This window comes from Narcine bancroftii, chromosome 6, assembly GCF_036971445.1.
Source record: "Narcine bancroftii isolate sNarBan1 chromosome 6, sNarBan1.hap1, whole genome shotgun sequence".
NCBI lineage: Eukaryota > Metazoa > Chordata > Chondrichthyes > Torpediniformes > Narcinidae > Narcine > Narcine bancroftii.
In genome coordinates, this window is record NC_091474.1 from 16,732,792 (window position 1) to 17,021,149 (window position 288,358).

The 288,358-nt window shown below is 40.5% G+C and overlaps 1 protein-coding gene and 3 long non-coding RNA genes across 5 annotated transcripts; 3 read left to right on the plus strand and 1 right to left on the minus strand.

Annotated features, from left to right (window-relative positions):
- The first annotated feature begins 25,782 nt into the window (after positions 1-25,782).
- LOC138737431 (uncharacterized) lies at positions 25,783-91,209 on the plus strand. Its single transcript, XR_011340909.1, has 3 exons — positions 25,783-25,857; positions 46,554-46,744; positions 90,813-91,209. It is a non-coding gene; the product is annotated as an uncharacterized lncRNA (long non-coding RNA).
- Positions 91,210-99,610: 8,401 nt separating this feature from the next.
- On the plus strand, positions 99,611-120,811 carry gata5 (GATA binding protein 5). The gene is made up of 7 exons (XM_069888162.1): positions 99,611-99,878; positions 100,759-101,492; positions 106,143-106,309; positions 107,294-107,419; positions 113,203-113,290; positions 116,739-116,863; positions 119,036-120,811. Exons 2-7 carry the CDS (start codon positions 100,964-100,966, stop codon positions 119,198-119,200), a joined length of 1,200 nt encoding a protein of 399 aa, XP_069744263.1. The 5' UTR covers positions 99,611-99,878; positions 100,759-100,963; the 3' UTR covers positions 119,201-120,811.
- Positions 120,812-159,130: 38,319 nt separating this feature from the next.
- LOC138737433 (uncharacterized) lies at positions 159,131-176,377 on the minus strand. The gene is made up of 4 exons (XR_011340911.1): positions 176,311-176,377; positions 173,015-173,069; positions 166,241-166,312; positions 159,131-159,344 (listed from the first exon to the last, which is right to left on the minus strand). It is a non-coding gene; the product is annotated as an uncharacterized lncRNA (long non-coding RNA).
- Positions 176,378-180,879: 4,502 nt separating this feature from the next.
- On the plus strand, positions 180,880-193,086 carry LOC138737434 (uncharacterized). 2 transcript variants are annotated; one of them, XR_011340912.1, is made up of 3 exons: positions 180,880-180,961; positions 185,827-185,922; positions 192,963-193,086. It is a non-coding gene; the product is annotated as an uncharacterized lncRNA (long non-coding RNA). The 2 variants fall into 2 exon arrangements; XR_011340913.1 differs by lacking the exon at positions 192,963-193,086 and adding an exon at positions 188,440-188,714.
- Positions 193,087-288,358: the final 95,272 nt, after the last annotated feature.

The following is a 288,358-nucleotide window of genomic DNA, read 5'->3' on the forward strand; positions in this document are numbered from 1 at the left end:
TCCAATTATTTTTAGGACCCAGGTCTTCAGCCGTTGGGAGAAGGGGTCTAAAAGGGACCATGAGATGAGTTTCTCTGTAGCAGTAGTAGGGAGAACTCTCAGTGATTATGACAAATGTACATTTTGTTCCTTGAAGATGGTTATGTTTACCATGTCTGTCCTGTGTCCTTGATGATGAAAATTAAGTTGTGAATTTATGCCAGAAGTACTTCTTAGCTATAAAAACATAAAAGTTGGAAATATTTAGAAGTTCAGGCATCATTTGTGGAAACATAAATAGACAGAAGACTCTTCACCAGACTTCATTTCTGATTTGACCAATGTTTCAGTATTTCTTGCTTATATTTCATATTTCCAGGATCTGAAGTATTTTGATTTTCATTTATTCTTGGTCATGTTTAACAGATTAGCAGGGATTTCCTTTGCTCCAGGATTTTTGGGCAAGGGTTTCAACCCATGATAGCATCAGGATTGAGCCAGAGTTTGCATGTTGGGGGTGCAAACACAACAAAGACAAATGTTCGATTGAGGACATCTTTGAAGTGTTCATTCCAGCAGGGAGCAACTGCTCTCTGTCTTTAGTGAGCTCAACTCAGCCCTTGGCTGTCATAAGAGAGGATCTTTAAATGTTAGATTCATAGATGGTTTGAAAACAATGAGGGATTTACATTAGTAAATATTAATGTATTCATTAAATGATGTAACGTTGTGTTATTTGATTAACTTCATCTGTTCTCTTTAAGGATCTAGTTTTAGTGATTCTTTCAGACTCTGGACATTCTCTTTCTTTCTGCCTGCCTTTCTTATTTTCTTTTCATTCTTTTCTTTCACCCTTCCTGAATTTCCCTTGAGAAAGTAGCAATGACCAGCTTCTTGAACTTCTGGCAAAATTATTCCAACTGTGTTTTTGGATAAAGGAGTATCAGAAATTGGGCCCAGCAATAAAAAGAAAATGGTGCTGTATTTTCTAGGTGCAGGGGAACCTAGAAGTCATGGCGTTCCCAAGCACTTGCTCGGTGGAGAGACAATGGGGTTGGAAGCTGTGGTTAGTGTAGCTCGGGCATTTTCCCTAGTGCTTTTGAAGGTGGTACCCACTGCAGTCGCCATTCAGTGCTAATATCATGTAATGATTAGCACAATGTGTGAAAACTGACAGAAGTCATTGGAGTAGAAGGGGGCATTCCCCTGAAATCACATATGATCTGGAGAGTGTAAAAGGTATCTAGTTCAGGTGATTCCTGAATGATAATTTTTAATACTGGCAAAAGAATTCGAGCAATTGATAACTGACAAGCATGGTAAATGGAAGCATCTCTTTTCTGTGGGTCAGGTTAGATCCATGTTTGCCTCCATTGTGTGTATGGATTTTGCCAGCCTATCTTTCGCTTGCCATTCTGAACTCACTGACTACAAGCTGTCTATTGAACAGCTGCAAGAATACTGCCATCTGCTGTCTCCCTGGGTGTAGTGAGAAAATCCTGTCTTTAGCAATGAATGAGTTAATGCACCATGATGGATGCTCTAATTACATGATATCACAACACACTGCCAAAATAAATGTGAGCACCACAGAAACCAGTGGTTATAAACTTCCTAATCAATCAAAAGTGATCATTGGAATTGCTGTTAAGTAAATTAGCATCTGGCATTGAATTCTGATCCTAAATCTGAAACCCTGTCATGACAGTCAGGAACTGCTCTGTAGTTTTGCAATCATTTAGATTGTCCATGGTTCATACTAAAGTTATTAATTGATGTATTGCAAACAATAACAGGAAGCAGCCTTCATTTTGCTTCTATTGTTCATTTTAATCTCCTGCTGAATTTTTTTTGTGCAAGATTCACTTTATTACAGGCTGCTTCGTCAAATTAATTGGTTGCTCTATGCACGTGAACACTGATATAAATCAAATTACACAGCATATTACCTTTTATTTATTTGTGAATTACCTATGGATAAGCAATAGGACAGAAAGTTTTGAGTGAAACTTTGAGACAGAAAGTCTCCACTCTGATCAGGCATCACTCAAGTAATTCAATCAATACTGGATGTACTGTGTCCCTTTAAAGAAATATTCCAAGCAGGCCAAATCCCCACAGTTCAAAGTTTTATCAGCTTTTAACAAAGTATATTAATAATCAATAATCAATTATCAATTTTTGTGTACATCTTATCCATCTAGAGATTTTTTTTAATGTGATTAATCTGATAGTTAAAAATAAAAATGTAATAATTTGAATTTTCATCACATTTTAACTACTACATGTCACCAGCTTGGTATAATGTTAGCATACCAGAATTATAAATACAGTTTGCAGTTCCCACATATGGTGATGTTATTGGGTATTATAACCAGCATGTCAAGGTACTAATCATCTTCATCAGAAGCAGAGATAAAGCAAATCTGCGGGGACAAGGGCAATTTAGGAGATGGATAAATTAGTAAATGATGTATTGGTGGTTATATAAGTCAGATATAAAGGGAGTCAGGGATATTTTTTTTAAATCTTACTCCCGGCAACTGAAAGGAAAGTAACTTCTCAATCATTTCTATCCATAAGCAAAAGTAACATGCTGAGTAATTCCACCTCTACCCTCAATTCTGAAGACAGTAATCTTCACACAACAGTTGGTAGTGGGGAAGACAGATTTAGGCTACAGGGAGGGGAAGGAAGGAGGAAAGGAAGAGGGGGAGGAAGGGGGAAGGGAAAGAGGGGGAAGGAAAAGAGAGGGGGAGGAGAAAGGGAAAGAGGGGGGAGGAAAGAGAGGGGGAAGGGAGAGTGTGGAAGGGGAAAAGGGAGAGAGAGGGAATAGATAACAAGAATGTTTTTAGGTCTTCAGTAACCTGCAATCAATGATATCTAAATTACACTATTAAATCATTAAAGTCTTCCTTGGGAATTGCTTGCTACAAGATGGCTTGAGAAAATGAAAAATGTGGCAATTTCTATTCTTCAGGAGGGTCGTTAGGCTCTGGAGTAGTAGGAATGTTCATGATCACCGCAGTCAATGCAATTTGTTGAATGTAGCCAGCGATTTGATTCTCACACTGTTTGGCAAGAGTAGTAGTGGGGGGTGGAGGATTGTGGTTATGGAATTAAGCATGGAGACAGAGCTGACGGAACAAGAGTTCAACATCATGGCAAGTGCAGAACTTGATAAGGTGTGGGCGAAGGGGGATGAAGTTGAGGCCTCTATTGAGACAGAGCATTCAGCCTCCAAGAATGAAGGTTGGAGAGGATAGTGAAGACCAGGCAGGGGTTAGGGAGAGGTTCAGTGCAGTGGAGGTTGGCAGGGAAGGGAAGAGGATGAGGTGGATCAGGAAGTAGAGGATAGGAAGGGTCCAAGGGAGGATAGGGGTGGGGGTGTTGGGAAAGCTAGAGGGTGAAGAGAGAGAGCTCCATGCACTCCCAGACACAGGGTGGGAGGTTGAAAAGCCCAAGCTGGAAACCCATGTCTGAAGCTTGGTTCTGTAGGTTGTCAAGTTCAGGATGAAACTTTATGTTGGAGGCTCAATCCTGTAAGTCACCACGCCTGAAACAAAGACCTACATGTGAAGCCCGGACCTATGGGCCAGTGGGTTCAGGTGAAAGTTCATGTTGGAGGCTTGATCCTGTAGGTTACCAGGACCAAAGTGAAGATCCAGGTGGGGGTGTCCCCGAGGTAGCAGTCTCCAGGAACACGAACTTCCAGTCCTTCATGGATGACAGGTGTGTGTAGAATCAGCAGTTAAATGCATGGATCCAGCAGAGGATGAAGTGTTGGAGAGGTCCATGGCAGACTGTGATGAGTGAGGTACGGAGCTGTGGTAGCGAGCGAGCGAGGGTCCACTGGTACCTGCACATCGAGCTGATGGTAGTCTGTTGGATATAGCAGCAGAAGCAAAGAGAGCTGGAGTCAATGCAGCACGTGTTCCTGAGATCCCAGTGGGGGCCAAACTGGAAGGCTTGGAACTGGAGCTAGAATCCAAATGGTGGTGGAGGTAAGTAGCAAGGAAGGACAAGTTGCTGTGGATTGAGTCTGGGTGAGAACGTGGTCATAGAGCATGAGAGCTGCAGGGAGTGCAGATGGGGGGACAGTGAGAAAGACCCTCACAGAACTCCCTTCAAAGAGAAGAGGAGAACTTCTTCAGGGCAAGATTTTGCAATGGGTCAACTGAACTGAGTGAAACATGATAGGCTGCAGACGCTGTGATTGTAATAAATGGACAAAAATGTTGGAGGAACTCAGCCAGTCTTTTCAGAATCTACACGAGACAAAGATACATTGCCAATGTTTCCGGCCGGACCCCTTCTTCAAGGAAAAATCAAAAAAAGGCAGAAGCAGGAGATATCAGAAAGTCTCAGAATTCAAATGGGGGAGGAATCCAGACCCACAAAATGTGTTAAATGAATGTGATAAGGAACTAGGTGAGAATTTATCATATTTGTGAGAAAGGAGACAGGGGAGGGGGGAAGAAGGAGGGGGTATTTTTTAACGAAAGCTAGTGAAGTTGATATTAAAGCCATCTGGTTGGAGAGTGTCTATTCAGAAGATGAGGTGTTGTTCCTCCAATTTACAGATGGTCTCTGGCAGTACTTGAGACTATGGACAGACCTTTTGGCAAGGGAATGGGTTGGAAAATTGAAATGGGTGGCCACTGGGAGATCCACGCTATTGTGGCAGACAGAGCCGAGGTGCTCAAGAAAGTGATCTCTCAGTCTGCGTCAATTCTCTTTGATGTAGAGGAGACCACAGCAGAAGCACCGGATGCAGTAGACAACCGCTGCAGATTCACAAGTGAAATGTTGCTGAATGGTGCTGAGGGAGAAGGTGTGGGTGCAAGTGGAGCATCTCCTGCAGTAACAGAGTAAGGCCCCAAGTGGACGATTGGTGGGGAGGGAGTGTGGACAAGGGAGTCACAGAGGAAGGCGGAAAGGGGAGGAGATGGGAATAAATGTCTAGTGGTGGGATCACATATAAGGTGGCAGAAATAGTGGAGGAGGATATGTTGGATGCAGAGATTGTTGGGGTGATAGGTGAGGACAAGTAGAATCCTGTCCTTGTTTTGTTTGGGGGCAGAGGGGGCCAGGGCAGATGTACAGGTAATGGAGGATATGCAGGTGAGTGCCGAGTCAATGGTGGTAGAGGGAAAGCCACGTTGTTTAAAAAAGGAGGACATCTCTAATGATCTGGCATGGAAGTCCTCATCCTGAATGCAGATGAGAAGGAGATAGAGGAATTGAGAGAATGGAATGGAATCCTTAGAGGGGACAGGATGGGATGAGGGGTAGTCGAAGTAACCGTGGGAGTTGGTGGGATTATAGAAGATGTCTGTTGAGAGTTTGTCTCCTGAGATGGAGACAGAGAGATCAAGGAAAGGTGGACCAAGTGAATTTGAGATCGGGGTGGAAGTTGGCAGCAAAGTGGATGAAGTCAATGAGCTCATCATGGGTACACAAGGAGCATCAAAAGAGTTATTGATGGAGCAGAGAAAGAGTTAGGGGGGAGCCTTGCCTGTGTAGGCTTCTAGCATGGATTTCTCTGTGTAACCAACAAAAATGCAGGCATAGCTGGGGCCCATGTAAATACCCATGGCTAACCCTTTAACCTAGAGAAAGTGGGATGAGTCAAAGGAGAAATTATTGAGGGTAAGTTCAAATTCTGCCGAATGGTGGTGGAGGGGAACTGATTGGTTCCTTTGTCCAGAAAGAAACCAAGGCCATTGAGGCCTCCAATATGAGGAATGGAGGTGTATAGGGATTGGATATCCATGGTAAATATGAGGTGAATGAGCTCATGGAAGTGGAAGGTGTTGAAGCACAGAAGCACGTGGACATGATGGGTCTTTGGTGGGAAGTAGAAATGGGCGGTACGAGTTGGGAAAAAATAAGGTTAGAGGCCATGCCAGGGAGGTGACAGAATTGATGAGTTCAGAGATGGTACATGATACAGTAGTTTGAGATCCCAGTGGGGGCCAAACTGGAAGGCTTGGAATCCACGTGGCACCAAATGGTGGCCAGGAAGGACATGTAACTGTGGAAGCAAGTCTGGGTGAGAACATGGTCATGGAGCTTGAAAGCAGCAGGCAGTGCATATAGGGGGGCTTACTTACCCCTCCAACAGGACCCCACCAAAACTCATCACATACATCTCTAAACTCATCACCTCTAGTGGCCTCCTTGGTGTGGCCTCCAACCTTATTGTTTCCCAACCCATACCACCCATTTCTACCTCCTACCCAAGATCCGTAAGCCCAATTGTCATGACAGACCCATGGTGCCTGCGTGCTCCTGTCCCCTCAAATTGGCCTCTGCTTATTGTGACTCTGTTTTGTCCCGCCCTGGTCCAGTCCTTCTCCACCTACATCCGGGGACGCCACACGCCCTCCATCACTTCAACAACTTCCACTTCCCTGAATGTGATCGCCTCACATTTACCATGGATATGCGTCTGCAGATTTTTGAGTTCACTACATCCACCAAAGCCATCTCTTTTTATTTTGTTTATTAATTTAGTAATCTTAGTCTTTTAACTACTTCTTTCTGATTTGCTCTCTTGTTCAATTACCTCCCTCTTCATCAATTTCTACAACATGGTTGTTATTTTATTGGAGTGATGATCCACAGGCTTGGACCAATGGTCAAATCCCATTGTGGCAGCTGGGGCATTCAGTAAATTAACATGAAATAAAAAGTGAAGTGATTGTTACGGCAAACCATTTAGTTCATTAATGTGCATCAGGAAAGGAAATCTGTCTCCTTACCTTGAGTGGTCCCACCTCTCCCTCTAGAGCAGTGGTTCTCAACCTTTTACTTTCCACTCACATACCATTGTTAGTAATCCCTTACTAATCACAGAACATCTATGCCATGGGTGCCATAGCTGCTCTGTGGTTAGTAAGAGATTATTTAAGGTGGTATTTAAGTGGAAAGAAAAAGGTTGAGAACCACTGTTTCAGACATTGTGAATCCCTGCTCCTCCTTTAGCTTGAAAGCCCATCTACAACTCCAGTGATTCAATTTGCCAGGACACTGGGACTAAGTATAATTTAAATGACAGCAGTAGCTAAAGGAAATTTCAAGGTAATCCCACAGGAAAGGATGAAATATGCATATCTATTCCCATAGTCAATCATTTATTGTGCACTATATTGCATACAAAAATTGCTGTAGGCTACTATGTTTTGTCACTTCTGACCCAGTCCACGTGGACATTTCTTCCCAGAAAAGTATTTGAATATAAAAAGATGATCTACGATTCAGTCATGAAAAACATGAAATCTCATTCTTAGCAACCGTCCAATTTACCAATCTAGCATTGGTCACTTTCTTCTCTTTCTGGCTATCTGTCCTGAAGGATGATGGTGGTTCCTTTCAGTCAGTTTGTGGGGTTTGATATGTGCATCCTATACAGGCCAATCCTTGACAGGCACTGCTTGCCACATACTTGGCAGGTGAGGCCTGAAGGGGCAACAGTGGCTGAAGCTCTGTTGTGGTGCTTCTTGTGCCTTGCCTCTTTGAGCTTTTTCTCAGCAGCATCCACGCTTTTTCTGATAGCGTCCCTCCACTGTGAGTGATTTTGAGCCAGATCCTCCCACGTTGATGGGGCAATGTCAGCTTTCTGGAGGCTCCTGTGCAGAACATCCTTGTACCATTGTCGCTGGTCTCCTCATTTTCGAGTAACACTGGACAATTGGCCGAGCAAGATGCCCTTGGGCACTCTTATGTCAGGCATTCTGACAATATCTTCAGCCCAGCACAGTTGGAACTGCTGACATTCCCACTCAAGAAAGGACTTCGATCTTGGAAACCTGTCTCACCAGGTGATCTTCATCAGAGAACGTAGGTGATGTTACTGCAGATGGTCAAGCTGGCGTAAGTGACTCTGATGTGGGCATTACATCTCGCATCCATATATTAAGGCTGATAAGACAATGGCCTTGAACACCTTGCACTTGGTGGCCAACCTGATCTTCTGTGACCAAACTCAATCTTCAGCTGACTAAAGGAAAAGCAGGCCTTTCTGGTGCTTGACTCAATCTCTTCATCGAGAGAATCTGAGGATGTTATTGTGCTGCCCCAGGGAGCAAACTTGTTGGGAGCATTGAGATGACTGTCATTGATAAGGACAGTTGGTTCTTCGTAGTTGAGTTAGAGGCCAGTTGCTACAAAACATCCGTATTTTTCAGGCTAAATGTAGCTCTTAGCAGCACTGAAAAAGCGACTGGTGATCTCCTGTAACTCTTCGAGAGAGTGGGAAACCAGTGCACAGTCATCAGCAAACTGTAGCTCATGTGCCAAAATGTCCTTGACTTTTGTTTTTGCTCCTAGTCTTGCAAGGTTGAGGAGCCCACCTTTGTAGGAAAACCCCTAACTTCAGGTCTTGAAGAACAGTAGTGAAGAATAGTCCAAACAGAGTAGGAGCCAAAGCACAGCCCTGTTTTATAACATTGCTGATGGGAAATGGGTCTGTCAACTCACCACACATATTGATGAGGCCTTCCATCCATACCTTTGTGGAACTGACTGAACGTGTTGGCTTGGTGTAGGGGGCACCCGAATGTTAGTAAGCGCTTCCACAGGCCATCTCTACCAACAGTGTTAAATGGTTTGGTTAGATTAATAAATGTGACATAGAGACTTCTCTGCTGTTCCACAAATTTCTCTTGAAGCTGCCTCAGTGAAAAGATGATATCCACTGTACGACAGCCTGTTTGAAAACCACACTGGCTTTCTGGAAGGATGTTGTCATTGATGTTGGACACCAAACATCTAAGGGTGATCTTCGTGAGGCATTTTCCCACTACTGACAGAAGAACTGAAAATAATTGTTGCAATCTCACTTGTCACCCTTGTTCTTATAGATGGTCATAATTGATGCATCTTTGAAGTCTTGTGGTAGTTCTGCAATTCCCTACAACTTTGTGATCAGCTGGTGCAGGCATGATGTTAGTGTGTTACCACCATATGGGTAGATCTTGGCTGCAATACCGACAGGTCCTGGTGCTTTGTTGAGCCTTAGCTGTTTGATGGCTTTGATGACTTCGTAAAGAGTAGGGGGATCATCTAGCTTGAACAATATGGGTCAGGGCTGTACTCTTCCCATTGCTTCATTGGTGATGGTTCCTGGTCTATTCAACAGCTCATTCTTGCCATCTTTTCATGTCCTTTGACTTCTCAGTGAAGATGGATGAACTGTCTTTGCACAGGAGTTGCGAGATACCTTGCTTTGATAGACCATATACAACCTTGATTGCTTCATAGAAGTCTTTTAATTCCTTGGCCTTGTTTACCCATTACTGGTCTTTCAAAGCTCTGAGCTGCCTCTGCAAAGTTGATTTTGTACTCAAAAAGGCATTTTTTGGAACAAGTTTGGGTGTTGAAGAAGAGCTTGGTGCACAACTCTTAGCTTTCGAAGATCTTGCGCAGATTGGTTGTTCTCATCAAACCAGTCCTGATGCATGGGCTTGACTTTCCTCAAGGTGTCCTGGGAAGCACAGTTGACTGTTTCTTTGAAAGCATTCCAATGCTCAGTAATGTCGTCTAGTGGATTCTAAAGCAGTCAGCTTAGTGCAGTTTCCACAGAGGATTTCACACTCACGGTATTTCAATTTGGTAGTGTTCAGCTTTTTGGGTGGTTTGGCAGCAATCGGTCTGCATGGAGGTTTGATCGATAAACATAGATCCGACCACCCCATTTGATGATCAGTTGAGCAATCAGCTCCACAGTTAACTTTGGTGATACGAATGTTAGAGATGTCTCACTGTCAGATCATGACATAGTCAATGAGTTTCCTGCTTTTAGATCAAGGATGCATCCATGTGCATTTGGGTTTGTTTGGCAATCTGAACAGTGTGTTAGTAATGCACAGTTTGAATTCTGTGTACATTGAGAGAAGCAGTAGACCATTACTGTTACTGTGACCAATCCCTTTGTATCTGATCACACCAGGCCACACAGTGGACTCCTTGGTCACCAAGACACTGAAGTAACTCACCAGGAGAATAGCCAATAGCATATTATTTTGGACTTTAATTTTCCATTTAAAAGTGACAATAATGTTTTATCTAATTTTTTTCTAAACTTAGGAAGGCCATTATCTTCTGTAACCATTGGATATGAGTAGGTGGGGTACTGTCTTTCCATTTCATCAAAATTGCCCATCTAGTTATCAATGGGGTAATTGCTAAAATTCACCTCTGAAATGAAGTCAATATTATTTCTTCTTCTTGAGAAAATCCAAATAGACCAACTAAGGGGCATGGTTCTAATTTGACCCTAAAAATAACTGATAAAATTTGAAATTATTTTTTCCAAAGATGTTCTAAACTCGAGCAAGTCCAAAACATATGTGTCAATGAAGACTCGAAAATGTTACATTTCTCACATAATGGATCAATATCCAAATAAAAGCAAGATATTTTAAATTTTGAAATATGTGCTCCATGTACCACTTTAAACTGCATTAAACAATGTCATGCACAGAAGGAGGATTCTTTAATCAAGTTGAAAACAGTACCTCAATCCTCATCTATGAATGACAAGTTCAAATCCTGTTCACAATCATTCTTAATCTTAGCTAGTGAAGCTATGTTTAAGTCCATTAGATTACTATAAATAATTGATATTGAGACTCCAAGAGAAAGTTTAGAATCAAAAAGTAAATCAAGAATGCTTGTTTCAGAAATCCGAGGAAAATCAGAAAGTTCTAAAAATTAATTTTTGTAAGATGTGAGGCCTGTTCATGGAGTATTATCATAATTTAACAAATTAGGGTGTTTGGATTCTCCCGAAGAGTGCTGTCTGGTCTCCAAATGTTGTCTAAAAATTTTCTAAGTGTTTTAGATATATAAGCAAATTTTGTTTGGAGGGAGGGGTTTAATTAATGGGGGGGTCTTTTATTTTTTTCCTTTCTTTTTCTTTTTTTTCCTTTTGAGATATTTTATAAAAGTGGTTTGATCGAGAGGAGCACACACAATGCATGTGTATTTACTGGAGAAGTACAAATTGTCTTTTTTTTAAATCTTTCAATCTATGTATTGGATCAATATGTTTTTTTATTAAACTCAATAAATATATTTTAAGAAGAAAGAAAAGTAACAATAAAAATTAGTAAGTTTCCAAACTGCAAATATTTTATTTCAGAAGCCCAAATTTATGTGATAACCCTTCAAAATATCACTGTTTTGATGCAATAGAAAACCTTTATTGTGAAAGTCAAAAGGATGTTCTGTACTAATAGAGCTAAATCACCATATACCCAGCCACACAAATTTTGCTGAGATCTTGATGTTCTTCTGCAAGCAGTTGGCTACATTCAGGATTCAATATTGGGAACATCACTTGTTTGTAGTTCCATCTTGTGTCTTGAATTCAAAACAAAAATTAGACAGGTATTATTCAAACAAGATTGTGAAATAATGTTGCCTTGTCATAACGTATGTAAAATAAATAATGAATTAAAAGATTGTAAACATTTAGTAGACCTATTTATATTTATTGAAAATAATATTGTTTGTTTTTTGACAAAAGTTTTTACAAAGAATTATAAAAATCACATGGAATCCCAGGACCTGCCCAGAGAGACTGTACAGATGTATTCGTAGGCATCTTTAATCCTGCAAGAGACCAAAGTTGCTTCAAGGAGGCCACCATCATTACCAGTGCTGAAGAAAAGCATAATAACTGGTTTAAATGACTACAAAATGGTGTCTTTGACATCAATCATCATGAATTGCTTTGAGAAGCTAGTCATTGCTCACATTAACTCCAGTCTGTCAGCCAGCTTTGACCCATTTCAATTTGTCTATCAGCTAAACAGATTCACAAAAGATGTCATCTCCCTAGCTCTCCACTCAGCCCTAGAACTTATGGATGGCAAGGACATCTATATTGGCCTACTGTTCATAGTTGAGAGCTCTGCTTTCAATACCATAATCCCCAGCAAACTCATCCCCAAACTTGGGATCTAGGCCTCAGCACCCCTCTCTGCAACTAGATCCTTAACTTCATGTCGAACGGACTACAGTCAGTGAAGATGGATAGCAACATCTCCTCTATGATCATATCAACAACTGTGCTCTTCATCGATGTGTAATCAGTCCCCTTTTATACTCCTTCTACATCCATGGCTGTCCAGCGAAACACCATTCCAACTCCATCTTCAAATTTGCCGACAACACCACAACAGTGGATTAGGTATCAAATAACAGTGAGTCGGAATACAGGAAAGAGATTAAAAATCAAGTGGCATTGTGCCAAGATAAGAATCTTTCATTCATCATCAATAGGATGAAGGGGGATTATCATGACTTCAAGAAAGAAGAGAGAGTCCTCATCCCTGACAACATCAATGGTGAAGAATTTTTAATTTAATTTAGACATACAGCATGATAACTGGCCCTTTTGGCCCATGATCATGTGCCACCCAATTACACCCAATTGACCTGCAATTAAACAGTGGGAGAAAACTGAAGCACCCGGCGAAAATAAATGCACACATGGGGAGAACGTAAAAGCTCCTTACAACAGCGCAGGAGTCAAACCCCGGTCCTGATCTCTGGCATTGTAACAGTATTGCGCTGACCTCCATGCCAGTGGTTCTCAACCTTTTTCTTTCCACTCACATACCACTTTAAGTATTCCCTATGCCAAAGGTACTCTGTGATTAGTAAGAGATTACTTAAGATGGAATGTGGGTGGAAAGAAAAAGTTTGAAAAGCACTGTTTTAATTGTACCTAATTGACTCATTATGTGCACAGTTTCATAACTCCAAAGAAAATGGGCCAATGACAATTTTTCTCAAGGAAAATATTTCAGTAATAATTGGGTCTAGAGCAGTGATTCTCTACCTTCCCTTCCCACTCACATACCACCTTAAGCAATCCCTTACTAATCACAGAGCACCGATGGCATAGGGTTTACTTAAAGTTCTATGTGAGTGGAAAGAAAAAGGTTGAGAACCACTGGTCTACACCAACCATGCCTCCCTGAAGTCACAAGAGTAGATAGCTTCAATTTATTAGAAATAAACATCTCCAGTCATCTGACCTGGGATAACACATAAACATGATGATCAAGAAAGTTTATCAACTCCTCTACTATCTTTAAAGACTAAAGAAGTTCTGAATGTCACCACCCCCCCCCACCCCCACCCCAACAACTTCTGCAGGTGTACCATCAAAAGTATGATATGTGTCGTATGGGAGCTGCTCACCTCAAGATTAAAATAAACTACAGAAAGTAGTGGTGTAGCAGAGACATCACATGGCTTTTCCTCCTCTCCATGAACTCCATCTATGTCTCTTGCTGCCCTGTCTAGGAAAGGCAACCAACATTCCAAAAGATGCATCAGACCACAGACACATTCTGTATTCCTTCTAGGAGGCTTTAGAGTATGAAAACATGCATCAACAGGGTTAAAGGCAGCTCATTCCTCAGAAATTTCAGACTCCTGAATGAATCCGATAGCAGATGCTAATTGATCTTCCATCTAATTATAAACCACTATCCTTGTAAAATGTGCCCTATACATGGCTGTGTGTAATCCTAGAAATAACCTGTTGGTTAGATCGCAGAGGAATCCTTCACACCGTACCAAGTATTTGGTGGCAAATAGACTAAAACAAATCTTAATTAATCTGATTATCAGAATGCAACTTTAAGGTAAGTCATGCCATTGGTTAAGATAACATACTTCAAGAAGATAGGAGCAGGAGTAGGTCATTCGACCCTTCGAGCCTGCTCCGCCATTCAACGAGATCATGGCTGATCTTAAAGTTCAGTACCCCGTCCTCACCTTCTCTCCGTAACCTTTAATGCCCTTATACTGAAGAAATATATCTAATTCCCTATGATTCCCTATATATCTATGAACCTGCCTCTACTGCTCTCTGTTGCAATGGATTTATGTTATCAAAAAATATTAGTGATAATCTGTTGGGGATGATTTTCCAAGATCTTGAAATCCAAAACATGCAAACAGTCAAGAGTTTATTTACCATATATTTCGGCGTACAAGTTGAATTGTAAAACCCTCAAAAACACTCAAAAAATGGGGGTTGACTTGTACATCGGATATAATTTTGAGACCTTAAATTAATGGAAAAAAAATAGATTGACGTCGGTTCGGCGTATAAGTCAATGTTGGAAGCAGCTCCCCACTGCCAGCACTGGCGCTCCCCGACACCTCCCTACCACTGAGCACCGCCATAACTGCTCCTACCTGGGACCTTGAGGTCATCGTCGCCACTCCTGCCTGGTAGTCCGAGGTTCCTGCTCCGGCTGGGAGCACGATGTCACCGCTCCAGCTCAGTGGGCCTCCGCTGCTCCTGCCTAGTAGGCCGAGGTTTTTTTCTTTAATTACTTAATTTACAGCTCTGTTCCTTGCAATTTGGGTGTTTGAAAAAATTTTGGGTTGTTCCTGGGAGCTCAAAAAATGGGGGTTGACTTATATGCAAGATATACTATAAAACCATTAAGGTGAGGCTAAAAAAAAAGATGGTCGACCTCTCTGCCAACCCAACTTATATGCCGAATTATACGGTATTTGGGCAGTGGAATAGGAAAGAAGATGTATTAGAGCAGCCATTCTCTACCTTTTTTTTAAGGCTATGGCCCCATTTGGACTCTGTTCAAAGTTTATCAGCTCCCTTCCCTGTAAACATGACTAAGTGTAGTGGGCTTCTTTATTAATTCTCCTACCAACAATATTTAAAAAAACATTTAAAATATTTTATGGTTTCAGTCCGTGCCCCCCCCCCCATATATGCTGTGGCCCTCGGGCAGGGAAGGGGGTTGCGCGTATGGTTCCTGTTGAAAATGGCTGTAACAAAGTCTTACCAAGGGCAGGTTTTTCACCCCCCATAATCACAATTATTGGCACTGCCCAGCTCTTCCCCCTCAATCCTTGAAGTGTATTTTCAATTATATACCTTATTTTATTTAAATCAAATTTCACTACTTATGCAAGTGAAAATATTTTTTTCATCATTTACTCTATTCTCTCAAGAATTGTCATGATTTTTCTCATCCAAGAACAAGCCTTGCCAAATTATTGCTTTGAAGCTTTTCAGTATACTTTTGTAACTGACACCCGAGATGACATGCAATTCAAAAATGTTCCTTTGAAGAAGGAAATTCTCTCATGGTAGTTACTGTACACTAATTTTCTTTTGAATTCTCTGCTCTAGAAGTTTGTAGGTGCTCAGTTGCTGAGTATTTTCAAGATGAAAATCAATAGATTATTGGGCTCTGAGCAAATCAGAGATATTAAAATAGACTGGGGTCGAAATTCATTATTGAAGAGATGACATGGCCTAATCCTGTTTGAGTTGGCCCAATATTGTACAAATCTAAGTTTTATCCATTATAATGTCCTACACCTTTCAACTTCATAAACTGAATCTGGATTGTACAATACTGTTCGACCTTGCAAATATATTGTTTGTAAATGGTTAATACTGCATCAAGGAAAATAAAAGACAGTAGTTGACTTATTCGCCAGTAAGGGGTGCTATTAGTCTCCATTTCCACACAGGCTCTTCAAAGCTCAGAAGGAAAACAAGCCAGTGGATGAAATGGTTGTGCCATTTCCCCAAAGGCACTATTCATCTTAAGCCCTCATATAACAGGATGACCCTCTTACAAATTTCCAATCATAAAGCTGTGTTATTCAGGGAACGCAACAAAGATGGCAGCGCTGCTGTAGCGGCAGTGCTTCTGTTGGTGCTGAACCACGGGGAGCGAGGGAGCGGAGATGCAGTACTCCCGCAGGGTCCAGCCACCCAGTTGACTGCCGTCGGCTCCATACCGGCTTTGAACAGCCCATTGAGGGAGCCGATGGTGGTTTTTATTTGAGATCCAGAGACTTCATGGTCTGTGCCCAAGATGGCGGTACCTAATAATTGGCAGGAGCCTCAAGGGGTTGCAGACTCTAGGGAAGTGGAGGACTGGAGCAGTACACCAGAGGATGGGAACATCACCTTCGTCTGAGAAAGTGAAGCGGAAGATGGTGACCACGGCGGCGGACCAGTGGCTCTCAGGCTGAGGGACCTGAGAATGCGATGGGCTGCTGGATACTCGAGAAACCCGTGGAAGATGCAGGCTGCTGGAGACTGCAGTCAGGAGACTCGCGCTGGGCTGCGGACTGCTGGAGACTGGCTCAAACTGGCTGGAGGGGTACCAGATATTGGAACCGGGATGCGTGGAGGCACCAAAGGGTCCCTGACCATGTCAGAGGTCCAGGTCTGGAGCTCGAGTTGCCAATGGTTTGGATCGGGCTCTGGTTGGTTACTGGCACTGCAGAAATGCTGGAGGAGAATCTACAGACACTCAGTGACTCTGGGGGGACTCTCTTTTGCTTCTCTTTCTCTGACTGTAAGAAATGTAACAGGTGCCTAGGCAATCTCTGCCAGTGATGACTCTATCTGCCTTCAAACAGGCAAAAGGGGATTTCATGTAATAGGACACTGTTTTATTACTATGATAATATATTGAATCTTGAATGGTTTGCATTGGCTTTTAAAGTGAGAGAGCAATAAAACCAACCATGTATACAAGGTCACAGTCCAAGTATTCCCCATCTTGTGACCTATGCGACTTGCGTCCAGAGAACCAATTTTTTTTTAAATAGAAGAAAAAATATAAAATTAACTCTCACACATGTGCCAACCGAACTCCAATACACAAACCCACCGCACATGTGCCAACCGAAGACTCTCACAGGCACACAGGAATCAAGATGGCCAGGTGCAACCTACGGACCACTGGACGTTGACTGACAAGGAAAGCGTAGACCAGAATGTGGAAAGATTCACCAAGGTTGATCGACAAATCATCAAATCTACGATGAAAAAAAAAGATCTGATTTGCTTTTACTTCAGTACTCCACATGTGTGCGGGCAAAATTCCAATTTGCATCTATTTTGAGATACGACCGATTTTTGGTCCCAATTATGGTCTTAAGTCAGGGAGTAGCTGTATATCAGTCATCTCTGAAAGAAATCTGCTGCATGTTATACTACTTGCTGTTATTATTGTGTGACTTTGGGTGACTACAGTTCCCTTTCACATTTTTTCAGTTTGTATTTGTGACTCTGGCTAAAAGTTTCATAGTATTATTTTTAAAACTAGGCCTTCAGTAAGCTGAGATATTGATTGGTTTGAAGAATGTGGTCGCAGTGGTGGCAAAATGATCAACACTTGTCCTCATTACTCTAGGAATGGCCAAGGTGGTTCTGGCAACCAAACAAGGATGATCAAATGCAGAAATGCAAAGCCTTGGTCAGCGATTCCCCTTCTTTCCGCAGAATGTACTGTTGCAGCCTGCTCCAAGAAAACCATTGCAGAATCCATGACTTCACAGGAAATTTAACTACTTTCAGCACTGATTTTTTTAAAAATGAAAAAAAAGCATGAAACCTTATGCGTCAAGCATAGCAAGTCTTGATAGTCAGCCAATCAATGATAATACCGAACCATCTCTCTGGGCCTGAAAAACTAATGAGATACGGATTGTATCTAAATCCCTCAGAAAAATAATTTCAGCATTCCTTAGATTTTAAAACAAATTATTATTTCATTTCAAGATTTAAGATTCAATTTATTGACATGTAATAAAACAGTGTCATATTACAAGGAATTGCTTTTGCCTCCTGTAAGGCAGACATATTTGCCATTGACAGAAATTTCCTGAAGCACCTCTTACAGTCAGAAAAAGGGAAGTGTGTCCATGGTTTCGCCGCCAGCCCTCCCACAGCCTCTGCAATCACACAGAGTCCAGTCCAAACCATCAACAACCTGAACTCCAGATCCGAACCTCTGACATGATCAGGAACCCTTCAGTGTCTTCGGCACCCCCTTGCCTCCCTGTTCCAATACCTGGTACCCCTTCAGCCAGTTTGGTGCCAATCTCCAGCAGTCCACAGGCCCGCTCGAGTCCTCTGATAGCAGTGTCCAGCACCCCACAGCCTCCTTCCTCACCTTGAGTTGCCAGCAATCCGCCATACATAGGTCTTTAAGCCTCAGAGCCCTTCACTGGTCTGCCACCATGGTTGTCGTCCCTGGGAGTCATCTCCTCCTCAGATGGGGGGGTAGTCTCCCTGTTTACTGCTGCCCTACACCAGTCCTCTGCTCCCGTAGAGTCTGTAACCGCTTGTGGCTGCCGCCGATCATAGGAGCCGCCATCTTGGGTGCAGATCCAGTAGTTACGGGATTTCAAATAAAAACAGTCCATTCAAAGCCTGTGTGGAGTCAACGGCTTTTAACTGGGTGGTTGGACCCTGCGGGGATGTTGTATCTCTGCTCCTCGCTCTCCGTGGTCTGCACCAGCAGCAGTGCTGCCATTACAGCAGATCTGGCAGCGCCGCCATCAAGGTTTGTTTCGATTTTTTTTCAGATTTTCCAGCCTTAGCTCATTCATTAATTTGTATTCAGTAATGAAGAAATTAACCATGGACGACACGGTTAGCGTAGCGGTTACCGCAACACTTTTGCTGCATCAGTGACCCGGGTTTGAATTTGACGCTGCCTGTAAGGAATTTGTACATTCTCCTCCTGAGTGGATTTCCTCTGGGATCTGTGGTTTCCTTCCATCCTTCAAAATGCACAGGGTTTTTAGGTTAATTGGTATATTTGGGCAGCACAGCTTGTGGGCCCAAAGGCCTTTTACTGTGTTGTATATGTAAATTTAAATTTATAAAAATCTCAGCATTTATTTCCTGGTTTGTTGAATTTCACTTTCCTTTAACATGATTGGCCATTCAATTACCTGTTGATTTTACAAACAAGTCAGTAAAGTTGCTTTTAATGAATTAGAAAGTTGTTAAAAGTTTAAAAAATTCAAAACCAAACTTTTTTGCGACACTGACATGACATCACAAGTTAAAAAAAAATTATCACCTGACCTGCCCGTGTGGGTCTCTGACGCTCTGTTGGTGCCATTTTAATAACAAAGCTCTGGTGCACTGTACCAAATTATAGTTGCAAATGGCAAGAAGGTCTGCATTTAACACTATGGATGTCAGTGACGAGAATAAAGGAAGTGTTTATGTTTGTCTACAGAACAGAAAGTCAAGCTGTTGATGAAACTGGACAGCGGTGTAAGTGTGCGATGTCTTAAGGAAGAGAATGGTTGTTGGAACGACCACAATCCTAAAGAAACAAAAGGATAAACAGTTGAAGTTCTATTCTGAACTGAAGTTAATGAAAGATAGAAAAACACTGCATAAAACTAAAATTGAAGATGTTCAGTGATGCTAATAAACAAGATGGTGATTTTGAAGGATACTGTATGTCAGGTGAAGAAAAAAAATGTTGTATTACTTCCTTACAAATGCAAAAGATATGTGTTCGGAGTCCATCAGTTAGTTGGAAAAAGTTGGTATTGAAGAAGTTTTTATCATCAAAACTGAGGCTCCAGCTATTCATTTACTGAATGGTGGTGAAATAGCTGAAATTGTTCTGCATCAAGGTGAGCACGATCAAGTTGACAGCACTGCAGAACAAGTGCCCATAGACGACATGGTGAAAATATTGAAAGACTAGAGCAGTGTGCATTCATAACAGAACAAGAAATCATATCAGTTTATAAAATCAGACCATTGTTAATGAGGCAGATGATACTGGAGGAAACAATTGAAAAAGCCATCGAGGATTACTAGTGTTTGGTGCTGCATTTATCTTGTAATCAGAGAACAAGTTGTTTTTAAGTACGTATTAAACATTATTTCATGCTCGAAAAGCCTGCCGTTGTTTTTTGTTCTTGTTTACCCGCTGATACAAGTATTCTGCTGATGCAACTGAGCTGCTTAGAGCCATTGTTCCAATAACTGAAAAAAAACAATAACTGAAAACGTCCAGTCCCAAGCATTTTGGATAAGGGAAAACATATTGTATTTCAGTCAGCAAGCAATGGGGGTCCAGAACTCACTGTCAGAAAGAGTAGTCGAGGAATAAATTTTAACACAATTACAAAGCACCTGGATAACAACTAGAAGGGCCATAACATACAGGACTATGGTCCAAGAGTTGGTGAGGGAATTAACCTAGGTTCTCTCTTTGGTTGACATGGGTCCTATCTCAATGGCCTCCATTCTATGGTCTTATGTCATATGTCATCACTGTTCACAAAGGTCGCCTATTAAGGACAATATGTGCCAGTAATCAGTCCCACAGAATCTGCAGAAATAATACAGGCAGGTTTCTATGAGGTCAACAGCAAAGTCTCTGAACAGAGAATGCAAGGCTTTTCATTCAATTTCACCAAACTACCTTTAGATTTTCAAAAATGTGGTAAATCATATGGAGGGGTTTATTTCATTTTAGGGGATATCTCCCGCTTCCCAACTTAGTCTGGAGAAAGGGTCCTGGCCAGAAACATTCACAGCCCATTTCTCCCTACAAATGCTATCTGTCTTGCTTAGTCGCCCCAACAACTCTTGTTAGGATATAACAATTAGGAATAATTCTGTCCTGAGAAATATTTATTTCCTGGACATCACTAAACTGTTCTCCCTTTATAATGCAAAAGCATTTCCAACAAATGTAGTTTTGTACCGTAGAGTATGTGACAGATTATGTTGTATTTTATATTGTATATAGATATGTTTTAAAGGAGATAAATTGAGACAGGTTTTTAATGCAGGTCACATATGAGCACTTCAAAACAGATCTCATTTAAAATAGAGTTCTGCTCGTCAGACAGGCCAGGCTCCAGGTGCCTTTGCAAAAACTTTGAAGAGTGCCCAAGGGACTTCACTAATGGATTGTTGTTTGAAAAGCAACAGATGAAAGAACTCATAATGCACACAAAACCTAACGATGATGTGACTTCCTGAGTTTTTGTATCCTAAGACCTCTTTGTACATCAGTGGTCACATAAGAGTCCTGACATTTACTGCATGCTTTCTACTTACATTTGACCTCCCAATGTCCAAAACCTCACACTTGTCCAGATTAAACAGAAGTTTCTAAGTCTAAATGAATACATAGTGAATTTATTTTAATACTGTGGCCATGCTGATGTTCTGCTGGTCAGTATGAGAAGAAAATAAAGGAGTAAGACTTAGTGAATGCAACATAGTCCCATCAAAGAATCATCATATTGGTTTGTGAATTAGCTAATATGTCACACAAAGAGATATTGAGTCAGTTAGGCCTGTAAGATTTCACTTTAAAAGAATGAAAAGTGACCTCATTGCAATTTAGAAAATCCAACCAAGATTTGACAGAATAGATACAGGGAGTAAACTTCTGCTGGCCAAGGTGCCTCGGGTCACAGTCTCCAAATAAGTGACTGACACTGAGATCTGAAGTAAGGAATTTCTTCACTCAAACAGCAGTGAATCTTTACTTCAGATTGTGTTGTGGCTCTGTCATTGATTGCATTCAAACTGAGGTTCCTAGATGTGTGGACATTGGTAAAAAATCATGAGATGTGGGAATATGACTGGAAAATCGTGTTGAAGTAGAAGAAGAAAAACAATCTCGTTGAGGACGGAGCAGGCTCAAGGTCCGTACATCTGCTCCTATTTCTTTTATGTTCTGAGTTTCAAAATGAAAGAGGTAAAACACAGAATACTGTAGCCAAATGAAAGACATTATGTCCTTGCAATGTATTCAGTGTGCTCCATGTTGGTAACGTAAGCAATAAGACTAATCCCATGACATAGGGTTATTTTTTTTCTCTTTAAGTCTTTAGCCTTTTATTATTATTTGGACTAAATTAGCTCGATAATGGTTGAGCTACTAATTAACATTTAAATATTTGAGCTTCTCTGGGTGTCAAGCAACTCTTATCACACACATTCCAGTGGTTGGGCAGTACTTATCAGGAGAATGTCCTTTGGGGCTGGGCCATGTTTTATTCTGGTTGTCTGACTATTATATAAAGGGGAAAGACAGAGTACTTTCAGTTCAATGACAGACGTAAAATTCTGAACCTCACCTAATTAAGATTCTTCTCCTGATGCCGACCTTACACTTGGTCATAAAAAACTCGATGTAGCACTGACTGGCTTGCTTTTACCTCCCTTAAATGTGCAGAAGTAATTCTGCTTCTTTGCATAGTTTCCTCTGGGTGCTCCAGTTCCCTTCCACATCTTAAAAATGTGCAGGGTTAATTTGTTACATCAACATATTTGGGTGGAGTGGCCTCTTAAGCCCGAAGTGCCTGTTACTGCACTGTATTTCTAAATTTAAAAAATAAGTTCCAGGATAGATGTGTAAACAGCAGTGGCATATTAACTACCACCCAGCCCCTAGACTGATCTTTAGTAAGACTCCTCCTGTCCTTGTCCCCCTACCCCACCCTTCATTGAATAAAATAAAGTGACGTTAAGTTACCTTAAATAACATATTAGGAGTCTCCAAAGTGGTTGATATCAATCCCTGGGGATCAATGGAACTATCCAAATAGTCAAAAAATGCTAGAGTGTCAAAACGGGGTCTATAAATGCTGGAGGGGGTCAATTGAACTTTTGGGGTCAAAAGAATTGTAGATCCAGTTCCCCCCCCCTCCCCTCCTTCCGGGAGCTGATGTCCCAGAACCTTCTGAAAGCCTGACATCCCATCATCCCTGCTCCTTCTGGGAGCCCAAGGTCCCCGCTCCTGCTGGGAATCCGAGGTCCCCGCTCCTGCCAGTAGCTCGAAATCCACACAATCCCCGCTCCTGCTAAGAGCCCAAGGTTCCCACTTCTGCCAGGAGACCGAAGTCTCTGCTCCTGTTGGGAACCTAACACCCCCGCTCCTACCAGCAGCCCAACGTTCCTGCTTCTACCGGGAGCCCTAAGTCTCCACTTCTGCCGGAAACCTGACGCCCCTCTCCTGCCGGGAGCACGATATCCCAACTCCTACTAGGAGCCAAAGTCTCCGCTCCTGCCATGCTCCCCTCCCTTCTGGGCCCCCAGGCTTAAGCGTACTCAGCCTAATGGTTAATCCGTTCAGTGAATGTTTTCCTCTGTGATGGGATGGATGCCTTGAATGAGCTTTCTGTTATAAATGTCAAGTACCGTATATACATTTTTGGCCCAAAAATTGCATATTTTCTGAATATTCCATGTTAAAGTCAACCCCACCCCCAACTATTTTTGTCCCAAACCGCCCATCCATTCAAGCTCCTGACGCCCCAACCGCAGATCCACACCTGGCTGCCTGCCCACCGGACCTCCTGATGTCCTGACTGCAAGCCTTCATCTTGGCTACCCACCCATCCAAGCACCCGACGCCCCAACCCTAGATCCTCTCCCAGCATCTGCCCTCCGGAGCTTCTGATGCCCCGACCGTGGACTTATCACCCGGTCCTGGCCATCTGAGCTCCTGACACTCCGACCGCCTGCCCATCTGAGCTCCCAACTCCCCAACTGCGGATCCTCACTCTGGTTGCCCATCCGCCAGAGCTCTTGATGCCCTGATTGTGGACTCACTACCTGGACTTGGCCATCCAAGCGCCAAAAGTCTTGAAGGATGAAGGTACTTACCGTGGTCAAAAGTAGTGGCCATGTAAAAGTCGACCCTCCCCCCAAATATGACTTGAAAAATTGGTCCCCAAACCTCAACTATTACACAAGTATATACCATACTATCTGTGCTGATACTTAGAAATAACAAGATGACAAATTTAGAACTGTTGCACAACCAACTGACTGACTGATCTCCTATTGGGTTAAAAATTTGTACACATTCTTTTGCAACTGGGCTGCAGACCTGAATGAAATTCCTTGACATTGTTAAATAATGGAAGCTTGTCAGGCTCTCTGCCATATAATTTATTTAATACCTGTCAGTGGGAAAACTGCCTGTGGAACAATATCACATACAATTCACAGGCATCACTTTCAATTCAGATCGTCTCAATTCAAAGTCATAAAGCTTGAACATGACTGACAGTAAGAATAAACTGTAGATCGAGACAGCAGAGTTTGTAGAATCTCTCAGACTGGGAATCACAACATCAATGCATTGTTGATCTTGAAACCTATTAAGACAAAGTAGTCTCCAAAATATTTTAAGCATTATACCCTTGAAGAGATAAGGAAAGGAATGACCAATTTTCATAATAAATGATAATGTCAGGACATTTTAAATTTAAATTTTACACTGTCCCTGAATTATAATGCAATACATATAAATTTTCAATAATGAAATCGCCACTTATAGCATTTGTTATTTTTTTCCTGAACTATTAAGTTAAACTATGCTTTGCAGTGGGACTAACATACACATCAGTTTTTTTCATTGAATTTTCATGGAAAAATCATAAACTGTTTAATATGTGGATCGCGTCCAGGGTTATCTTTGCAGGCCAAGAAATCTTTGCTCTCCATTTGCCACAAATTAAAAGAGTAAATCAAATTTTATCCTAAATATCTCTCTTGTATTTTTGATTATAGCTTGTGTTTTTAAGATGGCCTCAAATCAAAATAAAGGCAAAAATGCAAAATAAATGGGGAACACAGTTCATTGTCAATTATAAATTTCACTGGGATCAGTGATTTTCAGGTGTGAATAGCTTTGTAAGAATATGATGTGAGGGTCAAAGCAGACGGACTGGCCTCTAAATTTTATTGACTGAGGGGAGCAATTATATATTGATGATGATATTGGTAATGGAAGGGTTCTTGCCGTGTCATTGCTGTCCTTATCCTGAATGGTGGAAGAGACCATAGATTTGGGAGATATTTTTGGGGTAGCAGTGCAGTGCATCTTGTAGATGATACACACTGGAGTCTCACTACTCTAGTGATTGAGAGACTGAATATTTAAAGCAGTCAGGTGAGGTACCAACCAAGCCAGTACTTTATCATAGATCAGTGGTTCTCAACCGTTTTCTTTTCCATTCAGAGTCCACCTTAAGTAATCCCTTACTAAACCATGGAGCACCTGTGGCACAGGATGTGAGTGGGGGAAACAAAAGGTTGAGAACCTGTCATAGACGTTCTCAAGCTTCTTTGATGTTAATGGAGCAGCTCAGAAAGGGTGGCTTTTACCTTTTGTGTTATTATTGTAAAATTTAATTAAAATATTGGCTTTGATCACTTAAGCATCCATTTCTTATAGTATTTACTCTGTAGTGAACCAGGATTGAACCCCACCCATTGGCAGAAAGGGTCATTAGCAAAGATAATCTGTCACAGCCATAAGTATGACATTCTATGGGGGCAAAGATCAATCCACAGAGTGGAAATATTCTCCAGATTCAGGACGATAAAGACTAATAATCTTGATATGGCTACTACAATTAGAAAAACAAAATTGAATGTTATCAAATAAAATAGCCAAAGGAAGCACGGAGATGAGGAAAAATAGTTTTTCTCGGAGAGCAGCGAATGTTTAGAATTCTCTAACCAGGGAAGTGGTTGAGGCTGCCTCATTAAACATATTTAAAATTCGGTTAGATAAATTTCGACATGATAGAGGAATTAGGGGATATGGGGAGAAGGCAGGTAGGTGGAGTTAGGTCATAAATTAGATCAGCCGTGATTGCATTGAAGGGTGGAGCAGGCTCGATGGACCATTTTTGGCCTACTCCTGTTCCTACTTCCTATGTTCCTATTTGAGCATCTGTGCTCCAATTTGCCTGATCTCAGAGGCTAAGCAGGCTCAGGACTGGTCAGTACTTGGAGGGGAGACCCTCCAAGGAACACCAGGTGCTGTAGCTTTCTGTGAGGGGCATTGGATAAATGGAAGCTCTCAGTCTGCCTTACAGCAGAAAGAATTTTATGTAAGTTACATTCTAAATATCGTATTATGTGGCAATAATGGAACCTTTACTTTTTTTCACCTTTTTACATTCTTTGGTAAATTTACCTCTGGAGTGCACTGCTGTTCATCTCAGTCAAAACAACATACCCCTGTCTGTCTTAATCATTAGAAAGTGAGTCTCAGACATCATCAGCCATTTGAACGTACTCTGACTACCTTGGCCCATGAAGGGAATTCCTCTGGCTGTCTTGCCAAGTGTAGAATATGGTGCTGTAAGACAAATGTCAAGCCCATTGGAAATTATGTTGTTCTCAGTCAACCACCAAAGAGTATGTGCTCCAGACCCACCATTGGAGGGAATACAGCTGCCAATCACACCCTCTAAGATGTTGAATTTTTGGAATGGTGTTTCTATCCATTATTTAATGCTGTCTGTTTGGACATGGTGCCCAGCTTCTTTATGTGGGTCTAAATACTACTGTGGCCATAGGGGCACAGTTGGGATATCACAGCTCACTTCAGTGTCCCTGCCCAGTGATCAAAACATGAAATTGCTTGAGGAACTCATCTGGTCTTGTAGCGTCCATAGGAGGTAAAAATACAGTACCAATATTTTGGGCCTGAGCCTTTCCTTAAGAATGAGCATGAATCTTTTTTCAATCATACCTTGAGGAAAGACGAGGCCTGAAATATCAGAAATATATCTTTACCTCCTACGGATGCCGTGAGACTGGCTGAGTTTCTCCAACTTTTCTGTGGTTTGGCTACAATTACAGTCGTATTTTGCCTCCCTGCCCACTAATGTCCATCATGCACTAGAGCACCAAATCAGTGCAGGGGTCTGGAAGTGGCTCACATGCCCTCGAAGGCTGAATAGAATCTTACCATTCAGGATCCTGGATGGCATCTGGTTCCTGTAGCCCTATTTCAGTACGTTCATCAGAAAAGAGAACTGCGTCTTACTAGAGGCATGGCTCTATGTCACACATGTCAAACTCTGGCCCGCGGGCCAAATTTGGCCCGCGATATAATTATATTTGTCCCGCAAGATCATATCAAAAATGTATTAGAGGTGGCCCGCTGGCCGCCGCGCCAGTATAGCGCATGCACAGTAACCACTGTGTCCCAGGGTGAGAGAGAGAGAGAAAAATCCTGGTCCTTGAAAAGTAGTGGTGGATGGTTTTATAAACACGCTGTCGTGTCCCCCCGCCCACCCCCCCACCGCAGCGCGACCTGGCTGGTGTCAGGGGAAGCCAAGGCCACTTCCCAGCGCCCGGAACCCCAGTGGCACAGCATTTCTTGGAGCTGCAGATGGAGTCGGGACGCCGGAGAGAAGATTGGGGCTCCCCGCCAGGCGATGGGGGTGCCGGCCGCCCTGTGCCTTCCCACCGGACCAGCGGTGGGTGCCCGGAGTACACGTGGAGAGCGAAGCTGGTCGGGCAGGTAGGGTGGAACCCCCCCACCAATATCGGGAGTGGCGTGGGCTGGATCGGGATTAGCCGCGCTCACCTGCTCCTCCACCGCTGACCGGGATCCCAGCACGGTCCTGAGCGCGGAGACTGCCCTGGAAAGGTCCTGGGACACCGGCACGGAAAGAAGAGCAGGGTCCGTAGAACATTACAGATCAGAAACAGGCCCTTCGGCCCTTTGACTCTACCTCGTGAAAACCCAACACTGGAGAAACTCAGCTGGTTAAACCGTATCCTTTATCCAGCAGAGAGGTACCTGACAATGTTTGGCCCTTGATCCCCTTCATCAATGTATGAGCGAAAGTCTGTGGTTCTCATAAAAACACCAGAAGGGAGATGCCGCCCTGCAGCGAGAGCCGATGCCCCCGCACTTTCGTTGTCCAACCCGATCGCCCGCAAACCCCGCCCTCCCGCACACAGGCCTGAGTAAGGATTATGAACTTTAATCTCAGGATAAAACGATCTTCCAATAGTTTCATGTCACAGTGATAAATATATTCCTGGTTAAAAATGGTCCTGCACCTGGATACAAGCTCATTAGGCATAAAACTTGAAAAGTGTGTAAATCAAAGGATATCTGTACCAATGGAAAAAGGGCATGGCAAATAACCCTGCTAGAGTTCATGCCCACAATCAGTCACCTATTTGATTGTTTCAGGAATCACGTTATTCTCCCACATTCTCAATAGCCCTCAGATTTTACTATTCGACAGCACACTAGCAACATTTGACAAATCCTCTATAGAGAAATATTATTTATTGAATATTTTATTTCTCATTTGGTAATGCTTCTGGAAAGAGTTTATCCAAAACTATTATTAAACATTTATTTTAATAAGAAAAAGTTTAACATTACATATGTTGAAAGAAGAGAAAACATGCAGATGTTGTTGAAAATTTTCAATAAATATTTAGTTCGGCCCTCGACTTAGTCCAAGTTTTTAATTTTGGCCCTCCGTGAATTTGAGTTTGACACCCCTGCTCTATGTGCACAGGTGCCAAAAGTAAACAGCCACACTGATAACAAAAAGAAAAGAAAATGCTGATTACTATCCAGTCACAATGATTTGAGAGAGATCTCAGATTTGGCATTGCAGGATTAAAATCCATTTCCAGCTCAAATGTCATAGTTCTGTGGCTCCGAGTGTTGCAATCTTATGATAAATTGGTATTTGAGCTCTCCAAATTCTCAATGTCTCTTCCAAATTTTCTTCTCATTTTTTGTTAAACTGGTGACTTAAAATGGAGCTATGTGCTTTTACCTGCATGCACTACTAGGGAAAAGTAGCGGTGCATGTTTCCCCACCCCTCCCCCCATCAACTTCATGGGAGTACACGGGAGAAGATGTCACGTGAACACAAAAGCCAGCACTTTTAAATTGCAGTGCCTACCCCTTGTTTTTTTTTACACTAATGCTATTAAAAGTCACTTCCAGGTAATGATCATTGTACAGCTATATCCAGCAGGTAATGATTTACCAGAAAGAATGAACTCCATCCAGGATGTAATTGTTTCACCTGATACATATGCTTAATATCTGCATCAAAGTTTGAGAGTTCAATTTAAACACATTTTAAACAAAGCTCCAAAGTACAAGTACACCAGTGTCACAATTCATATGCTGTTATTGTCATTTTATCGAAATTAACTGCAGCCCATCAAAACCAAAGTAATGACATGCCACTTAATTGAATATTCCCAGCTATAATTAAACAAAAATTAATGAGGATCCATACATACTATTTTAAGGAAATAGATGTAATAATCCTTGACACCCACAGAGGGGACTGATTATCTTTGTGTGGCCTATTGGCCTGAAGGGTCACAGAAAGGTCAGCTCACAAGCATCGAAAGCAATGGATGGCCTTTGTTATGTTTATCTGAAACCCAGGAGCAGAGACGCTCTTCTGTGTCAGGGCAGTGAAGGTGTGTGTCAAGGACAGGCCTGGGGTTATTGTTAGGTCGCAACTAAGTGAGAAAAGCCTCTCAAAACAGTGGTCGCCACACCACCTCCCTTTGATAGTTCAGCATGTTGCTAAAGTGTACAATTTGATCTACAGTAAGGCACTCCTCACCCATTTTTATCAAATGGTGCACTTTCAAATGACCGCAGAAGGCTTGGAAAGCCAATGGCACAAGTCAGCTCACATCGTTAACCTGAAACCATGTTGAACAAAGCACCAAGGTTATGAGCAGCATGGTCTACTTTTGGCTTACAATTTCTCCTTGAAGTAGGCCATTACCTTGAAGCAAGGCTCAGGCCTAAAATGTCATTTATATATCTTTACCTCCAGTGGAATGTGCTACTTTTAGCTTACAATTTCTCCTTGAAGTAGGGCATTACCTTGAAGAAAGGCTCAGGCCTAAAATGTCATTTATATATCTTTACCTCCAGTGGAATCTGCTACTTTTGGCTTACAATTTCTCCTTGAAGTAGGGCATTACCTTGAAGAAAGGCTCAGGTCTAAAATGTCATTTCTATATCTTTACTTCCAGTGGAATCTGCCTCTTTTGCCTTACAATTTCTCCTTGAAGTAGGCCATTACCTTGAAGAAAGGCTCAGGCCTTAAATGTCACTTATATATCTTTTCCTCCAGTGGAATCTGCTACTTTTGGCTTACAATTTCTCCTTGAAGTAGGGCATTACCTTGAAGAAAGGCTCAGGCCTAAAATGTCACTTATGTATCTTTACCTCCAGTGGAATCTGCGGGATCTGCCGAGCTCCTCCAGCACTTTTGTGTTTTACTGCAATCACAGCATGTGCAGAGTTTCGGGTTTCACACAATTTCACAACAACCTCCAGCACACTTTATAATCATGCTTCTTCAAGTCACCTGGTCACACCATGACAAAGTGACTAGCTCGTGGAGTTCCACACATGTACTCAGCTCCTAGTCCTCCTCGATTTCGTTGGGTCTCACCTGCTGCATTGCACAATTTGTCACTGGAGCCTCAGGTAATGGAATAACATTGTTAGAATCTCTGTCAAAAATGATCCCACTTAACTTAAATGGTGTCAATTAAACTCCAAGGTCTAGGTGTTCCAACTGAATAGTGATGCAATGTTACACGGTACAAGAAAATGATAACTAAAAGTTGTCAGATTTAACAAATTATTTGATGAATGACAGTCGAGTTTAAATATGGCAAAATGTCAAATAATCATTCCAGGTGTTAAAGTTAATTAGCTTTAAGTTAAGTGGGATCATTTTTGACAGAAATTCTAACACTGTGGTTACATCACCTGAGGCAGGTAGTGACAGATTGTGAAATCTAGCCGATGAGACCCAAAGTAATTGAGGGGACTCTGAACTGAGTACACTAGCAGAACTGCAGCAACGAGTTATTTTTTTTTACTGTTTGAATCACTTGAATCAATTCATCAAAGGGCTTGTTCCCATTCCTTTTGCAGCAATATAAATCACTCATAGTTCTAAGGTGAAGACTGACCAAATTGCATTTACTTTTCAATTGTGTAAGGAGATGTGGCAGGGAATAAAAACTTTGAGGGAAGTAAAAATGCAACACCTGTGTGAGGAATTTTAAATCAGTGCAAGAAAATGCCTGGCTGCCGAAACCAAGAATTGCGTGGTATAGTTGAGGTGGGAATTGACAATAAAATTATTAGCATTTATCATTATTTGTCAGAGAGATAGAAGACTGAATGACAATAATGAGTTCATTGGGAATTCGATCCTTTGTAATAAATTGCACGAGGAAGAATTAGCCTGCTTGAAGGTTGTGTCCAGCTCAAGAGAAAGTAATTCAATATTCAGAATGAATTAGAATTGCTGCAGATTCCAATACAGATATTTTAGGCCGATTTGCCTGTCCAATAATTTAAGTGTATGCTGCAGATCGGTATGTCACAATTTTAAAGATGAATGAAGTACATTCTAAATGCAATGTCACCCCACATTCTATTTAGTATGTGAATTATATTGAGGACGCACACAAAGTTCCTCTGTATGTTCCAATGGCAAAACCATAGGAGATACACAACTGTGGTATAAACGTTAGAGACAGAAATTGACTATCCATCAAAAAGAAAGTCACTCATCTATTGATTGGAAACATTTGCAAGTACTTAGAAATCAATACATAGTCCGTTAATGTACAGCTAAATTTCCTGTATTCAGTTATGTGCTTATGTTTGTTTATTATTTACAACAGATGCTTGTGCATCTGAAACATTGCAAAACCAGATATCTACATATTCACCATTCAAATGCTAGAGACATAATGATGAGATTTCTGAAGGGCAGGCAATTACAGCATTGGAAAACCCAGCAGGTTGACGTAGTGTAAAGGTAGGTGTTTGGATCTCCAAAATTTGAATGTGCAGTCGATAACCATTTCCCTACTTATCATGGGCAAGTAAAAGCAATGTGTCTGACACACCAGACAGTGGGTGATCCTTCAATATCAACACATTCCCTCAGGCAAGGAAAGGGCAGGCCACTTTGAAGGGGTCTTGTGATGCAAAAATCAGTACCTACAGAGTAAAAAGCAGATGAGATTAGGCAGGTGTTCTGGTTAGTTGGGCAACACTCATCCAAAACTCACTCATCACAGAGATCAGGTTTCAGGTTTATTGTCAGAGTACATGCATGACATCACATACAACCCTGAGATTCTTTTTCCTGCATATGAGGCAAAATTACCACTTATTGGTAGTGCAAATAAAACTATACACAATGTACACATGTAAACAAATAAAGAACTATAAACAAACTGACTGCAAAACAGAGAATTTTTAAAAATCTGTAAAGTGCAAAAGTAAGAATCCTTAAATGAGTACCTGATTGACTTTGTTGTTGAGGAGTTAAATGGTAGACCTGCAGAGATTGCTTAAAACAAAAGTCTGCAGACTCTGTGATTGTAGCATCTCACCAGTGGGAAAATCACAGAAATTCTGGAGAAACTCAGCCACTCTCGCAGTGTCCTTAGGAGGTAAAGTCATGTTACCCATGTTTTGAGCCTGAGACTTTCCTCAAGTATAAGCAAAAAAAACCAGGAAGTCTTTATTCTGATGCTTTCCTGTCCTTTGCTTATATCTTCAGGAAGGTCTCAGGCCCAAAACGTTGGTACCTGTTGTGGACATTTGATAATGGCTGAGTTCCTTCAGCATTTCTGTATGTTTTCAACTGCTGAAATTACTTACCATCATCTACCCTTAGATGTGGATGTCATCTACCCTTAAACCTAACAGGGACACTGTGTGTTCCTAGTAATGAGTGCATCAAAAACAGTGAAACTCTAATAATCTTACATACAATTCTTCAGAAATTCCAAAGATGCAGTCTTTTGTTCTTCAGGTGATGTTTGCAGTGTTCTCTTTAAATACACCTGGTCCCTGGGGGAAAAAAAATTATTATACTCCCATAAAACATTTTTAAAAATGGAGTGTATTTTCTAGTGCTTGGGTTTTAATAAAGAATATTAGCTAATAGTTCATATTCAAAAAAAAACCTACTGATCCAGCACCAAATCCTGAGAAGTGTCAGATTATTGACTGTAGAATGTTCTTTTTTTAACGTTGTCCCCTGAAAATTGGTAACAGAACTATAAATTAAATCATGCAATTTCCCACTGGTAATATTTTAAATGATAATAAAAGAGCTAATGTCTGGGGTTTGGAAAGTAATTTCTGGATTCATACCAGGGTAATTGATGAAAACTAGGGAATGCATTTATCTCGCTTTACATTTGTATTTAGAATTCTGTAAATTGTAGTGAGAAAATAAAACATATATATGTTTCGAATCTTTGACATATGGTCAACCTAATCTTTTAATTTGTAATTGGATTCAAACCAAAACTAAATTGACCTCTGAAAAGTATAATTACTTGCAAAAAAAAGTGACCATGTCTGCAAATAAAATTTGCATGTCACTCTCACTCTCACTCAGTCAACAATTGGAGGTAATATGACTGGATATTTTATTTGTTTATGGATTTTGGATATTTTGCAATTGTAATTTGTTTTAAATTTAGACATTAAGCACAATTAGAGGATTACAGAGACACCATGAGCCCTTACCACCCAAATACCAGAATTAACGTACTAAACAAAGCACCCAGAGGAAACTCACACAGACACAGGGAGAACGTACAAACTCCTTATAGGCAGCACCTGATTTTCATGGCTCATTACTAATTACCATCTGCACAGAATGACTTTCTGGACAATTTCAGAGGGCAGTTAAGGATCCACTTATCAATTGAATCTATATATAAGGACAGAAGATATCCCTTCCTTAAGGGAATTACTGGACCAGTGTTTAATGACAACGTAGTATAGTGAAATTCCAATTGCTACAGAGAGATTTTAACATGTGCTTGAAGCAATGCTCCAGGGTTGTTGGATGCAAGTTCATTAATGTAACAATCTTCTTAAAAAAAAAAATTCTCAAATGCTATAAAGTTTCTGCACTTTTTAATTTCATCTTAGTGGCTGAAACTTGGTAAATTCACAAGAATTATCTCTTTGGATCACTATTGTACTTGAGCGTAATCCTTTATTGATATGGTGCCATCACTGTCCACTTCACTCTGTGCATGGGGCTAATCTACAATGGAAGTTACCTCTCACCATGTAATGTTGGTAAATGAGAGGTTACCCGCCTTGGAAAGAAAAATGGAAGATCAGTTATTATTTAAATAGCAAGCAATTGCAGCATGCTCCTGTGCAGAAGGACTTGGGAGTGCTTGTCCATGAATCACAAAATGTTGGTTTGCAGGTGCAGCAGGCTATCAAGAAGGCAAATGGAATGTTGGCCTTCATGGCTAGAGAGTTTGAATTTAGGAGCAGGGAGGTTATGCTACAAATGTACAAGGTACTGGTGAGGCTGCATCTGGAGTACTGCATACAATTCTGATCTCCTTACTTGAGGAAGGATTTTACAGGGTTTGGAGGCAGTGTAGAGGAAGTTCACCAGGTTGATTCAAGAGAAAAGGTGGTTACCCTGTGAGGAGAGATTGAATCATCTGGGACTGTACTTACTGGAATTAGAACAAGAAGGATTTTATAGAAATGTTTAAAATTATGAAAAACAAAGATAGGTATGTTGTTTCCATTGGTGGGGAGAGATTAACTAGAGGACATACCCTCAAGATTCAGGGTAGTAGATTTAGGATGAAGATGAGGAGGAACTGCTTTTCCCAGAGGTGAATCTTTGGAATTTGCTGCCCATTCAAGCAGTGGAAGCTACCTCAGTAAATATATTAAGAAATGGTTCAATAAATTTTTATATAGTAGGGCAATTAAGGGCAAAAGACAGATAGGTGAAGATAAGATCATCAGATCCACCATTGAATGGAAGAGCAGGTCCTTCTCCTATTTCTTCTTTCTACTCAGAAGCCACCAAAAGCCATAAGAATGGGGAAAACACAATTAATATTTGAAAAAGCCAGTACAGACACAATTGCTCCACAGTAAATGCAATACCACTGGCTCTCCACTCAGCTCTGGATCACCTTGGCAACAGAAACGGATACATATGGTTGCCCTTCATCGACTACAGCTCAGCCTTCAACACTATTATTCCTTCAGTACTGGTGAACAATCTCCAAAGCCTGGGTCTTTACAACTGAATCCTTAACTTCCTCATTGGAAGACCACGGTCAGTACAAATTGGAAACAACATCTCCTCCTCACTGACAATCATCACAGGCCCACCTCAAGGATGTGTGCATAGCCCACTGTTCTACTAACTATTCACCCATCACTGTGTAGCTAGGTACAATTCCAAAGCTATCTACAAATTTGACAATGACATGGTTGGTGGCAGAATCACAAATAGAAATGGGGAAGCATACAGGAAGGAGATAAATCAGCTAGTTAAGTGGTTTCACACCAACAACCTAGCACTCAATGTTAGCAAAACCAAGAAGATGATCGTGGACTTCGGGAGGAAGTCAAGAGAACACTAACCAGTCCTCGTTGAGGGCTCAGCAGTGGAGAGGGTCAAAAACTTCAAGTTTCTGGGTGTCAACATCTCTGAGGATCTGTCCTGAAACCGCCATGTTGATGTAATCTTGAAGAAGGCCTGCTATACTTTGTGAGGAGTTTGAAGAAATTCGGTATGTCACCAAAGATTCTCAAAAACTTCTACAGGTGTACCGAGGAGAGCATTCTGGTTGGTTGCATCATTGTCAGGTACAGAAGTGCCAACGCTCAAAACAAGAAAAAACTCACAGTCATCAGTCTACACTCCATCGAGGTCATCTACGAAGTGGTGTCTTAAGAAAGCAGCCTCTATCCTCATGGACCCCCACCACCCAGGCCATGCCCTCTTCACTCTGCTACCATCGGGAAAAAGTTACAGGAGCCTGAAGACGAGCACTCAACGGCATAAGGACAGCTACTTCCCCTCTGCCATCAGATTCCTGAATGTACACTGGACCACAGACACTGCTTTGGTTTGACTTTGCACCATTTTTATTTATTTTGTAAGGTGGTTTTGTGACGCTGCCGCAAAACAATGAATTTCATGACATGTTCATGACAATAAATTCTCATTCTGATTTTGACATGAAGGCAAATGCCTTCACTTAAATCTTTTCACACATTTATTGATAAAATATGAGGGGAGAAATATAGTTCATTCAGGTTAATGACCTTTCATCTGATATGCTTAGTGCTTCCAGTATTTTCTGTTTTTTTATTTCAGACTTCCACATCTGCAGTTTTTATTTGTTTATTATTGGTGAAATGTGCCCGGTTGTCATTGGGAAATAATATGGAAGCATTTCTGTACAGGAGTTTGATCTGTTTGAAGAACTGTAGCTTTATTACGCACAATTATATGTTTTGCCCTGCCATTAAGGACAAAGATTAACAATATTTGAATAGATAGGTGATGCTGCCAATAGCTCTTGCAAAGCTTTAATGATGGGAGTTTGGTTAAACAAACACCAAACGTGCAAAGACCATTCCAGCAGCTCAATTATTGGAGGTGCAGATTGGTGACAGAACTGTAACGTAGTTCACTACAGAACTGTACATATCCTTTGGCCCAGAGTGTTGCACCAACCTACATAAAGCTGCTCCAAAACAATCCTATCCTTCCTTACATCACATCCATAACCCGCTATTTTACTTACATGAGAGAACCAGAACAGGATAAGGAGGAACAGTGGAATAATTTGCTGGTTTGTAAAGATTATGCTCAGGCATTTCTACTATGTGAAATGATGCTGTTCCATCTTTTCAGTCAGTTAGCTAATAAGGCAGTACACACGCTGCATATGTACTGTTTGTATGCCGACTGCATCCCCAAGTTAAAATAAGCTCCACTATTAAACCATGGTTGCTTGATTGGGCTGTATTATATTAGTGTTCATAATTCATATGCATGGATTTCTGATTTTTATGCTGTTAAGAAATAACTATTTATTTTCAACTGCATACATTATGCACCATTCTTTCTCTATCAATAATAATGCCTATAATCATTACAGTTTCTAAATATACACTCAGATCTTCCTCACCGTCACCTTTTTTGACCCCTTCGCTGTCTTTAAATTGTTAAGCTGCTTGTCTAACATCCGGTACTTGCAAAGATTGTGCAGCTAAAAATTAAGAAAAGCTCATTCATCTTCTTGGACCTGACCTGAAAGTGTTTCACAGCCACCAGCTGCATCCTTCCCATTTGCAGCTGCTTGAAATTGAACCAGGGTCTTCACAACCTTGGTGTTATTTTTGACTCTGAACTGATTTTCTGGTGGAATATCCTCATCACCACTGAGGCCACTTTTGCAACTCCATCTCATTTCCCAGCTCTACCCCCTGCCCATTTTGTAACCCTCCTCCATTCCTTTGCTACCTGAAGCAAATTCTGCTGGCCTTTCCTCATTCTACTCTCTGTCACCTTAAGGAGATCCAGAAAGCTGCATATATAGCTCGCAAAATGCATCCAGATGACATACCGTAAGCACATTTGAATGAAGCAATGAATGTAAATGCGATGCTTTAAAAACTCTGCATTGCACCACTGAGCACGGTATTCCTTCAGCTGATGTTGAAGGATAGTTTTGGGTTTCAAATTAGGTCAAATCACTTATTTTCTAATGTTTTATTGTTAAAAATGTATAGCAATGCAATGAGGATAATGCATCCACTTCATATTTATTAAAACACATAAAATTGTCTGGCAAGCACATAAAGTCAGTTCATATTCACCGAGAATTCAAGGATCAGTGATCTACTATTTAATTTGCATGTCAGAGATCTCAGACTCTACTCTAACTTTAATAGCAACCTGATTATTTTTCATCTACCCAAAAGCAAGTTCTTGTCACATACATGATAAGTAATTATTATTAGAAAATCATTGTTTGATACTTATAGCTTTAAATATAATTGTGCAACCTATGCATTTCATTTCCCACATGTACAATAGACCACTCAAGCCTGCTCTGCTATTTAATAAGATCATGGTTGATCCAACTGTAACCTCAATTACCTACCTATTCCTGTCTATCTGCATGAACATTTCACCCCACTATTTATTCAGTATCTATCTCCTTCTGCTTCAAAGGTATTCAAAAGCATTGCTTCCACTTTTAGTTTGAGCATTACCTCATCTCTTTCATATTCAATTCCCCTGGCACTAAACAACATTGTGTTCGATTTCAATAATAGCTTGCTATACCTGCAGACTGGCCTTTTGTAAATCACACATGAGGACATCCAGATATCCAGTTTTGAGCTCCTCATTTAAGAAAGGATGTGCTGAAGATGGAGAGGGTTCAAAGGAGGTTGATTAGGATGATTCTGGGAATGAAAGGGTAATCATATGAGAAGTGTTTGACAGCTCTTGGCCTGTATTCATTGGAATTTAGGAGAATGAGGGGATCTCATTGAAACATTTTGAATGTGGAAAGGCATAGATAGAGTCGAGGTAGAAAGGTTGTTTCACACGGAGGGAGAGTCTCGGACAAGAGGGCACAACATCAGAATTGAAGGGAGTCTGCTTAGGACTCTTCAGCTGGAGGGTGATAAATCTGTGGAATCTGTTGTCACAGGCAGTTGTGGAGGCCAGATCATTGGATGTTTTTAAGGCAGAGATGGATAGGTTCTTGATTACCCAGGGCAGTGGAGAAGGCCGGGCAGTGGGGCTGAGTGGGAAAATGGATCAGCTCATGATTAAATGGTGAGGTAGAATAGTCTATGTCTGCTCCTCCATCTTATGGTTTTATCTCCCTGTAATCTCTCACCAGTTAATTTTTTTGAAATATTTTCCAACCATAATGGACTATTCATATTTTCTCATATTATACTATATTTGTCATGTCTTTGCCTGGTCAATTAACTTACTATTATTCCTTTGTGGCCTCCTTATGTCTTCTTCACAACTTACCTTCCTACCTCGTGTCATCACCAAATTTATCAATTGATGCCTTCATCTAAGTTATTTAAGTACAACCCATGGCGAGGTTATGAATAGCCAACTTATGGGCACCTTTATGAATAGCAGAACCAGTTTTGACTCTCCCTCTCCATTTTTAATCACTATTCTTTCTTATCATTATTTATCCTTTTGATGCCATTCTTTATAATACTGTTGAGGCATGGATATCATCGGAACTTATGGACAAAATCGACTTATGGACATTTGTAAAAGAGGAGTATGTTCATTACTAGGAGATGGCCTATAAGAAGTTGAGGCTCCAGCACTGCTCTCTCTCATACCCTGTTTATCACATCTTGCTGGCCAGAGAAAGTCCCATCCATATCTACCCTCTGTTTCCACATAAACAAGATGAAGCCCAGGTGTTCCCACCACTATTTCATTTCATTCAGGTTGTCAGTTTCTATATTGGATGGCAAGAAATTCTTTTCAAATACATAAAGTTTAAATCCTTTTAACTGGACATTCATCCCAAAGTTGTGTGGCACTAACATGCAATATCAAAGGGTTTGTATTTTGTATCCAATGTCCAAAATTTGATTCTATTAAAATCAATGGAAGCAGTCACTCACATGACTGAACCACACAATGTATGGTGTTGATTGATGAATGAATCTGCCTGCGACTCCTCCTTCTCAATCTCTGGCTACTGACTGATGTTGAATCGCGCCATTTGGAATCTCGATATTAGCTTTGATCTTTCTGACCACACATTCCTGATAGTTTTACTTTAGGATCACCTACGCTCAGCTCCATATAATAGAGATTCATCTTATCTGCTGCTCAATCATCATCTAAGCTTTTTTCACCCACTTGCTAATGTTTCTTGTCTAACCTCCCACCTTCATTCTTCAGCTTATCCAAAATTCTGCTGAGGACTTCTGAACTTACAGCACATCCCATTCACCAGTTAGCCCTATGCTTGCTTCCCTCCATTAAACCTTAGGTTACTAATGCCTCAAGTTTGTAAGGTTTCTTTATTTTGAAATCTCTCCAGGTCATTGCCTCTCAATATTTCTGCAATTCCCTCCAGTCCTACACTCCATGGGGATAACTGTGCTCCTTCCACATTGGGCTTCCATGCATTCCTGTTTTTAATCACCTCATCACTAAGTTGTCAAACCCCAAAGATCCCTTCTCCCTTAGACCACTGCACTTCTCTGCACTCAGATCTCATTTGCCATGTGTTTTGGAGTCTCCCTATAAGATCTTTGAGATATTTTACTCTTTCAAAACCTCCAGAAAAGTATACACTGTATTTTTAATGTTGTAAATACATTATAAATTTATGTTTTCTAAAATTATATATCAAAAATAAATGATTTTTTATGATTTAACTTTGTTACTTTTTAGTAACTTTGCACAATGTACACAGTATTTACTGAACTGGAAGTTTAAACAGTAAGTTTATTTTCCAACTTAAAGTACTTAATTCCAATTTCTTCCTTCATTATGTAGATATATTTTAAAATGATTGGAAATTTACTTTAGTGAACACCAATTTCCAGGACTATGCATAAGCCAATTTAGTATACCCACATGACTCTGTTTCCCTGTTTGCCAATATTGCTTCATCACCATAAGCGACAGCTTGAATTCCAACTAGACTAATGTTTTGTATTTATCCTGATTGTTTTTGTAATAAATAAAAATTCAGATTTTCCCATTTATATTGCACATCTCCCAAAGGAGCTTTAAAATCTGTTTCCTAAACAAGTAAAGAGAAGAAATGTCAATGGCAACTTTCAAAATCGCCAATAAAAGTTGTTGGAAAACTGGTGAATATACAGGACAAGTAGATTGTTTGCATCTCATTTCCATAATCTGCAGTACTCTCCACAAGTCATTGCACTTAAGTCTGTAATTGTATTGGCAAAAATCAATTGCTTGGGGCAATAACAAATTCTTAATAATTAATGCATGTTGTGTTACATTTAAATGAAAAAATTGCAAAATCATAATAAATGCTTTATGATTACCAGTGGATATCTATAATTTTGAGAAGCAATGTCATTTCCTTTTCCAATTGAGATGACTATTAACATTTAGTATGTTTATAAATGAAACAAATTTTTGACAATAAAATCTGATTCTTTTTCTATTACCATTTCCAGGCTCTGCATATTGGCTGATCTATCCAAATGTTCCTCATTGTCACATCATTTAATAATTCTATTGCCTCTGCAGAGGGTGAGCAAATATAAGTTCTTGGAAGTCACTATCTCAGAGGCTCTTTCCTGGACCCAACACACTAATCTCAGGGTTGTATGTGATATCATGTATGTACTCTGACAATAAATCTGATATCGAAATCTAATGGCATCATGAAGAAAGCATGTCAGCACTTCTTCTTCCTCAAGAGTTTTGGGAGGTTTGGTATAACATCAAAAACCCAAGCAAATTTCTACCAATATGTGGTGGAAGTTGTGCTGACCAGCTGCATCACCTTCTGGTATGGGAACACCAATACCCGTGCAAAAGGTAATGGACACAGCCCAGGACATCACAGACAAAACCCTCCCCACCTTCAAGAACATCTACAGAAAACGCTGCTGTCGGAGAGCAGCCTCAATCATCAAGGATCCAAATCACCCAGCACATGCTTTGTTTTCACTGCTACCATCAGGAAAGAGGTATAGATGTCACAAGACTCATACCAACAGGTTCAGGAACAGTTAGTGTCACAAGACTCATAACACTAGTTTCAGGAACATCTGCTAACCCTCTGCCATCAGACTCCTCAACAACAAATTGAATCAGGGACTCATTTAAGGAGTCTTACTTTTGCACTTTATTGATCTTTTTTCTCTCTGTATTGCACAGTTTGTTTACATTCCTTATTTGTTTACATGTGCACTTTGAGTACAGGTTTTTTTTTGCACTACCAATAAGTGGCAATTCTGCCTCATCTGCAGGAAGAAGAATTTTAGGGTTGTATGTGATCTCATGTACGTACTCTGACAATAAATCTGAAATCTGAAGTCTCTAAATTGTTGCCTTGCTTGAAGTACTCAGAGGATCTGATAACCTCAGTGGACAGAAAAACCAAGTTAACTTTCAGACAGATGATATTTTATCTGCTTTTCAGATTTCATTGAAGATTTCCAGTAACTATATTGTTTTTGTCATGTTGTTTCTCCCAATATCCAGAAGTAAATGACCAAAGATTTCCTGTAACTCAACAGCACAAATACCAAAATGGAGGTGCAACCAACTGTAAATGGTGGAATCTGGTACAAAACGGAGCTGCTGGAGAAAGTCAGCAAGTCAGGCACCATTATAGAACATGGGGAAAGTTGACTTTTTGAGTCAAGACCCTGTCCTGATGCAGGGTCCTACTGAGTTCCTCCACCAGCTAGTGCAAAAAGACCAAAATCACATTTACTCCACACCCCTAAATAGATCCAATCATTAGCCACTATTCCCAGCCCTCTCCCTTCTCTGCCCAAGGTAGAATAAGTCCAGTGATGCTTCTTATCTTGAGGCCAACATCTGACCATATTTACACTGACAATGTCCAACTCCAGCTCTGTTTCAAAGTACAGTATCTGCATCTGGAATCCTCCTCCATTCTCTTGTTCCCTTCAGACCTGACTTTTCAAATATACCCTGGTTGGCTTCCCACCCTCTCTGCTCCATCTATTCATTGAAGCATTAGTCCATGGACCTTTGAACCTGCTCCACCATCCAAGGTCAAGGTCAATCTTATCTTGGTCTCAGTTCTTTTTTTTGATGCCAGGTCCCTGAAAAGTTTAACGGCCCAAAAATCTGTCTATCTCAATTAGTCAAGCTCATTCCAAATATGAGTTCATTTTGATATTATTAACCAATGAGGTTGATGTCAATTTGACTGGTAATGTCCTATCGTCTGATCAATGAGCTCCTTATATAGAACCCCATCAATTATTCAGAATTCAGCAGAAGTTTGCTTTGTATTCAGTCAAATGGACTAAATTGGCAGTATTTATATTTATGGTTGGAATCTCCAGGTATTACCTTAATTAATTCAGCTGCAATTTGTAAAGCAAGACAAGGCATTAGAAGATTCATCACATTTCAGAAATGAAATGTCCTTCATGGAGTTCTTGAAGACTGCATTCAGTCAACTCAGCATAGGTATGAATACATGACTGAATACTTGAAACGTTCCACCCCCCCACCAAAAAAAAGGTCAAACTTTAAATCTGCTGAACCGTGATCAATTTAAATTGTTTTAAATTTCTACTCTGTATACATTAAAGATCAATAGCAGGAAAGACTATATCAAGATGCTGACATTGCTACAAACAAATCATTAATATGCTGTCACGTCATTTTTTTTTGACATCAGCTTTATAGGCAGTATTAAAACACAGCAGAAAGTCATTTAAGACGTTCCAGATGTATCTTTGTTGCTCCCATGATGTCAGGGAATTGGAAGATACTGCATATAAACCAATACAATTTTTTTAAGCCATTATGTTTTTAAGCCATTAAATACTGTATTTATTCACATTAATTACCTATTCTTGTGGGTTAGGTGTATTAAATATTTATTTTATTTAAAGTAAATTTCATTCCTTAAACATGTGCATTTACAAGTGATAGTTACCACTTGTAAATGCAGATATTACGACTGCAGCAAAAGGCAAGTAAACTCTTCACAAAGTTTATGAGTGATGAAATAAATCAAATTGTGAACTTGACAGATATTTGAAAGTGACTCTTCCCAAATTTGAACACAAATTACCTTGTCTGCACTATGGAAATATTCAGGGCCATATTACATTTTTTAATATGTTCAAATTGTAAAGCAGCACGATTCTTCCTGATCAGTAACATGCTTTAAGAATCATCTTGATTCCCAATTATGCATTAGATCATAGATCATCTTCATTGAACATCTACCAGCGATGGAAACAGGAAGTTCAAAGATATTCAAATATCACTGGGAGCATACCAGGATGTTTTTGTTAAATATGTTAATTTTTTCAGTGATTTTTCCTGACATTAGAGTCTAAAAAACACTATTAACGCAGATTCAATGCAGTAGCAAGGAAAGAGTTCAGCTGCATACACAAGGCCTGGTGTAAATTCTTTCTTTGGCTTGGCTTCGCGGACGAAGATTTATGGAGGGGGTAAAAAGTCCACGTCAGCTGCAGGCTCGTTTGTGGCTGACAAGTCCGATGCGGGACAGGCAGACACGATTGCAGCGGTTGCAGGGGAAAATTGGTTGGTTGGGGTTGGGTGTTGGGTTTTTCCTCCTTTGTCTTTTGTCAGTGAGGTGGGCTCTGCGGTCTTCTTCAAAGGAGGTTGCTGCCCACCAAACTGTGAGGCGCCAAGATGCACGGTTTGAGGCGATATCAGCCCACTGGCGGTGGTCAATGTGGCAGGCACCAAGAGATTTCTTTAGGCAGTCCTTGTACCTTTTCTTTGGTGCACCTCTGTCACGGTGGCCAGTGGAGAGCTCGCCATATAACACGATCTTGGGAAGGCGATGGTCCTCCATTCTGGAGACGTGACCCACCCAGCGTGTTAGTCTAATTACATCACCACAGTATTATTGTAGCACTTGCTAACACCATTTTTCTCACAACCAGTTCTTCTTTCTTGAATGGTACCTGTATCAGAATCATAACATGGGAAAGTTAATGACCAGCTTAATCAAGCTCTCAGAAAAATAACTATCAAATAAATAGTCAGATTATTAATTTTAAATCAAAACACAGAATTGCTGGAGCAACTCACAGCATCCATAGAAGTAAAGATATATTACCAAAATTTCAGGATTGAGCCCTTCCTCAAGGAAATTCCTCATTTTAAATGAATATATATCTAGTTCGGTGCACATTATCAATAACATACATGTCAAGTTAATGGAATATAATTGTCTCAGGAAGTATCCAATCCTATCAGCAGAAAATGGCCACTCAAAACATTGCATAATGTCCTGCTTTGTAGGCTTGCCTGGATAGGTACAATACATGGGATTCAGGCTGAGTTAGTCAATTGGATACCAAACTGGCTTGATGGTAGGAAGAAGTGAATGATGGTGGAGTGTTATTTTTCAGAGACCTGTGACCAGTGGTGTCCCACAGGAATCAATTCAGGGTCCCTTGATGGTAGGAAGAAGTGAATGATGGTGGAGTGTTATTTTTCAGAGACCTGTGACCAGTGGTGTCCCACAGGAATCAATTCAGGGTCCCTTGATGGTAGGAAGAAGTGAATGATGGTGGAGTGTTATTTTTCAGAGACCTGTGACCAGTGATGTCCCACAGGAATCAATTCAGGGTCCCTTGATGGTAGGAAGAAGTGAATGATGGTGGAGTGTTATTTTCCAGAGACCTGTGACCAGTGGTGTCCCACAGGAATCAATTCAGGGTCCCTTGATGGTAGGAAGAAGTGAATGATGGTGGAGTGTTATTTTTCAGAGACCTGTGACCAGTGGTGTCCCACAGGAATCAATTCAGGGTCCCTTGATGGTAGGAAGAAGTGAATGATGGTGGAGTGTTATTTTTCAGAGACCTGTGACCAGTGATGTCCCACAGGAATCAATTCAGGGTCCCTTGATGGTAGGAAGAAGTGAATGATGGTGGAGTGTTATTTTCCAGAGACCTGTGACCAGTGGTGTCCCACAGGAATCAATTGAGGGTCCCTTGTTGTTTGTTGTAACTACTATTGATCTTGCATGAAAATTTGGGTGGCATAATTGGAACGTTTCAAAATTAATGGTTTAATGGACAATGAAGAAGGACACCTGTTTCCACAGGATATTGGGAAAGTGAGCAAGGGAATGACAGAAGAAATTTAATTTAGACAAATTGTGAATTTTGGTAAGTTAAATCAGACAAGGGGATGCCCAATGAAAGGGGGGTGTTTCTGAAGAGAGAGGGGCTAAGGGGTTTCAGTATCTAGTTCCTTAATGGTGGCAATACAAGGTAGATAGGGTGGTGCAGAAGGGATGTGGCATATTTGACTTCATCGGCCATGGCACTGATAACAAAGTTGTCATGTCTTGTTGAAGTTGTACAGAACATTGGTTAGACCACAGTCGGAATGTTGTGTGCAGTTTTTGGTTGCCATACTTTTGGAAGAATGTGGTTGAGCTTGAGAGGGTAAAGAAAATTCTCACATCTATGTTGCCTGGACTGTTGGGCTGAAATTAGAAAGAGATTTGATCAGCCTGGACTTTTTCCCTGAAGCAAAGGAAGCTGGGAAGTGATCTTAGAGAGGTTTATAAAATCATAAATAGGGTAGTTAGTCATAATACTTTTCCTGGGTAGTGGAATATAACAGTAGAAGGCATGTTTTTAAGGTGAGAGGGGAAAGATTTTAGAATTACATGAGTGATACCTTTTTTTTTACATAGAGAGTGGTAGGTATGTGGTTTGGTGGGAAACTAAGCTTGATATAGATATGAAGTGAACACCAAGGGATATAGATGGCTTGAGTGAACAGGTGATGAAATATATTGTAGAGGAGTGGAAAATTTTACAAGGAACTGCAACCTGGAGCAAAAATCAAACTGCCAGAGGACCTCTTTGGATAAGCGCCATCTGGGGGTAGGGTGGGGGGAGGAATTGGTGATGTTTCAGTCGAGACTTCTAGCATTTAAGCAAGTGCAGCATGAGAAAGTTGGGAGCTTGCATAGGTCTGGTTAGGTCCTCAAAGATCAAATACACATCTCCAGTAGTGAAAGGTAAAACACAGGATTCTGTTGACACTGTGGTTAAGTGAAAAAACACAAAAATGCTGGAGAAACTCAGCAAGTCAAATTATTGCCTTTATGTAGTGAAGGTAAAGATACATCACCAACGTTTCAGGCTTGAGCCCTTCATCAAGGTAGGAGAGGTAACACTCCAAGTTCATTAATACTTCAAAGTAGATCCACTCATCCCCCTTAAGTCCAATAAATAATCTGTCAGTGTGCCAACTATTTACTGTATGCCTTGCTTCCTCATCAAGATGTTTCAATTGCAACCATCTTGTTTTGTCCTTGCAGGGTGGGGAGGAGCAAACCTCATTTCTGCTTCCCTAGATGGTGAGGGGATAAAGGAGGAGAAACAAAAGATTCAAGATTCTCAATTCCTTTATTGGTAGAAATTGCCTACATTCAGCAAAAGAGATTCCCCTGAGAGTCACCGAGTGTCTGTGGATCCATGCAATGGCAATGTGGTTGGTTGTTCAGGTGAGGTAGGTAAATATCTTCACAATGGACTTGCCACATATTAGTTTATATCCAGATGTTCTCCAGGTTGTGCTGCATCCAATAAGGGTTGCTTTTAACAAATACAATTTTCCTTCAGAACTTCATGATCTAAACACAAAGGTACAGTCTCCTGGTCTTAAAAATTTCTAAGTGTTCTGTTTGCAAATTACATCATGATAACTTCCAGAATTCTCCTTACTACTGATGTCTGGTCAACAAATCCCATTTTCCCTTTCAGGAACAGTGGGGGTTTCGATTGAGGGTTTTACAACCTACAAAACCATTCACATCCAGGGAATTCTAAGAATAACATCCATTTAATTATAATTACCAAAATGACCATTTTTTGAATGTGAGCTTCAAGATCAAGTGGATGAGTTGTATTTTTAACCCTGGAGTGAAACACAAAAGTCTGCAGATGATGTGATTGTAGTAAAAACACAGAAATGCTGGAAGAACTCAACAGGTCTTGAGACGTCCATAGGAGGTAAAGAAGTATTAAAGATGTCAGTAATACATCTTTACCTGCTATGCATGCAGCAAGACCATCATTTCTCTGTTTTACTATATTTTAAACCCTGTTCATTTCTGCATTGTCAATTCTTTGATAATTACTTTAGGGTTTCAAAATCACTGTATCATTGATTCCTCAGTTTCTGCACTGTTCTTTTGTGTGCATCACCAAGTGGTCATCTAATATCTCTGCCTGCCATCTTTGTTCCCCACTATAAATTTTCATATCTTGGCATTGAAAGTACCTGTATACATTTTACTTTTGCCAATCTCTTCCTTTTAAGAAGTATTTGCAAATTTGTTTTGTCTACTTCTTTATTTCATTGAATTTTTTAATCAATTTCCTGTTCACGCTTCACTGAATTCTAAAATCCTTTCAATGTTCATGTTTTAAAATGCCTGGGACATCATTATCACCATATCACCATATACAGCACAGAACAGGCCAGTTTGGCCCTACTAGTCCATGCCGGAACAAATCCCCACCCTCCTAGTCCCATTGACCAGCACCTGGTCCATACCCCTCCAATCCTCTCCCCTCCATGTAATTATCCAGTCTTTCCTTCAATGTAAATAACGTCCTTGCTTCAACCACCTCCGCTAGAAGCTTATTCCACATCCCAACCACCCTTTGCGTGAAGAAATTTCCCCTCATAATTAATTCTGGGGAAATCTCTAAAATATTAAGCTCTCAACCAACTGCAATAAAAAAAACCATTGAAGTGCTTCAAGTTGTAATTTCTATACTGTGACTGTCGCATCACCCCATTTATAATTACACAAATATGATAAGCTTTGTCAATGTGACAATTTTAATTGTTAAATCATGTTTATTAAATGCCGATAAACTTTTATCACTGTTTTCCATAAGACAAATTCCATTTGTTTCGTTAATTACCAGATGTGAACTTTGGATATGTTAAACTGGTATTATTCCTGAGTAATCAATTCCAAAGAGCAAGGACACGCAAAAACAACAACTTGATTCACCCAGACTTGTGACCTAGGGTTGTAATCATCAATAATGAAGTTACCGAATAAAGTATAGAGGCCAATTATTTCAGCCGTTAAAAACAACCAATTTCTCTCACATTTATGCGCAAAAACTGAAATAAAAATATTTCTAAAATTTTAAAAATCACAAATAAAATTGGATAAAGTTGGTGTATTGTCTAATTGATTTTTAATCATTTTAATCATAAATGAGCATTGATTTAAAATAACAAACAAATTATGTCAGGAAAACCAGATGACTATAAAGACCACAAGGAAGGTGTCATAATGTCATGATGGACACTGATCGGGGTTAATTGACCCATCCCATGTGCTTTCATGTACAATTGATTATGTACATAATAAAGTACATTACAGAAGTACACCATGCTTCTCAAGAAACTTTTTTAGCATGCATAGATACCATAATTTCTTTCCAACAGGCTCTTGAACCTCCCTTTGTTACATTAATCATGGATTGGTCAAACATCACAAAAAGATTGTCTGCACTATTGCTAAGTCACTGTTATTGCATGGGGATAACTGTGAATATTTTTTATTAATTTTTTTTATTTAGTATCTCTATTTAATGCAATTAAGAGACTATTGTGGTTGTTTTTGTCAACTTATTTTTGGCTGCAAGTAGGAACTTCTGTGCAGACATGACAATGAACAATATCATATCATGAGTTTTATACAAGACGATTAGGATTTATTGTCATGTTAAATAGCAAAACCAATTTGTAAATGTATTTTCTTTCTTCCAATTTAAGTGAAGTTTTCAAAATCAGATGATTGCTGTTGTAAAGGTATATGAAGAGAAGTTACATGTCAAGGTGTGTAATTCACACACCTAAAACACTGGTTAGAAACCTTAAGACAGCATTGAGAAGGAGTAAATGTCTTAAAGAATGTACTCTAAAGGCCAATAACGTGCACTTGAATTGATATTCTTTAGGCAATGACATGCTGACCCAGTAGAAATAATTTTTGTTAAATTATTAAAGCAGTTTCCATGTTACATTACAACTGAACTTGATAATTGAGGATTAGAGATAATTATATATTTAAACAGTAATTGAATACATCCATTCAGTTCAAGAAATGTCTCACTGATTATTTTCCTGATAATCATTCTTTTCTCCAATTATTCTCCCTTCACCATTGTTGCCAGCTTTGCGAATTTGAAGTAAGGTTGTTAGGAAGGAAATCCTTTCCATGATGAAGCATCCTTTATAAATTTCTTTCCACGTTTATTGTGTAGATGAATTCTACAACTGCAGTATTCAGCAAAAGCAGAATGAATATTCTGAAGGATTAACTGTCCAATTAGGCCACTTAGACTTATTTCTGTCTCCAAAACACCAGCTAGAACAAAGATAGAGAAACAATTTCCCCCACAGAAAGACACAAGGAATTAGCATCCATCAAAAGAAAGTTACTGCAGCAGCATTTGACTCTTCAAAAAGAGCCTGATAAGCACAAGACTGAAGGTTGTAAAGCAGACATAATGATTGTACACATGATACATCACTCTTTGGTTCTATTACCAGTGGGGCCATGGCAATGCCAGATGGAGAATACAGCCTAATTCCTGGTAAAGTGTGTTGTTATACTTGATTGATTTCTTTGATTTTTTTCCCACTTATCACCTTTGAGACTCGTAGAGACATTTTTCATCGTCTCCTATTCTTGATTTAGTTATTCCCATTTGAACATTAATTTAGAATTCATCCATAGATTGACTATCAGAGTGAGCCAACATAACAGGTTGAATGACCTTTACTTTCTCCATGTTCCCTTGCGTTTGCAACCTTTAAGTATTTGTGATGTAATTTGCTGAGTGGTGAAGAGAAAATAATAGACCATTAATCTTGCACATTTGTCTAACATATTTTAGGATATGGTAAATGCATGTTGAATTGGCTTGACTACATTGAATTCCCAGTAACGTGTTAGGCTCAGCTCAACCACCCATAGGCCCGCCTGGGTAATGAACCAGGTCAGGTGGTGGACCTCTCGGTGGGAGACCATTTTAGTGAGAGTGATACAGCTTTCTGAGCTTTAGCATAACTATGGATAAGGGGAAAAAAACCAGACAAAATGGGAAAGTGTTTAATTGGGGGAGGACTAACTATGATGGGACGAGGCAGTAACCAGCGAGAGTACATTGGAAACAGATGTTCAAGGGTGAAAGCACAGAACTAACGTGGAGGAAATTTAGGGGCCACTTGTGCAAGGTTCAGGATAGATTTGTCCCATTGGGGCAGGGAAAAGATAGTAGGAAAAGGGAAACGTGGTTGACGATGCAGGTGAGGAAGCTAATCAAGAAGAAGAAGGAAACAGGAAACAGAAAGGGCTCATGAGAAATATATGGTAGTCAGGAAAAGAGCTTAAGAAAGGACACTGGAGAGCTTGAAGGAGGCATGAGAAGGCCTAGGCATGTAGGATTAAGGAGAACCCCAAGGGATTCTCTGTATAAGTGAAGAACAGAAGAATGATGAAAATGAAGGTGGGGCCACTAAAGGATAAAAGAGGCTATATGTGCCTGGAGGAGGAGGAGGAGGTTGGGAGGTCCTAAATAAATACTTTGCTTTACTATTGACAAGAGAAAAAGACCTTGATCATGGTGAGATCAGAATAGAACAGGCTTGTGTGCTGGACAATGTGGAGATTAAGGAAGAGAAAGTGTTGGATCTTCTTAAAAGCATCAAGGTTGATAAGTCCCCAGGACCAGATGTGATATACCCCAGGTTGCTGTGGGAAGGAGATAGCTGGAGCAGTACCTACAATATCTGAGTCTTATTTTGCTTCAGGGGAGGTGCCAGAGGATTGGAGAATAGAAAATGTAGTCCCCTACTTTAAAAAGGTAATAGGGAGAATTCCAGGAATTAGAGACCAGTGAGTCTTAAATCGGGGGTGTGCAAAATATTGGAGAGGTTTCTTAAAGAAAGGATCTATGAACATTTGGAGAAGAAAGGTCTACTCAAGGATAGTCAGCATGGCTTTGTGAAGAAAGGCCTCATGAGTCTAATTGAGTTTTGTGAGGAGATAATAAAAGAAATTGATGAGGGTAGGGTGATAAATGTGTTCTATATGGATTTCAGCAAGGCATTTGACGAGGACCCTCATGAGAGAGTTGTTCAGAAAGTCATGAGGCATGGAACATTGGCTGTGTGAATAAAAACTTGGCTTACAGGTAGAAAGCAGAGAGTAGTTGTGGAAGGAAAGTATCCTGTCTGGAGTACCACAAGGATCTGTTCTGAGACAGATCCTTGTGATTTGCCAGGGATGGTGGTGGAGGCTGAAACATTACGGGCATTTAAAAGACTCAGAGACAAGTATGTGAATGGAAGAAAAATAGAGGGTTATGGGGTCGGGAGGGTTTAGTACTTTATTTATGGAATATATGGTTCGATGCAACATTGAGGGCCAAAGGGCCTGTACTGTGCTATAATGTTCTATGTTCGTACCGGGAGCAAGGAAGAGAGGGGAACTTCCCAAGGACAGATAAGTAGTCACTGTCCACTGGCAGGAAAACTTTGATATTTGCTTCAATCACCTCTCTGCCCTGAACTCCATGTAACAGCAAACTATCTAACCCAAACCTTGCTGCCATACCTTAACAAGTGACAATAAATTAACAACCAAAGCTTGGAAGTAGATCCAAGTCCAAAGCATGGTTTCCTTCTGCATCCGACATCAAGAGCAAAAGAGATGATCAAGAACTTCAAGGGGAACAAGGAAAAACTACCCTCCACTACACTTCAACAACTCTGTGATAGAGAGAGTGGGGAGCACCAAGTTCCTTGGAGTTCATTTAACTGGTGACCCATTGTGGACACTCAACATCTCCTCACTTGTCAGTAAAGTACAACAGTGACTCCACTTCCCTAGAAGATTGAAGCGGCAAGGCTACCACCCACCATGATGTCAACCTTCTGCAGGAGCTCTATCGAGAGCATCATAACTGGCTACATCACAGTGTAGTACATTTGCTGCAGAGAAATAGATCAGAGGTCAATCTACAGGACCACAAGAGCAGCAGAGAGGGTCACTGTAGTCTGCCTCCTCCACCATCAGCGTGACCAACCAGGATTGCTGTCTGAAGAGGGCACATGAACTCATTGAGTTACCCTTCCACTCCGAGCAGAGCATCTTTCAACTACTCCCATTGGGAAGTGATCCAGGAGTATCAGAGCCAGCACCCACAGGCTAAGGAACAGTTTCTTCCCACGGGCGGCGAGAATGCTGAACAATCAAAGGACCTGTTCACACTAACCATCCGAGAATCTCATATGTACAAAACAATATTTGTTTAATTATTTGTATAAATCAAATACTTGTCCTGCACATGTATTGTTTGTATGTGTGGTATGTCTGGCTGTGAGTCTGCACGTTTTGCTCCGAGGACCAGAGACCAATGTTTTGTAGGATCGTACTTGCGCAATCAGATAATGACTTTATTTTACACAATAATCTTTGGCGCAGCATTTTTTCAAATGACTTCTGGAGATATTCTTACATCCACCAGTTCCCCTTCATCCAAGCACAAGTTAGTTCTTCAGAATTCTTCAATACTTTCACAAACCTATATAGGCTGATTTTTGTAATTTGTCTATTAAAACATTTTTTATTTTAATTCCATGATTTATCTATTGCAGCTGAAGGCCTACAATGTTCAGTTTCCCATCTCCCTCCCTTTTTCAATAAACAGTTCAATTTGCTGTTTTCCAATCAAATAAAATATTCCACTCGGCCAGAGGGATTTGCCTTCAAGTTATATCAGCTTCGTAAGCCATGATCTTAGCCAACAAACATATTACATGCCCTATTTCAGTACAGACGGGTACTAAGCAAGACTGTGGCACCACAAATCTTCTCACAATTTCTTACTTCATCGTTGCACTCTGCCATAAGCAAACTTTCCTAATGGAGTGGAACTACTGGACCAATTAAAAACTACACAACCTATATTGACTGGCTGCAATACAATCTTGTAAGGGGACACCAATACCACTGAGTGAAAAGCCCTGCCAAAGGTTGTGGACACATCCCAGGACATCACAGGCAAAAACCCTCCCCATCATCAAAAACATCTATAGGGAACACTCCTGTGGGAGTGCAGCAGCGATCGTCAAGGATTCTCACCACTCAGCACACACTCTGTTCTTGCTGCTACCATCAACTCACACCACCAGGTTCAGGAACAGCTGCTCCCCCTCCACCATCAGCCTCCTCAACAAATAACTCAGTCAGGGACTCATTTAAGGACTCTTACTTTTGCACTTTATTGATTTATACTCTTTCTGTATTTCATAGTCATTTTGTTTACCTGTGTATGTTGAGTCAGGTTTTTTTGGCATCACCAATAAGTAGTAATTCTGCCTCACCTGCAGGAAAAAGAATCTCGGAGTTGTATGTGATGTCATGAATGTACTCTGACAATAAATCTGAGATCTCCACTCCAGTACCAAGGTCCCCCCATTTTAGGTTGACCTGGAGTTGAATTTGCATGCATCATCCGCTATTTATTCACTGAAGTAAATGAGTGAATGAGCCTTACACTTAATGTGCAAAATAAAGATTCTCTGCACTACCACACTGCCCACTGACCCAAAAAGAGATCCAAGATGAGACCCTGGAGAAAGTAAACTACTTCTCATACTTGATACAGTGATGAAATTCACCATGACTTCCAGTGCACCAGCAAAGCCTTTGGTCTTCTGAGGACAAGAGTGCATGAAGATCAAAACTACAGGGCACCCTGCTCTCCTGCATGACATGGACAATATGGAGAAGTCAACATCAAGGGCGACAAGTCAGAAAATACGCAGAGGCAGAGCTCACTGACTGAAGTTAATGAATTAAACGTTTAGGTGAAGGTGGAAACAGCCAGATTTTTACAGCCCAGAAACCCCAACTCATCCATACCAACTAAGTTGTTGAATTCCTATTCACCTGAATTTGGTTCATATCTTCTCTAAACCTTTCTGATCCATGCAATTGTCTAATGTCTTTTAAATGCCATAATTTTACCTGCCTCTACCATTTTATCTGCCACCTCACTTACACTTCCCACCATCACGTGGAAAAATTTGTGCCTCAGATCTCTTTTTCACCTCTCTTTAAGATCACCCACTTGTTAAGTGTTTAAGTTGGTGTCAAGTAACTTCAGATAAAATGCTGGCAATTCAAAAACAGACTTCCATTTGCATCCTAATCTGCGCACAAATTCTACTCCAACACTAACTGAGCCAGTGCAAGTCTACTAGGAAGGGTACTCGCAAGTATCTTGGTAAAATCATTGCCAACGCAATCGTGCTTAAGATCTGAAAGGGGATTTGTAGTGACTATCTAAGGATGAAATCAATAAGGTATTGCAACTTTCAACACTCTTATGCAAGGGTCAAGAGGAATAAAAAAGACCTTGTTGTAACCTTTATTGATCTGACCAAGGCTTTTGACTCTTTTAGCCACACACCGATAACACTGGACAATGAATTTTCTTCCTGAACACTTGGGGGATATTTTATGGATTTTGAACTGCTGATCGTGAAAATCATTTTAAAATGTTCCTATCACGTTCTGTTTTTCAAATGTAACCCATTTTTTGGTGATTTTCTTTCATATTTTAAGTTTACTTCAAACATTCAAAACCGTGAAGTGCCTCATGTCATTGAAAATCTCATTTTTTACATTCGCCCTTGGTCTTCCTCCCTGCTGATCTTGGTGCAGTCAGTGACAAACGTGGTGAAAGGTTTCACTGGGACAGTGCGACCATGGAAAAGTGTTATCAAGGCAACTGGAATCCATCAATGCCAGCCAACTATTGTTGGACACTGGCACCAGAGGCATCAATTTTAAATTTAAACTAATAAAATTTAAAATTTTTAAATTTAGACATATAGCACAATAACAGGCCTTTTAGGCCCATGAGCCTGTGCCACCCAATTACATTCAATTAACCTGCACCCTTGAACATTTTTTGGAGGAAATCGGAACCTCCAGGGAAAACCCATGTTGACCCAGGGAGAATGTATAAACTCCTTACAGACAGCATGGGTTTCGAACCCCCGTCCCAATCCCCAATGCTGTAACAGCATTGTGCTAGCTGCTACGCCAACCCTCAGATGCTGAGTACAAATGAAAATCAGCGGCAAAACGTTTTTAGGTCAGTTGAACTAATGCATCTCAAACATGTTAAATTCAATCAAGGTTTATTTAATGTTTCTCCAACTTTCTATGTGAAACAGCAAATCTGAAATTATCTCTGTATTCAACTTGAAGTTGTCTATCATAACCCCAATTTTATTTAAGGAAGCAAACATTTTGAAAATAAAATTGTTGTTCCATGTAATTAAAGCTTTAGGCCCTAGTATTCATTTTATCCATACCATTTCTGATCTCATGCTAATCTAACTTATTTTATTGTACATGGTAAGAGCAGAACCGTCTCTATCCCTATCGTGAGAGGGATGAAACAGGGATCCCTGCTTCCCTCCAGTTTACTTAACATTGCTGTGGATATTTTACTGTGATCACATGATAGGGAAGGGTGCGGCTCTTATCGTGGGTGAGAGATCTTTCATTGGACCGCATTGACCTTTGCAGATGATATCGTCCCTGTGAGTGACTCTCGGAAAAATGTGTCCAAAAGCCTCCATATTTTGGAAATATTTGTAGTAAGACCAGCCTTGAGATTAACCATATAACCATATACAGCACAGAACAGGCCAGTTTGGCCCTACTAGTCCATGCCAGAACAAATCCCCACCCTTCTAGTTCCACTGACCAGCACCTGATCCGTCCCCCTCCAGTCCTCTCCCCTCCATGTAATTATCCAGTCTTTCCTTAAATGTAAATAACGTTCCTGCTTCAACCACCTCCGCCGGAAGCTCATTCCACATCCCAACCACCCTTTGCATGAAGAAATTTCCCCTCATGTTTCCCTTATAATTTTCCCCCTTCAATCTCAAACCATGGCCTCTGGTTTGAATATCCCCCACTCTTAATTGAAAAAGCCTATCCACATTACTATTAATAAGATGTCTGTTCTTTATATCGGTTCAAAACAATAACCATTTTTAATTGCGTACAGAGTGATATTCATCCCAGTGTGCATATAAGAAATATATAGAAACCCATATGGTAAACTCAGGAAATAGTCATGTAATTTATCTCAGTAAAGTTTAAACTAACTCAAGAATTGGATATTTTTATGTTACATGATCCCACATTTTTATTATTTTCTGGGCTTAAATGAGGTTTTGTGTGTGCCTTGCTGAGAAAGAATTAACCATATAACCCAAATACCCCATTGAACCTAAAACCCCCATGTTTTTGGAGGGTGGGAGGAAACCAGAACATCCACACAGACACAGGGAGAACATATAAATATTTTACAGACAGCGCCGGATTTCAACATGGGCCACTGGCGCTGTGATAGCATCAAAATAACCGCTACACTAACCGAAACTGCCAATCAACATTATGGAGTAAAAAAGTGTGACATAGCACCGAGAGAAATGTCACATTTTTGTATTCCTTAATCAAAGTTAAAAGTAACAGAAACATGTGGACAGGGATTGGCATGGAAGGGAGGGGTAAACATCATCTCTATTGTTTTTGCCCAACCCTTTGATGTTGACGGAAATGGATCTTAAAAAAGAATGCCGGCTACTTGTGACATATCTCAAGCCTCTTATATCACTGAATAATTCCTGTGGATATTTCTAAGAGAGACGTTGTTTTAGTCTATACCCTTAACCCTGAGGAAGTTTCTGAACTCGTTCCTAGGGGTTTGTGAAGCTTCATTTCGACTCTAAATAACATTAATACAGCAACATTGGACTCCACTTGTTATAATTATCATTTTAGCAGGAAGTTGATGAGATTTTATTCAAGTATGTGTGAAACACAATAACAGTTAATAACTGTTTAGTATTTGCTATTTATTAATTAATAGGATACCAGTCTTACCTGCACGAATTGATTTACCCCTAATTTATCTCGAAAGAGTAATGGTAAGTTACGATTATGGATGTATGTGGTCTTCATGGAGAAGAATGATTAGAGATTGGGATGTTTCCTGGTTTATTCAAATATTGTTTGGGTACAAAACTATTGATCATCAACAAGAATGACCTGCATTTCTATTAATGCAGTAAAATCTCCAAAGATGTTTCACTGAACATCAAACTACATCTCATGACGAGCCAGATGATTGGGAGGGATATCTAAAAGAGAGGTGGAAAGGGGGTGGAAATTTCAGAGCCCTGGTCGTAGGATTTTGAAGCAATGCCCCTCAATTACAAAGATGATAAGAGGTTAAATTTGGAGAAGCATGAAGATTGCAGTGGATAAAAATAAGATGCAAGATCAGATGGTATCACTATCACTTAACATACACAGTCGCACAAAGGCCTAACCCAACTGAAATGAAGTACCAAGTTATTACTGTCACTTGATTTTCAGTTATTGAAATCATTATGGAATTTTGTTTGTGATGTGTGCTCGTGGGAGAAACGGGGCTGCATCCTGAAAGCTCTAGTTCTGGGTAGACACAGTTCAAGGGCAGGTTTAAGCATTCTTATCTGATCTGCGCCAGCTATTCATCACACACTCTCTCATTAGTGTCAAGCTGTTTTATCACACAGCTACAAAGCACTGGGGATTGTTGTATCACAACTCACTGATGTAGAAATAATTTACAGCTATTAGACGCTGGCAAATGTTTTAATCATAATTCATATAATCAGTTCATTCATAATTCTACATAATTTTGATATGTGGTTCCAAATTCAAAACAAAATGGTCTCACACCAGCTGTTGTGGTTGTTCCTGACTTTCAGGGATAATAAAAAAAAACTGCTGCAATTTGACAAACTTCATAAAACCTTTTCAGATAAAAGTAAATCTAGTATCTGATCATACTCATTGCACCAGGTCACCTGGCTAATTGGCCACTATAATTTGCCCTTGGAGTGTAAGCAGCAGAATCTGAGGGTAGTTGACGCAAAAGTGGGATCAATGTAACTGAGTAGTTGATGGTTGGGCCAAAAGGTCTGCTTCTTTGTTGCCTCACTCTATGACTCTGGTGTTTTGGGCTGTATAAAAAGGGGCAATGAGTCAGGGTGAATCATGTCCAGCTGCCTAACCTTTTATCTGGGATCTTCAGGACCAGACACGAGCCGTTGTTTAGAATCTTATGGATTTCGGAATCATGTTAAAATGGAAGCCCATTTAAGCCCACCCACCCGAGTCATCTCTCCCCCACTTTGCCCACCCGCCTAAGTCGCACTGCCATCTCTCCCCCTCCTCACCTGCCCGGCCAAGACACACAGCCACCTCTCTCCACCCCGCACCATTTTACTGGTGCCAGGGGAACGCCCCCTTCTTGGTTCCCCTGTGCTGGCCCAGATGCAGTGGTTTCAGCTGCATGGGGGATTATGAATAGCGTCGAAGGCCATTGATCGCATATTGAGCCACTGCCGGGCTTACTGAAAGTGCTAGACTACAGCGATTCGGAGGCGCTTATAAACAACATGAGCTCGATGGGTAGGTACTTATAAAGTAATGATACCACTAATTAGCGATGCAGGAAGTAATGGGGTACACAGGAGTTGAGCAAGGGTCTGCCGGGTCATGTTGGACGCCAAACTCCATCTTTGATGAACAAATGTCATCTACCGATAAAAGGCTGGTTTTTGGAGGTCGCTGTTTTTCGGAATCCTGGATAAAAGGTTAGGCACCTGTACTAACAACAACCTTGCACTCAATGTCAGCAAAACCAATGAGTTGACTGGAGACTTTAGGAAGGGAAAACCAGAGGTGATCATTGTGTGATAAGAGGTGGAGAGAGTGACCAGATTTAAATTCTCAGGAATCACTATCTCGGAGTCCTTCTACAGTATGCTGACAGGCTGCATCACAATCAAGTATGGGGACACCCATACCTCTGAGCAGAAAGCCCTGAAAAAGGTAGTGGGTACAGTCCAGGACATCACAGGTAAAACTCTCCTGACCATCAAGAAAATCTACATGGGACGCTGCTGTTGGAGAGCGGCACCAATCATCAAGGCTTCATGCCACCCAGCACATGCTTTGGTTTCAATGCTGTCATCAGGAAGAAGCCTCAAGACTCATTGCACCAGGTTCTGGAACAGCTATTATCCTTCCACCATCAGAATCCTCAACAAAAAATTCAATCAGAGACTCACTTAAGGACTCTTACTTTGTACATTATTTATTATTGAATATTTATTTTAATTGTCTGTATAGCACAGTCAGTTTGTTTACATTTATTTCTTGGCTGCGCTTCTACCACTTGCACTTCTCCCACTTGCACATGTTCCTGAAGAGAAAAATAAATTTAAATGCATTCATATTACAATAGCAGACAAACAATTTTGATGTACATGCATTAAGTCCAAGTGTTCTCATAATTCTATAAATAAATTCAAGTCGAGAGCATGTTTCACAGATTTCCTATCAAAACCAATCAGTTTTGTTGGACACATCATAGGAAATTCAGAATCAAAATCAGAATGTAATGTCATGAACATGTCATGAGATTTGTTATTTTGTGGCAGCATCACAGGGCAAACATTTATATTAACCACACGACAAAATAAATAAAAACAGTACAAGGAAAAGGAAAAAAAAAGAAACTAATATAGTGTCTGTGGTTAATTGTTCATTCAGAAATCTGATGGCAGAGGGGAAGAAGCTATCCTTGTGCCATTGGGTGCTCATCTTCAGGCTCCTGTACTTTTTTTCCTGATGGTAGCAGTGAAGGGTGGTAGCATGGCCTGGGTGGTGAGGGTCCTTTAGAATAGAGGCTGCTTTTTTAAGATGCTTTCTTTTGTAGATGACATCAATGGAGTGAAGACGGGTGTGATGTCACAGTCCAAGTTAATAGCCCTCTGGAGTTTTTTCTTGTCCTGAGTGTTAGCACCTCCAGACCAGACAGTGGTACAGCCACCCAGAATGCTCTCCACGGTGATATACCAAATCTCCTCAAATTCCTCATAAAGACTAGCCGCTGGCAAATCTTTCTCATGATTGCTTCGACATGGAGGCTCCAGGACAGATCCTTGGAGATATTGGCACCCATGAATTTGAAGCTGTTGACCCTCATCATTGATGACCCCCTCGATGAGGACTGGTTGATTTCCTCCTGAAGTCCACAATCATCTCCTTGGTTTTGCTAATGTTGAGCGCAGGGTTGTTGTTGTGACACCACTCAACTAACTGATCTATCTCCATCCTATATGTTTCCTCATTGCCAACAACTGTGGTATCATCATAAAATTTATAGACAACATTGGAAATGTGACTGGCAACACAGTCATAGGTGTAGAATGAGTAGAGCAGTGGGATAAGCACGCATTCTTGAGGTGTGCCTGTGTTGATCATCAGTGAGGAGGAGGCGTTGTTTCCAATTCGTACTGACTGTGGTCTTCCAATGAGAAAGTCAAGGATCCTGTTGCAGAGGGGGATGCAGAGCCACAAGGTTTGGAGGTTGTTGACAACCACTGAGGGAATAATGGTGTTAAAGGCTGAGCTGCAATCAAGGTTGTTTTCTAGATGATCCAGAGCTGAGAGGAAACCCAGTGATATTGCATCTGCTGTGGAGCGATTGTGATGGTAGGCGAAATGCAGTGAGTCCAGTCCTTTACTTAGGTATGTATGTGTTAATTCTGGCTATGATCAGAGGTGGGAGGGTGAGAAAATTTAAGTCCTTGGGAGTCACGATCTCGTAGGATCTTTCCTGGACCCATCACACCAATGGCAGTGTGAAGAAAGCACGTCAGCGCCTCTTCTTCCTCAGAAGATGGCGGAGGTTTGCTATGATACCAGAAACCCTGGCAAATTTCTACAGAGGTGTGGTGGAAAGTGTGTTGAATGGCTGCATCACGTTCTGTTATGGGAACACCAATACCCCTGAGCGTAAAGCCCTCCAAAAGCTAGTGGACCCAGCCCAGGACATCAAAGGCAAAACCCTCCCCACCATCGAGAACATCTGGAGGGAATGCTACCATCAGAAAGTAGCAGCAATCATCAAGGATCCACACCAACTAGTTCTTGCTCTCTTCCTGCTGCTACCATCAGGAAAGAGGGTATAGGTGTCACAAGACTCGCACCACCAGATTCAGGAACAGCTGCTACCCCTCCACCATCAGTCTTCTCAATGACAAACTCAAGCAGAGACTCACTTAAGGACTCTTGCTTATGCACTTTATTGATTTTCTTTTTGTTCTCTCTGTATTGCAGTCAGTTTGTTTACATTCATTATCTGTTTACAGTTTTTTAATTTATTTACGTTTACATTGTGTACAGTTTATTTTTCCACTACTAATTAGTGGTCATTCTGCCGCACCCGCAGGAAAAAGGAATCTCAGGGTTGTATGTGGTGTCATATATGTACTCTGACAATAAATCTGAAATCTGATCAACATCTCAAAGCATTTCTCACAGTAGAAGTTAGTGCTACTGGACGATAGTCATTGAGGCCACTCACTCTGCTCTTCACTCTGCTCTTCTTGATGCCCTTTTGAAGCAGATGGGAAACTCTGACTGCAGCATGGAGAGATTGAAAATGTCCATGAACACACTGGTTGGTGCAGATTTTCAGTACCCTGCCAGGTACACCATCAGGACCTAACGCCTTACGAGGATTCACCCTCTTGAATGATGTTCTAATTAATATAAAGCATTTGCAGAATCTGTTAATTAGTCTGCATATTTCTGCCACCTATTTGTCTGAAATCTGTGAATTTCAATATGATTTTTTTATTGAATACATCTCCATTATTTTGTTTAATAAAATGTTTAAAACTTTTCTCTTCATTATACTTAGTCACAGGATTTGTTGATGGTTACCATTTTGAATGATTGATTTACACAATCAAACAGTATCCAAAGAACTTTAGAAGAGTCTTTTCAGGAAGAAAGCTCTGTCCGAAAACTGTGGGCAGAAGTGAAGTTCTAATCTCTGGAATTCAGTGGGATTTGCATATTTCCAAAATGCTGTATCAGCTGAAAGGTTCTGTTTTCCGTTCTGTAACATATTTTCGCACAGATCATGATGGAGGTCTGGTGCTCTCTTTTTGTTAAAGTTCTTTCAGGATTAAACAATTACAAATATCTTCTTTGCTTTCTGCCTGTCCTCTGCTCTTGCAAAATTCACACTTGCTCAGGACCTGTGCTACATATATCTGACAACAGCAAACTATTTGCTATAGACATTTACAGCAGTAACCTTCGTGCCATCATCTCCACTGCCAGTCAACTTACATGTGTTTTTTTTTAAAAGAGATGAAAGGATTCTTAACAAACTCTCACTGAGAAAAAAAATTGGAGCATTTGAATCAGGGAAATATTGTCAAGAGCAATTAGAAAGTACACTAAAGGGAAACAGACAAATCTATATCACGGAAAAGCAGAAGGAAGGATTTGTATAGTAGCATTAAAAATACATATTGGAAAGAGAATTTTCTGTCTTCACCACATCAAGAATATACATAAACCATTTTTGGATTAGCTTTATGATTAGTGCAATAATCTTAAATAAAGGCAGAGAGCATCTTGGAAAAGAGAAACAGATATGTCGGGAAAATCATGGAAAGAATTAACATAATTACTGCCGGTGTGGTCGTTCACACTGGGCATCTTTTAAGACTGAATGTACCTCAGTGCATCAGTCCCAGAGGTTAGATGTGCAGTAGTGTGGATGAACATCAACAAATTTTTCTGGTACAATTTACAGCAGGCTTCCTCCAAAGAAGTGTAGGTTCCTGCAGGATAACTCACAGTGTAGGAATGGACTCAAAACGCCTGTACATTCCTTTTTAGACTGGCTGCGCAGAGGCAAAATTCCTTGATTGTGCCGTTACATGCCTGAAGTTTACAAACCATAAGGGTTAGGATTTACAGTCAATAGCTTTTCACCGATACAGATAAAATATTCATATTTCACATTTATTGTCAGAGTACATATATGGCATCGTAAACAGCCCTGAGATTCTATTTCCTGAATTACCACTCATTGGTTGTCCAAAATAACTGTACTCAATGTACATGTAAACAATTAAAGAAATGTAACACACTGACTGTGCAATACAAAGAGAAAAAAAATCAAAAATGTGCAAAAGTAAGGATCCTTAAATGAGTCCCTGATTGAGTTCATTGCTGGGCAGTCTGATGGTTGAGGGGTAGTGGATGTTCCTGAACCTGGTGGCGTGAGTCCTGTGGCACTCACATCTCCCTCCCTGATGGCAGCAACATCCTGTAGATATTCTCGATGGTGGGCAGGGTCCCATCCATGATGCTCTGGGTTTGGTCCACCACCTCTTGCAGCGCTCTATGCCCAGGGGCATTGATGTCCCACACCAGTCCGTGATGCAGCCAGTCAGCACAGCATCCACCACGCATCTGTAGAAATCTGTAGAATATTGTGAACTTGAAATAGTAATTCTATTCTTTTCCCCAAAGATTCTGTCTGTCGTATTGAGCATTCCCTGTGTATTTATTTAAGATTTAGTTAAAAAAAAGTTGTGTTTATTAATTCTGTTTTCTTCAGCCAAACGTATTGATCAGCATTCAATGGCATCAGTGAACCTCCAACATTGTAGTTAATGATTGTCATTGCAGTGAGTCATCCTCGGTTCTGCTGTTAGCTCCACCACCACATTTGGAGCCCCATTCCGAAAACAGCTGAGACTGGAAAGGTTGAAGGTCTCTAATTTTGCCCAGTGCTTACATTCTAATTGCATTAGGAAAACAGGCAGAGAGCCCAACATCTGATATGGATATCAGATATTTGTCTAAGAAGATGTCTTAGTGATAAGGATAAGTTCTGGCACCAAACTCCAAACAATCCAAATGGAGATTGATAAAAAGACATAATATACATCAAATGCCAGCCAGTTGAAAGTGTGGTTTCTTTGGTGACTAATTTACAAATTTAGTAAATGAATGGAAGCAAGTGAGCTAGAATAACCAAACTCAAAGGTGACCAAAGGATAGTTTCACCATCAGGTGAATAAAGAGGCTATTATTGTTTTGAAGATGAAATTAGAGTGTATTGGTTACGGATTGGACTTGGGGATACAAGCTATGTCAGTGGTTCTCAACCTTTTGTTTTCCACTCACATACCACCTTAAGTAATCCTTTACTTACCACAGAGCACCTATGGCAACCTATGCATAGGTGCTCTATGGTTAGAAAGCGATTACTTAAAATGGTATGTGAGTGGGGGGGATAAAGGTTGAGAACCACTGATTTATGTACATCCATAATTTGCAAGAGTAGGCTATACAGTGCCTCAGGCCTGCTCCTTCATAATACCATGGCTGTTCCGACTCTAATCCTGACTCCTCATTCCTGCCTAGCTCCAATAACCTTTCACCTACTTCCTGACCTAGAAACTCTCTACCTCTGTCTTTAAAATATTCAAGGATTCTGCTTCCACTCACCTTTGAGGAAGAGTTCCAAAGAGAGAGAGAGAGAGAAAGAAAGCATCTTTGTGTGGTGATTTCTCCCAGAAGACTCTGCTCCACATGAATCCTGGCAAGACCTTGGAGGACCTTAATTGTTTCAGTTTACTAATTTATATCTTCAAAGTTCTCTTTCTATACCTGCATGGGAGCGGAATTGGCTTCAAGAAAGAATTCAGAAGGATTTTGTGTTGTGTCTAATAGCCAGAGAGATAAATTTGTTCATGCACACTCTCACTGGGGTGAATGGAAAGCTAATTATCTGTCATCCCTTCTGCATAATCTGTGTACAAAGCCTTAGAGTTATAACATCATAGTTTATATTGTTATCAGCTCCTCTCTTGGGAGTATTCATTGCTTCTGACTTGTCACAGAGCTCATCAACATTTAAGATTTTTCTTCCCATTTAATCTGAAGACTGGAGCCATTTCACTGCCCATGCATATGCAGATCTCAGGTCACTGACTGGAGTTGACCTTATCCACTGGGAATCTTGTATTATTAACCCTGAAATGAGTTTCTGATCCCTTCATCTGTCATTAAAAATTCCTACTACCACTTACAAAGTAGTAGCAGATTGCTCAACATTCATCCATCACTTCTGTGGATAATGGTCAACATGTTACTTTGAGCTTCAGATGGAGCAGGAGAAGGCATAGTTTCACAATAAATAGCATATCTGCATCTCACGTTCAAGCATCGAATTCTGATATTGCAAGATATTAATTGTCAGGGAAGAATTAGTACTTCTGCATTAAAATTATGGACGGATGGAGGTATTAAGTAACAATTCAGTATGCCCCTTCAACTCAGTAATATTTCCAAAATCTCCTTGTTGTAGCGTAACCAAATAAATATTGACACCAGTCTTGAGACATTAGAACAAATGATTGGACAGATATTCAAAACCCCTTGCTTCCAATATCTGCAGGTTTTGTTTTAATTCCCCTTAACCTGAGTCTCTTCTCTATGTTTGTAGACATTCCAGCTGAAGAGAACAACCATGATGTGTTTCTTTTTGGAATCTTCATGTACCCTGTTATGACATTTGCTTGCTCTACCTTCATTCCACTCATGAATCTAACTTCATAGCACACACATAATAAATGCTGATTAAGGTATCTTTATCAACTCTCTCAATGAAATATTATCAAAGCAAACTTATCTGTGTTTATTTTCCTTGTCATGTATGTGGTCTTTTATTGTATCTGTATTACCTGTACGTTTGTCATTTTTCCAGCAACAAATATAAATGCAGATTACTTTTGAAAACTAATTAATGTTCATTTTTATCCTTTTTTTTGGACTGATTTCCTTATTGGTTCTTTCATGTGTGTTATTTCTGTTCATAATTTATTTCCAAGTGAAAACATTGCACTGGTCTTGAAATGATAGTGTTTCCAGTTATTTAATTCTGTTCCAAAATGCTTTAAAGGTTTGTTGCTTTTTATTTGCTCAATACTCGGATCATTACAGTTGAGCACGGAGCTTTATTGGGCTGGCGGGAATACTCAACAGGTGGAGCTGCTTGTCTCATAGCTATCCAGCTACCCAACCTCAATCCAGACCTCTGATCCTGTCTGTGCGGAGTCTGCATGTTCTCCCTGTGACTGGGTGGGGTGCCCCGAGGGGCTACTTTCTCCCTGCACATCTCACAAAGGTGAAGATTAGTAAAATAATTGATGACTGTAAGTTATCCCTCGTGTGTTGGCAATCTGAAGTGAACTGATGAGGACAGTCTAAGATTTGTGTAAATGGATATTTGTTTGTGGCCCCAGATTTGGTGGATGGAATGCCCTGCTTTGGTGCTGAGCAATAGTGATTAAGATACTCCTGGAGTTTGTTTGAAACCTTGGTTTTACTCAGCTATCCTTTCAATGTTGTACATCCTCTGAACCTGTTCCACTCTAAAAGTAATGTCTCATCACTCAGTTTATCATCATTGAATAACCATTCTGTCATTTTGAGGAAACGCATTGCTGAAGATAAGTCTTTTCTTTGTGACACAATTCTGTCTGTACGGGGATAGGCAGACAGTTGTAAATAAAAGTGTTAGCGAATTGGCCTCCATTATACATTTCAACAGCTATCAAGTGAATTGAATGTCAAAAGTAACATAGCGAAGGCAGTCAATCAGAGGTCATCCTTCTGAGGACCAAACAAAGTCCTAGCCTTTTTCTCAGCTCCTTCATATTGATTTTATAAGCAACATGCTGTAAGCCACCTTTCAAGAGAGAAACAATTAACATTTCATATCTGAATGGATCCCAGACCTGAAACTTCAATTGTTTCTCTTTCTACAGATGCTGTCTGGCCTGGCATTTCCAGCACTTATTCTTTTTCTTTTGTTTTATTTCATGTTTCTTTGCCTCCAGCATTTACAAAGTTGCAAAGATAATTGGCTTTTAAAGAATCATGAAATATCAAAGAATTTTTTTTGTTAAAACATTTAAGGTTCTGCACCAGCATATCTTTCATGCCTCAAGTTTAATATAACATTTTAAACATATATATATTTGAAAATGGGGTATTTTATATATTATTTTTAATTGCTAGTAGAAAATATTTTTTTCCTTTGAAGTGTTTGCACTGTTTTGAAGACTTGCCACAAACAGAGAATTTCTGAGACAGTTAAGAATTTACAGTGGCTTGCCTCTATATTCAATCAAGTTGAATGGTAAATCAGTAGTTCATCTCTAAGTTAATCACAGATTGTTCCTATGAGTTTATTTGTCTTTAACTGTTTGCAGTCATTTAATTTTTAAAAAATTTAGACATGTAGCACAAAAACAGGCCATTTCAGCCCATGAGTCTGTGCCGCCCAATTTACGCCCATTAACCCTACACCCCAGGTACGTTTTGAATGGTGGGAGGAAACTGGAGTAGCCCCAGGAAAACCCAGGAAAATGGGGAGAACTTGCCAGCTCCTTACAGACTGCACGGGATTCGAATCTGGGTCCTGATCGCTCTAATGGTATTGCATAACTTTACACCAACCGTGCCACCCTATATTTATGCCTGACTCCAGCGGAATTTACCATAAGGAGTTAAACAAAAATTTTAGTGTGTTTTACACCATCAGCATATTTTACTCCTGCTGCGTTTTTGTTTATGTTTAGAGTTCTTGCCAGTCTTGGACACTGCATGTAGTCTGCTATCAGTTAAGGTTACTTCATGGATCCACTAAAGGCTTGTGCTACAAATCTTTACTTTTCATGGAGGACTACACCAAAAAGAACTTTTAAAATTTAAAGTTAATCATCTTTCAATTAGAACTGACCTCTATGTAACTCAGGAAGTAAAACATATCAAGGATGCATGCATCTTAGAATGAATGAGTAGCACATTTTATATTAATTCAGTGCATTACAGAGCCACTTTTTGACCACTGTCCCATTCTTAACAAGAAATAAATATTCCTGACAACTTTGAATTTACTAATGTAAATACATTTCCAAAAGTGTTCTTCCAAAAATTTTCCAATCACTGGGAATCTCATTACAAAATGTAACCAAATCTTTGTCCTTACCTGCCCCACAATATACAAGAGGGTTTCAGCGACGGACGCTGGCTACTTACACAATGAACATACCTTCAATTTCAATTGATAAGCCAGAGGCAAATTTGTAGTATAAATACCCAAAGGATGAAACTTTTCTTGGAATCAAAATTCAGTATATTTTCTTACCTCCCTATTTTTCCCTGAATTATTCGTTAGTCTACTCGACGCCACAGAAAGGAAAATCAACCCCTCAGAAATTCATCAAGAGGATCTTAGGCTTTGCAATGGAAATGAGAACATTGCCAGGCAACCCGATTGAAAACTTCAAGATTATGGCAAATTATCAAAGAGTAAATAGTGAGATTGTTCCCACTGATCGATAAGGCAATAATGATAGAGCAAGCATTTGGGATATCAAAAGAATTAAAAGAGGTTTGTTAGAAAATAAATTGCACAATGACTGCATGGAATGTGGAATTCTCTGCCTAATACTTTAATTACAAGACCATATAAATTATTTCAAAGTGAAATTTTATATAAATATGAAATTGGGGCATGACAATGGGCATAGTTTTGGCCAGACAGCTCACATTTAGAAATGAACAGAAATTTCTGATGACTTGTCAGGCATGTTGCAATGTTGAATCAATTTTTCATGTTTTAAAACATGGCAGTAGATTTTCAAATCAGAGAGCCTTACATCTGTTTGGTACGGCATTCAAATTTTACACTCACAGGCAGTGGTGACTGAATGAGACTTTAATAGAATCAGCTCTTTCATTACATGGTGGTGCTAGAATAGTAGTACAATTTAATTCATAAAATACTTTTGCTGCCTTCACCTTGTACATTTTAATAATTTAATAAAATATTGTGAAAGACAATTGCTACTTATTTATTTACACCTCATGCTCTAATTCTTGCTGCAACTTGCAGCTAATTGAACTGTCAAATCTCAGATGGCGCCATGGGAAATCAGTCATTCCTTTGCAACGGAGGATTTCCATTTTTTATCTTGTCAGAAAATGTGTTTGTGAGGAACTACAGAATATATAAATCATTACATCACTGTGGACTTCCCAATAAAGCACAGGTTACAAAGTCTCAAGCAATTTTATTTTTACATGGAATAAATAACTCCAACAGTATCTTTGATTCTATTTGTTGTCCTTTTGATGTGATGCTTTGTTCAAATATATAGGGTGTGCACAACATTTTTGTTTAATTTGTGCACCATTTGCAAACCAAGATTATGCAAAATTGTGCAGATTATCCACAATATTCAAGACTTCATTCCTGCTGTGCATTTAGAACATAGAACACTGCAGCACCATACAGGCCATTCCACCATCGAAGTTGTGCCGATTTATATGTTCCTACCAAACCAATCAAAATCCTTCCTATCTCGTAACCTTCTATTTTTATTTCATCCATGTGATTGCCTAAGTGTCTCTTAAATGCCCCTAATATTTCAGTCTTCGTCACCACCCCTGGCAGGGCATTCCAGGCAGCCCCAACTCTGTGTAAAAAAACTTACTCCAGATCTTTTCCCAAAACTTTCCTCCCTTTAGTTTGTACAGATGTCCTCTGGTGTTTGCTACTCCTGCCCTCAGAAAAAGATGTTGGCTTCTCAGAATCTTGTAGACCTCTATTAAGTCATCCCTCATCCTTCTTTGCTCCCGAAAGAAAAATCCTAGCTCTGCTAACCTTGCCTCATAAGAAAAAGATAGGCATTAAATGGAGGCAATGGTACTGATTTCCCAAGAATATAAGAAATAGGAGCAGGAGTGAACCATTTAGCCCTTTTATACTGCTTCACCATTCATTAAGGTCACGCATGATCATCTGCTCCAGCATCATCTCCAAAATCCTTGATACCCAAAAATCCATTACTATCTATTTTAAATGACTGAACCTCCACTGCCTCTGGAGTAAATAATTATGAAGATTTGCCACTGTTTGAGTGAATTTTTTTTAAATCTCAGGCCTAAAAGGTGTCCCCCATTCACCACATGGCCCTGGATTCTTCAGTCATAGAAACAGCCTGTTAAATTTTGTCAAGGTTTGATGACCTTCCCTCCGATTCATCTAAATTGGTGGAAGATACAGTCCCACTCTACTCAATCTCTCTTCATAAGGCAATCCTACCACCCCTAGATCCAGAATTGTGTGAATTTTCAATGACAAGGCTTTCTTTCTTCGAGTCCAAAACACCCAACACAATTGCAATATAATTTCCTTGCTCCTCAAAACCATGATGACATGTGAGTGTCATATTTGTTCTTCTAATTCCTGCTGCATCTGCAAGTTGGCCTTTGATGGTGTGTACAAACATGCCCAGGTCTCTCGGCATGAACACTGTCCATTCACCAACTGCTTTTTTTTCTATAATGTTTACTGAGGGAGCTTACCTTAAATTACATCCCATTTGTCATGAACTTGCCCACTCACTCAACTTATCTGTATTGCCCTGAATCAGAATCAGAGTTTATTGTCAGGACCATGTCACAAAATTCGTTTGTGGCTGCATCACAATGCAAACATTTATATAAACACATGACAAAAGAAATAAAAATAATGGAAGAAAAAGAAAAAAGGCAAAGTAAGGTCATGCCTATGGTTCATTGTTCATTCAGAAATCTGATGGCTGAGGGGAAGAGCTAATCTTGTGCCACTGAGTGTTCATCTTCAGGCTCCTGCACTTTTTTTCTGATGGTAGCATTGTAATGAGGGCATGGCCTGGGTGGTAGGGATCCTTGAGGATAAAGGGTGCTTTCTTAAGACACCACCTCTTGTAGATGTCCTCAAAGGAGTGAAAACTGGTGCCCGTGATGTCGCAGGCCCAGTTTTCAACCTTCAGGAGCTTTTTTCTGGTCCTGAGCATGGGCACCTCCATACCAGACATTGATGCATCCAGCCAGAATGCTCTCCACGGTACACCGATAGAAGTTTTCGAGAGACTTCAGTGATGTACCAAATCTCCTCAAACTCCTCAGAAAGTATAGCCAGCCACTGGTGAGCCTTCTTCATGATTGCATCAACATGAGGATCTCCAGGACAGATCCTCAGAGAAGTTGACACCCAGAAATTTGAAGTTCTTGACCATCTCCACTGATGAGGACTGGTTTGTGTTCAGATTTCCTCCTGAAGCTGACACCATGTCAGTACATCATTGACATATAGATTCCAGGCATTCTAAATCTTTTGACTTTCTGCACAGATGCTACCTGATTGGCTGTACATCTGCTTTCATTACAGATTTGCTGTGTCTCTAAAATTAATTTAAAATTTCCAACGCTTGCAGTATTTTGCATTTATTTCAATGTAAACTTGGTCTCAAGAGGAATGCAATGACACCTCATCGTGGCCAGTTCAGGATGTATTTTAACAGACACTGGCCGTGAATAAACAAGGTTGGTTGTGCTCAAGGAATGCCACTAAATGGATGTTGTATGAATGGATATTCCATGATCTCCACAAGTGAATGGAACTGAATAACAAAAGAATAGTAAAAACAGAAAGTAAAATAAAAAATACTGGAACAGGCAATAATATCGAGCAAACAAACCTCGTTCAGCAAAACTTAAAAGTGAATAACGTGTCCATGTACACAACATTGTAGAATGTGGATCAGGTGACACGATTTCGGAAAGCCCAAGATTGACACCACCAAGATTTTTATACTGAACAACAAGCCTTATGCAGAATTCCAATGTGATTGCATTTTTCTCAGGTACATTTATAATTCATGACCTGCAATTAGCCCTTATTGTCTTTCTGAAATCTCAACTTTTTCCTCAAAGTGTCATATCACTAAAACAAGGATGGGTCAGAGACAGACAAAAGTTTCCATTGCACTTAAACAAATATTAGCAGCAATTCACTGTTTGGACAAATCATTACTGAAGGATATTTTTCACAGGAATTGCTGGGCATTTGTTCTTACTTTTCCAGCCAATTTGTCTCATTTCGTGAACGAAGGTCTACTGGGATACAGAAGCTCAACCCAAAATCAGAGATAGGCGTCTGACAAGGTAAAACAAAGCACTGAGATTAAAAACATGCTCTGGGCAGACAGGAGCCTAACTCTCCCTGTTAAAGATTACTCAGACTCCTTCTCTGGAAACCTCCACATTCTCTGAAATCCTGGCAGCAAACCAGGAGTCTAGCAATCTTGTGTAAACTGTCTGAATTAACCCTTTATGTGCAAATTGTTTATAGCACGGATCCATTGACAAACTGCTTCATAATAAAGCCCATCTTAACCAATCCTCAAAACTATAGGGTGTATAATATTCTAACTTTTACATTATATTTCTCCCTCAAAAATGTTATGACTTTCATAATTAGCTGCCTCAATATAATCTCCTTCCGAAACATCAGAGCATTGGAATTTAAACTGACATTGTGAACAATAGAGGAACATTTTCCCCAATGTGTTTCAAACAGGGCGTTCCTAAAAATGCCCTGCATTTTTGCATATGGTGGAAGAACATTGAGAACTGATAATGTTTGTGTGACAACTAGTGCAGGTTCTGAATGAGTTAAAATTCAGTACCATTACAGGATGACTCAGAGGATATTGAAAGCCACAGGTGAAGCATGAATGATTTAAACATTGCTCATAGGGTGGATTAATGTATCCAGCGTATAATCAATCTGATTTTATTTGTACAACTTGTAATTTGTTCAGCTTTACAAACATGGTTACTGATATTTTATTGCAAACTTTACTGTGAACATTAATATCTACCAATGCACTTTCACTTGCCATTTTAGTCAACTGACTTGAAGTGGAAGCATGAAGTGGATTCTAGTGCATGGCAATATATCAGCTCTGAAGTCATGTTGGCCTGTCCACTAAGCAGTGGACAAAAATGTGCAAAGTGGAAAATCTGAACTATTGTTTAGTCAGTGCTTCCTCTGAGTGAAATGAATGCATAATATTAAAGTACTTCAGATGTTTTTTTCCTTTTATTATTTTAAATGATTACATTAGGTCAAATGAATTTTGTGAACATCACAAATGTGTTTAATTTCATCTCCTTTTAAGATCCAATTTCAGAATCAAACTTTCGAAGTTTATTTAGGGACTCCACCTTGGAATGTCTTCAAGGAAGAACCAACTTGTGAAGGTTTTCACTCCCCTACAAAGCTGATAAATGACACCTGATAAATGAATCAAATGTAGCAGCATTTCCAAATGAAATATGCAATACAGCTTTAACCCAAAGATTTCCACAATCACATTGACCAACATCTAAAAGCCAGCTACAAATTGAGCTGATACATTTAATTTTTTCTTTCCTTTCCACATTAAGTTCAGTTATCAGTTTATTTCATTTTAAATTAGAATTGATTATTTAGGTTACTTAAATACTGTAGGATGCAGCACCTTTTGAAAAGCTTTTCATACAGCCTGACTAGCTGCATTGACACAGAATATTAAGCATCATTCTAATGATGGTACAGTATAGTGTTGAATTACTCAAACATGAACTCCCAAGATGATACTACCAAGATTTTTATACTGAACAACAAGCCTTATGCAGAATTCCAATGTGATTGCATTTTTCTCAGGTACATTTATAATTCATGACCTGCAATTAGCCCTTATTGTCTTTCTGTAGTGGCTCTGAAGATGGTCTTGCTGGGTTAGCTCAGTACACGCATATTATGTCATTAACTTTGTGTCCTCTATTTCTAAACCCAATCTCCATTTCAACTTGTCTCACTATCCAATTGTGTCACTAAGCAATTGCAAAGTTTATCAGTGGGAGTTATTTTGAGACTGACACCAAACTGACAGAATGCACACCTTAAATAAACCTAGAGAATTTACATTATATTGTCTTGGCCATTGAATCAAAAATGTTATTAACTCTGAAATAAATAGAATTTGTTGGGAAAACAACAAAGAAATTTTTTGTTACATAAAGCCAGGTTACAGACATTGAGCACTCATCAGAATCATTCTGACAAATGATTGCCCCAATGCCCTAAATTAAATGTATTTCAATATGAAAACATTCAATCTTTGTGGGTAACTTTTCACAGTAGAATGATTTCTTGTCATTTCCATTTCAGACGTAAAATAATTTAATTATAATTTGAACAACCCTTTTTAAAAAACTGACACAAAAATTAGGCCATATTCAACTTAAGCTTGATCATTTTGTTCTGAAAATGGTGCATCTTTTCACTTTAAAATGGAGATACTCATAATATTTTAAGATACTTGTCAACAAATTCCTTTGCAAACTGCAATCTTTTAAAAGATAATGAGATATAGCCCATTAAATAAAAATATTAAACTGTCTTATGTGGTTCAATGATCTGGAGTAACTAGTTCAAAAAGTATTGATTTCAAATATGAAATTTCTCAGCATTGTGTAATATAATTTAATGAACATGCAGGCTCCAAAATATGTTTATTAGTTGTAAAATCGAGCTCCATGGCACTGTCTCTATAATCTGATTAATTTCAAATGTCATAATTTTTAGGATTATAGAAACAGATATTTTTTTATTATTATAGGAAATTAATGAACACTCTAGTAAAAAAATCTTGCCCATTACATAATGCAAAATGTGGTCTCAGCTTTGCTTTTTTTTAAAAAAAATACACACCGCAATAGAAAAATTCTGCAAAGTACTGAAATAATTGAGTAATTAATAGAGACAAAAGTATTTAACGTGAAACAGCAAAATATAAATTCTGCAGAAACCTGCCATTTTATCCTCATGAACACTTCAAAATCAATCGAACCAGATATATTCTCAAAAATAGACCAGGGGACATTTTAAAGAAACATCGGTACTGGTGCAAATCAAGCAATTAAAAGAGAAAAGTCTTCTATTACCTATAACTGACACCCCTTTCCTTGCTCAAAAGCCTTGGCTATTCTTAACATATGTGTCTATTATTTGCATGAGGGCATTTGGATTGGGATTGGGTTAGGGTGAGATTTTCAATTGTGAGGAAATGCAAAGAGTGCAATTCGACAGATTGAGTGAGTGGGAAAAAAGCAGCATTTACAGTCTAATTAATGTTGATAAATGTGAAGTTTTTCACGTTGGCAGGAGAAGCAGTAAAGAGACATGATATTTAAGTGGTGTTTTTATACAAGAAATGTTGGTGTTCTTGTTCAATGGTCACTGAAAACAAATTTGCAAGGACAGCAAGCAGTTCAGATGACAAAGGATAGATTGGACATCATAATGGAGGATTTTGGTATAAGAATTTAGACATATAGAATGGTAACAGGCCCTTTTGGCCCACATGAACTCCCCAAGATGATCCCCACGTTGTCTCTAGCCACCCAATTCCACCCATTTGACCTCCAGCCTGTACATTCTAAAAGATGGGAGGAAACCAGAGCACATGGAGGAACCCACACAGACATTGGGGAGAAGATAGAAACTCCTGAAAGGTAGCACCGAATTTGAACCCTGGTCCCGGTTGCTGGCGCTATAATAGTGTTCCTCCAACCCCTACTCTAACAATTATACAGGGCTTTAGTGAGAACACACCTAGAGTATCAGGTGCAGTCTTGGTCTCCTTTTCCAGGTCACCACAAAGGGAATGCAACACAGGTTCACCACACTGATTCCTGGGATAACAGAACTGCCATATATGGAGAGATGAGGCCAGTTGGGTTTGACTGCAGTTTAGAGGAATGATAGAGAATCTATTTGAAATTTAACTTCTCAAATTTAAATCTGAAATTCAGATCTCAATGTCCGCAACCAAGAGGCTTATTTTGTACTTTAGGAAGGGGATGCAAATGAGATTGTGAATCTTAGAGTAATGACAAAAGTAGAAAAGCAGTGAGTATTCCATTGCATATGTTGATGATTCAGCAAAGGGCAAAGCTGATTGTGAAGAATAACAACAGCTCCTCACAGAGGGGCTGTGAATCGGTCTTCATTGGTGGCACAACTGTAGAGTGTGTTAGAAACTTCAAGTTCCATAAGTCCACATACTGGAGGATCACTCCTGAATTGTGAATTGTCAGGAAAATACCAAGTGAATATTTATTTATCTATCCTTTTATATTTATCATCTCTTTTTCTGTCATTTAATTTATTCTACCTTTGTTGAGGTATCTTACATACCTGCATGGCTGCAGCAATTAAGGATTTTAGTGGCCTGCATATAACAATAAATTCTTCAATCACGTATCAAAACATAGAAAGTGCTAAACAGAGGAGGATGTTTCCTCTGGGTGAAGCGGTCGAATGAAGAGTGACGTTCATAAAATACAAAGTCAGACATTTAGGGCTGAGAGAAGAAGAAGCATCTTCATTCAGTGGCTGGTGGACCTCAGAAAGGTCAGACCACTGGATATATTTAAATATATTTAAAGGGATGAACTCATTTCTAGAATCAAAAGACATCCAGGGATATAGGGAGGTCATGGGTAAAGGTACTGAAACACATGATCAAAGCACGATGATGTTAAATGATTGAAATAACTCCAAGATACTTAGCTGAGGATCTGTTGTTTGCACGGTACTGTGATACACTCAAGGATATCCTCAAGTCTGCTGATATGTTCATTGTATAGCATACTTCAATAAATAATACACTAGAATTATAAAGCATAATACAGATTGTAAGAGATGTGGGAATGTTTCCTAGCAACCAAACTATTTTAATTATGAGAAACACACCCCAAAACACTGACTATCTATTGGCTTCCATGGATGCTGGGTGACCTCCATTTTGGCTGTCGCTCCAGTTCTCAGCATCCGCTTTTATTCCAAGGATGAATACCGCAATTTTGGTAATTCTTTACCAACATACATGGGTGCAATGGCTTGGGAGAGATGACAGCACCAAAGTCTAAGATTCAAGACAACCTGATACAATGAACTTCCCAAAAAAAGTAACAATGTGGCTTGAGTTGCAGGAGAGCAGAACTTATCTGCCCAAAAAAGATTTGGTTAATCTCAAATTGACCTCCTTGTGCCACCCAACAGATCATCAATATTTTCTCAGGGAGGAACTGCGTATTGGAAAGGCGAGGAATATCCCTCTCTAGAAACGCGAGAGTAATTTTTCTTCCATTGCTGTTCTGTAATGATCAAGTACCCTAAGATTCAAAGAATTCCAACAGTTCAGATGGGCTGATGCTCACACGGGCATCACCCAGGCAATTTGCTGCCCTCCACATCGCATAGCAACTGGGGAATGTGGATTTATCAAGTAAGCTCGGGTCAGTCTGTCTTGAAGATCCATCCATCAAACGCATCCTGAACCATTTCCCTCATGACAGAACAGAAAACTAGTTTCCCAATGTGTTCAGATGAACTAATCCCCAAATGAAATGTCACACGACTGAATTTAACTACAGTTAAATCTGGGAGCTTCTCGGGTCTCCGGTATCAAATGTAACTATACCTTTAACCAAATAGAGTGGCGGCATCCCTGAATATTAATGAAAACTTTGCACAGTTATTGGTGGAACCACGTTTTTGTGATACTTCTCTTATAGAGATGCGGGCAAATTTATCTGCCATCTTTTCAATAAACTTGTCTGAATTCAAAACAACTTATTGTAGATCCAACGTTGGCTCGGGGAAGTTACATTTAATGGAATCTCAACGAACGTATCCAGTTTTAATACTATTTGATCTCCGCAGCAACAACAAATTAGGTCACGGATTTGCAAATTGGTGGGGAAACAAATTTCGTTTATTTTGCTACATACCTGAATTACTGAGTGCATATTCCATTCATCGTTCCGCTTATGTTTCTTGGCAATAAATTACATCAAGTTATTGGGGGGAAAAAAATTTCCTCGAATTTCTGCATGCTCTATCAGCATGTCAAGAACCCTTGGTCGTCGCCAATTAGATTGTTAGGTTGGTGGTGGGGGGGGGAGATATTTCTATCGATTTCCACGCCTCACTTCCCCCCCCCACACACACACCCCAATCCTCTTTTTGCACTTTTGCCAAAGCCCATAAAGTTTTTTTTTAAACTTTATTTAAGATTTTATAACATGAATAAAATAGAAGATTACATTTAAAAAGAATAAAAGTAAGATAATAAAATTACAGTACCACATCGGTAAACTAAATAAACTAACCCCCCCCCCAATAATTATTACACAACATTAATAATCTAACTTAAAATTAGTCTAACCCCCCCAAAAAAAATAAAGAGTGAAGAGTTAATAAAGTGAACAATATTATATATAAGAAAAAAACCCACTTACAAAAAAAAACATAACAAGTAAAGATACTAACAAAAAAAGTTATCAATACTAAAATATCACACTTAAAAACATATTTAAAGCAAACTTAAATGCATATATTTAACAAACAGAGTCCACTTTAACCTATAAAAAGACATCCTGTCCTGAATTGAAAAAGATATCCTTTCCATGGTCAAACAGGATTTCATCTCCAAATGCCACCTATCTAAAGTTAATATATTTCTGTCTTTCCAAGTAAGTGCTATACATTTCTTGGCCACAGCTAAAGCTAAATAGAGAAAGGAAATCTGATAATCCTTTAAACCTAAATCAATTAGTGATTGCATATTCCCTAATAAAAATATATCAGGATCTAATCAAAGCCCATAAAGTTGAGACATTTATTGAAATATCCCAGTGAGATCACACTGGGTCCTGTCCGTTATTAAAAATCAGTTAATGCAAATCCATGAAAGGTAATACGATATAAAGATGACTGCAGGTAACCACGCTCAAGGCTGCAAACTTCGACCTCAACACAGCCCCGCTATTCTATCAAGAACTATTTCCGCAGTTGCACGTTTTCTGTATTGGTCGCGAATAACGTGTGGATTTTCAGGCATTTTATCAATGAATGTCCGCGCAGAACAGCCTGTCGTTTTTATATGTAAAAAATTGTCAATTTTACATTGGAGCAATCAGACTGATTGTTAATTACTGAAATGGTTTGGCAAGCTGTGCAGTTCACGGGTAATTAGGTAATAATCAACAACCACTAGCCAATAATAAAAGAACCTTTTCATCAATTAATAGGGGCTTGAATCTTCTGGTAACGTCAATATTTTTAAAGAAAATAAAAATATGAGTGTTGCCACAATCGTTTCAAACTAAAGGGGCCACCGCCAAAGAAGTTGATACTAATTTAGCATCCGATTTTATCTCTTGTATTTAATTATCCCTATTAATGGGACCCTGGAGAATTTATTGTTCGGTGGGGCTCTCGGATAAATTGTTGCTGCTTTCGTGAGGCAGGATCTAAAAGGGTAATTCTCTTACATCCCTGCGGGAGTCGCAGAGATGGGGATATCGGAGGTTAACGCCACCTTCTCAACCTGAGTTCCATATACCACTGGAGCCCTGGAAGTGTGGGCAGCGCATTGTTAAATATCTTAAGTTTTAAGAGAGATCCATGGGACGGCTAAATGTAACCAACGCTTTGACTATTCAAGGAACTGGCTTTCGGTTTGACACTGGATGGACGCGAGAAAGGTAGTTAAATCTGTTGCGTGTGCAAGTGGTCAACATCTCTTTTCAAATCCTTCGTCTTTCTCGTCGCAAATTTGTGACATTTTGATGGTGACGTTTTGGGACCGGTTTTTGCAACTTCGCATGAAGGTAACACTGATTTCACAACCAGCAGGAACATTTTCTAAATTCCGCCCGCGTTTTGTGTTGTAGGATTATTAAACAACTGATTTTAATTCCTAAAAAAAAATCCTGGAAATTCGTTTTTATTTTAAATCGTGTATGTCCAGAAGAGGTCTAAGTTGAACTGAATGATGAGTGGGGATGTGGCGAATTTCACTGCAGACTTTCAGTTAATCTGGCACTTGAAGGTTTGTGTTTCACTTTAAATGCATCTCCGTAAATCGTGACCACAAACCATCTTGAACTGTAGGCAAGTCACTGGCACAGAAAAGGTACGGATACATTTTCTGTAAAAGCATCTAATTGACGCGAATTCAAAATGCTGGATGCTGTGCTGCGATTAAGTGAACATCCTTTGACCAAGGATGGCAGTTGCTTTCAGTGGCGAGTTGCTGTCAAACTCGAATGTTTCAGCTCCCACGCCTTTAGTTTTTATTAGTCAATATCTGGACTAATCAAAGGAGGTGGGGGAGAATGGTACAAGACTGGGACTTGGGGGCGCCACTAAGTCTGTAACTGGGATTTTTTTTAAAGTATGCTGGGGAATACACTTTTATTTCAAAATTCAGATATTTATTCTTGGTCTCTCCTTACATCCGAACTCTTCTTCCGCGGCCAGGTTTTTAACCCGAAGACAATGAGATCGTGTGCTCTCTATGTCACATCTGGGGGGCAGGATCCGAACCAATTTTTAGTTCACGAGTCGTTCTTTTGTAAAATCATCTTTTGTTGATGAAGCTTGTGCTGTGGTTGGAAATGCTTTGCTTTGAGCAAACACTGACCAGTCAGTCTCCACTGTCGTGGCAGGGACTTGTATACTGGAGGAGATGTGGCTGGTGTATTTCCTTGTGTATTGAATCCTGTCTCAAGATTGCTGGGTCGATTGGCCGGTAACCTGTTACTTTTGATCACGAGCTCCTCTCCTTGCGGTAAATATCTAGTTAATCTACAAGCACAAAATCCTTTGTCTTTTCATGCAAAATCACTTCGTGGAAAAGAATTCGGCAAAGGTATTGAAGAAAATGACCAAACGAAAAGCTTTTATTCATATTTTGAAATCTTACGAAATCTTTGATTTCACTTCATGCCAAAAACAGACACAAAAAAAGGGGTGTTTTGCAGCTATTGCGGATGGATTTAAATGTATTTGCATAAAGAAATAAATGTACTGTAAACAAATACCCGTGCAATTATTCACGCGAAATCTTTGCATTATAATGGCGCTTTGAACTCTCAGGAATCTGCACCAATAATAGGGTCAATATAAAGTTTTAAGTGAAATTAATTGTCACAGTTGGAAAATACAATCATTCTTTTAGAGTGTGGTTTCTGCTATTTCTTCGCTTCTAAAATGCCCTTGCAAAGGATTCCAGGTAACCTTTTACGAGTTCCAACATCTCCATTTACATCCTCGAATCTCTTTTTTTCTTGGGATTACGTTTTAATTCGCTATTTTAACTGTTCTTAAATGAAGTTCGATGGCGTTTGATTGTTTTAACCACTGACAAAAGTATCGTTGAAAAGCGAACAACAAAAATAATTTAAACCTCATGTGCAAAGAAAAATGGTTGGACAATTTAAATAAGGGTTCGCATAAAGTTTATAAAATACAACGGTGTATGTCTGTATTGCTGAGTTCATTTCTCTGGGTGATTTCTCCACTTGTGGCTGCTGTTGGATTTATGGGACATTGTGTATGGTTTTCTTTCTTGGAGAGTCCGAATTCACGAGCCTTGGAGAGTCGTGATTGCTGGGCGTTATTTTCCAGAGCCGATCATCTGCCATAGCGACATAGCAAAAGAATTAACTAAAATTGAAATGAAGTTGTTCTGCAAACTGGGCTGGTTCAGTGAAAACGAGTGTGACCGGCTGGCTTTGAAGGATACCCCGCCCAGTTGACATCTGTGGGAATAGACCGAGATCCAGAGGAAGGGTCTTTAAACGAGATCAATCGAAGTGCTTTATAAAGGTGATCTGATCACTTGTCGAAAGCGGGGTGAAACTTTCATAATCTGAACTGATTTTTTTAAAAGTTCGAAATTCAACGGAGACATTAAAGACTAAGCCGCCCTTTTTGTTTAAACTATGGACATTATTTCGTATTTCTTCAATGTTCTAGTGAAAATGGGCTTGTTTATTTATGCAAAGTTAGGGGATCGTATGGACGCGAACATCGCAGAAAGGGCCATCCAAGCGCCTTTCCAACGTTTCACCACCTCCTGCAGCTGGTTCCAGAATGTCTATGTGGAAATATTTACCCTGCAGATCGCCTTGAGATTTGTACAGTGTCAACACGAAGAAAGGTCGCAAACGCGCTTTAAAGAGAGAATAATATCTGGTAACGAACATTGATCAAAGTTCGTGGATTCGAGCTGGGCAAAAGGATGCACCCTCTGTGGCGAGGGTAAACTCAACCCAAGTTGGGGTTGGACAAGATTCCAATGCATGATTTGCACTGTCTGGTGACCAGAAGCAGAAGTTCTGATTTACATGCTCTCATCCAACTTGTCCTTTTGACTTTCTAGGTGATCAAGACTGGGTTTGGGAGGTACTGTTGTAGAAGGCAGAGGGAGTGATTCCCAAGGCCATTTCATGTCAGGCCTCCACCTTGTCTCAGCTCTGACAGCCAGCCATCCCTTCCTTGACAGCCCGGAGCCAGAGTATGCTCTGAGGCGCCTCCCAAGAAGCTGTCCCTTTCAGATGGCCACCTGAACGACCATTCCACAGGTCTGAATCCACTTCTGCAGGCGCATTCTTGGCGGAGAATGCACCTGAAGAAGCTTACTAAGAACTTGCCTTTTCAGCGTTCATATCCAGAGGTGCCTCTAGTGCCCTCCTGACCTGACGGAGGCAGGATGACTCCACGATTAACTATGGCGGTCTTCCCTACCCATAATCCCCCAGGCAGCTAGAACCACTCTGTTGTTCTCAGAATAGTTCCAGCTCATGAGGATTATGGGTCAGGGAAGACAGCCGCACTTTGAACTGCAGAGAGTGGCCCTGAAAGCCGAAGTAGCCCAGTGTGCCTGTCCCAGCCCCACTGACACCCCTTCTGCCCTGACATGGAGGGAGAGGGATGAGTGGGAAGATGGGTCCTGCTGGCAGCCCCGCCCCTAAACAGTTGCTTCATGGTCAACCAGAATATTTTCATCCTCTTGCCAATTCCCATGAAGGTTGTGATGCTTGAAAAGACCAAACCATGATTTTAGAGAATGAGTGTGAGGAGCTGCAGTAAGTACCAAGGACTGAGTCAATCCAGAGATGATGGCAGCAAGAGAGCTTTATCCATTTAATGATAGCTTCAGCCCAGGGGTAGTCAATATCAAGTTCTTTATTATTTATTCACAGGATGTGAACACTGCAGGAAGCACTTGGTACTCATTCTTCTCATCTTCAAGAGTGAATCGCTTTATTGAACTACCACAGGACATCCAAGGTGTTGTTACATTGGGAGTTGCAGGATTTAGACTGAGTTGCGATGAAGATTGTGAATACATACCGATCCCAGGAATGGTAGTGTTCATATTCCAGCTTGTCCCTTTGCCCTTTTACATAGTAAAAGTGTCATCGGGGAAGTAGTGGTGATTGAAATCTGTCTTGTAAATGGGTTGGACGAGCTTTGTTGCATCTGCTGGAGACCCATGAGGTGGCAGATGGGACGCTGATCAAGCAACTGCTCTGTTCTGAATGGTATTGGCTTTTTAGGTGGTTTTCAAACTCCATTCATACAGACAAGTGGGGGAAAGTTCTATCTGTGATAATTGTGTAATATTCTGAGTGTATCACACTCTTCCCATGAATTCCCATCCTCAGTATACCTCCAAAAATAAAGATCAAAGACCCCACAGATAGGCATCCAAGTAGATGTCAATGTACAATTCAGTGCTGGTGGTCTATTCTCTATTAGCACTGGTTGTAGAGGCTTTGAAATCTGCAAAACTGAGGAAATGCCAGCAAAGTGAAGAATCTGGCACCAATACTTGGTGGACAACAAAGATTCTTTCTTACAATGTGAGATAGAAACTTACAAACTGAATTCATGGCTTAGTTTTTGTGCCATGTATCCAAACTGCTGATACAATCAGGAAGCATTCAATGCCTAAGGCCCTCAACACTCTCTCGAATCTTAATTCTGATACCTGGTTTCCTGCAGCCCACAGCCTGTGTGGGTCTTTCAACCAAAAGTCGACACCAACCCACAGCCAACGCGAGTCCTTCAACTGCAAGTCGCTAACCATGCACAGCCAGGGTAGGTCTTTCAGCTGTTGAACCACTCACTGATCTGCTGCTGTGGACACTTTCCCTGTAGGATCATCTTCTGCCCATTTCTGGTGGCCTGCATCAATCCGCAGTTCCCCGGAGCCTGCATCCTTTCATGGTATGCTGCCCAGCTCGGGTGCCACTATCTTGGACACAGACTTCCATGGTTTCAGGATTTATTTTTAATAAAAAGACACTTTCAGCTCCTTTAACAGGCCATTTAAAGGATAAACTGAGCTATTAGCATCAGAAGCAGGCAGTAGAATGGTCTCTGCTCCCTGGTCTCCTGGGTCCTTGCCAGAGAGAGCACTGCTGTTAAAGTAGCTCCAGTAACACTGTAATTTCCTATCCGATCCTTTCAGCTTTAGTGGGCTACATAACTATCACCTTCTTTGATCTGTTGATTTTTGAATGATGTATTAATTTGATCCATGTGAACTCAATAATTTCAATACAGGGAACCAACTTCTGAGCTAAAATAATGGAGACTTCAATCGTGTATCAAAAATCAACAGAGTATCAATGCAAGCGTTGCAAGAACATGATTGGCTTTCAATGCAGAAAGCATTCCCATACCAAAACCAAATTAAATAGAGAAATCACTCTCTGGTTCTGTCAAAGACCTGGGCCATACAAATACCATAAACGCAGGGACCAGTACAAAAATAATCCATCCTGACATCAGTATGTGGACACTCAAATTTCAATATATAATCTGATTCTAGAAAAGGAGCTCAGAAGAGAGATTACCTCTGTTATTGAAGACGCTTGTTCTTGATAAAAGTACATAAAATTATACCTAAAAAATTTGTTTTTAATTTAGACTGACTCTTTCAGCTCATGAGCTCTTGCCACCCAATTAACCTCAGACACCATATGTTTTTGTAGGGTGGACGGAAACCAGAGGACCTGGTGGAAACCCACGCTGATATGGGGAGAATGTATAAACTTACAGTGCCAAATTCAAACCCTGGTACCAATCAAAGGCTCTGTAACAGTGATGCGCTAACCGCTATGCTAACTGTCACTCCATAAAACATTAGAATGGAAATTGGGCCATTTGGCCCATCAAGCCTACTCCACCATTCGAATCACAGCTGATGTATTTTTCCTTGGAACCCCAATCTCCTGCCTTCTCCATGCAGAATTACTTCATAAGATTCGCAGTAGAAATATTACAATGACCCAAAGATAAATAATGAGACTCCACTCAAACATTTACACAGTGAGAGAGCTTGGATTACATGTACGGCCTACAGCTGACAACAAGAAATTGTTCAAAAATGGAAGAGGTTCAACAGTAAGAAGATGAAGAACAATATTCAGAAAAACCTTAAATGTCAAGGGATACCAAGGATAGGATAAAGAAAAAGGAAACAACAAACTGAAAATAATTGAATTTTGGAAATTGTTAAAAGGAGGTCACAACATATCAGAGCAGACAGGAAAATCAGGTAAGAGCAAAAGAGAGAGTAGGGCCCATTACAGAGCAAAGGGCCAATGTGTGTGGGTAGCCAGGTTTATAAACTTTTGTTGCCACGGGTGAATGCCAGATGACTGAATGCCAACAAATGTCCCTTTATTTAAGGAGAGCAGCAGAAATAAGCGAGCAGGTCAGATGGGAATCTATTGGCATTGGTTGAGAAAAATATTGATTATTGAAGAAAAATCTGAAGGGACAGGATGAAGTAACACTTGGAAAGAAAGGAATTAATCAAAGTCAACTTGGCCTTGTCTGAATTTTCTTTTTGAAGAGATAACCAAGTCCATTGATAAAAACGGTTGTTGGACATATATCAGACCAGTTGGCAGTTGGCATTTGGATGCAACGCGAGTTAGTCAAGGGACGACATGGTGATGGTAGGAAGACATTGTGCTATTGGAAGCCTTTGTTGATGTCCCATGCAGATCTGTGCTGGGATCTTTACTGTTTCATACGTGCATCAATAAATTGGATGCAAATGAGGGAGATATAAGACATGAAAATTGGTGGTGTTTTGATAGCATGGAAGATAGAATTAAGCTTCAGGAGAATATCAACCAGATGGTAAGGGTGGCAGGTGGAACTTGATCACAGTAAGTGAAAGATGATATATTTTGGAAGAATAAATAAGGCTAGAACATATACAATGAAGAATAAGGCCCTGGGAGTATCAGGAAAGGGAAGGACCTCGATTTACAAGTCAAGGATCTCCATGGTTGGCAGTCAGGTAGATAAGGTGCTTAAGAAGGCCAAAGGGATATACCTTCATTTACCAGGGCAAAGACTACTGTATAAGAGCAAGGAGGTTATGCAAAAATATTAGTCAGGGCTAAAGCCAAATTACTTTGTAGAGTTCTAGTTGTCATCTTACTGGAAAGATGTAGTTATACTGGAGAGAGTACAGAATATTGCCATGAACAAAGCACTTCAGTTACAAGAGAATGATAGGCTTGGTTTGTTTACCCTGGTGCAGAGAAGGCCAAGTGGGAACTTGATACATTATGAGAGGCATAGATAGGAGCGATAATAGTAAACTGTTCCCCATGCCTGAATATTGTGAAGTCACAGTGCTTTGGTTTAAAGGTAGAAGATTCAGAAAATTCTGAGGAAGATTTTTTTCACCCAGAGGGTGGTTGGAATTCAGAATATACCACCAGAGGGGGGGGGGGTGGGGGGGTGGGTGGGGGAAGAAGAGACTCGTGAAAGTTTAAAAAGTATCTGGACATGAACTTATTTCTGACCTTTATGCCGATCCTGAGATTTTGGTTGAGAATGGCTTGGCTAGAACTGAATCCATCCCTTTATTAAGAGGGGTAAAGCAAAGTGACCTTAGTTTTCTCTCATTTCTTTTATTTGTGCACATTCAATAATGCCTCACAAATTGTTTGGTTAGATAAAATTATCAAAAAATTATATTTGCATCTACCCAGTGGCTCCTTATATTGGGGATATTAAGGGCACCAGGCTAGCCATTCTAAAATTAGAGATCCAGATCCCACTGACCATAATTAACAAATAAAATGGATTTCCTAAGGCTGATGATGTTCTTATTTCAACTTTGTTGATATTGATTTGAATGATTTTATTGCTTAGTTACTTAACAGTCCAAATTCTGTTAAGACTATATTGTTAGGGATGATTTTTGTAGAACCAGGGTTTTTAGTGAATCAGATCATTAGTGGGATGTGAAATTTGAGCCTGGGTCACCAGAATATAGGAATATCATCCTCCACTTGTCCACAGCTTGATGAAAGGCTACTTTCATTTTAAACCATATAGTCCTTATACCATTAAAAGTAGGCCAGGTGGCTGAATATGTAGAAGGTATGGTTTGGTCAGAGAGACACTGGGCCACATTTCTGGATGGTGGTCTGTTATGAAAAGTGGAGAATTTCCAGACGCCGTGAAATTTTAAATATTATCTGTGCTATGGCTTCTGCTGTTGGTTTTACTGTTTTAAAAGAGCGGGTTTTTTTTAAGATTGGGTTGGCAGTGCTTGGGTTTTGGATGCCATATTGAAAATAATATGGCAGCTGCTCTGGATGTCTCCATTTGCTTTGAGGGCAGCTCAGGATCACCAACTGCATTCGCAGTCATTGCCTCCCAAATGAGGTATTGTGACCCCCCCCCACCATAGAACTAGCATCACTAGTCTTCACGCAATATAAGCAGTGCCTTTGTGTGTTACGTCAGAGGGATGGGGAAGTTTGATGGCGGCGCACGAAGGAAGTTCATGGTTGGTTGGTAGGTAGGGTAATTAGGGTAACCCCGCTGTGGTTACCCTAATTACCCTCAACCCTGGAACCTTGGAATGTCAGATTGTGCCCCCCATAGTTAAACTAATGCCCCCAGTTAGACTTGTTCTAATAGTCACAATATTCAGGCATGGGTAACAGTTTACCATTATCACTCTCATAATGTATCAGGTTCCCACTTGGCCTTCTCTGCACCAGAGTACACAAACCAAGCCTATCATTCTCTTCTTGTAACTGAAGTGTTTGTCCCTGGCAATATTCTGCACTCTCTCCAGTGTAACTATGTCTTTCTAGTAAGATGACAACTAGAATGCTACAAAGTAATTTGGCTTTGGCCCTGACTAATATTTTTACATAATCTCCTTGCTCTTATAAAGTAATCTTTTCCCTGGTAAATAACGGTATATCCCTTTGGCCTTCTTTAGCACCTTATCTACCAGACTTAGGCAAAGGGAACTTGTGAAAATATTTGACCACCATCTTAAATCAAAATCACTTGAATCACTATTAAAAAAAAACATAAGTTTTCAAGGTACCTCAATTAAAGAAACCCCTCTGCTTCTCATCTCATGGATGCACAACGCAGATGAGAAGCACCTTTGTTACTCACTTATTACTTTGGGTATTTTTAGTTCCCTTCAGTGGAATTGTTGGAACATTAAGTATTGTCACAGAACTGGAATCAGAGGTGATAAAGTAAAAGTCCTCAGTTTTCATAGATGGTGAAAATTATAGGAAGCCAAAAAGGCAATGGAAAATGGTGACATTACTGCAGACTGGAGTTAATTAAAATTAGTTTTGCTGAGATGAGTGAAATCTAGCACAAACTGGGAAGTGCCAGATGCAGTATTTTGCCCCGTCTCAACACTAACAAACGCACATTGAGAGGAGATGGTACTGTCTGTAACCACTCTTCTGCGATTCATATTATTGGGAATGCCTCAATGAGGAGACCAACCACTCCAGTAATAGTGCGAAACATCCAGAATATGATTTATTAGCAGACTAAATTGACATCATGTTACTTCGCCCTCACTCCCACATTAGAACAGAGAAAATAATTCCAAAAGGAAGTAATCAAGGAGCTAAAGGCTGTGTATTGCAAGAAGCACTTTGCATGAGTAAGACTGAAGATCAGGGAATGGAAGAGGAAACAGGTTTGTAGCCAAAAGAAGGTTAAACCTCAGATAAGGTAGTGGAAAACTGGTGGATTCAGATCTCCGTGGTTCAATTTGCAAAAGAAATTAATCAGGAAATAATATTCTCCTACGAAGGTAGTCAAGGATTTTACAAATGTCGTTGAATAGTGGGTAATTGAGGGGAGTTTATGACTTGAGGGGAGTTTATGACTTGTATCAGTAAACTCCTTTGTGATCTGCACAGTGGCCAGGGAAGTGTTACAGTTCAGGTGAACAGTTGCAGTAACAAGGCATCAGGAAGGTGCAGTGAAATATAGTGTTTAGTGTAGCCACTTTACAGCTCCCAAAATCCCAGTTCGATTTTACCTTTGATTTGATGAATGTGTGAAGTTTGTATGTTCTCTCTGTGATATTGTAGCTTCCTTGTGAGCCAAAGATGATTGCTATGCTGACTATAAATTGTGCCTATTATGGGTGAGTAGTGGGAATGCAAGGACATGCGATCAGCGAAGCAGGGTCATTTACAATGGGCCCACGTTTCTGTTTCTGCGCTCTCTGGTTCTATGACAGCCGTGGCTTTTGACTGAAGTTCAACCTGAATCCAATGAGCAGAGAAGCTTCCAAAGTCTGATTGAGATAATTCTGTCTGTGATTACATTCCTCAATTGCATTTCTGACCCTTTGCCAGCATCAATGAGTTGTAAGGATTTCCTGTAGATATCACTGGCCTCTCAGTGGGTGCCATTGAATCTACTTCCTTTCTCAACAGTAACTTGCAATCTGTAGCACCTTGAGCCTTACAAAATGTTCCAAGTTGTTCTGACTTGAAATTCCAGGGAAAGCAATCTTGCCAGTTAACTCAAAGCAAATCTCACTCGAAAACAACAATGGAAAATCAATGGACAATGAGTTTAATGTTGTCAATTAAATGGCCAATTAACAATCCTGTTTTTTTTTAAAAAAATCTTAAATTGAACTTGTGGTTTGAATTACTTTCTGTGTATAATTTCAATTTTAGAATAAAAATTATCCCATTGGTTTGTTGGAACTTCTGTTTGAACAGCCAGAGATACGAACATATATTTGGAGTAAATGCAGACCAGACAACCCATTGTGGCTGCTTGCCATTCAATAAGAATATGGATAATCTGATTGTGACCTTAACTCCGCAAATACCAGCAGTAACTTTTCACTCCTTACTTATTAATATGTATACCCCAGCTGTAAAAAAAAAAATCAACATTTGCTGCTCTAACAAGGAAAAGAGCTCCAAAGATCCTCTGAGGGGATTGGGGGGGGGGGGGGGGTCATCATTGCTGTCTGAAATGGGTGATCCTTTAAGCAATTGACCCATTTCTAGATTCTCTCATTTTGGTTATGAAGGAGAAACCCCATAATTATTTGACATTGTTATTTTAAATTTAGACGTCCAGGACGGTAACAGACTCTTCTGGCCCACGAGCCCTTGCCCCTCAAACACACCAATTTTCCTACAATCCACCTACAATTTTGAAAAGTGGGAGGAATTCGGAGCACCCAGAGAAAATCCATGCAAGTCACAGTGAGAATGTATAAGCTTTGAACCTGGGTTATTGGCATTGTAATGTCATTGTGCTAACCATGGTGCCACCCTGGGAATAATGGGAGGTTTAAAGCACTTATTTGGCACATCACCATTCATTTATTGCTTTAAAATGAACCCCTTTCGTTATTAAGATGCTGCTGCATCCATCCACCCTCTGATCCTTGTTCTATCTCCCATCTTTTTCAGCTTCTACGTGAATATCTCTCTCCTCCCCTTGGAATGCAGCAAACTGCAATGATGTTGGTCCCAATATTGCAAAGCTCCTAAACTGATTTGAAAATAGCTATGAATCATTGGGACGTATCAGAAAAGTATCGCACCATGAAAAATCCGAGGATAAAATGTCACAGCAACAAAGCCATTCAGCTGGTTGGTTGGTCTTTAAGTTGTAGTTCATCGTTGTTGCTGGAATGACATGGATTCCTGTTGCAAACACCAAAGATCTTCCTACACTATTGAAACCCTACTTTTGTTTTGAACTAACTGCCAATCTGAGCATTTATTAATCTGTCCAATTATGTCTCATGGCATATTATGGTAATTTGTTGTATGATGTTGATGTATCTTAAGTATCTGGCTACAGCAAGTAAAAATTTCAATGCATCTGTTCATTGTACTTCTGAATGTGACAAACTAACATGTATATTTATACACAGGGGGGCTTTGCTTTTACTCATGAACAATTCTGGCTAGTTAGGCAAGACTAATATTGAAAAGTCACTAAAGTATAAACATCTAGCACAACCATTTTCAACCTTTTTTTGGCTATGGCCCCCTTTGGACTCTGTTCCAAGTTCATGGATCCTCCTTCCCTGTGAAGCAATCAAGTTGTTTTCTTCTGTTCTTCTCTCTTACTGACTGCCTACCACTGACCCATCCTAACCGTAATTTTTTTTTCAATGTTAAAAGTGCTGTGGAGCCTACCCGCCCCCCCAAACCAGGGTAAGGGATGTATTGAGAATGGCTGATCTTGAAGATATCATCAAAAATGTTTGCAAGGTCTGATCAGTGAGCATTTTTGGATTCATTACTGGGTTGTGGGGACAAGTGGTTCCCTGAAAATAACTATTCGATGAGCTTCTAGAGCATCATTAAATCTAAAACCTTCTCATCGTGAAGCTGCTTTTCCTTGGACCATTGATGTTTTTAGATTTTAAATCTGGTTAGTTTTTGGTCATTTTTTTTGCTTTGATGTTCCATTATTGTCTACATTTAGAATGTAACATACATGAAATTCTTTAACTTTTGTTGACCATAATGCAGGCAGAGAGCTCCCACTTTGTCCAGTGCCCCTCACAGAAATAATAGCACCTGGTGTTCCCAGGCAATCTCCCCTCAGAGTATTGACCAGGCCTGAGCCTGCTTAGCTTCTGAGATCAGACGATCACACGCATATTCAGGCTATTAGTCTTCACTTAATTATTTTTTTAAATGACATTATCCTAAAATTTGTAATTAATCTTGTTTTAGTCTTTTTTTAAAATCTTCAGCACATCAAATGTTGTAGCGATACAAACATCTAACTGAACCCTGACTCTCTCCTATTGGCTCTGCTTTTTCTCAGTCCCTGCTGTCTTTCTTGTGCATAGTCTAAGCAGAAGAGTTGCATAAAACCTGAAATAGCTAGCTTTGGCAGTACAGATGACTGCCAAATGATGTGTCTGAGCTTGAAGAACAAAGCAGTTATAATATTCAAGGCTGTGTGGGAGCAGAAAGTCAAGGATGCGTGCATATGTTTGTAAGTGCCATAGCAGGTGGAGGCAACATAAACAGATGGGTTTTATTAAATTAAGTACAAAAATGAGCAAGAATTTATAAAGCCACTAATTGAATGCCCCATTGCATACTGGAAGCTGCTGTTTTAGTTAAGTATGTGAAGGTTTGGAAAGGCAGTAAGCGTTTAGTCGCTACAAAATATGTTAGCAATATTATTAATAGCATGAGGATAGATAGGAAAGGTAGTAGTCAAGTGCCCAAGGCAAACCCTGTCCAAACCATGGACTCAACTCAAGGGCTTGAAAGAGAAATTCCATGAAAGGTGAATTTAAAAAGATGCAAGAAATATACAGGAAGAATAGGACTGTCCAGACCAGTGGTTTTCACACTGCCCCCTGAACTCTTATTCCACCTTAAGCAATCCCTATGTCATAAGTGCTGTGATTAATAAGAGATTGCTTAAGGTGGTATCTAAGTGGAAAGAAAATGTTTGAAAACCACTATTTTAATCGTACCTGATTGAGTCTTTATGTGCACTGTATCATAACAGCAAATGAAATGGGCCAATGAATGACAAATTTTATCAAGCAAAATATTTCAGTAACAATTGGGTCTAGAGCAGTGATTCTCAACCTTCCCTTCCCACTCGCATACCACCTTACTAATCAGAGCATTGCTTAAGGTGGATTGTAAGTTTTAGTGGGTCAGTTTGAAAACCACTGGTCGAGACAATTCATGGTGGCCCAGTTGATGTGGCCTGACCCATCAATGTAGATATTTTAAAAGCCACTTCAAGCTCATTTATTGTCATCTGAGTGTACATATACTGTACATAGTAAAAACACAATGCTGGAAAAAATATTCATATACAACCTGATGAAATAGTATCACTCTGGACCATAGTGCAGGCACACAGTACACCCTACATACAAATTATCCATCAAAAACAATTTATGGGTTTCAAGAATTGTTCGACAGTCTTGTTGACTGCCAGAATAAGCTTTCCCAGCCTGGCAGCCCTGGATTTTATGTTTCTGTACCTCTTCCTTAAAGGTAGTGTCTCAAAGATACTGCAGGCTGGATAATAAGGGTCCTCAATGATTCTCTGAGCCCTCTTTAAGCATTACTCCCTGTAGATATTATTGATATCGGGAAAGGAGTCCCCAGTAATCTTCTCAGCAATTTTAATCACCCTCTATACCAACCACACGATGATGCAGCCAGCCAGGACACTTTATTGTAAGGGTGGAGAGATGCAAAAGCAGGGTTTGTAGGCCTTGCAGCAGAGAATAGAAGTGTTGAAATTAATGAGTTCAGAGAACTTGTTCCCCATTGGAAGTAATTTGAGATTACTTTGAGCAATGAAGCCATTGTGAGAAAACATTGTTATTTACTGTTTATAGAGAAAAAAATCGTTTAATACTGTAGGGCATGGGTGCTGCCTTCAAGCCTATTACCAGACAAGCCTGAGTTAGAATCAAGAGTAAGAACAGATTCTGGTTCAGAAGAGAACTGGTCAGCATTTGAAATGGGGGAAAAGATTGAAGGACTAAGGGAACCCCTCTGGGTCTGGGGCCTGGAGCCTCATGCTCCAGTTACAGTCCTGTAATTTCTTGGCCTTTTCGGGGAGTGTGAACTCAACTACAGGTCAAAGTGTGTGATTGAAAAGGGAATTGTCAGTCAGTTCAAAGATAGAATCTGTCTTGACACACTCTCGGAGGCAAAGAGCCCAGACCCCAGATAGATATTCACTCAGAAAAATTAGTAGAGATAAGGAGGCGGTTAAAAGCAACAGAGCATTGAGGACTGGCGGTTGTGAAATTGCCAGATCTTCGGAATACCCTGTGAATGGGTCGATAGATGCCGAATGACCCACGCACCCCCTTCTTCCCACCCCCCCAGCCTCCGAAGAATCTTGCTCATCGCGAGCTAGAGTGTGGGACCACCTACAGTGACCAGTACTGCGATCCTGGAGCAACACTGGCAATCAGCAGTAGCAAGAAGAACAAAAAAAAGGAATCCAAGATACAAAGACGCCAGACACACGAGAGAGAGAGAGAGAGAGAGAGAGAGAGTGCAGATGCGGGAATCGAGAGCAAACCAAAAGTGCTAGGGGGATTCAGCGGGGTCGAGCAGCATCCGTGGGAGTAAAGGAACAGCCAATGTTTGTGTCCGGAACTCTTCATCAAGACTAGATCAGGAGAAAGACGCCATGTAGTCGATACAGACAAAAGGGTACCAAGAGAGTGAGATCTTTATGGAGGGCTCAAGCCCGAAACATTGGTTTATATCTTTATTTTTGACCTGCTGAGTTTCTCCAGCATTATGTTTTTACTTCAAATCGTCTACATTAACTTTAATAATTGTCCTGCTTCAAGAATGGTACAGAAGCCAGCAGAAAGGCTACAGATGCGGATGAGGGGGGGGGGGGTCAACTGAGGGGTTTTATTTTAACCACTCAAACAACGCACACTCGGAACAGAGTGAGATTGCAAGGTGCGACACTGAAGAGTTGACCTCCAAATCGGAGTTAATTCCTAAGGGGGGGGGAGGGGGGGGGGGAGTGGGCAAAAGGTCCAGAGATTGGGAAAGAATTTTGAAGATGATCTGCTTACTTCAATCCGTGCCTTTTAAAAAAAACAATAATGTTGCCACAGAAGACTCAGCGGCGCAAGGACAACTTCTTCCCCCTCTGCCATCAGATTCCTGAATGAACAAGGAACTTTGGCTTTTTATTGCACTATTTTTAGATTTAATTTTTTTAAGGTGCGCACCGTGATCTCCCGCAAAACAACGAATTTCTTTCTTTGGCTTGGCTTCGCGGACGAAGATTTATGGAGGGGTAAATGTCCACGTCAGCTGCAGGCTCGTTGGTGGCTGACAAGTCCGATGCGGGACAGGCAGACACGGTTGCAGCGGTTGCAAGGGAAAATTGGTTGGTTGGGGTTGGGTGTTGGGTTTTTCCTCCTTTGCCTTTTGTCAGTGAGGTGGGCTCTGCGGTCTTCTTCAAAGGAGGCTGCTGCCCGCCGAACTGGGAGGTGCGAAGATGCACGGTTTGAGGCGAGCTCAGCCCACTGGCTGATATAATTACAAGTAATTACATTTATGCCATTCATCGAGTATAAATCTCCGCGCTTTCCTTCACAACAATAATTTTATCTGAAGTGACCAGACTCAACACACGTCATTTATTTGTAACAGTCCCGGGCAGGAATAATAAGTTGGCTGCAGTCAGAATACATAGCAGAGGCTTAACTTTTATTTGATCAAGTTAAATTTAAGACGCATCTCGAAATCTCACCTTTCCAACGACAAACACCGACAATTCAGGCTAGTTTCACAATAGTAATGGAATACGAGTCAATCTTTTAACTTAACTTGTTTCAGTCTTAAGTAGTTTTTTTTTAAAGTTTCAAGTGGAAAAAAGAGCCGAGGAAATGTTAAATATTTAAGATGAAGTTGTGCTCCAAAACTATTTTTTGACCTAACGCGCCAACACAATTTCGATTACAACAACTCCTGCATCACAAGGCATCCACTACTCTTTATATTTAAAGAGCGCGTTAGAATCACACATACGCTGCTGGTAAACGGTGCCATCACTCAGCTGGAGGTGACATTGTAAATAGGCGGCAAAACGTTTGCTTTAGAGGCAAGAAATCGGAACTAAAAAGAGAATGTGCTGGGCAGCCCAGTCAGCGTCAGCGGAGAGAGAAAGGATCAACATATATACCTTTCCACGCCGGCATTACCTGATTCCAGCAAGTTACCGTGATAAATTTCATGATTTTTTTTTTGGACTGATCTTCTGTTGCCTGGGATCACTTGAGAACTTTAGGAAAGTTTCTATTGTATTCACGAGTACGACGAAGCCCCGAGAAAACGCTCGAATTCGTTATCTATTTTCAAAGAGTGACTATTTCTAAGTTGTTGAAGTCAACTGATTTAGTTAAAACCTGTTGGTCCTATAAAATACGCTAATTCCTAAAGACACGCGGATAATTTCAACGCGCAGAGATTCCGAGAATAAAATCACATTAAGGTAACAATACGATCGTGTGGGTCGATGGTTTAAAAATAACGCCACTGTAAGATCTTAACGAGAGGCCACGAATCTAAAAGGTAAAATGACTTAAAAACAAAGGTAGTTGAGGATCAAGAGCTCACGACCCGAAAGAGTGAGATCAGTTGAGGTGTTTTTAAAAAAAACAATCTATGGAGATGTATCAGATAGGGCGAATGGCCTCCTCGGTATAATCAATTAGCAGGATTTTATAATTTATAGCCTTCATACCTTCCACACACTTCAAGTGGGCGTATCAATTATTTTTAGAGCTTGTTTTACACTTGTTAATTTAAGAATCTATATAAAATACATAATTCAAACAAAATACCTTGCAATTTGGTACCGTGAACAGCAGTGGAAATGCAATAAACTTATCATGTTAAATATTAATGCAGCGTTTGCTCCCAGTTACAAGAAAATCTGGGCAAGGACATCTCTGTCACACGCGCTTACGTCCTGATAAGCGCACACACTGTTTCTCGGGCTCCTTTAATTAAGTAGTTATTTACACTATCAGTTGAAGACAAACGTACAGGCTGACATTTTCTTTTCACTTGATTGCCCCTCCCTGCAAGCCTCCCCCTCACGCCACAAGTCGGCCAACTCCATAGGTCATTGTGTTACTCTGAAGCCGAGCAATCAGGGAGCTGATCTAAATTATATTAAAATAATCCAGTGGAGGGGGATTTTACTGTTTACTGTTTAGATATAATTAAATTTCGGTCGACTGTCAGGAACCATTCATGACTAACCAAGAGACAACAAACATCACAATTGCCCGCAGTCCAATCAGTTCATTTTCTCCTCATCTTTGAGATCATTATTATCTTCACAGTTTTGTCATATCTCCTTCCATTAATCAAAATTCAATGCGTCTTTTCACAGCATTGTTAGAACGAATCTACTGGGGGGAGGGGGAGAGATTATTTGAAAATGTGTCCTGTAGACGACGTAAAAGTTATCATTTCCTCGGCTCTTTTTTTCCACTTGAAACTTAAAAAAAAACTACTTAAGACTGAAACAAGTTAAGTTAAAAGTTTGACTCGTATTCCATTACTATTGTGAAACTAGCCTGAATTGTCGATGTTTGTCGTTAGAAAGGTGAGATTTCGAGATGCGTCTTAAATTTAACTTGATCAAATAAAAGTTACGCCTCTGCTATTGATGTGAGCGAGGAAGCCCGTTTTAAGATGACCTCTTGCAATGACCGAGATGCATTTATCTTCAGTTAAAAAGAAAACATTTTGAAATTATGACTGAAAAGGCTAATGGTAGATTTTTTTTCTTGAAATGGCAGGGAGGTATTGGTGAAAAGTTGGAAAGAGATGTAATTCAAGGAAGCAATTAAATATCACGGGCGACGATTCATTCTGATCTTAGGTTGTAAAGACTCTGTTGTCTGCAGAAATAATAATAATAACCTGCTCATTATTGAAGCAGGAGAGCGAATGACACTTGGTCGGTGTTTATAAAGGTCTTCGTTTAAAAAAAAACCTAAACATGTTTTTGCATAACACGAAGGCCCTTTTAGATGGTTAGGATATTTGTAAAATAATGTACAGATTATTCTACTGATCCTCAATAACCTGCTAATACTGCAGTAGTTTATAAATGATTATCAACAACATGCAAGCGACTTGATGCGGGCTGTTTTCCGAATTGGGGCTGATGAAGGAAGCACCAGGTCAACCTGACCGAAGATATCTTAACGGCTGTTTCTCTCCTTTAAAATGGGTCTCTTCAAGAATGTTGTAAATCCACCCTGATCTCATTCGAAATCCTTTTTTTTAAAAAAAGGATTTTGAAATCTGCCATGCCTACGGGACAGAATGACCGAAAAGTTCTATTCAAAGAGAGGAATGAACGACTGCAAACGAAACATTTGCCTGTGGCTCTCTTTCTACAAACCATGATCCCATACCAGGCGTCTAGAAGTAATATCTGCAGGATGTAATGCATGGTCTCGACCATTTCTTTCCCTACCACAGATGCTACTCGATCCGCTGAGTTCCTCCTACAGTTTGCTGGATTTTTATTTTGTTTCCATATTCCAGCATCTGGTCTCTTGATCCCATCTAAAATAACCTTTTCAACTGCGCTTTAGAAATGCCAGATTGAGAGTGGCGCGGACGTTCTTTCCTGGGATATTAGAACGATAAACTACATTTATTGATACATTTCCTCGCTTTTTAAAAAAAAATCAGAGAAATGAAACAATCTATGAACTTTAAAAAAAACACCGATATAGATGGATATCATCCCAGGTTCATAAGCAGGCGAGCAACACCTTTAAAAACCTGTGAACGAAAGTAACGACTTGCATTTATATAGCGCCTTTACAACGTCCAAAACGGTTTACTACCTAAGTAAATATGGGTGTATGCGAACGGTTTGCACAATGAAGCCACCTCGAGGGTTAAGCGGTCGTGCATTTAAATAAACTGCTTCCACTTTGCGAAGTTAATGGCCATGTGTTGAAACGACGGGAAACAAACTCCCGCTATGCCTGAACGAACAGTTTGTACCAGAAGGGACGGACTGGAGATTTTAGACGAGCTCCACGGACTGTTCCCGCGGCAATCCTGTTCAGGGGTGGGGGTTGCTGAACGGGTTTCTGCTAAATGCACATTCGCAGTTTGCATTCAAATCTGCAGATAAATTGTGGGGTTTGAAAACTTAATGCGATGAATTGGAAACGCATGGCGAGGCTGAAGATGAATTCTCCACTCTCATGTTTTCATCCAGTGATCTTCCTGACAACATTTATTAGTCGGGAAATGCCTATCGATATAGGGTCGTCAAAGCCAAGCCCTATAAGAAATCGGAATGCTTTACACGATCGTTGACTTTATAAAAGTTCTAAGTTGCCCTGTCTGGGTTTCACTTCGGTCCTATTAGGACAGGTCATTGTATGCAACCAGTAGGGGTATCGGAAGCATTATTGAACCACGAAGACAGTAGAATTTCAGGAATACCGCGTTTCATTTGAGCAGATCATTTTGTTTCATTCTCCAAAACCGGAGAAGGATATAAAGCAATGCAATAGTGAGAAAGGGAATCGGTGGAACCTGCTTTCACGTTATTAGCGCTCTTTAAGTTGGAACATGACGCTCCACGAATGGGCTCCCTGTCTCTTTAAGAATACAGTGTCCTGCTATGTAAATACAGTGGAGGAGGGCGTGCGTCACGTGATTCCCGGGGCTACAATTAGCTCAGTGAATTGGCACAGTTGGAGCGGAGAAAAACACAGGCAGCTTTCTGAGACAAGTCACCAATCAAGATAGGAGACAGGTCAGTCGGTATCAGAAGCACCTTGAGCAACAGTTCCTTCGCTGCGCACGTCCCACTGACAAATTACAATCGTCGCCCTGCAATCTTGGATACTGGTGCACAAGCAAAAGTGGGGACAATAAGAGTTCTTCTCGGATATTTTGTTTTCTCCAGCGTCTCTGGCCGCTCTGGATTCGGTCGTAAGTATATTGCTAAAAGTAATCCCCCACAGTCAATGAATCTGCCGGGTGGAGACTTTTCTCTCTCTCTCCCTCCTCGCCCTTATCTGTCAAGTTTCCTTATCGCATAGATAGAGGATGCCGTGTAAAACCTTAACTAAAATGCTATTACTTTGGAGCAGCTCAGTTATCGTTTTTTTGTGTGTGTGTGTGATTTGTGTGGTCAGAGATAATAACGACTTTAACCCCAAGGTGGAAAGTTTTATAGGGCGCCTTCGGATAAAGGGTCAGGCATTCTATAAACGCTCACGACTCCCCGAGAAATATATTTAAAATTTCTGCCACAGCCGCGGAAACTTTAAAATTCGATTAATAAACACACGCAAGTGCCTTGCCAAGTGCTATTGTGAAGTTGCAAATCTTATTCAACCGGATCTGTTTTAGCCAGAACAGGTCCTGAAATATCGTCTTAAATCAAATAATAATCACATGGAATCAGTCGTAAAACACAAAAGTCTTCAGGCACCGTGACTGAAGTTTAAAAAAAATAACCCCACAATGCTGGAGAAACTCAGCTGGTCGAGCAGTGTACTTTATAGAGCCAAGTTAAAGATACATAACGTTTCAGGCTTGAGCCCTTCATCAAGGTATGGAATCACAGTTTAGAAAGAACCTTTGCTGCATTCTTCAACCCCGGAAGTCTATTTTAAATCAACATCTAAGCTGGTATATTTAGAACAAAACATTATTTTAAATAGAACTTGCTCAGAGGTCGTGGGCTTCAAGTTAAGGGGAAATTGTCACTTAGAAAGGGTATTTGGGGATCGTGTCAAGCTGAGCACTGGACGAGAAGAGTTTGTACCATGAGTCGTTTATAATTGTGATCCATTATTTGTTTCAGGTGAATTTCTTGCTGAGAGATCAGAGCGTGAACATTGAAAGTTTCCCGTGGTCGTCTTCGTTTTGAGGGACCCCCCCCCCCCTTTATTTACACAATTAGCAATGAACTGATTTCAAAGTGAAGGCAATTTGAGTGCATTCAGAGTTCAACCATCTCAGTGCACATTCGTTTTCGTGACGCATCAAGGCCTCGGGTCGGATAGAAAATGTACCAAAGTTTGGCGCTAGCTGCAAACCATGGACAACCGACCTACACCCACGAGGCTTCCGGCAATTTTATGCATTCTTCTGCCGGCTCGCCCGTGTACGTGCCGACCACTCGCGTCCCCTCCATGTTACCCAACCTACCCTACCTCCAGAACTGCGATTCAGCTCACCAGAGTCATCACCTGAGCAATCACACGGGCTGGCCGCAATCAGTCACCGAAAACTCTGGATTCAACGCCAGTAGCCCGCATCCTTCGACCACCTTCTCCTATTCTCACAGCCCCCCCATGAGCCACGGCGCAGGGAGGGATGCGGCATACACCAACCCTTTACTCATCAGCACCGGCGGCAGGGAGCAGTACGGGAATGCCCTGGTCAGATCAGTGAATGGAACCTATTCCAGTCCATATCCTACCTACGTCGGGCCGGAGGTGACTTCGGCTTGGCCACCTGGACCGTTCGAGAGCTCGATGATTCACAGCCTTCAGGCAAGACAAGTCTCCATGTCTGGCAGGAGATCCAGTCTGGGTAAGTCACTGACATTCATTGCAAAAAAAAAAATTGGGAGAGGGCAGAACAACCGCTCGAGTCCAAATAAATATTTCGTACCATTTAAGACTTGATTTCGAGTATTCGATTGGCGGCGTCTTTGAACAAATACTGGTGCAAATTCTGTAACTGCGGCAAAGTTGGAACAAACTACGATCCGACGAACCACAGGAGACTTTATAACCCACAACATTACCCCCCCCCCCCAATAATATTCAATTTGGGGAATGATATTAATCTTCTTTCAATAACAGCGGGTCCTTCCCCGAATAACAATTAACAACTTCATTTCCCGATGTCAACTGTTACCTACCTGACATTTTCTTCGCGTGTAATGTGGATTGGCGTTTCAGGCCAGGGCTATGATAAACATGAGGGCCGGAGTACTCGCCGTGACCTCGGGGCAACTGTGTACCTAATAGCTTGAAATTACAGTCAGTGTTTGATTGATCACACTCTTCGACTGTCATTTTTTTAAAAAAATGGTCCACCCTTTCACCCGTTTTGGGTAGACTGTAGTTCCAAGTCTTGTGATGCCGACTAGCAATTGTTCCCACACCCTATTTATTCATCGCAAACTATAACACACTGACATCTCGGGCTATTCCCAATTTCACATGAACAACTTGGGCTAGTTTGAATAATCAAACTATTTTTTAAAAAAATCCATCGTTAATTTTCAGTAATATTTTTTCAATTGTAAATGTGCCAACACTCTAATGTGTTCATGTGCGTTGGCACATTTACAATTGAAAAGATATTACTGAAAATTAACGATGGATTTAAAAAAAAATAGTTTGATTATTCGCAGTGGAAATTATAATTGTAGAGAGGCGTTCGACAAATTCTGTTGAATTAAGTTCTGGACAAACCATGCAAATTAAGTCACCGCTTGGACATCCATCCAGGTGTTAAATTCGCTCACTGGGAAGCTAAGTTTTGCAACAAAACATTTATTTTTCACCAGATGGGATTCTCTCAATCCCATTGTAAAAACGTTAAATTCTCCTGTACATTGAGCCAACACTTTCTGCATATCTTATTTTAATATACATGAAGTGTGTCATTCAAACAATTCATTTTCAAATTATTATTTTTATCTGTTTGACTGGTCTTTCCAGTCATTTCTGCGACCCCTACGATTAAGGCAAAAGAGAGAGGCCCAATTCAGTTTTGCCGCAGGTAGTTTGAAGCCACCAAAGTCATTGATTCTCGATACTTCGAACTTTCGGCAAAACGAACGAATCGAGATATTGCATCAAAAGCAACGTGACACGAGTCAACGACCAGTAAAAACACAACGCTGGAGAAACTCCGCAGGTCGAGCAGTGCAGCCAAGATAAAGATACATAACTAACGTTTCGGGCTTCATCAAGATATTCGTGTTTTACTTGTGACAAGACCAGTGTTGGTTTTAAAAATGTAGCCTATCTTTAAAAAGAAAACGGCCCATTTCATTTACATTTAATTCTGGGCGCTGCATATCTAAATAAATACGTGGTGGTCATTGATATTAATAGCACACATTGCAATGATCTTTCTTTTTTGGAAAAGAATAAACGTTCGAAACTAAACTCGGATGTTATGGCCACGTTAAACATCATAATACTTAATTTCATTCGGCGTCTGGAAATCTAGTTTGAAAAAAAATGAAGCTAAGAAGTAATAAAAATACCGAGAACTAGTTTAGTTTGATTGGTTACACCGAAGTGTGTTTATCTCTGCAAATATTCAGTCTGGCAAATGCAAGGCAGTAATTTATGTCATTGCCCGAAAACATTAAACAATGTGGATCGGCTGAATCTGGACTCGACAATACCCTTCTGAGACATTTTCTAACACTAACTGTTTTGAAGATGTTTAAAGTAACATTGAAAATTTATGACTTGTAAGCCTATTAAGCACTTTACTGAATCACATTAGCTCAGCGCATACTCTTTAAAAAAAGTCTATAAGCCCTTTGACTCAGTCTCCAAAACAATCTACAAATACACCCGTTATTTACCATAGATGAAGATAGAAAGAGACAGTGAAACTTGATCGACCATCACTTCTTTACCTGTTAATACTCCACGTCCACTTTTAGTTTGAAATTAACAGAGGGGACAGTTTCAATATTTTAACAGCCCATTGATACATTTAGTATCTTTGTATCGTTCGATATGAAATTAATTAAGTGATAAATGGACACATTGATAAGATTTATCAGAGGAATTTAAATTAAGTTCGGCTCTACCCGTCCAGTAGTCAAAGAGACGTCCCAACACCTAACAATTTCACGAGTACTCTAAAATATTAATGTGAATATAAAAAGCGACCGATCAAAACATACGTGTCTCTATAAATTATCACGCTTATTCCTATATCGTCCCAGACTTGAAAAAGATGCTTCTCTTAACAGTCTTCTGTCTACCAACAAACGCTAGGATCTTCAACACGCACCCAGCACCGAGATTTAAATCCAATTTTTAAAAAATTGCTAAATCCCTTTTCCAATCGAGCTCACAATTACTGATACAAACATCATGTAATGCAGAACTGGACTAGAGGAAGAAGGGAAGAGTGTTGGATCGACTTCGTTTGAGGAAGCAGCTTGAATTTAAAGATTTTAAAAAGTACATTTTGACCCCTTTATATAAGGAAGGGGTTTGTTTACAGCACGTTTTGACATCTGCAGGAATAAATCCAGAATGTTGACCTGTTTTCCGTCCACAAGCTGTCATTTGTCAGCCGAGTGCAATAGGTGTGATTGATAAATCGGGTAGTGGATCACAGAGCGTTCTGTAACACAAATGAGCATTCCATCCGCCTTCGGAGCCAGTCTCCTTGTCGCCACTAGTCAACATCCAAAAACACTTTGATGAAAAACGGGAAAGTTTGGCAAGGCATTATGATTTCTATCACCAACCCTCTTCAAAAAAAAAGTCCTGCAGTTTAATCTCTTTTTCATCTTCCTTGGGAATGATTTGTGCCTTCCATTAAAGGCACTTTACGGTGCACAAGTAACAATGCAGTCGCAGGCACGTTTGGATGCCACTTTTTTGATCACAGTAAAATTTATTGTTTCCAGAATTGTCCCTATGTCAGAGAGAAACCACGAACATGGATTGTCAGACACATTCCAACTACAAAACATCCACTATATTTATTGCATTTAAATCTGATAGATCCATCTTGCTTACAATAAAACCGTGAAGTATTGTCCTCCACTGACATTTTTGGAAATCTTTTACTGGCTATTCAACATTTATTTGACTCCCGATTAATTGGTGCTAGTATTTGGAAGAGAAAATTAATTGTCTGTGGTGAATGTTAGGCCCTTGAACATTCAAGCACTAGAACAAAATACTTATTCCTTCGTGCTACGTGCAAGCTTCCTAATATTTAGAATTCCTCTTGCATAATTTTAAGCTGGAAATATCCAACTTGCATCCATTTTAAAATTTATACGATGCTAGAAAAACTGATATTTTAAATTAATATACAAGTTTGAAGTCGCAACGTTTACCCAAGAACACTATCAATCAATTGTAAGCCTTTTTTTAAAAAAAAAATCAATTGAGATGTTAAAACAAAACTAATATAGATTTAACACCTCTTCTGTACAATGGGAGAGAATGATTCTTTATCTCCGGTTTAGAATCGCGCTATTTCTCTTGCCTCTCTTTTGACGAGGCGAGCGATTTTACTGAAATGGAAGGATGCTGCCCCACCTACTCATGATCAGTAGTTGTGTGACATCAATTCATTACTCAATTAATAATTCTGATATAAGATTCCAGAAGTTCTGGTGGTCTTTTATGACTCACTATCTTACTTTATCATTTTACTTCAATGTAATTAAATTGTTTGACTTGTATCTTTTCCAAGTTCTTTATATATTTTTTCTACCTTCGTTTTTCTTTTAATACTGAGCTTACGTAGCATCTGGATGGTTTAGGTAAGGGATTTGAGTTTTTCTCCTTTACATTTTTAATGCATTATTAGAGTTTTTTTTCTTTAAAAATGTATATATTATTTAGAATGTGAATTATAGATATAATTTACAATTTATGTATATTAGTGTTATATAGAATGTCTTATTTAGTTAGTGTAACTGTCCATATTATCTATTGAATTGTACCCTTTTTTGCTTTTATAAGTTCTTCATTAAAATCAATAAAAAATGTTTAAAAAGAAAAGAGATGTTAAAAACATTTCAAACCTTGACAGATATTTCTACCATTTATCCTTTTTACTGGCATATATAATGGAGATGAAATGTGACCAAAATCAGAATTTAATAATACTTAATATTATTGGAGGAAATATTATGGCTCTCCTTTTGGTGAAAATTCCATAATACCTTAGATTCTAAGTGACCTAAATATTATTTTTCCTTGCTAATAGTGGAGAATTACACCAGTTTAAACTAATATGCTTTTTTTTGTATTGTGAATTAAAGATAACATACTCCAGGACGGAGGAGGGTAATAAATAATATAATTTATTAGCTGTGGAGCCATTTTTTATTTTATTTCTTTAGAACATATTTTTAACAGGATGCACTTTTCTGACAGTCACAAATCTCTGTATTATATAAACCAGATGTCACTGATTTCTTTCTTTTTGCTTTATTTGATTAAATAGAAATGTTGGAAGAGTTCCCCGAGGGTCGGGAGTGTGTGAATTGTGGGTCCATGTCTACTCCACTTTGGAGACGGGATGGGACGGGCCATTATCTCTGCAATGCCTGTGGGTTGTATCACAAGATGAATGGGATGAACCGACCGCTCATTAAACCGCAGAGGAGATTGGTAAGCAGTTTGGTTGATCTTGAATCCTGAGCGAGAAAACATATTCTAAATCAATGCAAAATGTCTTCCACCATCCTCTCAATCTTCTCTTTAAAAAAAAACTCCCGAGTTTCTGAAGTCGAGTAACCCATTAAAGGACACTCTGGAAAATACTAAGCAGTGTCAGTTTTGGTGATTATTTCAACAGATCTTTCTCTCTGTTGAAAATAGTGACTTTTCCCTTCCTTTCCCCATTGAGCTGTATTTACCGGTGGTCCAGACCATAAATCAGAATAGAGAGCAAGGCCTCATTGATTTTGGATGAGAAATCTGAAACAAAATTGATAACTGAAGGTTGGAGGAGGGGAAGGGGGGGTCCACTCAATGTTCCAAAAACCAAACAACCTAAAGCGCTACTTTTCTTGAATTACTTCTTTTTCATTCAATGCAATTTAAGCTCTGATACTTGAAAATATATTTAACTTTCTGTCCTCAAACACCATTCAAGTTGTATAGCCTGCAAAACACACTCATAATTTTTATGTCTTAAATAACAACACTACATCACAATGTTGGGGGTCAACAACTTCCTTGACAAGGTCAGAGTTGTGAAGAGGCATCCTTCAGAGGCCCATTCCCTGTTCTGAATAAACTACTTAGGCCTTGGCGATATAAATTATTTTAGCCTTGTGTCTTTCAATAAGCATGCGAGGAACCTTGGGCCTTTATCTTAGTTTGAAAACAACAAACACAGTTGTGACTAGGCTCGTCTTTATACCACCTATATAAGCTTGTGTAGCTTTTAGGTAGTTGATCCCTTGTTGAAATTGTGTGCACCCGAACAAATTGGGACATTCACAAAACTGAATAAAGGACAACGCATATGAGAAAAATAGAATAACAATCTCTGTACCCAATCAAAAAAAAATGTGTGGCTAAGTTCTGTAGGTCACAGCAACGGGTGTTAATGTTATTTAAAATTCCTCCAAAATTTGTGTTTGACAGTCTTCTTCCAGGCGTGCTGGTTTGTGTTGCACTAACTGCCACACCTCTACCACAACCCTTTGGAGAAGAAACGCTGAAGGAGAACCAGTGTGTAATGCTTGTGGACTCTACATGAAACTTCACGGGGTAAGTTCACTTTTGCAGTTGAATTTAGAACTTAATAGACCTGCAAACTATTTATTTTTTAAATGAATTTTTCATTTACAGAACGGTGGAAGCTAGTGCCAGCCATTTAAAACATGCCGCCTAATTACTCCTAACGTTCCAAAAACCAAACAACCTAAAGCGCTACTTTTCTTGAAGATCAACCCCAGTACATTTTGGAGTGTGGGGGGAAAATGGAGCACAGTGGTGAACATGCAAACTCCTTAAAGATGGCGCCAAATTGGAATGTGGGTAGACAATCGCTGCGCTAACCATAATTTACGCCAGAGTTTGGATTACTTCTGAGTAATCACCGACTCTTTTATTCCCTGTTTGTTTTAAAAAATAGGACCATTTTAAATATTCAGTAGATATGGGAAGTGTCCATCAGACTATTTTCTCTTTCCAGTGCAATTATAGATGAGATAAGTGATTACTGGAGCATAGTCATCAGACAGGACACAACTTAAATTAATAGACTAGCCACTCCCAATGCTCATGTTGAAATGTATTTAAATATTTATCATTCAGATCTGATATTATACGTTAATTCAAGATTGAACACCTGCCTCAGAATCTCATACCTTAATTTATTCATGTGGCAGTTTAATAAATGAACTTTGTTCCTAAAGTTTTTGCTCGCTTCACCCAGCTCTCAGTCACAAAGTTATCTCGAAGTTGTTTGCAAAGCATAAGCAAATCTGCCAGCATTAGAGAACCATTAAGGCTGATATTTACAATCAACAAATGCAAAGCAGATTTCAAACTAACTGCTTATACCCATGTTAAATTTGTGGTAAAACCTATTTATAAATCTACCACATTTATGAAAGATTTTCGTATGCTCACTGTTACTGGTGAAGGTTAATATTTTACAAGGAAGTTTAGATGTAAAATTTAGACATACAGCACAGTAACAAGCCATTTTGTCCCACGAGCCCGTGCTTCCCAATTACACAAAATTGTCCTACAACCCCCCCCCCCCCGTACTTTTCAAACAGTGAGAGGATACCAGAACACCTGGCGAAAACCCTCACAGACATGGGGAGAATGTACCAACTCCTTACAGACAAAGTGGGATTCGAACCCTTGTCCCAATCACTGGTGGTGTAACAGTGTTGTGCTAACAGCTACACTAACCATCCCACCCTAAATGTAGTAAATGTAGTGATGATATTAGGTATAAACATGAGGAAGATTTTACACACTGTTCCACATTCATAAGCTGTGGATCATAATATGGCTACAACAGTTTGGGGCAATATGTGGCTGCAAAATTTAAAAAAAAAAGGGAGCTATGAAGTGGAATCCAGTTGTGAAATCCTAGTGTTAATTATAATTTTCATAAATTGCAGTGCATTACCATTGATTTAGAAGACAGTATTTTAAAGTTACAATTTACAAAAGACAACAAATTGAATGCAATAAGTAATGAAACTTACCAATGTGAGTTAATCCCACGTTAGATAGATCAGTGAAATAACAGGTAGGGATGTTATTCAATATCAACATATTGGTTGGCTAATTGCCTGAGTTTTTAGATGTCTTGGGGCGGTGAGGGTGTTGTTGGGAATAATGCTAGTAGACAGAAAATTGGAATTTCCAGAGCAACTGGAGGGACCATGATCCAGACTCAGTCAACAAAGTATTGGGGTGTCTTGCTTCTAGAATGACCCCCAATTCCACAGCTGGGTCAAGGGATAGATCTCTTTCAAACAATCAGATGACATCACCTTACATCATGTTACTTATGTCAAATATGTTTCCTGTTCAAAATGCCTTGGCTCTTGAAAGGCCAAATAAGGAAAGAAGTTGCAGAAGGTGTGGTTTAGCTGTGGAGACAATGGGCCAGGTGTCTGGTTTATGTCTGTCAGGGTCTCAGCCGTGAATATTTTGGCACAATGAGCTTTGATGCTCTAGAGCTCGAGCATGGGTTTTACTGTTTTTATTTTAGATTGTTCAGGTTGTACAGGTAAGTGACAAAAGAACCAAAGGAGAATCAATGGACATGGGAGGGTGAATCAGTTGCAAGACAATAGGTGAATGGGATTGATGGAATTACAACATAGAAATGTACAACACAGGATAAAAGCACGGGTACATTTCCTCTTATCTTGGGGGAAAAAATTTTTTTTTCTCTGCTGGAGCCAATATGAACCTGAGAAGATGAATGACCTCAATTGGTGCCAAACTCAGGAGATTAAATGGAAGGATGTTAATAATGAATTCATCTGTTTATGCAAAGAGCAACAACAAAATAAAGATTGCCTCTGAGATGTTTAATTTTGACCTTTGTATGGGTTAGCACAATGTCTTTACAGCACCAGTGATCAGGACCAGAGTTCAACTCCCCCACTGTAAGGAGTTGGTATGTTCTCTCCGTGTTTGTGTGGGTTTTCCCCAGGAGCTTTGATTTCCTCCCACCATTTGAAAAATACCAGGAGTGAAAGTTATTGGGTGTTAATTGGGCAGCACAGACTCAGACTGAAATGGCCTGTGATTGTGCTGTATGTCCAAATAAAATTTTAAAATTTAAAGAATATTTTTGAAAATGGCAGTCAGAAGGAGGACAAGTGGATCCTTGAACTCAAACTGGAAATGACGTAGAGTGTTGCCTGTTGAATCTTTGGGGAGGAGTATGAAGAGGGGATTATGTAGGCAAGGGCTTTAAGATTTTAACAACTCGTGAACATTTGGACCTGAGGGAACTACTTTTGTCAAGGACAGGATTTAAAGATTATGCAATAGAATTGTAAGTTAGTGCCACAGAAAATGGGAAAGTTAGGCAGACTTTGAGATGTGTTCAAACACATTCAGTGACAGTAGTGGAGAAGCATCTGTGGGAGATTTTAAAAAGTTTAAATTATCATATATACTCGGGTAATTGTCGATACTGTGTAATAGTCAACCCCTATGTTTTTGGCTTTGACCACATGACATTCGGAGCTCCTCATGTCCTGACAATGGACCCTCGCCTTAGCGGCCCACCCATCTAAACTCCCGGCTGTCCGCCCATCCAAATTCCCGTCATTCTGGATGCCTGCCCATTTGAGCTCCTGACTACTGTTCCTCCCCCTGGACAGCAGCCCATCTGAACTATCGATGCCCCAACCGCGGACTTACCCACCCGGCTCCGGCCATCTGAGCTCCCTGCTTTGAATGATGCAAGTACTTCACGATGTCAAAAGTTTAACCCATGGAAAAGTTGACCCACCCTGTTTTTTTGACCCATAAAAGTGGTCCAAAAAATTTGACGATTACATGAGTGTATATGGTCATTTTAAATAGGAAAAAAAAATCTGTTCTTCAGATTCATTGGAAAGAAACAGATGTGTGATGGCAAGGGAATTAGTAAGGCCAGTATTTATTTCCCATATGAGAAGGTCTTGTAAGATCCTACCTTGCAATACCTTGTGGTGAAGATTTTCCCACTTTATTCTTTAGAGGGATTTACACTCAAGTGACAATGGAAGAAAATCTTCTGATTAAGGTAGTGCGTGACTTAGGAAAAGGAAGTTGCATTTGCTGATCCCTCCAGCAACTGATGGCGGTGGATTCGGGAGGTACTGATGAAGTAACATTGGCAAATGTTCTTTTTTTGTGGAAGTTGAATACTTGCTACCACAGCATGTCAAAAGTTGAAGGGAGTGAATAGTTTGAGTGGTGAATCAAATGACAATCTAGTGGGCTTATCTGTCCAGTGTACATTGAAGCTCCAATTGCTATCTGCAAATTTATTGGCAGAATTACAGATGGCAATGAGGAAGCCTACAGGAGAGAGATCAATCAGCTAGTTGAGTGGTGTCACCACAAACTTGCATCCTATGTTAGTAAAACCAAGGAGGTGATTGTGGACTTCAGGAAGAAATCAGAACATGAATCAGTCCTCATTGAAGGATCAGCAGTGGAAAGGTCAAGAACTTCAAATTCCTGGGTGCCAACATCTCTGAGAATCTGACCTGGAGCCTCCATGTCAATGCAATCATGAAGAAGGCTTAGCAGTGGCTAAACTTTGTGAAGGGTTTGAAGGATTCGATATGTCATTGAAGACTCTCAAAAACCTTTACAGATGTATTGTCAGATGTATTGGCTGGTTGCATGACTGTCTGGTGTGGAGGTGCCAAGGCTCAGGACAGGAGAAAAATTCCAGAAGGTTGTTAATTTAGCCTGGGATATCATGGGCACCAGTCTTCACTCCATCATGGACATCAACAAGAGGCAGGTCATGGGAAAGCAGCCTTTATGCTCAATGACCTCCCCACCCCCCCCTCCACCACCCAGGTCATGCTCTCTTTACTCTGCCACCGTTGGGGAAAAAAGCACAGGAGCCTGAAGATGAGCACCCAGTGGCACAAGGACAGCTTCTTCCCCTCTGTCGTCAGATTCCTGAATGAATAATGAACCACAGACACTGCCTGACTTGGTCTTTTTCTTCATCTTGCACGGTTTTATTTACTTTGAGATGTGGTTTATAGAAATGTTTGCAGAGTGATGCTGCTGGAACCCACATATTTCGTGACATGTTCACGACAATAAATTCTGATTCTACTTCATGACACTCAACACCTTCAATGTGCATAAGAATTTTGACCTCAGAAAAGTACGCCATTGCTTTTGAAATAAAACTTCTAGAAAAGCTTGGATTAACAATGATTTTAGGTTGACTAAAGATGTAGCCTGGTGTGAATCATTTGATATTTTCATTTAGTTCCTTTAATTATTTAAAAATTCAAGTTTCTCCAGCTTTACCAAAATTTGATGCAATGTATGAAGATATCAAAATAATACAAAAGTTTAGTCATACAAGAAGGTCTAATGCAAGCTTGAAGAGCGTTTCGTCTTCAATGTGAGTTCAGTCAAATTTCAATGTTGAATTCTCTGACTTGAGGTAACTCACTCGTTGTCTTTATCAGGCTGGCAATTTCTGCTTATTGTCCTTTTGGAGCAGTTTTCCTTATTCACTTTGTCTGGTAGGCTGCACATGGCCCATGGCCTCACCAGTTACAACACATTAAACAGACAAAGAAGCTTAATATACTTAGAGCTGTCACCAGTATTCCATTTGAATTCACCCTAAAAACAATACTCCCCTTATTCTTCCCACTCCTCCCCTGCTTTCTCCTATTGAAAACTAATGTGTTTTTCTCTCTTTCCCAGTTCTGATGTACAATCTCAGACTCAACATCCCTTTCCAGAGGAGCTGCCTGACCCAGGGGTGCAGTGCTGCCGGACCTCACTGGAGCGCCACTCCGGCACCTCATGGGGCCACTCCAGGCACCTTATGGGGCAGCTCCGGCCCCTCCTTATCGTTGTTTTTGGTGAGCTCCGGCACCTAAAAAAAATTAGCCCTGACCTGACCTTTTGACTATTTCCAGCATTTTTTAAAATTTTCAGATTTCCAGCCTCTTGTAGTTTATATATATGTGTGTGTGTGTGTGTGTGTGTGTGTGTGTGTGTGTGTGTGTGTGTGTGTGTGTGAGAGAGAGATTAAAGACAGTTTCCATTTACCACTTCTGCATTGAGTTATTTCAAGTCGTCTGCATTGATATTTCTGGTTATACATGTGAAAATCCTAGTTTCTCCAGTGTGTGAAAGAGTAAAGCCCAGGAAGGGAAGTTTTGAATAGGTTCCACTGAGGTTCAAAATATACTACAGCATATTTGGGTTTGATCTTGGTTGAATGTTGTCTCTAGTAGAAAGAAATATGCTGTAATGTACTTGGTAAATGGAATTCGAGTCAGTTGTTCTGTGCTCGTATTTTGCAGGTGCCACGCCCTCTGGCAATGAAAAAGGAAAGTATCCAGACAAGGAAAAGAAAACCTAAGAATGTTAACAAATCCAAAGGTTCCTCAGGTGCATGAGCTTTGTATTATTTTCATCAGCTTGAACCCTTTTCCATTTTCCTCAATAGTCTTTCAAGTTCATTATTGAGTGGACTTGAAGGGCTGCTGAGGCTCATTGCCAAGGTAACGCTTCTGGTCAGAAGAGGAAGCATCCCGGAGAAGAACTTTACATCTGCGTGACACAAAATCTACATTAGCACTGTATGGATATCCTCAACAGAATAGACATCAAATCTCATTTTTCTGTCAAAGTGCACAAGCAAAAGTAATTGTCCTCCATCCCTCTTGCCTTATCAGTCTGCTTTTCCTTGTGTTACATTTCAAACAATTCATGCAGACTGAAGGGGTCTCCTGCATCTGCCCAAATGCTGCTTCTCCCCAGAGCAAGGAAGTAGTCGATCACTTCTCTAAATCCTGGGTCATTCAAATAGAGCATGGAAGTAACATGCAGTCGACCAGAAGGTTAAAGGGAAGGGAATGGGAACTTGTTAAAATTTAGACAACAGGCCCTTCAGGCCCACAAGCCCATGCCACCCAATTACACTCAATTGACCTACCACCACCAGTACATTTTGAAAGGTGGGAAGAAACTGGAGCACCCAAAAGAAGTTCATGCAGACACGGGGAGAAGGTGCAAACACCTTACACTCAGTGCTGGATTTGAATCCCGGTCCCTGGTGCTGTAGCAGGGTTGTGCTAAATGTGATTAAAGAATTAAAAGAGCTTGCATTCATATGACATACATTAATACCTGACCTGCTTTATGATATGCTAAATGCAACAATTATAAAGAAGTCACAATTGGTTGGAAAATTTCCAACCATATCACAGGCTTTCTTAAACACCATTGATTTCAGTTCCTTTGGACCCAGAGACATATCAACCTGCTCTCTGGTGATTGTAATTTTCACTTCACTCTTTCCCCCAATTCAACCTTTAAAGCACATTTACTACAATGTTGCTTGTATCCTCCATAGTAAGACCAATAAAAAAAACCTGAATAAAATATTGACAGAAATTCTTATTTCTGACCTATTATAGTTCTTGCAAGCTTTGTCTTTTTCATTATTAACCTGTAAGTCATTCTTTGATATTTTGCTTCCCCCCTCCCCCCTCCAATCTTATGACCTGCCATCTTTTTATGCAGCATCTTTTTATGTACTTTATCTCAAGTAAAACACCATGATTGAAGAAAAAACACAATACTGTAAAAATTTAACAGGTCAAATAGTGTACTTTATATAACAAAGATGGGGGGTGGGGTGGTCCCACAGGCAAGAGGTAATATGTGGATAAGGGAGGGAAGGCACAACAGCAAACAGGGAGGGGGAAAGCTCTGTAAATGAAGGGAAAGGGGTAGAGTTGGGGTGAGAGCGAGTATTAATATTGTCCTCCGGTTTCTGCAAGCCCACTCCCCATTCTCTCTCACACTCTCTCTCTCTCTCTCTCTCTCTCTCTCTCTCTCTCTCTCTGCTTTCCTCCAGCTCTCCACCTTTTCCCCACCCACACCATTTTGTTCAGGCATCTGTCTACATTTTGCTCATACCTTGTTGAAGGGCTGAAGCCCGAAACTTTGGCTAATATATATTTATCTTTACTATATAAAATATACTGTTTGACCTGCTAAATTTCTCCAGCATTGTGCTTTTACTTAAGTGTTTTATCTACATGTTTAATACTCTTCTCAACTATTTTTAGTTGTCAGGGACAGTGGCCCTGTCCAGGAAATCTTTCTTTCTCATTGAAAACTTAACTTTTCAATGTTTGCACTTTAGCTGACCAATTCCTTAACCCAATTTGCAAGTTCACCTCAGTCAGATCTGCTTTCATGTTCTCCAAGCTTTGGGTTCATTCTTCTCTCCTTCAAACAATATGCAAGGTTACGTTGTGCTATGATCAATGGTACCAAGAAATGTCTTCACCGTGAATGCATTGTTATCCATTATTATTATGGCACCATTCCAGGGTTTGGCTCCAAACTATTCCATAGTTTCAGCTAGCTATTTTTTTTGCAGTCTGTTGGGATTAAAATCCCCCGTGATTATCATCCTACCTTTCTGACAAGCTTTCATTATTTAATCCTTTATTTACTGTTCAGTTACTGTTAGGAATCCTTGAATAGCAATCCCACTTGTGATTTTGTGTCCTAGTTATTTCCCATCACCACTCAAAATGCTTTATGTCCTAATTTCCTGAATTTAGAGCATCCTAGCGTGGCACTTAAACCACCAGTAGTTAAATGATCCACTCCTCCACCTTCTCCTCACTCCAGTCCTTAAACGTCATACACCCCTCAACTTTTCAGTCCTCTGTTACTCTCCAGATCATATTTACTTTAATTTGCACACCATTCTTCTACTTTGTCTCGAGTGCTATATGCATTCAGATACAGAACTTTCATTTTTATTCATATTTATTTGTATCTACTGAATTGTTGTTAGTCTTCCACTCCTGATGCCCTCTTATCACAGACTCTTCATTATTTCCCAAGTTAATAACTTTCTCTTGTCTCTTTGATTCACCAGTCTTCCCAACTTTGATCCATTGCTCCCATTATTTGGCTTAGCCTTTGTCGATTAAAGGGATGGAAAGCCTGGTGTGAAATAGATCACAAAAAGCAGGAATATAGACGTTGAGATAATCGTAACACCAGTGTTAAGATGAGGAATGTGAGACATAAAAGATTAAACCTGAGGATATATTCTAAGTGTAAGAATATTAGGAAGGTGCAAACAAGCCAACAGGGAAGATCCCATGTTAAGTGCTTAGTGGTTTAATTAAATTAAACAATCCTGATCAAATGTTACATTTCCAGCTTGATACTTTCACCAGTAATTTTGCTTCCTGAAACAGAAGTTGGTTGATTGAGGCCAACAATTAATCTCTGCGGAACCTCATTGTAGTGCTGAAGAGACTGCTCTATCATTGGAATTATTCCCCGACATAAGATCAGAAGGTCTGACTCATGGCCAATACAAGATTCCTGCTATAAGCAACATCATTAAAAAAATAATTTATCTGTAAGCTGCTTGTCAGATCTTGCTATATTCAAACTTAATTAGCTTAAAAAGTAATTGGAGGAAAACATTTACACAATCGATAAGGAAATTAGACAAGTAGCAAAACTTCAGGCACATTTGCCTATTTAGTCTATCAGTTTATTTTGTACCATCATGGGATGGCCATTCCAAAGGAGGACATGGTCATAGGTTACTGTATACCCATATATACAGTGTGTTCAAAAAAAAATTTTTTTACAAGATTTAAAAAGTATTCCAAAACAACAAATGCATATGTGTGAGTGTGAGATACATCATGACCTATGACCCACCCAGTCTCCCATAAAGTTGCTGCAGAGGTGCCAATTCTTTCCAAATTAATGAATCAGATATAATAATCAAATGAAATCTCACACTGTTCAGAAACTGAATGAATTAACAAGTTCTGTTCCATTTCAGGCACAACCTCAGGAACTAATTCCCCATCTTCTATATCGAACTCTGAAAATGCATCAACTATCAAAACTGAATCTGATTTGGCCTCATCTCCATATGCTGGGCAAACAGTGGTGACCGTTTCTCAGGTAAAATGATAGGACATGAATCATCCTTTGCTTGCACTAAACACAAAATAACTTGAGCTATTGAGACAAACAGCTGTCACTGTGGTTAAAGACTAGTTAAAATAACATTGGAGATCCATTGATTCTGGAAGGGGAAGGTCCTGCCTCACAAACCTAATTGAGTTTTTCAGAATCAGTATTTATTGTTATGAACGTGTCACAAAATTCACTGTTTTGCGGAAGCATCAACATGCAAATGTTTATATAAACCACCTTACAAAGTAAATTTTTTTAAAGTTTAAGAAAATGTCAAAGCAAGGCAGAACCTGTGGTTCATTGATCATTCAGGAGTCTGATGGCAGAGGAAACAAAGCTGTCCTTGTGCCACTGGGTGCTCATCTTTATCTTGTACCTTTTTCCCCAATGGTAGCAGAGTGAAGAGGGTATGGCCTGGGTGGTGGTGGGGTCCTTGAGGATAGAGGCTGCTTTCTTAAAGGCCTCTTGTAGATGTCCTCTGTAGTAAATAGTGGTGTCCATGATGTCTCAAGCAGAATTAGCAACCCTCTGGAGCTTTTCTTGTCCCAAGCATTGGCACCTCTGTAATAGACACTGATCCAACCAACCAGAATGCTCTCTTTGGTACATTTATAGAATCTTCAGTGACATACCCAATCTTATCAAACTCCTCACAAAGTATAGTGATCCTTCTTCATGATTGCATTGACATGGAAACTCCAGGACAAATCCTCAGAGATGTTGACAGCCAGGAATTTGAAGTTCTTGACCTCTCCACTTCTGAGCCCTTAATGAGGACTGGTTCATGTTCTCCTAAGTTCTTCCTGAAGTTCACAATCATCTCCTTGGTTTTGCTAACATTGAGTGCAAAGTTGTTATTGTGACACCAGTCAACTAACTGGTCTGTCTACCTCCTGTACACTTCCTCATTGCCATTTGTGATTCTTGCGACATATGGAGGTTACAAAATAAATTGAATAAGGTAGGGTGGTAGATGTGTATATGGCTTTTGGTAAGACATTTGACAAAGTCCCCATGAAAAACTTGTTCAGAAAATTCTGAGGCATGGGATACGTGGAACCTTTGCTGTGTGGATTCAGAATTGGCTTGCCTTTAGAAACGAGAGAGTAGTAATGGATGAAAAGTATTCTGCCTGTAGGTCAGTGACTAGTAGAGTTCCGTGGGGATCTGCTCTACGATCCTTTGTCTTTGTGGTTTTTATAAATTACCTAGATGAAGAAGTGGAAGGACGGGTTAGTAAGTTTCCTTATGGTACAAAGGTTGGAGGAGCTGTGGATAGTGTTGAGGGTTACAAAATGATATAGAGAGAATGCAGAATTAGAGAGAAAAGTGATAGATGGAGTTCAATCTGGTTAAGTGTAATGTGTTGGAATTTGGAAGGTCAAACCTGACAGGTGAGTATAGGGTTAATGGACAGATGCTTAAGAGTTTAGAAGAGCAGAGGGATCTTGGGGTCCAAATCCATAATTCTCTCAAGGAAGAGGTTGATAGGATAGTTAAGAAAGCCTATGCAATGCTGGTCTTCAGAAATCAGGGGATTGAGTTTCTCAGAATCGATTGCCTGGACTGGAAAATAAGTCTTATGAGACAAGGGTAGTAGAGCTAGGACTTTTCACTCTGGAGTGAAGAAGGGTGAGAAGTGACTTAATAGATTCTGAGAGGCATAGATAAGGTAGACAGCCAGTGCCTCTTTCCCAGGGGAAAAGTGAATAACAAACACCAGCGGACATCTGTACAAAGTGAAGGGAGAAAGTTTAGGGGAGACATCAGGAGTACATTTTTTTTACACAAGTGACTGGGACATGTTTTTATACACAGGTGCCTGGGATGCGCCTTGCCAGGGGTGGTGGTGGAGGGTGAAATATTGGAGATAATTAGTCAGGTACACGGATGAAAGAAAATTGGAGGGTTACGAGGTAGGAAGGGTTTAGTTTTTTTGTGGTAGGAATATATAGATCGGCACAACATTGAGAGCTGAAGGGCCTGTTCTCTGTTCATGCATGGTATTTAACAATTCTTATCAATACTAAATTTAGTTTATATAGAATAGTAATGTTTATTGTTAAATGGTTAAATTGTGAAATTAAAATACCAGTGTTTTGGAAATTGTTTATCATTAGACAATTTGAATAAGTTTAGTCATTCTTATGTCTTTAGGCTCCACCTACAGCAATGATAAGTCGAGAAGATTTGAATCCTGGTCCTTCGCAGTTGAAATATGTAACCGAAGATTATTCTTATACCTCAAACACTGTGATCCCACAGACTGGAGTTAATGTTCCACTCAGACAAGACTCTTGGTGTGCCTTGGCGTTGGCATAAATTAAAGTTGTTTTTGCAGCTTTTTTGTTTCTGTTATTGAGTGGAAAACCCAAAAATACCCTAAGGAACTGAAAGAAATCACATAAATCCAGGTATTTGAATTGTGTATTTCTAATTGGTGAAATGCTACAAAAACGTACATAGCTGAACATCCCAGCAAACACTTTTATTTCCATATGTGGGTACAAGCCTCACTGGTGAATCAATAAATTCCCAACATCCCTGGCAACAAGCGATCAAGTGAAATGAATGCTGTTCATCTCAAAACTATGAATGAAATCAAAACCATTTTAAAGTGACTTGTAAACTATTTGTGAGTGCAATTAATTTCATTAGATCAGTAATAACAACTGATCCTGTTAGGCTAAATAACTTAATAATTTAAAGGGAAAGCGTGAACAGAAATTATTGTATGTCATGTTGAAATATTGGTTCTTTCAACGAACAGTTATTTCATATTTTCTTTGAATATTTTTAATGTTGTACTAAGGTGCAGTCAGTTCCTTTGTTATCGAACTTTTGAAAAACGTTGCCTTTTTGAAAAAAGGTAAATTAATTAATCTATAATCTATAAATATATATAAACAAAATCAAGGCTTCCAATCTCTACATGGGAATGTTCACAAACTGTCAATGGGAAAGTTGGGACTAAGCAGTGTTTGGCATGTCAAATGTGTTGTAGAAAGGTTATTGAAACAATGCTAATGTTTTGCATATTCAAAAAATACAGAAGCTCTATTAACCTTCGAGACACTGTTGTAAATATAACAACAGAGTTTTCACCAATTGTTGTTCAGGAGCCAAAATGGGAAGCAAATAGGAAACAGATGTTTACTAAGGATTTCTGAACTTGCAAGTTAAACTCTTTCTTGAGGTACAATGGAGAAATCACTCTAAGCAATAAAAACTCTATCAATAAGTACACAAGATACCTCAAAAGAAATTAAGAGCCATTCTCCATTACTAATTATTGTGTATATATGTATGTACAGAATGTGTGTATATACATACACATACATACATACTTTTGATTCTTAGTTCCTATCTAATGGTTTATTCAGAATATTTATTAGTTAAATGAGAATTGTACAAACCAATTATACCATTAAATCAAATGGCAAACATTGCTTTATCAGCTTATGTAACTGGTGCTAATAAACAGAAATCAGATATTGTTCTCCTTTCGATTACTAGAGATGCTGAACTGTAGAAAGAACTGGGTATCAATCCGATTATTAAATTATGGCAAAGCATTGAGTTAAAATAAGTGTTCTCTTAGGTTACAAATGAATAATATGTATTTTAATTATGCAAAATATGGCATCTAATTGCTATATACCATTACAAATTACCAACCATGAGATGAACTGTAACTGCAAAGAATGAGATTAGTTTTAGAAAGTACACTAATGAAGTGATTTGAACATCACATTGTGACTCCTGTATTGATCTTCAATTTACTGACTGTATCACACATTTTTATACATTTATCTTGAGTATTGTGCACATTTCAGAAGTCTAATTAGTTTATGATTGACATGGACAAGAAAATGATTACTTTCAGTACTTTTGCTGTCAAATGTTTCATCCTTGCAAGGTTGACAATAAATACAAATAACTTACTGAACTCTGTCTTGTGTTCCACGTTGAACATTGTGTGACTGGTTTTGGGATCCCTCTAGGCAGGGAATGCATTTTTTACATTTGCCTTCTTTATCCATCACATACTGAGTTTCTTAAAATTAACAGCTAATTTTCTTCACTAAATAGGACATAAATGGTTTTTTAAACAATTTTTTAGACATAAAGACTTTTTCACATGTAGGATCTTCTTCAATCGAGTGATATTGTTGCCTATTTGAAATTTGATTGCAAGAATTGTATCACCTTGTAACAAACTTTTCTCGACCAGTTCCATAATTACAGATTGGTTTGAGTAAATTTTTACTACTTAGCTACTGAGCCAGAATTAATGTTAACAAATCAACTATAAAATTTTATAGACCACAAAACCAAAACTGAGTTCAGTGGGATGGATTACTGGGCTTGTGACATTAACAATGCAATTTGGAGGAGCAATGATTGTATCATTAATTCAAAATGTTCAGAACAATGAACAAAATTTGGCTGCCAGTCAGTCAAATTCACCCACTGTCCATAAATGTTTACACGTCTAAATGTTATAGAGGTGAATACTAAACATTGTTGAATTGAAACCCACATGTTTTTGACAATTTGAAGGAATTTGCTGTGTGCTACCTGCCTGGCATTTCTCCACCCTAATCACGTCCCAATAAAAAGGTGATAGATAAAGGAAAGAACCATCTACCAGGCTCGTCACAAATGCCAGAAATGAATCAATTTCTCACATAGTAAGAATGCCAAGCAAGGCTTATCCAAGATCAAAGTAACTGGAGCCAAAAAACTGTAGGTTATTGAAACCCAAAACAAAACGGAATCACTGAATGCACTCAACACCACAAAGAGCATCTGTGGGGAGAGAAACAGTCAATGTTTGTCAAGGGCATTAACTCAATTTCTTTTACCACAGATGCTGCCTGCCCCTTTAAATTTTCCCAAAGTTGCCTTTGCTGCTCCATCAAAGTAGTATAATATTTTAAAAATTAGACATTCAGCACATTTTGGACCACGGGCCTGTGCTATTCACACACAATTAACTTACATTTTGGAACATTTTGAATGGTGGGAGGAAACTGGAGCCCCCAGAGGAAATCCAGGCAGACTTAGGGAAAATGTACAACCTCCTTACATGCAGCGTGGGATTTGAACCCTGGTCCCAATCGCTGGTGCTTTTCAAAGTAGTTGAAATTTTGAAGACTCCATTTTGCAGTTTTCTCAAATTATCCAAACATCTGGCTCCACCTAAGAGTTACATGTATAAGAGATTTCACTAATCCATGTTACACTTTATTAATTGGACTGAGCTACCATGATGCAGAGAATCAAATGAATCTGATTGAAAAGATAATGAAGCCATGTAAGATACAGCTCGTCATTCTCGCTCATGGCAGGACTTGCAGCATTTTGAAAAGCTCCCACAGAGCAACCTCAAATAATTTTTAAATGGATATATCTATTATTCAGCAAACCTAACCTTCACACTAATATAGTGAAATGCCAAAAAAAATGACTATCAGAATAATGATAATGTCATCAACTGAAGCCATTTGCTCTTGTCTCCACAGGCAGTGCCTGAGTATTTACAGCAATTTCTATTTTACATTTCCAGCATCTTCCTTGCAGTTTTCTTTGTAGTCTTAGCTTCCTTAAATTTATTTTGCTTATCAGAAAATTGAAATATATGTTACTAGGTTTCATTCCATGTCTCTTGGCATGATCACCTGGCTTGTGCTTCCAAAACTCTTGTGGACTAAACTCACATTCGTTAATTGCCAAATTATTGGAGTCCTTCTGGTTTTAAACCATTGTGCACCAACGATTCAACAAGTGTATCCTTGGTGTTTGGTGCTCTCTCTTCCATGTTACTCTGGGATGTTATTAACCTTTACGTTTATTTAAAGAGATTGAAATACTCCTTCGAGTCTCCTGGGTGGCACAGTTAGCGTAGCAATCAATGCAATGCTATTAACTGCAGCAGCGAGCCGGGTTAGAATCCAGCGCTGTCCATAAGAAGTTTGCATGTGTTCAGTGCATGGATTTCCTCTGGATGCTCTGGTTTCCTCTAACCCATCAAAAGATACAGGGCCTGTTACCATGGTTTATGTCTAAATTTAAAATTTATATTTAAAGACATCCCATGTTTATTCTTGAAGCCTCATGATTTACGCAGCTAATTTGATTTTAAGATTGCATTTGACATTTGACGAAAGCACGTTATCAGATAAATCTGACGACCAAAAGATATGCAATAAGAAGCACACCGGTGTATTTTTGTCTGTGGTTACTTTTTTAAAGTTAACATTTATAAAAATCCTGTTGAGACACACCATATTTTGATCTGAAATGCTCCTTGGGGAATTGTTATTTACAAGTGCCAGGAAATTGTCCAATAATAGTGTTTCAGTACAAAAGGGCAATGGTACTGGATTTTCTCAAATAGTTCTTCCTCTTGTCCATGAGTGTTACAAAACCAATAATGAACAAAATGCTTTTTTTGTCCTGGAATAGTGCACTGTGGCAATCTCATGGAGTGTATTTCTCGACTTCTCTAATGTTTGGGAAAATTGATGAGAGAAAATGTTTTGGAGTAGAACACAAGGAAGACCAATTTATTTCATGTTTAGAGCATGGAAAAATTGAACGTTGCAGAGGGAAAGAATTTTTCATTGGAGAAAGCAAAGGCAAACCAGCTTTGGACAAAATATCAAGTGTGCTTGACGGCTTAAAAAAAACCCCTACAGATCAGGTGAACCTGGTGAAATGCAATGTGCAGCAGCTGGTGAACACCTTGAAAAAGACGCGTCTTTCACCTGGTGTGTGCTCAAGCAGAAACTTCCAAAACTCTTGGGCAATTACCTTCAGTGAAATTCTACCACGTAACGTCACTGCCTGAAACAGTTACTGTATGAGCCAGGAAGTCCATTTTACTCATTTTGAAAGGTGATAATGTGTGCCAAATGTGTGCATTTTGCTCCACTTCAGCATAGGTTAGTTTAACAAAAAGGAAGGCTTTAAAGCAGACCTGACCAGTCCCTGAAGCAGAGAAGAATGAAGGGAGATTTGATGGAGGCATACAAACTTATGATGGGAAAAGACAGAGTAAATGCAAGCAGGCTCTCTCCATGGAGGGTAGGTGAGAGAAAAACTAGGGGACATAGGTTAAGGGTGAAAGGTGAAAAGTTGAAGGAATATTAGGGGGAAAATTGTCGAGGACTCTTTTCCCCCCTGGTCCTGTCGGGAAAGAGATACAGGAGTATCAGAGCTAGCACCACCAGGCTGAGCAACAGCTTCTTCCCATGGGCAGTGAGAATCCTGAACAACCAAAGGTCTGGCTCACACTAACCATCTGTGACTCTCATATTTGTGTATAACTTATTTATTTGTATATGGAAGACTACACAAAAGAGTCTGGAAAAACAACCAACTGAAAAACCTCACAAAGATTAGCGTATACAGAGCCGTTGTCATACCCACACTCCTATTCGACTCCGAATCATGGGTCCTCTACCGGCATCACCTACGGCTCCTAGAACGCTTCCACCAGTGTTGTTTCCGCTCCATCCTCAACATTCATTGGAGCGACTTCATCCCTAACATCGAAGTACTCGAGATGGCAGAGGCCGACAGCATCGAATCCACGCTGCTGAAGATCCAACTGCGCTGGGTAGGTCACGTCTCCAGAGTGGAGGACCATCGCCTTCCCAAGATCGTGTTCTATGGTGAGCTCTCCACTGGCCACAGTGACAGAGGTGCACCAAAGAAGAGGTACAAGGACTGCCTAAAGAAATCTCTTGGTGCCTGCCACATTGACCACCGCCAATTGGATGATAACCCCTCAAACCGTGCATCTTGGCGCCTCACAGTTTGGCGGGCAGCATCCTCCTTTGAAGAAGACTGCAGAGCCCACCTCACTGACAAAAGACAAAGGAGGAAAAACCCAACACCCAACCCCAACCCACCAATTTTCCCTTGTAACCGCTGCAACCGTGTCTGCCTGTCCCGCATCGGACTTGTCAGCCACAAATGAGCCTCCAGCTGACGTGGACATTACCCCTCCATAAATCTTCGTCCGCGAAGCCAAGCCAAAGAAGAAAGAAGATATATGAATATTGCCCTGCATGTGTATTGTTTGTAGGTGTGCTATGTTGGATTATGTATTTGCATATTTTGGACTGAGGACCAGAGAACACTATTTCATCAGGTTGTTCTTGTGGAATCAGATGATAATAAATTTGACATAATGATTTGAATTTCTTCATGCAGAGTGTGGCGAGAGAATGGAATGAGCTGCCAGGTGAATTGATAAATGCAGGATCAATTTCGACATTTGAAAAAAATTTGGATGGGTACATAGATGAAAGGGTATGGAGGGATATAATCCAGGAGCAGGTCAGTGGGACTAGGCAAAATAATAATTCAGCACAAACTAAAAGGGCTGAAAGGCCTGTTTATGTGTTGTGTTCTATGGTTCTATGCCACCTAAAACAATAAATGTGGGATTTAAGCAAGTTAGTACATTATTCTCCAAGAATGGCAAGTTTAGGGATTCTAGTATGGTTTAATGGATGTTGATTTATATCTTTAAGTAGATTTTCCGGCATGTCCCCATTGCAAATGTTGAATTTTGATTATTCAGTAGTGTCTTTTAACTGTTTGGAGAAAATGGGAAACACGTTTTATCACAAAAAAATTATTCTTCATATGATGGGACTGCCTCTGGCAATCAATATTTAAAGACCTTTCCTAATTGCTACATCATTGTTAGCCTGAGGCATATATTGGCCACACTAACCAAGAATTTATTTTCCTGAAAGTGCTTTACTAAACCAATTTATTTAAAATTACTGATTTTTAGGGCTACTAACATAGGTACCTCAAAATTCAAGAACTGAATTAACCAAATTTATCTTTGAACCTGGAAAATGCAGTCTAACCTAAATTACGAGCTCTACACAAGAATAACGGATAACTCATGTATCCCTTAAATGCCAGGACAATCTAATATCGATGCCTGTCAATATTTTCTGAAGGATCATTCAAGTCTTCGATCTGCAACATTGACTATGTTTCTCTTTCATATAAGCTGCCTGATATGTTGAAACCTTCCAACAGTTTTGGTTAATATTTTGGATTCCCGGAACTTACAGTCTTTTGATTTCCAATTTTCATTCATTAAGTTATCAATCAAATCTTGGTCAAGGGATCAAAACCCAAAATCTAGGCCGAAAATCTCAAGTCGGGTTTATTGCCATCAGATTGCACAAGTACAGACCGATGAAAAGTCATTCTCTGGTCCTTGATTCAAAACATGTTGATGCACGGCCAGATATAACACACAATTACAGACACACAAAACATATGCAGGACAAGCATTCATACATACAAATAAATAGATAAATATTGTTTTATGAATATGAAAGTCTCGAATGGTTAGTGCAAGCAATTCCTTTAGTTGTTCAGCATTCTCACTGCCTGTGGGAAGAAGCAGTTCCTCAGCCTGTTCATAGTGGCCCTAATATTCCTATATCTGATGGGAGCCACTGAAAAATGCTGTGTGCAGGATGGAAAAGGTCCTCAATGATTTTGCACGCCCTCTTTAGATAACTATCCCTATAGATAAAGTTGATGGGGAGAGCGAAACGCCATTGATTCTCTCCGCCACTCTTATGGTCCTGTGGTTTAACCACCGATCCATTTCTCATTTGACCCTTATAAGTGGGAACATAGTGATTGCAACCCACCAGTTCAAGAATGGAGAGAAGGAACAGGGAGATTCATCAACAGCTGCTGTAGTGAAACAGCTCATTTTATTTCCCAACAGGAATTTTCCTCAATCAAACTATAATTGACCAGAGTCTGCAGATTCTGAGGAATTCGAGAGGCCAAAACGAATTCATCTAATGCCTTAGCAATCTCTGCTTGTTAAGTTAAAACAGAGCATGCAAACTGCTTATTTAATAACTTTACAATATCCTTCTTTCTTTATCATAATTTCTGTTGTCTCCTTTCTGTACCCTTGTAAAACATGCAGTCCAGCGTTATTGCTATTCTATTTTCTCCACTTTTATTAATTTCCTAATCATCTTTTATTCCAAGTCTCTTCATCTTTCTTACAACATTGTAAGCATATATTTTTACATATTGTTTAATACGTTGTGCAACATTTCTAGTGGAGGATTTATTTCTAAAGGGACTGTTGTGAATTAGGAATTAACATTTTAATTATTTTTATATCAGTGGATTGCTATTTAAAAAGCTCTCTTTCAAAGCTGAGAGCTGGAACAATGGCCAACTATGAACTGTTTGGAATCTGTCCTATGTGTTCATTTGTCATGGTTCCCAAAAAAATAGGAGCTAAGTGTAAGAAGGCTGTTTCATTATATATGGGTGCATTATCCCTGTCACCTCATTAATATCAGTTTCTTATTGCAGGCACTTCTAATATTTCTATACTTCTCAAAGCCATTTTTCCTCCATGACCTTGCTCACCTTGTATATCCAAACCAATCCACACATTTCCAAATTGTCCTCATTCTTGAGTTCAAGTTGTCAGATGAGTGAATATTTTCCCACTGTAGTATTAGTCTTAGCCAGGGGAGGCCAATGTCTTTGTTTGTGGGCCACATAGAGAAAAATATATGGAATCCTGGGCCAAACAATGTAAAGTTCAGCAGTTTTCAACCAGTTATACTGCAAGAAAAATCTTATGTTAACCCAGAAGACTCCTGTGCCATCAAAAATTAATTTTCTATCAAACTAACTATACGACACGACTGAACAGTTTAACATTGGCATTAGAGTACCATAAATGCAGGTGTATAAGATGGTATTTGATCTTTAAAAATATCACCCCAAAACCAGGAGTCATCTTGCACACCAAGTATAAAATCAAAACCATAACAGCAAAGTGTCAGTGCTCCCCCATGGGGTCCATCTGCCCAGTCCGATGGGGATTGGCTCTGAACAGGCTTTAAACAGCCTGTTAAAAGTGCTGACTGTGGTTTATTTTAAAATATGCTAATAAAATTTAAACCTTTACTGGATAATTTGCTTTTAAAATATTGTGACAGCATCACTCCATTGATCAGTGAGATGGTTGGTAAAAGACTACTGGGGGAGTAAGGCTTGGGATAGTCTTATGCAATGAGTATAGCTCAAAGCCTACAGTTTAGGTGGAAATTCAAGAAACATCATTACAGAGTTATTTTATATGCTGGTATATTCGGCAGTTTGTCGATGTGCTCACATATTACAATAGGCATTTCCGTACTGCTCTTAAATTTAATTTAAATGAATACAATAACGCCCTTTAAAACTTTCATTCAAATAGCAGGCAAAATAAAAAGCTGGGTGCAAAACAAAAACAGGAGAAAAGATCAAGAAAGTGATAAGGCCGTCTCCAACATTCCACCACAACTCTTAGTTCATGGCCCAAGTCTTCACCTTTATTATTTTGATGCAATGTGTAAATCTGTAGATAGGTTATTAAAGTTAACAGATTCCTTGCAAATCAAACAAACACACTTACCCTTGACTTCTGTGAAAAAGTATTAATTTTCCCACCATGACTGAAATTTTCGACACTCCATTGCTATTTTCCACCTTTTTGATTCTGCCATGTTTAATCAACTGAGGTAACAATGAATAACATTGCAATAGTCAGTCTAGTAGTTGTTCAAACTGGCAGTGACATCTAGTGTTGAAACTAAGAAGTGCAATATGCATGCAGGGCAATTTATTGCTCGAGACTATGGAATAACGGGGTTATTCCATTTCATTTAAAAAATTCACTCTGGGCCACTTAAAAATGGGAAGGACTGCAGATGGCCCGGCGGGTGGTGCGGGGACATAGCTTGGCCACTCCTGGCCTAAGCTGTGGTGTCTTCTACAGTTTTATTGCTGATTCATTAGATTTTGCCAAAATCTGGAAATTTACTCCATTCTAAAATAGTGATTTCTTTATTCTTTGATTATGTTATCACCAGCTATCAAACATATTGCTTTAATCTATTCTGCAATGCTTTCAAGTGCTGGTTTTGCTTGGTTATCCAGTCTTCTCATCGCGGAATGTTTTAGGAGGAAAGTTCCTTATTCCAAGTCAGTTTAGAGATCATAATGATTTCTCTCAATAAAGTCACTGACATTTTACAAGCAAGTGTCTGGACCACTTGCACTTCTTAAAACATTAAAATGTTATTCAGAAGAACCGGTTTGCATTTAAATATATAATAATGCAGCTTTATATAGATCTTTTTCTACAGTATCTAATAAAAAAATTGGAAGCATTTGGATTTAAATTGCCAGGTCTCAACTTCCATCTTATGATCAAAAGAAATGACTTCAAAGAACTTTCTCTTAAAAGGGACATGTCCTATCTCAACAGCTTTTAATAGTTTGAACAACCCACAATGAATGTTATTTGTATCATAAGTTATTGACTGATTCGAATATTGAACAGAAATAATTCTAAAAGAGATTGTTTCCCCGTATGTTTTGTCCAGTTGATCTCTCGGTATTTAATGTATTGCTGCTGTAACTTGTTATCTGCAGGAGACATATAATCATATTTTTGTATCAAAGGTGCTTTGTTTGTATCTTCTCTTTATTGAATAGAAATCAAGCTATGTTGACTTGGGATTGGTTTCAAAGTTCAGATTTACATGATATCACATACAACCCTGAGATTCTTTTTCCTGCAACCCAGGCAGAATTGCCACTTATTAATATTGGAAAAAAATGTACTCAAGAAGATACAGATACATATAAACAAATAAAGAATTTTAAACAGCCTGACTGTGAAATAGAGAGAAAAAAAATGAATAAAGAGTCCTTAAATGAGTCTCTGATTGAGTTTGTTGTTGAGGAGTCTGATGGTGGAGGGGTAGCAGCCGTTCTTGAACCTGGTTGTGCAAATCTTGTGGCACTGAGACCTCTTTCTTAGTAGCAGTGAGCACAGAGCGGGTGCTGGATGGTGTGGATCCTTGATGATTATTGCTGCTCTCTGATGGCAGTGCTCCCTGTAGTTCTCGATAGTGGGGAGGATTTTGCCTGTGATGTCCTGGGCTGTGTCCATTACCTTCTACAGGGCCTTAAGTTCAAGGTTACTGACGTCCCCATACCAAGCTGAGATGCAGGCGATCGGCAAACTTTCCACCAGACATCTGTGGACATTTCCCAGGATTTCTGATGATTCACCAAACTCCTGATGAAGTAGAGGGGCTGAAGTGCTTTCATCATGATAAAATAAGTGTGTTGGGGGCAAGAAAATCCTCTGAAATAGTGAATCAGAATCAGAATTGATTGTCATGAACAAGTCATGAAATTTGATGTTTTGCGGCAGCGTCATAATGCAGATATTCATATTAGAACCATCTTACAACATTACCATAAAAAATGTAAAATAATCGTGCACGAAAAGTCAGGCAGTGTCTTTGGTTCACTGATTATTCAGGAATCTGATGGCAGTGGGGAAGAAGCCGTCCTTGTGCCGTTGAGTGCTCATCATTAGCCTCCTGTATCTTTTTCCTGATGGTAGCAGTGCGAAGAGGGCATAGTCTGGGTGGTGGGGGTCTTTGAGGATAAAGGCTGCTTTTTTAAGACACTGCCTCATGTAGATGTCCCTGATGGAGAGAAGCCTGGTGCCTGTAATGCCACAGGCCGAGTTAACAACCCTCTGGAGTTTATTCTTGTCCTGAGAGTTTAGGCCTCCATACCAGGCAGTGATGCAACCAGCCAGAATGCTCTCCACAGTGTAGAAGTTTACAAGTATCTTCAGTGACATACCGAATCTCCTCAGACACCTCAGAAAGTATAGCTACTGTCGAGCCTTCTTTGTGATTGCATCAACATGGAGGCTCCAGGACAGATCCTCGGAGATATTGACACCCAGGAATTAGAATTTCTTGACCCTCATCACCAATGAGCCTTTGATGAGGACTGGGTCGTGTTCCCCTGACTTCCTTCTAAAGTCCACAATCATCTCCTTGGTTTTGCTGATGTTGAATGCAAGATTTTTGTTACTCCATTCAATGAGCTGATCTATCTCCCTCCTGTAGGCTTCCTCATTGACATTTGTGATTCTGCCGACAACAGTGGTGTCATTGGCAAACTTGTAGATACCATTAGAATTGTGTCTGGCCACACAGTCATGGAGTATAATGAGTAGAGCAGTGGGTTAAACACACATCCTTGAGGTGTGCCTGTGTTGATAATTAGTAAGGAGGAGGCGTTGTTTCCAATTCATACTGACTGGTCTTCCAATGAGAAAGTCAAGAACGTTGCAGAGTGGGGTACAGAGGCCTAGATTTTGTAGGTTCTTGACCAGCACTGAGGGAATAATGGTGTTGAAGGCTTGAGCTGCAGTCGATGAAGAGCAGCCGTATGTATGAACTGCTGTTTTCGAGGTGATCCAGAGCTGAGTGGAGAGCCAGGAATTTTGGTTCTGCTGTGGAGTGATTGTGACCATAGGCGAATTGCAATGGGTCCAGATCTTTGCTTAAGGTATGCGTTCATTCTGGTCATGGCCAGCCTCTCAAAGCTTTTCATCACAGTAGAAGTTACTGCTACTGGGTGGTAGTCATTGAGGCAGCTCACACAGCTCTTCTTGGGTACTGGGATGGTTGATGCCCTTTTGAAGCAAGTGGGAACCTCTGACTGCAGCAATGAGAGGTTGAAAATGTCCATGAACACTCTGACTAGTTGGTTGGCGCAGACTTTTAGTACACTACCAGGTACGCTGTAAGGGCCTGACACCTTGCAAGAGTTCACCCTCTTGAATGGTGTTCTGACGTCAGCCTCAGAGACAGATACCACAGGGTCCTCAGCCTTTTCAGACACCCAAGAACTTAAATTTCCTCACCCTTTCCACCTCTGATACCCCCTCTGATCACTGGATTGTATGTCTCTGGCTTTCCCTTCCTGAAATCAATAATCAGCACCTTGCTTTTGTTTATGATTTATCTCATGGATGGTATATCCAGAAGACTAGGATGGATATAGTCTTATGTTATATATTTGGTACTCTAGATTTTCTGAAAAAATATCAGAGCAACCCCTGTAGTGCGCGTCGAAAGAACCAAAGACTTGTTGATCCAAACCAAGGCTTTTATTAACTAAAAGACTGGAGCATATCACAAGTAGATCGATCAGTCCAGAGTGACCTGGTCTGGCTAGGAGCAATCCTTTAAGACCTGCCAGCAGGTGTGGCTACACTCTCAGCCAATCACAGTCATCCAACACGACCATCTGTACATGTGTACATATACACATTGGTGATAGAATCTGTACTACCACAACCGCAATCCCTATTGAGTATAGAGCAAAGCCAATGGCTTTGATGGGATCTGTATTTATGATGTGATTGAAAGTCTTCAAAAATACACTGCAAATCAGACCTCTGGTCAATAGTCTAAGCCTAGCTAGGGAGCCATTGTGAAGATCATAAGTTGCTTGCATTTGGAAATCTATGCAATATAACCAGTTAATTCTGAATATCTTTGCATTCTCTGAATGTGTGCGGAATATGATTGCAAACTCTCCACCTTTTATCGCACACAAGCACTGGGCTTCCTCCCTGTTGAGGATTAGGATGTTGATGGAGCTTCCTCCTCCAAATAGCTACAGTGTCAAACGTTCTTTCTAAAGTCTTTGCACTTTACCTGAATGGGGTAGAGCTGAGACAGGAGAAATGTTTGAAGTTTTTTGTGCCAAGCATTGGAATTCAAGCATTTCACATCCTGGGTGAATACAAAACAGTAAAAACAATCAATGACACATCCTTAAGGAATTCATTAGTCAAGAATGATGTTATATTTTGAATCGAATGCATATTGTGCTCTTTTGAGATCTTGAAAATGACAGTGTAATTCCAGTCCATCAAGCCCAGTGTTTGCATACAGTGATCAGAATTTTTTTAATGCAAAAATTTTGCTTGTACCTCCCATCATATTGCATATTCCTAGCTAAACTGCCCTATTTTAAAGGTCAAGGTAAAGGTTCCATTACTGTCATGTAACACTATATTTAGAATGTAACATACATGAAATTCTTTAACTTTTGTCATCCGTAAAGCAGACATAGAGTTGCCACTTTGTCCAGTGCCTCTCACAGAGACCTACAGCACCTAATGTTCCTTAGTGGACACCCCTCTAAATACTGACCAGTCCCAAACCTGCTGAGCTTCCAAAATCAGACAAACTCTCGGGTGTATTCATGTCATTAGGTGCTGTAATCAGGAGATAAGGCTGCAATCCTTGTCATGAGTTGGTTCCTCTATAAAAAGGCTTTTTTTACTGAGGAAACTGACAATTTGCTATGAACCCAGAGATAGATCTTTTAGATTGGTACCAACTCAAAGGACGGTGTAAGGTAAAACATCATGAGATGGGAATGTGTAAGGAGTTACCCTGTACAGGGCTGTAACAAGATGTGAATGCATCCTTGTACTTACAAGATAAGAGAGACATTGATGGATGGAGAGGCAGGAAGCTAGCAGGGAAAGGATAGCAACAGTTTTAGTCATTGGACAAGTAATGATATGATGATGTTCTAAGCATGTATCCAAGGGTATAAAAAATCACCATTTTGCTGATAACGGCAGAATGCATTCTCCGACTAACATTGTTAGTCGCAAGTGTTACAATCCGGTAATAAAGAACAAAGAACCCTGATTTCGACTCAGTCTGGTGTTTGTCTCACTCATTCATGAACAAAGCAGACCTAACAATTGTCTGTTTCAAGTCATACCCCAAGAGTAAGGAATTTCACCATTAAATTTTGTAATCGTTATGTTGGGTCATTGGTGATCATGTAGTTCATTTAGTCCCTACTTGAAATCACTTGGAAGTAACTAATCTGACTAGACACTGATATCTCATTATCTCTGGCTACAATTGGTTGCAGAGGCCTTGAACTTTGTTGCCTTCTGCTGAGTTTTGTTGTTGTTGAAGTTCGGAAAATTCATGGAACGTCTCGTTTCTGCCTCGTGTTTAATTATTCACTGCTGCTCAAGGTGCTTCGTCAATGAATAAAATCCAGGCAAAGCTCAGCTTCAAGCATTTCCATAAGTCCATTTTGATATATTTGTTTAAGCAATTTGACCTAAGACTTGCTTCCCAAGTGAGGCATTAGGCATTAGGTTAACTTGGGAAACTATTCCCATAGTGAGTTAATAAAACATTGTTCACGATAAATGGCAAAGAAATAATGAGGAGGGAGAGAATAAATTATTCAAATTCTTAAATAATAACACCTGGATAGTCAATGCGCAAGATATCAGTTGAATTGTTGAAAATTTCTTTAATATGTATTTGGCATTGTGGTATTGGAAAGCAGAAAATCAGTCACCAAATCAATTAAATATAACATTTGACTCCTCAAGGTACAGTTCGTTATTTTGTATTGAGGTAAAAAAATGCATAATTTCTGATTCATTTTGTAAGATTTGTAAGAAGTAGAACATTACTTATGGAAGAAGCTCAATAAATTGTAAAGGATGTTAAATTTAAAGTTACTTTCAAAACATAAGGTAAATCAAATATTGTAGAATACGGATTTAAATAAACCCTCCTGCTCTTTAGGTTAAATGCAAGTGATAAGAGAAAAGATTGCCTTGACAAATACATGGAGAAAGGAGCCAAAAAGTGGGCTTTATTTGAAATCCCCACCAGAAAAATATTACAAAGAAAAGAATGTTATAAAGTTGAAAGAAAAACAAAAATTGGTGCAAAGATCTTCAATTGTGAAGATATTTACACAATTTCTTTATGAGTGAGTCCCAAAAGTCATGTTCAGTACCTTTTTGTACTCCATTAACATCAAAATATATGGCTCCCATAACAATTGATCACAAATTTGACCTTATTCATGCTGTGATTCCAGAAAGATAGAACTTTAGTGCCAATGGGCATGTCAGAAATTTTGCATGGCTTAGCCATTGTTTCAGTCGTCCAGCTTCCACAGAAGTATTTCAACTGCTGCACCAAAGGCAACATTATTTGATAAAAAAATATTGTGCAATGAACTTCTCCTACTGGGTTTTTGTGTAGATCATTCTTTGAGATTGAAACATAATGTTAAAATAAAGCCACTATTACCTCCTTTGTCTCTTGGAAGTCTTTGATGATCTGGAGGAGGATAGGATTTCTTTACATCTCTTTTATATTAATCAGTATAAGGTGCATTCTCAACGGGGGCGGTACTGCAACCTTGGGGCCACAGCACATTTAAGGTGGGGGGGGGGGCACGGAGTGAAATCATAAAATACCTTTATGTTTTTTAAGAAGTCACTAGGAGAGAAATGCAGAAGAAACAAACTATACTTGACTGCTTCATAGCAAAGGGGACCCATAAACTTCAAGCAGAGCCCTGAGGGGGCCATAGGCAAAAAAAGTTGAGAATGGCTTTGTAGGATTATAATAACTTTTGACATAGTCAATGCAGACGTTATAGAATGGTCAGGTTGGTATTGATAATCTAAAAATTATTCTTCAGATTTTCACAAACCTGCCCCAGGAGCTTTTCTGGGTAACAAACCAAAGAATAGAAGCTTATGAAATGAAGAATTTCCAACCTTTGAAACTATTAGGGAATATCATAGTTCATCGATTCATTTTGTCTTTTGTGTTCAGCATTACCCTACAAATTGCTGGCACATATAATATATAAAGTATTGTCAGCAATCTGCATGCATAATATAGAAAACTAATCAAACTGTATTTACATATAAAAACCAACCTGGAATAAAATAGTCCAAATAACATCAAAGTTTTGGAGATAATTCATTACAGCAACCTTTTTTCACCCGTAGATCACCTTAAGTATTTATTTCATTACCACAGACCATCCACAACAAACCCACAGAAGCTCGAGCCCCTTCCCAGATCACGAGTGGAATTTTGTGTTGTTTTGGTAGGAAGTATTTTTGATATTTTTAAAATTTTTCTTTGGCCTCCAATTGACAACCTTGTTTTACACATTATTTGTTTATTTGTCTCCACCACATACCTCAGATTGAGAAATACTGCATTACAACTTAAACATGTGCTTCAAGGTTACTCCTTGGACACCGCTTATTAGTTGCCTGCTAAAAAGATACGCCCTGCAGACTTTGGTTCCCTAGAAATATTGGCATTAATTTATTTACCAGTCCTCCACCTCTTCCAATCCTCATCATGGTAAATAACAAACATGGATTAACATAATGCAAAGTACATACAAGGTCCATTCACATGTGCCACGTGACAGCAGCTGTAAGTATTGATAAAACAGAAAGAGAATCATGTTGCAAATGTTGAGCTTTTATGATTCATAGTTCTCTAAGGCAAAAAGGAAACCCGTTGATTAAAAGAGGCAGAATTTATTGATCTATTGATTCATTGCAATATTCCCTGATCTGAATGCACAGAGTCTGGGCGAAATGACCAGAAGTAATCTTTCTATTTCCTTTGTTCTCAATTCGAATGTTCAGCCATTGTTAATTGCTCTAATGAAATGCATCCACGAGATCACGAGGAGTGTACTATTAATGCCTGATTCAGTTCGATTTACTTCAATGGGAATATTAATATAAAAACTCAAAGGCCTTTCTGCTTACCAATTCATTCTGAATTATTGGACACAGGTCATTGAAACATATGGCTTGCATTATATCTATTGTCTAATATCAAATTTACACATTGATGTTATGATACCAAAATGTATAAAATGTGTCTGTTCAGTAACCAGAACACCATTTCATTCTTCATTGAAACAGCTGTTGTAATCCTTTATCAGATGTTGATGTAAAGAAAACCTAACTCTTTAGAGGTTTTATAACATGCATGATGATGTAAGAAATTATAGATGTCTACTCCTTTTATGTCTGAGTTTTAAATAAATGTATTCAATGATTGATCTAAAATAATCTTAGGCCACTTATATCTGTTTGAAGCCAAGGTACAAATTAATAGCAAAGGCATATCTCAAGAAGGTGGTTGTTAATCTCTGGATGTTGTGCAGTTAATTGTCTGAAGATATGAAATCTTGGGATCATTAGGAATAAAGTCCAACAGCGAACCTGCTGAAAGAGAAGGCATGCAATTAAAATACCGCAATTATTTTTTATTGTGGAGTTCCAAGATGAATTGTTCAAAGCAAATGTTTTTTTATTTCATTGTGCTGTTGTTTGTCAAAATTATTTGAGAAATCAAGAAATTTAAATGCACAACATTTGGTGTTGATAGGAATTTCCTGTAAGAAATATTAATATATATATAAGTTCACAGTAAAACTACCAAACAAACATACATGGTGTGTGGTCGTTGCAGAGATACATACCGTAAGCATTCTTTCACTGAACAAGATCATTAATTTTTTTTGTAATGTCCAGTCGTTATCATTTCGCCAACCAGAAATTACTGTTGTTAAGCTTCCTGTATGCCTTTTAAGGAAATGGTCACTGTAAGTTCTGCTTTGGCCCTTCCTCTCAGATCAAGATTAAGGGTTTTTAGACTGCAGGCATGTAACGGCACAATCAAGGAATTTTGCCGCTACGCAGGCAGTCTAAAAAGGAATGTGCAGGAATTTTGAGGCAATTCCTGCACCGCAATTTATCCTGCAGGACCCCTACAACTTTTTGGAGGAATCCTGCAGTGTAAATAGTACTGGAAAAATTCATTGACGGTCATCCACTCACTGCACATCCATCCACTCTGGTTCCTGCAGTCTAAAATGGTGCCCAGCATGAATGATCACATGGACAGTAATTATGTTAATTTTTTCAGTGATTTTTCCTGACATTAGAGTCTAAAAAACACTATTAACGCAGATTCAATGCAGTAGCAAGGAAAGAGTTCAGCTGCATACACAAGGCCTGGTGTAAATTCTTTCTTTGGCTTGGCTTCGCGGACGATGATTTATGGAGGGGGTAAAAAGTCCACGTCAGCTGCAGGCTCGTTTGTGGCTGACAAGTCCGATGCGGGACAGGCAGACACGATTGCAGCGGTTGCAGGGGAAAATTGGTTGGTTGGGGTTGGGTGTTGGGTTTTTCCTCCTTTGCCTTTTGTCAGTGAGGTGGGCTCTGCGGTCTTCTTCAAAGGAGGTTGCTGCCCGCCAAACTGTGAGGCGCCAAGATGCACGGTTTGAGGCGTTATCAGCCCACTGGCGGTGGTCAATGTGGCAGGCACCAAGAGATTTCTTTAGGCAGTCCTTGTACCTTTTCTTTGGTGCACCTCTGTCACGGTGGCCAGTGGAGAGCTCGCCATATAACACGATCTTGGGAAGGCGATGGTCCTCCATTCTGGAGACGTGACCCATCCAGCGCAGCTGGATCTTCAGCAGCGTGGACTCGATGCTGTCGACCTCTGCCATCTCGAGTACTTCGACGTTAGGGATGTAAGCGCTCCAATGGACGTTGAGGATGGAGCGGAGACAACGCTGGTGGAAGCGTTCTAGGAGCCGTAGGTGGTGCCAGTAGAGGACCCATGATTCGGAGCCGAACAGGAGTGTGGGTATGACAACGGCTCTGTATACGCTTATCTTTGTGAGGTTTTTCAGTTGGTTGTTTTTCCAGACACTTTTGTGTAGTCTTCCAAAGGCGCTATTTGCCTTGGCGAGTCTGTTGTCTATCTCATTGTCGATCCTTGCATCTGATGAAATGGTGCAGCCGAGATAGGTAAACTGGTTGACCGTTTTGAGTTTTGTGTGCCCGATGGAGATGTGGGGGGGCTGGTAATCATGGTGGGGAGCTGGCTGATGGAGGACCTCAGTTTTCTTCAGGCTGACTTCCAGGCCAAACATTTTGGCAGTTTCCGCAAAGCAGGACGTCAAGCGCTGAAGAGCTGGCTCTGAATGGGCAACTAAAGCGGCATCGTCTGCAAATAATGAAAACAGATGATTCCACTGCCACTGCAAGCTGGATTATTTAATCTACCTCAGTTTCTGATTACTCTGACCTCATCTCAGCTATTCCTATTTAGTCCTTCTGAGGGCTTAATGTCTGCCCAGACTCAGGCTCAGCTGCAGATGCAGACCCAGGTGAACAGGGAGCAAAGACACAGTGCTTCTCTGCAGGGTCATAATGCCTGATCGTGATGCAGACAATTCTTTTCCAACTTTAAACGGTCTGTTAAATTGGGCAATGGTGTTTTTCTTTTAGATCCTGCCACTTCAGAGGTCTGTAACCATGATGTCAGTCCCTGTACTGGGCCGCATACCACAAGGGTTTGCAGACACCGGGGTGAGCCGCGAAGTGGTGCAGGCCACCATCAACAGGGAGACACCCCTCCACTGAGAAAGAGAAACGAAGGAGACAACTCTGCAGGAAGGTGAAGTAACAAGGAACTCAGTGGCTGAAAGGCCCACACAGGATGCAGGCTATTGGCGACTTATGTTTGAAGGACTCACATGAGGTGTGGGCTGCTGGAGATAGACTAATGGGAACCAGATATCGGAACCTTGGATTTGAGAGGGTGCTGAAGGCAAAAAGGGCTCCAGAAGTGCCTCAGATGTTGAAGGCTTCATGATCTGGATCTGGAGCTCCATTTGCTAATAGTTTGAACTGAAGTCTGTGTTGGCTGCAGAGACTGGAGGCGAATCCATGGACACTTAGTTCAGGTTCAAGTTCAAGTTTATTTGTCATCTGATTGTACCAGCACATCCTAACAAAGCAGCGTTCTCTGGTCCATGGTGCTGAACAGTGCATAACATATGTACAGACATAACATGCATACATTCAGATGATGCATATACACAGTATATATGTACATACACTAAAATAAATATTGGTAATAAATATTAGAGCTCATGGGAAGAAGCTGTTCTTCAGCCTGATGGTGCTGGCTCTGGTACTCCTGTACCTTTTTCTCGACTGGAGTAGCTGGAAGATGCTGCATGAGGAGGGGAGATAGGAATCCTCACTGATTTTCTTAGCCTTCTTTAAAGAACAATCCTAGTAAATCACATCAATTGAGGAGGAGGAGGATGGTGAGTGAGGGACACCCATTGATCTCTCTGCTGCATTTATGGGGTCCTGTGGATTGACCGGTCCATTTCCCTGCAGCAACCGTACTACACTGTGATGCAGCCAGCCATGGTGCTCTCAATAATGATCCTGTAGAAAGCTAACAGAGTGGTGGCTGGCAGCCTTGCCCGCCACAAAGGAAATGGAGTCTCTTTTGCTTCTTCTTCTCCTGTTGTTAGGGGTGCAAGGCATTGTTTATGGTTGCTCTTGTTTGCCTTCTGGCAGACAAAAGTTGAAGTATATTATGTATATTACGTTTTTATTATGTGACAATAAAAGGAACCTTTGAACCATCGAGATACACTCCACAAACCAAACCAATCAAACAAGTAAGCCTGCAGATGCTGGGGTCGAGGGCCATGCACAAATATGCTGGAGAAGATCAGAAGGTCACATAGCATCCACAGGAAGTAAAGAGTGACCAATGTTTTGGGCAATGGGGCCTTCAGCAGGTACAAGGTACAAATGTGATCCACAGAGCTTCAACAGTGCATTTGTGTATTGGGCAGGGATCAGAGGAATGACTTTCACAATCCCAAGGATGCATATTAAAAAAATGAATTACTTTGAAGATAAATCACTCCACAGACATAAATTAATGGCATGATTTTTTTTTGCAAAATTTAAAATGAGTTTGTCCTAAAATCCAGCAAGAGTACCTAAATGTTTGAAAAGAACACTTCATTTTCTGATTTTATTTTGAAACCATTTTTTTCTGGTCTATTTTTGATCTTTCAAAAGTAAATTAAAAAGTACAAAATTCAAAATAGGAGTGGAAACAAAGAACGTTTGAAGAAACAATACCGATTTCCAGTGATGTGATCTGTGTATGCAAGTTTGTTAAAAAAAAACAAACAAGCAACTAATGTAGAATAGTCTTAACAATTAAGCTATAGTGCAGGACTATTCTAACTTATATTTATGTAAATAAACTCTGTGGTCATGGAGAAACACTAACTTGTCTTTACCATGTGGACATGGTACGAACGATAAAGGTGACGACTTAACTGGAAGAAAGTGTAAAATAATTGGCAAACCTGGGGCAGGTTTTGGAATTCAAATCCAGATAAAATATACACAAAATGTCAAATTGTTTAGGGAAGTATGTGCTCATTCCTCAATAACAGGAACACACAGTTCACTGTATCTGCAGGTCGATGATTAAATTAAAAAAAATATTCTAATGGAATATTCCAAAGATATCAATTATCGCAATTTTGCACATGTAGCAAAAACATTGTATATAAGGCTCAAAGGTACAAAGAATATTATTTTGCTTTTCCCATTGTCTCAAATTATGCTTTGAATATATATTTTTCTCTGGATTTGATCTCACTCCTTCACTTGTAAGACAGCTGGGAGCCAATGGAATGGAAATGTTGCAGAATGAAAAAAGTACTGAGAGAATGACAATAGTTTACCCTCCGGTGTACCCTTCTGATAACAGAACAAAGCAACATTTTTGGAACTAAGTACAAGATGAGGGCAATGTTAATAAAAATCTAGCTATCAATGATCAACATTAGTTTAGAAGGGTTTAATGCTGCCTAACCAACCTTTTCAATTTCTTTGTGAAATGATAAACAAGGGAGGGGTCTGTAATAAATCTCTAACTTCCAAAAAGACTTGATAACATTCCATGCAAACAAGGGTAACTAAATACAAAGTTGTAGGATAAACTGTTGGTAAATCTTGGGAATAAATTCTTAAAAATCTGGTTTCTTATCATATGTTGAGATAATGATGTATGTCTAGATTTCCATGCCTTGGTCCTAGGTTGTAATGTCTGGTGTAATCGTCATGGTGTCATGTGAAACTCAGCAACTTGGACTGGGATAGATCACATTGGTAGCCTTGCATTATGTCCACCTCTTTTTTTTTTTACTTTTATTTCTGCAATCGTAACAGAGCTTGATTTGAATGCATTTTGGTGCAAAAGATGGCCGTTTCCTTCACATCTACTTTGTATCTACAGTAGTTCGATGTTGTCAGCATAATAAAATAAAAACAGAAAGTGCTGGAAACACTCAAAAGGTGAGCCAACACATATGCAAAAAGAAACAGTAGACTCGGACAGGGTCCTTTATAAACCAAATGATATAAATGAAGTTTTCAAACAATTTTATGTTAATTTATATAAATCTCAATCGGTGTGGGGGGGGGGGGGATTTGAATAAAATTGAAAGTCTTCTGTCACGATTGGATATCCCAAATTTGAATTTAGAAGAAATGGAGGGCTAAAATGCTCCTTTACTCAAATTGAGATAGGGGAAGCATTGCAAATTAATAAATCCCTGGGAGAGGATGGATTTCCACCAGAATTTTATAAAGAATTTAAATATTTATTAATACCTCCATTTATGGAGGTATTAGATCAGGCAGTGGTGACCCATACTCTTCCAGAGGTCAGTTTTGACTTCAGTTATTACGGTGATTCCAAAAAATGATAGAGATCTATTGAAACCATCATCTTGTAGGCCTATATCACTTTTGAATATGGACTATAAGATTATTGCTGAAGCCTTGGCAAATAGATTGGCAACATATGCAGAAATTAATAAATTCTGATCAAACTGGCTTTGCGCAGGGAAGGCAATGTATGCAGATTGCTCAGTATTATACATCTGGTGGAAACAAGAGATGATTTGAGTGTTGCCTTGGTTCTAGATGTGGAGAAAGCCTTTGACAGACTGGGGTGGGACTTTTTTATTAAAAGAGCTGAAAAATTTGGACTAGGACCAATATTTATTAATTAGGTTAGAGGTCTATATTCTGAGCCGAAAGCTAATGTAATTGTCGAATTTCATTGGCATTTCCACTGTCCAGATCTAATAGACAAGGTTGTCCATTATCTTCAGCTCTTTTCCTCCTGGCTATTGAACTGTTAGTGGAATCCATCCATCTATATTCAGACATAAAGGGTTTCAGGATCAATCAGGAAGAACATAAAATCAATTTATTTGCTGATGCTGTTCTGATATATTTGACAGAACTAGTTAACTCATTACAAAAATTGCAGTCTAAATTGGAAGATTTTACTGGTCCAATTTATGTGAGGAGAGCATGATTAACACAATTAACGCAAGGTATCGGTTGGTGCAATGGACATCTTGCATCAGCTATACCTTACTCCAGAAAAGTTACATAAATTCATATCAGAACTATCAGGCCAATGTTTTCTATGTGGTCAAGATACAGGGACTTTCTTGCATTCAACATAGTCAAACCCTAAAGTAAGGCCTTTCTAGGAAGATTTGGGTAATCTCCTGGGAAAAAAAAATACTGGAATCCGATACCCGCAGGCACCTGAATTATTTTTATTGGGGAATTTCGAAGGCATAAGATCTAAAATGAGGCTGTCAGAATATCAATTAAAATTTGTTAAGCTTGCTTTAGCAGTGGCCATGAAATGTGTAGCAGTTACTTGGAAATCTGATTCCCATCTAGGTTTAGCCCGCTTGGAGATTGAAATGCAGAATTGAGTTTCCCTGGAGAAGGTCATCTATAACCTCAGAAACAGGTATGATGTATTTTTAAGAATATGAAATTCATACCTAAGGTACATTGGGGTAAATCTTTAATGATTCCCCCCTCCTGTCTCTTCCCCCTAGTCCTCACAGCACTGAGGACCATAGATAAATCGGGTTATTTGTCCCTTGATGGGGGTGGGGTTTATCCGAGGTGAAGCCAATCGTCTTTTTTAAATTCTTTTTCTTTTCCTACTTTTCTTCTTTATTCTTGTTTCTTTGGGGGGGGGAGAAGGTTCCTTTTATTTTGTTCTTCTTTCCCTCTATTATCTTTCAATTATATTTTTCTCAGTTTGGTTCAACATGGACATTGAATTTGCATTTTTATAATATTATTGTAATTTTTTTCTTTATGTGATTTATGATAAATCAAATGTTGACTTTTTTTCTCACTTTCTTTAATTTCAACATGTGGATCGATATTTGCATTATTTTGTTATTATTATTGATATTGATGCTTTTCTTTTTGATTATTCTTTGTTTTGACTGCATACAGATTGAAAATTCTCAAATGAAAATCTTCAAAAAAAATGAAACTGAAAGTTTGATCTGAGATGTTTCACCTTGTATGTTGTGTGAAAATCCAGGAACTGGATTAGGTTAGCGATGAGCCTTTACAAATTGAGGGCTGTGTCATTAGTTTGTGACATTGTTATTAATGAATTTTTCCACCAAACTCCCATGGTTGATTACTTGAGTTGAGCCATAATCTCAGAAAGCACGATGTAGCAGACCAGAGGCAATGGCTTCCCAAAAACCTAATTGGTGAAAGGGACAATAGGTTGACGAAAATGATTAAAGACTCATTTGATGTTGTGGGGAGAAACCTTTGATAGTTTTGGATGCTAATTAACTTCAGTGTTGAGGTACTAATGGCAGTGTTTAGTTGCACAATCAGAATGTTGTTGTAATGACTATATATCCATAGAGAACTGGGGTGAAGGTTATTGCAAAGTTCAAATAGGATCTTTACTTTTGCATCAGATAAGGTTCCAATGACTTTCTGGAGAACACTTCACCTTTTTTTCAGGTCCTAGTAAAAGTAGCTTGAAGGTAAGAAAATAGTCCAATCATAATGGCTGAAGGGTTATATCGGAAGGAATGATAAGGGATAATTTTCTAACCCAGTATGTTGAAGAACCAATGAGGGAACAGGCCATTCTAGATTGGGTTCTGAGTAATGAGGAAGGGTTAGTTAACAATCTTGTTGTGCAAAGCCCTTTGGGCAAGAGTGACCACCATATGGTGGAATTTTACATTAGGATGGAAAGTGACAGGGTTCATTCTGTAACTCAGGTTCTGAACTTAAAGAAGGGTGACTTTGAGGGTATGAGATGCAAACTGATTAAATTAGATGGGCAAATGTTACTTAAAGGATTAACTGTAGAAAGGCAATGGCAAGCATTTCAGGATCACCTGGATGAAATACAGCATTTGTTCATCCCAGTTTGGAAAAAGAATAACTCAAGGAGGTAGTACATCCTTGGATAACAAGGGAAATCAGGGAGAGTATCAAGTGTAAAGAGGAAGCATATAGACTAGCCAGGAAAGACAGAATACCAGAGGATTGGGAGAAATTCAGAGTTCTACAGAGGAAGACAAAGGGATTAATCAGGAAAGGCAAAAGAGATTATGAGAGAAAGTTGGCAGGGAACATAAAAAATGACTGCAAAAGTTTTTATAGATATGTAAAGAGAAAGAGACTAGTAAAGACAAATGTGGGTCCCTTGCAGCTAGAAACAGGTGAATTGGTCATGGGGAACAAGGACATGGCAGACCAATTAAATAACTACTTTAGTTTGGACTTCACTAGGGAAAATATGAATAATCTTCAGGAAATAGTAGGGGCTAATGTGATGGAAGAACTGGGGAAAATAAGTGCAAGTTATGAGGTTGTGTTGGATAAATTGAAGGGATTAAAGGCAGACAAGTCCCCAGGGCCAGATGGTCTGCATCCGAGAGTGCTAAAGGAAGTAGCCCATGAAATAGTGGATGCATTGTCGATAATTTTTCAAAACTCTTTAGATTCTGGAGTAGTTCCTGAGGACTGAAGGGTGGCTAATGTAACTCCACTTTTTAAAAAGGGAGAGAAAGAGAAATCAGGGAATTATAGACCGGTTAGCTTGACATCAGTAGTGGGGAAAATGTTATAGAGTCAGTTATTAAAGATGTGATGGCGGCACATCTGGAAAGTGGTGAATTCATTTGTCAGATCCAGCATGATTTTATGAAGGGAAAATCGTGTCTGACTAATCTTACTGAATTTTTTGAGGATGTAACTAGTAGAGTGGATAGGGGAGAACCAGTAGATGGGGTTTACCTGGATTTTCAGAAGGCTTTTGATAAGGTCCCACACAGGAGATTACTATACAAACTTAAGGCACACGGTATAGGGGATATGGTATTGAGGAGGATAGAGAATTGGTTGACAGATAGGAAGCAAAGAGTACGAATAAACGGGTACTTTTCGGAATGGCAGTCAGTTACTAGTGGGGTCCCAAGGCTCAATTATTTATGATATATATTAATGATTTAGATGAGGAAATAGAAAACAGTATTTCCAAGTTTGCAGACGACTCGAAGCTGGGTGGGATTGTGAGCTGTGTAGAGGCTGTTAAGAGTGTGCAGGGTGACTTGGGCAGGTTGCGTGAGTGGGCAAATGCATGGCAGATGCAATATAATGTGGATAAGTGTGTGGTTATCCACTTTGGAGGAAAGAATGGGAGGGCTGAGTACTATCTTAATGGTATCCAATTAGGAAAAGGGGAGATGCAAAGAGACCTGGGTGGCAATGTGCATCCGTAATTAAAAGTGGGCATCCAGGTGCAGCAAGCAGTAAAAAAGGCAAATGTTATGTTGGCGTTCATATCAAGAGGATTCAAGTACAGGAGCAGAGAGGTATGGATGCAGTTGTATAGGGCCTTGGTGAGACCTCACCTGGAGTATTGTGTTCAGTTTTGGTCTCCTTATCTGAGGAAGGACATCATTGCCATGGAGAGAGTGCAGAAAAGGTTTACCAGATTGATACCAGGGATGGCGGGACTTGCATATGAAGAAAGGCTAGAACGACTGGGCTTGTACTCGTGGGAGTTTAGACAATTAAAAGGAAATTTAATAGAAACGTTCAAAATTCTTAAGGGATTTGACAGGCCTGATGCAGGAAGATTGTTCCCAATGTTGAGCAATTCTAGAACCAGGGGTCACAGTTTAAGGATAAATGGGAAGCCCTTTAGGACTGAGATGAGGAAGAATTTTTTCATTCAGAGGGTGGTGGATTTATGGAATTCTCTCTCACAGGAAGTGATTGAGGACGGTTCCATAACTATATTTAAGAGAGAGTTAGACTACACAAAAGAGTCTGGAAAAACAACCAACTGAAAAACCTCACAAAGATTAGTGTCTCCAGAGCCATTGTCATACCCACACTCCTGTTCAGCTCCGAATCATGGGTCCTTTACCGGCATCACCTATGGCTCCTAGAACGCTTCCACCAGCGTTGTCTCCGCTCCATCCTCAACATTCATTGGAGCGACTTCATCTCCAACATCGAAGTACTCGAGATGGCAGAGGCCGACAGCATCGAATCCACACTGCTGAAGATCCAACTGCGCTGGGTAGGTCACGTCTCCTGAATGGAGGACCATTGCCTTCCCAAGATCGTGTTATATGGCGAGTTCTCCACTGGCCACCGAGACAGAGGTGCACCAAAGAAGAGGTACAAGGACTGCCTAAAGAAAGCTCTTGGTGCCTGCCACATTGACCATCGCCAGTGCATCTTGGCGCCTCACAGTTTGGCGGGCAGCAACCTCCTTTGAAGAAGACCGCAGAGCCCACCTCACTGACAAAAGACAAGGGAGGAAAAACCCAACACCCAACCCCAACCAACCAATTTTCCCTTGCAACCACTGCAACCATATCTGCCTGTCCCGCATCGGACGTCAGCCACAAACGAGCCTGCAGCTGACGTGGACATTACCCCTCCATAAATCTTCGTCCGCGAAGCCAAGCCAAAGAAGAGATTTAGTACTTGTGACTAGGGGTTCAGGGGGTATGGAGAGAGAGCTGGAACAGGGTACTGAGTGGATGATCAGCCATGATCAAAATGAATGGCGGTGTAGGCTTGAAGGGCCAAATGGCCTACTGCTACACCTATTTTCTATGTTTTCTATGTTTTCTATGGATGTTATCCTCAGAGCTCAATCCTTTAAAATATTTTTAGATTCAGAAAATGGATAAAATGTAGTCAAGCCAAGCTAAAGTGGAACTTGATAGCTATATATTACAGAGTAGCATGGAGGCAATAAGTAAGAAATATGTCTGTGAATAAATGAACCATTTTGTTCATGGATAGTCAATTGAATTTTCCTGTTCAAGTCTTTTCCTTTCAGGGAATGCCAAAGCAAAAACTTTAAAGGGAAAAGTTCAGTTATCAATTGCATTTCAGAATCATCCTTCAAACTTTCCATAAGCAAATTGAGAGGTGTGGTCAATATGATGACAGGAAATTGTTTGACTTTGGTCTATTTTATTCCAATCAGTTTGGAATTAAATAAAATCAAATAATAAACTGTGTATTTGCTGAATTAATTATTTCATGCTGATTGCAAGATCGAACCATAGAATAATATGCTGCAAATTTGCTGACGATACCACGGTATTGGGAGAAAGGGCTGATGAATCAGCTTAGAGGAGGAAGATTGAAAATTTGGCTGAATGGTGCCAAACTCGCACTCAATGTCAGCAAAACTGAGAGCTGATTGTTGACTTCAGGAAGAGAAAACCTGAAGTGTACAATCCAATGACCATTGAGGGATCAGAGATGGAGAGGGTGAGCAAATTTAATGTTTGGGGGAGTCACTATCTCAGAGGATCTTTCCTGGACCCAATGCACCAAAGACATCATGAAGAAAGCACGTCAGTGCCTCTACTTCCTCCATCAGCAGAAATTGGCCAGAGCTCCTTACTGTCAGAGAAAAGGAAACAAAAGCGAGTTCGCCCAGAGTAAATGAGTATCCATGGATTTGCCTCTGTAGGTTCTGCAGCCACACAGGCTTTAATTCAAATTATCGGCAACCCGAGCTCCAGATGCAAATCTCTGACACGATCAAGAAGCATTCAGTGCCCTTGGCACCTTCACGCATCCCGTTCCCAATTCTTGGTACCCGCTTCAGCCAATCTCCAGCAGGCCATAGCCTGGTGCAAGAATCTTCGACTGCAATTGCTAGCAGCCTGCAAACTGCATGGGTTCCTCACCTTGAGTCACCAGCAGACTGCCATCTGTGTGTTGGTCTCTCTTGAAACCTACTGTTTATTTATACCTCTCTTTATTTCCATTGACTTCAACTTTGAAAGACAGGCCAATACATGAATGTTAATTCATGTCTAGGTGCCCATTCTTCACATACATTGAAAATTGATAAATCGTTTGAAAGCTAAGCCTGGTGATGTCCTGATCTGGTAACAATGAACCAATCAGAGTTGAGAATCTCGATGGCTTTGATCTCTCTAGTTCAAGGGCACTGAATCCAATGAGACCCAAGGAATCTTTTCAACAGACTCCAACTAAATAAAATTGCACAAGAACTATACAGTACTTCCTTTAGCACCAGGGAAGCCAGAAATATTGTGAGTTTTCTATCAACCATGAGTAGATAGGCCTGCTGCAATGAAGAGGTCCAAAATGGACTATTTGACCACTCATCAAATCGATGTTTGTAGAACTACATATAGCAAGGATTGTGTACTCGTTTGGGTCCACATATCAATAATGATTGAATGGCCTTGGGTTTCTTGGGGTTGAAAAACTGTTATATAAATGCAAATCCTTCCTTCCACTCAAATCAAATTTTCTATTGCGAGGAAATTCTATTACAATAACTATTGACTTTAGTTTTTACCTTATAAATAGTCATGTCACCTGTCCTAAATCAGTTTTGCCTGCTGTGCACTCATCTGTGAAGATAGAAGGCACCACTTGCATTATTAGATTTTCATCCATGCAAAGCGTTTTGATACATTGACAAACTCAGGTTAGTCAACAGAAATAAAATTGTTCCTTTTTTTCCAGCTCATCAAATGATGAAGGATCTGGAAACATTTACAATACATTCTGCATGTAATGTACATTACTTGAGGTTTTATAGACTTCTGATCAGATATTATTTGTAGGCAAAGGGCAAAAAAATATTGCTTTGATCCAAACTGCAGAGTAGGCACACACTTCTTAGATTTAGTCATTCGTGCCTTTAAATTCAATGATCATTCACAGATTTTCATACTAACCACAGTTATTTTTTAGTTCTATGCTGAACCTTCCTCAAATTGTTTATTTATCTGCAATTATCCGGTACATTTATACCACTTTTGAATAATAATTTACTTTCTCACAATGATGTTTAGGATAAGGAAGATTCATGGGAGATCTCCATGAAGGAGATCCAAAGAATGTAAACAGGATGATTAATACATGAAGGGATAAGGAATTATGGTCATTTTTAGAAGGATTTGAATTTGAGGAATATTATTTTCACCTCATGATCTGTGAGGGGAATGGCAGTGGGGGGGGGGGGGGGGGGTTTAGGGAAAGTGGCCTGGAATTTGTTTTCTCAAAGATAGGTGTAGGATAAAAACATTCATTAAAAAGTACCATATACTGCAAACACATGTAATAATTGAATTTTGAGGAAAGGTTTTGGGGGTAGAATTTAGGGGGTCAACTATTACACGCATTCTACTTTTCTCTGTGGTAAATGTCTGTGTCACTCTAGGCATTGGGAGCTCGGATGGACAGGGAGGGGGGCTGGGACTGGGTGGCAAGTCAGGGCATCAGGAGCTCAGATGGGCGAGTGGCCCGGGACTAAGCAAGAGTCCACTGTCGGGGCGTCAAGTGCTCCATTGGATGGGCAGTTGATGCCAAAAACAGGGGGGTTGACTTTTACACATGATATATGGAAAATTTCAGATTTTGGGGCAAAACAAAGGTTGACATTTACAGGTACCAAACCTTTAAACAATGCCTCACTCCTAGCTCCCACCATCTGTACCCCCCCCCCCATGGCCAACCATTCCCCCCCCTCCGCATTCTTGGCCATCCACTGGCCCCCTCACCCCCAGCCGTCCATTAGTCCCTGGCCATCCATCGCTCCCACCCCAATCTAACTCCCAATGCAGCAGCGGGGGTGCAGTGCTGCCAGGCCCAGAGTTCACTGGAGCACCTTGCAGCTGGAACTACTCTACCATAGCCAGGGATACACAGAAGAGTAAGGAAGACAGCCATTGATCTCACATTGATCCAGTTGCCGCCTGCTTCTCTCCCACCAGGTGCTCAGGGCTGTGAGTCACCTTTCCACCAAAGGTAAGAAAGGGCACCCAAGGGGGCGAGAATGGGGATGAGCACCTTCAGGTTCAAGAACAGTTTCTTTCCAACATCTTTCACCTTGTAACACTAATCATGGACTGTTTGACTACAAAAGTATTTCTACACTATTGCAAAGTCCCTTTTTTTTGCTTTGGGATAACTGAATTTTTACTTTTTTTGTATTTATATGTCACTTTTTTAATTCAACTCAGTATACTACTGTAGTTTTTAATTTTGTTTCAAAGACCCTGTTCGGATGCAGCAAGTAAGATTTTTTTGTGTTTATGTAAAAGTAAAAGTTTCATTATTGTCAGGTAATAATACATTTAGAATGAAACATACATGAAATTCTTTAACTTTTGTCTACCATAAAGCAGACAGAGAGTCGCCACTTTGTCCAGAGCCCCTCACAGAGACCTAGAGCACCTGGTGTTCCTAGGCAGTTTCCCCTTCAAGTACTGACCAGTCCTGAATCTGCTTAGCTTCCAAAATCAGACAATCTCAGGTGTATTCAGGCTATACTCTACATTAAATGGTAGAGTAACACCCCTGGTATTGCTAGATGCCGGATAACCAGGTTTTCCAATCGCTAGAGACTCACTCTTGTTATGGAGCATGGACTGACCATTTGGACTGTGGACTGTCATTATAAAGGATGGATTTCTGCTAAGACTTGTGGTACAGCTGAGTGCTGACTCGTCAAATGCTTGGAACTTTCAAGAACAAAGGGAGAATTCAGCTATGAGGCAGAGAACAGCAGTTGCAATGGCAGAAGGGCAGTTGGAGCGGCAATTGGAGCAGTATTTGAAGCAGCAGAGGGAAGCTGGTGAGCTGAGTGAAATGTATATGCCTCATAAGTGAGGATTTGTAGGTTTATTCCAACGCAACATCAGTCACTTCTCTCTCCAATGTTCACTACGACGTCCTTTGTTATCAGTCAAAGAACTGAACTTGAACATTGAACTTTGAGATTGAATTCTGTGGACTGATTTTTTTGGACTGACTTACTTGACTGACTGACCTGGGGTTTTGGGGAATTTTTCCTTTTTGAATATTGGGCACCGACTGTGATGGTCTGGGTTTTTTACATACACATCGTTTATAAATGTATGATATCTGTATATTTGCTACAGATATGTGATAGTACAGATCTATCACCAATGTATATAGTGTATATAGTTACTGTATCTAGACTGTGCTTACAGCGATTGGCTGAGAGCTTAGCCACGCCTATTGTCTGGGCCTTAAAGGGTTGTGTCCCTAGCCAGGTCGGATCATTCCGGACTGGTCGGCCAGTCTTTCACCAAAGACTGGTGAAGAGCTCTTGTCTTTTGCTAATAAAAGCCTTGGTTTGGATCAACAAGTCTTTGATTCTTTCGACGAGCTCTACAATTTTATTAGCAAAAATAATTTTTTTTGAAAGGGATAGAGCGTTTAACTCGGCCAGAAAAACTTGATATCGACCCACAGTCAGCTACAGCCTTCAAAGCCTTCAAGTTCTGGCTGCTTATAGAGGGGTTAATTGTTTTGAAACATTATATTGTTAATAGTCATTTATAAATATAGAGTTAAAATTTAACCCTTTTGAATTGTGTCTTCTGTTGTTGATGGTTTGAGATGTAACACTCTTACAATGCCTAACTGCATTAAGAATAAACAGTTTAAATGACCAAAAATATATACTGTAGTTATACAGAACAAACTTCAATTGCATGAATATATCAACCTTAAAGCATTTTACTTCATTTTCACTCATATTCTTTGAAAACTTATAATCGACATTGCATCTGCAGGTTCCTCCCCCACCACAGAGCCATCTGAAAGATAAAGAATAACATAGATAATTACACCCCCCTCTCCCTCAAGTTTGCAGATAAAGCCTTACTAATATATTTATTTATATACTAATAAAGATAAACACTCTTTCTAAGCTTTCTAGGCATAAGGAGACACTTGAAGAGAGTCATCCCAATGGTGAGCGGCATCAACCAGCTCTTCATCCTGGGCAACGCCATTTTATTCAAACACGATTTTATTCAAACAGTTATTATGAACAAAGCATGACCAAAGCACTCCCTCCACTGGCTAAATATTTTCCCCCATCTTCACCAAAGATTTATGTGTTACTTTAGAGAACATTTAATTTACTATTTTAAACATGTATTTTTTAAAATTTTTCTTATTTATTTATAAAGTTTTATTTATTGATTAATTATCCTTATTTATTTCAGTTGCTTGAATTCCAGATACCAGGAGTATAGCAATAAACATCATCTAGCCTTCCATCTGGAAAATTATCATTCGACACCTTTTGGAGCTGGCATCTTCTGACAAGAAAACTGACTAAAAGCATTCTTCTCCAACAGTTGTTCCATTTACATTATTTTTCGTAGCACAGTGGAGACGTGAGTAAACTATGGCCTATTTTTATTACAGCAAGGAGCATCACTCAAAGGAAGCAGTCACTAGGGTGATCTATGACCAGTGGGTTACCACGCGGATCAGCGCTGGGACATCATTTGTTTATTATTAATGCCAAAGGAAGCCAAATTTGCAGACAACACACAAGCAAGTTCCAAGTTAATAAATATGTGTTTAGTGGACAGGCAAAAAGATGGCAAAAGGTGAGTATTGTAGGAATATATGAAATTGTTGGAGAAAAGAACAACCTCCAGAAAACTGAAGCTCAAACGGATGTGGTGGTTGTGAGTAGAACATAGAAAATTAGCTAATAAGGAAGGCCAGTGGAAAGTTGGGTCTTATTTCAAGGGAGAAATCTTAATGCAAGTATCCAAGGCATTAGTGAGACCGCTGGCTATTCCAAGCAATTTTATTGAATTGAAATGAATTGTTTATTAAATAAAGTAGTGCGGAGTTTTAAAATGCATCAATCTGTCTGGATTAAGACTTCACGAAGAAAGAAAGAGCAAAGTCGTCTGAAACTCAAGCATCTTAAATAATTTTGTAAAAGGAATGTTCAACTTTTTCCAAGAATGGTGGATTCCTGAAATGTTGAGCTTTAAATTCTTTGTTTTTGGTCAAATGGTGTGAAAATCCATATGCATCGAATTCAAAATTCTGCATATTTATAAGCTTTGCATTTAAAAATAAAGTGTTGTCTTCTAAGGCAATAAAAGAGAAAGGCAACATTTAAATTTGATTATTTTTCATATAGGCCTGATAATCTCCCTGTTTGCAATTCAAATAATTTATTGAACCAATGATGTCATTCCAGTTTACAATTGGGCTCACCTTTGGAGTTATATTCTGCTTACAATGAGGATATAGTTGGCAAAATCTTTCCTGGGAATATGAATCAGTGAGTGGGTGTGCGAGAAAAGGTTAGTTTAGTTTCTGGCATTACTGTACCATTCTGTGTGAATGATACATCACTGGAATGGCTCGACCTTTGAGAAAAGAAACATCTGCAATTGAAATTAATAGACAGATGTTTTATGCAAAAATAAGTTTGATGTCATTAAACCATGGGTTGTGTCAGTAAAGGCCTGAAATCCAGCTGCTTTTTGGTTATAGATTGCATCAGTAAAGGTCTGAAATCCAGCAGCTTTTTGGTTATAGATTGGATCAGTAAAGGCCTGAAATCAAGCAGCTTTTTGGTTACAGATTGCATCAGTAAAGGCCTGAAATCAAGCTGCTTTTTGGTTACAGATTGCATCAGTAAAGGCCTGAAATCAAGCTGCTTTTTGGTTACAGATTGCATCAGTAAAGGCCTGAAATCAAGCTGCTTTTTGGTTATAGATTGCATCAGTAAACGCCAGAAATCAAGCTGCTTTTTTGGTTACAGATTGCATCAGTAAAGGCCTGAAATCAAGCTGCTTTTTGGTTATAGATTGCATCAGTAAAGGCCTGAAATCAAGCTGCTTTTTGGTTATAGATTGGATCAGTAAAGGCCTGAAATCAAGCTGCTTTTTGGATATAGATTGCATCAGTAAAGGCCTGAAATCAAGCTGCTTTTTGGTTATAGATTGCATTAGTGAAGGCCTGAAATCAAGCAGCTTTTTGGTTATAGATTGCATCAGTAAAGGCCTGAAATCAAGCAGCTTTTTGGTTATAGATTGGATCAGTAAAGGCCTGAAATCAAGCTGCTTTTTGGTTATAGAAAAATCCTTGACATTGTAAAGAAGTAGAGGATACAATACCTGACTAATAATACAGAACACTGAAAAAGAAATAAAGGGTTAGTTTGTGGGCACTTTTAATTGGTTATCAGCTATATTATGCTAAGAGCACAACTCTTTCCTCCTGCAATGCCTTTTTAAGCTTTCTATTTCAAATTTCTGTGGGAAGTGCCGCCAAATGTAGTACAAAGGTATACTTTGTTAATGGTAGTTGAACAAAGGTTGCACAATTAAAACGGTTTTACAACATAGGCTCCATCCTGCACATGAAATTTGGCCTTTACACCGACTTTTAAATATTTTAATGATGTCAGCACTGAGAACTTCATGACAAAGGTTCAATGGAAATTAAATTAAACAGCCCCATGAAAGAGCGCATAGGATTCTGGTGCATTATTAACTGGGAGCCAATCTTGTGAGCAGCTAGTGGCAATAATGCCTTTGCCACACCAATTAATGTGGAACTGTGTTGTGGCTGGAACTCTTGCTGGCAATTGTTCAGATAGTGACGTTAGTAGATTCAGTAGATCACTTTCAGGCAAGGTTAAAATATGATGCCATGCCAGGCATGAGTGCTTTCGGCTCCTAACAAGCCAAAACAGCTCAGGCTCCTTGCAGCAAGCAGCTTAGATGAGTCCTTGATGGGAAGGGTAACAGAAAATGCCTGACTCACATGAATAGCCCAGGCAGGAAGATACCTTCTATCTTGGCAATTCCTTTCCATTACTCTTCCTCAAGTTTCCTCACCTGAGCTACTTGCTGGGAAGATGGAAGTCAGGGTTCATAACGTTGAGGTTTGCTGAAGATAATGAGTTGGAGTGAAGCAGATCCTCACAAAACTCAGCACATCCAATCATTATTAGGCTGATAGTCATGGCCTCACTTGGCTTCGGGGTAGGGCCGAGTTAACCTTGGGCACCCATGCTCTCCATTCTTGTGATGTGACCTAACACCCTTATTAAATGACATCTTGTGCAACTCTTCCCAAAGATGTGAGCACAAGCCATGGACAAAATGGTCCTCCAATGAGACTCTTGGCACTCAAAAGCATGGCTCTACTGACCTCAGTTCAGGTTCCATCAGGCCTGAGCAGGTTATTGGAGCATTATTTCAGGCTCCTGTGCACCATTCACTAGACACAGCAGCATATATTTTTAGGAGGTTATTGTTTATACTTCTTTGTTCAAACTGAAATGCTATTATAAATATCTGGGCACAGTGCGGCTCAATAATAACATAGATTGTGCATGCTAAGGCCTTTCCTTTTAATCACTTAAGGTATTGTATGCTAAGTGCACAATTTTCTGTCTTAAAATAATTTACTCAATCCCTGCTTACTTCAAATCAATACAAATGGTTTTCATACTTGCCTTAAAGAGTACAAATTTCAAAATTTGTGTCTTGGGAATGAGTGCACAATGCAAGGTTCAGCCATCCAAAACAGAATACTTTTCGTGATTTGCTCAAAGATACATCAGGTTCCATTTTCCCATTATCTCAGACTTATTGATATACATCATGTTCTTCGTTTAAACAACTCAATTCTGAAATTCCATTCTCATTCTTTATTTTTATTTTGAACCAGCCTGCTTTTTTCTTGAAATCTATTGGTTAATTAAAATTGAATCAAAAGATATTGCAACCACTCAGCAAATAACTGTTTTCACACAAACTATTGCAGACCATTCACTTGGACCTTATGGACCTGAATTTTGGATTATGAATGTGATTTTGAACATAGAAAATTACAGCACAGTACAGGCCCTTTGGCCCTGTTGTGTTGGGAAGAGTATCAGGTTTGGTGGGTTAACAGAGGGACGAGTCTAAACACAAGGGTTGCAACAACACATAACTTTAATTAACACACTGGAGACAAAACAGGGGAGAAAGTTAAATGGTACTCGATTATTATTTCACTTAGGTATTGATATAAACATTCACCTCAGACTGACAGAGGGGAGGCTGGTCCAGGTTAAAGTGGGCAGTACACTGGAAGCTCCACCCCCCTGGGACTTCCACCCCTACCCCCCACCCCCCCACCACCCCCACATCTCTCCAGTGAGCATACATGTCTCTGTGGATCACCAGCAGAGTATTAACACTGAATTTTCCCTCAGCCCTGCAAACTTGAGTGGGTGCTCATCACTCCATGTACCCCAATCCCTCCAGGAGGATAATGACTTCCTGGACTGTTTTCCCAGTTGCCAGTCCCATGAGAGGTAAGACCACTAAGGTCAGGGCATGCGGTGGTGGCTATATAGATTCATGCTCCCTGAGAAATGGTGCTCGTGGGTGCCCCATAGATACCCACCATCAGTGCCCACTCCCAAAGAGCCAGTGTCCCCTTGCCTATGGTGTACCACCGCAGTCGGTCATGCAGGCCCCATTCTAGGAGGGCAGGGATCCTGGCCCGGACCACTGTCACCAGCCATTTGCATAGGGTGGTGTTGTTATTAACCTCTTCTGGCAGAGCCCACAAGGTATTGCCAATAGTCTGTTGTTCAGACAGACTGCCCAGGGCACTCACTACCCATTGAGAGAGCGGGACAGTGGGGGCCCCTTCATCACACTGCCATGGTAGTGGCATGGCTAGGTGTTTGTCTGGCTGCTGGTGGTATTGGTCCCATGGCCTAGTTAGCTCCTTAGTAGAGTAGTCCCGGGACTCCGTAACTTCACCGTGACCACCCGAGGACCCCTATTTTCAGCTATCTCCCCTGAGGGGAGATAGACAGACCCTCATGACAGACCTGGGATCATGTGGTCACTGGTAGAGCTTGCAAAGGCTCAGGCACACAGGCAGGAGGACGTGTACTATAGGACTCAGTTTTCCCATGATCATCTCCATTCATCCACACACACCATTCCCCATGACACATGTCAATCCCCTCTTCCCACTGGACAATGGCTCAGAATCTTTCTGGGTTAAGCTGCAAGCCAAACCGGTGAGCTCCTTGTAGCTGCTGTGTTTCAATAAGCTTGGAAGCTTCCTCCATAACTCTAATTTCTAGGGTGGTCACTCACACTTAGGCACTGCCTCCTGTAGGGCATGACAGTGGTGCATCACAGCAGGGATTCTATATTCCTATTGTTCTGAGTGCTCCGATTACTTAAATTGGACATGATACCCCACTGGCACCTAAGTAGGGATATCAGTAACTATTGGACTCCCCCACAACTCCCCCTGGCCTCAGGAAACTCCAGTTCCTCCAGGAGAGAGAAGACATGGTGCCCTATCTTCTCTCTGAGGAGGTCCAGTCGACCAGCATGGTACGGGCTTGCCAGCAACACCACCGAATGGCTGAACCCCTGACAGTCGTCTGTCCTCCCGGGGACTTTATATTCCTACCCTAGGATTCCTTTCCTATCTGTGGGTCACCTCCTGCTGCTTCTTTATCAGCGGGTACACAATTAAACATGCACCTGACAGGACACCCACACAAACGCTTGTTAGTATGATCTCCCACATGGTTAGTACTCCAAATGTGACCAGCTGGAACTCTGCTCGCAGCGCCAATTGTTGTGTTGGGTTCACAGAGAGATGAGTCTGGACACAAGTGTTACAATCACAAGTAACTTTAATTAACAAACATTTAAGTTTGTATCAGTTATGTTTTTTACACAGATGCTCCGTTCCAGGAAATTATTCCTAATTTCCCGGAATGCAGTCTGTGTAAAAAGACCGGAACAGGAATAAGGACTCATTCCCATTCTGACATTTTACCTCCTCAACCTCTATAGTTATTTTCATGGATTGCCTGCAGTCTAAACTGAGCTGCATGTGATCTGTGAACAACAGGCTAATGAATAGGACGTCCAGCCTCCTTAAATACCACACTTCAGGTATTCTGTCTAAACTCGCAGAGTGATACGGATATTTGGAGTTTTGGACGTTCCTGTGTGAACGGCCACTCCCAGAAGGTAGGGAGACACTTCAGAACAAAAAAAAATCACGTTAGGTTCTATGTAAAACAACATAAATGATTTTGATGTAAAAGTGAGTGAGTGGGTCAGTTTTCAGATGACACAAAATTGGTGGAAATGTGGTGGACTCATATCATAAAATATCTGTCCAATAATATTTATTGTAGATATCATACGTTTTCAAGCCATACTGTTTCCTTTGAATCTGGGTTTTGGTAAAAATCACAGTGTATATTGACTCCAGACAAACCAATTCAAATGTGAAATCAATTACATTGTTGAGCTATTAAAACAACCGCAAACACTGAAGAAAGTCAGTTTTATAATTATAAATTCCATAAACAGCCCCTTCAGCTCTGAAGGAACATGATAGAAAATGAAAGCTTAATGACTAAAGTAAAACATGAAAACTCTGTTGAGATGACAATTAACTGCTGGTTTTACTTCATCTCTTGTCTTCAGATCTTCAATGACTTCAACATCGGTGAGATACAACTAATTTCACTGTCTTTTGAAATTCAATGGAAATCCTACTGTAAATAGATGAGTGGAGAAGAGTCCCCTGAAAAACAAATGTGATGTTTGAACTGATGCCTTCGTATGAACAATGCTGATTTACTGCTCTAACAAATAGCAATTTCCATACAATGGCAGGTTTAAATGTTTAGCCAACAATGGCAGGCTTGAGATAACTGCAAGAACTTCTGCTCCAGTCAATAAAATGGTGCATTTTATGTCTAATATTTGAGGAGGTCTATAACAAAGAAAGATTCCAATGAGAAGGTAGGTCTGATTCCATGTGTTTGTTTTCACCATTAAGATTTTCGATCAGTTTTTGATTGTGTGGGTGTGCTTTCTTTGAGATGTAAAAGCAAATATTACTTGTGAAAAAGAAGTAGCTTTCACATTTTTAAAACCAGAATGTGGAATCTAAATTGCTTCAACCATGTGGTTTTGATATTTTTAATTTATGTTATTTCCTGATGCCGAGATAGAAACCTTTTTATTTACACACATTTGGAACAACCAGAAGCTGGATGGCAAAGATAATTGGCGAAATGATCTCAATTGGAAAATATTGGAAATATTTTGAAGCAGCAATTTGGAGTGGAATGAGATTTAAAGCAAACTTTCAAAAGGGAATTTTATATATATACTTGAAAAGGAGAAATTTGCAAGGCTATTGGTAAAGAGTAGGGGAATATAATTAAGTTGATAAGATCTTCAAAGAGAAGGCTGAGGAAAGATGAGTGAATATTATTCTGTGCATTTGACCACTCTGGCTCACCTAACCCATTATAAAATATATGAATTTGTATATTATTCTGCAGAAGTACTAGGATATCTGCATAGATAAAAAAATAAAAATATGAACTGATACAACAATAGTGCTATCAAACAAAATTTGCCATCGATCCATTGAACCTTGACTGCGTGGATTCAGAATTGACTTGCCTGCAAAAGGCAGAGTGAGGTAGAGGATGGGAAGTATTCTGCCTGGAGGTCAGTGACTAGTGGAGTTACACAGGGATCTGTTCTGGGACACCTGCTCTTTGAGATTTTTATAAATGACCTGGATGAAGATATCGAGGGATGGGTCAGTAAATTTGTGGATGATAAGTTCTGGATAGAATGCAGGATGCAGAGATGAGCAGAACAGTGGCATATGGAGTTAAATCTAGATAAGTATGAGGTGATGCATTTTGGAAAGTCAACCCTGAAGACAGATTACATGGTTACTGGTAGGATACTTAGCAGTGTGGAAGAACATAGGGAATTTGGGGTCCAAATCCATAGATCTCTTGACGTTGCCATGAAGGTTGATAGGATAGTTAGGAAGGCCTATGGGAGGCTGGGCTTCATTAGTCAGGGGATTGAATTCAGGAATCATGAGGTGATACTGCAGCTCCATAAAGTTCTGGTAAGGCCACACTTAGAATATTGTGTTCAGTTCCAGTCATGTCATTACAGGAAGGATGTAGAAGCTAGGAAGAGGATATAGGGGAGATTTACCAGGATGTTGCTCAAATTAGAAAATATGTCTTATGAGGCAAGGTTAGCAGAGCTAGAACTTTTCTCTTTGGAGCAATGAAGGATGAGAGATGACTTAACAGAGGTCTACAAGATTATGAGAGGCATAGATAAGGTAAACAGCCAAAACCATTTTTTACACGGTGGAAATAGCAAACACCAGAGGACATCTTTACAAAGTGAAGGAGGAAGGTTTAGGGGAGATGTCAGGGATTTTTTTTTTTTTTTATACACAGAGAGTTGTGGGTGCTGGGATGCATTTTACCAGGTGTGGTGGTGGAGGTTGCAACTATACAGGTATTTCAAAAACTCTTAGAGAAGCACATGGATGAAAGAAAAACAGAGGGTAATGAGTGTAATGATAGAGAGCTTTTGATCCTCCTGACCACAAGTAGTTGAAGACTAGTTTGTGGCAGGTTCAGATAGATTCTAGATGGATGCCTCCACAAGTCCTGAGTGAGTTTTTTTTAGCAAATAAAGTATAGTTGTTTAAAAGAAAAGTTTATTAATTACAATAAAAGAAATATCACATGGTATCAGGAGTGTGGAGTGTACATAGGAGAAACACAAGGAATGTGCAGAGTGAGTATCAGTTGATATCAACAGAGAAATGGAGAGTGTAAAGAATCCTGATGCTGTAAATTGGACTGGAAATGTCAACCATGAGTGAAGGTTATTCAAACAACAATTTATGCTGTACCTGCAAGCTAATGGACTCGATAGGAAACCAGATGCATGGAAGATTGCACTGCTACTTACTGTGGCAGGACCCCAAGCACTAGAGGTTTTCAACACATTTGTTTCAGCCAAGGCAGTTGACCACGGCACATGCGAAAAGGTTGTCAAGATTTTTTTTTTATATTTTATTTTTATTTTATCAACAGAGTACCAAAATTACCATCACAGATAAATAATTAAACGTGAATTAATCATTGATACATGTTCCAAATATAGCCCATTATTCCCCCACCATTTACCCCCCCCCCCAACAAAACCCTAAATAAATGAAAAGAAAAGGGAAAAAAGATGAAAGGACAGAAAAAAGAAAAGAAAAAAGGAAAAAGGAAAAGAGAAGAAAGGAGCTGTTGAGATCTGGTATCCAATTCAACAAAAAAAAAATGGGGCTTAGTTATTTTTGTCTCGATCTCAATAAAAGGAAGAAAAATAAATAGAATTATTTTATTTATTAAGTATCAAACCTACACTTTGTAGAGAAGGTTCCTATACCCGCAAAAACTTGTGTTAATTATTCCTTAAATTGTTAATGATTTTCTCCAGGGGAACACAACTATGCATTTCAGTATTCCAACAGGCTATTTCGAAAAGAGAATCAGGCTTCCAGGTAACATTTCCTGCCCACTGCCAATGTAATTTTAAGAAACTCAAATTGATAGTTAGACAGCCTCATTTTAGGTCTTACATCCACAATATTTCCTAAGAGAAACAATTCTGGACTTAGAGGCAATTGTTTTAGTAAAACTCTTAAATTTTCCCCAAAGGGTTTCAATTTGGAAAATGACCAGGTAGAATGTAAAAAAAATACTTGTTTCTTCCCCGCATCTAAAACATATATCAGAAAAATTATTGCACCCGCCTATATCTTACATTAATTATATTGATCATACAATCATGACATAAATTCAACCATGTCTTATCATCAAGTCTGATTCCAATCTGGTTATCGAGACAATATTCACCAAAGAAAAATGAAGCAGTCAGCTGCAGGGAGAGACTGACTTAAAATTAAAAGCAAGAACATGCAATTTGGATCGCTGCAAGATTCAATGATCCATGATCAAATTGCTTGGGATCATTGATAAGAAAGTGAGAGAGCGGTTGCTGTGAGAGACAAAGTTTACCTTAGCTGGAGATGTGAAGATATGCCACACCAGTGAATTAGCTCTGCAGCATGTGAAAAAGTCGAATGAAAGTGCAAAAGCCAGTGAAAATTAAGGCATAGCCATAGCCACAGTGTCTGGACACATACATAAACAGAGAATGAGACTTAGGAAACAACAAAAAGATGAAGAGACATTCAATTGTAAACGATGTGGCACTCAACATGCACTAGAACATTGCCCAGCCGATGGAAGTATGTAATAAGTGCAAAGGGCAGAAACCAATGTTTTTTCCAAAGGGACACAAAACGGAAGTGAAAGTGTGCACTCTTTGCACACTATAGAAGAAACTGCTCTCAGTGATACATTTCCATTGACATGGTAGTGCAGAAAGATTATAAACCAACAGACAGTGAACCAAGTGCGAACAGAGTTGAGCAGGACAAGTGGTCAGTGTCATTGCATGCAAATGGAAAAAAATAGTCCTTTCAAGCTAGACCCAAGGGCAAAGGTCAATTTGATCTGTGAGCACAACATCAGGACAATGAAGATAAAGCCATACATCTATGCAAATCCTGTACAGCTCAAAGCCTACAATGGATCGAGCATCGACACGAAAGGTAGATGTAAACTTAAGGAGGAAGTTAAAGATAAAGAGAATCACCTCGGGTACACAGTAGTCCAAGATGCGCATGAATCACTGCTTGGAAACAAAGCATGCAAAAACTTAAGCCTAGACAAGAGGGTGTACACACTTGGGAAACCTATTGTTTTAGCTGATGCTTTATCCAGGGCAATGACACAGAGTGAAGCACACAATGAGAGTTCCACAGAGATGGATGTAAATCTCCACATAAATCTGATCACTGAATCCCTTCCCTTATCTGACATGAAATCCAAGCAGATTGCAGCTTAGAGACCACCTGCTGTACTGCCAACTTGAGGCCACTCACAAATTGGATGGACAGCTTAGATTCGCCTCAGCAGACTCCAACCAAATGGCATCAATTTTGACCTCCAATTTCTATTAACCCCTCCCCTGGTCTTTCTCTTTCCCTCATCACCCTATCTCCTTTTCTCCAGCTCCCCACCCCCTTCCTTCTCCTGTCAGAGATTTTCTTCTTAGCCCTCTGCCTTCTCCCCAGTCACTTCTCCACTTCTTTCTCTTTTCCCCTCCCACCTGTATCCACCTATTATCTCTCACCTGTTAGCGTATGCTCCTCCCCTTCTCCTCCCTAACCCCTTCCCCCCATCTTTTTATTCAAACATCTGCCTGATTTTTGACACTTCTGACGAAGGGTTCAGGCCCAAAATGTCGACTAATGGATGCTGTGTAACCTGCTGAGTTTTGTGTACTGCACTAGATTCCAGAATTTGGAGATTTCTTTTTTTTTAACCCCCCCCCCTTTAAATATTTCCCCTCTCATCTTAAACCAATGAGCTTTGAGGTAATGGGAAAATGAAACATGATTTTAACCAAAGATTTAAGTCCTAAAAAGTAGTGGTGAAAGAGCTATAGAAACAAAATGCAACTTTGTCCTAGGAAGACTCCATTCTAATTTGATTCTAACTAGTTTCACTCAGTAGCATGTGACACAGAAGCTGGTGCTAAAACCTCATGTCCCCAGATACCCTGCTTCATTGCTGACACCTGGTGCTGACTATGTGCTGTTTGCCTTCTCTGCCTGCGACTGCATGGGTTTTCATGCGTGCGTCAGTTTCAGCCCAATGTGCCAAAGATTTTTGGCAGGTGGGGAGATTGACCACTGTAAGTTAACCCCAGTGTTGGTTGGGAGAGAGTGGAAAGGAGATAGTTAGACCTCAGCTGAGGGAAGTAAAACAGAGCTAATGTTTCAGTTTGAAGACTCTTCAATAGACCACCTTTAAAGGTAGGAGTGAAAATTATGGAACAGAAATTTTAAACATGATCTCATGATTTAGAAAGACTGTCAATTACAAGGAAATATTGGTGGTTAAATGGACACAATTGTGCGAACTAGAACAGAATCTGAAGTAGTGTTCAGTCATGCACTTGGGGAAGCTCAAAATATAAGCCAGGGTATATAGAATGATAGGATAGGGAGAGCGTAATGGAGATTGGAGGTCTTGGAGTGGATGCTCTCACGGTTCTGGAAAGATGATGGGAAAGCAATGCAGGAAACATTTAATCAGCTAAGTCATGAAATATAAGAGGAGTTGTACAAGATACCAGTTAGGTCATAGCTAAAGTCTGCACCCAGTTCTGGTCACCACAGTCGCGGTGGAATCTGTATGCACTGGAGAAGGAAGAGTTATCAGATGCTGCAAGGCTGCAGAATCTTAACTTTATGGAAACTCTGGATAGAAGAAAGGAGGTTCTGAAAAGTGTTAAATGAGATATGTTGGGAGCAGTTCAAGTCACAGAGCTTGAGAGCATCAAAGTAATTGTAGGGGATAGGAAGGAGGAAGAGGTTCAAGACAAAAGCTTTTCACCCAGAGGAAAGAAAGGATACAATTAAGAGGATCTGAAGGGGTGAGCAAGATTGAATTACTCACTATAATTTGGAAAGTATTTGTAGGAGAACTTGCTCTGCCATAAGAAGTCTACAAATCAAGAGCTGGGAGCTGGTAAGTTGTTTCTGGGCTGATATGAATCAAGCATGTTGAATGGCCTCCTTCAATCTTTGAATGTCTTGATTCCATGTTTCATTTAATATATTCAAGGATGGGATTGGTGGGTACAGGAGAATCAAAGTTACTGAAGAACAGGTAGTAGAACAGAGTAAGATCTCAATGAGTGGCAAAACAGATTCAAGGTGCCATGTAACAAACTTCTATCGCAATATTAGAAACACTTTTCATTATCAACTTTATTTCTAACTCCTGCAAAAAATAAGTATCAATAGAATTGAGCAGAGGAGTTTAAACTTCTGATAGGACTAACTCTGATTCTTGGAGAAAGAAAGATCTGTTGTGCATGGGTAAGATTGCTGATTGCCATGAATTTTGCTGTATTTATGATAATATCAAAATTCAAGACTCAACATTTCTTTATTGTCGTATAATTAAAAGAGTGCAATATTACATGGAATTTGAGGCACAGTCTGAGAAAGAGAAGCAAAAGAGAGTCCCCTCAGAGTCCCGGAATGTCCATGGATTCACCTCCAGCGCTGCTGCAGCCCCCGCAGCCACACAGAGTCCAGTCCCAACCATCAGTAGCCTGACCTCCAGATCCAAACCTTTGATATGATCAGGAAACCTTCACCACCCTCAGTTCCAATACCTGGTACCCCTTCAGCCATTCTCGAGCCACTCTCCAGCAGTCCATCACTTGGTATAAATCACTCAACTGCAGCCACCAGAACCCCTCGAGTCGCCAACCGCCTGTATGTTCTTCAGCCGCAGAACCCCTCACTGGTCCACCACCGTGGACACTGTCCCATCGGTCTTCTCCTAAAATGGGGGTGTTCTCCCTCTTTTCTGGTGCCCTGTGTCAGTTCCCCACTTCCCTGGGGTCTGCAACCCCTCATGGATGCTGTTGATCATGGGCGCCACCATCTTGGGCACAGCCCCCATGGTCACAGAGTTTTTTTTAACCTATATTTATTACCTTTAAATAGTCCTCTTTGCTTCTTTGTTTATTTTGTTCATCAGCCACATCAAGCGCTCTCTCAGACTCGAACTGCAATTATTAAAACAATCAAGAGGAAACAACAAGACCATGAATCCAACCTGCCTTCCAGAAGAAACATAACAGAATGGTATAACAGGCAGAGCCCATAGCAGGCCATCCAGATTACATTTGTTCACTTAAACACCAAGCAATTGACTTAGCCATGGGCAGCTGCCTTACTCAGTCCCCCTTTAAGGCACCTTGCGGTATTTTGGAAAAGCTTTTGAAAATTCCTTCAAGTTTTCCATGCAATGCGTCTAAGCTGCCTGATCATGTGACAGGGCACTGGGTGGATTGCTATAAATCAGTCTATGTTTCATTGGCATTTCTCCTGCTGCTTTTTACAAGTCATTGTATAAACCAGTCCCCATGGGGCATCACTGCTAGGCGGGGCTGCTAAGTGGGAAAATCTAAGCACAAAGTTTTGTTGCTGACAAAGTGTCTCTGAGTCGTTTTTGGACAGAGTTTGAGGGAGTGAAATGAAACTTCACTGAGAAGGTGGAGTCGGTACCTTTCCCTCAGTTTACATTGTGAGCCCAACAAGGGCTTGGTTTGCCAGACTGTAATAGAATTTTACTTTACAATAATTCAAGTATTTTCATTATTTATTTAACCTTTTCAAATAAAACATTGCCTGCATTTATTTATTTATTCCAAATTATTTATATCACATTCATTCAAAACTAACAATGCATTCAGAAAACCAAGAAACCAAGTTCTTTTCTTATTGTATGTAATGTGGACTTTTCTAAAACTGTTCTGAGGACAAATGATATTTAAGGCACAAATCCATGTGAACCTTGCATAAAAAAATCATATCATGTACAGAATTAATCTCTATGGTCAAGGTCAGAAAATCAATTAATTTCCAAAATGCCTCAGAAATGGTTCCATCGTCCAGGTTTCCCAGTACTTGACACCTATTACGTGATCCCACCCCTAGACACACTCCCCACTTCATCTTCAGCGGGGACTGCTCCCTTCCTGACTCCCTTGTCCACTCCTCCCTTCCCAACAATCACCTCCTTTGTACCTTCCCCTGTGATCGCAGGAGATGCCCCACTTACGTCCACACCTCCTCCTTCACTACTACATGGGGCACCAAACAGAATCAGAATTTATTATCATGAACATCTCATGAAATACGTTGTTTTGTGGCAGTGTCACAGTGCAAACATTTACAGTATATAAAAATTTTAAAAATGGTGCAAGAAAAGGAAAAAGTCAAAGTGAGGCAGTGTCTGTGATTCATTGTTCCTTCAGCAACTTGATGGCAGAGGGAAAGAAACTGTCTTTGTGCTGCTGGGTGTTCATCTTCAAGCTCCTGTACCTCTTTCCTGATGGTAGCAGAATGAAGAGGCCATTGCCTGGGTGGTGGGTGTCCTTGAGGATAGAGGCTGCTTTCTTAAGACACTGCCTCGTAGATGTCCTTGATGGAGTGAAGACTGGTTCCCATGATGTCACTGGGCGAGTTAACAACCCTCTCGAGATTTTTTGTTCTGACCGTTGGCACCTCTGTAGCAGAGAGTGATGCATCCAGCCAGAATGCTCTCCACGGAACACCTGTAGAAGTTTTTAAAAGTCTTCAGTGACGTACCAAAACTCCTGAAACTCCTCACAAAGTATAGCCGCTGGCGAGTCTTCTTCATGATTGCATCGACATGGAAGATCCAAGACAGGTCCTTGGAGATGTTGACACCCAGGAATTTGAAGTTCTTAACCCTCTCCACTGCTGACCCCTTGATAAGAAATGATTTGTGTTCTCCTGATTTCCTCCTGAAGTTAACAATCATCTCTTTGGTTTTGATTAGGTTGAGTGTAAGGTTGTTGTTGTGACACCATTCAATCAGTTGATCTGTCTCCCTCCTGTCCATCTGCGATTCTACCAACAACTGTGGTGTCATTGGCAAATTTGTAGATTTGTAGGCAGTTCTTCCAAGTGAAGCAACACTTCCCATCTGAATACACAGGTGTCATCTACTGCATCCAGTGCTCCTTTTGTGGTCTCCTCTACATCAGAGAGACTGGATGCAGACTGGGAGATCTCTTAATTGAGCACCTCAGCTCTGTCCATTACAATAGCATTAAAGGACCCAGTGGCCACCCATTTCAATTCCCTGTGCCATTCCCTTGCTGACATAATCTATCCATGGTCTCATACACTGGCAGAATGAGACCACCACAATGTAGAGGAACAATGCCTCATCGTCCATCTGGATACCTTCCAACCAGATGGTATTAACATCAACCTTCGGTTTCTGTGAGCCTCACTCCCCTCTACCCCACCCCCTCATCTTTCCTTTAGATCTGTCTGCCTGTCTCTTCCTTTTCCTCCTGTCTCCTTTTAGAGATCCACAATCAAAATCCCTCCCTCAATCAATTCTCATCTTTCCTCTCTTCTGTCCTCATCATATTCAATTAACTCCTTTCCTCTCTTAGTCTCTATTCCTCCCACTCCCATTCTTCCCTTTGCCACAGCATTTAAAATACAGATATCTGACCTTTTTTTTTTACTCATACCTTGAGGAAGGGCTTAGGCCCGAATGCTGCAAGATCAACTGAGTTCCTCCAGGATTTCTGTGTTTTTATTTCTCCAATTTTGCCCACTTAAAAATGCCTGAATTTAATGTACTACAGGTTGGACCTCTTTAATCTGACGCTCTGAGCTCCAGCAACTCCCATGGTCCGGCACGCTTTGAATCTGCTGCCATTAGTTTGTGGATCTGCCACCAGGGTGGCGCTGTTAGCAGCGCTAATGGTCAAAATCTGTTTACACTGTGTTTCGGGGATACAGTCCTGTTAATTTTTTTATTCAGCTGTATTTTAGCCCTTCAGGATGCCACCCAAGAGACCAAGAGTTGCAGGAGATGTTGCTAGTGCAACATCTAAAAGGTGCTGGTTGTCTCTTTTAAATCTTTCCCTTCTCACCTTAAATTGATATAAAGCTTATATTTAAGCTTTCTCTTGGGGACCAATTTCTGTTTTCCAGCATTTTCTGTGGTCCAGCAATAGTCAGGTCCCAATGTCACCAGATTAAAGAAGTACAACCTGTTACTATCTTCAGGTTTAATAGGGATATCAGTCATGGGTCTTCCAGCAGTCTAAACTTTGGGATTCCCAGCTGAAACCTTGCCTCTCCGCTTTTATTTAACTTAATTTGGGTTTTGGGCATCTGTCAGATTATTCACTAATGTGACTAGGTCACATTTTGTTTGATGATACTTTTGCAAATGCCTTGGACTTTTCTTTATGATCTCTGTGCACAATATGTTCAAAGGTTCCATGAATGCCTTTTAATCAATAAATGTAAATAAAGTCAATAAACTTGAATCATAAGATCTTAAAGCATAAAATTTAAAACACTGAATTTTACCTATGAATATTTTCATCCAACATTCTCATTTCCTTTTTTAAACATTATATTTAGGTCTCATGGGTGTCAATTACTTCCTTGTTTAAATGTCATAAAAAGCCCAAGATAATTTAATAATTATATTATAAATGAGATTTTGTTCATTTTAGTTATGAAGTTGTTCTGGATTGATTTTGTTTCAAATCTATTCATGCAGCCTGCTTTTTCAGACATATCACTCCTTTGATGAGATAGCAAACTGGCCCCATCTTCCTCCTCGACTGGACATTAAAGGACCCATGTACCATGTGGAAGACTGCACATAAAATATTAGGAATAGGAAAGATACAATTAGGCTTGAAAGGGTGGAAAAAAGACACAATATTGTTACAAGAAATAGAGGGCTTGAGTTATAAGGAGAGGCTGGATAAGATGGGACTTTTCTTCCAGGAGCACAAGAGGCTGAAGGGGGACTTAATAGAGGTACTGCATATAAAATAATTGGGGCATGGATAAGGTTAATAGTCCTAGTCATTTTCCCAATTTAAGACACTAGACAGCATCGATTTAAGGTGAGAAGGGAAAGATTTAAATGAGACAACCAGCACCTTTTTTCTCAGGCTGGGAGTAGCAAACACCAAAGGACATCTGTACAAAGTGAAAGGAGGAAAGTTAGGGGAGCCAGCAGGGGTAAGTTTTTTTTTCCACACTGAGGGTTGTGGGTGCCTGGAATGCCTCGCCAGGGGTGGTGGTTGAGGCTGAAACATAAGGGACATTGAAGAGGCTCTTAGACAGGCACATAGATGAAAGGAAAATAGAGGGTTACAAAGTAGGAAGGGTTTTTCTTTTTATCAGATTAGATATAGGTCGGCACAACATTGAGGGCCGAAGGGCCTGTACTGTGTTTCCTATGTTCCAGGTTTTATTTTCTAGATATGAGGAGTACCTTTCTCACAGAGGACAAGTCTGTGGAGTGACCTGTCACAAGGAGTTAGATATTTAGTCCATTGTCATACCTATTGTACAATGCACATGCAGAATGCACCAAAATTCTTACCTGCTACAGCCAAACAGAAGCTAATTGAATTAAATTAAATTAAAAGAAATAATAGATGTATAAGATATATCATAAATATTCATAGTAATCCTTGGGCAAAAATCAAGACTTTCAATAGTACTAACAGTCCTTTTTTGCTGTCAGACCTGTTTATGATTAGTATACCAAAGGGTGGTTCAGGAGACTGGTAGCTATTGAAAAGAACTTGTTTCTATCCTAGAGGTGCTGGTTTTCAGGCTTCCTCGAAGGTAGCAGTGAGAAGAGGTTGTTACCAAAGTAATGGGGTCTTTTATGATGGTGGCTACCTTCTTGAGGTAGCACCTCCCATAGATGTCTGGTTGGAAGGTTAGAGTCTGTCATGAATCTGGCTACTATATATAACAGTCGAGTTTTTTGGATGAATTTTTTGGGTCAAACTTGGGGGGGGGGTCAAACTTTTGACCATGGTAAGTATCTGCGTCATTAAGGCATCAGGAGCTTGGATGGGCAGGACCAGATGTTAAGTCTGTATTTGGGAAATTGGGAGCTTAGATGGGCAGATGGCCATGGCCTGAGAGAGTGTTGCTGGGGCCTTGGGAACTTAGATGGGTGGATGGCTGGGGCCTAGAAAAGCGTGTGGTTGAGACATCGGGATCTCCTGTGGGTGGGCGGCTCGGGTGAGGGTCCAAGGTCAGGGTGTCGGGATGGGCAGCCAGGGCAAGGATCCATGGTCAAGGCATCAAGAGCTCTGGTGGATTGGTAGCCTGGGTGAGGGTCGAAGGTTGGGACGTTGGCTGCTCTGGTGGGCAGGAGACTGGGGTGAGGATCAGTAGTTAGGGCATCAGGAACTCCAGTGACCAGCTGGGTGAGGTGAGCGGTCGTGGTTGGGGCATTGGGAGCTCGGATGAGTGGGTGGTCAGAGCCACAAACTTGCCTCAAAGTTCAAATTTATTCTTAGATCAAATACATGACATCACATACCACCCTGAGATTCTTTTTTTTTCCCAGAGGGCCAGACAGAATTTCTACTTATTGTCAACTGTAAACTGTACTCAAGATAAAAAGGTATGTATAAAAAAGTGAAATGTAAACAAACTGACTGTGCAATACTGAGAAAATAAATATTCAGTATTAAAAAATGTGCAAATTAAGAGTTTAAAATGAATCTCTGATTTAATTTATTGTTGAGGAGCCTGGAATGGTAGCAAATGTTACTGAAATTGGTGGAATGCATCTTGCGGCACCTATACCTCTTTCCTGATAGCCGTAGCAGGAAGAGAGCATGCTCTGGGTGGGGTGGATCTACATCCTTCCCATCAATGTCTGATTCTTTGACCTCTTCTTCCTCAAATAAACAACAAGCTCCTTTATGGACCTTTTATTAACAATGATGAACTTTAAAAATATTTAGACTGGTACATACTGGCAGTCCCCAGGTTACGAACAAGTTCTGTTACTTGGGTCTGTCCATCAGCCGAATTTGAATGTAAGGTGGAACAAGTACTTACGATTCTTATTTAGTATTCGTGAGGGAACATTATGCATATTTATGTGCATGCGCAAATCAGGGCACAATTATGCACATATGCCATTTGGGGAATAGCCCATTTGTAAGTACGAGTTGTTCTTAACCTGAACGTTCGTAGCCCAGGTACTGCTTGTAGAGAGCATAATTGTGGAGAAAATGCACCATTTGCTCAGACATTTAAAAATACGTACTGCAATAGGTTCAAAGACAAATACATTTAAGAGATGACTTTGTAAAGAAATGTTATTACTCTCACCATGTGTACCAAGCATTTTCTCGCCCTCAAACAGTTTTGCTGCCACAGCTGTTTGTCCTCCCTCAACCCATGTGCTCATCACCACATTGCCCTATCTGGTTTCCAGCTACCAGCCACTGACCCAACTACCCTTCCCCATTTGGTTTCTATCTGCCCGTCATCCTCTCTCCATCTGGGCCCATCTGTCAACTACCAGGCTCTATCCCACCATCCTACATACCTTCTTTCCTGTTCCTTCTTGTTCCCCTATACAGTATTTCAACCCAAAACCTTTTGCCTCCACAGTTGCTGCTTGATTTGCTGAGTTATTGTAAAACCAATAGCTAAATCTTGCTGTGATGTTAAAATAGACTCTGAATGTTGGTTCTATTTTTGTTAAATTGCTAGACTAGTATTCAAAGGTTTAAACTTTAAAATAACATGCATAAATGAATAGAATCTCACTCAAAGCAACAAAGAAATTTAAATTTTGATGAATAAATAAATGTCAGTTTTTTTTTGTAGCAAACAGGTTGTCCATCTGAGCTTGTCCCATTTACCTGGATTTGATCTATATTGTATTTTTTCCTGCTGAGCCAATGAGTCATCGATAACCTGGAGAAATATAGACATGGCACACATCAGACCAGAAGACATAGGTGCAGAAATAGGCTATGCAGCCAATTAAGTCTGCCCCACTATTTAATCATGAACCGATCTATTTCCCCACTCAGTCCCACTGCCCGCTCTTCTCCCCATAACCTTTGATGCTCTGGCTAATCAGGAACCTATCACCCTCTGGCTGAAGAAATTCTTGTTCTAAGCGGGCGCCTTTCAATCCTGAAGTTGTGCTCTTTTGTCCTCGACTCCCAATATTTAGTGGAGAATAACTCCAATTAGTATCAGAGCAGGGAACAATTTAACAAGGCAAGACTGAAGGGTCTTTTTCTGAACACATAATTCCCAATATTTATTGGAGAATAACTCCAATTAGTATCAGAGCAGGGAACAATTTAACAAGACAAGACTGAAGGGTCTTTTTCTGAACACAAGATTCCCAATATTTAGTGGAGAATAACTCCAATTAGTATCAGAGCAGGGAACAATTTAACAAGACAAGACTGAAGGGTCTTTTTCTGAACACATGATTCCCAATATTTAGTGGAGAATAACTCCAATTAGTATCAGAGCAGGGAACAATTTAACAAGACAAGACTGAAGGGTCTTTTTCTGAACACATGATTCCCAATATTTAGTGGAGAATAACTCCAATTAGAATCAGAGCAGGGAACAATTTAACAAGACAAGACTGAAGGGTCTTTTTCTGAACACATGATTCCCAATATTTAGTGGAGAATAACTCCAATTAGTATCAGAGCAGGGAACAATTTAACAAGACCAGACTGAAGGGTCTTTTTCTGAACACATGATTCCCAATATTTAGTGGAGAATAACTCCAATTAGTATCAGAGCAGGGAACAATTTAACAAGACCAGACTGAAGGGTCTTTTTCTGAACACATGATTCCCAATATTTAGTGGAGAATAACTCCAATTAGTATCAGAGCAGGGAACAATTTAACAAGACCAGACTGAAGGGTCTTTTTCTGAACACATGATTCCCAATATTTAGTGGAGAATAACTCCAATTAGTATCAGAGCAGGGAACAATTTAACAAGACCAGACTGAAGGGTCTTTTTCTGAACACATGATTCCCAATATTTAGTGGAGAATAACTCCAATTAGTATCAGAGCAGGGAACAATTTAACAAGACCAGACTGAAGGGTCTTTTTCTGAACACATGATTCCCAATATTTAGTGGAGAATAACTCCAATTAGTATCAGAGCAGGGAACAATTTAACAAGACCAGACTGAAGGGTCTTTTTCTGAACACATGATTCCCAATATTTAGTGGAGAATAACTCCAATTAGTATCAGAGCAGGGAACAATTTAACAAGACCAGACTGAAGGGTCTTTTTCTGAACACATGATTCCCAATATTTAGTGGAGAATAACTCCAATTAGTATCAGAGCAGGGAACAATTTAACAAGACCAGACTGAAGGGTCTTTTTCTGAACACATGATTCCCAATATTTAGTGGAGAATAACTCCAATTAGTATCAGAGCAGGGAACAATTTAACAAGACCAGACTGAAGGGTCTTTTTCTGAACACATGATTCCCAATATTTAGTGGAGAATAACTCCAATTAGTATCAGAGCAGGGAACAATTTAACAAGACCAGACTGAAGGGTCTTTTTCTGAACACATGATTCCCAATATTTAGTGGAGAATAACTCCAATTAGTATCAGAGCAGGGAACAATTTAACAAGACCAGACTGAAGGGTCTTTTTCTGAACACATGATTCCCAATATTTAGTGGAGAATAACTCCAATTAGTATCAGAGCAGGGAACAATTTAACAAGACCAGACTGAAGGGTCTTTTTCTGAACACATGATTCCCAATATTTAGTGGAGAATAACTCCAATTAGTATCAGAGCAGGGAACAATTTAACAAGACCAGACTGTAGGGTCTTTTTCTGAACACATGATTCCCAATATTTAGTGGAGAATAACTCCAATTAGTATCAGAGCAGGGAACAATTTAACAAGACCAGACTGAAGGGTCTTTTTCTGAACACATGATTCCCAATATTTAGTGGAGAATAACTCCAATTAGTATCAGAGCAGGGAACAATTTAACAAGACCAGACTGAAGGGTCTTTTTCTGAACACATGATTCCCAATATTTAGTGGAGAATAACTCCAATTAGTATCAGAGCAGGGAACAATTTAACAAGACCAGACTGAAGGGTCTTTTTCTGAACACATGATTCCCAATATTTAGTGGAGAATAACTCCAATTAGTATCAGAGCAGGGAACAATTTAACAAGACCAGACTGAAGGGTCTTTTTCTGAACACATGATTCCCAATATTTAGTGGAGAATAACTCCAATTAGTATCAGAGCAGGGAACAATTTAACAAGACCAGACTGAAGGGTCTTTTTCTGAACACATGATTCCCAATATTTAGTGGAGAATAACTCCAATTAGTATCAGAGCAGGGAACAATTTAACAAGACCAGACTGAAGGGTCTTTTTCTGAACACATGATTCCCAATATTTAGTGGAGAATAACTCCAATTAGAATCAGAGCAGGGAACAATTTAACAAGACCAGACTGAAGGGTCTTTTTCTGAACACATGATTCCCAATATTTAGTGGAGAATAACTCCAATTAGTATCAGAGCAGGGAACAATTTAACAAGACCAGACTGAAGGGTCTTTTTCTGAACACATGATTCCCAATATTTAGTGGAGAATAACTCCAATTAGTATCAGAGCAGGGAACAATTTAACAAGACCAGACTGAAGGGTCTTTTTCTGAACACATGATTCCCAATATTTAGTGGAGAATAACTCCAATTAGTATCAGAGCAGGGAACAATTTAACAAGACAAGACTGAAGGGTCTTTTTCTGAACACATGATTCCCAATATTTAGTGGAGAATAACTCCAATTAGTATCAGAGCAGGGAACAATTTAACAAGACAAGGCTGAAGGGTCTTTTTCTGAACACATGATTCCCAATATTTAGTGGAGAATAACTCCAATTAGTATCAGAGCAGGGAACAATTTAACAAGACCAGACTGAAGGGTCTTTTTCTGAACACATGAAGCTTTTCTCTGCTTGGTATTGGTAAGTTGGACTGAAGAGCTTGTTTCCATGAGTTATAGATGCTATACTCTATGACTCTTGGTAATCAGCTGTGCATAGTGAATCCTGCCTACATGATAAGAACTCCTCTTAAGTGAAGCATTCCTATCCACAAAAAATGTATGATTACCTTAATTAAGTTAGCATACTATCCTGGTGAATGCACATACATACAATGAATTGGGTTTTTAAGTGCAATGACTTCAGTAGAGAGAGAAAAATCACTTTACTATGCTGGATTTCTTCACTGTGATGAAAACAAATTATCATGGCAATGTCATAACTAACTCAACATGTCAAAATCACCATTCATAAAACCAATAACTTAATCTTGCTGTGATGTTAAAATAGGCTCTGAGAGATGGAGTGTGGAGATGTGTGCAGCATTTAATTTCTGATGTTACAGTCCCATGAAATATTAGCTTGCCACTGTTGCTATTTGAACTTGGCCTGAGGGGGAAAAAAAAGTCAATTCTGGGTGAAAATGATATGCAAAATCTTTTGTTAGATCACACTTGTCTGAAATGATGAATGGTCTCCTTCCTTTGAGATTTTGGGAATCTTTCCAAGTCACCTAAAATTGTCTCCACTCCTGGACTTCTTCTGCTTCCTGAAATTTTTACTGCTGATTGTTCATTTCATATCAATGGGGAAATTGTAAGGATTGCATTAGTGAATTTTGGCATTTCCTGAAGTTGGATTATTTAAATGGCCTCCTTTCCCATGTCGGTGCTTTGTTTGTCATTTTAGTAGTTGGAGAAGGAGAAGGGTTCAGAGAGCTCATTGCTGTATCTGACCCGACCTTGTTGGTTTTCGTGCAGTTGGATAATCATGTTGAGGAACTTTGGGGGGCATCCGATGCGCTCTAGTATTTGCCAAAGCCCTTTCCTGCTCACGGTGTCGAAGGCTTTGGTGAGGTCAACAAAGGTGATGTAGAGTCCTCTGTTTTGTTCTCTGCACTTTTCTTGGAGCTGTCTGAGGGCAAAGACCATGTCAGTAATTCCTCTGTTTGCACGAAAACCGCACTGTGATTCTGGGAGAATATTCTCGGCGACACTAGGTATTATTCTATTTAGTAGAATTCTAGCGAAGATTTTGCCTGCAATGGAGAGCAACGTGATTCCCCTGTAGTTTGAGCAGTCTGATTTCTCGCCTTTGTTTTTGTACAGGGTGATGATGTTTTTGAACAATTGCTATCATGTCCATGTAACCAGAGAAAGTCGTAGACTTGACCTCAGACTGATACGCTCTAAATTATTGTAACAAGGCTCTAATCAGCACTGATTTTGCATCACAGTTTCTGCACTGATGTGGATCTGGAAGGCAAAATCTACATGATAAACAATTGTTGCAACACAAGACCATTCTGACAATTTCTCACCACTCACATGAGGACAGTCAGTGAAAAAGTAAACTGAGGCCTCCTAAGATGCTGTGGGACCTACTAAGTTTCTCCAGCCCTTTTGTGCATTAAATACAATCACAGACTTCCTTGTTTCACAGTGACAAATAATGTGATATTTTATCGGAACCTAAATTCAGATTAAGTTTGTCTCCACCTTCAGAGTGACTAGAAAGAGCAATTCACTGAATCAAAATCAAAACAATACATTTTAATTATTCTACGTGCAGGAGTATAGCAAAATAGACGCATTGGTAAAAGAGACGTAGGGAGCCCCTTTCAGAAAGTTCATCAGTAAATTTGATTAAGTTCTTCAGAGTCACTATCTTGGAGGATCTTTCCTGGACCTAACACATTAATGGCATTTTGAAGAAAGCACATCAGTGCTTCTATTTCCTCAGGAGTTTGGGGAGGTTTGGAATGACACCAGAAAGCCTGTCTAATTTCTAATTGTGGTGGAAAGTGTGCTGACCGGCTCCATCACAGAATGGTAGGGAGTCGCCAATACCCCTGAGTGTAAAGCCCTCCAAAATTTAGTGGACACAGCTCAGGACATCACAGGCAAAATCCTTCCCACGATCAAGAACATCTACAGGGAATATTGCCATGCACCATTCATCAAGGATCAACATCATCCAGCACTGTCCTTGCTGCTGCCTTCAGGAAAAAAGGTCTAGGTGCCACAAGACTCACACCACTAGGTTCAGGAACAGCTGCTCCCCCTCCACCATCAGACTCCTCAACAACAAACTCAATCAGGAACTCATTTAAGGTCTCTCACTTGTGCACTTCAATTTTTAATCTCTCTGTTTTGCGCAGTCAGTTTGCTTACATTAGTTATCTGCTTATAGTTCTTTATTTGTTTACATGTATACGCTGTGAAGAGTTTTTTTGCACTACCAGTAAGTGGTAACTTGGCCTCGTCCACAGAAAAAAAAATCTTAGGGTTGTATGTGATGTCATCAATTTATTTTGACAATAAATCTGAAATCTGAACCAGATATGATGTTTATTTTCTCATTTGATCCAGATCTCAATTGTAATGTTTTCAGTTCAAAAACCATTAAAATATAAAGAAGCTTTTTATATCAAGTCTTAAAATTAAGCATCAGCACTTTATATTTATAAAACATTATTTTTTCCTCATTTAGTCACAGGGTTTAGATAGCACTGGCAAAGGAAAGGCCCAATTGCCCCAAACTGAGAAAGCAGTTAAAAGTAAACCCATTGATGAACCTCGTTTCATATACAGGCCAGATCAGGTAATGTCCTTCCATGAAGGCATTAGTGAATGAGATATCTTTCCTTCATGACATTCCAGTTGTGTCACGGAAGAACTTGGGAGGGATTAGAGTTATTGGCAGGGTGAATCTAGGGAGGTGGCAAGATTGGAAGTGAGCGTAGGTCATCAAAGATGATTGATGAGTATCATGCTCTGAACTGCAATATGTACAGCAGATTCATACGAAATCGGAGCTGGATTAGGCCATCTGGCCTGTCGAGTCTTCTTCGCCATTCAATGAAACCATGGCTGATCTGTTGATAGGCTCATCTCCACCTACCTGTCTTTTCCCCATATCCCTTAATTCCCCAATTACGTAAAAATCTATCCAAACTTATCTTAAATATATTTACTGAGGAAGCTTCCACTACTTCATATGTAGGGAACTCCATAAATTCACCACTCTCTGGGAAAAGCAGTTCCTCCTCATCTCCATCCTAAATTTACTAACCTGAATGTCGAGGCTATGTCCCCTAGTTCCAGTCCCTCCCACCAATGAAAACAATATATCTATCTCTATTTTATCGATGCCTTTCATAATTGTATACGTTTCTCTAAGATCCCCTCTTATTCTTCTAAATTCCAGCAAGTACAGTTCCAGATGACTCAATCTCTCTTCATAGGCTAACCACCACCCCCCACTCCCCCCATATCTCTGCAATCAACCTGGTAAACCTCCTCTGTGTTGCCTCCAAGTAAGGAAACCATTCCTTGCATGTTTCACAAGGGGTAGCAGCAATATCACATTACTGTAATGCCAAAATGGAAGATAATTTCCCTGTCAATCACACCTGAGACGGAATTGCTGGAACTGAAAATGACTTCACTTATATCCTTTAAACAGTATAAAATATCCATTCTACTTTTTCTGGAAGATGAACACTTCAGTGATTGGGATGTTTGATGTTCGTGATCTCACAAGGAGTGTAAATTAAAACTAGATGTCTCTCCTTGCTTCCAGGTCAGTTACTGGCATTGTTATGCTTTACATTTTTATATGTAGTTTTTCACATGGAGCAGAATCATACTGACATTAATTGCAGCTGCTTAGAGTGAGTATTTTTAATCTGATGAACAGGTCTTACACATTTAGAGTCCTATAACTAGGAGTTCTAAACTTTCTGCAGTTCATGAAGTTTGGAACATGCTTGTTATTTGTCATTCACCTGGAATTTACAGATTAGTATATATTACTGTTAAGTATTTTGTGAAAGACAATAGCTTCAGTGGATCCAGAATCCACTTTTGTCAGGGCATCAACCAAAGTAGCATGTAATAGATTAAAGCCTCCACATAACTCCACGGAGGTCTGTGCTCAAGATGTTAATGCCTGTGCTTGGCAGCATACCACGAGGGGTTGCAAACTCCTAGGGAGAAGCAGACTGGCGTTCAGCACCAGAAATGGGGAGAACACCCACCCCCCCCCCACCACTGCTTGTTGAGAAGGAGAAGCATGGGAGACGACCCTACAGGGAAAGTCACCGTGGCAGCGGACCAGCGAGAAGCTCGAAGGCTGAAGGACTCACACAGGCTGCAGGCTGCTGGAGACTGGCTCGTGGGAACCAGGTATCAGAACCAGGATTTGAGTGTATTAAGGGCAAGAAAGGTTCCTGAAGAGCCTCGGGCACTGAAAGCTTTGTGATCGTATCACAGGTTTGGACCTGGAGCTTGGGTGGCCAATAGATTCAATAGGGGTATGTGAGGTTGCAGATGCTGTGGGATTTCTGGAGGTAAATCCACGGACACTCAGCGACTCTGAAGAGACTCTCATTTGCTTCTCTCTCTCTTTGTTAGGGGCTCCGGGCAATGTTCGTGGCAATCCTTTGCTTGCTGTATGGCACACAAAAGTTCAGTCTATATTATGTTTTTACATATTATTATGTGACAATAAAATGAACCTTGAACTTCAAGGGTTTTAATTAACCAGTGTGATCCCTGATGTTGCCATGACAACGGTGCATTTTTGAGATGAAAGGGTTGAAGATTCTCAGCAACTTTCATTTAAGCAGAAAATAATTTGATTGAACAAACAGAAAATTCACGAGCTGGTAAACTCAACTCACCTTCAAACAATTACATTGATCAAAATGATTCTATGTAAGAGTTAATGATAATCATATTGGAACAATCTATCTCGCATTAAATTATTATCATTTTGTTGACGGTTATTTAAAGGATAATTTTTCCTGCAAATTTAATTTTCTATTCCTAAACATATTATATTGACATTATGGCTGGACTTTATCCCTGTAATATCACCAAAACTGCTGCTGTTCATGGTCACCTCACTTCAAATCTTCTACCTGAGGTTTTTGCCCAAAGTTTAAATGTTATTTTTTAATGTAATAATAAGACATTATTTAACCTTAACAACCCAATAAACCTTAAAAAATAAGCTCACAAGTGTGATATTGTGACGGACCACAGATTTGTAGGGTGAACCAGCTCCGCTTGTTACGTGCGGTCAGTGGCGCCGTGGGTCCTTCTTTTCCGGTACAGACCAGAAGTACATGTATGCGCTTATGTCAGTGCGACGTGAGTTCTAGGACCTAAGCGGCCGGTTCCAGAGGGCCTTAAAAGCTGCAGTATGAAACGAAGAAAAATAAGTTCACAAGTGTGATATATGATTTTCCCTCTGATTGCTATGTCTTTAAAAGTAATCAATTATTCCATTTTGTTTGCTGTCTGTGGGACTATTTAACGTGATTAGCTGATCAAATACATCGAATATGGTAAAATTGGAATGGAAACACGTGTCGTAGAATCATAGAGGGGGGCAGCACAGAAACAGGTCCTTCAGCCCACAGAGTCCATGCCGTCAACTATCCATTTACACTAATCCGACATTGAACCCGTTTTAAAATTTGTTTTTACATAATTTATTATTTTCAGCATGATGTAGTCCTTATATTATATTTTGTGGGTTATTTCTGTGGTAGCCATCTCACATTAAATCTTCCATTCCTCAGAACTTTCACCCTCTCCTTATTGACATGACCTATCTGGATCGTTGTCTGAAGAGGTCGAGCAAAATTATTGATGACCCCTACCACTCTGTACACAACATCTGTCAGTGGCTCCCATCGGGGAGGAGATACAGGAATATCAGAGCCAGCACTACCAGGCTGAGGAACAGCTCCTTCCCACAGGCAGTGAGAATGCTGAACGACCAAAGGAGCTGATCCTCCAAGACTCTCATATTCATGAAACAATATTTATTTATTTATTTGTATATATGAATACTTGTCCTGCATATGTATTGTCTGTCTCAATGTATGCAATGTCTGGTTGTGTGTCTGCATATTTTGCACTGAGGACCGGAGAACATGGTTTCATCAGGTTGAACTTGTGAAATCAGATAATAAACTTGACTTGAGTTGGAGTGGAAACGAGTCATTCCCAATCACAGGCGATTGCCTAAGAATAGGGGTTACATTATCCCCAGAACAATGTAATGTCACATGACTTCTGCAGCTTTTCTTTTGTCCCTGTGAATGTCAATGGGACATAAAATCTTGATCATCAAATCAAATTGTAGCTGGGATATTGATTATGGCAGAAAATTAACTAGAACTTTTATAACATTTTAGTTTTGTAGTATAACTCCATATTAAAAAAAAAAGTGATGATTGACTGTTCCTATATGAAATACTATATATTTTTAAAAATTTTTGTAATGAAAACATTCTTAGAATATTCTTCTTCTTTGGCTTGGCTTCGCGGACGAAGATTTATGGAGGAGTAATGTCCACATCAGCTGCAGGCTCATTTGTGGCTGACAAGTCCGATGCGGGACAGGCAGACACGGTTGCAGCGGCTGCAGGGGAAAATTGGTTGGTTGGGGTTGGGTGTTGGGTTTTTCCTCCTTTGCCTTTTGTCAGTGAGGTGGGCTCTGCGGTCTTCTTCAAAGGAGGTTGCTGCCCGCCAAACTGTGAGGCGCCAAGATGCACGGTTTGAGGCGATATCAGCCCACTGGCGGTGGTCAATGTGGCAGGCACCAAGAGATTTCTTTAGGCAGTCCTTGTACCTTTTCTTTGGTGCACCTCTGTCACGGTGGCCAGTGGAGAGCTCGCCATTAAAGTTTATTAAGTTCTGCTACAAAATGTTAGCTAACAATAGACAGTACTTACTAAAAATATCTGATTAAAAGTACAGGATTTTCCCAATTATACATCAGCATGCCTGGTAAACAGGGAAATGAGATTATTAATAGTGGAGGAAATAGAGTGACATGGTATAGATTTATTGTAAAGACCAGTATAGTAGATTTTCCTTAGTAAAAGAGATCTACTGAGTTTATTTTTTTAACTATTTCTCATTAAGATGTTATCTAGATATACTTCAAATACATAAAAAAGTTAATCAACATATTAATACACTTTAAAGCAATCCTGAAACTGGTAGGTAATTTTCATGACCTCTGTTGTCTTATCTGGCTCAATTAATGTAAAACTCTCAAAGATTTCATTTGACAGGAATAATGAGCAGGAAAGATGAGAATTATTGTAGATGTCTGTGTTATAGCGTTTCTCAGTAACACAGATGTTCTGGCTCCCATGTTACTATTAGTTATGAAATGTTCATCTGGACATACTTCAAATAGCATTGAAGTAATGTACTCTGACCATCAGTATACTACATTGGAATGAAATGATTCCTGAAAATAAAAGATAACTGAACATTGACCTGAACAAAATCCCACAGCACTCTATGACTGTCAACACAAAATATTAGGGTTGACTGCCAACCTGAGTATCGTAGCCTGTGATGCACTTGGAAGAAAATTATTGCCCTCAAAATGAAAGGGTGTCCCCACAACTCAGTGACAATGCAGCAGGCAAATTGCCAGCAACCTTCTATGAAACAGGATTGTAATGTCGATGGAAATTAAAGAATAATTGGAGCAAGTACCTTTCATGGGCTTAAAGAGAACTTTGTTTCTTTAAGACAGGGTGGCATGGCTAGGAGAGAGTTTAGAACAACAGTGTTTCGGCGCCAACAACTGGGGCGTGGGTTCGAATCTCACACTGTCTGTAAGGGGGTTGTACATTCTCCCCATGGGCTTCCTCCAGGTGCTCTGGTTTCCTCCCACTCTTCGAAACATGTTGGGGTGGTATGTCAGTTGGGTGTAACTGGGCAGCATGGGCTCATGGGCCAAAAGGGCCTGTTACCGTGTTGTATGCCTAAATTTTAAAATAAATTCTTAAAGCACCAGAAACACCACTTCAATTGTGTACTTTACAAAGTGAACTATATGAGAAGTTGAAGTTTCGCTTAGAAGAACATCATGGAGGAAGAAAGAGGGGAGAGGAGTCAGGAGGTTTCACTGAGTGAAATATAGAACATAGAAATCTGATCATTGATGGTGGAGCAAAAAAAACCCACAAAGCGAGAAGAATTACAGGTGCCCAGGTACTTCAAAAATTGGATGGGGAGGGTGACAGAAGAATGACAGAAATAGAGAAGGGAAAAAAAACAGGAATTTATTTGAAAACAGGGATTTGAATGAGATTTGGTAGATAGTCAAACATGGTCAGCAGAAATTCAAGGCTTCCTAAAACATGTTCTACCGAATTAAACACTTAAGAAAGATAGAATCTATGGTAGTATAAGTTAAAATAACAACTACTATATATAGGCATGTAATAAGCGATATCATATAAAAGTCAACCCCCGATTTTTAACCCAAAATCTGATATTTTCCATATATCGCATGTAAAAGTTGACCCCCCTATTTTGGGCCTGATCGCACACCCACCGGAGCTCCTGGCTGTGGTCTCTCGCCTAGGCCCCGCCCTTCATGAACGTGGATTTACCACCTGGTCCCAGTCGGCCAACTATTGGAGTCCGACTCCTCGATCGGCACAGCTACTTACTGCGGTCATAAGTAGTATGTGTGTATTATTCGACCCCCTTAATTTTACCTGAAAAATTAATTAGTATGCCAAATTTGACTATTACATGTATATATATATATGAAAACTTGATTTTAGCAAGATCCACCTACTTCTACACAATTGTGCTTAGGCAGTCTCTTTCCTGGTGACGTTAATTTAGAGGTATCTAACTAATCCCCATCAGCAAAGAATCGAGTTATTCAGCCAACCTCAGATGGCCAGAAGGCTTTTGAGTATCAGGGTTCAAATACAGCTGGATCAGAAGAGCCTGTATGGCCAGGACACATCAAAGGCAGAATTATGAGTGGCATTGGTGACTCAGCCTCCGTAGCTAAAACAGACTGAGGCCGGCCCATCAGCCAGTGGTGGGTCAGGGGTCAACATTAAGCTCTAGAGAAAAATGAGCTTGATAACACTTCTACCTCCAGCCCTCCACAAGCCCCATTCCGTCCAAGTCTTCAAACCAGCAGCCAAATTCTGTGTGCTTAATCTATGCTCATGAATGATGTCACAGCCAGGAGATGGTGCTAAATGGAACAGAAATTGGAAGAGCATAAAAATGGCAAAACTGTATAAACTTAGATGCTGCTTACTTTCTTCTGGTCTCACATCTTCCCTCCCCCATCAACTCCTAAAAAATCCCAGAAAAATTATTAAAGCTAATGCAACCAATTAAGATGATGTGACATACATCAATCATCTTTCCTTAACGTTAATATCAGCCCATTATTGCATTTCTTAAATCCTATGATTTTGTTTCAAATAGAGGACATTGAATGTAACTGTCTAACTCAATGTAAGGGTTAAAAGATACATATTCACACCTTTATTGGATATCCTCATTTGATCAGTGCACATGACAGGAATTCAGTCACTGAAGAGACCTTATCTGAATCACGGCCTGAACAACTTCAAAACATTAACCACTGACTTCTCAATATTGATTATATGAAGAGGTAAAGCCCATAAAGTCCTCTGTACTGTCTCATCTCGTTAAAGATCAGTCAATGTTATTGTTTCACCACAGCCACTAGCAATTAAGAACCACCAACATTTATGTTGCAGTATTTTCATTGGCGTGATTCATGCAAGTGGAGAAAAGGGAAGAAAGGGGCAGAGAGAATACCTGATTGTGGACTAAGTTGGACAGATGTGTTTGAGGTAAGAGGACCCAAGTTTGAAGATGATCTGAAGAGTTAAACTTGCCATCTTGGCTGATGCTAATCCTCAGTCAAGATCACCGAAACTCAGAATCAGAATCAGGTTTATTGTCGTGAACATATGTCACAAAATTTGTTATTTTGCAGCAGCAGGATTTGTGTATTAAAGGTGCAAAATTGCTATCCTTAAATACAATATTTCAAAAACATAAATTATTATTGTAAAAAGTGAAAAGTCAGATCATGTCCATATTTCATATACTGTATATTGATTTTAAGTCATTCTGGAAAACCTTGACTTGGATGTGGAATGTACTGAGTCAAAAACTAAAAGGGGGTCTTGACCTGCCACCAATGGTAGCAATTTTACTGTATTATATTGGGCAGCGCGGTTAGCACAACACTGTTACAACACCTGCGATCGGGACTTGGGTTCAAATCCCGCACGGTCCGTAAGGAGTTTGTACATTCTCCCCGTGTCTGCGTGAGTTTTCCCTAGGGGCTCCAGTTTCCTCCCACCCTTCAAAACGTACCGGGGCTGTAGGTCAATTGGATGGAATTGGCTTCTGGGCCCCAAGGGCCTGTTACCGTGCTGTATGCCTAAATTTAAACATTTAAAAGAATATTCACTCTTACCCTGAAATGGGCTTTGGATAAATCAAATTTTGAGTAGAGTTAGGCCTTTCATGAAATAATGTATAAATAGTACATACATTAATCACAATATAAGTTCAAATTTTATAATTGTTTTTAAGCACAGAGTATATTTTGCTTCAATATGGCACCATGCCTTGATCTAACTTTTCAGCTCTGACAGTGTAGCTCCATTCTGCTCTCGAGTGGCAAGTTTGATGTTGTGCTCATCTCTGGAATAGACTGAAGCCCTCAAACCTTGGACACAATGGACTGGGATGCACTGGTCTTCAGATGGAAGTCTCATTGGTGACCCATTGGGCAACTGAATAGTCCAGTTCTGTTCACTTCTGACATATGGACGTATAGGTGATTTCTTTCCATAATTAATCTGTTCCCATCCCTTCCTTTGGTAGTGTTGTTGTCCAATCCAAGGAATGGTTGGACAATTGTGATCCTAGGAAGTCATCTTTAGGAATTGCCCAGTGTGCATTGAGAGCTGGAATCAGTCCTGTTCCCACTCCTGAAGGCTATTTCACTTCAAAATGTTTCACTAAACTGATGAGACTTGATCAACTGCGACTGCCATGCCCCTCTCCCCTTCCAAGGTGAAGATGGAACTAAAAAAAACTCCTTTTGGGGCAAGAGGCCTGGCGATGTACTAGAAGAGGAAGGTTAAAAATACATAAATTCAAATTTTGCTATTGATTTATTTTGAAATATCAATCATTGGGGTTGACATGAAAAATACTGTCCGCTAGCCAGTGCATTAGAGGTTCCATCTCTGTCATCTACTTTGCTGCAGGTCCTAATATAAACAAGCACATCAAGAGAAGGCAGTTACTTAAACTGCCCCCCTGCTGTTTATCAGAATAAACAAATCACAGACACCAAGAATCGCTTCAAAGTCCCTCACATTCCAAGGAAAAGATACATCAAACACTAATCAAGCTCTGTTCAATAAGCTGACCGATAGCTGTTCAGGGCAGCAGTACCGTAGACACCACAGTTATACCACCAAAGTGAGTGCAGGTTCAAACAGTGGTGAGCCCAGCTATAGATTTTGTATTGGCAAAGTAGATTACCATGTAGGCAGAATGCACTCAGATACATACATGCACGTGAACTCTCTCGCTCTCGCACGCACGCACGCGCGCGCACACACACACACACACACACACACACAACACACACACACACACACACACACACACACACACACACACACACACACACACACACACACACACACACACACACACACACACACACACACAGAGTCTGCAATACCAGCAGAAAATAACAGCATCACAGGCTTCACTTGAGCTTTGTGCCAGTGGTTTTGCGTTGTGTCTGAAACCAACACTTGGACTTGGAAGTAAGAGTTACATTCTTAAGATCCAACTGCGGTGTACAAACCCTCAAGTTGTTATGCTTGACCTCTTCAAGTGACACTGTTACAAATCTACAACAAGTATAAATTTACAGTTCCCAAGTCTGGTAACTCATCCTTCTCTCCCTCCCCCTCCCTCTTCCCAACCTCTACATCCCATATCTTATGCAAGACATTTTCTTTAATTGGACCAAAAGTGATAAAACTGGAGCACAATACCTTGTTACTTATCTTACATTTAAAAATGATCTTTTATTGGAGTTTATTGTTTGAGGAGCTCATCTGGGAGTATAATAAATCAGTATGAGATCATGCAGTTGTAATTGGAACCTTGTACAGAGAGAAGGTTAACTATTTAGTTAACTTTTATCACTTTTGGGGCATCCTGAGATTGTCAGAGCTGCTACATGAATGCAAGAATGCTTTCTTTCTCTTTCAAATGTTTATGTTAATCCACATGTAAGAATAGATGATTGGAACTTTCCCCAACAGTCACAGCCAAGAGTCTCCAAGGAGCAGACTGTACAAATCCATCAGAAGTACTTCGGCAGTAGTTATGACTTGACTGCAAAGTGAAGAAGTGCCTCAGAAAGACAGCTGCCTGTCTGTCTGCCACAGAGTGTGATTTCTGCCGGTCAATCGGGAAGAGGCAATGATGTTAATCACAGAGACATCTGCAATCTCTGCTGCCAGCAAACCTTCTTGTCTGAAGTCCATGCAAAAGGCAACCACATCAAAGAAGATAAATAAATCCAAATCCCAAATTAAATGAGGTGAATATTTGCTGCACAAAATCATCTTTTTACTGCACAGAAGGAGACGATTCACCTCATCCATCCTTTTTCCGATCAACATTCCTGTCAGGCTCACTCCTTTTTCAAGGCCCCCATGCACTCTCAAGTGTCTTTCCCATTCCCTTTTGAAGTAGCTGGCATCGGTGGTTATTTCCAGATTGAAGCCACTCCATATGTTTAAAAGATGTCCTTAAATTTAAAATTTCTATATTTTAAATTTAGATACACAGCATGTTAACAGTGTCTGCGTAATGACCTGTTTATTTCCTTTGCCAATAAAAAATTGCATGCCAGAGTCAATGTACCATGCACTATATCTGTGAATTCATTTGTTTAGCACCACGAACCATTGGCATCCTTTCTGCTCTTGGAAAAGTCTCTTCAAATAACTTACTTTCCCTATTTCATGTTCTTCAAATGTAACACCAAATGTCTCCATTCAGAAATCTATAGTGAACATGGTTCTTGATTTCTGCCTATTATTTATGGCTCGATGAAAAATTACTTCACTCTCTGGCAGTTGGACATGTAGACCTCAAGTTGATTTTTGATTGCATTGAGAAATGCCCTGCAGAAATGACATCAGAATGCCATACTTCTTTTACAAGGGCACACTTTTTTACTGGGCATCAAAACTAAAGGGCAAAATTTGCGTCACTTACGTGTCCATACATTGGCCTTCACACTGGAATCTACACTACTCAGGGTTATGAGGTGATTCACACAAATTACTGAATCAAAATATTTATGCACAGGACAGTGGTCACGGTGGAGGACCAGCGAGGGGTTCTGGAGTTGAAGGAACACACAGGCACTAGGTTGTTGGTGACTCGAGGTGAGGAACCCATGCAGCCTGTGGGCTGTTGGCGACTGCGGTCGAGGGATTCACGCCAGGCTGTGAACTGCTGGAGACTGGCTGAAGGGGGGGTACCAGATATCGGAACTGGGATGTTTGAGGGGGCTGAAGGTCACTGAAGGGTTCCGTGATTGTGTCAGGGGTTCGGATCTGGAGCTCTGTGGTTTGGACTGGACTCTGTGTGGCTGTGGGGGCTGTGAAAGGGCTGGAGCTGAATCCATGACACTTGGTGTCTCTGAGGGGACTCTCTTTTCTTTCTCTTTCTCTGAATGTAAGAGGCGCCTCAAGCAATTTCTGCTGATGGTGAATCTGTCTCATGGCCAGATGAAAACAAATGCCGTGTAATATTGCACTGACTTTATTACATGATAGTAAATTGAAATTGAATGGAAATTGAAATTGAATTGAAGTTCAGAAACCAAATATAAGATTACCCAGCTCATTAAATGACATCAGTAATCTGCGTGGGAGGATTCTGTTACCTTGCAAAAAACTTGTCATATCAGATGTATAATATTCTTTCCCCAATCCTTCCCGACCCCAGTCTTATCCACATTGCCCTGCCGCAAACCTCCACAGAGACAGTGACAGGATAAAGCCCTTGACCACGCTAGATCTGAGGGAAATGAATCCACTGAGAGGCTGCTCCCTTCCTCCCAGCCACAAGAGAAACAAGTGTCTTAAATTGATAGACCGTCTTCTGGCTCCTGGCATAGACTGCCAGGGAAATTGATGTTGTCAATGTAGAGATTCACTTCCCCTTCCATCAAAAAAGCAGGAAAATAGACGCCTCGGATAGATAGAATTAACCCTCACCCCGCTCTCCCATCAACCCATTCCCACGTAAATTGATGCCTTAGACGTATAAGTAAATTCCTTCTCAATCTGCAAAGGAAATTGATGTATCACCCACGCAGTTGCTGAAGCACTTAACACTTTCAAGACATATACGAATGATATGTTACTCTTATCTAGTCGTTGACATCACAGGGGTGTGTACCCATCGGCCATGTGGTTACTAATATTACACACCGAGATAATCAACAATGTGCGTCATTTCTTGGTTTTTTTTTTAAATGCACAAGCTTGAGTTTTCTTTAAAAATACAGTTCTCAAAAACCAGGGCCCCAAAATTGGGAATTGTACACAGTTGAGAAGTAATGTGCAGAGAAGGGTTAATAAGACCATCAGACATTCAATGTTGGTGAAAGGGAAATATCCCGAGCTGAATTTACAATATAAAGGGTTCAGGGGTGTGGATGAGCACATTTGAGTCCCATTCCATTTTATTCAATTCATATTATAAATTCAGATTGGGATATTTCAAGTATTGAATACAGAATGGTTTTACTGTCAGAGCATGAATATTACTTCACAACGGTGTACGGTTCCCAAACAATCAGGTCCTGGCTTGAGAACTGCACAGTGCATTTAAATAAGAGCCAGATAGGGAGGACCTTGACATCATTCAACTGCATTTCTCTCACATCAAGTCACAATAAGACTAGGGAAAATTTGACAGACATAATTTCCTGCACATCAAACATTGTTCGAGCTAATGTTGATAAACAAATCAAGCCAAATGTGCTGAAATGATGTCGGTTTGATTGGTTGTTGCTCAGGTTTCACAAGATTCACTAATTACTGCATCAAAGAAACAGGAAACTTTTTACTGCTGCTTTAAATGGATCTTTTGTTAGCAAGTAAGTAGTCCAAAAAATAACAAAATATGGCTCTACTTGGTGTGTGATCGGCCTGTTCCTACGAGTTACCATTGACTGATTTCAATGGTCCTATATAACAAAATTTCTGAAACCAATAAAATGAAAATAACAAGTACCAGCTTAACTTCCTGAACAAAAATAGAATGTGGGTGGATCAAAGGGAAAATGACAGTGTCTTCAAGTGACTGTAGAGAAAATACAAGTCTTTCTGCAGTTCTTGCTGCAGGGGGAATAAAGTAAATAAGAAAACCATATTTTAGCCAGAACATGAAATACAAAGGTCAAGATCTCACTGGGTTTTGTCAGAGCATGGTTTCTGTTTATCTTGGTGAAGCAAGTGGAAATCTGAACCAAAACTAGTTTATACAGAGTCACTGAGCTGGGGTAGAGTGGCATGGATTTAAGAATTCAAGTTTGCCTCCTGATTCAACAAGAACATGTGAATTAACATAAAGCATTTATCTCACCGAGAAAATGATAGATGATATGACAGGCTGCAAAAAATGTTACTGCTTACGTGCAAGAGCATTCAGAACAGCAGGTCTAATCCCAATAATTGCTTCAAAGAGCCAAACAGTTCCAATGGAGACAAAAGTCAAGTAATAACATGTCAGCATACATAACTTTATCTCATATTATCTCCTTCACGTGCGCTATCAGGCGTCCTGAGCATATTTTTTTGCGCTCAGCTTTTATAATTGAAAGCACATTAAATTTAATGCACACTGCTAATGTACTATTTAGTGTGATGCTGTTACGGCACCAGTGACCCGGTTTGAATCCGCCATTGTCTGTAAGGAGTTTATATGCTCTCTCTGTGTTTGGGTGGGTTTTTCCCCAGGTGCTCTGTTTTCCTCCCGCTTACCAAAATGTGTGGGGTTGGAAGTTAATTTGGGTGTAATTGGGCAGCATGTGTTTAAATGGCAGGAATCAGCTTCTGCTGGGCAATATGTAACATCTTTTTATTTAAAAATTGCTGTCACAAAGTGAATTGATTGTTATTTTTAAAACAATTCTGACAATTCAGTGGTCCTTGTTATTTGTTGGAAGAATGATAATCTCAAGGACATTTGTAACAGTGAGATATTTCATTTTTCTAAACACCTTAAGTTCTTCCATATTAATATTTTAAAAAACCCTTCTAGGTTTCCTCATAACATTTGTTCCCTGTCACATTTATCGCATCTAATTGACAAGTATGAAGGAAGCATCACAATGTGGTGACCCTTCTAAACCTGAATGGAACTGCTGCCTCCCACCATGTAGGTATTAAATTACTGTTGCTGTTCTTTCGTTGGATCCCCAATGTCCACATCCACACCTTTAATAGCTTTCCTATAATAGGATGTCCAGAACCAAATGAGAATCAGAGAAAGTTATAGCACTGGAAACATGCTCAGAAGCCCAGCTTGACCATGCCAAACAATTCGGTCCTAATTGCCCACATACCAAGTTTGTCAGGCAGCTCAGTCTGTATGCCCACCACCCTCCTTGAGTGAAGTACTGTCCCCTCACGTCCCTTCTAATTAGATGCAATAATATTGCGCAGATGCAATGTGAAATGAAAATGCTAAGATAACTCGGTACTTCAGATAATTACAGAAATACGTGACTTTTGTTTATATATTGACTTTGGTGCAGAAAAATATCCTGGAGCACTTCACAGAGGCACAGCATTGAATTTCCAGAGACAGATGTTCTAGCATCAACTGGGACACAAAGTTTTCAGAGGCTTTTGAAGAAAAGAATTGGTATGGTAGAGAAAAGCCACTCAAATTGATTTAAAGAGCATTTTAAAGCTACTCTCAAAGTTTCTGCATATGATGGATGGACAGTGACCTCCTCCTGTGCCAAATACTTCTATCAATCTAGAAGGGCTATTTAGAACGTTTGAAGGTGGTCTGAATTGTTTATTCCCTGAAACAGTTAAATAAATAGCTATCAAAATTCCAAGATGATGGAAACCAAATTTTGCCATAATGCAAGTTCACACCCTGGTGTTAAACAGAGGAACCATAAAGCTGTTTAATGCTTGAAGAGTATGGGAAAATAATTGACTCTGAGATCTGTCTGTGCCACTCTCAAGACACCTTAAAGCAGTTCAGTGTTAATTACATTCTGCTACTATTTACTTGTTGATGCAATGCCATCATTTTCATTCACTGGTTCCTCTGTTAATATAGTTCTCAAATCACCATTAGGGTACTATTCCAAGATAAAGCACTATATCCTTATAAGACTAATATTCTTTATTCTAAAAAGAAGCAGCTTCTGTTTGAAAATAACACTGCTTAACATCTTAAAATACTGTGCTACTTTTATAAATGACTACATTTTGGAAGTACTTCATTAGCTGTAAAGGTCTTTGTGACACTCTTAGGCCGTAAAAGGTGCTATTTAAATGCTTTTTTAGCATGAAAGATAAAACTGTTGAATACAAATTGAAAAATCTGGAATTTTAAAAATGTTGCCCACAATTGGAGTGGAATGCAGAGGTCCAATTAAACAGATGCTTCTGTTATCTGTTCCAGGAGATTTTTCTTAAAACTTCAGACATGCTGTCGGATTGTGCATTAATGTATACATATACTGTATGGGTGGGAAGCTGCAGCTAATAATTGTTGGAGGCATGTAATGGTCATTCCTAGATTGGGCAGCCTGGACTTGACCTCTGAGTCCCTGGCACCATGAATCCTCTCTGATTATTCCGCCCAACAGGAACCCATGTCAAAGGCATTGATTGATGGTTTCTGTGGGAGAGGGGGATATCTCAAGAAACAGTCATTAATAGTGCCAGAAACAAAAGCAACCACAGACCATGTTTCCAGATAATAATTGTAAATTCATTCACGTAAATGGAACTTGCATTTAATATTTTTCGCACTTGCCTAAAAATGATATGACTCATTTTCATTAGGTCCCTGCGTTTGCATGTCCACCACTCTACACAAGAATGTCTGGGGTGTTAGAAATACCTAAAGGACTTTCTATCCTGGTAATGTGATTGAAAATTAAAGACTTGCATTTATATAGCATCTTTTACATCCCTTTCTGGACATTACATTGAGTTTTTAAAAAAATCATACTCTGTTCAGATCAGATAAGGCCATCATCAAAAGAGGTGAAGCAAGAACATAAAAATTAGGACAGGAGTAGGCCATCTGGCCTATCGAGCCAAATAAACAAATTGAATTAATTAACAGGTTCTTATATTCCTTTGCACTTCTCCTTCTCTTCTGATGACCAGGGGCCACTTTAACAGTGTGAATAAAGACTTCAAAATAGCAACTGGGCACTTGCTGCCCCTTTATCGGGTGCTCCTGCATTACCATCTTGGGTTCTAACAAACAGGTTTTCCACAAGAAATCTGATCTCTTTCTTTTTCCACGAATGCTACCTGACCACGAAGAATTCCAGCTCTTCTCTATTTCAATACCACCTTTTTGAGTCTGGACGACATAACGCTCACCTCTTTTCATGGAAGTCTGCCTGTAATATACAACTGCTGAAGTACAAATTGACAAATTGAAGTATAAATTGACAAATTACATTGTGCCCTCAGCATTAACCTCTTCTGGAATTAAAAGGTACAGCCATTAGTCTCTCAACAATTACCTCCAATGGAGGCCATTAGCAAAATAGCCTGAAACGTTATTCATTATTTAATCTGTCTTCCCACTTGGAGCAAGAATACTTCAAACACAAACCAAGCCTCTGCCAACCATGGCATAGAGTCAATGCCTTTCCAAGCTTCCCGATCAAACAGTTGATTATACATTAAAGGGCAACACCTGTAATGGGGATTAGATCCACTCCACTGAGCCATGGTTGGTGATTCTTTATGTGCAATTTTAGACTGCTTGTTCATCCAGCCACACATCCTGTTCTAGTCCAATGCCCAAGTTACACAGAGCCTTGAAGGAGTCACTACACAGTGGGGAGAGGGAATCTTGGGACTGGAACACTTTTTCTGGGTCATCTTGGTCTTTTCAACTCAACTTGTCACATCTGGATTATCAAAGAACTACCTCTTGTTCTACTTGAAACTGTAATATGATTTGGCTCATGGGCACTAGATGTTAGAGCCAGGTTTCAAAAGGGTCTTGAATGCAAGAAGGGCTCCCAAAGGGCCTAGGGATCTGAAGGCTTCTGATCATGTTGGAGGTTTGCATCTGGGGTTCAGGTCGCCAATGGATCGAATAGGAGTCTGTGCGGCTGCAGAGGCTGCCAGCGCGCTGGAGGCAAATCCATGGACACACCGTGACTCTGAAGGGACACTCTTGCTACTTCTCACATTGTTAGGAGTGCCAGATTCATGTGACTCTTTGTTTTCCTTCTGGAAGACAAAGTTAAAGGATGTTATGTATACTTTATACTTGGTAACCTTGATCTATCAGGTTAGTACGGGTCATACAGGTATATAGTCTCATCAGTATACTTGCATTAATTCAGGGTGGAAATTAGACTCAAATATGTTCTGTAACAAGAGCATAGCTGTATATTTCATTGCGTTACTGGTAACATTCCCAACACCTTGAAGCCTGCACCAGTAGGAACACCAGGATGAGATCAAGAAACATTTCACCTGGCCAGGAAGTAATCTGACCGGTAAATACTTTTCGCACCTTCGGCAGCTAAGAGCTCAAATACCCAAAGTCAAGTCTTGCTGAGACAAGACTCTAACTATTTAAAGTGAAACTATCATTAGTAAAAAATGAGGCTAATTGTCCAAGGTAGTGTTCAGGCCTGATCTCTCTGTGCTTATCTCTACAGTTGGTAATGTGTGGTGTATAGCAGACAGACCCAATTTCCAGGACACACCTATAATAACATAAAGCCAATCATTATTTGAAATCTGAAATCTATTTCAGAATATGATCAAGAAGACTAAAGTGATCCATGATTAAAAGAAGTCTCTCAAACCTGTTTAACATGAGCTGTGTTAGATGAAGATTTCTCTTTGTTACTGGCCCTGAAGATTTTGCTCCTTTGACAATAATTGACTGCCCTGCTCGAGCTGTACTTTGGTTTAAGGTGTGTTATTTGACTTGGTACGTTTAAACTCCCATGAACTTGTGGAATCATTGTCTTGATAGATATTTGACATTAGTTTGAGTTAAAGACATATTTATTCAGACCTAACAACATCCACACTGTAATGCAGCCAACTAAGTGCCTTTCAATTTAATTTAATTTTTTAATTTAATTTTAATTAAGATATACAGCACAGTACCAGCCCTTCCTGCTTATGCCCCTATTAACCTACAACCCCAATACTTTTTTAACGGTGGCGGGAAACAGGAGCATCAGGAGGGGGAGATATGGGGAGAATGTACAAACACCTTACAGACAGTGCCGGATTCAAACCTGGGTCATTGGCATTGTAATAGCGTTGCACTATTAACTATGCCAACCGTGCCACCCTCCGTAATCCAATAATTGGGAGTTGTGTCAAACAGGTCTGAAATGCCATTAGTAATTTGAATTTTAAAGCGCTGTATTTATGATTCTAATTAGTTTGCAGTAGATTCATTCATCAAGAAGTCATGTCAAAATGGACATGGCCATTGAATCATAATATGTACAGTAGAGAATGCGGCTATTCACCTAAAAAAATTGTTTTTCCATGAATCCCACTTTGCAACTCTGTCAGTAGCTTGAAGACAACAGCACATCATGTTCTCAGCCAAGTTACCTAATTTATATCATGAATCATATATTGTTCAATATATGATTCATGATATAAATTAGGTCTCTCCTGCTTTTTCCTTAAAATTAAAGTTTGAAGAGGTAAAACACCTGCTACCAATACGCTATGACTCCAACTACACACTCTCATCCATCTAAAATGAAGAGCCAGGACTTATAGGAATGGAGCTGGAAAATCCTCTCATCACAGAAACTCACTTGCACACATATAATGTTCATATCAATTATTCATTTTAAATGTGATGTGGATAGTATTCTGACAACCAAATGTAAAAGAACATTGAACACTACAGCAGAGTACAGACCCATTGGCCCTCAATGTTGTGCCGACCCATATAAAAAACTAAACCCTTCCTACCTCTTAACTCTCTATTTTTCTTTTATCCATATGCCAGTCCAAGAGACTCTTTAATCCCCCAGACATCCACAACTCTCTGTGTAAAAATAATTACCCCTGATATCTCCCCTCTATTAAGTCTCTTCTCATCCTTCTTTCCAAAGAGAAAAGTCCAAACTCATTAAACTTGCCCCATGAAACTTATTTCCTAATCTAGACAACATCCTGGTAAATCTCCTCTGCACCCTCTCCATAGCTTCCACATCCTTCCTACAATGAGGTGACCAGTACAGAACACAATGCTTTAAGAGATTTGTAGAGTTGCAACATGACCTCTCGACTCTTGAACTCATTCCCCTCATTAATGATGTCCAACATCTCATAGGCCTTCTTAACTCTACTATCAAGCCGCACGTGTAATAAGGAACGAGACAAATATGAGTATGACTCCGCTGATAGAATCATAGCGCAGAGGCAAAGACTAAATTCCCTGCTCCTATATTCCTGGTCTAGATTGCTTGTTCCTATATTCCCATACGATACGGGACACCAGCATCCGATGGTTGGCTGAATCGTGTCTGTAGATATACCTAGCACTCTGCTATATAAACTAATATCATATACACACAACATGATGCTGCAATGGTTCAGTTATTTGCTCCAACTATAATAATGCCTGTTGACACTCAACGTATTGCAACAGCACTGTTCTGAACTGCTTTTGTAAATGTTGGATTTGGCATGAATTTGTCATGGCTGGAATGGGAATGAAGATCTATGTTATCATGGTGTGCTGACATTAAATGTACTGAAGGAAAGAGGACAAGCAGTGTTGAGTGATCATTACCAGGTATGCTGAGGGCATTGCCAAAGCATGCAAAGCTTTCCTGTGGCCAGACTCTTGGAAACTATTACTGCATACCCTTAATATCTTCTGCAACTGAGGGTGTGTGAAAACGTTTTTGTTACTATTTATTAAAGCACACACAACGCCCAGAAAGCGCACGTGCGCGCACACACACACACACACACACACACACACACACACACACACACACACACACACACACACACACACACACACACACACACACAAACTGGCTAAGGTGATAATGCCTGTTATGTTTGTGTTGTGATAATTATAACCTGATATAAAAAAGGGCAGGCTCATGCTTAAAAGAAAGTCAAGTTATCATTCCCTTTTATGAGTGTTTAACTTTTGGGAATGTCAAAAAAAAAGTTTAATTAGCAAGGTATTTTTTATCTTGTGTGTAATGAGCAGTAAAATACTTCAATCTGCAGCTATCCAATCCAGTTTCAATGCATGGCTATATAAATATTAATCTGCAAATAGTTTCAGCTGTTACTTAAGAGTCTTGAGTATCCATGTTAGACTTTGTCCTTGCAGCAACACCTTCACTCATTAGAAGTAAAAATTGAACATTTAGTGGAAGGGAATATGACAACAGAGGCAGCTGTGTGAAGGGATGGCAAATTGAAAATCAGCCCCTCAGAAGTTTACTGCCAATTCTAGATTATAGATTTCAGATTTATTATCAAAGTACATACATGACATTACATATAACCTTTGTCCTGCAGGTGTGGCAAAATTAGCATGAATTGGGACTGCAAAAAAATTGTACACAGTGTAATCATGTAAACAAAGAACTGTAAACAGATAATGCATGTAAACAAACTGACTGCGCAATACAGAGAGAACAAAAAAAAATCAATATATTGCATAAGTAAGAGTCCTTAAATGAGACTCTGATTGAGGAGTCAGATGGTGGAGGGGCAGCACCTGTTCCTGAACCTGGTGGTGCGAGACTTGTGGCACCTGTACCTCTTTCCTGATGGCAGTAGTGAGAACAGAGCATGTGCTGGGTGGTGTGGGTCTTTGATGGTTGCTGCTACTCTCCAATAGCAGCGCTCCCTGTAGATGTACTCAATAGTGAGGAGGGTTTTGCCTGTGATGTCCTGGGCTGTGTCCACTAACTTTTGGAGGGCTTTACACTCAGGGGTATTGGTGTCCCCATACCAGACCGTGATGTAGCAAGTCTGTACACTTTCCACCGGACCTCTGCAGAAATTTGTCAGACTAGAAAGAATCTGAATATATAGCTGTGGTTTGTTGGATTGGTTGTCAAGTAACAAATGTTATATCGGTGTGGGAGAAAGCACTGCTATCATTCTGCAGTCATCATGGTTCCTATTCCCTTTCTACAAATCCATTGGAGTTAATAATAAGATTAAAACATTTTACAATGTGTCAACTGGCTTGGGAATGAAACTCACAAGTGAACAACGCAAATTCAGCAACCTTCCAACAATATCAAAATTTTCATCATTTGTCCAGAAGTGTGCATCTCTCGGAAGGGAAGATGGTCATGCTACTCCTATAATACACCCCCTTCACCTTCAGCCCCAGGGAGCTCAAGTCTCCATCTGGAGTTTTGGCTACAATGGGGCCAATCTCCTGCAGTGCGTAAACAATGTCCAGGCATCTTTCTCCATGTGTGTATTTTTCACCCTTCCTCTTCCCTCTTCCCTGCTGCTCATTGTATCCTGATACATTTCCAGTCAACTGAATTCCTGGAACAGTTTGTAGAGGAACTAAATAAAATGTGCCCTGAAGAGGGGAATAAGTTGAGAGAGACTTTTTTTCTCAACATCAATGTGAAGTTCATGATAGCAATAGCTCTTTTTGCAAAGATTTTGTTTTTATTTTGTGCACATTTTGATTATATCTGGTGATGCAGAGGGTGTACGGTGTATTGCATGTTACTCTTTGGTGTAACAGATGGAGCTCTTGGACATTCACAATTCGACAAATTTAGTAATGGGGCTGCCATCATGTGTAAACTGAGAAAAGCAAGTTGGAAAACGGACCAGAACTTTTGCCAACTGTATCCCTGTGATAGTACAGACCTATCACCAATGTATATAGTTACAGTATCTAGAGTGTAATGACTGTGCTTACAGCGATTGGCTGAGAGCTTAGCCATGCCTACTGTCTGGGCCTTAAAGGGTTGTGTCCCTAGCCAGGTCGGATCATTCCGGACTGGTCGGCCACCTGTGAAGAGCTCCTGTCTTTTGCTAATAAAAGCCTTGGTTTGGATCAACAAGTCTTTGGTTCTTTCGACGAGCTCTACAATCCCCTCTTTAAATTATCACCAATACAATCCCCCTTCCCCCTTGTCTATGGTCCAAATAAATTGTACCACCAGTGACCATTACAGTAAGTCTTTGTTATCCTCTTTGTTATCTATTCCTTGATCTGTATTCTTGAGAGGTTTACTAGTATTGGTAAATATGATTGTTTTTTTTAAATACAGCATGGTAACAGTCCCTTCTGGCAAAATACATCCAATTAACCGTCAAACCTCCCCCACCATATGTTATTTTTTTGAAGGGTTGGAGGAAACTGGAGCACCCGGAGGAAATCCATGCAGACACTGGAGAACATACAAACTGCTTATAGACTGTGCCGTATTCGAGCCCAGGTCGCTGCCTCTGTAACAGCGCTAAACCGATCAGCCCTCCAGAGTCCTCTCCTATCATGTCCAGTTAATTCTGTTTGTCATGAAAGGGATTGCATTTGATGCCTTGTGCTAACAAGTAGTGAAACAGCAAATGGGTGCCATGGGTTCAGAATCACGAACATATTGGTGGGGAAGTAATGCGATGGTTAAAGCCAAGTTGAGAATTAGAAGCTGAAATTTACATAGATGTGGATATATTCATGGAAGAATTGACTTCTGCATGTTACTGCATCCTTCATGCTGTGGACAGCAGCCTGTTTTATTGTTCTCCATGGGAATTCTGTGCCTCTACCCCTCATGTATAATGAGGGATTAGTTTACTAACAAATTCATAGACTGGACAGTACATTCTGCGCCAAGGGGAAATCAAATCATTTACCTCAGGAAATCTCCTACACTACCAGAAACGGTAATGCTGATGTTAGTATCACAGATTAACAATGGAAGGTAAAAGTTTAGGGTCCCTTAATGTACATTTCTTCTTCCTGTAGTTCATCTTGATACAGCCAAAAGGAAGCAATCATATCACCCTTGAAAAGGCTATGGCTAATATCCACAACCAGATGTTTAATATGTTTGTCTATTTAAATATTTAGATTTTTTCAAAAAGTATTAACTCATAACCATTTGCAGCTTCTATTTATAACCTTAATTTGCCTAAATATTCCAAAGCTTTCTTTAGAATATCATCAAATCAAATTGATGCAGATCCACACAATTATATATTGGAAACAGCGACCAAAAGCTTGATACCAATTGGAGAATTTCAGGAGGGAGAATGAGATACAGCAGCAGAAATATTTGGGGAAGAAGTCCTAAAATATTTTATCCGCGTCCCGAGATTAAAAATTTACAAGAGGTCAGGATCGTGGTGATTGCAGTCAAAACACACAAATGCTGAAGGAACTTAGCTAGTCTCGCAGCATCCATCAGAAGTAAAGATATATTTCCGATATTTCAAGCCTGAGCTCTTCTTCACGGTATAAAGTAAAAACAGGCAGGCGTCTAAATTAATGCATGCCTTTGTACATGAAGTGTGAAGCTTTCTCTGTATCTGTGTAAGTTTGTGATCTGAGTGTCAAGATAATAATAATGCGCCTGCTTCTCAATAATGTGGCAATTTCATAGACAATCAGTTCACAGCAGCAGCTTAGAAACTCAAGGTCTAAATATAAATGTGCTGTTTCACAACATACTTTTTACCTCTTTTTGTATACTTGCAAATGAAATGTGTCAATGCCTTCATGATAATATTACAATGCACAGTATCACCAGACAGGAAAGAAGTAAAGTCAGTCAAGACTTCGCCGATTGCCACGACTGGCATAGCGGTTAGCAGTGCAATTTACAGCACCAGTGATCGGGACAGGGGTTCGAATCCCGCACGGTCTGTAAGGAGTTTGTATGTTCTCGCCGTGTCTGTGTGGGTTTTCCATGGGGGCTCTGGTTTCCTCCCACTGTTCAAAACGTATCGGGGTGTACGTTAATTGGGTGTGAATTGGGCAGCATGGACTCATGGGCTGAAATGGCCTGTAACCATGATGTATGTCTAAATTTAAATTTATACTATCCAATAACCCTACATACCTGCAATGATGAAACAGTGTAGGGAAATGGGTTTGCAAGGTTACATACAAACAATTCATCTCAAAAGGGGAATTGCTGCTTAAGAGAGGGAATTGAATGAAATCTGAAAATTTTGTGCAAATGGTTTTGTTGAGCACCTTCACTCCATCCCCCACAATATCCAGGATCTCACTTGTCAGGAAGGCGCAACAGCGACTGCATTTCCTGCGAAGACTAAAGCAGGCAAGGCTACCAACCACAACCACAATCTACAGGATTTTTATTGAGGGCTTCCTGGCCGGCTGCATCACAGTGTACTACAGTTGCTGCAGAGAAATGGTTCAGAGGTCAATCCTCAGGACCATAAAAGTGCCAGAGAAGATCAGCGCAGTCTCCCTCCACTACCCCACCCCCCCCCCCCCCCCATACCTTTGATGTGATCTACCAGGTTCGTTGTCTGAAGAGAGCATGCAAAATCATTGAGGACCCCTTCCACCTGCACATAGCATCTTTCAGCTGCTCTCATCAGGAAAGAGGTACAAGAGTGTCAGAGCATCGGAGGCTGAGGAACAGCTTATTCCCACGGGAAGTGAGAATGCTGAACAACCAAAGGAACTGCTCACACTAGCTAGCTGAGTCTCTTATATTCATAAAACAAAATTTATTTATTTATTTGTATAGATGAAATACTTGTCCTACATAAGTCTTGTTTGTCTGTATGTGCGTAATGTCTGGTTGTCTGCAACTTCAGCTCTGAGGACCGGAGAACCCTGCTTCATCGAGTTGTACTTGTGGAATCAGATGACAATAAACTTGATGACTTGACTTGCGAATCTCCCAGTGACCAGCAACTTTAATTCCACATTCCATTCACAGACTGAAATATCTGTCTCTGGCCTACTGCATGACCAAGTTGAGGTGCTGGCAAATTAGAGGAATAGCACCTTATACTTTGCCTTGTTAGCTTCTAATCAGATAGCATCAACATTGACCTGCAATTTCCAGTCTTTTCTCCCCCACACTCACAACCTCTAGCTGGCTGTTTTCTCAAACCCAGCCCCTCTCCCTGCAGCTTTTCCCTATCTCTCCAGCCACATTCCCAGATTTATATTCCATTATTGACATCAGAGTTCCCAGACTCGGGAGAACACCAATCAATCTACTTCCTTCTGTTTCAACCTCACCGAATTTCTCCTTTTTTTGTTTTTGTTTGATAGAGTCCCATTCAACTTAGTACCTTTGCCCCATTGAAAGGGTTACAAGTTGTTGTCATATCTCCCGTGATTCACTGAAATCCCTTGAGATCAGACTGTACAGAATAGTGGGTTCCACACAATGCTGCTATCATGCATCTCCAGCAAAGTGGGTTCTATTCTGGTATCGGTTGCTGACTTTGTGGAGTTTGCAAGTTTTCCCTGTGACTGGGTGCGTCATTTACTCAAACATTAACTGGCAGGTTAATTGGCCTCTGTAACTTAACCCCTCCTCCCCCGACCCTGCCTAGATAGGTGAGCAACAGAAGAATCGGTGGGTCGGGGAAAGGTGGATGGAGAGGAAGAAAGAGGTTGATGGCCTCATGAGAGAAAAAATAAGTTACAGGGAAATAACCTGGGCAATGAAATTGATGGGAAAAGTGTTGCGACTTAATGGGTGACTGGCCTTTTTGATGTGGTAAGATGCAAATGCCATCTCAGCTGCCAAGCTCTCAGAAAATTACCTTATTGTTATATTTTAAAGAAAATTAGAAACAGATGGTAACAGGATTGTAATCATTACTTTTAGAATGACCTCTACAATGTGAGTCACGAAAGATTTTCTAACGTTGGAAAATAGTAGTAAACAAACAATAATCTTAACAGTAACTCCTGTATCCTGGAGTCGCAGACATTGCACTTAATTGTTGCAATAAGGATGCATTCAGCTTGAATTATTTCGTTAAGTGCTCAGGCATGTAATCTAATTCTAGCCTACGGAGTTTAGTTTATTGATATTAACACCACATATTGTCATTTTAATTCAAAATGTAAACTTCAGCAATGTGAAGATTCTACCATGAGATAAACATGAGCTGTTTGTAATTACAAAATACCAGTCTTCACCTTCAAGTAAAATCAGGATCATAAATCTTAATTTCTCATGTTGCTTTTTTTAAATCACTGTGCAATGAGCCACTCGCTGTTATATTATTTGATTAATAATCAGGGAAAAAAGACTCCAGAGAAAGGAGTACCTAAGTATACCCACACCCAGACTTTGAATTACAATGTTCCAACTCATTTCCCAGTCCCTCCTTCTTTAAAGAATTGCTAGTCCAGATGTAACAGTTAAATCTTGCCTCTTGGTCCAAACATAATATTTCTTCAGTTATTCTTGGTTTCAGAAATTTGCAAACTATTGGCAGGCGATTCCTTCATTTTCCTTTAAGGCCTCAAGCTTCAAATACAGTAATTTATGGTTAAAGAAATGAAAACAATCACTTTTAATGATGTGTTTATTCATTTAACAAAAGTAAACTTGTATTCATATAGTACCTCAAACATAGAAAAGGTAAGTTTAGGTACTTTGTAGGAGTATTATCAGATTACAATTGATACCATCAAATAAAGGAGTATCAAGAGAGATATTTTAAAGGTGCAATATACTGTTAACTCGGCCCACGACATCACGGCACCAGACCACTTCATCAAGGACCTCTGCAAGAGGTGGTGTTTTAAGAAAGCAGCCTTTATCTTCAAGGACCCCCACCACCCAGGTCATGCCCTCTCCACTCTGCTACCATTGGGGAAAAGGTACAGGAGCCTGAAGACGAGCACTCAGCAGGTCGAAGATGAGCACTCAGTGGGTCAAAGACAGCTTCTTTCCCCCACCATCAAATTCCTGAACGATCAATGGAAAATAAACTGGACACTGCCTTACATGCACTGTTTTTTATTTATTATTGTAAGGTGGTTCATATAAATGTTTGGACTGTGATGCTGCCACAAAACACCAGATTCCATGACTTGTTCATGGCAATAAATCTAATTCTGTAAACAGTACATATTCATCACCCCAGACTCAGCACGTTACGGAAATGAAAGTTTTCGTCTTGAGGAGGCTGGTTTCGAGGACAGAGAGCAGAGAGGTTTTGTTGATGAATTCCACATCTACAAACCTTGGCAGTGGAAGTCATGGCCATCAATGGAAGAGCAGTGAGACAGAGTAAGAGGCCAGAAATGGTAGAGAATAACTCTAGTGCTAGTCGAGATAACAGAAAAGGGAAGGATTTTTCAAAGAGGGTGGAATTTGTACTTAATTATTTGTGCACTCCAGTTACAAGTGAGCAGCAAACTGAAGGAAAGAAGCAGCATAACAGTTTGTTTGATCCAAGATCATAGCAATGAATAAATAATTTTATTCGCTTTCCAGTGGCAACACGCAAGAGAATGCATTGAATTGGTCAGGAAGACATGACCCATTGCCTTCCTGTTCTGGGCCCACTGTTGTCAATCTGATTTGAGAAGGCAAGGACAGGAGGGCCCAGAAGCTGATCAGCAAGAGATATTGTTTCCCAAACTGCTAACAACTCTAATAACTCCCATTCCCTCTTCCCCAGATCCTACCAATGGCTTTTGAACCATTCCATTTTGGCAGCTGACTCTTGGATGGTTTAGTTGATAAGTTAGGCCAAAGGTATGTTAATGAGGCTTGATCAGACTGCTGCAGAAAGGCCTAGTAAATAGATGATAAGACCAGAAGATATAGGAACAGAGGTAGGCCAGTCCACCACTCCCACCCAGCCCCACTTCCTTGCCTTCCCCTCATAACCTTTGATACCCTGACTGTTCAATCTCTGCCTTGAATACACCCAATGACTTGGCCTACACAGCCATTCGTGGTAGCAAATTTAGCCAGTGTTTCACTGCTCTCTGGCTAAGGAAATTTCTCCACATCTCTGATGTTTCGGGGGATCACTAGATGGAAGTTTTCCACTCAGAGGGTGAGGGGAATGTAGAATGAGCACCAACTGATGTGGTGAATGCGGGCTTGAACATGTCTTTTAAGAGTAAATTAGACAGGTACCTGGATGTGAGAGGACTTGAGGGTTACAACATGGGAGCAAGTCAGTGGGACTAGGGAGATGATGGTTGGCACAGATTAGAGGGGCTGAATGGCCTGTTTTCTAAGCTGTAACATTCTATGGTTCTATGTAATGTAGCATCAAGGAACAGTGCTCACAGAATGATAAACTCCCCTTGTGTCACAATAAGTAGGGTAATCTCAAACCCAAATATATCTGTAACTTCAGTCAATGCAAATAAATGTTTTCAGGTTAATGACTGGTGTTAAAATAAATTAGATGAAATCAGAAGATTACAATAATTCTCTGGACCAAGAATATGTAAGCAAAATGGAGTTTGAATTGAATGTTGGGGAATGTTGTCTGAAGATCCCTTTTACGTTCAAGAGAGCTTCTAATGCTAGGAGAGGTAACTCATGAATCCTGGTTATTAGATTAGATTTGATTAAATTTTATTGTCATTGAGCCAAAGAAATACAAAGCCAATGAAATACAATTAGCATCCAACCAGAAGTTAAAAAATAGTGCTATACACCTATACACAAATGATTACGTGCAAATAAAAACAAGCACATTCAGAAAGCAAACAATTATAAAAGTACTGACAGTACAATGTGAATTCAGTACCACTCAGCGCTAGTATTTAAGGTTCATCATGGTCACAGCCTCTGGGGAATAAAGCTCTTCTTGAGCTTGCTAGTTCAAGAGCGAAGGCTCCTGTAGCACCTACTGGATGGAAGAAGAGTAAAAAGTCCAGAGTTAGGTTGAGATGTATCCTTGGTGATGCTCTTCGCTCTGCCCAGACAGTGTTCCTGATAGATATTCTCAACGGTGGGCAATTGTATGCCGATAATCTGCTGGGCAGTTTTCACCACCCGCTGAAGTGCTTTACGGTCCGATACGAGACAATTGCCACACCACACTGAGATGCCATAGGTAAATGTGCTCTCAGTGGTACATTGGTAAAAATCCATCAATATCCTGGGACAGAAGTGCACTTTCTTCGTGCTCTTCAGGAAATAAAGGCACTGTTGTGCATTTTTGATGAGGACGGAGGAGCTCTGGGACCAGGTGAGATCATCAGTCCCTCTGGTCATAGGTAACTTGTGAATCCTGGTTATTAGGCTACCTAGATGCCACTTTAACTGCTCACAGAACTCTAATATAGTCTGTTTATCAAGATAATAAGAACAGAAGCTTCAACATCACATCCCTGTTATTATATCCTATTCCTCTTTATGTGAATACCAATATTGCATTCATCTTCTTCACCACCGACTCAACCTGGAGATTAACCTTTTGAGTATCCTGTACATCACTCCTATTATGCCCTCGTCCTTCCTAATGGCTTCGGCAAAGGGCTCTATACACAAAAGTAAGACTGGAGAGAGACGGCAGCCTTGCCTAACTCCAGACTTGATGGGAAAGCTATCTGCTTCCCACCCATTGATTTGGACTGCACTACAAATGTCTGTGTAGAGAAGTTTAATCCAATTCCCTACCCAAAGCCCACTTTGGAGAGTACATCCATCATGTATGTGTGTAAAATCAGGTCAAAAGCCTTCTCCTGCTCAAAGTGTCCATCCCCTGTCCTGCACATAGGCGATGGTGTCGTTTAGCAGCATGAGGCCGTCAGAGATTTTCATGCCTGGAACCACGCAGGTCTGGTCAAGGTGGGTCACCTGTCCCAGAGCAGATTTGACTCAATTGGCAATGGCCTTGGACAGGATTTTATCGTCCACATTTAGCAATGAAATAGGTATCAAATTCCTAATTCCCTCCTCCTCCCCCTTCTTTTTGTAGATGAGGGTGATGACGCCCTTCTTCATTGAGTGTGATGTGCTTCCTGCCAGGAGCATAGCGTTGTATACTTCCAGCATGTCCAGCCCACCCAGTCCCACAGAGCCGTGTACAACTCAGCCTGCAGGCCATCACTTCTGGGAGTCTTACCTGACTCAAAGGAATGGATGAAGTCCATCAGCTCCGCCAGAGTAATTGGCTGATCCAGACATTCCACCCGCCATCATCCAAGACTTCCATCATAGAGGACAGGTATTTTTAGGAGGTCATTCTGTCTGTAGTGTTAGGGTCATACACGCTGGCATAAAAGGATTTGCCGATCCTCTGAATGTCCATCTGCAAGGATGTGTCTGAGCCATCCTCTTATTTAAGGCCGTGGATCACAGACCTCCCTCTGTAAATCTTTTGGAAGAAGAAACATACTGCGTCTCATCCTGCTCCACTGTGCGATCTAAAAGTGATCTTGGAGGACTCTAAGGGGAATATTAAGGCTTGCTGGCTCTTCACGTATCGGATTTCATCCCTCATATCCACCCCTCTCGATGCAAAAGGAGGAGTTGCTGCAGATCAGTCTGGAGTTAGTTCATCTTCCTCTTTCCCTTTCTTACCTTCTGAACACATTTGAGGATAAAGAACCATTTGGTGTCCTCCTTGGTCACTTCTCACCAGGTCACTGGGGAGTCAAAGAAGGGTTTTACGGTTCTTCAACCAGCATGCTCCTTCTTTAGCTCCTCTATGTTCTCTGGGGACTGCAACTTCACAGTCAGCTTCCACATTGCCCTGCCCACCTTCTGGTCCTCATGTACGTGACAGGAGGCGCAAAGGAGGCAGTGGTCATAGAAGAACACCCGCATGATGTCAGTGTTCGGAAGATTAATCCATTCACTAGGATCACGTTGCCTCCTTCCTATCAGCATTTCCATCATGTATTTTTGAACAGCTTGTGCTTATAGAGCAACGTTATAGTTGGAGAAACCCAAAGTATTTCATATGAAGGTGAATCAGTAAATTTTGGCACATAATCACCAAAGGAGAAATTGGAGATGATGGTGGTGTTTTATCAAGGTTTTAAGGACTGTCCAAAACAGAGATGGAGAAAAATATCTAATTTAATAATTTTATTATGGTAGTAATTCTCCTTATTTCTTTAAACATTTGTATCGTCAGATTGTGTCAGAAATTGTGGGATAAATTTAGCTTCAGAACTTGCACTAAATGTACTGTACATTCTCATAGCAATTGTTTACAACTTTTGAAACTCAATTCCTTCAAGGTCAACATTGCACAGTGAAGCCAAGTAACCCAGGATGAACTTCTGCCCCATTATTCCTTCAGTGTTGTACTTTAAGTCTTATGTGTACCAGGGGAACAGATTGGTAATATCCTGTTTGGATCCTAACCCAAGGTCCAGTGTTTGCCTGATGGACTGCTTGAGGGTAAAATATGTGGGGCAGTTAATTTATGTGCAAAGTGATATGATTTAATTCTCCCTTGCCTTCAGTTATACCACCAGGCAAGAGATTATATGGCAATATCTAATTACTAATAAACTTACTTTACAAATCTGTCTTTTAATAAATGAATTTGTTTTATTGTTCTTCTTAAGGCTTAAAATTAATTGGAGTTGCTAAAAATGATTGGAAAATCTGTGGGTCAAGACTTTGCACTCTCATAGATTACAAGATTCTTATTTTTTATTTTCAAAAATAAGGCCAGTTTCAAGAGCAAGTCAATGTCACAGGTGCAGCTTTGATTGTAACCAGGAGACCCATAGATTGGCCCATGATTACCTGTGAGTTTCGGGTACTAACTTAACTTCTGAAGTCATTTTTCAGTTAAAATGTAAGCACCTGACTCTGCTCAAGTGCCCTGCTGGATTGAGGATGACTTGTCCACAGCTCTTTGTGCACTCTGAGGTTTCAAATGCACAACCCAGAGCCCTCTGCCAGAGGTTGGACAGGGGATGCACGAGAGGCAGACATCGGGAAAAAGGTACAGGAGCCTAAAGACGAGCACTCGGCGGCACATAAAAGTCTGGAGATGCTGTGATTGTAGTAAAAACACACCAAAATATTGGAGGAACTCAGCCTGTCTTTTCAGTGTCCATAAAATGTAAAGAGATATATTGTGGATATTTTGGGGCAGAGGCCTTCTTCAAGGAATAAGGAGAATGAGCTAGAAGCAGGAAATCTCAGAGAAATCTCAGAATTCAGAAAGGGGAGGAGTCCAGACCAACAAAAGGTGTCAACTGGATATGATAAGGGGAGAGGTGAGAATTGATCATGTCTGTGCAAAAGGAGTCAGGGAATGGAGAGAGACAGAGCTGGGGTAAAGCAACAGGCAACAAGGACGGTTTCTTCCTCTCCGCCATCAGATTCCTGAATGAACAATGAACCACAGACACTTACTTAATTTGTCTTTTCCTTGCATTAGAGTATTTTTATCTATTTTGTAAAGTGGTTTATATAAATGTTTGCCCTGTGACGCTGCCACGAACCAATGAATTTCGTGACATGTTCATGACGATAAATTCTGAGTCTGATTCCGAGTTGCCTCAATGTTACCTGCTCCGTATGACATGAGAGGTATTCCTCACACCTGCGGGCATGGCGTGCAGCAGAATGAAACTGCTGGCTCTTCTGCTGTTGTACAGCGATCTTCATTCGTCCCAAAGTTGTGACATAGGGTTCTATGTTGATGCTCAGCACTGAGGGAATAGCTATGTTGTCTGATGGAGCCATGAAGAGTAAAGCAGAAAGAAAGCTGCAGATATAGAGGGGAGCAGGCACTTCTGCACAGTTGGAGTGTGGCCACCAAATTGCCAAGAACTAGGTTTCTGGTGACAACACAAACACCCACTGCAATTAGAAGATATGGCGTTCTTCAAATTAGAGACCTTAGTACTTGGGTCAGGATCACTGAGCTCCTCCCACAGAGATGGGGGTGGGGGAACACACCACCTGGAAGTTTTCTGAACCACTTCCCTAAGTATTGTCAGCAGAGGCCACACAAGATAGTTGAAAGATTTCACCAGACCCAGGAGGACCGATGTTGCGGCCTCTTTTGGACTGCTCGCTTCTCAAGGATGTCCCCTGCCATTCCAGCTCCAAAATTTGCAATGTCTTTGTCACTGGAACAAAAGCGACTTTGGTCTTCTTTCAAGTGGCTGACCTGGAACAGAAACAAACGTGCTGCTTAAAGTCACTTAACCAATCCTGTACTCCTGAGGAAGTGGAGTGCATTGCTAGAGTGTCACTGTCGAAGCTGCAAAAAGCTCAATGTGTTGTTAAGTGAACCATAATTTGATCTGGGTTGAACCATTTCATTACGATGGTCATGTCCAGTTCAGATCAGGTGTAGGGGGAACCTATCATGTTTTTTTTGCAGAAGGTTAAACCAGAAGGCTTCATAGTTGGGCCAGAAATTGGCTGTTTGTTCTTCATGGAGCTTTCAACCCATACTTTGGTGGAGGATCACAAAAGAAGAGATGCCAAGCCCATTCACACACCTCTTTGTCATAGCTCAGTGGTTAGAGCACTGGTCTTGTAAACCAGGGGTCACGAGTTTGTTTCTCGTTTGGGCCTCATTTCTGTGAAGGATGCTGGACAGAAGTGTTGCCTCTCTGTCTTCCTTACGAAAGACAAAGTTAGAGAATTTCACGTGCGTTCCATTCTAAATGTAGTATCAAGTGACAATAATGGAACCTTTACCTTTAATCTGCATCTGCAGCTTCTTAAGAAAAATCAGTATTTTTTTCTGATCAGTTCACAGTTTACATTATTTAAATACATCTGCTTTTCAGAGTTGAAGATATAAATATTATTCTCATCTACTTGAAACCCACACAGCTTTGAAAATGAAGATCTGGACATTTTTTAAATGTTTTGTGTATAGTCTGGTCTTGTAAGCAGAATGTTTATCAGTCTATTAAACACGTTCTCAAAGAGATTCATCGAAGGTTTATATTTTTAAGAGTCTGGGCTTTAGCCTATTGGCAAAATGCTAAATTTTATGTTGCAATGTCTTCTGAGGAAATGTAGGAAAGTACAGATAGTGAGAAACAATTTTGAAAATGTATGTACATGCAATAAATAAATAAATGCATTCAGATCAATACAGATCCTATGGACTTCCCTGCAGTGAGAATGATTTACAGTAATGGGCTTGTGGTAGAGATGTCTACTGAACATGTATTTTTAATGTATGTGTATTAGAACCATATGTGAGCAGGCAATCCCACACATCTGTGTTGAATGTAACTCCGTGAGTGCAGCTAACACAGAATTCCTCATCCAGATCACAAAGCTGATGAATCTTCCCACTCCTGATCCACTGTCATTTTTTAAAGACGGGTGATTACCGTTACTAATGTATGGTGTGAACTGACACTGAAAATGTTCCATGGACGTAGGTATACCACCCAAGGCCAATCGGTGCGACTCTTCATTTGAAATTATGAATTTGTCCAATACAAACCCAAATCATAATACCAGTTTCTAACGACCAAGGTAACACAAAAGGCTGCAGACAGAAGGACTAAAGTAAAAACACAATGCTGGAGAAATTCAGCAGGTCAAACAGTGCCCTTTATATGGCATTCATTAAGATACATAATCAGTGTTTCAAAGTGCAGAATGTTAACTGCTGGGTGGTTCATCTTTTTCATTAATTTGCTTCATTTCAACACATCCCACAATCCAGGAACAAGAGGCAGCAGAATGAATGAACAAGTCAGATGAGTAAATCCTAGTTGAAGTTAATTGAAATCATGATTTCTGCTCGCATTGATTTATATTTTGTATGAGTAAATAGGCAGACAAATTCCCTGAAGAGTACTAAAGCCTTTAGTATGTCACCAAAGACTCCCGTAAACTTCTACAGGTGGACCGTGGAGAGCATTCTGACTCAAAGGAATCACTGCCTGGTATGGAGGTGCCAACTCTCAGAACAAGAATAAACTCCAGAGGGTTGTTAACTCGGCCTGCGACATCACAGGCACCAGATTTAATTCCATCGAGGACATCAACGTGAGGTGGTGGCTTAAAAAAGCAGCCTCTATCCTCAAAGACCCCCCACCACCCAGACCACTCTGCTTCCATAGGGGATAAGATACAGGAGCTTAAAGACGACCACTCAGTGGCACAAGGACAGCTTATTCCCCACTGCCATCAGATTCCTGAATAAGCAATGATCCAAAGACACTGCCTGACTTTTCGAGCAGTGTTATTTTTATTTATTTTATAGTAATGTTCTCAGATATAATATGAATATTTGCACTATGATTTTGCTGTCACAAAATGATAAATCCTGATTCTGATTAGTTTAATGTTGCAGATTAAAATACATTAATTTGGTGAAGTGCATGACTGCATGCCCTTACTGAAGAATTAATCTCCCTTTCTGCATACTACAGCCTTTGTAAAATAAGAGCAAAAGATTTGTAAGAATACACAGGTTCATCAGTGTTTGAACGGCAATCTGACAAGAGCTACACCAAAGAAATGTAATTTAGATTCTCCCACTGCTCCTGCTGGTTGATTACTGATATCTCAACACATTGTTCTGCTTCTTTTTCCAATGTTTGGCATTTCTTTTCATTGCTGTGAATGTCCTATGAAGTGCCTGGGGAACATTTACTACATTAATGGCACCATCGAATAAATATTATTGTTGATTTTCTTACAGTCAGGGAAAATAAAACAAATAAGAATAGCCACAGGTCGTTTTGTCAGAGCTGCTAAACTCATACAAAATAAATTAAGTTTAAGGACGGCACTGTCAACATAGTGGTTAGTGCAACACTGGTTCAGTGCCAGCGATCGGGACTTGGGTTCGAATCCCGCGCTGTCTGTAAGGAGTTCGTACTTTCTCTCTGTGGGTTCCTCTGGGTGCTTCGGTTTCCTCCCACCGTTCAAAACATATTGGGGTCTATAGGTCAATTGGGCATAATTGGGCAGCACGGCTTGTGGGCCGAAATGGCCTGTTACCATATTGTATGTCCAATTTTTTTTTAAATGTAACTGATCCAGAGAGCACAAATTTGATATTTTAATTTATTTTGTGTTTCCAACTGCATTCAACAAAAGCTGTTGCACTTTAAAAAGATTAAATCAGAACATATTTGCAGACTATTAAAAATTGCTTCTGTTTAAGCATGCAGCAGGAGATTGGCAGGCAGTTTGTGCAACTGGAGACAGCTCTGCCAACACACCCCTTCTTCTCAAGGTGACAGGAACATGCAGCTGCTTAATGGTTACCGAAACTAGTCTATTCTTTCATGGTGACGTCTATTGCTAAATATCTCGGTTAAAAAGGAGAGACATGCAAGGCTTTACTCTTATCAGCCAGCCCTGGTCAGTGTCCTGCTGTCAAGGCCTAAAGTAATTTATGTCAGAGCTGTGAGCTTTTACTTATCTTCCCCAGTCACTGGCTGAGTCCTGATCAGCCAGTCTGGCTCCTCTGCAGCGCACCAGGCTTTTCCTGGCAGGAGGGATAAGTGGGAATTGGGTGCTGCTCACACCACTGCCAAGATTCAATGCTATGGAAAAACAATGTTACACAAGCCATGAGCCATGGCACAGTCTCCAGCACAACCACTTATTACCTCATGCCTTGTTGTTGCCAGTTCTTCAAACACGGGGAAATCTGTTGACGTTTCCTCATTCTTGTCAAGATTTTCCACCACATGAATCATTATATAAATCAAATAGAGAACGAGGTGTATTTCATTTTGGGGAAGCAATTACTGGTTGACAAATGTTTAACTTCCAGTTTCATACAAAACTAACAAGATCAGGGTGTACAACTGAAAACCAGCACAATTTGGGGTGTTGGCACTCAAGCCCAGGTTTTGTACAACTGACATTGTGGTGCTGCAAAGGGATAAATGAGGGTGGAGACACTAAGGACCCGCTGAATCATAAAATTAAAGTGGAGATCCAAAACTCCTGGAAATTCATCCCGGCTCGTCGCGCTAAATGTTGTTATGTTATACCAGTGGTTCTCAACCTTTTTCTTTCCACTCACATACCACTTTAAGTAATCCCTATGCCATCAGTACTCTGTGATTAGTAAGGGGTTGCTTAAGGTGGTATGTGAGTGGGAAGGGAAGGTTGAGAATCACTGCTCTAGACCCAACTGTCACTAAAATATTTTGCTTGAGAAAAATTGTCATTGACCCATTTCTTTTGGTGTTATGAAACCGTGCACATAACGTGTCAATTAGGTACAATGGTTCTCAACCTTTTACTTTCCACCCACATACCACCTTAAGCAATCCCTTACTAATCACATGACACCTATGGCATAGGGAATACTTAACGTGGTATGTGAATGGAAAGAAAAAGGTTGAGGACCACTGTGTTAAGCCCTGACTCAAGCCTCTTGGCACCTCACCTCCTCCACTCTGGTTTAGTGCCTAAGAAATGAGAAGCAATTTCTCAGAAGGCTCAGTGAGATGGGATAGGACAGAGAGAGTGAAGGTAGCATCGGGGCTTAGCTTATGAGGAGAGGTTGAGGAGCCTGAGACTATCCTCATTGGAGTTTAGCAGGATGAGGGGTATGAAAGGAATAGATAAGATAGACGCAGGGAGGTTGTTTCCACTGGCAGGTAGATCAGGGGCATAGCCTCAAGATTCTTTTTCAATGTTTTTATTAATATCAAATTGACGGAGTACATAAGGATATATGTTAAAAGCTAGGAAGATACATCACACTAAATCATATCATTTTATCTAAGGTACCCCATATTTTAATCAAACAGATTGTTTTGTAATAATATTTTATTATATTAGAAAAAAAAATCTAAACCCACTGCCAAGAAAAAAGCTGTTTGGCCAGAAAAGAGAAAGGCAGAATTCTTATCAGTGATAAATTACCTCATTAGTCAACAGTTCTACCTTCATAAGAAATCAAAGATTATGAAAGTAATTCAAAAAGGGTACCCACAGTGTTTGAAAATTTACATTCAAGTCAGAAACTGAGCATCAAACCTTCTCCAAATTTAAACATGACATGACGTCACATAACCATTGAGCGTGAGTAGGCAGGGTAATGTCTCTCCATCTGAGCAACACAGCCCGCCTAGAGAAATAAAGATTCAAGACATTGATGACAAATAACTTCTTCTCCCAGAGAGAAGTGGACATAGGGAATTCTTTGCCCAATGGAGTAATGGAGGCTGTCTCATTAAGACATTTTAAGATAGGCTGTCCCTGGATATAAGTGAGCTCCCATGTTATTAAATTCAGAATCCAACGACATGCATACATCCATTCCCACAAATGGCAGAACTTGTTTCCTTTCTCTCAACCCTTTTAGTCAGTGTTTTTCCTTATCAATCTTACTTGCTTTTGATACCATGCATTAAGGTTACAGGTGGCACAGAGTAGTGGCTGCATGGCTATTATTGCACCAGTGGCATGGGTTTGAATTTGGTGCTGCCTGCAAAGGAGTTAGCACATTCTCCCCATGACAGTGTGAGTTTTCTCTGGGTCCTCTGGTTTCCTCCAAAATGTACATGGCTAAACAGGTTTCATGAGCGTAATTGGGCTGCATGGGTTTTATGGGCTGCAAGGACTCTGCTGTATCATGAAAATTTAACCATTAATATTACAGTTCTTTTGAGGAGATACCATATCGAGTGATTTTGTGCATTTTCCAACTTATGGACAATATTACCCAATGGGTGTCTGTAAACCTGGGGACAACTCACTATCCAGTGTGAATTACTTTGTATAGCTTAGGTGTGTAGTTGGTGAGTTCTCATTAACAAATGGCACCAGGAGCAGTTTGAGAAAAATGATTACTGATTAAATTTCATGAAATTTTTAAATCGCAGATGCAGCAAATTTAAACAAAAAAACAAATCAACAAATTCTGGGAGCACTCAATAGGTCAAACAAAATCTCTGGCAAGTTCTTCCACCTGAAGTACTAATGCTGTTTCTCTTTCCACAGTTGTTGCCCAACCTGTCAAAGGTTTCTGTGTGAGTAAAGATTCATGTCCCGTTCAACAATAGGAAAAAATGTAGGGAGGGGAGTGGAAAGTGTTGCTGCTACAATATCATGGTTTGGATCAGGTCATCACTCTCTGACAGAACAATCAGGCCCTCTTGGCACAACTACACAGGATGACCTGAGATGGGTTTGTAGGCAGAAAACATTTTATTCACGTTCATGTCATGTGTTGAGGTATAGAGAGAAAGTTAATTTTGCATGCAACCCAGCTGGTCAACCCTTATATGATTTTTAAACATTATTACTTATTACATCCTTTTATTGTCAATAAACCTATACAGTAAAATGCCAAGTGTCCAGCACTGGTAGGGACTGGTAGATGCTGGGTAAATGTATTTTCTGGTTGCCTGAGACTTATTCTTACACCTGCATTAAGAATAAATAGTTTAAAAGACAAAAATACTATACTGTACTTATTCAATTGCATGAATATATAAACCTTAAAACATTTTACTTTATTTTCAGTCACATTCTTTGAAAACCTTTAACCGTTGGTGCATCTGCAGGTTCCTCCACCTCCACGGAGCCTCCCAAAAGAAGAACAATAATATTTATAGATAATGAACCCCACCCCACCCCCTCCAAACTAAGCAAGGATAAGTAGACATTTTAAGAGAGTCACCCTAATGGCAAGAGCGGCATCAACCATCTCTTCATCCTTGGCGACACAACTTTATTCAAACAGCTGCTACGAGCAAGGCACAACCAAGGGACTCCGCTGGATGAATATTTGCCTCCATCTTCACCAAAGCTTTATGTGTTATTTCAGACAACATTTACTTTAACAATTTAAAACTTACCTATTTTTACCTATTATTCTTTTCTTATTTATTTTAATTTTTAAAATGTATTTTCCTTGATCTTTATTTTGCCGTTGCTTGAATTCCGGATCCAGGGATTTTTCTGTAATTACACGTTTGGCACAATATTCATAAAAGAGTTCCTGTCAGGCGTGTTTTGGATTTTTTTTTATTGGTGCCAATAGAGGGTTACCTCAGCTCCTGAGACCTATAACCTCTGGTTCTGCCATTGTGGAATTTGCAGATCCTCCCTTTGACCTCATGGGTTTCTTTTAAGCATTCTGGATACCTCCCACATTCCAAATGTGCGCATCTTGCAGGTTAATTGGTCACTAATTTGTGGAATTGGGGAAGGGGGGAAGTTGATGAGAAGGCAGGGAAAATAAGATTAGCATAAATGGGAGGTTGGTGGTGAGAATGGAGTAAGAGGGCTGAAGGGCCTGTTTCTGGACTCTGGAAGTCTATAACTGTGACCAAAAAATATATGCTATTGTCTCATAATCCTCCCAATATTCAGTGGAGAAAATGAAAAGTGGGATATCATAACTTAGACTAAGCAGATTTTGGTGGGGAATTACTGCAAATATACAGCTGTGAGAGCAAATTACAAAGAGATGTAACCTGAGTTGCCTCTGTTTGTGTGGAGGCTATTGTGAGCTCTAGTGTGAATATTCTGGTTCTCAACATCTGTTCGCAGATGGCAATGGCCAATCAAATGTCAACCAGTTAAGGTCATACTCTGAACTGCTTTTTAATGTAGGGCCTTGTGTTTTAAGTGGTTTCCCTTGGCTTTTTAAAGAGCTATTGTTGCTGGGCAGCCTGTAAACACTGCACTAAGAAACAGCAGCTTGCAACCTCTTGTTCCTTGGCCCAACACAATTCTCCTTAATGATACAAGGCTCAGAATAGTTGCAGGGAAGGTTATTTCTCCATTGCTTCTGGCAGCCCAATGGACTGATTGCTTGCCCTTCTTATTTGACTGCATGGCCCAGGAGAAATTAATGATAACTGAGCAGAAAAGCAAAGCAAAACTGTTATCATCTCAGAGATTTTAAAGAAAGTTTGAGCAGATTAGGTCTTTATTTTTTTGGAGCATAGAAGGTTGAGAGGGGATTTGATATTTAATATTATGAGGGGGATAGATAGTGTTGATGTGGATAGGCTTTTTCCATTGAGAGTAGGAGAGATTAAAACAAGAGGTCATGAATTAAGGGGCAAAAGTTTAGAAGTAACCTGAGGAGGAACCTCTTCACTCAGAGAGTGGTGGCTGTGTGGAATGAGCTTCTGGGAGAAGTAGTGGGGGCAGGGTCAATTTTGTCATTTAAGGAAAAATTGGATAGGTATGGAGGGTTATGGGCAGCATGCAGGTAGGTGGGACTAGAGGAGAAGGCAGTTCAGTGCGGACTAGAAGGGCCAAAATGGCCTGTTTCCCTCCTGTAAATGTTATATGATTATACGATAACACAGGACATTATCATCAACTAAAGAGACACCATATTCAAAATAAAAAAATATAAAATGTAGAAGCAGTAGGGATCGCTGCTGTTTCTTAATGTTTCGATCTCCCTATATATCCAAAACTTAATGAAGAATTGCTGGAATAAGCCATATTGTCCTCTTGCATAATTCCAAGGATCTTTAAAATTCTCTGCAGCACAGAAATGCGCTGGAGACATTCAGCAGATTACGCGGCATCCACAGGAAATAAAGGGTAACCAATGTTTCAGGCCTGTGTTCCTCCATCATATTTGGGTGTTGCACTTGACCTCAGCATTTGCAGACTTGATCGTTTAAGTTCTCTGATTGGTATTTGCACTCCCAACATTGGGTTACGAGTCTGAGCCAAGTTATCGCCGACTCTGGAACACATGGAGCCACCATACCCTGTAAAATTGCATCTAAATCTCCAAACTACAAGTTTATTTCTGGATAGATGACAGAAATTGTTCCATGCGAATAATAAATTTTTCAAAAGGTGATGTTGCTCATGGCAGAAAAAATAATTGAACACTTCTTCACTATAAAATGCACAGGACCATCAGAAGCCAGCCATGTGGCCTCCAGGTTCATGAGATACATTAAAGTTGCAGCACCTAATATTATGTTTAGAAAGATGTCAGAAACAATTGGTAATCATTGCCAATGAAAATATAAGGACCTGGGAATATTTCCACACTAAAAAAAGAATTCCAGGGATATGTGTGAAGCCTCCGGCAGTCAAATTCTATTGGGACAAGGACCAAGGCATCATGTACAGAATCTTCCTTCTGCCAAAAGAAGGATGCACAAAGAGATGTCAGGTCCAGTGATTGGGGTAGCCAGGCAGGAAATTAGCTGGTAGGAAGTTGGAATGGGAATTATATTGGTCCACTGCTTATGGTGTGTGGGGAAAGGCAGGGGTTACTGTTGGGCAGGGATAATACATGAGTTTAGGCCATTCCAAGGTAATGGATGAGGGTTTATTTGGACATCAGAACAGGGGGGGGAAAGTGACCACATATATAAAGTAGGAAGGGTGGAGAAAGAGGGAAGATGAATTCCAAGGGGAAATCATAGTTTTTGTAGGGTTATCATAATGCTATTACAGAGTAAGTGGCACAGGCTCAAATCCAACGCTGTCTGTAAGGAGTTTGTACATTCTCCCCATGTCTGCATGGGTTTCCTACACAAACTCCAATTTTTTCCCATCCTTCAAACCATACAGGGTGGAGGGAGGGGAGGAGTTGTAGGTTAATTGGGTATATTTGGGCAGCATGAGCCCGTGGGCCAGAAGGTCCTGTTATCGTGCTGTATGTCCAAGTTTTAATTTTAAATTGAAGGTGCAAACCTAAAGAAGATCTGCAAGTCAGACTTCACTGCAGTGTTTAGGTAAGCTTGGTCTTCATTATCTAATGCCTCAGAGGCCCTGCTCCAATTAAAGCCCACTTCAACGAATGAGCCACACAAATGAGTACTTCAATAATGCAAGATAATTCTGTGCAGGTGATGTTGACATGAATTCAGTGTGTACATTGCACCTTCACCCACGCAGAGAAGCCTGATTGATTTTCCTGAGTGCTTCACTCACATACCAACATAATGCCACACCAGAAAATGTCTCGCCCAAGGTTAATAATGGCAATGCACCTGCTCCTTGTCCCACGGAGCAAATTAGCACACCACTGAGAATTGTGGTTTACAGGGATCAAAGTCCTTTAAGGGTAATACCATCCAAACGGCAAAAGGCAATACACTAAACAAACTTGTTGAGCTTGCATCTACTGATATGGCCAGTAGTGATTTCTAAGCCGCTGTATCTTGCCTGATGGAAAGAGTTGCTCATTTTGCAGCATGCAAGTGTTTTGTGGTCGCTCTGGTGACCCTGACTCTTCAAAACTGGGTTCTGATCATCTGATCGGAAAGGGCAAAGAGCAGAGGGCAGCAGCATTAGTACACAAAGCACACATTCCTGAGACTGACCGGCTCTGTGTAACTTCAATAACTTTATAAACAGTTGCACAAAGAGTAAGACTTTAAAAAAAAATAATGGTTAGGTTTACCTCGATTCCAGGAGAACATTTTATAGCTTGAAACATGATCCTTTAATCAGAGTATGACATACCTTAAATACAACCATACTCTGGTAACCTTGATGAAGGGCTCAAGCCTGATACATTGGTTATGTGTCCTTATCTTTGCTACATAAGGGACATTGTTTGACCAACTGAGTTTCTCCAGCATTGTGTTTTTACTTCAACCACTGTGTCTACAGACTTTTGTGTTTTATTTTTTATTTTAATACAGGCAAACTGTTTGATTCCCCTTTGCTGTATTAACATTAAGAAAAAACTAAGATATGGTTTAGATAAATATAATACAAAATTATGAGCTTGTACAGATTAAAAATTCAGATTTTAACCCCTCAGACAGAAATGGATAAATATTTCATTGAGAATTTATGCTAAGCAGCCATTTAATTCTCATAAAATGTTCAATGATTGCTTTGTAATTGACCTTATCTCATAAATCTACTGTCGACCAATGAGCTTGAAGCATTACATTTAAGAAGATGAAGGTGGTCTTCCCAGCCTTGCTGAACAGGTGTCACTCGTAACCTGCTCCTAAAATAAAGAATGCTTAACTGGACATTCCTTGGAGGAAATAATAGTAGATTGTTACCTGCTTCTCCACTTAAAGTGAGACTAAAATCGCACCACCCCATCTGGCAATGGCCTGAGATACTTAATATACCCTCTGTCCTCCCCAAATCCAAGTACTGCTGAGTGATTGTGAAGTGTCCTTTAGCAATGCCACTTTCTCCAACTTTGTCAAAATCAAAGTTAACAAAATCAGACCTAATAATTAATTCAGTGATCGTCTTCCCTGGGAGCACTTAGTACAGCATCTGGCTGAACAAGTAAATTCATAAATTTGTTTTTATTGTTTTTCATTCTGTACTCATTTTTTTAAAAATGGAACTAGGAATGCATTCAAGGAAGGTGCATTGAAAGATTTCAAACAGCATGCTTTTCTTTAAGAAAAGAGAAATCAGTATATTTTAATGTTTTAGGGCAGTAAAACATCTGGTGTCTGGAACATATGAGGATTGGCAAATGCAAGGTAAGTCAATTTTCAGTTGTTTGAGATTGTGAATGCATGGTTTGTGAGCTAATGGCAAGGTGTGTCAATTTTAAACTGGTATTATTTACTTATTTATCTCCTACAATTTTTTTTGTTTGTTTTTTTGCTGGTTGCTTGAGGCTGTTTGCTTGAATACTGGATAATAGAGGTTCTACTATGTTCATTAAAAAAAAAACAAATCAAAGCTAAATTTGTGTATATTTTTAATGAGGACTAGTAACCTTTATTTTGATGCTAAATCTCTGAGCTGAGAAAAACTATAACTGAGATGTTACAAGTTCATCAGATCATTTTTGGTTCAGAGTTCAAACCTTGAAGTAAATTGGCATGTTCTGTGTCTTTAAGAAGCCCACTAGCTGGTTGTGCATGCCTGCATATAAAAAAAAAGTCTCTGTTTATGTCTTCTGGATGCCGCAATCCTGCTTATGGCCCAGGTGTATCTCCAGGAAGGCAAAAACACAAAATGCTGCAAAAGATCAGCAGGTCAAACAGTGACCTTTCTGTAGCAAAGGTAAAAATAACTGATGTTTCAGGCTTGAGCCTTTCATCAAAGTATGAGAGAATCCTGGCAGGCTTCTGAACAAAAGATGGGAGGGAGGGGGTGGTTAAGGCAAGAGATTAAGGGAGAGAGGGGCTCCAACATTTTTTTTTCCTTCAACTACTGTGTCTGTAGATTTTTGATTTCTTTCTGCAGGAAGGCAGATGGTTAAATATTCCCATAGAGCCTAACTGGAAACAAATTAATGAGTTCATATAAAAGATTTCAAAAGAAAAGATGATCTTTTCAATGATGAGAATTTGCTTATGACATGATTCCCTTCATAATAATCAAAAATGTGTGCATACAATGACCTGAAAACACAGAACTGCTGGAGGAACTCAGCAGGTCTCACAGCATCCACAGGAGGTAAAGACATATAATTGACATTTTGGGCCTGAGCTCTTATGAGTAAAAAATCAGACAGGCTCCTGAATTAAAAGGCTGATGAGAAAGAAAGGATGGGCCAGGGAGGAGCAGCGACACATGGACAAAAGATTATAATTGCAGATGGATAGGACAGGAGAAGAAAGGCGAGAATTGATTAGGGGAGGGGGTCGCTCTGTGAATGCAGATCTGGAAGAAAGGAGACAGGGAAAAGGAAAGATGGAGAGATAGCTAGAGGAAAGGGTAGATGGGGGTGGTGGTGAAGGTCTGAATGAGTCTTTGTTTTGGCGGTCTACCCCTGTGCAGAGGTGACTGGACCTCCACCAGTTGAGTCAAATCAGCATGGGGCAACATGAGTTGGTCTATCATTAAAAACCTCCTCTTTCCTCCCAATGTCCAGGACTTGTGTGGACCCATCATTCTTGATCACCATGAATCCCCCACCCTCCCCCCCAACACAAATTCATAGTTTTGGAAGTCCTTAAGTACACAGGTCCAGGTATGTCCCTGTTGCGAAGTTGGTATGGTGCCAGGCTGCCGAGCTGCTTCTGTAACCTGTCCAGGACTGCTGCAGGTTCTTTTTCCTGCCCCAGCGAGGCTGGTACGAACTCGTTGGGGATCACCCGTAGACCAGCTCAACTGACGAGATGTCCTAAAGGACCCAGGACAGTTCGTCTACGTAGTTGAGCACCTTTAGGTGGGCCATGAGCGCCAACTTCAGGTGCCTGTGAAAAAGCTCCACTAGCTCGTACGACTCCAGATGGTATGCAGTCGTGTTGTGTAGTTGCATTCCCCACAGGCTGGCTACGGCCAACCACAGGCTGGAAGTGAATTGTGCACCTCTGTTGGATGTTATGTGGGCCGGTAGTCCAAAACGTGCCACCCAGGTGCAGGACTCGATGGTCTTTGGTGCCCCATCTCTGGTGGTAGAAACACCACTGCTCATTGGGTTGGGGGTATTCTGCTGTTGGGGGCGGTCGGGGTTGTGGCTAGTTGCAGTTCCTGGTAACTTGTGCGATGGGCACCACAGTTTCTTTCTTGACTCTCCAGAGTATGTCAGCTCAAGCCGCCACCTTACGTGGCTTGCTAAAGTCTGTGACGGCTAGCAGCAGGTGGTTCTGGTGGTTGTTCCAGGAATGCCTGCTCGAACATAATGCAAGAAGAGTGGGCTTTGGCTAAGACCAGAATTTCATTCATTAATACTGACGGGTCTGTCCCCCAGGCTGTCAAGGTGGAGCAAGTGGGCACTCCATTCGTGGTGTGAGGGGCCAAAAGTTCTTGTAAGGAGTTCTTTGACTGCTGTGTACTTGCCCTCTTCTGGAGGCATCCGTATAAAATCCGCAACCCAGCTCGCTGTTTCCTCATCGAGGGAGCTGGCTACATAGCAATAGCATGTGGAAACTGAGATTACTTGCTGGATGTTGAACTGTGCCTCTGCCTGGTCAATCCTCATGCGTGGTTGTGGCATCCAGAAAGTCACCAGCTTCAGTGAGACTGCGTGTAGTGATGAAGAGTCAGTCATCTTTGGACCGAATATTATTTGAACCATCAGGGTCACCAATTGTAGTAATGTGCGACACCGAGCTAGAATAAACAGACATGCTCAGTTGGAGCTGTAGTTCAAAACTGGTTTAATCAGCATTCACTTGAGTGCCTTTCACGCACTTCTGGTTCCCGGTGCTCTTGCCAGAAGTGACATCGGTTGCTCATACAAAAGATTCTTCGCACGCTTGGATTTTGCTCCATGGTGAAGAGGTGGGGAAAAGTCTGGCGCAATTTTGAGAGCAGATTTCCTTAGCCGTGTGTGGCTGCCATTTTCACTGGTTTGACTTAGTGGGCCCCCATAGTAGATTTTATAATAATTCTTTACCAGAAGTATTGAGATCCTGATTTCATAATACAGTAAAACTCCTGTTGTCCGGAATTTGAGCACCAGAGCCTTGTGCAACTGGGGGGAAAAAATTGCGGAAAATAAATTGGCAAACAATACGGATTTAAAATTGGCGCACCTCACCATTAGTTCACCAATCATGCAACATGCAATTTAAAGCAACCGGATAATTCAGTTATCCGGCATCTATCAATCCCCCATAGGTGCTGGATACTAGGAATTTTAATGTACAAAATAAATGCAATACTTACTGGTCCCAGAACTTTGTTTCCTTTGATTTGTTGAACTAAAGTTCAAGATGAAATGTATTTGACTTTATTACCTCTTTGTCCCTGGTTCTTGTCAGCAAAATTCCACATAATCATCTTTGCATCCTGTCGGCCAGTTTGAACCAAGTGGAGATCCTGTCACTTGCAATTTGTATAATCCAGGTCACAGCTGAGAGTAGAAAACATCAAAATACAGCCATTCTGGAAATCTGCGATGAAACAAAAACTGCTCAGCTAGTCAGACAGCTTCTGTGCAGAAAGAAACACAGTTAATAGCTCAGGTTGATAACCTGCCGAGTATTTCTAGAATTTTGTTTTATTACAGAAACTGGGATTAAAGATCCCAAACAAGGGTGCATAAATTATGTACTTTTAGGTCTCAGGTGCCAAGAGCAATATTTTTTAAATGGCTTAAGTATTCTAATCACGTCACTCTGCTTTTGAATTAGAATGTGAAATCAGGAATGTTAGTTCTTGCAAAAAGAAAATCTGTGAATTTAGCAAAGATTAGACCTGGAAATCAAACCAGGGATCGGCCTGGTCTGTAAAATTTCATTGAAAGCAGACCGTGTCTTACCTAAGTGCCAACAGTTCATGGTGTTTTGCTTTTCCCTCACACTGCTTCAGGTCAAACCGTTATGGCAACGTATGGAGGCGGCTAACTAGTCACGCTAGATATAGCGAGAGAAATCAAAGGAGTAAACAGCACGAAAACTTGGCTAATCTATAGAAGTCCTTCAGTATATCTATACAAAGAAAATATGGAGCTAACAGATGTATGAAAGAGCAGAAGTTAAAGCTTCCATTGTTTTACAATGCAAGTAAGAATTGACCTTCAACCCTCTGTTTAGATAGGAGAGGATTGGAATTTATTTGTGGAAAAATAAGTGTGTCACTTTTCAACTCCCTGTTTTTTTTCCTCCACTGGCCCTTTTATATCCATTGAGTTGACAGTGTTGCAGATGGTTTTAAATGCCTGCCCCAGCATTAGTTCAACTATAAAGGTTTGACCTCAGCGGTACTTAGCATTGTAAGTGTTTTGCTGATATATTACACCACAGAAATTGCATTCATCTAAAAAGATACTGAAAACTTTGATTCAATGACAGAGTAATAGCCAAATGAACTTCACTTGAGAACAAGTATGATAAAAGCATGTTGTATTATTATGGAATGAATCAAGTATATCAGTGAGGTTTTAAGGCAATTAATAGTCCATGGGCTGTCAGGGCAACTGACAAGTGGTCTGCACAAAATAGCCTCTGCTAAGCTTTAAACACTTAACTTAGTTTTATAAGGGCATGGCAATAAATCCAAAAAGACAGTCATGCAAAACTGTGGTTTATTATAATAATACCACTCTAATAATAGAGTGAAAAAGTTTGAATAAGGAAACTATATTATGTAAAGTCTGGCCATGACGATACATTAAAAAATGATTACGCGATTGATCAAGAATGTAACATTTTACTCAAAATGTGACTGATGTGCAGGCACACAGTCAAACACCCGTGCCTTGGACGATAGCCAATTTATAAGTGGGTAATGGAACTGAATGCGTCAATTTTTAAGTATTAATAGAATATGTAGCTTGTTGCAATTGTGCTGCACTGTTCCTTGAAATGTCATACTGTTAGCAGTAAGTCTACATCATCAAAGCTTACCTTGAGGAAGGGCTCACTCAGGCTCCCGAAACGTCATAAATGTATCCTTCCCTCCGAGGTGCGCTGAGAGACTGGCTGAGTTCCTCCAGCATTCCTGTTTTTACTACAATCTCAAGGTTCGCAGACTTCTGTGTTTCACATCACTCAAGCTGTCCCATCGATTGTCAAAGTCTGCATGAAAATTTAAGGCGGTGGCAATGAATTGTTGATAATTAATGTACAATTTAATTTCAATAAAAATAATTTCCATTGAGATGATGCCTGACCCTCTACCAAAAAGGAAAAAAATGCTTTTTAAAATGTAAATGTTTATTTACTTTATTGATGAAATAAAATTGTATTTTTAAATCGCTAACTCCAAAACTCTGTTTCTTGAAGCTTATTTGCTTTAATTTAAATAAAATTGAGGTGCATTCCAAATCTGAGGGCACAATTTCAGTAGGCATGTGGTACCTTGTTTGTGCACCCCATTTACAACTGCAATTCTTCTGCTGTGAAGGACAGCTCATTTCTCTTTAATCATTAAAATGCAGGCAGGGTCTGAGTTATCAGTACTCTGAATATTTCAATTGGTTCCAGACAGACGCTCCTTAATCCAGTCTAGAAATACCCAGCCCATTATCAAGCATATAACGATGCAAGACTGCCTCCTTTGGAGAACCCAGATTGCATCACACCTTTCGAGATGAAGCCACATCTAATTTCTGGAGGTGCTTTTTTTTCCCTGAACTGGCATGGTCATCTCTGGTAAGGCTAACATTTACCACACGTGCCTATTTGGGAAGGCGGTGATAAGGCATCTTCTTAAATCTTTGTAGTTGTGCCGCAATTGTGTTCCCGTAATGCAGTTTACATAGCAAGATACCAAGATTTACATCCAATAATAATTTTTAAAAATGTCAAGAATGGCCTTGCCTTGGAGTTGGTGACATTCCCAGATGCCTCGTGTTCTTGCACTTTTGGCTTGAAAGACGTTTATTTGAGAGATTAGTGAAAAATGGTTGTAAAATTAAAACTTTAATAATGTGTTCAATTTCAGTCAAGTCACCTTTATTTATCATTCATATGATGCTCATACGGTAAAGACGAGATGGCATTTCTCCAGGACCATGAGCATATTTACCTAAATATGGGTTAGAATAGTTAAACTCATTGAAATATTTAAATATTAAGACTTATACATTAAAGGTCCATGGTACATTATCCACATATTCCGGGAATTCATCAGCCTGATGGCTTGGGGGGGGGTGGGGGGGCGGGCGAAACTGGTGCCCAATCTGGACGCAAAGGCCCAAGTGCTCTGGTACCTCCTACCAGATGGCAGAAGGGAGAACAGTTTACATGAGGGGTGTGTGGAGTCCTTCACAATGTTTATTGCTGTTCAGCTGTATCGAATGTTGTAGATGTCCTTCATGATAGGAAGAGAGACCCCAATGATCTTTTCCACTGACTTCACTATCCTCTGCAGGGCCTTCCAAACCAGGCGGTGATGCAATTGCACAGGGTGCTCTCGATACATCCTCTGTAGAATGTAATGAGGATGGAGTGTGGGAGATTAACTTTCCTCAGCCCTCGCAGGAAGTAGAGGCATTGCTGGGCTTTCTTGGCATTACTAAAGGTGAACCTTATTGTAGCATCCTTTCATTTAATTTGTTGCATGCCTTTTGAGGGTTAAACCAAGTAGTAAGTTGTCACTTACTGAGTTTTTGTACCTCCGAGAATGTGAGGCTTCAAATGGCTGTTATTCAATGGGTCCTTGTGGAGGTGATATCAAATGGTCAACAGCAGGGAAAGGAAATGAATGTGGTGGTTGTTTTGAAAAGGAGCAACTGATCAAAGAAGTGAAATGTTGCCACCAATATTTACATTGGAGGCAAGAGGAACAGGAAAAGCACAGTTGTGGGAGAGGGGAAAGATTTCCCAAAACACTGAGATCAACAGGAAGTCCTTGTAGTTTTCTGATTCCATTTCCTTTTCCGGTGTCGGGCTGGATTATGGATAGGTAGCTGATGGAGAGCAATGCTTGTCAGTCATCCCACCCAACAACCACGGTGATCGTTGCTAGTGCGTGAAACAATGGAGGGAGAATGCGATTGCAAGCCTAGACGTGGTAGTTTGCCGAGGTGGGTGGATGTCCACCATAAACAGAGGGTTTGTTTGGAAACCCATTGAAGAGGAATGGGCATACCTATCCCTCCTGCCTCACAAGCAACTTTTTATCCAAGAAAAGCACTTAACAGTTTAACCCATCTCCTTTCAGCTCTTGGTATTCCCGACAAAGCTGACAACCACCAAATGCAGGAATTTCAAAATTGTTTTGAATCATCCTGACTCTCAAGGACAGGACACAGAAATGCCTCACCACTTTCTATCCCAAAAATGGTTGGGACTGAGGTGGATAGGAGATCTTCCCCATCCTCACCAAAGTCTCTCCTTCCAAGGGATTACCAGACAGTTCTGGACCAAGTCAAGTTTATTGTCATCTGATTGCACTCGTACAACGTGATGGAATGGCATTCTCTGGTCCTCAGTACAAAACACACAGGTACACAATCAGATTACACACACAACAGACAAACAATGCATATGCAGGACAAGTATTCATGTATATAAATTTTAAAAATATTTTGCAAACGAGAGTTTGGAATGGTTAATGTGAGCAGTTCTTTTGATCATTCAGCATCTTCATTGCCCGTGGGAAGGTGTTCCTCAGCTGATGATGCTGGCTTTGATACGCCTGTATCTCTTTCCTGGTGGGAGCAGCTGAAGGATGCTGTGTGCAGGATGGAAGAGGTCCTCAAAGAATTTGAGTGCCGCCTTCACACAACAATCCTGGTAGATCACATCGATGGGGGAGAGGAAGAAAGACTCCAGTGATCATTTCTGCTACTCTTAAGGCCCTGTGTATTGGCCTCTGATCTATTTCCCTGCAGCAACCATAAAACACTGTGATGCAGTCGGCCAAGCCGCTCAGGACCATTTTTCCAGAGTTCGAATCTGACCACAGCAGCGCGGATATTTAAATTCAAGTAACTGAGTCAACCTGGAATGGGTGGTCCTGAAATTGCTGGGTTTTTAATAAAACCCCATCTGATTCACTAAAATGTCCTTCAGGAAAGGCAAACAGGCACCATAATTTTGTATGTGACTCAAGACCCAACAATGATCAAAGGCATTTGCCTTGGAAAATTAATGACAGAAATAGCAACATTTCCTGAACAAATACGTTGAAAAATGTAAAAACAATTTAACAAGCTACTCCTCAACAACAAACTCAATCAGGGATCCATTTAAGGACTCTCACTTTTGCACATTACTGATTTTTATCTGTATTGTACTGTCAGTTTGTTTTCATATCTTTATTTGTTTGCATATGCATGTTTTTAAGTTTTTTTGACATTACCAATAAGTTATAATTCTGCCTCACCCACAGGAAAAATAAAGTACCTCAGGGCTGTATGAAATGTCATGCATGTACTCTGACAGATAAATCTGAAATCTAAAATAAATCCAAAATATGAAAAAGCATCGACCAACTTCAAAATAATAAAAGGTTTAAAAAAAACATTCTGGCCATTAATGTTGTCTGCTCTCCTGTGCCCACCATTTAAAGAAAGAATAAGGATGGCTAAGGTCCTGAATGAGAGGGACCAAGATATGAAGTCAACTTTGCAAAAGCGATTGTCTTCTTCTTCGGATTAAAGTGGACAGGAATTTGTATTCTTCAACTTTTTAAAGAAATCACTGATTTTTTTTTTAAACAACTTTCCCCTTCCTTTTCTAAACTGACCCAGTCTGAATAAAGACCTGAAAAGTAACCGTGGTCCCAGATGTGTGAATTAATATCTTTGCACCTCCACACTCACTCTCCAGGCTCAAAGGGGTTAAGTATTTTGATTCTTATAGAAAGCAACATTCCCACACTACTTCAGGGAGTAAGGAAGTGAAATGACAGACAAAAATATATGGCCTTGAATGAATTTGTAAAGAAATTCAATTAACTGAAAAAAGTTTGAAAGAGTAAGAGAGATCAGTGAAATCCTAATAAAACCTCCAATGTCCCTCAAGACAGGTCATGTTTAAAATCCTGTAAATCAGTTCAGACCTTGAATGAACTGCAAGTAAACATGGAGCCCAGTGTTTTTTTTTTGCTCATTAATGGAATGCAGGGCATCTCCAAAAAGGCTAACATTTGTAAGCTACTTTTATGTCTCTGAACTGAATGGTTTGTAAGACCTCTTCACCACATTGCCAAGATTCAATTAATTATCTGTGGTGCTCCCACTATGTATATAGATGGATGTATGTGCTGTATGGGTTGGTCTGCTCCCTGAGCATGTGGCTCCTCCCTCCCAGATATTATCATGAAGGCTGTTACACCCAAACTGCATTGAGACCAGACCAGCAACATTGCAAGCTGTGCTGACACTTTAAGGTGATTAAAGCCTATTAATCAGAATTCTCTGTCTGATTGTGGTTGATTGGTAGTACATAATCATAGTAATAAAACAGTGTTGTATTACATGAAATTTCTTTTTGCCTGCTGCAAGGCAGACAGATTCAATACAGGCAGGAATTGCCTTAATGCCTCTTACAGTCAGAGCAAGAAGCAAAAGAGAGCCCCCCCCCCCCCCAGAGACACCGGGTGTCCGTAGATTTGTCTCCAGCACTTCTGCAGCCCCCACAGCCACTCAGAGTCCAGTCCAAACCATCAGCTCCAAATCGACGGTCAGGAACCCTTCAGTGCTCTCGGCACCTCCTCGCATCCCAGTTCCGGTACCTGGTACCCCTTCAGCCAGTTCATCAGTCTCCAGCAGTCCACAACCTGGTGCGTCTCCCAACAGAGGTTTCCAGCAGCCCCCAGCTTCCATAGTTCCCACGTCTCAAGCTGCCAGTACCCTGCCGCATGCACTGGTCCCTCAGCCGCAGAGCCCCCTCACTGGTCCATCACCATCCCCCGCGGGTCATCTCCTCCACTTCTCCCTCTCAGACTCTAGCCATGGGGCTAGAGTCAAACATAAGCCAAATTGGGTGAGATCAGCAGCTTTTCTTAAGAAGGACTGAACCATTTGGGTTTTTTTTAAATAGTAATCAACTCATTTAATGGTGAGAATCAAAACTCCTATCTTTTGATTCATCAGTCTAGAGCTCCATCTATTCTGATAATTTCAACATGACACTACCATATCCCTGATTTTTAAAATAACAAAAGTCTGCAGATACTGTGGGGGAAGTAAAAACAATACCTTCACCAAGGTATGAAAAAATGTGGGCAGGTGCCTGAACAAAATGGAGAAGGGAAGCTCAGGGGAGAAGTATAGTCCCAGAGGTAAGAGGTGGATAAGGGAGGGAGGGTGCACCAGCAAGCAGGGGGAGGGGGGATGGCTCTGAATGGAGAGAAGGGGTTGGAGAGCTGGAGGAAAGAACACAAAGGAAAAGGGAAGGAAGGGAGAATGGAGACTAGGCTAGCAGAAAACAAGGTTTTTGGATAATTTATTTTATTTTGTGGACAAAGTGTTTCAAGAAATAACCATTACTTAAATACATAAATTGAAATGGAAAAAAAATCAATGGTACAAGTTGTCCATTTCTCCAAACAATCCTATCCCCTCCCTGCTCCCACCCCACCCCACCCCCAACAAAGCCACAAAATTTAAAAAAAGAAAATAGATTAAAAAAAAGAGGAACTGGAAAAGAGGAGGAACTGTCGGGATTTGATATCCACTTCGGAGGATCTAATTCCTTGCCTATATCTCAAGTAGGGGAAAGAACAAGGACCTAGAACTCAGGAACAGAATAAGTATCCCTAAATATTCAACCCTGGATTCTGCAAGTATGGCTGCCATACCTGCAAAAACATATTATATTTCTTCCTTAAATTCTCCAGGGGAACACAGCTATGCATTTTCACATTTCATCGAGCTATTCCAGAGGGGAATCAGACTTCCAAGTAACCGCAACACACTTCCAATCCAATGTTAAGAAATTCTAATTGGTAGTTGGACAACCTCATTTTGGGTCTTGTGTCCTCAGTATTTCCTTGGAAAAACAATCCCCGACTTTGTGGCAATTGTTTCCCAATAATCTGATCTCCTAAAATTCTTTAATTTTCCCAAAAAGATTTCACTTTAGAGAATGACCAGATGGAATGTAAAAAGGTCCTTGTTTCTTCACCTCATCTAAAACATATATCCGATATGTTAGAATGTAATTTATGTAATTTCTGCAGGGTAAGATATAGCTGATATAAAAAATTATATTGCACCCATCTATATCTTACATTTATTGTTTTGGTCATGCAGCCCTGACATAAATCAGACCAGCTCTTATCACCAGAAACTGGAGAAGTTGATGTTAATGCCATCTGGTTGGAGAGTGCCCAGACAGAAAATAAAGTGTTACATGAGGCCATGAACAGACATGTTAGTTTGGGAGTGGGGTGCAGATTTACAGGTAGTCTTGATGGGACAGTACATGAGGCCATGAACAGACATGTTAGTATGGGAGTGGGGTGCAGATTTACAGGTAGTCTTGGTGGGACAGTACATGATCCCTGTCACTAACACGAACAGAGCAAATGTGCTCAGTGAGGCGATCTCCCAGTCTGCGTCCAGTCCCTTCGATGTAGGGAAGGCCATATTTTTACTGGATGACTGAGTTGCTGACTTGCATTTCATCTGCAGCAGAGTTTGCAATAAATACATTGCAGGTCCAATGAGTAAATTCGCAGCAGCTTATTCAGGTCGTTCGCCTAAAGGGGGTTTAAGCTCCTCGTACTGATAATGCTCTATCTTGGAGTTTGGTTTTCTTCTGATGTAACTCCACACCAGAAAAACTCCCTCATCGAAAGTGTCTTGAGTGATAATACAGTTTCTTCTCTCCTCTGACCTGTATGAACTCTTCACTGATGAAATGTATAGAGAACATTTCCTTCAAGAACTTTACCGAGAACTTAGCCAATATTTCACCTTTATTTATACTATGTTGTGCTCTGCTAATCACACATTTAGAGTCCAGGTCTATAACTCAGTGCTGGATCAATGACCTCAGTGCACTAAGTTTCCCATACTTTGAAGTCCATGAATCCTCTTTTGTTATGAGTATAACATAAAACATTCGCTGATAAAGGAATACATTTCCTATTTTGAAAAAACTGTGGGGGTGAAAAATTCACCCTTTATTATTTGTGTTTTCTAAAAAAATACATTTCTTTGTCCTTTGAAAGGAAAAATAGAATTGAGCAATGTCAGCACGGAGTCATAAAAGGAAAATCGTGTTTGTCTAATCTGGTGTTCCTTTGGGGTGGGACAGCTCAAAAAGGAAAGGGGGAGCCAGTGTGGTTGGATTTTCAGGAGGCTTTTGATAAGCACCCATGCAGAAGGCTGGTGAACAAGGCTGGAGCATGGAGTCCGGGGTAATGTGCTGACATGCAATTTGTCATCAGATGGAAGAGAGGGAATATGCAGAGGTTTGTCAAGACAGATACAGAATGTTTTGTGTGTCACTGCAGGGATCAGTGATCGAGTCAGCAAGAATAGGGCAATTGCAATGTATGAAAATGTGTCCACTTTGGTGCACAAAGCAGAAAGGGAAAATATTTTCTAAATGGCAAGGACTGGGTAACGTTGGTGTTCAAAGCTGCTGAGATGTCCTTTGAACTACAATCACTGAAAACTAAGATGCAAGCAATCAGGAAAGCTAACACATTACTGGCATTAATGGCCAGTGGATTTAAATAAATGTGTAAAGACATCTTACTGCGGACCTTTGTGAGACACATCTGAGTGTTGTTTGCAGTTTTACATTCTCACTTAAAAATAAGCGTCGTGAAGATTCACCAGTTGCAGGGATGGCTGCTTTGCCTTATGAAGCGAGTTTGAGTAGAATGAGTTCTTCTAAAACTCAAGAGGTTGAATGCAGAGAAACATGACCCCTGGCAGAGATGTCTGGCATTGGGGATCACTGTCCCAAGACAATAGTATCTCATGATCCCCAGAGAGGATCATTCAAAACAAGAACTGATGAAGGGTTTCAATCTGAAATGTTGACAATTCCTTTCTTCCCCACACAGGCCTGGATTAACCATTAAGCAAAATAAGCATGTGCTTAGGGCACCAAGGTGGTGGTGGGGGGTTAACCACAGAGTTCTTTCCAGAGCTGGATTTACCATGGTGCAGCTGAACTAAGGCCCCACAGAAAGGGAGTTCCCACAATAAATGAAAAAAAATCATATAAATACAGATTATATTTAATATAGTTGTGGGGTCTGGCCTGGTGGAAGAAAACTGAATTTTTAATCTATTATTTCACATTCAGCACTTATTGAGTCTTAATGTCTTGTCAGTTAGACAATGGAAGGGTCAAGAGGGGGCCCATTGTTGGGCTGTGCTTAGGGCATCATTTGGCCTTAATTTGGCCCTGCCCCCACAGATCCTGCTCGACCTGTTGAGTTCTGCCAGCGGTTTGTTTTTGTTGAGCTGTGAATGCAGCTCAGACCATCACACAAGCTCTTCTCCCCTCCATTGACTCCGTCTGCACTTCCGAATACCTCGTGAAATAAGCAAACAAACTGGAAAAAGTTAAGCCCTGGCCGCACTCTCATTCCTTTAGGAAGAAGATTCACAGGCATGAAATCATGCACCTCCAGATACAAGGAGAGTTTCTTTCCTGCCATGATTGGAATCCTGAATAAATCTCACACAAGTAAAATAATGTTGTCTTTGCACTGAACCAACTGATCGATCTCTGTAATTCTGCACTCTGAACCATATTTCACTTGCTGTGAAATGTATGGGTAACCCCTCCAATGCACTGACCGACTGAGACCATGCACAAAGTGGAGGAGCATCCTCCGACTCAGCACTCTCCAACCAGGTGGCATTAATATCGACTTCTCTGGCTTTTGTTAAAACTCTTCCCCCACCCTACCCCCCCTCCCCCCTATCTCTGTCGCTCCATTCCATCTCTGTCTCCTTTTGCATAAACATGATAAATTCTTACCTTACCCCTTATATATCCAATTAACACCTTTTAAATTTTTTTAATTTAGAGATACAGCATGGAAAAAGGGCATTTTTACTTACAGGCAGTGTGGGATTCGAACCCCAGTCCTGAATGCTGGCACTGTAAAGGCTACCCCTTTTTTTGTTCTGGATTCCTCCCCCAGACAGCACTGAAACTTTCTGAGTTTTCCTGTTTCTGGATTAATCCTTGAAAGGTTCAGCCCAAAACATCGGCAATGTACCTTTGTCTCCAATGAAGAGGCTGGCTGAGTTTCTCCAGCAGATGCATGTTTATAAAGAAATGGTGTCCTTTTCTTTGCACAGTAAAACACCCATATCCAGCACTTAAGGGGATTTGTAGATGCTGGATAAGTGAATTTTAAGACTGTGTGAGACATGGATTGATGAACAAATGGTGAGGTACGTCAATTTTAGGCTTTTACATTTTTTAATCTATTTATTTTCTGCAATTTTTTGCCAGTTGCTTGACCACCGGACAACAGGGATTTTACTGTCTAATAAAAAAGGTATAAATAATAATAATGTATCCATCAAACTGAGTTGTTAGCAGTTGATGAGTCATTAAGTTCATATTTCTGAAAAATTTGACTAGTATGAATCAAATTAAAATGCATAATTCATCTTAGCTGTGAATTTTCAGTTCGAACAAAATACATTCCTTTGCACAGGCACCTAAGATCATAAAAGTTAATTTTTACAAAGATCTTGACCTTTCACTGAAAGTTCTATCCTTGCCCTATCTTGACTTCTGATGCAGTAGGTTAAAGTTCAGAAAGCCAAACATTTCATGGTGAACTGCTGAACTTATTTTAATTATATTTAGATTAGATGAACAACACTCATTTTTTTTATCAGTGATTCGATTGCACTCTCCCACATGGCTCATGTGGTTGTGAGTCCAGAGATTTGAGTAGAAAAATGTAACCTGACATTGGTTTGCTGAACGTGGGTCCCACTGTTGATACTGTGGATGAAACAATAAATTAAGTTTCTTTCTGCCTCTCAAGTCTTATGTAGCAGTATTGAAGAACAAATGGCATCCAGTATTTAAATATAAGTTGCTGGTGTGTCTTGTTAATCCTTATCTTTTCACCAACATTATCAATGTGGATTATCTCATCATTTCCCATTTTTAGTTCACTGGAGCTGCCACTTTTCCAGCATAACAACAGCCTGTTCTAGAATTTGTGGGTGTCTTGAAAAGAGATCTATAAATTCATGTCTTTCTCATCGTCGTCACTGTGTGAGAGTTTCACATAAAGTAGGATCTCAAAATAAGTTGCTAGACTTTTTTTATAAATTGCCAAAATAGTAGCTTCTGTTCAATCTCCAAAGTAAATTTGACAACTGTTTATTAATTTTTGAATAACTAAATTTAATCTCAGAGGTATTTCCTGTAAAAATGTTTGTGATAAGTTAGCCAGAGTTTATATGAGAATGTGCTTTCTGAACAATATATCAGGACCACACATTAATTAAAATAAATTCAAGTTGAAAAATAACAAATTAGTGAGATGCATGGGATGTTCTAGTTATTAACTTGTTTACGTATCAAAAATTCAGATGGTCGCAGTTTGAACTGCAACACGCTACATCTTTGAGTTACTCCTCCATCACTTCCCTCCCCTCTACAGGAAACAAAATACAGTACTTGTTAGATTTAGTGAAGTAAATATTCAGCATACAGGAGTAAAACATGAAAGTTTGCAGACACACTGATTGCAGCCAGAACACAATCCTAGAGAAACTCAACAGGTCAAACAACGTACTTTATGTACCAAAGATAAAGATACATAACCTGAGCCCTTCATCAAGATAAGATTTTCAGTGTTCAATTTGTACGTGAGAAGTTAAAAGTCCCACAACCCGCAATGATGTGCCAAGCAGTACATCCCAAAGGGCTACTTATAAAAAGTGGTTGCTGCCATAAATCAGGAAATGTAGCAGCAAATTTGCTCACAACAAAAGGGTAAGGAGATAATGACAGATATTGAAGGCCTAAATTTTGTCCAGGACACAGGGGGGCAAGCTCCTTTGTCCTTCAAAATAATGATGCTCTCTCACTCACATTTGAAGATGGATGCTTTCATGCTACAACCTTGCTCTGTGCTGTATTGAAGAGTTAAGAATGGGGCATGAATCCAGAACCCAGAGGTTCTGGCATCATACTTTGATGGTGGTTTCCATTCCCCCTAAGGGTCATTTATAAGATTGGTGAGATTTTACAACAATCCAGTCATTCCATGGTCATCTACACAAAACTATTCTAGATTTACACAATTCCTAACTTTATAGTTCAAAGTTCAAATTTATTATCAGAGTACATGCATGGCATCACATATGACCCTGAGGTTCTTTTTCCTGTGGGCCAGGCAGAATTTCTACTTATCAGCAGTGCAAAAAAACTATACTCAAGAAAAGGTATGTATACAAAAGAGAGGAATGTAATCAAACTGTGCAATACAAAAAAAAAGTTCAGTAATAAATAATGTGTAAAGAAAGAGTCCTTAAATGAGTCTCTATTTAGGAGACTGATTCATGGTAGAGGAGTAACAACTGTTCCTGAAGCTGGTTGTCTGAGTCTTTTGCCAAATATATCTCTTTCCTGTTGGTAGCAATGAGAAAAGAGCATGTCCTGAGTGGTGTGGATCCTTGATGATGGATGCTGTTCTCTGACAGCAGGTTCCCTGTAGATGTTCTCAATGGTGAGGAGTGTTTTGCCTATGATGTGCTGGGCTGTCCACTACCTTTTGCAGGGCTTTCCACTCTGAGGTATTGGTATCCCCCCTCCCAGGCCATGATGCAGCAGGACTAATGGCTCGCTTTCCACTACAAATCTGTAGATGTTTGTCAAGGTTTCCAATGTAATACCGATTCCCAACTGCTGTGTCTTGGATCCAACTCACATCTCTAGATTACTGGCTCAAATTTCTGATTGTAGCCCAGTAATACCATACTTAACATTAGCCTATAAAATCCTCTTTAAGCCCAAAATCCCTAACATCAAGGCTCTAATTAACACTCACATCTCCGTGGCAGCCCATGCCATTTCACAAGACCTCTGAAACAGACACCTCACCAACTAAGTTCTCCAGTGGTGATAAGCTCTATCAATAACCACAGGGTCATAGGCTGCAGGAACAATAGGCTTTAATGCACACAAGACTTTGGCTGGCCCGGATCCAGGTACAGGACTGCCGGAAAGAGGGAGGTAACGCGACCTTTATGGCCAGGGCAAAAGGGGAGGAGATTTAAGGGAGGAGTCATTAGTGGGCGGACCAGCCTCATATATACAGTAACTGGTAAGGGCTATACAATGGAGGAAAACATATCAGTACAAATGGCAAAAGTTGCCAGGAGGAAAAGAAAAATTGTCAATGGCATTTTCAAACCCTCATTCTCTCAGATTCCTGGAAATTCTTGGCTCTTGACTGCTCTAAATGGAGGAGAAACATTAAAGATGCTACTGAAATCCTGTGTACACAAAATTGGTAGCAGCCATGTTTCACCTTCTGTACAAATCATTCCTCTCCATTCACCCCAGCTGAGGCAGTTGGATTAGTTCTGTGCAAATGTTATTCAGTTGATAGAACAACTCCTCTTTCTTTCAAAATAAACTTTATTCACACTTTTAAAAATGTATATGTAGAGTGCAAGGCCTTTTCACATTCACAACGTCATATTTGTATGAACATTCTGTTATTGAACATTACAAAATTAACCATTGTTCCCCCCCTTCCCTAGTGATTTCCCCCCTTTTATAGTTTGAGGAGCTTTCCCACCATCTCAGCCCCTCAAGGCCCAGTAGTGGACGTATCCTAGACTGTGGTCCTTCCTGGCAGACCATTAGCCCTAGTGTGTTACTCAGCATGTACTCTTGCTGTCTGGAATGTGCCAGTCAGCTTCATTCCCTCAGTGACATCTCAGTGTGCTGGAAGACTGACAAGTTTCGGGCCAGCCAAAGAGTTCCATTCTCTGAGCCCCTGATCTTCCAGCAGCACTGAATGTTTGTTTCTGCATGTGTCCCCAAGAACACCTTGTAATTCAGAGAGACCTCTGTTATGCTGCTGCTGGGGATGAACCGTGATAAGGACCCTTACATCCTTCTCACTGCTCTAAAGCAGAATGTTGTAGATTCAAGTCCCATTCCAGAAATTTGAACACAAGAATCTCGACTCGAACTTCAGCACATTGTAAGGGAGTGCTACATTGTTCGAGGTGTTATCTTTTGGATTAGATTTTAAACTGAAGCCCTGCCTGTCCTCCCAGCTGAATGTAAAAGTTCACAGAACACACTTTCAAAGAATAACAAGGGAGGTCTATTTTGTCTTATCAGTTATTTTCACTGAAATAAATCAGCTTGCTATTGTCACACCACCTTTTTTAGCAAGCTTAATGTCCTCAAGGAATTAAAACATAAAAGTCTGCAAAAGTAAAACCACAATGCTGGAGAAACTCAGCAGGTCATGCAATGAAACTTGCATCGCAAAGATCAAGTTTGCATCGCAAAGATACATAACCAACATTTTGGGTGTGAGCCTTTCAGCAAGGAATGGCAAAATTGGACAGGGACACAGCTCCTCCCTAAAAAAAAACTCCTCCTCCTACCCCTCCCTCCCCCACAATTTTGTTCGGGCACCTCCCAACATTCTTCTATACCTTGATGAAGGGCTCAATCCTGAAATATTGGTTATGTATCTTTACCTTTGCTATATAAAGTACCCTTCTTCTTCTTCAGCATGATGCTGAACCAAGCCATGAAAGACCCCAACAATGAAGACGCTGTTTACATCCGGTACCGCACGGATGGCAGTCTCTTCAATCTGAGGCGCCTGCAAGCTCACACCAAGACACAAGAGAAACTTGTCCGTGAACTACTCTTTGCAGACGATGCCGCTTTAGTTGCCCATTCAGAGCCAGCTCTTCAGCGCTTGACGTCCTGCTTTGCGGAAACTGCCAAAATGTTTGGCCTGGAAGTCAGCCTGAAGAAAACTGAGGTCCTCCATCAGCCAGCTCCCCACCATGACTACCAGCCCCCCCACATCTCCATCGGGCACACAAAACTCAAAACGGTCAACCAGTTTACCTATCTCGGCTGCACCATTTCATCAGATGCAAGGATCGACAATGAGATAGACAACAGACTCGCCAAGGCAAATAGCGCCTTTGGAAGACTACACAAAAGAGTCTGGAAAAACAACCAACTGAAAAACCTCACAAAGATAAGCGTATACAGAGCCGTTGTCATACCCACACTCCTGTTCGGCTCCGAATCATGGGTCCTCTACCGGCACCACCTACAGCTTCTAGAACGCTTCCACCAGCGTTGTCTCCGCTCCATCCTCGACATCCATTGGAGCACTTTCATCCCTAACGTCGAAGTACTCGAGATGGCAGAGGTCGACAGCATCGAGTCCACGCTGCTGAAGATCCAGCTGCGCTGGATGGGTCATGTCTCCAGAATGGAGGACCATCGCCTTCCCAAGATCGTGTTATATGGCGAGCTCTCCACTGGCCACCGTGACAGAGGTGCACCAAAGAAAAGGTACAAGGACTGCCTAAAGAAATCTCTTGGTGCCTGCCACATTGACCACCGCCAGTGGGCTGATAACGCCTCAAACCGTGCATCTTGGCGCCTCACAGTTTGGCGGGCAGCAACCTCCTTTGAAGAAGACCGCAGAGCCCACCTCACTGACAAAAGGCAAAGGAGGAAAAACCCAACACCCAACCCCAACCCACCAATTTTCCCCTGCAACCGCTGCAACCGTGTCTGCCTGTCCCGCATCGGACTTGTCAGCCACAAACGAGCCTGCAGCTGACGTGGACTTTTTACCCCCTCCATAAATCTTCGTCCGCGAAGCCAAGCCAAAGAAAGAAGATAAAGTACCCTGTTTGATCTGCTGAGTTTCTCCACCATTGTGTTTTGACTAGAGTTGGATGTAACAGTTACAACATTGTATCAGTGGGCAACATTAGTAAAGTACTTTTTTGTCTGCAGAGCAGTGTGAAATATCCTGAATTGAATTTAAATAAGACTTTACATAAAAAAATACAAATCTTTATATAATTTTTGGGGTGAAACAAAGAAGTCTGCAGACCTGTGATTTGTAGTAAAAACACAGAAATGCTGGAGGAGCTCAGCTGGTCTCGCAGCATCCATAGGAGGTAAAGATTATATAGTACTACTGACGTTTCTGGCCTGAGCTCTTTTTCAAGGCACCTTCAGCATTTCTGTTTTTTTTAATTTTATTTCTACCCATTTATGAGTCAGACTTGTACATTTCCACTGAAAGCGTAGAACATGGAACAGTCCAGCAGAAAAATAGGCCCTGGCCCAGGATGTGTGTTTCAAATGTGATGCCAAATTAAACTACTTCTCTTCTGCCTACACACGATCTTTGTCCCTCTATTTCCTGTATATTCATGTTTCCTTCCAAAAGTCTCTTAAACTTTGCTGCCTTATCTTCTTCTACCACCTCCCTTTGGCAACAGGGACCCGTATAAAGTATTGCCCTACATATCTACAGTTAGCGTAGATGTCAGTGCAACACTATTACGGCATCATTAACCTGGGATTGAATCCTGCACTGTCAGTAAGGAGTTTGTACATTCTCCCCGTGTTTGCATGGGTTTCCTCGAGGTGCTCTGGTTTCCTCCCACCCTCCAAAACATACGGGCTGTAGGTTAATTGAGTGTAATGAGCAGCACAGGTTTATCTGGCCAGAATCAACATCTACCACTTTGCAAATAAAAATTTTAAAATATAATTTCCCCCTCTCATCATAAATGCACGACCTCTGTTTTTACCCTGGGGAAAAGATTCTGTCTACCCTATGCCTCCTGCAATTTTACATACTTCTCTCAATGTTCACACAAGTAAATGGTGTTATTGACTTTTGTGAGACCTGGGATAACAATGAAAATACCAAACTTCTAATGGTTTACTTTGTTTATAACATAACTACCTTCATTTTGCCTTTTTGATGTGATAACTATGAGTATTTTAACAGTCTGTCTTTCCAGTGATCCAAATGCATGTGCATATGTCATTCAACAGGATTGTGGTTCGGTCAAATCACAATACTCCTGCAGTGTTCACAAACTTGCATTAAACTTCTCGAGGGCATTGATCGATGAGCAATAAATGCCTTGATGACTGGAAATTAATATATAGAACCAATTTTTGCTTGTATAAAAGAAAGACTTGAATTGAAATGGTTCCCTTGAGTGATTTTGCCCAAACTATCACAGTCATTACCATACACACAACCCCCCCATCCTGCCACCTCATCTACCACAACACTTTTGGGTCAGTTTCCTGACTCACAGTATAAATGGCTTGTTGACATTCTTTCATCTGGAAAAATTGCACATACTTCAGTAAAGATGTAAAAGATTTACTGTATCTTATGTGATTAAACTGTCCAGTCTGAGATTTGCATGATCTTTGACAGTAGCTGCCATTGAGATATTTCATGCATCTAATAGGCTCCTTTCTCTTGAAGCTGATGGAATCAATCCCTGGTATGAACTTTGATGCCCCCTGCTGGGAACAAGGATGCACTTGTTCTAATGATTTACTGTAGTCACCCATTGGCAAGGATCTATTCCAAACATCTTCGTATCTCAGGTGTATCCATCATTATGATGAGGTTTATGGACTGTTCTATTCCTCCTTTCCTCTGACAGCTCCCTGAAGCATGCCCTTAAGTGCAAGACTTGCCTTCCAATCTGCTCAGATGACCTAACCAGTTCAGGATGCTGTGTGACCTGCTGAGTTTCTTCCAGCACTTTTGTGTACTGACCAGTTCAATGGTCTCTGAAGAATTCTATTTTTTTTACACAGCTGCTGTGTTCCAGGAAATTATTGCTATTTTCCTGGAATGCATGCTGTATAAAAAGGTCGGAACAGGAATGAGGTTCTGATATTTTACCTCCTAGACCCCCAGTAAATTTCCCAGAACGCTTACACTCTAAAGTTAACTGCAGGCATTTTCCGTGAACAACGGGCTAACGGATAGAACATATAGATGATGTGCATTGCAAGTTCTACCTGTTTAATTACTGCATTTCCTATACGCTGTCTAAGCTCAAGTAAGCAAAAGGTGATTTTGAGTTTTGGTCATTCGTGTGTGAACGACTAATGCCGAGACGTCAGACATTCCTTAGGTAAAATCACACAAATTCTACCAAAAAAAACATAAATGATTTGGAAACTTGCTCTTCCAAAGAATCTCAATGATGGTGGTGGCAACTTGATGATAAGGGTGTGGAAGAAGGAACACTAGTGGAAGGTAAAATGAAAATCCCCACTAGCTACAAAGCAGTAAACTGACAATTGTGTTCTGGAAGTACAATCTCCCACAATCTGTCTTGACCCAATTCTTTAAACAAACCGTGAAGTTGCTGGAAGGCTGTCTCACACCCCATGGATTTAACACCAAATAAAATGTAGTTTCGACATGATAATGATGCAAACTGAGAAAGGAAGTCGCTGGAACCTTCTGAACAGTTTTCAATCTGACAAGATATTAATTTGAATTTCTAAGGAGAAGAGAACTGCTATTGACAGACACCTTCTAAATAGCTAAACTTTCTGGGGGGAAAAAAGTTCTGTGTGTTTAATATAATTAGTAGAGCTCAGTGCATGTATGAAAGACAGGGGGAATAACCAGTTTTTCAAGAATCCCTTGAGATTTCAGAATGGTGGTTTTCAACAACATGAAAACAGTTTGAGCTGTTCATGTAACCGTGTGCTAACAGGAATAGTGGCTCCTCCAATGTTGGTCCTTCGACAACCGAAGACAGTCCTCAACAGTCTCTGGAACTTATGCAAAATGTCCCTGATCACTTTGGTCCCACATACAGACCAGCAGCCTCCTCAGGCCCCAAAGAATTAGAGTTGAAGTCCATCATTCTTGAGCCCAAATGGCTGTCTGAGGAGAAATGGATAACTTCAAAAGAAAACTGTTGGCTGACTGGTGGGATATTTCCTGTATTTTCTTCTGGCATTTTTAGGATCTGTTAACAGATGTAGAACATACAATACTACAGCACAGTATGGGCCCAGGCCTTCAGCCCTTGATGTTGTACTAACCTATATATTCCTACCAAAAAAAAACCCTTCCTACCTCGTAACCCTCTATTTTTCTTTCATCCATATGCCTCTCTAAGAATCTCTTAAAAGCCATTAACGTCTCAGCCTCCACCACCACCCAGCACCTACAAATCTGTGTAAAAATTACTCCCCTTAAATGTCCTCCCTTCACGTTGTTCAGATGTTTGGTATCCCTGCCCTGGGAAAAAGGCTGGCTGTCGACCTTATCTATGCCTCTCAGAATCTTGTACACTTCTATTAAGTCACCTCTCATTCTTCCTTGTTCTAAACAGAAAAATCCTTGCTCTTCTAACCTTGCCTCACGTTCTAGCTGCTTGCTGGTGAAGGTCATTTTGTAGTCGACTGACACTGTATCAGAAAGTTTTGTTTCCAGCCTCACTCCAGAGGATTGATTATCCAGATGATTGGTTGCATATTGACCAAGATTCAAAATTCAAATCATTGTCAATGTAATAAAAGACAGTGTCATTTTACATAAAATTTGTTTTTGTTTGCCATAAGGCAGACAGATTGGCCATTGGCAGAATTTGCCTGAAATGCTTCTTACAGTCAGAGAAAGAGAAGCAAAAGAGAGTCCCCTCAGAGTCATCGTGTGTTCATGGATTTGCCTCCAGCGCTCCCGCAGACCCTGCAGCCACAAAGAAGTCCAGTCCAGACCAAGGCATGAGCTTTCAGATGAGGCATGAAAACAAGATCCCATCTTCCCTTCAAGATGAATATAAAAATTTCAAAAAGATCAATCCAATTATCCAATAATACTTATCACGAAAAAATGTACCTGGTCCCCTTTCTTCCTCTCTGCCATCAGAATTCTGAATGAACAACTTTGACATTTGTTTCTTTTTCATAGAACACAACAACACAGAAAGCAGCCATTTGTCCCTTCTCGTATGTGCTGAAACATAGTGACTGACCTCCACCCATTACCCTCCAAGACCTCTCCCATCCATGTATTCATCCAATTTATTCTTACAGCTTAAGAGTGAGCCCACATTTCCCACATCAGATAGCAGCTCATTCCATACTCCCAACACTCTCTGAATGAAGAAGTTCCCCCTAATGACCTCTCGTATTTATCTCTCCTATTCTAAGTGGAAAGAGCCTACTCGCATCTACTCTGTCTGTACCCCTCATAATTTTTTAAACCTCTATCAAGTCTCCCCTCATTTTCTTGCACTATTTTTATTTATTTTGTAAGGTGGTTTATATAAATGTTTGCATTGTGACGCTGCCGCAAAACAATGAATTTCCTGACATGTTCATGACAATAAATTCTGAATCTGATCATACATTGTTAGTGATCAATTGATGCATCAACTAGCTGAAACATTTTGAATATTTACTGAGTCCAGTTCACTTTCAAAGCAGCTAAATAGCTGTAAAGTCCTTCGGAACATCCAGAGGTTGCAGAAGATTCTCTATAAATGTAACAATGGAAATCTTTTATGGAAGTCAACCTTGACAGGGCCTTTGATATTGACGATCAAATTCAGCTCACCAGCATATCCTTTCATATTTATGATTTCATTTCATTCTTGGCATACTGTGGTAATTTGATTTTTTTTTAAATTTAGACATTTAGCACTGTAACAGACCCTTTCAGCCCATGAGGCCGTGCTTCCCAAATTAAATCCAATTAACCTACAACCCCTGGAGGAAACCCACGCAGACATGGGGAGAATGTACAAACTCCTTACAGACAACACAGGATTTGAACCCCAGTCCTGATCGCTGGCGCTGTCACAGCGCTGTGCTAGCCACTACACTAACCGGGCCGCCCTGTGTGTCTACAAAATCCTGCAAATCCAAGGCAGGATACACAAATCAATATCCTCTTTTAGGCTGAGACTCCCAGCATCAAGGCCCCAATTGCTTCCCTGGTTTCCTCCAGTGGGCAAGAGGGTCACAAGCATGTCCAAATCCAGGGTCTGTTCCAAGTTCTACCACTTGTGCTTGGCTTCCCTGTGGCCCAGTACTAAAGATTTAAGGCACTCTGAGCCTTTGCAGAAGGGCACTTCCCATTTTGAGTGATAACGAGTTAAGAATTTGCACAAGGACAGCTTCTTCCCCTTTGCCATCAGATTTCTGAATGGACAATGAACCACTCAGACACCACCTCACTTTATCCTATTTTCTTGGACTATCTATTTATTTATTTTTGAAATGTGATTTATAGCACAACAAATCAGCAAAACAACAAATTTTGTGACATGTCCATGACAATAAATTCTGATTCTAAATTGGGGAAGTTAATAGAATTTTTCAAGGGGACTTTGAATAAACCATTTTTCTCTAATCTGGAAATTTATCTCCACGATGAAGATGTGCTTGTTTCACGAATCTAGTGTTGGGCACATGGATGATGTGAGCTGGTGACCAGAGCACGGTCAGAGGTCATTTTCGGGGGACACTGTCCTAGCTGGGGGCACTAATGGTTCATCCATCCTGTCAATCCACTTGTGAGATCTGTAGTCATTTGTACTTTTACAGGGCTTTGAGGTGTTTTATTATTCATATGTACATACATTATATACATCTGTTTTAACCTGTTTAATATTTATTAGATGAGAAGAGAGTACAATCCACTGTTGGTCATCTGATGGAAACATTTTTTTAAATGGAAATGTCAACTCAGTATAAAATATGCACCATTAAATGGCATAAATGTTTCTGTCTCCCCTGGGCTTGTGAGTCTTTGAGTGATGTTACTAACTGCCTGCCAATTTGCAGTTGGTTCTTGGCAATTTTGTGTGACATGACCGCAACCACTTGAAGCCATATTAAGTTTGTTTTAACAGCCAAGAGAGATTGAGATATGACAGAGAATGTGTGTGTGTGTGTGTGTGTGTGTGTGTGTGTGTGTGTGTGTGTGTGTGTGTGTGAGAGAGAGAGAGAGAGAGAGAGAGAGAGAGAGAGATAGAGAGAGATTTGCTCATACTTTGATTTATTTTGCAGACTGGATTGTGGTTTAGTTTTGTAAAAACTCAAGCAGAACTTGGAATAAAATCCAATATTATGACTTGACTTGTCTAAATTGTACTCAAAGCTGTATTTTTACAATATGTTGTGCATGTCCCCCATTGAGTGGCCATTTGTGTAACAATCACAGTAATTTGCTTCAGAAACCAGCCTTTTAATAGCCATCAGCAATTTTATTGGGGTTAATTTTACAAGTTGGTGGTGACAGCTGGAAGCCTTCCACACAACTATTTTGGCCACAACTTTTACCGACATTGAAATAATGGACAGAGCAAATTTCCAACAGTAAAAATGCCAGGTGAGTGTGATTTTGATCAGCTTGAGGGTTTTTTGAATTTTGGCCATGTGACCTTAGAACAGAATTTATTTGCATCTCACAGTACAGAGTATGACACTGCCTCTTTGTTCACCTCTGGAGTGGAGACAGAATAGTTGTGACATCTCACCTCAGCCTCAGGGTGAAGCTGCGACGTGGGGCATGAGGAGGTGGATAAATTACTCTCCGTAGCATGTCGCACATAATTTACAAATTATTATGCCAACTCTGTAATTGAAGGAGTTAGTGAGGTTAGTATTTCAGGACTGAACAGGAATTGGTAAGGAATAGAATGTGAATAATAAAAATACAATGCTGGAGAAACTCAGCAGGTCACACAGTACTTTTCTATAGCAAAGGTAAAGATACACAACCAATGTCTTGGGCTTGCTCTTCAAGGTAAGTGCAAAATGTAGACAGGAGCCTGAACAAAATGGTGGGGAGGAAGAGGCAGGGGGAGGACCATAGGCCCAGAAGCAGGAGGCAATAGGTGGATAAGGGAGGGAGGGCACACCTGCAAACAAGGGGAGGGCTCTGTGAGTGGAGAGGGAAGGGGAGGGGAGCTGGAAGAAAGAAGACAGAGGGATGGGGAAGAGAGGGAGAATGGGGTGCAGGTGAGCAGAAACCAGAGAATTTGATGTCCGTCTGGTTGGAGAGTGGCCAGATGGGAAATTCAGTGTTGCTACTCCATTTTACAGGTGGTCTTGGTTTGGCAGTACACGAAGCCATGGACAGACAGGTCAGCACTGGGGTGGGACACAGAATTGAAATGGTTAGCACAGGCCACAAAGTAAAAGTCATTAAGTGGGTCAAAGTTGTGGAATCATTTAAAGAAGAACGCATAATGCTTTCCTAATAGGAACTGAATGAATGAATATGGATCAAAATCCGGATTACTGTCATGAACATGTGTCATGAAATTTGTTTTTATTTGCAAGAACACGTTGTTTATGTGTTCTTATTTTCACATTTTCATCAGTTCTCACCGACATTTCATTTATTCTCTTGTCGGGAGCTGACTCTTTGCTGGGTTTGATCCCGAGAGCAAAGGTCACCTATAGAAGTTAAACAGGAAAGTCAGCAGACTTCGTGACTGTAGTGCAATACACAAAAGTGATGGCAAAACTCAGCAGGTCATTGCAGCCTCATTAGAAAGTAAAAGTTTGAGCAAAAAGCAGGTAGGTGCCAGTATAAAGAAGGTGGGGAATGAGAGGAGAGGAGAGGAGGGAGGAAAGAGCAAGAGGATGAGTACAAGCTAGTAGATAAGGTCATAAGTGGATATGGGTGGGGGGAGTGGATATAAGAAAGGAAAAGGCTGAGAAGTGATGGGAAGGAGTTTGCTCTCTAAATGGTCAAGAAATTAAATGGGGGTGGGAAGCTGGAGGAAAGGAGGCAGAGGGATAGGGAAAGAGAGAGAGGTACCGACCAGTTGGGAAGCTGGAGGAAAGGAGAGAGAGGGATAGGGAAAGAGAGAGAGAGAGATACCGATCGGGTGGGGAGCTAGAGGAAAGGAGAGGGATAGGGAGAGAGAGAGAGAGAGAGAGAGACCGACCGGGTGGGGAGCTGGAGGAAAGGAGACAGAGGGATAGGGAAAGAGAGAGAGAGAGAGAGAGAGAGAGAGAGAGAGAGAGAGACCGATCGGGTGGGGAGCTAGAGGAAAGGAGAGGGATAGGGTGAGAGAGAGAGAGAGAGAGAGAGAGAGAGAGACCGACCGGGTGGGGAGCTGGAGGAAAGGAGACAGAGGGATAGGGAAAGAGAGAGAGAGAGAGAGAGAGAGAGAGACCGATCGGGTGGGGAGCTAGAGGAAAGGAGAGGGATAGGGTAAGAGAGAGAGAGAGAGAGAGAGAGAGAGAGAGAGAGAGACCGGGTGGGGAGCTGGAGGAAAGGAGACAGAGGGATAGGGAAAGAGAGAGAGAGTGAGAGAGAGAGATACCGACCGGGTGGGGAGCTGAAGGAGACAGAGGGATAGGAAAAGAGAGAGAGAGAGAGAGAGAGAGAGAGAGAGAGAGAGAGATACCGACCAGGTGGGGAGCTGGAGGAAAGGAGGCAAAGGGATAGGGAAAGAGAGATGATAAATTTGAAGAACTTTTTTTAACCTACTGAGAGCTTCCAGTTAGTTCAGACTTCATCTGGTTTTAGAGAAGATCTGAGCACTCTTTAAAGATGAACATCCCATGGCTGGCTGAGTTGCAGCAACACACGTTATGGGTATAATGAAGGGTATTGTGAGAGGAGGAAAATAGGTTAGAGCAATTGTTTTCAAACTGACCCCCTAAACTCACATTCCACCTTAAGCAATCCCTACGCCAGAGATGCTCTGGGATTAGTAAGGGATTGCTTAAGGTAATGTGTGGGTGGAAAGAAAAAGTTTGAAAACCAATGTTTTAATTATAGCTAATTGACTCGTTATATGCAGGGTTTCAGAACTCCAAAGGAAATGGGCCAATGACCATTTTTCTCAAGCAAAATATTTCAGTAACCATTGGGTCGAGAGCAGTGGTTCTCAACCTTCCCTTCCCACTCACATCCACCTTATGTTATCCCTTATTAACCACAGAGCACTTATGGTAAAGGGATTACTTAAAGTGGAATGTGAGTTTAGGTGGCAGTTTGAAAACCACTGGGTTAAAGGGACCAGCATCATATGGAGGAATGGGACACTGGCTGTCTGTGAATATTTATGGGATTGATTGCAGGGTGTTGATGGAGAAGATGGAGGGATATGTTGGTGGCCACCCATCCATAATATCCCATAAAACTCGGATAAGGATTGCCATTTGGATGTTGAGGAAGAGGCCATACATTTTTTTCTTCTGCCAGTGACACAAACCAATCTGATCCACCCCCCACCCCCCCACCCCCCACACCCCCACACACCCACCCACCCTGCCCATGGCAGGATCTTCAGATTCTAGTCTCCACTCATTTCCCATCCTGATTAAATCCTTGAAACTCCATCCACACCATGGCACACTTTATGTATTCTAAGGTCTTACCTCTTTCAGTAACAGCACAGCTAACACTGGGAACCTTACAAGGCTAGTTCTATCACAGCAGGGGCCCAGACACATTTCATGTTTTACCCATTTGCCTCACCAATTTAATGCACCATTTTAGGCACAGAATGATTTCCCTGGCCCTGATTTTCACTATTTCCTGACTGTTTAGCCACGTTTCCAAGCACAGGTAATAAATATTCCATGTGACAGTGTTCTTTGATACAATGGATTTTACAGAAATGACACCTTGTTTTTTTCCCATTGACGCTGCCCAGTTTCTCCTTGGCCTGCCTCTGGTTCAATAACTTAATCATTACGTCTTTGAGTTTAACTCATCAGCCTGTCAGGAGTGAGATGCAATCAAATGGGACCAGCCATGTTAGGCCTCTTAATGGTAATGCTTAGATGTGTGTTCATTAAATAACACTGTGAAACTTATCTAGTGTAATATGTTATGTAAACTTTTTAATCAATGGCATGCCTCTGTAATTATATCCTTCATTCATACAATTGGAATTAAACTGAAACGGCAATGTCATTTTAGTTAAAGTATAGAAACAGAGCAAACAGTTGTCAAGAGCAATATACTTGAACTGTGCTCTCGTGAAGGTGATTTTGAGGTAGAAGTAGATTTGGTGCTCTGTGGTTAGTAAGGGATCATCATTTAAGGTGATGGGTGAATGGAAAGAAAAAGGCTGAGAATCACTGGTTTATCCCTATGGCTTTACAGAAGAAACCCAGAGATCCAGATGCCGTAAATACGGACCTCCTGAGAATCTGGACTTTTTGAAAACTCTCAAATGTTTTAAATTTAGCGGGTTTTTGCGGGCAACAAACAACCACTTTATTTTTCTGTAAAACTGCCTGTTTTGATAAATGAAGCAGGCTGTAGATTCTAATCAATAAACTATCAAAATTTTACCTGTTCATCTCTTCTTTAGTCTTCCTCGAACTTGAATTTTAACAGAACAGCCCGAGTCTGGAAAATCAAAAAAATTTAGGCCGACCCAATTCCTAATCAGTCCGGATATTCAGACTTCCACTGTACTTTGTAATAGCACTGATTTACTACAGCTTACAAACAAATAAACTTGTTTCGTTCAGCACACCATGAAGTCAACTTTCTTTATTATTCACTAATACAATATTGCATATTTCAGCTCTCCAAATGCCACCCAGCCAAACTTCCCATTGGCTCTCGGCCACATGGGTGATCGTGACACTCTCACTCTCCTCCTCCTACAGCTGATATTCATCACCCTTATACTGACACTTTACACACCCACGCAAGCGCAATATTACCCCAACGCGTCACATCGCTTACGTCATTTGACGTCAAATTTTTGGATGAACAGGGATTGATAGGTAGTAGTCAGCATGGTTTTGTCAGGGGTAGATCATGCTTAACAAACCATATAGAGTTTTTCGAGAGGGTTACAAAAAAGATTGATGAAGGGAAGGCTGTAAAGCTTTTGACAAAGTTCCCCACAGGAGGTTAGATAAAAAAGGTAGAGGCATTAGGTATAAATAAGGAAGTAGTGAAATGGATTCAGCAATGGTTGGGTGGGAGGTGTCAGAGAGTAGTGGTAGGAATTTGTTTGTCAATTGGAGGCCGGTGACTAGTGGAGTTCCTCAGGGATCGGTCCTGGGTCCATTATTAATGATCTGGAAAAAGGGGTGGTGAATTGGATAAGTAAGTTTGCAGATGATACAAAGATTGGTGGTATTGTAGACAGTGAGGAAGATTACCGTAGCTTAAAAAGAGATATAGGAAAGCGAGAGGAGTGGGCTGAGAAATGGCTGATGGAATTTAATACGGATAAGTGTGAAGTGTTGCATTTTGGAAAGGCAAATCTAAATAGGTCATATACATTGAATGGTAGACAATTGAGGAGCGCAGAGCAACAAAGGGATTTAGGAGTTATGGTAAACAGTACCCTCAAAGTTGATACTCAAGTAGATAGAGGGGTGAAAAAGGCATTTGGAATGTTGGCCTTCATAAATCGGAGTATTGAATTCAAGAGTTGGGATGTTATGGTGAAATTGTACAAAGCATTGGTGAGGCCAAATTTGAAATACTGTGTGCAGTTTTGGTCACCAAATTATAGGAAGGATATAAACAAAATAGAGAGAGTGCAGAGAAGGTTCATGAGAATGTTGACAGAATGTCAGGGTTTGAGTTACAGAGAAAGGTTGAGCAGCCTGGGGCTTTTTTCTCTGGAGCGTAGAAGATTGAGGGGGGATTTGATGGAGGTGTTCAAGATTTTAAAAGGGACAGAGAGAGTCAACGTGGATAGGCTTTTTCAATTAAGAGTGGGGGATATTCAAACCAGAGACCATAGTTTGAGATTGAAAGGAGAAAATTATAAGGGGAACATGAGGGGAAATTTCTTCATGCAAAAGGTGGTTGGGATGTGGAATAAGCTACCAGCGGAGGTGGTTGAAGCAGGAACGTTATTTACATTTAAGGAAAGACTGGATAATTACATGGAGGGGAGAGGATTGGAGGGGTATGGACCAGGTGCTGGTCAGTGGGACTAGGAGGGTGGGGATTTGTTCCGGCATGGACTAGTAGGGCCAAACTGGCCTGTTCTGTGCTGTATATGGTTATATCAGCTACGAACGGCAGCATATAACCATATAACCATTTACGGAGCAGAAACAGGCCATGTTGGCCTTTCGAGTCCGCACCGGTTCACTGATTTTGTGCGTGATATCATTATTTTAATGATATGAGGCGGGAGATTTCCAAGAAAATAACCTGACCTTCACAGAAGAATTTGACCACGTGATGCTGGTGCCTCATTTCTGTAAGGGGCGCTGGACAAAGTGGTGACTTTCTGTCTTCCTTACACTATACAAAGTTAAAGAATAACATTCTAAATGTAGTAGTACGTGACAATAATGGAACCTTTACCTTTTAAGCACAGTTAGGAACTCATGGTCCAAAAAAAAAATCATTATGCTCTTTATAACACAAACTGTAGTTGAATGGATAGAACTGAGTCACACTGATTATTGGGCCTTGGTCTTCATTTATCATTTACACAAAGATGAGAACATAATCCTGGCACTTTCTGCGCTCCATGAGGCATGATAAAAGTGATCTTTTGGTCTTAATGGACTCAGGGTGATGAACTTCAAGGTTCCTTTTTTCAAGGTTTAAGTTTCTTTTATTATTGCACAATAATACATTAAACTATAACATGCATGATAAACTTTAACTTTTGCCTGCTGTCATTAGTCACTGTTAGTATTGCCCAGTGGCCCTTATAGTACAAGAGAAAGAGAAACCAAAGAGTGTCCCTTCGGAGCAGTAGTTTTCAAACTTTTTCATTCCACTCACATACCACCTTAAGTAATCCCTTACTAATCACAGAGTGCTTCAGAGTCACCGTGCGTCCGTGGATTTGCCTCCAGCGCTCCTGCAGCCTCCGCAGCCACAGATTCCTGTTAAATTAATCAGCAATCCAAGCTCGAGATACAAACCGACACGATGAGGAAACCTTCAATACCCGCCGCCCTTCTTGACCTCAGCACCCCCTCAAATCCCTTGAGCCAGGCTCCAGTAGCCCACAGCCCATGCAGATCCCCTGACTGTGTTGCTTGCAGCCTTTGTGAATCCCTCAGCTGCTGATCCCCTCGCTGGTCCACTGCTGTGTTCACCTTCTCTGTAGGATCATCTCCTCTGCTTCTCTTTCTCAACAGGGAGGGTGTTCTCTCCATTTCTGGGCGCCGTCAAATTGGGCACAGACCTCAGCAGTTGCAGTATTTTACTCTCAAACACTGTTGGCTCCTTTAAAGCCTATACAGAGCGACCAGCATTAGGACTGAGCAGTTGAAACCTTGGGAGCAGCGCCGTGACTCCACTTGCCACTCCCCCCGCCTCCACACTAGCGACAGCGCTGCAGTTACAGCAGCAGTTCTGGCAGTACCACATTTTTTATCCCCCACACGTGCTTCTGGGAAATGCGGCAATCGCCATGCTCGACAAAAGTTGCACATTTAGGCAGCGGAATCTTTTTCTGTTGGACTTCTGAGAGGCAGCAGAGCTGGCAAATCCCAGTCTGAGCTGGCTGATTGGAAAGGGCCATCACACAGGAAACTGAGAATCTAATTGAATTATTTTATTTTCACGTGTACCAAAATGCAGTAAAAAGCTTTGTTTTGAATGCTAACCAGGCAACTCATAAAGTAGGTAAAACACACCGAAATTCGAGAAATAAGCAAAGATTATTCCTTGAAGAGCTCAGGTCCAGAATGTCAACAATATATCTTTATCTCCCTTGGACAGTGCAAGACCTATTGAGTTCCTCCAGCATTTCAGCATATTTATACTACAGTCACAGCGTCTGCAGACTTTTGTGTTTTACTCCTAAAATCGTGTTATATGGCGAGCTCTCCACTGGCCACCGTGACAGAGGTGCACCAAAGAAGAGGTACAAGGACTGCCTAAAGAAATCTCTTGGTGCTTGCCACATTGACCACCGCCAGTGGGCTGATATCGCCTCAAACCGTGCATCTTGGCGCCTCACAGTTCGGCGGCAGCAACCTCCTTTGAAGAAGACCGCAGAGCCCACCTCACTGACAAAAGACAAAGGAGGAAAAACCCAACCCCAACCAACCAATTTTCCCCTGCAACTGCTGCAACCGTGTCTGCCTGTCCCGCACGGACTTGTCAGCCACAATCGAGCCTGCAGCTGATGTGGACATTTACCCCCTGAGGGGTAAATCTTCATCCGCGAAGCCAAGCCAAAGAAAGAAAGGTAGCACAAAAACAAATAAATAAGACAGCAATGTGGAGAGTAGTATTGCAATCGTCAAATAGTGCAGGGTACAGAGAAAAGTATAAAAGCATAGTTCAGGGAATGGAGAAAAGTACAGGTTAAAAAGGCAGTGCAAGGGCACCATCTTTGCCAATGTGAGATCCATTTAAGAACCAATAGGAAAGACACTGTCCTTAAATCTGAAGGTTCATCTTTTCAAGCTGGTGTACCTTCTAGCCAATGTAAGTAGGAAGAAGAGAGTATGACTGAGGTAGGATGAGCAAGGTGATGAATCTAGGCTAAATTCTTATGCCAGAATGCGATATAGCTCTGGCCAACAGCCTTGGAAAAGTTAAACTCCCAATCATCAGATGTCTAGTTGTGGGGTGGGTGGAATTAGGCATTTCACAGAGAGACATGTCTTTCCATTCTATTCAGAGGTCTCCTGAATGCCCATTTATGACTGTAACAATGCCACCAACAAAGGAGCAGTAGCCTCTGTATGAATATCTCGACAGATAAATGATACAGAACACACTCATTGGTAACTCAAGAACACTCTGTCTGCAAGCCCACCGTCAATCCTGAAACTACCTCGTCGGGTCTCCAAATGTCTTCAGATTGCTCCAAGACAGTGATAGTGTAGTGGTTGAAGTTCCATTTTATGTTACTTGGGGGCAGAAATGAACGTTGTCTGACTTCTTTAGAAATGTGTCTGTTGTGCTTGGAAAAGGTCAAACATGCTGATATGTATTCTTCATAGTAGTGCCCGTTCCAACTTTTGAATTCCCACAGTTTCATCCAGAAATAATAATGAGCACAGTCTACTCTGGGTAAAGTTGTGTATAAAACTGGACACTACATGATCATTTACCCCTCCATAAATCTTTGTCCGCGAAGCCAAGCCAAAGAAGAGACATGATCTAATTTCTAGTTGTTGGTATCTGAAGTTTCATTGAATGCAATAACACAGATTCATAGCTTAAACCCAGCTTGATACGCATCTGCAATGTTATCTTAAAGAGCACTGCAGTTACAGCTCAGGAACTTTTTGTGTGAAATCCTCTTCTTGACCAATTGGCATGAATCTGTTTCTACTCTTTAGTACAATTCTGAATAAGGCAGTGAACAGCCATGGGTATAAACATAGAACCAGCTCCAACACTCAGAGACATAAGTCAATTCACATCAATTAGTTTAAGTCAACACTGAGTGAACCAGTCTGTATAATCACACTTAAAATTTACATCCAGTTGAGACCAAGCTCACATCTGCCCCTTACTGAACAGGGCAAAGAGCAGATATTGTGACCTTTTAGCTAGGCAGTTATAATTAAGTATTTAATCTGTCACCATCAATTAAAGGTGTGAATGGACTTTGAAGCTTTATCTCAGGGATGTTTTAATGGTTAATGTTAATATAACCCTTGTGGTGTCAGTAGGACCAGACTACTCAAGCCCCTACTGTGACATGAACTTAGAACCTCAGCTCATCAGACTGAAGACTCAGTCTAAAGGAATTAGTCACTTTCACTCAATAAATGACTTACCAAGCTGTGCTCTGTTTTTGCACTTGCCTTGACAATTGCCTTTATATGCCTACTTCAAGATTATTTATTTAAATTATAAAAGGAACTGTTAATTCCTCCTTGGAATATTTCCCAAAGCCATTTCCACACAGTAGCCCCTTTAAAAGGGGCTGCAAAGCATTTTCACAATTCTGGTTTCTTTGACACAAAAAGGAGACAATTGGTGACCAAAGATGTCACAGGAATGTCATTGTGTCAAATGTTCAATGATCTTTTCTTACAGATAGAAATTTCATCCTTGTTCTGCGTACGAAAATGCACAGTGAGGTGCTCCTGACGAGAGATCCACGGATAGCCCTGACATATTCTTCATCACTTCAAATGCTACCAACAAGGCAAATCAGCCAAAGATCCACTGTACTTCACACAACTCAACTGATGCTCTTTCCTTGACTCCATCCCAAAATCAGAAGGTTCTATATTCACATCCCATTTCAGGATAACAGTAGGAAAGAAAAAGATCTTTCTTTTAAATTTCTTTCATTATAAAGAAAGAAAAAGGAGCTATCCCTCCCTCCCCCTGTTTTCTCGTGCCCTCCCTCCCTTATCCACCTATTACCTCTTGCCTGTGGGACTGTGCTGCTCACACTACCCCCCCCCCCCACCCAAATAATTTTATTCAGGCACCTGCCTACATTTTGCTCATACCTTGATAAAGGGCTCAAGCCCGAAACGTTGGCGATGTATCTTTATCTTTTTCATATAAAGGACACTGTTTGACCATCTGAGTTTCTCCAACATTGTTTTTCCTTGAACCATGGTGTCTGCAGACTTTCGTGTTTTACTTCAAGAAAAAGATCCATTTGAGATACTCAAAGAAAAATACCATCAGGATACTGATCATTTCATGTCAAAGGATATAGATAGATTGCAACCAAAATAAAACCAAATTGCGGAAGAAACTCAATGGCTCAATCAGCGTCTGTGGAGGCAACGCTTCATGTTGAGACCTTGAATCAACTAATAGAAGCAAGTGGGATTAGTTTAGTTTGTAATGATGGTCACCAAAGCACAGTGGGCATAAGGGCTTGTTTCTATTCTATATAACTCTATGATTGTATAAAAGAAATCTGGTATTAACTGTAGTGATGTAATGTATTATGCTGACTGCTTGTTATTGGTTATGACTGTAGATTGGCTCCACCCTACTGGTAGAACAGATGGTGCAACTTATCCCACTGGTCAGTAGAGGTGGCTTCTTCTGTTAATAAAAGCCTATAGAATTATATAAGTTTGGTTCTTGCTTATGGTATATCATTATCCAGATCATGAGGTGCCACAAGACATGTACCACCATGTTCAGGATCAGCTGCTCCCCCTCCACCATTAGACTCCTCAACAACAAACTCAATCAGGGACTTATTTAAGGACTCTCACTTATGCACTTCATTGATTTTTATATCTCTGTATTGCAGTCAGTTCGCTTACATTTGTTGTTTATGTGTACATTGAGTCCGTTTATTTTTTTTTTTGCTGCTGATGTGGTAATTCTGCATCACCCACAGGAAAAAGAACCTTGGGGTTGTATGTGGTATCATATGCTGACAATAAATCTGAATCTGTATGAGGAATTCCCTTCAAAAAGCTCAATTGATATATATTTTAATTGGCACCAGTTTTCACTCCATCAAAGACATCTACAAGAGACGGTGTCTTAACAAAGCTCATTTATCCTCCAGGACACACCACCACCCAGGCCATGTCCGCTTCACTCTGCTACGATCAGAAAAAGGTACAGGGGCCTGAAGTCGAGCACTCAAGAACAGCTTCTTCCCCATTGCCATCAGATTCCTGAATGGACAATCAACCAAAGACACTGCCTCATTTTGACTTTTCGTGCACTATTTTTATTTATTTTTTGGGTGAGGTTAAATGTTTGCACTTGGTGCTGCCACAAAACAACAAATTCTTTGACTTGTTCATGACAATAAATTCTGATTCTTGTTCAGATGAATGTGGATGCTGTTGGTTTTAAACTGAGCGGTTATCTAGACTAATTAAGTGTGAGCAATGCCTCTGAGGTCTAGAGTCACGTAGACATCCAGGTTGAGTAAGGATTGTTTTCCTTTCTTAAAAGGCACTGGAGAGCCATCCATCTGCTGTGGTAAACTTTGTGTCTGACTAGAGGTCATTTGTCCAGACCTGTGCATTATTAAACCAGTAACATAACCACATGTTGATTTGGGAAAACTTGCCCCTATTATCTTGAAGGGAAACAAGAACATTTAGATGCTGAGGTCCAGTGCAGTACACAAAGGTGATGGAAAAACACACCAGGTCACACAGCATCCATAGGAAATAAAAGGATTCTGGCCCAAAACATCCCACCCAGTAATACCACTCAGCTAGAACCCGTCATCAAGTCTTTTCCTTCCTGTGGATGCTGTTATCTTGAAGTTCTCCATTGTGAACCTTGTGAGGGTTCAAAAACATACAATTACAATTTTTAGAGGACAAAAAACTATCCAAAATGAAAACTATTTTTTAAGTCCGAGTGCCATACAGTGTGAAACAGATTTCAGATTTATTGTCAGAGTACATTCATGACATTACATACAATCCTGAGATTCTTTTTCCTGGGGGTGAGGCTGAATTACTGCTTATTGGTAGTGCAAAATAAAATGACAATGTTTACATGTGAACAAATAAAGAAATGTAAGCAAACTCACTGTGCAATACAGAGAGAAAAAAAATCAACCAAGTGCAAAAGTAAGAGCTATTAAATGAGTTCTTGATTGAGTTTGTTTTGGAGAAGTCTGATGGTGGAGGGGTAGCAGCTGTTCCTGAACCTGGTGGTGTGAGTCTGTGGCATCTATACCTCTTTCCGGATGGTAGCGACAAGTATGTGGAGATCCTTGATAGTTGCTGCTGCTCTCCGACGGCAGTGTTCCCGATAGATGTTCTCAATAGTTGGGAAGGTTTTACTTTTGATGTCTTGGGCTGTGTCCACTACCTTTTGCAGGGCTTTACACCCAGGGGTATTGGTGTCCCCATACCAGACTGTTAATGCAAGTAACCTTGAGTTCAGCTGACCATTGAGTTCTTGATGAAAAAGATCACATAAAATGATCTGCCAGGTATCTCGCAGATTTTGCAGTTCCCTCTTGATGAAAAAGATCACATAAAATTATCTGCCAGGTATCTCGCAGATTTTGAAGTTCCCTGGACTGAACCTTGATCTCAGCTGGGTTTAGCCTGGTTGAAAAGGAATGAACCGTCAACAAGAAAGTAACTCCAGGCTGCCTTTGTGCACCTCCTAGTGGCCAATAATTGAGACGAACAGAGGATGGGGATAAACAACTCTAGTGGCATCCTCCAGATCCCAGCATCTACAGCCTTTGTGTTTCTCTAATGCTTGGCAATGATACATGCAATTTAAAGGTTAAAGTTAAGTACTATTTCGGACAAATGTATTTTATCTGAGAACTACATGCAAAAAATTAACAATTTTTGCTATCACTTATTCTCAGGAGAAATTGATGAAACAAAGAAAAATTATACTAACAATGTTCTGATTTTTAACATTTCTGAATGAAATAACCTCATACCCGGTTTAATATTTATACTGTTCGATGTATTACCTTCTTTTGAGGCAGAAGAGTACATCTGAATGGTCACCTGAGCATCTAAGGGTAAGTGGATTGGTAAACACTGCAAGGACCAGTAAATGCGATATACCTGTACTGGGTACAGTTTGAATGGGAATAACAGTTCTGTAACTTTGAACCTAAAAGTAATACAGTACTCATAATTTAGAACACCTAACAAAAGTCTATTTGACCCTATTTTTCCCATCCTTTTTATTAGATATTACTGCAATACAAATGCACTCGAGAGACTGGATGGCATGACTTGGCTGACTGGTCAAATTGGATGGGCGTTTATACAGTACTGTTGGGCATTATTGTCTTTTAGACAAGGGGTTAAACTTAAGTCCTGTCTAGCCTTTCAAAATAAATGTAACATTTCTGTGGTACCCTTTCGAAGAATGGCACAGAGGTCTCCAGAGCTCCGCTCAACTATTATTCCCCCAAACAACATTATATTAAACAATGGATTATTTGGTCACTTTGCTGTCTCTGGGAGGTTACTGTTTTACTAAAAGTGACTGCATTTAGCCCATTGGTTGTGAAACATTTTACTTTCATGGTGATCAGTGGTTGATCACAGATTTAGTATTATTTTTTTCTCAGGAGGACTTCAAAGGTTCAAACATTCCTTTCACTGTCACATAATAATACAGTCAAAGGTAATATACATGATATACTTCAACTTTTGTCTGCCTCAAGGCAAACAAAAAGCCACCATGACTATTGCCCAGCATCCCTAACAAGGGGAGAAAAAAAAGTGAAAGAGAGAGGCTGAGTGTCCGTGGATTCACCTCCAGCGCAGCCACACAGACTCCAGATCAAACCATCGGCAACCCGTACTCCAGATCCAAACCTCTGATACAGTCAAGAAGCTTTCAGTGCCTGAAACCCTTAAGGACCCCTCTTGCCCTCGCACCCTCTGAACCCCGGCTCCACTACCCACAGCTTGAGCAGCGCCACCATTTATTTTCAACCAAATGTCCATGAAGAGGACCACCATGTTCAAAGCATTGAGTCTCGAGTAAACAGGGAAATCTACTCTGGATTTCCTTGATCAAATCAGACTGCAAAGCTCTTAATCAGACTCACAGTGCTTTAAAGAAGGATGACGTGCTACAACATGGAATTTAAAGTCAAATCAATTATAAAATGAAGAGAGAGAAATAAACTTCATTCGGGAAAAGAAAGAGGAGGAAAGTGCTAAACGTTTAATGGTTTTATTTTTAAAATCTGTCCATTTTTGTAATGCCTAATCATAAAACAAGGATTTTCATGGTATCTGAAGTGCCTGTGACAATAAACTAAATGCTCCAATTAAGATCAAAAGGATTGAGATGCTTCAATTGCAAAGATTTATTTTTAATTCCAGAGAGATTGTTTGGCAGTACTTAAGATTCAGGAAAAAATGTTAACATTTTCTGATGACTTTAATCCACCAAGATTAACAAGATTCAACAACTTTGTGCCACTTGGAACATCTTGATGACTTAATGAGGTACCGTTGGATGATGGGTTTGGAAATTCAAGTGCCCAGGAATGCAGAAGGCTGAAGAACTTGGAAAACACCGTCACAGGCTCGAACCTCCCATCTATTGCGGACATCTTTGTGAGGCACCGGCTCAAGAAGGTAGCTAATATCTGGTCATAGCCTCTTCTCATTGCTATCTTCAAACAGAAGATACGGAAGCCTGAAGACCAGCACTTTTAGGTTCAAGGGAGCTGAATGAAGTCAATGAGCTCATCATGGGTACGCAAGGCAGCACTAAAGTTAGTCATTGATGCTGTTCAAGAATAGATTCTTTCCAACAATGAGCAAGACTCCTTAACCATCCTTTGTAAAATAATCAACGGATTGTTCTGACACCACAAATAAACTGTCTGCCCTGCAGCAAATCCCTTTTTTTTGCACGAGGATTACTGCAAATGTTTATTATTTATGGTCTCTTTTAATTCAATCAAGTTTCATATTATAGCTGTTCAACGACAGCAAGTAAGAATCTCAGTGGCTAGTTTTGTTGTTGATGCACCATCAATAATCACAAAACGACTGAAGTTGGGAAACTGATAGGCTTTTATTAACTACAGACTGGAACAGCCGTCAACCTCATTGACTGATCGAGGCAGAGTGAAATGGGGACCGTGCAAAGGGCTATTGGTAGGATCCGTTTCAAGAGGTGGGTCCAGCCGGCAGCAGCCAATCATAGCATAACAGTGGTTTACCACAGTTGTATAATGTGAATGGCAATAAACAGTATGGAAGATTTATCTGCACTTAGGTTACACACCTATTTTTTCTATTGCACTATGGTAACTGTGAATATTTATTGTCTATCTATCTTTTGTACTTAACTTTTTTTTATTTAATTTAATGTATACAGTTAGAATTTTTTCATGAAGTATCGGTTCAACTGCAACAAGGATTTTGGTGCAAATATTCATGGTACAATGAATATGACAATAAACTCATTATCAATGTCATGGAACATTTGAAGGGACACAGCAACAAGGAGTGCAGTAATCTGTGTTCAACCATGCAAGTGCAGTCATCTAAGGTGGCTATCCAACTTCCTCACGTAAATTTTATCATGAAATCCAAGCCGAAATAAAGTAGATTTATATATGGTAATATGATGGCTTTGTGACCTTAGTTGCCTATTTTTAACAAGAAGCTGACGAGATAATAATTCATATGTAACTGTCCTTCAATTAGGCACTCATGCTCACCCATATTTTTGTCAGATATTTGAAGGTTGCACTCCTGCCCCAGCATAAACATCGAGTCAGCAAAGAGACAATATCCAGGATGAAGAAATGCTGCCACTAATTGTATCCACATTCCTAAAATGTATAAAATAACTTAATCTTCCAAACAATGTGTTTCCAGTTTCCTCTGTATAACATAGGGCCAAGTAGAGGCCATTTTCCTTGACAGTATGGAGTGTAATTACTGTCCAAGTTGTATAAATCACATACTTGGCACTGTTTGACAAGATGGCTTAGGCTTGTGGGTGGGCTGTACAGAACCTGTTTCCCTGGCAGCTCATTTGTGTCTGCTGTGGCAAAACAAAGTCTCTGAATGATGTACAAGGCTCTGACCCAAGCCACACTATTCCATTTTTAAGGGACTTTATAAATGTAGCTATAAATATAATATTAATCTCACTGTGATTCGATCTACCTTTTTGAACTAAACTGGATCAAAAGTACAAAGTATGTGAGATTCATGTTTTCAAGTAAATAAACAAATTTGTTTGAGGTTATATTAATCAGTATATGTAATATTTATATGTAATCTTTTGACTCACTATTTTACAAAATAAAGTTAGTAGCTAATTTAGCAATGATGTTGAAAAACCAAAGGGATAATGCGATGTTGCAGCAGATAATGTGTTTCTCATAGCATATCAAAAAAGAAACCATTTGTGTTCACTGCATGTTGCTTTAAACTTTCTTCTGAATGGTGATCAATCAGTCCTCCCTTTACCGGTGACACTCACTGTACTGAAGTCATTCCAGATAATTCAAAGGCAAAAGGGAACTTTGTATTAGAATGCTGCCCCTAAGATAAGGCAAGACTTCGTAATGACTGCTTCAAGATGCAAAGTTTGACTACTTCGTGTAAACGGTGAACATTAACCTGTGACGACTTGAAATGGCATGTAATGGTGCAATAAAATCATAGTCGACTCACTTGTAAATGAAAGTCTTACTTCCTTTAAGTAATTTAACATCAAAACATCAAATGGTTGAAAAGGAATAGTAGCCACACTCCTGCATTTGGAAGTAGCAGTGTTTTCTTAGTGAGAAAAGCTTTGAAGATAATCCTCTCACTGAAATTTTGTTTCATCAAAACTATCTATCAATCAGCTTTGCAATAAAGAGTATTTTTCTTATCAAATATTGGATTAATCAGAATGGAGATGCTTAGCTGCAATTATGCTCCAACTTATTTTTTGCAGCACAAAATACTGTAAGAAATTGATGGATTATGTCAAATGAATTGCCTAACAGATTAACTTCTTGAAGGATAAATAACAAAAAGCAACAAGATGAAAATGAAAGTTATTTTTTACATCAGGAGTGCCAACATTTGGCACTTTAGAGAACTGGAATGTAGCATTGCCTAAAAGGGACCATTAACATTATTATGGGTCAGTAATGATTGGGAGTGTGGCATGAACTGAGTTGCAGTGACAATTAATTATTTCTCACTCCTTACTAGTTATTATTAGTATTAAGTGTAACTCATTGATTAAACATGACTCGGAGCCAGAAGGTTGGGCTTTAAAAACCTATTGGAAAAGGAAGCAGAGAATCCAGGCTGACGTCTCAGTGTGGTCCTGAGGGAAAGTTGACAGTTAGGGCCGCCATCATTCAGAGCCCTCATCTGAGTTGATGAGGATCTCCTATGCCAGAACATTCCACATTCTGTCTGCGGGACCAGGCTGGGAGTCAGTTGACTGCCTTGTTTCTTGTAATATTACAGAGATATAGTTGACGGTTATTGGATATCCTAAAGTCATAATGGTGCTAAGTGGATGGTAAAAGCTGCTTTATAAATGCAATTAATCTTGCCTGACGCTGCTCAATGTTAAAAGACTGGGAATTCTAAAAAGTTTGCTAATGTTATTGAAATATCACAATGAATAAATCTTTTTCATTGTTTCCTGAGAAATAAATAATAATCAATGCACTTGCTACAAGTAATGTTTACAATTGTGCACAAACAAACCAATGTTTTTTCTAGCCGTCAAATTAGAGATAATCCTATCTACAAGATTTATCCAATACATTCTACTTGGATGATTATTTACACTCCAGCAAAGATTTTTTTTTAAATTGCAAGGTGCATAAATTACTGGATCCCAAAACTTGGAATAAAGGTTAAAAAGCTACAATGAGCTGTAATAATTTACATTTTTACTTAAATAAATTTGGTTCTCTTCAGATAATTGTTAAATATCAAACAGATTAACTAATGCGCTGATAAAGAAGGGAATTGGCTACTTTGTCCTTCTCTCAAGAGACGCCAGTCTCATACTGATGAGGCCTCTGGAATGGTCAGATAGGCCACTCACTCAGTTCTGAGAGTAACTCAGTACATCTTCCTTCAGGTGCAAAGTGCAGAACTCCAGATGGAAATGCCTATGATTGAAAGAGAGTCATTCAAAGCAGAAATTCCCAAACAATTGGGCAAAAGGTGTCGATATTTCCACCAATGGTTGGATTGGTTGCAAAAGTATTTTCTCCTTTCTTAAATTTGTTAAAGGTTCAATAAATGTCAACTGGATGGGCTGAATGGCTTTCATCCATGCACTAACAATTCTTTGTTATTTTTGCAACTTTCTTTTTTCCCAAGCAGTAGCAAGCTAAAGAACGCGACATCAGATTATTTTAGAATCAGAATTTATTGTCACATACATGTCACTAAATTCTTTGTTTTGCAGCAGCAATAAAAAGTGCAAATATTTCTATAAATTACATTACAAAAATAAATAAATAGTACAAGAAAACTAGGAGAAAGTGAGGTAGAGTCTGTGGTTCATTGGCCACTCAGAATTTTGATGGCAGAGGGAAAGAAGCTGTCCTTGTGCCACTGGGTGTTTGTCTACAGGCTCCTGTACCTCCTTCCTGATGGTAGCAGTATGAAGAGGACGTGGTCTGGGTGGTGGGGCTTCTTGAGGATAGAGGCTGCTTTCTTAAGACACCGGCTCATATTAATGTCTTCGATGGAATGAAGACTGGTGCCCGTGAAGTCGCTAGATGAGTTAAAAACTCTGGAGTATTTTCCTGTCCTGTGCATTGGCCCTCCATACCAGACTGTAATACAACCAGACAGAAAGCTCTCCACAGGACAACTGTAGACATTTTCAAGAGTCTTTGGTGACATACCAAATGTCCTCAAACTCCTCACCAAGTTTAGCTGCTGGCAAGCCTTCTTCATGGTTGCATCAACATGGAGGCCCCAGGACAGATCTTCAAAGATGCTGACACCCAAGAATTTGAAGTTCTTGTCCCTTTTCACTGCTGACTTCTCGATGAGGTCTGGTTCGTGTTCTCCCGATTTCCTCCTGAAGTCCACAATCAGCTCCCTGGTTTTGTTAATGTTGAGTGCAAGGTTGTTGTTGTGACACCAGTCAACCAGCTGATCCATCTCTCTCCTGTGCACCACCTCATTGCCATCTGTGATTCTTCCAACAACCATGGTGTCATTGGCAAACTTGTAGATGGCATTTGACTGGTGCCTAGCCACACAAACATTTTTCCCCTCATTTTTTGCCTTCTTAGCAGTTAACATTTAACTGGTGCCATTTGTTGCATATTTGAGCTTCTGTTTTCCTCCCTGTTTATTTTTAAGTGGATTGTTTGTTTGATTAAATCTTGATACAGCCTTTTATGAGACCTGTAAATTACAAACAGCTGATACAAATCATCTCTGAGTGTAATCTTTATTCTTAAGTCAGCACATGGTTCGTAGCATGACCTGCGTGCAGTTGATTAGGTGCGAGCTGTGATTGAACAAAATTCTTCTGTCCTGGTTTGCCAGCCACAGTGGTTGATCATCAATGTTGAGAGACAATCTGGGGTGATAGGAATTGGGACTTGTGGTGTTTTCAAAAGAGCAGTCAATTATTTTGTGAGTCATGGAAATATTCTTTGTGGCAGTGCCTTAACAATTTGTTGCAGAGCTAATTTTTCAACTGTTATGAGACCTTGCAAATACCCTTTTCAATCATAATTCATGAGAATAATGACTCTTGTGGTTGAAGAGCAGATAATGTACAAGCATGTGATTGGGCTGTGAGTGAAGTGTGCCAGCTGCACAAAGTATGTAATGGAACATTTGAATATTTGGCAAGAGTCCTGATTGATAAAGAATATAGGTTGGTGGGTGATGGGCTAATTAATTGGGCCATAACTGAGGCTGGAAAGAAAAATAGTGGAAATGGCATTTAAAGATGCATTCACTGGTATTGCATGTGTAGGAAGCCATTGAAAGTCTTGCAAGGTTGAATTCAATTCTTCTAGAAGTGGTGTCTCATGGTGTGCTTAGAATATCTCCCGCCCCTCTGTTGATTCTGACCACCTTATCTATTTTCCAATACATTGCCAAAGTTCTTGGTCCCACATTCTCCAATGCTGTAGCCTCAAGATTCAGGGTAGTAGATTTAGGATGGAGATGAGGAGGAACTGCTTTTCCAAGAGAGTGGAGAATCAATGGAATTCACTGCCTATTGAAGCAGTGGAGGCGATGTCAGTAAACAGATTTAAGACAAGGTTGGATAGATTTTTTTACACAGTAAGGGTATTAAGAGGTATGGGGGAAAGGCAGGTAAATGGAGATGAGCCTATCATCAAATTAGCCATAATCTCATTGAATAGTGGAGCAGGCTCGACAGACCGGATGACCATCTCCTGCTCCTATTTGTGTTCTTATGTTCCTTTCCAGCATTTGCTGAATTCACATGCACAATGTCTTTAAGAAAGTTTCTGACTGGTTTAAAGATTGCTTAGACTGGAATTGGCCACTCATATTATTGATTCCACTGACGATTGACTGCTATATCATGGACAGTGCAGCTCGATGGTGAATTCATTAGACTGGCTTCCAGTATGCATTGAACAGGCAAGGGTAATCATACATCATAATTCTTGCATCCATTTTCAGGTGTCATTCAACTAGGCCCACAGTAGATTTGGCATGCAAGGAACAATGTTGATAAAAGTTACAAAACTATTGTTAAACTTTGCTGACATGTAGAACATCTTACAGCACACAACATTTTACAATATAAATCTTTGATCAGAGCCCTGACACTATGAGTGTTGTAGTTCTTACATTTTGGCACAACCTATTAATCTGATAGAGAAAATCTTGTGTTGCAAAGTTGTTTCATTATTGACTTACAGTATAATTCCTTCAACAGAATCAACAACCAACACAAACATTTATAAAAGTGCATGGTTTTTTTTGAAGTGCGCTCTAGTTCTGTGAATACTTTGAAGTCTTATCTTTGTAGGAGTTTGTGAATAGTTCTCAAAGAGACAACACTCGGCCTGTGACATCACAGGCACCAGACTTCACTCCATCAAAGACATCTACATGAGGCAGTGCCTTAAAAAAGCAGCCACTACCATCAAAGACCCCCCACCACCCAAGGAATGCCCTCTTCACTCTGCTACCATTGGGGAAAAGGTATAGGAGCCTAAAGATGAGCACTCAATGGCACAAGGACATTTCTGCCCCGCAGCCATCAGATTCCTGAATAATCAATAAACCAAAGACAATAAATCCTGACTCTGATTCTGATAATCCTCAGTCAATCTATAATTTTGGTCCTAATAATTCCAACAAATGTTAACAATGCAGGCTCAATTTCTAGTTGCATTATGCTTTTATTCATTTGAATTTAATGGTAACATTTTTAATGTGATTTATATTGCTGTTTTCTATTAGCATTTTCCAGAAAAACCATCCTTCAGAGCCAATGGAAACTTACAAAAGTCAAGAAAGATAAAGTAGTTTAATACCATTAAGATGAGAATTAAAGTTATCATGTTTCGAGCTCACTAGTTCAGTACCATGGCATTTTTTTTTTCCCTTTTCAAAATCATGTTAGTTTTAGTAATGCCTGAATACTTCACTTGATAGAACAAAAGATAAATTAAACAAATAATTACCTCATGCCAGGTTTTGGTTAAGCATTTGACTTATAGGTACATTGTTTCATCTTTCTAGATGTTTTGAATTGGCTCATTGCAATGTTTATGCTGGGGAGAGCAATATTTATCATGCTTCGCTTTTCAGGTGAATGCTTTTAACCTTCTCCAAAATGAAACGATGTCAGCTTTTAAAGTTCTTGGGGAGGAAGGAATCTGAGGAAATAAAATGAGATGGCATCTTGTCCTAAAAAAGCACCTATTTCTGGATAACCAAACATTCTTAGGAAGATTGTTGGAACAAAGCACAATTTCATTTAACATAACTTTGGTCTTGATTAAAGACTACGTTTACCATGCAAGGGCTGTCTGCTATATTTATTATGCATTCTCATGATATTGCCTTTATTGTTGAGACCCAAGAATCTAGATCCGTGGAAGAAATTAAATAACAGAAAGTTACTTAAAGTTTAAATCTGAGTCAATCTGCTGGTGCCCAGTTTGCAAAACGACACAAATATCTCTGAGATTTATTTAAATTTGTTTTTGACTGGCAGTGTTAGAATGTAGCACGCATCCTGGTTTCTTTTTCGAAGAAATGTATCACCCCACCTTGCTCCTATCGAATAATCAAAGATGAATCGTTCAAAGTCAATTTGAGAGAGAAAGGAATAGCTAGATAAAAATGTTCACTAATAAGTACTTCCTGAGCCATGATTTTTAAGACAATGGACTTAGGGCTTGAAGTTGGAATTAGTTCCAGTAATAGTTCTTTTGCTGGCATGGGATATGGTGGGCCAAATAACCTCTCTCTAGACTGTATAATAGAAAGAGTTTAATAGCCCTTATGTCACCTGAGGTCTCACTAAAACAGAGCAGTTTGAAGTTGCCTTCTTGTGAACACGTAGGCCCAATACAGTGCTTATGCAGATCATCACGTCTTCATTCCGAACCTGAGTATGGCACTACAATCTCCTCTATCCCTTCCTCACAACTAGATCCCTGAACTCTGGCACCTCAATGCCCTATCCCCACAAGGTCATCGGTCCCCAGCTTTCCCAATCCACAGGCTTCCTGAAATCCAGTGTCAGCAACAAGGGTGGCATTCATAGGCATTGCCCCCCCACCAAATGATGTATTACGACCCCCCCCCCCCATCCACGCTAGCCAGGTGTCTGGTTTTAAGTTGGACAGTCCGGCTGTCCTCCATTTGGGGGTGCAGGAGCAGAAAGGGGGCACTTACCATGTTAAATGCAGTGCTCCTGGGTCCATAGGCCACGTGGGGCCATGTCCTTGCACATGTGCTTTAGTGCCACCTGGCGCTCGCACAATGGATTGGTGTACGGGGCTACTAGCGTCACTTCCGTCGGATGGAGGGGGAAGTGACACTAGTGACGTGAGGCACCGGTATGCCAATCCATTGTGGATGCTCCAGCCGGCCTACACCCCCACCCCGGTTACTCTAATGCACCCCGCTAAGACTTGTTCTAGTGCCGATCTGCTGAAATCCCAACCCTCCCCCTACAGCCATCAACCTTCCGGCCTACAGCCACGACCCCTCCCCAAGCAGCAAGCAAGAAGCCACCAATCACTTCAGTACAATTCACCACTGCACTTGCATTGGCTCGCACTTCCATTAGTTACCTGAGCAGCTTCTTCCTGCAGTAAAAACACAGAAATGCTGGAGGAACTCAGCAGGTCTTGCAGTATCCATTGGAGGTAAAGCTATATTACCCACATTTCGGGCCTGAGCCCTTCTTCAAGTTATGGAAAAAGCAGGCAGCGTGTGAATAAAAGAAATAGTATAAGGAGTACAGACCAACAGCCAAAAGGTGATAATTGGATATGGAGAAGAGGCCAGGAGAGAGGAAAGGTGGGAATTGATGGGGCAGGGGAGGGTTGGCTTTGTGAACGCAGAGCCAAGGTAAAGGAGACAGAGAGAAAAGGGAAGAAAGAGGAACTGAGCAACAGGAAAGGAGATGGGGGGGGGGAGGAGGTGGATAATGGAAACTGGAGAAGTCGACGTTAATGCCATCTAGGTGGAGGGTGCCCAGACAGAATATGAGATGTTGTTCCTCCAATTTGCAGTGGTCTCAGTCTGTAAGTGTATGAGACCATGTCAGCAAAGGAATGGTTGCCTGCTTTCACCATACCATCAGGCCCGAAATGTCATTTACATAATTTTACCTCCGATGGATGCTGCAAGATCTGCTGAGTTCCTTCAGCATTTATGCCATCACAGTGACTGCAGACTTCTGTGATTCACAGCTTCATTCTGCAGCAGTTTTAAGAGGCAGATAACATGGCTCCGTTGTAAATCCTTGGACTCTTCATTCTTGCACAGGGTAAAGCTCCAATTCGAGGGTATTGGCATGAGGTAGAGAGTGTCCACTGTTTAGTTTTTTACTGATGAATGTCTGTTGTGTAGAGGAAGACCTGTGGAGGACATTGGAACCCAGACACAGTGGTGGACCTGCGCTCATTTTTGAATGCTACACAAGGGAAATAGATTACAAAGTGGAATTCTCAGAGCTGCTGAGATCAGACAGTGCTCAAAGAGTTAAGTGCAGTCCAGACCCACCACCAGGAAGTCCTGTACAAACAAAGGAAATCAAACTCCTTCTTGAGAGAAATTTGTACCACAGTTGCTTTCCTTGCTGTTCTTGATGGACAAACGTGATAAAACCTGGGAAATGCTTCACAGTGCATTGTTGCCCTCTTATGCTGGTGCCCGCTCTGGCCTCTCTGTTCATTTCATAGCCATCATTACTGCCAGCAAGACTGGGCGGCCTACAGTGAAATGATTTAGGTAAACAAGACCCTTCCAATATAGTTTGGCTTGGTTGAAAGACCCCGCATTCATCAGATCGCCTCTCATTGACTGCAGAACAGGAACCAAACAATTCAGTAACACTCACCTATATTCCCTCACAGGTGCTATAACCATATCCTGGAGCAGACATACAGAGGGACCCTTGCATTTCACCGCAATAATGTCCTCTGGTAAAACCTAAAGGTGGTTTTTTTTTGACATGGTAAACTGTGGCTCATTTAACATTTTTGAGATCATCTAAGTCTGCTCATTAATCTGTGATCTCACAGTTTGGATGAAAACAATAGACATACTTCTCATATATTGTGGGCCAGAAAATAAACTGCATAACCCTTTAAATCCAGTGAAGCTAATTGTCAGCCGCAATAGTACAAAAACAGCAAAGTATTTCAAATTGCTGCAAATTTGGCTGTTGTACCACTCGGCTAATTTCTCAGATGTCCCAAACACCTCAGTATGTGCATGTGGCCCAGGCAGGGGAGGTGGAGAGAAGGGTAGGGGATACTCTCAACTTTGACTCTGGAGCTAATATCTCATGGTTTCATGGCCAAGGAAAGCTACCAATTTTCACCATCCACGTCCCCTCACCGCTACCATAGCGGAAGCGGTGGATATGGAGAAGAGGCCAGGAGAGAGGAAAGGTGGGAATTGATGGGGCAGGGGAGGGTTGGCTTTGTGAATGATGTGGGGATGATGAGTGGGGCAAACCACTGAACTAGAGGAAGTCGCAGAATGCACACTGGTTAGCAAACGATATCCATCACTAGGATTGCCTCAGTAGTGTCATGCATTGATTGAGTCTTCAAGGACATAGACTGGTGTGCTTGCAGCTCTTTAAAGAAAGTTGCACAAGGAAGATACTTATTCATCCTCTGCTGTGCACATCTCTCTGCAATAAGAACTGATGTGTGGAATTGTTGTCATTCTAAAAGACCTCAGAATGAAGCAGTCAGGAAGCTCGATGAGCTGCGGCAGCAAACAGACCCGTTCAGCATTTGATAGCATAAATCCACATTCCCATCTACCCTGAATAATTTATCACCACTTTCTCATCAAGCTTTACAGCTACTTCTGCCTTAAAAATATTCAAACACTCTGCTTCTTTCACTCCTTGAGGTCAAGGTTAACACATCTTACTTCTTCAATCAGGGTATATTATAACCACATGGCAATATTATATATTATTGATTCCCTTTGTTTCCAGCATTCTTGCTGGCCTACACATCTCCATCCCCCACACTGAAGGCCTCAAACCCCTTCACTTTTTTTCTGGACAATATAAGCAACCAGTCCCCCTCCTCTACCACACTCCTCCGGCTGGCAGAACTTGTCCTCGCCCTCAACAATTTCTCCTTTGACTCATCCCACTTTCTCCAGGTCAAAGGGGTAGCCATGGGTGCCCACAAAGGCCAAAGCCATGTCTGCCTTTTTGATGACTATGTAGAGCTATCCATGCTACAAGCCTTTACAGGCAAGGCCCCTCAACTCTTCCTCCACTACACTGATGATGACTTTGGTGCTGCCTCATGTACCATGATGAGTTCGCTGACTTCATCCACTTTGTTGCCAACTTCCACCCTGACCTCAAATTCACTTGGTCCATCTCTAGCAACACTCTCCCTTTCCTCAATCTCTCTGTCTCCATCTCAGGAGACAAAGTATCTACAAACCCATCAACTCCCACAACTACCTCAACTACACCTTTCCCATCCTGTCCCCTGTAAGGATTCCATTCCATTCTCTCAATTCCTCCATTTCTGCCACATCTGCACCTGGGAAGCCAGAGATGTCCTCCTTTTTCAAACAATGTGGCTTTCCCTCTACCACTACTCATCCACATATTGTCCATTACCTGCACATCTGCCCTGGCCCCCTCTGCCCCCTTGGCACAACAAGGACAGGATTCCTTCTGTCCTCACCTACCAACCCACCAGCCTCTGCATCCAACACATCCTCCTCTATCATTTCAGCCACCTATATGTGATCCCACCACTGGACATATTCTCCTCTCCTCCTTCTGCTGAGACCACTCCCTCCATGATTCCCTTGCCCACTCCTCCCTCCCCAATTATCCCCTTGGGACCTACTCCTGTGACCGCAGGAGATGTTCCACATGTGCACACACCTCCACCCTCACCACCATTCAGGGCCCCAAACAGTCCTTCCATGTGAAGCAACATTTCACTTTTAAACCTTCCCGGGTCATCTACTGCATTCGGTGCCCCCGTTGTTGTCTCCTCTATATCAGAGAGATTGGATGCAGACTGGGAGATCCCTTTGTTGAACACCTCTGCTCTGTCTGCCACAATACCATGGATCTCCCAGTGGCCACCAATCTCAATTCCCCATCCCATTCCCTTGATGACATGTCTATCCATGGTCTTTTGCGCTGCCAACTGAGACCACCTGAAAATTAGAGGATCAGCACCTCATCTTATGATTGGGCACCATCCAACCGGATGATATTAATATCAACTTCTCTGGCTTTCGTTAAAACCCCCTCCCCCTACTTCTTCCTCTATTGCCTTCCTCCAGCTCTGTCTGTCTCCCTTTTCCCTGTCTCATTTTGGACAAACAGGATGAATTCTTAGCTCATCCCCTATCATATCAACTTAAAACTTTTTGTTGGTTTGGATTTCTCCCTGAGCCAGCGTTGTCCGATTTCTGAGGACTTCTTACTGCTGGCTCATTCTTCTTATTCCTCGGGCTCAGGCCCAAAAGGTCAGCAATGTATCTTTGCTTTTTTGGACACTGAAAAGACTGGCTGAGTTCCTCCAGCATTTCTGTGTATTCACTGCAATAATGGTTTAAATTGTTCAAAGTGATTCTCAGAACCAGATTCTCCACCAAGAGTAAACATCCAAACCCCATGGTCAAGATCAGGAGATAGCAACCAAGCTCATTGTACAACCTGCCCAATTCAAATATTAGTGTAGGTTTTACCTCTCTAACTTGGCGCTTTGTGGCCCGGTAACTCCCATGGTCTGACATGTTTTGAATCTGCGGCCATTAGTTTTAATTATTTTCATAATTGCTTCCAATACACTTCCATCGTTCTTAAATAAGGAGACAACATACACAGTACTCCAAAGGTTATCTCACCAATGCTCGCCATATTGAAGCAAAATCTCCATACTTATATGTTCAATTACCCACACAATATACAATACCATTATCTTAGCTTTCTTAATTGCTCGGGATCTTAGGTCTGTGAATCATACAGCAGAATATTCTCACCCCTCTGTGTCCTAGATCCCTGCAACCTCCTACCACTTTGATAAGATGTTATTCTGTTTTATTTTCCTGCTAAATCATAAAATTTCACATTATGTTCCATTTTACAGCACTTTGCCCATTGGTGACCTCACTATATCCCACTGGAGTCTCCTTATGTCCTCTTCAAAACCTACTTTCATACCTGTCCTTATGTCATCAACAAATTTAGCAATAATACAAAGTCATTCATATAAAATGAATAAAGACAAAGCCCCAGAATCCCTGGGGATTCTTACACCTTACATCTTGGCAACCATTAAAAGAGTTTTGCCTAATCTCCATTTCATGTTAACCAGCCAATTTCCGATCCATGCCAATATGTTACCTCCTACACTATGAGCCCTTATCTTTTGTAATAATCTTTGACGTAGTACCTTATCAAATGCCCTCTGGGAAAACTTTATACATGCACCAGTTCTCCTTTATCCATAGCATATGCTGCCTGTTCAAAGAACTCCAGTAAATGGCTTAAATGAGATTTCCCTTTCACACACTGTGTTGACTTTGCCTGATTATCTTAAATTTTCCTATGTTATCTACCATGACATCTTTAATAAAAAAAAATTAACATATTCTTGCTGACAGATATTAAATTCAATAGCCTGTCATTTCCTGCTTTGCATCTTCCTCCCTTTTTAAACAAGAGTTACAATATCTATTTATCTATCCAATGGGGCCTAAATATTGCCTCTGATACTATTGCTAAGTATACACGGGTTTAGGGACAGTTTCCAAGATGGAGACCCCATTGGGTCACTTTGCGGGTAGAGTGATGCTGATTGAGAAGTGGGATGTTTCCATTCCTGCAGCAAAAATCTGCCTCCAATAGCTGGGACTTCACCTATTGGAATCAACCACCCCCAGGGCTGGATTAATGTAGTAGCAAAAGTAGCATCTGCCTAAATTTTCAAGGGTCCCACGCTAAATGCTTGCCCTATTTCTATAGGACTTCCTTTGGCTTGGCTTCGCGGACGAAGATTTATGGAGGGGGTAAAAGTCCACGTCTGCTGCAGGCTCATTAGTGACTGACAAGTCCGATGCGGGACAGGCAGACACGGTTGCAGCGGTTGCAGGGGAAAATTGGTGGGTTGGGGTTGGGTGTTGGGTTTTTCCTCCTTTGCCTTTTGTCAGTGAGGTGGGCTCTGCGGTCTTCTTCAAAGGAGGTTGCTGCCCGCCGAACTGTGAGGTGCCAAGATGCACGGTTTGAGGCGATATCAGCGCACTGGCAGTGGTCAATGTGGCAGGCACCAAGAGATTTCTTTAAGCAGTCCTAGTACCTCTTCTTTGGTGCACCTCTGTCTCGGTGGCCAGTGGAGAGCTCGCCATAGAACACGATCTTGGGAAGGCGATGGTCCTCCCAGTCTGGAGACGTGACCCACCCAGCGCAGTTGGGTCTTCAGCAGCATGGATTCGATGCTTGTGGACTCTGCCAGCTCGAGTACTTCGATGTTGGTGATGAAGTCATTCCAATGAATGTTGAGGATGGAGCGGAGACAGCGCTGATGGAAGTGTTCTAGGAGCCGTAGGTGATGCTAGTAGAGGACCCATGATTCGAAGTCGAACAGGAGCGTGGGTATGACAACGGCTCTGTACACGCTGATCCTTGTGTGTTTCTTCAGGTGGTTGTTTTTCCAGACTCTTTTGTGTAGTCTTCCAAAGGCGCTATTTGCCTTGGCGAGTCTGTTGTCTATCTCATTGTCGATCCTTGCATCTGATGAAATGGTGCAGCCGAGATAGGTAAACTGGTTGACCGTTTTGAGTTTTGTGTGCCCGATGGAGATGTGGGGGGGCTGGTAGTCATGGTGGGGAGCTGGCTGATGGAGGACCTCAGTTTTCTTCAGGCTGACTTCCAGGCCAAACATTTTGGCAGTTTCCGCAAAACAGGACGTCATGCACTGGAGAGCCAGCTGTGAATGGGCAACTAAAGCGGCATCGTCTGCAAAGAGTAGTTCACGGACAAGTTGCTCTTGTGTCTTGGTGTGACCTTGCAGGCGCCTCAGATTGAAGAGACTGCCATGCATGCGGTTCCGGATGTAAACACCGTCTTCATTGTTGAGGTCTTTATTGGCTTGTTTCAGCATCATGCTGAAGAAAATAGTAAAGAGGGTTGGTGTGAGAACGCAGCCTTGCTTCACGCCGTTGTCAATGGAGAAGGGTTCGGAGAGCTCATTGCTGTATCTGACCCAACCTTGTTGGTTTTTGAGTAGTTGGATAACCATGTTGAGAACTTGGGGGGGCATCCGAGGCGCTCTAGTATTTGCCAAAGCCCTTTTCTGCTCACAGTGTCAAAGGCTTTGGTGAGGTCAACAAAGGTGATGTAGAGTCCTTTATTTTGTTCTCTGCACTTTTCTTAGAGCTGTCTGAGGGCAAAGACCATGTCAGTAGTTCCTCTGTTTGCGCGAAAGCCACACTGTGATTCTGGGAGGACATTTTCGGCAACACTAGGTATTAGTCTATTAAGGAGAATCCTAGCGAAGATTTTGCCTGCAATGGAGAGCAGCGTGATTCCCCTGTAGTTTGAGCAGTCTGATTTCTCGCCTTTGTTTTTGTACAGGGTGATGATGATGGCATCACGAAGGTGACTACACTTGGTCTATCACTATACTGCCTTCAACTTTTAATCGGTTATTATTTTAACACAGTTAATTAAAGGAAGTGTGGAATTAATGGCTGTTTTCATTATCCATAATGCCCCAAACAGCTGGAACCACTTTATGTTTCACTGGTGCTGGCAGAGCAGTTCCAGCTACGTGGGGGCTTATGGGTAACGAAGACGGCCATTGCTCCCTCCCGCTTCCGTGAGGTGCCAAAGCAGTCCTGTAAATTTTAAGCAGTGAATCTTCACTGCCCAGGAGTATGTGTATATTTAAATTCCAAAATTAAAAATTGCGGGCAGAATCCTTTGAATTCTAAAATACAACATTTTTTTTGTCTTTTCAATTCTACGTTCTTATCTCCAATGTACACACTTCAATTACAATCTGTTCACTCACAAGATCACCCGTGCCTGTACGTGCAATACTTAATCATGTGAAAATTCATTTTTAAAAATTGCTTTGTGCAAGTATAGATTACTACTTGTTATTATAAAAAGCCTTTTTATAACCACAGGTAATCTATACTTGCACAAAGTAATTAAAAAAAATGTATCTCCAAATGCTACAGGCCCTGCACTAGCTGAATCCAGCACTTACTGCTGCATTTGCAGAGAACGGGGAGAGGATGATACGTCATGAGCAGCCAGAACCAGGTGGATGATTGATGGTGCTCCTGAGATGCTCTGAGAGAGGTTTGTGTATCCTGGATATGGCACAGGCTTTAGGGATGCAGCTACTGGGATGGAGGGCTTGAGAAGCTGATTAGGGATTGATAGGAAAGGTGGTGGACTCCCTTCGGGAGAGAGTTAGCAGCTGTAGAGTGACATCGATCAGACAGAGTGCTCGGGAGCATGAATATTGAGAGGGAAAAGTTAAAAGGAAATTTTAAAAGGGAGTAAATAATGAGGAGGTTGCTGAGAATGAAGAGGATGAGTAAGGATGGAGAATGAAAGAAACGGAATAAAGGAAGGAGAATTGAAAGAGGGAGTGGACTAAGGAACAAGGGAGAGGACAAAGGAAAAAGGCATGGGTAAGACTCTGTGTGTGTCCAACCTTGCATGCAAGCGTAAATGTGGTCAAAAGGGAGGGGATGGTATGCATGTACGTCCACATCCATGTGTGCTTTAAGTCTTTGCAGTAGATCTAGATTTCCAATCATCTTGGCCCTCCTTGCCTTTGAACCAAGACCTCATGCTGTTAAATCCATGTCATAGTTGATGGTTAAGGACCAAGTCCATAGTCTGGAACCAAACATTGTAAAAACTGTGGCAGTGGTTAATGGAACGTTGTTACAGCACCAGCGATTGAGATGAGATTTGAATCCTGCACTGACTGTAAGGAGTTTGTACGTTCTCCCCTTGTCTGCGTGGGTTACCTCTGGGTGCTCCGACTTCCTCCCACCATTCAAAACATACAGGGGTTGTAGGTGTAATTGGGTGGCACAGCTCATGGGCCAACAGGGTATATTACCATGCTGTATGTCTAAATTCAAAGTTAAAAAAAAAATATTCCTACAATTGTTGTATTTTAAATTTCAGACCCAGCATAGTGGAATTTTGAACTCATAACTTCCAGGTCATTGGTCAAGACCTGTGAATAAGTAATAACCAGTATTTTTATAGAGACACAACTGGTATATGTAAAGTATTAATCTCCATTGGAGTTTCCTTCTGGATGAAGCATCCGCCAAAATTTGGTGAAATGGATTTCTGCAAAAGTCACAGTGAACAAATTAGAGAACTTTCATAGAAATTTACCTCTTGAGTCCTTTGAAACTATTTGCTAAGTCTACTGCAAATGATGCTGTTTCTAGTCTAAGTCGACTTTCTGGTCTAGATGCAAACATCTTCTCTCTTGTCAAGATGGCATAACAGCAACTATATTTACCGAGAATACTGAAGAAGGCAAGACTACTAGTGACCATTATGCCAACGATCTACAGGAACTCTATCATGAGTGTCCTGGCCGGCCGCATCACAATACGGTACAGTGCTGCAGAAAAATGGATCAGAGGTCAATCCACAGGACCATAAGAGTGGCAGAGAGGATCATTGGTGTCTCCCTACCCCCCCCCCCACCCCCACTTTCCCATCGATGAGATCTACTGGGATTGTTGTCTGAAGAGGTGCACAAAATCATGGAGGACCCCTTCCACCCTGCACACAGCATATTTCAACTGCTCCTGTCAGGAAAGCGAGTACCACCAAGGTGACGTATAGCTTTTTCCCACAGGCAGTGAGAATGCTAAATGACCACAAGAATTACTCTTCCTAACCACCAGACTCTCATATTCACAAAACAATATTTATTTATTAACATATATATAACCATATAACCATACCAGACATAACACACATACTGACAAATAATACATATACAGGACAAGTATTTTAATCTATAAAAATAAATAAATAATTGTTGTTTTGTACAAATGAATGTTTCAGATGGTCAGTGCGAGCAGTTCCTTTGCTCGTTCTGCATTCTAACTGTCCGTGGGAAGAAGCTGTTCCTCAGCCTGGTGGTGCTGGCTCTGATACTCCTGGAGCTCTTCCCTGACAGGAGCAGCTGAAAGATGCTTTGTGGGGGTGGAAGGGGACCTCAGTGATTTTGCACGCCCTCTTCAGACAACGATCCCGGTCGATCACGTCGACGGAGGGGAGGGAGACTCCAGTGATCCTCACTTTTATTGTCCTGTGGATTGACCTCCGATCCATTTCTCTGCAGCAACGGTACCACACCATGATGCAGCTGGCCAGGACGCTTCCAATAGAGCTCCTATAGATGGTTGACATAATGGTGGCTGGTAGTATATGTATTGTTTATCTGTAGGTGTGTTATGTCTAGTTATGTGTCTGAATGTTTTGCACCAAAGAATGGAGAATGCTGTTTCATTGGGTTGCAATCAGATGGCAATAAATGTAACTAAGTTTCTGGAGAATCAAAGGCACAATGGACATCGAAGTTCTGCTGATCACTCTGGCAACACTAAGATGGTGATCAGAACAAAACAGAAGCAACATGAGGATGCTGTGTAATAGCAGAATTAGAGAGCTTTCTATCTTATCACCACCAGCTGACAGTCAGACTGAATCCAAATTCTTCTCAACATGATTAATTCTTAATATTGCTCTATTGAAGCCAGAATCTGTTCATTATCATTTTTCAGTATACTTTGACAGTATTATTTCCTTGTAATTAACTCTAGGTTATCATTTCGGCAGACGTAGTGATTATTCTCAAGCTGTTAATCTTTCAGTCTGGATGTCACCAGAATTGCCAAAAGTACATTGGTTATCAACACTCCCTATGGCAACCATTATGTCAATAACTAGTTCAACAGAAGTAATATGAAACAAGAAAAAAAAACAACCTTTTCACTCCCACTCCTCCCATAAGACTTGTACAATCTTCTCTATCATACACCTATCTCATTAATTCATCGCTGTGGGCAAGTTCTAAACAAGGCCATCCTCATCTCCACAGCCCATATTTGTTATCTGCCACCTACATTATTAATCTTAGCCCTTACAGTAAATGTGTTCAATTAATATTATTCTCCAACTGGTGCTTTAAGCCCTACCCCTATGGTTTGCATTCGATAAAAGTAAGAGAAAAATGTGGTTTGGTATTAATAGGAATAACATCTAATAACCCAGAAAATATGCTTGTCCAATACCCAAGATAAAGATACATAACCGAGATTTTGGGCTTGAGCCCTTCATCAAGATATGTATATAGCAAAGATAAAGAATACTGCTGAGTTTCTCCAGCATTGTGTTTTCACTTCAACCACAGAACCTACAGACTTTTGTATTTTATTTCTTACTGCACCCCTATCTTTGTGAGGTCTTTGACATTGCTATTTCCCAAGCAGTGCTTCGTGGCCAGCTGGAAGGATGCAGGATTAGTCAGCGGCCAGTCCCAAAGTTGTAGCACCGGTCATGGGGTGAGTAATGCACACATCTTTGCAGTCTCTTGTTCAGAAACTGGCAATATGGAGCAGGTTGCAATGCGTGGTCTCAGGGCATTGCCATGAGCCCTGGTGCTTATCTTTCCAATGTTGCCATTGCTCGAAGCTCACTTGTATTATTCTCCACCTGGTGGTTTAAGCCCTGCCCCATGATTTACAAGATGAACGATCCAGTGATCATTGGGGGAACAGAGATGGAGAGGGTGAGAACATTTAAATTCCTTGGAAACACTGTTTCAGAGGACCTTTCCAGGACCCAACACCCAAATGTCATCTTGAAGAAAGCACATCTGCGCCTCTACTTCCTCAGGAGATTACAGAGGTTTGGTAAGTCATTGGAAACCATGGCAAATTTTTACAGAGGTGTGGTGGAAAGTGTGCTGACTGGTTGTATCATGGCCTGGTATGTGGGCATCAATACATCTGAGCGGAAATCCCTGCAAAAGGTAGTGGACCCAACCCGGCTATTGGAGAGCAGCAACAATCATTGATCCACATCACGCAGCACACACTTTGATCTCGCTGCTACCATCAGGAAAGTGGTGTAGGTGCTATAAGACTTGCACCACCAGTTTCAGGAACAGATGCTGCCCCTCCTCCGCCCAGACTCCTAAATAACAGATTCAATCAGGGTCAGGGACTCATTTAAGGGCTCTTACTTTGCACATTATTTATTACTGAATATTTATTTTTACAGTGGTGCCAGCTAATAGAGCCACTTCCTCAGAGCTATTGAGACCCAGGTTTGGACCTGACCTCCAGCAGTCTCTGAGTGGAGTTTGTATGCTCTCACTGTGACATGTGGGTTTCCTCTGGGTGCTCCAGTTTCCTCCAACCAGAATCGAGCATTTTCACATCTGCAGTTTGGCACCGAATATTTTGGTGCTTACATTTGGTGATGGACATGATATTTCATTTATGATATTTTTAAAATTAAATATAAAGAAAATAAAATGATTAATTTATTATAATTTAATTAAATATAATGGAATAACATTTCCTCACTTCCCTCACCCCACGGTGACATCTCTGCACTCCCTCACTCGCGGTGACATCTCTGCACTCCCCTCACCCCACGGTTAAATCCACCTAACTGTTAGTGTCAAAATGTCTATTGTCAAACTTTGGGTGTCAAAATGTCCTAGACCTTCCTCCAACATTCCATATACGCGGTTTGGAAAAATAATTAGTCATTTCAAGTTGATGCTGTCTGACGAGCTGAATATTTTTAACATATTTCAAATTTCCAGCATCCTCAGTTTTTTATATTAGAGAAAGAAATAACATGAGAGGAGAATGTGAGTGGTAAGGGAGACAAAGTGTGGCCTTAACTGCAAGTGAGATTGTTGTGGTGAATAGGCTAAAGTAGTTGAAGGGTGGATGGGTGCAGGGGTGGGGTGGAAAAGACTATAGCCCCTTTCACACTTGTCAGTGATCCCAGGAACTGAAGGCCAATCAGCCTTTAAAATGGCATGTGAAAGCAAAATCAGCTCAACGCCAGCGTCAGGTGGCGTCATCTCACGCTGCGGATTGCCGGCCTGACCCCTAGTACAATCCCTGGCATCTGCAGATGCCGGCATTGAAATCAGGCAAGCATGAAACGGGCAGCAACATTGCAGGCACTTCTGATAAAAGGTAGAACAGACCAAACACAGGGATAAACCCTTGCAAATGTGGAAGCATTCAATGTCCCAGTTAGGAGTGGTCTAGTGTGAAAGGCCAAACCCCCATTCCTATCCCGGGACACTGAACGACCAGTTTACTGAGATGCAAGTGTGAAAGGGGCTTCCGATTGAAAATAAGGGAACGATTGGAGGGATTTATACCAAAAGATTAGAACTTTGAATTTTTTATATATATATATATAAAATACACAACAAAAAGTGTAAGAACAAGAAAAATTTACTGTACAGATACAAAGTCATTACAATGTATCCTGGAATAAAAGTGAACATCGCAACTAATGATAAACAGAATTCAATGTTATATCACTTGTTCCAGCAGAAAAAAAAGAAAAAAAATTGTAACTAAATTATCCTAAATCTATAAGGAAAAAGCTGCTGGAATGCCTTAAACCACCAAACGGGTAACTCTTTTGTAAAAACGTAAGTTCAGGAAGAGATTATAAATGTTTCGTATGTTATATACAAAATAGTAAGCCCCAGTATTATTCATTAAATATTAAAAATATCCCATAAACATGTGCCACATTTTATAAAACTTAACTTCAATTTTCAAAGTATTACGTCTAATCTTCTCAAGGTTCAAGCATGATAAGGTTTGGGTCATCCATTGTGCACAACCCTAAGGGATAGAGTCCTTCCGTCTTAACCAAATAGCCTTTAAAGTGCCAAAAGCTATCACATGGCAATCGGACACCAATAATCAATTGTTCTTATCTCCACACCAAATAAATAAAGCTGGAATAGGATGATGTAGCAAACAAGAAAATACGTGAAAATACATTAAAAATTTCCTTTCAATATTGATCTAATGCTGAAAAGGACCAAAACATGAAATAAGGAATAAACCCCAATACGACATCTATCACATAAAGGGTTGATAGTAGGAAAAGTCTTGGCTAATTTATCTTTGGATAAATGTGCTCTATGTACTATCTTGAATTGAATATGTGAATGATGTGCACAAATGGAAGAGGAATGGACCAATTTTAAACACTTAGTCCATATATCCTTGGAAAGAATAGTTTCTAGGTCGCTCTCCCAAGCACTTTTAATTTTATTCATAGAAACGTAATGTATTTTAGAAAGTAATCCATAAATCATCGAGTCCACGCTGCTGAAGATCCAGCTGCGCTGGATGGGTCACGTCTCCAGAATGGAGGACCATCGCCTTCCCAAGATCGTGTTATATGGCGAGCTCTCCACTGGCCACCGAGACAGAGGTGCACCAAAGAAGAGGTACAAGGACTGCCTAAAGAAATCTCTTGGTGCCTGCCACATTGACCACCGCCAGTGGGCTGATCTCACCTCCAACCGTGCATCTTGGCGCCTCACAGTTTGGCGGGCAGCAACCTCCTTTGAAGAAGACCGCAGAGCCCACCTCACTGACAAAAGGCAAAGGAGGAAAAACCCAACACCCAACCCCAACCAACCAATTTTCCCTTGCAACCGCTGCAATCGTGTCTGCCTGTCCCGCATCGGACTTGTCAGCCACAAACGAGCCTGCAGCTGACGTGGACTTTTTACCCCCTCCATAAATCTTCGTCCGCGAAGCCAAGCCAAAGAAAGAAGAATCCATAAATTAATCCTATTAAGCCCATTTGAAAAGGATTTAACCAAAAAAAAATGTCAATACAGACACTATCATGGGAGAACAGAAAAGTAGTAATTTTGTTTCTTAGAACTTTAAATCTGAAGTTATTGGGGAGTGATTGAGAGCAGAGGCGGTGGAAAACAAAGCTTGGTGTCGGGTGAAAGAAAATGAAGCAAGCTAAGGTTTACAGAGCCTGGTAATAAATAAAATGTAATTACCAAGTAATCACAAGTGAACTATGAGCATTGGCAACATTGGAAACACGGGCACATTGGTAATGGCCTCAAACCATACATTGCAACGTGCCATATCGCCACCTTCTGAGCAAGAGACGATAAGGGTGTGTGCATCATTCATCTGGGGCTGCAAACTTCAGGACTGACCACTGATTAAACCTGTCTCCTTGCAGCGGGCTGTGATGCACTGCTGGGGAAATATCAATGTCAAAGATCTCAAAGACCTCACAAAAGTAGGTGTAGAGTAGAACTGAGCTGGCATTAGATGAGCAGATGTTCGGGATTATTGGATGTTACTCCTATTAATACCCAAACACATTTTTCTTTCTCTTTTTTAATCTGGAATAGTGGTAAATATTTTAGTTAATTCAGTGAGTTTAAAATAATATACAAGCATCCCTGACTCCAGATCTGGCTGCAGGCCTGTCTGCATTCCTGCCTTCTGGTGGTCCAGACATCAACCCCAGACCCAGATGTGCTTTGGACCCTGAGCTCTGGCCACATATCCTGCTTACACTGTTAACATTCTTACCCAGTCTAATGAGTGAGTCAGATCCAAAGCATTGGGATTTCAAAACAATCAGATTATTGTAGATTCACTACACTTAGTCAATGCTTCATGGCTAACCTGGTGAATCCCAAACAGGAGCCACGGAGAATCCAAAGCACCTGATTTTCCTTGCAGAAAGCAGCAGAAAACATAGATGATGAGAATGTCTGAGTGATCCAATTAATTCTATGTGAAAATTGTTTTCTTGGCCTGGAAACACTATTGTGTTTTTAAGAGGAGGAGGTGGGGCCGAATATCACACGACTCTGCAAGCTTCTGAGATCCAACGAAAAAGTGACCTAAAGCAAAGATAGTTAATGGAAAGATGGCAAGAGATCCAGATGCAGGTGACAACCACGACTTGGGTTGAGTTTTTATTGGGACTTTGGAGTGGCACGGTGAGCACAATGTTATTAAAGTGCCAGCGGCCCGGGTTTGAATCCAGCACTGTCTGTAAGGAGTTTGTACACTCTCCCCATGACGATATGGGTTTCTTCTGGCTACTCTGTTTTCCTCCCTCCCTCAAAAAGCGTAGGGGGTTTGGAGATTAAATGGTGTATTTGGGTGGCACGGTTTCATGGCCCTGTTACTGTGCTGTATCTCTAAATAAAAATTAAGACAATCAATGGCTCCAAGCTAGAATGATGTTATCGATCAGATAAACAAGAAGTCGTTCAACCTTACTTGTTTCCACTCCAGAACCAAGATCACCCCAAACTAATGCTTGCACATGTGGAAAGCCAGACACTTAATTTTAATTCACTGCCACCTTTAATAATGAGTTACAATCATCTAAAGAGCTGCAGCTATGCAGGCACATAAAACACACAAACAATAAGCATAAATTAAATTGCAACACAGGAGAGAAAAGAGAATAACATAAAAGGATAAATGGTCAGAGTTGCAGTAATACAAAAAATGTATTGCTCAATAATGCAGGCAGAATTTTACTGGTCCTAGACCTCTCCCAAGCATCACAGTCCTGATCACACTCCACCAGCTTGTGAGCACATCGATTGCATGATCAATGCTGGACTCCTAAACCAAGTCCACTTTCCA

What these genes read in the sequence shown, in the direction of transcription:
- gata5 (XM_069888162.1), top strand. Translation starts at nt 100,964, where the DNA reads ATGTACCAAAGTTTGGCGCTAGCTGCAAACCATGGACAACCGACCTAC. An exon ending in TGGCAGGAGATCCAGTCTGG is followed by an intron (nt 101,493 to 106,142) that starts GTAAGTCACTGA and finishes TTGATTAAATAG; the next exon opens with AAATGTTGGAAGAGTTCCCC. An exon ending in TCTACATGAAACTTCACGGG is followed by an intron (nt 107,420 to 113,202) that starts GTAAGTTCACTT and finishes CGTATTTTGCAG; the next exon opens with GTGCCACGCCCTCTGGCAAT.